General features: G+C 46.1%; 1 protein-coding gene across 1 annotated transcript; it reads right to left on the reverse strand.

The window, feature by feature from the left end:
• Positions 1-50865: 50865 nt before the first annotated feature.
• Positions 50866-216763, reverse strand: TLR5 (toll like receptor 5). The gene is made up of 2 exons (XM_085612980.1): positions 216353-216763; positions 50866-54496 (listed from the first exon to the last, which is right to left on the reverse strand). The coding sequence occupies exons 1-2, from the start codon at positions 216400-216402 to the stop codon at positions 51877-51879; spliced, it is 2670 nt and encodes an 889-aa protein (XP_085469106.1). The 5' UTR covers positions 216403-216763; the 3' UTR covers positions 50866-51876.
• Between the last annotated feature and the right edge of the window lie 71595 nt (positions 216764-288358).

Genomic DNA, 288358 nt, shown 5'->3' on the forward strand with positions numbered 1-288358 from the left:
ACTCAAATTACACCTGAGGGAGTTAGTTGGTAGTATTCAAAAGAGATTAGCTTGCATATTCTGCAGATTTTGATTTGTTGGCAATCAAAGCCCCTGGATTAGATTCTGTGGTAAGCGATATATTGCAGTGATGATTTAGAAGCAAGACAAAGGAGACTCAAAGAGAAATTCAAGTTGGCTCAAAGTTAGCACAGAACAGATTTCAGAATGGACTGTCTGTAGAAAATTTGGGTTATGGTCCCAGTGTTGGTGCAGGAATGCAAGGAGTTGGCTATCCAGGTGGTGGTCAGAGGATGCAGAATGAGAACTGTGCCCCACAGAGTAGGGGATGAGGAATGCCAGTTGACCCAAATTCAGGGATGGACATAGCAATGTTGAAAAGTACTACCCAGTGTCATTATCATAACAATGTGGACCACTGGAAGCAGGAATGGAGAATGAATCCTAATTGAATACAAAATGATGGTCATATGTCAAACATAAATCTGATGTAGATGCAAAATATGCAAACGTAAAAAAAACCAAAATGCTGATATGCCCCAAGCCCCGTTGATGCAGCAAAATATGAATGGTCTGAGGCTTAATGCAAATTCAAACCCCAGAGTTCAACAAAACACGTCCACAAGCCCAGATAGTTTCTGACACTTCCTGGTCTTCAACAGTTTTGGAACTCCAGGGATTGATCAACCACAATGGCGGTGCCTGAGAGGGGAAATAGATTGTGTTCTCTGTGCAGTCTTTGAGGTAGACCAGAGTGGCCCATATGTGGACGGCAAGGTGAATGACCAACCATGTCATTTATGATTGACATCAAAGCGACCCACTCAACTGTAAGAACTGTGGTTGTCCCCAACTGACTGTTCTAAAAAAAACAAGTCCAAGTTGCAGACCTCTCCAATAAGAAGGTTGTGAATCACATTTTAGCTAATGTCCCTGAAAAGATACGTCCCTTTTAAGAGGACCATCAGTTTGTGATATGTGATTCGAGTCCAGTCAATTTATTGGGCACGAATTTACTTTGCAAGCTCAATTATGTCATCTGTTGTACACAGGATGGAGTTAAGCTACAGACACACAATGAGTATGCAGACTTTAAAATGAGCACACAAATTCAGCCATTGGATTGTTCCCTGTTTTGACAAAGGAAGGCTTACCCCTGACTTAAAGGATTCCGTGAAGGAGGAAGTCTAGGATTTTCCTGGAAAGAATTTGGTCTAATTAAAGATATTGAACCTGTAAGAATAATAATCAAGCTAAATGCAGAGGTCCCTAATTGCCCCAACCTCTCATCAGAGGAGGTGACTGGAATTGCGCCCGTGATTGAGTCCATGTTAAAGTAAAGCCTCTTAAAAGAGATGTAAGGCAATCCTTACCTTTTTGGGAAGCTATTACTTTTTTGACAACATCTGTGGGGCAACAAATTTCAATCGATGCACTGCTCGTAATTTTTGGAACATCACTGGATGTTCAAGGTCCTGTTAAAAAACTCTTGTTTTATTGTATCCTACTTGCAAGAAGAGAGATTTGCAGGAAATGGAAGGAACCACTGCCTCCCACCTTGTTAGATTGGTGTTCATCAGTACTGCGAACGTCTAAAATCGACCTAGTAAGATCCGGTAATCCTGAAAAACGAGACTTTTGGCACCTTTTGAAATGGTCCTAGATATGTGTGTGGTGTTTTTTTATTTATTTATTTATTTATTTATTTCCCCCCACTGTCCGATGATTAACGCTGCTTGGTCTGCTCTCCCTCCTAGATATATATACACCCAGAGCACGGCTTCCCGGATCTGTCAGGGGTATTTAATAGCAGCAATATTGCTCCTACATGGATTATACTCCCGTGGTGAACTTTATGGAGAGTTTTGAATGACACTGAGTGCTATCTCTGCTTTCGACAGTGTATTTAATTTCTTCTCTCCTAGAGCTTCTACGTGATCTTCCAAGGGCAAATGAGGACAAAAAAAAAGAGATGTAAGGCAATCCCTGCAAATCACCTGTAATGGGTTTGCAGAAACCAAATCTACTAGTGGAGAATAGTACAGGACCATTGAAAGGCCAATAATATTGTTGTCCCATGTTGTCCCTTGATACCGAATCCTGCTGTGATACTCTTCCAAATACCTTGTGCCGCTACGTGGTTCACTATTATTTAATTGTGTCAAGCGTTCTTTTCCATTCCTCTTCATGAGGAAAGCCAATTTCTCTTTGCCTTGTGATTCCAAAATAAAAGTTTTGGCATGGTGCAGAGTCCCACCGGAGTATACAGAAAGCCCCTCGATCTTGAATCAGATACTGAAGAAAAATCTGGAGACCTTGCAGTTGCTGCGCAACTCAGTCCTGGTCCAATATGTCGATGACCCACTGGTGCTATCCACAATGCAAGATGCATGCAGACAAAATACCACTGCCCTATTAAATCATTTGCCACAAAACGTTCACAAAGTGTCTCCAACCAAATGGCAATACAACCAGAAGGAAGTCCTGTACTTGGGAAACTGTACTGAGAAAGGAGGCAGAAATGTGTTTCAAGAGAGAATCTGTACTATACTGAGAATGAACTTGTTACACAGACAATGAGGACGCTGGTACAGGTAAGAACATCTTTATTCCACCTCCACAGTTCACATCCAGCAGCTGCTCTGCCAGAGAAGGTTCTCTCACCAACATTCTAAGGTAGCCTCTCGGCCAACAGTAGGAATATACCAACAGCGGAAGGGGGGGGGGGAGAGAAGGCATGAAGGTTCCAAAGGAAGTAAAGTGTATTAGAAGGTAGAAGGAAAATACAGTAAAAGGGAACGTAATTATAACAGAACTACTCTCCCACAACACAAAGAGAAGTCATGATGCTTCTGGGAATGGTGAGCTACTGTTGTCAGTGGATTCCCAACGTTTCCATTGTGGCAAAGCTTCTACAGAGGTTTCACACAAAGATGTGTTTGATCCATTACCTTGGGACAACAAATGAATGAGTGCCTTCTTCAAGCTGAAACTCTCTGACGCGCCTTGGCTCTAGGAATGTCAGATTATGACAAGGAGTTTATATTATATTGCTGTGAACATGATGGGTGCCCGCTGTCTGTTTAAACACAGACCCATGTAAATTCTGGCTGCCCAGTGGCTTTTTTTTCTGCCACACTTGCATTGCCGGGTTGCCTCAAGACTGCGGCTGCAGTTGGTGTCAGCATTCAGCAATGTGAGGGCATAGTACTTGGGTACCCTCTTACATTTATGGTTCCCCATTCTGTTGAAATGTTGCTAACCCATATGCGAACACAACACATGACACATAGCAGGCTGACCAGGTATGAGAAGCTAGTTCTTGCCGCAGACAATATTACTCTGAGGAGGCATAAGTGTCTCAACCCTGCCACACTACTGCCTCTAACTGTTACTGATATACATAATTGTGGGATTGACCATGACTGTCTGGATGTACAGAGGTGAATACAAAATCACGACCTGACATTCGAGATGTCTCTCTGGAAGAGTCCTATTGTATGTTGTTTGTGGACAGTTCTTGTTTAATTATTATTATTAAGAACATTTATAAAGCGCATGGTGACCCGGGAGCGTCCCAGCGCTAAGAGCTAACACGGGAAGGAGCGAAAAGCTAAGGAAACAGAAAAGTCTTAAGTTGGCCAGATGATTGGGGATAGTGCGAAGGTGAGGTGGTAAGGAGTTCCAAAGTTTGGCGGCATTATAGGAGAACAGCCGTCCTCCGCTTCTGGCCTTCTTTATTCTGGGGACTTCAGCCAGTCGCAGTTCATCTGACCGAAGTTTCCTGTTTGCTTTGTAGGGACGGATCATGGCTGAATTAATGGGGGGACCTCTCCCTTGCATTGCTTTATGAGCAATGCTCAGGGCCTTGAATCTAATGCGTTCCTGCAATGGGAGCCAGTGGCGGGAGCGTATTGCCGGTTTTGCCGATTGTCTATTAGATAGTCCCGTCAGAAGTCTGGTTGCGCTATTTTGGACTGACTGAAGTTTAGAAATTACTGAGGAGGGGGAGCCCAGGTATAATGCATTCCCATAGTCCAGCCTAAAGATTATGAGGGATTGCATCAGTACCTTTTTTGCTAGAGGGAGGAGAAGAGGAAGGAGTTTGCAGGCCATTCTAAGCAGGCCGAAGCAGGTCGCTGCTGTCTTCCTGGCCTGTGTCCTGAAGGTCAAGTCCTGGTCCAGCCAGATGCCCAGGCTCTTTATCTCAGTCTTAGGGGCTAGCGGTGGACCCATGCCGATAGGCCACATGATACTGGGGTTGAAGTTGTGGGGGTTGCCCAGTAACATGATCTCGTTTTTCCACCGCTAAGCTTAAGCTGGGACAAGTCCATCAAATTCAGGATGTCTTCTAGGCTGGTGTGGAGACTGTTGCTTTTATTGTCCGCTTGGTTAAGAGCGACCACTAATTGCGTGCCATCGGCATAGGTCACTATGCGGGTTCCTGAGGGGGCTACAATGGATGCCAGAGGGGCCATATATACATTGAAAAGGGTTGGACTAAGCGAGGAATCTTGAGGGACCCCGCTTGTCAAGGGAGTGGGTTCAGATGAAAGGTTTTCCTTGAAAACCTGAAAGGTTCTCCCCTCCAGAAAGGAACGCAGCCATTGGAGTACGGTGCCTGTGACTCCTATCTACCTCAGACGGTGTATTAGGGTCTTATGGTTCACTGTGTCGAATGCTGCGCTTAGGTCAAGGAGAATAATGGCTGTGGAACCTCCTGAGTCATGGATTTTTCTGCTTTCCTCTACTACTGCTAACAGGGCTGTTTCGGTGCTCTGACGAGGTCGAACCCCTGTTTGGGAGTGATGGAGCAGATTATGGGTTTCGAGAAATCCCGAGAGGATCTGGTTAACATACTTCTCTGCCACTTTACCTATTCCTGGCAGAAGAGAAATAGGGTGATAATTGCCCAGATCTGCTGGGTCTAGGTTAGGTTTCATAAGTGAAGCTTTGACCATGGCCATTTTCCAGTTGGTGGGAACCGTTCTTGAAACTAGTCAAGCATTGATCAAGTCAGTTATGTTGGGAGCTATTGTGGTTACTGCTTGTTTCAGGATGTTAAGTGGCGCCGGATCCCTAGGTGATCCACTCTTGACGGAGGACAACAAAGTGAGCAAAGTTTCCTGGGGCAGTGGGGGGAAGGTCGCTAGTATGTGTTCGGGGGTTCGTGGATCAGGGTTGATCTGAGTTTCCATTTAATCCTCCCTCAATGGCAGGGATTCTAGGATTAGTTGTACCTTGGTGTTAAAAAAGTTTGCCAGTTTGCACCGTCGGCCGGAGGGGTCCGGTGTAATACGTGGAGCGGGCGATTTCAGTAATTTTTTTATAATAGTAAATGTTTCTCTCGACGAGTTCGAGGCTGATAAAATCTTGCCCCCATAATAAGAGGCCTGGGCCTTTTTTGCCTTATAAGCTTGGATCGCTGCTCTGTATTAAAATTTTTATAAGGGGAGGAATTTTTTCCTCCACTGCCTTTCTTTAATCTTACATTGCTGTTTTAATGTGCGCAGCTCGAGGGAGAACCAAGGAGAGTTATGAGACCCGCCGGTCTTTTTTATCCTGGTCTTGGGGAGGACCGAGTCAAGTGATTCCTCTATCCAGTTAGAGAAGTCATCGTTGGCTATAACTGGGCAAGTGTTAGGTCTAGGTTTAGTTCTTTCCAGTTCTTGAATCCACTTCTCTACGGGGAGCTTGGCCCAGGGGCGCCCTAGGGTCCATGTAGATTCGGTAGTAAGTTTAATGATCTGAGGAGACCATGAGAGAGCGACCAAAAAATGGTCTGACCATGGGAGAGGGGAAGGATCTGACCCTTTGAGGTCCTCTAAACTAGAGAAAACCGGGTCCAGAAGATGACCTTTCGCATGAGTGGCCTGTGAGATTTTTTGAAGCAGTTGGAGAGCTGCAAGGTCTCTTGTCAGCTCAATTGCCTTGGCTGCTTGAGTGTCGTCAAAGTGCAGACTGAAATCTCCAAGGAGCGTGAAATTAGACGCTGAGCTTGCCAGATTGGCTACTGCCTCCAGTAATGATTGGCTAAAAGATCCTATCGCTCCCGGAGAGCGATAGATGAGGATGCCTGTGAATGATAGGAGTGGCGTAAATTCTAGGTTAAAGTGGGCATTCTCGCAGTCTGCAACTGGGTTCCCAAGCAGACGGCAGGTGAATTGATCTTTATGGATTATGGAAATCCCACCTCCTCTGCCTGTTGTGTGGTCTACCCTTTGCATTCCAAAGCCTTGAGGTAGTGCTAGTACGATATCTGGTTCGGAGCAGGCATTGAGCCAAGTTTCCGTAAGAAACAGCACATCTGGGTCTAAATCTTTTAGGAGCATCCAGATCTCTGAGGTGTGTTTAGGGAGGGATCTGCAATTTAATAGAAGAATTCTAAATCGCTCAAGGATGGTGGTGGCCACTAGGCTGTTGGAAATAAATTTGTGGCGACAGTGTGAGCAGCGTTCAGGAAATTTTTCCGGAGAGATGGAGTGTATGCAGGAAGTTCCAAGGGACCTATTAAGCTGTTTGAGCTGGGTGTTGGAGTAATGGTGCTGATTTGGGGGAAAAGATGTAGGGGGTCTGGCCCCTGGGCATGGACAGGCGCAGACGGGCTAGCCTTATGCGCGCCCGCTGTGCGATCACGTCATCACGCGCCTTTATGGTGAAGGAGAATGACGCCTGGGCCCAGCAACTAGACTGCTGATCCGGCGCTCCAAAATGCGGAAGTGTATGTGCCCCCTACGAGCCCCCAGAGCATTGAACACAGCTTTGCCCCCACAAAGATATGCACAGATAAAAACGAGCAAGTAGTTTTTAGAGGAACTTCATTTTTAAAAGAACTTAGATTAAAAGACAGACAACTGAGAGACTCACTCTGTGTGCTTGAGTGATCCGCCTCGGGTCTCTCTCCGGTTTAAGAGACGGATGAGGAATTCTGAAAGCAACTTATGCTGTCTGCACCTTAGAAGGTGTAGTAGAAACCTCCTGTTTGTATAATGTAGCCTATGCACAGGGTCCAAACCGATCACTCTTACTACAGCTTGCTGTGTCTCTAACAATCAGAGTTACCATCTATAGTGATAGCCGATACGTATTAGGTGTCGTCCATGACTTTGGACAGTTATGGACCCAGAGAGGTTTCATAACCTTCTCTGGCATCCCTATCCAAAATGGGAATTATGTTATGGGCCTTTTGGAAGCTCTAAAAAGTGGTTGTAAAATGTGCAGTGCACAATAGTAGATGTGATTTTGTGACTGCTGGCAACTGTCATGTGGATGAGATGGGCAGATACTGCTGCCTGGAGTCTTCCACATTAAATAGAGACCACTCAAATGATTCTGAAAATGATGTTACTACAAGCCTTTTATTGACTGTTGCGGATACGTGGGAAGAGATCAAACGTTTGCTGGAGTCTGCCGCATATTTCGCGTTCAGCAATGTTGCACGTATGTTCCTAGCAGGAATAGTGACATTAACAAGTTTATTACTAATATTTCTGATGTTTCTAGATATTTGAAGGAGTTGGAAGCAATAGTTGCCTCAGAGGCACTAGTGAAAGCATTTACTACAGTTGTCGGATGGCTTAGGGTCATTGGCAGTGGACTAGCCAAGATTATTTTGACCCCCCCATATTCTATCTTAGCCATACGTTTGTGTTGTTTTATAAGAGGGATTGGGTTGTTGACTGGAAAGAGTGGATTTAAAAGTGTAAATGAAGAGAATCAATGAGAAAGGGGGAAGGGAGAAAATGAAAGAGAGAAGAAGTGGAGCTTGAGGAGATGTAGAATCGCCTGTTTGATGAATTATGGGATCTAGAGTCTAGATGTAGGCAGTAGAAGTCAACAACAGGCATTGGGGAATAATGCACAAGGGGACTAATGAATGTAATATGTGATGACCCTCCGAGTCCTAAAAGGGGGGAACTGATGATGCCCTGTTATTATTTTTCAGTTTTGCATAATTTATATATATATATATATATATATATATATATATATCTATATATATATATGCAACTGAGCATTATATTGACAACTTTACCTCTGGAGCTCCATAGTCCTTAGCCGCAGGCACATAGCACACCGTGTTGCACTGCCATCAATTTTCCAACTCACACTAGTACTTCCTTTATTAGCCTCTAGTGCCACATGGCACAGTTAGTCTTTTTTCTATATCGCTTGATGAGTCACAATCCTGGACTTACCGCAATCTCTGACAGTAAAGCATTTCTTCTGCTGTAAAAACGCACGGTCATGTTGCAAAACGTCTACTCACTGCATGAACATAGTAAAGTTACTATTCGTTTTATGTGTCACCATGTATGTGTATAAATGTTACTCACTGCTAAGCAGCCCAATGTGTGAACAGGGCCGCATGTCTGGCGGCCGAAACGCGTCACTTTTGGACATCTTTATGTTGGAATAAAGACACTTGATTCATCATCGCTTGTGGAGTCTGTGCCTTGGTGTTGCGCCGGTGTTACTGGACCAGCCCTAGGATTTAGGATATATATATATATATATATATATATATATATGGCACTCCGCTCAGCTCCTACCCTGATGATTCGTCAAGCAGGGGCTGAGAAAAAAGGGGGGTCCCAAAACGCGTTTTGCCCATGCATTTTCCCATAAGACCTTTAGTCGAAGGTACAGCCCGAACGGCTGAACAGAATTACTTGAAATTTGGCAAAGAGGTAGTCCTCAGGTCAGGCATGTGCCTTTTGCTTAAATGGTGTAAATCCGTTCAGTAGTTCCTAAGAAAATCAAAAGTAAAATCACATATATATCTGGGCGGAGCCTAACCACACATCTCATCGTGAGATCTGATTGGCTGTCAGCACTTCATCCAAGAAGTGTTGGCAGCCATCTTGGGACCAATATACATGATAGCACCTCATTAAAAAGCATTGCAGTTAATAGAAGGTTTTAAGACTTTAGTTACATTATAAATCATTTGTTGATGGTACCATACTCATTTTAGGAATTGTGGTGTGTTCTAAGGTGATTTTACCATGTGAAAAAGCCTTCTGCTGTGATATCATGAATCATGTTTGAGAGAAAACTATTTTCTCATGCTTTTCCCACAGAGGTTTGGAAGGTGATCTATAAGCTAACTGAGAGCATATTTTCTGTAAATTCACATTATCTTTCTCAGTCATGTGAGAATGAAGTCTGACATTCTCAGTAAAACATGTACATCCAACAAGGGCAGAGACTGTCAGTTGATTCCTTTGTGTTCTACTGCAGCTTCCCAGAGTGTTCTAAAGAACAACCAGAGCGCTAACAGTCCTACTTATGACAAGCGTATGGCACACCTGAAGCCTTCTTGAATGGAATAAAGTGGTAACACTTAAAACATTTAATTTACAAAGGAACACAATGAGGGGATTCATTTTGCCATAGAAAGTATGATTAGTGCTGCAGAAAGAAAAATTAGGGCACATTTTGACTTCTCAAATCCTCTTCTATGTCATAAAACAATTCTGACATGCAGACTGAAACATGCACTTTGAATACCAGCAGCAGACTTCCCTGGTGAGCAGTAGCTTTACTACAGTGATTTAATGAGCAACTAGAGTGCTAACATTCAGAATTTATGGCAAATGTGTGACACATCTGAATGCCTTCTTGATGGAACCAAGTAAAAAACTGAAAGTATTTCCTACTGAGGAGACTGCAGTAAATGAGGAAATTAGGAAACTTCATAACAAATAAATCTCCCAAGATGGCCACCAGAGGCAAAAGAGCCCAAATGTAGCCCAAATATCACCCAGATGTAGCCAAAGTATAGCCCAATGACAGAATGTCCCAGAGTGTTCTTAAGAACAACTAGAGCACTTACTGTCTTATTTATGACAAAAGTATGGCACACCTGAAGCCATCTTGATAGGAATAAACTGGTAACACTTAAAACATTTAATTTAAAAAGGAACACAATGAGGGGGTTCATTTTGCTATAGAACTTATGATTAGTGCTGAAGAAAGAAAAATTAGGGCACATTTTGAGTGACTTTCTAAATTCTCGTCTATTTCATTAAAAAATTCTGATATACAGACTGAAACATGCACTTTTAATACCAGCAGCAGACTTCTGTGGTGAGCAGTAGCTTTACTACAGTGATCTAACGAGCAACTAGAGTGCTAACATTCAGAATTTATGGCAAATGTGTGACATATCTGAATACTTTCTTGATGGAATCAAAGTAAAAAACTGAAAGCATTTCCTTTTTTAATTTTTATTTTATTTGCAGTTTGAACACATCATTACAAAAAAGAGTCAGCACAAATATATATCCAATCGACACAGAATACAATACATAAGAATAAGTAAGAAGTCTATAAAAGCAGATTAAAAAGTTTTTTTTGTTTTTTTTCTTACCCCCCCCCCCCTTTTTTTGTTGTTTTTTTTTTACCCTAGCTCAACTGTCTACTGGCCGTCTCCCTCCATATTGATATTGGAGCCCACATTTTACTTCCCGCATTTTTTTACCCTTCTGCTCGTACAGACGACTCTCTATATTATGTATGCTCAGCAGTCTAGAGAGCCACATTTGAAAAGATGGGGCCAAAGTGTCTTTCCTACCAGAGGAAATTAAAATCCGGAGCACCGCCACAGACATAACAAGCATTTACAATGCAACGGTCTCGGCATTGTTAAAGTTAGAGCTATTGGCATTGCTCATGACATTATTTTTGTTTATGTTTTTGTTTTTAAAACATTTAAAGAAACGGCATTGTTATTTACAATGTCAATCGCTTAATCACTCTCAAATGCGAGACCTATCGCATTTGCAGCCACACACAGAGCCACACACACAAAGCCACCCACACACACAGAGCCACCCGAAGAGCCACTCACATAGAGCAACCCACACACAAATAGAGCCACCCACAGAGCCATCTACACACACACGCAGAAGCCCACTGACCTATTTACATTATGTGCACTTTGTAATCTGCATGGTACATGTTCTTTGCTGCAGGCACATTAACCCTATGTGCTACCTTTCCAGGAGTCAAAACTTCCACTAGACAAAACTCCGATCACTCTCTAGGAAGAACATTAAACCCCAGAGTCATCATGACATTTTTATTGTTGCTGAAAATTGCTGGAGGCCAGGAAGGAGGCAGCAAGCGCTTTTAAAAGCTTCATTTACTTGCAAACATAATGTCTCCACCCAAAGTCAGCGCCCGGTCACACTGGTTGCACTGCCCTAGAGCTGGCCCTTCTCAAGGGTCCTGTGACCTCAGTGACAGAGTCACTGTTGTTCTTGGCTGTGATGCTTCATAGGCCTGCTAGCAAGACTGGAGGTGAACTTCAGTATGGATTGTGGTGGACAAAACTTGCCAGTGCTAGGGTCCACCTGCTGGTGCTTAGACACCAGCGCTTCTAAGGTCTTGCGAAGCCTTCTAAGGTCTAGCATGGGATTGTGCTCTCACTGGAGAGTCGTCTGGTGGACTGGTTATTAAGGCTGAACCTGGTTCCCCAGTTCCAAATTCAGCAGCTCTGGCCATAGTGCCACATCGTCTCCCCCACTGAATACCATACTGTCCCACTGAGAAAAAACTCACACTGCCTTCAACTACAACCCACACTTTACAGTAAATTATTCTCTTTTTCCGCCAAAAATAATACGAGGTGAAGTATTGCTGCATTTGAGGCTGCTGTGCGCCTGGATGTGGTGCTGATGTTAATACCTTGCTACAGTCGGGAAGATGTGCATAGGTGAACTGCAATGTGATGAACACACGAACAGCCACTTCATCCACTGCAGACACATATACTAAGTGTGCATTTGACCACTAACCTAACTTCCAAGCATTATGACGCCACATTTCAGATATCACTTGTTAAGATTTGGCGAGATGTGTGCTTTAGAGGATTTTTTCTTATTCCCCTAGCGGTTGTGACACGTGTGTGGTTGGGAGCTGGGGAGGCAGTGAAGAAAGGTCATTGTGTGCTTAATGCCCTATACCGGCAGCATTTCACAGGCGTCGGTGATTCATTACCTTGGTGGGCCTTGAGTACTGGGTGAGGGAATCGGTAGTTAGACAGCAAGTCAGTTTGGTGTCCATATTTGGGTGGCCGCAGTCAAGGCAAGTTTAACTGTACCCGTGTAGCTCGCCCAGCTAAGATGTCCTGAGAGGAATACTATTTTCTTCATACAGTGCGTGCCATACAGCTTTCAGTTTTTGCACCAACTTTAATAACATACTTTAGGATTACCCTATGTTCCTGTTCCTAAGGTCCTTGTTTTATGGCCTAAAACAAAGGCCAAAAACAAGCTGTGGTGTTTTACGCCTGTGGTATGCAGAGGGCATAGACGTTAGTGCGGGCGGAAGACACATTGACCTACTGAGCCAATTTAGCCATCTGCAGAATATATTGTACCATAGGTGACGCAAAGTGAATAATCTTGAGGCTTCAATATGTTTTATCTATTCTGGTTCATTTCAAGCTATTGACAACTGGGGCTGAATTATGTGGTTGCTTTAATTCTGAAGAAAAGAGGAGGAATGCTGTTCCTATGGAGGGAGAGGAGATGGGGGTCCTTGTTTTTGTTGTTTTAACTCTGTCCTGAGTCTACGGTACCAAAGTGGTACCAGGGCATAACCAGAACCGAGCCCCGAGGGGTGGCAAAGAGTGAACTGGGGTAGAAGCAGTGTCCTAGTCACGTCGCGTTCGGTTCCATTTTCTATACAATAAATGTTTTCATGTGGTTCCTTTTTTGAGCATTTCATTACAGCCCTGGGGAGAAATGGGGGTTTTCAGTTCCTTCAAGTGAACCCCTCCCACATTTACAGAGATACTAGCGTATGTAGGGCAGACGGTAATTTTCGTAGCAACGCTGTCTTCCTCAGCCCAAAACCTTCGAAAGGACGCGTGCGTCACACACAACTGTAAAAAGGCCTTGGAAGACGTCGGTACACAATGGCTCTGAGGAGGAAGTAAATTAGATGAGTAAAAAATAAACACTATTCCGGCGACGGCGCTTAGAGAGTTAAATAAAAGTGGCAAAAAAGCAGTTACATGTATTCCTTTTGGTGCTGGTGCGCCGCTTTTCGTAAACAGACGGGCAAACTATATATACCACATGGTACTATAGGGCAAGATAACTAAACAGAATTTAAACAATGAGGTTAAAAGAGACCAAAACACTGTCGCGCGGACGCTGCCCGTGTTCCACCGCGATTTTAGGTGATCACATATTTTAGGTTTATGAACAACTCCGTTGTTGGCCACCAGCATTGCTGCTGAGATAGTAGAATCCTGAAAGCAATACAGTGTGGAGGAGTGATCCTAGAAGTGGAAGGCAGAATACGAACCAGAGGGAGTGAATTTGAGGGATGGCACGGGAGTAACTGTAGAAAATATGTGTTCAAACAAACGTTGAATGCCAGAAGCAGCATACCTAATTAGACAAAACAGAGCTTGTGTTTACTACTTGGACAAACTAAGAGTACCTGAGCTCTGAGAAGAATAAGACTGGCGTAACGGCCAGAGCAGCTGACCTTAAAACTGGGTAACCAGGCTCGAGGCTCGGTGTCGGTCCACCATTTTGTGAATCTGGGAAAATCACTTAATCGCCCTGTGCCTACAAAAATGAATGTGTCCTTGTGTAGTGTAACTGTGATGATGCAAAAGCGCTCCAGTACCTTGGAGTTGAGTTCGCGTTAAAAAAAACTGCAAAAATAAAGACTGGAGAACATAAAGTGCACTGGGGCATCGGGGAAACTGACAGGACAAACGGAACTGACTGTCTAAACTTATCGCGTCATATCCCCTGCGTAATCCTCAATTCTCATCCTCAACGTCGTCTTTACATGCATGTTTCTCCTCCAATATTTTTTTTAATTTATTTAAAACAGTGCTGTAACGTTTTGAAGGTGCATTTTGAATGAATGAATTTATACTGAGCGTTTACATAGTTTATTTTAGCCTTGCACCTCCTTGACTCTGTTTTTTTTCACCCTCCTGCCCTTACTTTCTCCTGTTCATGTTACTGTACATTAATGCTGGCTGAGCACTTGGTAAAGCGTCTGATCTGTAATGAAACGTGCACACTGTTTTTGTCTGGGTATTATTGCACAGGAGGCAGCCTGCTGGGCTCTTCATTGCCCTTATAATTTTCCTTTCCTACTTCCTCCACAGCAATCTTACGGGGATTTGGGTCGGCCGATCTGGCTGCAGGTCGCAGAGTCCGCTTACAGGTTCACCCTGGGCTCATTGAGTGACATGCCTGCGCACGCTTCTCCGGGCTGGCGCGCTGTAACATTATCTCCTCAGGCGGGTGCAGACGGGCCGAGATGCCGCCCATTGTTCGGGGCGGGAGGGGAAGCGCGCCGGAGCGCCCCTGGCTCCAGGCTGTCTTCAGGGCACAGCTCCCGTAATCACAGAGGCCTTGTAGGGCTCGGGGTAATTATACGAGATGCCGCCGATACACACCAGAAATCTGAGGGAGCGAAGAATGAGGAAGCGGAGATCAAAGAGATAGTGCCTAAAAAAATAGAAACAGAAGCATGTCTTCGTTTCCAACTTGCTGGCTTCGTCGAGTTTGCTGTTTAGTGGAATGCGTAGTCTAGACTGTATTGTTGCGGTTTACCTCAGGCTTCATTAACCAACACAGGTCCCAGCGTTAAAATATTGTCTCGGTTTTGTTTTCTCAAAGTAACGTGCTACGGGTGTCTCTGTGTACAAGCATTAACAAGGGCATCTGAAGGGCCCCTGGAGGGACCGTGTTTAGATCGAGGAGCAGGGGATGATGCCATGAACACCACCGCCTTTCTCCGAGGCGAAGCTGAAATGCCTCGGAGAAAGGCAGCGAAGTTTCCGGATTCGGGGGCGTGTTTTTCTTTTCTCTCCTCTTGCCATTGGCTGGAGGAGATAATGAGAAAAGTAGCAAAAAACACGCCCCCGAATCCGAAAAGGACGGGGCCTGTTCGGAGAGACAAACCTCTTCTCCAATGGCTGGCCAGCATTCAAGAGGCCAGCCAATGGAGAAGAGGGGAGAAGAGGGGCGGGTTCAAGCCCCTCTTCTCCAACTCATTAAATCTCGCGAGTGAGACTGCGCAAGCGCAGCCTTCGCTAGCCGAGACCTAAAAAACAGTGCTTCTTCAGCCTGTACCAATTTCTGTTTATGGTCGCAGCCCAACAACATCAGGGTAGGGGATAGATCGATCTTGTGACCTAGCAGCCCCTCCCAAAACTTTCCCACTTCCCTCTGTACTGAGGACAACGAGCTGCAGTAAAAGAACATATGCAAGAGATCGGCTTGCCCAGCATTGCATCTAGGGCAACTATCGTTCACCCTAACCCCCCAAGCGAATAATTTGGCGGGAGAATGATATAAATTAAATACAGTTTTATAATGCTGGGCCCTCAAATTTGTAGATCTAAAAACTTTTTTATTCAGGGTGAGGGCCAGATCCAGATCTACATCAGGGTCTCCCAATTTCAAAGCCAGAGCAGCCTCTGTTTTTTCCATATCGTCTTGCACTTCTGTGATTAACTGCTTATAAACCCATTTTATCTTTTTAGACCCAGCAATTAACAAATCAATTACAGGGGCATCCTCCATTAACAGAGATTTTGGTCTAAATGCCTTTAATAACCGTGCAACCTGACCATACAACAACCAATGATTGACCGGAATACCAAACCTTTGTTGGAGGGCATCAAAACCAAGCGGTTCAAGGTCTCCCCATATATCCCCAAAGGTCCTAATGCCAAGATCCCTCCATACCTGTAAATTTCTGTCGGCCCCCACATTGGGGAGTAGACTAGAGTTACATAGAAGGAGATAACGGTTTACCTTTGGAATTTTGCATAGCTTAGAGATAGCCCTCCAAACCCCCCAGACCCCTTCCAAAATCTTCAAGCGGGGCCTCTTATAGTATCTATGATCAACTTCACGCCACAGCAACCCAAAGGCCTTTTCCCCAATTAACAGTTCAAAAATGGAGGGTATATCCTGGACAGCCGAATTAATAACACCAGCATTAATCTCATGTTGAAACAGAATGGACATTTGTGTCAAAAGACAAGACCAATGATATAATCTCAGGTTAGGTAGGGCTAGCCCTCCCCTTTCCCTAGGAAGTGACATATAGTTTGTAGACCGCCTGACCCTGCCGTACTGCCAGATAAATCTTATAAAAATAGAATCCAAACTTTTGATTAGTTTTTCCTCCAAAAATAGGGGTATGGCTCTGAACAGATAAAGAACTCTAGGAAATGTGGACATTTTTAAAACATTTACCCTCCCAATCAAAGAAAGATGTAAAACGTCTATCCTCTTTAGCTCTTTTTCGATAGATTTCAGGAGTGGAGGCTATTATTCCCTCCACTGAGGCATTGATCCTAATCCCTAGATATGTAGCTGAATCCACATATCTCGTGTCACTTTTATCTATATTCCCAGTACAGATTATTTGGGTTTTGGACTCATTTAGAAGATAACCCGACCGCTCGCCAAACTCCTCAGTTATTTCAACCAGGGCCATGAGCGCCTGTTGAGGGTTAGTTGTAATAATTGCCAAATTGTCGGCATAGGCCAAAATTTTACTACTGTGACCGTTACAAACTACCGGACTAATCCTGGAGGAGTCTAAAATTTTCTGGATAAGAGGGTCAATGTACAATGCGAAGAGGATCGGGGAGCAGGGACAGCCTTGACGGGTGCCTCTCTTTATGGCTATCTTCTCAGAGCTCTCTCCCATAACCAACACCCTCGCAACTGGATCTACATACATTGCTTTGAGAGCTCTGATAACTTTCTCCCCGAATCCTCTCCCTACCAGTACGCCCCATAGGAAATCCCAGACGACCCTATCGAAGGCCTTTTCTGCGTCGAGCAGGATCATGGCCATCTCCCCTCCCCCTGCTACCTGGGTATCGAACAGCGCTATTGCTCTCCTAATGTGATCCGTAGTGCTGTGGCCCGGAATAAATCTGTGTTGCCAGGGGGAGACAAGACTCCCAATGATCCTGCCCAACCTCTTCGCCCAGATCTTTGAGTATAACTTAGTGTCCGCATTAATTAGCGAGATTGGGCGGTAGGAGCCTAGTTTCTCCGGGGGTTTCCCTTTCTTATGAAAGACTACAATGTTGGTTTCTCGCCAAAAGGCCGGAACCACTCCTGTACACATTACTCCATTAAATAAATCCACTAATAACGGTAAAATCACTGGTTCTAAACATTTGTAGACCTCCAGAGGGATCCCATCCGGGCCGGTGGCCTTACCGGAGGCTAGCTCACGCAGAGCCTCGCTTATCTCTCCCCCACTAATATCTCTATCCAGTTCATCCTTTTCCAAAATATTAAGACGGGGACCATTATCCACCACCTCGACCCCCTGATTACCGTCCCGCGATTCCTCATCATAAAGGTGTTGATAGAAGTTTTTAAAAGCCTGAATTATCTTATTTGTTTGCGTGAATTCCTCCCCATTTTCTTCAATCAGGGAAATAATATTCCTGGCTTTCCCCTGTCTTATTTGCAGAGCTAAAACTCTGCCTGCTTGCTCTCCCGTTTCATAACGCTTGGTCTTAGATGTTTGATACTCTCCAGAAGCCTTCTCTGTAATCAACTTCTGAAGTTCCGCTCTAATTTTCAGCAATTCGCTCTGACTCTTGCTACTGTCCCCTCCCATAATTATATCTCTCATATGCTGTTCTTCTGCATCAGACAGAATACCCATTAACCTCTCGCCTTCCCTCTTCTCCTCCTTTCTTATCCTGGCCCCAAAACTTATAGATTCCCCCCTTAAAGCCGCTTTGAATGACTCCCAAACACAATTCCTAGAAGCGCTAAACCTATTAGCAGCGAAAAACTCATCTACCCAATTCAACATATGCTCGGTAAATCTTATATCCCCCAATAAACGCCTCTCAAAAGTCCACCTGGTCCTGACCCTATCAAGTCCGGATATTTCATAAGACAATATCAGAGGATTATGGTCAGACAATAACTTCGGTAGTTTCGTTATTCCTACTCTATTTATTTCATTGGAAGAAATAAAAAAATAGTCCAACTTAGTGAACTTCTGATAGGGATTTGAAAAATAAGTATAACCAGGTTTTAATGGTTCTTTTGCACCCCATACATCCTTCAACCCATGAGAGTTGATAAGGGCTTTTATTGCCCTAAAAACTCTTGGTTTAAGACCCTGATACACAGTAGAGTCTCTCCAATCAGAGGAGATATTTAAATCTCCACACAAGATTATGGGGGTAGGCCAGGTAGCTAGCTCTAATTCTAGAAAGTCAAAGAGCTCCGGATCATCTTCGTTTGACCCATACACTACACAAAGTGTCAGGCCCCTTTCTAATTCAACTAAAACCCATCTACCATTGCTATCCGACTTAGTCCGCCTAACCCCTCCCAAAATTTTTTTTAAGAAAATCGCAACTCCCCTGTTTGTTGAAGATTAGGTAGAACAGGCCACCATCTCAAAACCACTGAGAGATATAAGGCTCCTTTTAGACCAAGGAACGTGGGTCTCCTGAAGACAGAGAATATCCATTCTATTATTCGTAACAAAGTGCGCCAGCCTTAAACGTTTCCTCCAATCATTTAGCCCACCTATATTTATAGACCAAACCCTAATTCCCACCATCTTGATGCACTATTTGGACATAACAAAAAACCTGCTCCTCAGAATGCTTCTGTATCCATAAAGCCTTTATCTGACTAGAAAAAAAAAGAAACAAGATGAAACAAACTGCAATTTTTCCCCTTATTTTTTCCCCCATTGACCCCCACACCCCCACCTCCCTTCCTCCCACCCCGATCTCCCTCCCTTCCAATGTGAACCCCACCACTTTCACTGTCCCTCACCCGAACCCTCCTTGGTGAAGCGCTCAGACCTAGTCTGTGCATGTGATGGTGCTGTAGTGGGCAGATGAGGACAAGCACTGAGAAAACCAAATACCTGGAACCCTTTATAGCCCCTTATTTTAACTACTCTAACTATTTAACCCTATCAAAGTGACTAATATCCCGACCACCCCAGTATAAGATTATTTTACACCTAGTATCCAGTCCACACACTAATCAGCCTTCTTGCCCAAAGAGACCAGATACTCCTTTGCTTTAATTTCTGATGAAAAAAAGAGTCCTCCCTTCGTTAATCACTTTTAACTGAGCCGGATTTATGAGATAGGCTTGAATCCTCTTCTCCTGAAACGATTTAATCATTTCTCTTAACCGCCATCTTCTCTCCACAGTCGTGTGGCAATAATCAGGACGGACAAAGAAGGAAAACCCGTCGCCACTCCTCCTAGCATCTGGTCTAGCCTTTTCTGCAATGGACTGTCTCAATATGAAGTTGACAAAAAATATTAATATCGCTCTTGGTTTGTCGCCTTCTTTGACATTGGACCGGATTTTAAAGGGGGTACGATGAACTCGTATTTCGATAGACCAGTTCCAGCTTGAAAGCTCTGGAAATGCTTGTTCAAAGAGCTTGATGATAAATGCCTGTATGTCCGACCCTTCCACCCCCCCCCCCCGGGATCCCCAAGACCCTCAAGTTATTCCTGCGGAGCCTGTTCTCCATCTCCTCCATTTTCCACTGTAGGTCCACAACCTGGGAGCATTGGGCATTGACTTTGCTTGTGGCCTCAGCCACCTCGGCCTCCGTGGGTACCACCCTCTCCTCCAGATTGGATACTCTATCCGCCGTATTAGAACAGACTTTCGATAGCTTTCTTACTACTCCCTGCATCTTCCTCATGGCGGCCTGTGCCTTGCGATTATCCTGGCGTGTTTCATCTCTGTGGGCAAGTATCTCCTGGTGTATGGTCTCCAGGAGAGAACGATGAGTACTATCCGCCGCAGGTCCTCCCTGCAGAGCTAGGTCAGGAGAGTGATCCCAGCTCAGTTCTCGGGAGGAGTGACCTATTTTCAAAGATTGGCTCTTCACCACCAGAGGCCGCACAATAGTTACCGGAAGACCATGCTCAGAATCAGATTCTGAACCTGAATAGGAGCTACGTTCTTCTTCCTCGGACCACTCCTGCTCCCGGTCTGTGACTGTTTGTCTCTGTTTTACAGTGTTTCTTGCCCATTTTAACTTCGGCCAAAGTGCGCTTGTGTGCGATTTTGATGACAGGGACTTTGTAATTTTAAAACTTTGTCGTATTGCTTTTAGATATTTTGTATTAAAATCTCTTTACCTGCTGCTTTGCTCTGTTTGCACAACCTGTTCTTACTCTAATTGGCTGGTCCCCTTTCCGCCACGGCTAGTGCCGGTTGAAGCGGAGGGACGTGAGGCCATTCCCGGGGCGCTCTGTGGTGACATGCGATTTCCGGTTCCACCTAGGTCAGCACTCTAGTTGCACGCCCCGCCCACTCCGCCTACTTAACGCGGATCAGGGCGCGGACGCGCGCAGCCATAGACACTGCTCCCGGTCTGTGACTGTTTGTCTCTGTTTTACAGTGTTTCGTGCCCATTTTAACTTCGGCCAAAGTGCGCTTGTGTGCGATTTTGACGACAGGGACTTTGTAATTTTAAAACTTTGTCGTATTGCTTTTAGATATTTTGTATTAAAATCTCTTTACCTGCTGCTTTGCTCTGTTTGCACAACCTGTTCTTACTCTAATTAGCTGGTCCCCGTTCCGCCACGGCTCGTGCCGGTTGAAGCGGAGGGACGTGAGGCCATTCCCGGGGCGCTCTGTGGTGATGAGTGATTTCCGGTTCCACCTAGGTCAGCACTCTAGTTGCACGCCCCGTCCACTCCGCCTACTTAACGCGGATCAGGGCGCGGACGCCCGCAGCCATAGACACTGCTCCCGGTCTGTGACTGTTTGTCTCTGTTTTACAGTGTTTCTTGCCCATTTTAACTTCGGCCAAAGTGCTTTTGTGTGCGATTTTGATGACAGGGACTTTGTAATTTTAAAACTTTGTCGTATTGCTTTTAGATATTTTGTATTAAAATCTCTTTACCTGCTGCTTTGCTCTGTTTGCACAACCTGTTCTTACTCTAATTGGCTGGTCCCTGTTCCGCCACGGCTCGTGCCGGTTGAAGCGGAGGGACGTGAGGCCATTCCCGGGGCGCTCTGTGGTGACGAGCGATTTCCGGTTCCACCTAGGTCAGCACTCTAGTTGCACGCCCCGCCCACTCCGCCTACTTAACGCGGAGCAGGGCGCGGACGCCCGCAGCCATAGACACTGCTCCCGGTCTGTGACTGTTTGTCTCTGTTTTACAGTGTTTCTTGCCCATTTTAACTTCGGCCAAAGTGCTTTTGTGTGCGATTTTGATGACAGGGACTTTGTCATTTTAAAACTTTGTCGTATTGCTTTTAGATATTTTGTATTAAAATCTCTTTACCTGCTGCTGTGCTCTGTTTGCACAACCTGCTCTTACTCTAATTGGCTGGTCCCTGTTCCGCCACGGCTCGTGCCGGTTGAAGCGGAGGGACGTGAGGCCATTCCCGGGGCGCTCTGTGGTGACGAGCGATTTCCGGTTCCACCTAGGTCAGCACTCTAGTTGCACGCCCCGCCCACTCTGCCTACTTAACGCGGATCAGGGCGCGGACGCCCGCAGCGGCGCGCCACAGGCAAGCCCGTCTGCGCCCGTCCGCGCCTGACCGCTGCCAGACACCCAGACTCTCTGGAGAAAGTTGTAAGTACCAGATTGTCAATATGCTGCGCTACTCCAGTGTGGAGCTTCATCTTTTAAACCCTTTTAGATTCCCTACGTCCAGCGCGCATCAACACCTTCCTGTGTTTTATGAGAAGCCTCATCCCGCAATCTATAGTAGAGAGGCGCCCAGTATCTGCTCCCAGGTACTGGATACTCCTCGCTCTAATGCCACTATAACTGCTTTGAACTCTCTGTCGGCCTTATACTTAAACGCTAGGTCAATACCCAAGCACGCGATTGAGCTTTGGAGTCTTTTAGATGAAGAGAAGCCTGGGATTTGTTTTATTACTGAGACCTGGCTCCACGGTTTTTCACCAGTGAGTGTAGCCACAGCGTTCCCTTCGCAATATCATCTGACATGGCTTGACAGAGAATCGGGAAGAGGCGGCGGTATTCCAGTAGCAACGGCGGCCCCTGCTGGAATCCGAGTACTAGAATCACTCTCTTCCATTCAGTTAGAGATTCTAATTTTTACTATAGACATTTCAGGCGCAGAATCATGGAATGGGGCATTGATATATAGACCTCCGGGCCCTAAGACGCATTTTGTCAATCAGTTGCTAGAACTTATTGCACCTCATGTACTAGCAGCAGATAATTTTATCCTACTTGGAGATTTTAATTACCATGCCGAACTGCTGCTAGGCCCCGACTCGGCCCACCTTATGGGGGCAATGCTCACATTAGGATTAACACAGAAGGTGACTGGACCGACCCACTCTGCGGGTCATACCTTAGATTTAATATTTACAAATTCTTCCAAACTAAATATTAAATCCCCTTGCTCGGCATTGTGGACGGACCATTCCATTCTCAAATTTAGTATGCCCATAACTATACACAGTAAAGACAGTCTAAAGAAAAGCACTTGGATACGGTTATGGCATAAACTCTCAATGGATACTTTTTTATCTCATTTTGAGCCTTTATTACTTGGTGAGAAGGTTGATGCGGTAGACTCCGTTGCCAGTAATCTAGAATCCTCCATTTTGAAGACCCTCGATAAAGTCCTTCCTCTCACAAGGGTCCAAGTAAAAAGCAATGCTTCACCATGGTTTACTGCTGCATTAAAAACCGATAAACAACAATGTCGGGCCGCTGAACGCCAGTGGAGGGAATCCAAAACTGACGAACACCGCAGGAACTATAAAAACCTTCACTCAATCTATATGAACAATATCAAATCTGCAAAAAAGGCCTACCTTACCCAGCGCATTAATAATGCAGCTCATTCGAGTAAAGAGTTGTATAAAATACTGAAGGAATTCACTGCCCCCCTGGCCGAACAATCTTTTTTTGCGCCTACTCAAGAGAGGGTTGACTCCATCGCTCTGTTTTTTGATAATAAAATCAAAACAATATATGCCTTATTCCCCTCTCAGGCAGATGATCATGGCTGTCATAATACTAACGTGAGTGAATTCATTTCTCCGTTAGAATTAAATAATGCCCCCTTATTAACAGAGTTTGAACCCATTACAAAAACTGAAGTCAGCGAAAGCTTAGGAAGGATCAAGTCTGGCTCTCCAGCCAATCCCTTTCCCCCCGTTCCTGTGCTAAAATTTTACCACTATTTGTGGACATTCTAACCACTGTTTTTAACCTGCATTTAACCAAGCCACGTTCCCGCGGAGATGGAAACTAGCACAGGTTAAGCCTATCCTTAAAAAAACCCTAGCCGACCGTAGCGTGCCTGCAAATTACCGCCCTATCTCTCTGCTTCCCTATTTTGGGAAGGTATTGGAGTTTTTAGTCAACAAACGTCTCACGGCCCATCTTGAAACCCATAGGCTCCTCGATCCCTCCCAATCCGGCTTCCGTGCGGCCCATAGCACGGAGACCGCAGTCATTGAAGTAGTGGATAACATCAGGTTAGCTTTGGACCGTCGAGAATCTGCAATCTTGGTCCTTTTGGATCTGTCTGCAGCATTCGACACCATCTCCCACAGTATTCTCAAACATCGTCTGTGGGAGATCGGTGTCAGCGGGAGGGCCTTGGACTGGTTCGAGAGTTATCTGGCAGACCATTTCACTACGGTTTCCGTGGATGGGATCGTCTCTTGCTCATATCCAGTAACAGTTGGGGTCCCGCAGGGCTCTATTCTCAGCCCTATGCTGTTTAGCGTTTATCTAACACCTCTAGCCGATATCATCAGGTCTTATGGTTTTGACACACTATCGTATGCCGATGATACTCAGCTGCTAGTTACTTGTGACCCTGACCAATCTGACGTTCAAACCCGTTTTAAGAGCTGCTTGATCCGGATCAATGACTGGATGAACCTAAATATGCTCCAATTGAACGGTGGGAAGACCAAGGTTATTCTATTTGGGAAAGCTGAACAGCTCTGGACTTGTGCCTGGTGGCCATCAGAGCTGGGCACCTGTCCCTCGCCCAAGCTAGCAGTCCGCAATCTGGGCATTACAATGGATAACTCTTTGTCCTTGAAGCCCCATATAAACCAAGTGCTTGGGACTTTTTTTGGGATTATGCGCATGCTACGTAAGATCTTTAAATGGCTACCCATAGAAGCAAGGAAACCTTTGGTCCAGGGTCTTATTATCAGTCGCCTGGACTATGGTAATGCCCTGTTCACTGCACTTAACCAGGATTTACTCTCCAAACTTCAAATCCTCCAGAATACGGCCGCCAGACTTGTTCTTAATCTCCCCTCCCGCACTCCCTCTGCCCCCACTCTAAAAACCTTGCACTGGCTTTCGGTTCGCCAAAGAGGGCGTTTTAAAATCTTAAGTCTCACTCATAAGATAATGCATGGCACCGGTCCATTATATCTAGCGAAAAAACTTCAATGGTATGTTCCAGGACGCTCTTTGCGGTCCAGCTCCAGATTTTTTCTTGTCCAACCTCGCATTCGGACAGTCCGCAATGGAGGCCGATCTTTCTCATACTTAGCTCCTTTGCTTTGGAATAAACTTCCATTGGATCTGCTCTCTATAACGGACCATCTACTCTTTCGTAGAAAGTTGAAGACTTGGCTTTTCTCCCAATAAATGTTGATAAATGAGCATTCTCAGTCACTTCCCGGTTTCTTTGTCTTGGTTGCTAGCGCCCTGAGACCTTTGGTGATTTGTGCGCTTTACAAAAATATTTGACCTTGACATTGATATTGACTCCTCCCCATCAGAGACAGAGAAGTAATATTCACTTGGCGCTTTTTCCTTATCGGTAGTCAGACCAGTAGGCAACGGGTCAGCTTTCTGTGACTCAGTGTTTACTAGTGTTCCCAGCCCTGGCTGACTTCCCAAAATACTGCCACATCCTTTCCCCATATCTAAGGATGCAATGGTGACCTCCACAGGGGTCGACTCGTCTGGGACAACTTCAGTATCTGCAGGGACAGATGACAAACTTAACATATTAGCTGAAGGTATACTCATGGTAGAGTCTGTGCGTTGACTCGGAAGTCAAGAAAGAGTTATCAGGAAGGGTATCCACCAGTAGGCTTGCGCCTACCTCCACAGCCTTGAGGCCCTTCTCCTTCTCCTTGCCAACCTTAGGGAAGATGTCCGCGATTGATGCTGCCGCAAGCCGGGTCCTACCTGCTACTTGTTGCCTTCTTTTCGTTTGTCCTGCTGATATTTGAGGTCCTTGCAAATCCTCATCACCCTCATGCTCGGTCTCCTCCCTCTGAGATTTTTTCCTGTTGAGCGCCGATTTTGAGGCCGCAGCCACTTTAGGGGCCATTATATCCCTCTGCGCTCTCAGACCCAATGATCGCCTGGCGAGACCGCCGAGACTGCTGTGACTGCCACTGCCGGACTCCCGCGAGCTGCACTCCGCCACTCTCCGTTGCTTCGGCGCCAGGCTCCGCCCCTTCTCGCGGAGTCCGTGGGCAGAAGAGAGAGCTGCAAATGCGGCCAGCGCCAAACGAAGGGCCTGTCTAGAAAGCCGACACCCGGTAAGTGCTGTCGGCATAGCCGGTTTCCGTAGCCGTTAATCCCAGCAAAAATTACCGAGATCGGGTGGGACCGTGTCGGCGGCTGAATATCTCCTTGGGGCTTAATTCATTGTCCTCATTGCCCAGCTGCGTCGGCCTCCGTTACGGGGCCGCCATCTTGCTTCTCCCTCTAAAGCATTTCCTACTGAGGAGACTGCAGTAAATGAGGAAATTAGGAAACTTCATAACAAATAAATCTCCCAAGATGGCCACCAGACACAAAAGAGCATAAATGCAGCACAAATATCACCCAGATGTAGCCCACATGTAGCCCAATGACAGAAGTGTGCAAAACACTTATTTTTTGTGTATTTGTAGTTTTTATAGTGCAGCCTTGTCAGGTATTGGAATGCTTTACATGAGCATTGGTTACATCACACAAGATCAAATTCATTTTGGTTGTAGACATGGGGAGATTAGGTGATTTGACCACAATCACAGAATGTTGAGCTGAAGCAGAAACTCCAACCTGGTTCCCCAGTTGCAAAGTCTGTAGCTCTGGAAGTAACACCACATCCTCTCGCCAAGGTGCAACATTTAATCAAGTGGTCAACTGGATAAAAAAACATAAAGATTACAAATAATTTAAAAGTTCTTTGTCGCTATTTGAAAACTCAGAAAATATGTCCTCATTTTAGTTTTTTAGAGCACTAACCATAATTTTGATGCAAATAAGACCCTCTCATATATGTAATTTCTAAAGGAAATACTCTAGGTATTACAGTTTTGATCACATCAAGACGACGTCAGGCGTTCCACACTTTTGTAATAAATATAGAATGTTAGCAATCTAGTTGTTCATTGGGATACTGTTGAGAGGCAGAGGCCAGGGGCACGGACTCTGAAAATTGAAGGCAGGTAGGAGAGTGCAGAGGCAACAATTTGACCACACTGGGCAGGCAGGAAGGGCAGTGGCAGCACAACAGACTATGGAGGGCAGTGGAAAGGGGGGCAGGGGCAACAAACCAACAATACAGGACTGGCAAGAGAGGCTGTGGCAATATAATAGACCATTGTGGGGAGAAGGAAGAGGCAGTGGTAAAACAACCATACATGCCAACAGACCTGTTTCAGCCAGGAAACGTCCAATGTTTTTAAGCTCAAATGGGCTTTATTTGATCTGTCTCCTGTCTACAATCTCCTCTTTTTCAATGTAACTCAAAGGGGAAAATCAATACCCCAGTTTTTTTTCAAAATCTCCCTCTTACCAAGTTCAAAATGTTTGCAAGTATGGTACATTGGATCATGGTAGGCAGGAGGAATTGGGGTAGGGACATGGACTCGGATAACAGAGGACAGGAGGGACATGGAGAGGTGCACCAAACTGACCCTACAGGGCAGGCATAAGGGTTTGCAGCAGCACAATACACCACACAGCGCATGCGGGACCGGAGTGCAGCACAACAATCCATAGAAAGCAATAGAGAGGGGACAGGACCATGCACATGGACAACAGAGAACAGATGGGAAAGAGGCAATGGTAGCTAGCTGACCATAATGGACAGACAGGAGAGAAAGCTGCAGCATAACAGACCATAAAGGGCAGGAGGGACGGATCAGGGGCATTACAATGGAACAGACAAGCCAGGAGGGAGGGAATATGGGTCTGCACATGGAAACAGAGGGCTGGGGGCAAGGTGGCAGGGCAGGAGCAGCAAGATGACCATGGAAGTCAGGCAGGATGGGCACTAGAAACAAGACACACCATGGAGAGCAACAATGAGACTATGGTGGCATACACACAGACCATGGAGGGAAGGTGGGAGGGGGTCAGGGGCAGCTAGCTGACCACACAGGGAAGGTGGGAGGGGCCATGGCAGCACAGAAGACCATGCATGGCAAGCGGGAGGGTTAGTGGCAGCACAATGGCTATGATGGGCAAGAAGGAGGGTGCAGGGGCATGAACAAAGGACCATGGAGGATAGAAGGGAGGGTCAGGACCTGGGCACAGACAAGAGAGTTCAGGGGAAGGGGCCTCACAACAGACCGCGCGGGCAGGCAGGAGGAGCAGTTGCAGCACAACAGATCAGGGAGGGCAGAAGGGTGTGGCAGTAAAATGGACCATGGAGGACAGGAGGAAGGGGATAGGGGCATGGCATGTGCACAGGCAGGGTGGAGGTGGCAGGGACAGGTTACAGTCATCTGACAATGCTAGGCAGGTGGGAGGGGAGCGGCAGCTCAACAGAACACTCAGAGTAGATAGGAGTGGCAGGTCCATGGAACATAGTGGGCAAAAAGGATGGAGCAGGGGCATGCACAAAGACATCGGAGGGCAGGGGGAAGGAGAATAGGGGCAGCAAGCTAAGCACAGAGGCTAAGCAGGAGGTCAATTATGGGCCATAGAATTGGGCAATGGAGGGCAGGAGGAGTGGACTGGTACATCATGCTAAATGGAGGGCAGTGGCAGCACATCAGACCATGCATGGCAGGAGGGAGGAGGCTAGTCCATGGATTCAGACAACAGAGGATAGGGAGGAGGTGGATGGAGCAGCAAGCTAACTGTTCAGAGAAGGTGGGTATTAGGAACTTTATTGTTTTTAAAATGTGTGTCTGTGCGAACTACTTAAAATATGAACAAGTATGCAGCATAATCTCACTTTTATTCAGGAACAAGAGGACGTTTGTGACTGTGACTCCGGGCTCACTTGGCAGAAACACCCCCTGACCCTCCACCCCCATCGCAAAATGTAATGCCTGTGAAAAGGTTAGGTGGACGCAGTGTTATATAGAACATAGTCCTGAGAGCACAATTGAAAATGAAAACTAGATGTAGTATATGGTATAAACTATGCACCAAAAAGTGTGATATAAGATGAACTGGGGCGTGAAATATAATATGCAATACATTGTGCGCAATGCCAGATTCATTGGAGAGCGCGAGATAGCACAGGCACTAGCGCGTGCTATGCGATATGCGCCTTGGAGTGTAATATGCACAGGGCAGTGTTGTGTAACATAACTAGTCTCTAAAGTTGTAATATAAAATATGTGCTGGGGAGTGTAATGTTGCATATGCACTGTGACAAAGATATGGATCCCAGATTGTAATATGTATGGCATAGCGCTGTGCGTTATAACATATATATCGAGGAAGGCACGTTAGATGGTCATGGGCTAGAGAGTGTCATAGCATACGCACTAGCTGGTGGAATACAACACAGAGCTCTGAGGCAATCGGCGGGCACTGGTGGGTGTAACACAGCATTGGGCTTAGCCAGGAGCACGCTGTGACTGTCAAGTGAGGTTCGTCTCCTTTCCAGAGAGTAAAATAAAAAGTATTACACATCCGGCAGTGGATGTGTTTTTTATTAACTGTGAGGGGGGTTTCTTGCATAGTTTGGTCGAATTTTTGTCGAATCCCCTTTGAATGGCTTGGTGTGCGTGTATATTAAATGTGCCCGTCAATAGCTACCCATGTTTGTATAAATAAACGGCAAGGGTGTCTACTTGGAGAGTACCCACCGGCGGGGGCACCGGGATTAGGCACGGTAGGGCATCAGACACGTCAGAGCTTCACTAGCGGTGTAAATACATTCCATGTGGATTCATTCTACGCATAGTCGCCTTTTAATGAATATCACGCAAATCGTCATGGTGATAGGTACATACGGTTTGTCCAGCATGTCCTAGGTGTTTCTATAAATATATATATTTTTAAAATAATAAAAAACAAAGGCCAGCCCCGGGGGATGGGGTCCCCGGAGCCATAAGTGGCCTGAGGAGGGAGGCAACGCAGCCCCCTCCTAAAGAATTTAAATTAAAAAAAGGCCATGACCCGGGGGTTGGGGTCCCCGGGGCCGATTAAGGCCTTGGGAGGGCCAAATTTATTTTTTTCAACAAAAAAAAAAAGGGTGCAGGCCCTGGGGGATGGGGTCCCCAGGGCCAGTAAATTAGAAAAAGAAGGAGGGCCACACAGCCCTCCTTCTTAAAAAAATAAAATAAATAAAAGACCGGCATCGCGCTGGAGGCCACGCCCCCTCCTTGCAGCACTCTGCAAATGCGCCCCCTGGCCAGTTGTAAGTTGGGGAATTAATTCCCCTTCAATACTGAGGGTCCCTGAGGGCCAACTAGCCCAACAGGTATCTCCAGTGTGCGCCAGGGAGCTGCGTTGCAGACACGTGTTGTGAGGCCACGCCCCTTTTTACACCTCTATGTAACGCAGCTCTGTGGCGCTTACTGGAGGTACCTAGTGGGCTAGTTTGACCCTAGGGACCCTTAGGATTCAAGGGGACTTAATCTCTAAACTTAGAACGGCCACAGGGCGCGTTTACACAGTGGTGAAGGGAGGGGACGGGGCCTGAGGTGACGTGTGCAAACACGCCCTGTGGCGCGTTTTAAGTTGGGGAAATAATTCCCTTTCAATCCTGAGGGACCCTGGGGGTCAACTAGCCCACCAGGTGCTTCCAGTAAGTGCCACTGCTCTGCGTTGCAGAGAGGTGGTGCAGGCCGTGCCCCTTTTTACACCTCTCTGCAATGGCGCCTACTGGACGTACCTAGTGCGCTATTTTGCCCCTAGGGATCCTCAGGATTCAAGGGGACTTAATCTCTAAACTTAGAACGGCCACAGGGCGCGTTTACACAGTGGTGAAGGGAGGGGACGGGGCCTGAGGTGACGTGTGCAAACAAGCCCTGTGGCGCGTTTTAAGTTGGGGAAATAATTCCCCTTCAATCCTGAGGGCCCCTGGGGGCTAACTAGCCCACCAGGTGCTTCCAGTAAGCGCCACTGAGCTGCGTTGCAGAGAGCTGGTCCAGGCCGTGCCACTTTTTACACCTCTCTGCAACGCAGCTCTGTGGCGCATACTGGAGGTACCTAGTGGGCTAGTTGGACCCTAGGGACCCTCAGGATTCAATTGAACTTAATCTCCCAACTAAAAACGACCACAGGGCGTGTTTACACAGTGGTGAAGAGAGGGGACGGGGCCCGAGTTAACGTGTGCAAACAAGCCCTGTGGCGTGTCTTAAGTTGGGGAAATAATTCCCTTTCAATCCTGAGGGACCCTGGGGGTCAACTAGCCCACCAGGTGCTTCCAGTAAGTGCCACTGCTCTGCGTTGCAGAGAGGTGGTGCAGGCCGTGCCCCTTTTTACACCTCTCTGCAATGGCGCTTACTGGACGTACCTAGTGGGCTATTTTGCCCCTAGGGATCCTCAGGATTTAAGGGGACTTAATCTCCCAACTTAAAAAACGGCCACAGAGCATGTTTACACAGTGGAGAAGGAAGGGGACGGGGCCTGAGGTGACGTGTGCAAACACGCCCTAAGGCACGTTTAAAGTTGGGGAAATAATTCCCCTTCAATCCTGGGGGCCCCTGGGGGCTAACTAGCCCACCAGGTGCTTCCAGTAAGCGCCACTGAGCTGCGTTGCAGAGAGGTGGTCCAGGCCGTGCCACTTTTTACACCTCTCTGCAACGCAGCTCTGTGGCGCATACTGGAGGTACCTAGTGGGCTAGTTGGACCCTAGGGACCCTCAGGATTCAAATTAACTTAATCTCCCAACTAAAAACGGCCACAGGGCGTGTTTACACAGTGGTGAAGGAGGGGACGGGGCCTGAGTTAACGTGTGCAAACAAGCCCTGTGGCGCGTTTTAAGTTGGGGAAATAATTCCCCTTCAATCCTGAGGGCCCCTGGGGGCTAACTAGCCCACCAGGTGCTTCCAGTAAGCGCCACTGAGCTGCGTTGCAGAGAGGTGGTCCAGGCCGTGCCACTTTTTACACCTCTCTGCAACGCAGCTCTGTGGCGCATACTGGAGGTACCTAGTGGGCTAGTTGGACCCTAGGGACCCTCAGGATTCAAATGAACTTAATCTCCCAACTAAAAACGACCACAGGGCGTGTTTACACAGTGGTGAAGGGAGGGGACGGGGCCTGAGTTAACGTGTGAAAACAAGCCCTGTGGCGTGTTTTAAGTTGGGGAAATAATTCCCTTTCAATCCTGAGGGACCCTGGGGGCCAACTAGCCCACCAGGTGCTTTCAGTAAGTGCCACTACTCTGCGTTGCAGAGAGGTGGTGCAGGCCGTGCCCCTATTTACACCTCTCTGCAATGGCGCTTACTGGACGTACCTAGTGGGCTATTTTGCCCCTAGGGATCCTCAGGATTCAAGAGGACTTAATCTCCCAACTTAAAAAACGGCCACAGGGCATGTTTTCACAGTGGGGAAGGAAGGGGACGGGGCCTGAGGTGACGTGTGCAAACACGCCCTATGGCACATTTAAAGTTGGGGAAATAATTCCCCTTCAATCCTGGGGGCCCCTGGGGGCTAACTAGCCCACCAGGTGCTTCCAGTAAGCGCCACTGAGCTGCGTTGCAGAGAGGTGGTCTAGGCCGTGCCACTTTTTACACCTCTCTGCAACGCAGCTCTGTGGCGCATACTGGAGGTACCTAGTGGGCTAGTTGGACCTTAGGGACCCTCGGGATTCAAATTAACTTAATCTCCCAACTAAAAACGGCCACAGGGCGTGTTTACACAGTGGTGAAGGAGGGGACGGGGCCTGAGTTAACGTGTGCAAACAAGCCCTGTGGCGCGTTTTAAGTTGGGGAAATAATTCCCCTTCAATCCTGAGGGCCCCTGGGGGCTAACTAGCCCACCAGGTGCTTCCAGTATGCGCCACTGAGCTGCGTTGCAGAGAGGTGGTCCAGGCCGTGCCACTTTTTACACCTCTCTGCAACGCAGCTCTGTGGCGCATACTGGAGGTACCCAGTGGGCTAGTTGGACCCTAGGGACCCTCAGGATTCAAATGAACTTATTCTCCCAACTAAAAACGACCACAGGGCGTGTTTACACAGTGGTGAAGGCAGGGGACGGGGCCTGAGTTAACGTGTGCAAACAAGCCCTGTGGCGTGTTTTAAGTTGGGGAAATAATTCCCCTTCAATCCTGAGGGACCCCGGGGGCCAACTAGCCCACCAGGTGCTTCCAGTAAGTGCCACTGCTCTGCGTTGCAGAGAGGTGGTGCAGGCCGTGCCCCTTTTTACACCTCTCTGCAATGGCGCTTACTGGACGTACCTAGTGGGCTATTTTGCCCCTAGGGATCCTCAGGATTCAAGGGGACTTAATCTCCCAACTTAACAAGCATTTGCAATGCAATTGGTCTCGGCTTTTGGATCTTATATGTATTTACCTATGCAGCACATTATTGTGGGTACAGAAACACTTACTGTTCTAATGTGCTCAAATCAGGGAAAGGATGCAGTACCAATCAGTATGTGCACTAATCTCTGATTGCCCCAGTACTGACCCAAAGTTAGGGCTATAACAAATGCTCAAATAACCAGAGGACAAGATGAGTAACCCAATTACATTTCTACTCGATAATCTTCCTTTGTGGACAACGAAGGATATGCGTGTCATTTCAGGATTGATCACTGTGCATAATGCTGGATGGGGAATTTAGCGGTACAAAAGGGGGTGGTGATGGACGGAGCATCAGAACCAATCAAACACTCACACCCAGTCAACAGATCTGGGTCTGATCCATCACCGTTCTTTAGCCCACTCTAACACCCCAGTTCAGACATGGCCATATGCAAATCAGTCTGACCCTGTGCCTCATGGGAACAGTCCAGCCCGAACTGCCAAGCCATGTCTTCCCTGGACCGGAAACAACCTTCCTAGGGCCTGTTTCTGGCATTTCAGCCGTCTTCAGCCAGGCTTGATTGAATCCAGTGGCAAAGTGAGCAAGGGACTCACGTCTGAGCATACCCTGCCAACTTGTGGCGAACAAAGCGGTACAAAAGGGGGTGGTGATGGACGGAGCATCAGAACCAATCAAACACTCACACCCAGTCAACAGATCTGGGTCTGATCCATCACCGTTCTTTAGCCCACTCTGCCACCCCAGTTCAGACATGGCCATATGCAAATCAGTCTGACCCTGTGCCTCATGGGAACAGTCCAGCCCGAACTGCCAAGCCATGTCTTCCCTGGACCGGAAACAACCTTCCTAGGACCTGTTTCTGGCATTTCAGCCGTCTTCAGCCAGGCTTGATTGAATCCAGTGGCAAAGTGAGCAAGGGACTCACATCTGAGCATACCCTGCCAACTTGTGGCGAACAAAGCGGTACAAAAGGGGGTGGTGATGGACGGAGCATCAGAACCAATCAAACACTCACACCCAGTCAACAGATCTGGGTCTGATCCATCACCGTTCTTTAGCCCACTCTGCTACCCCAGTTCAGACATGGCCATATGCAAATCAGTCTGACCCTGTGCCTCATGGGAACAGTCCAGCCCGAACTGCCAAGCCATGTCTTCCCTGGACCGGAAACAACCTTCCTAGGGCCTGTTTCTGGCATTTCAGCCGTCTTCAGCCAGGCTTGATTGAATCCAGTGGCAAAGTGAGCAAGGGACTCACGTCTGAGCATACCCTGCCAACTTGTGGCGAACAAAGCGGTACAAAAGGGGGAGGTGATGGACGGAGCATCAGAACCAATCAAACACTCACACCCAGTCAAACCGGTCCTAGGAAGCTTGTTTCCGGTCCAGGGAAGGCATGGCTTGGCAGTTCGGGCTGGACTGTTCCCATGAGGCACAGGGTCAGACTGATTTGCAGATGGCCATGTCTGAACTGGGGTGGCAGAGTGGGCTAAAGAACGGTGATGGATCAAACCCAGACCTGTTGACTGGGTGTGAGTGTTTGATTGGTTCTGATGCTCCGTCCATCACCACCCCCTTTTGTACCGGATGGTGAATTTAAGCATGAGTAATTAGAAGGGTAATTTTACACATTGAGGCGTGGACTCCGGCATCATCCTTTTTTAGTCTAATGTTCTAAATTAGAACGAGGGGACACACTCTTAAGAGATCAATAGTGTAGATTGTTCCTACACAGCACACAAAACAAATTAAATTTTATTGGATGCTTCGGAAATGGCCTTTGGAACACGTTTGGTTTTCACTAGGTTGGTGTGAAAAAAGTGCCATCAAATTAGTGGCAAGCCACAGTTTTCCAGGCTGTATTTACTAAAGTAATGCAATTTCTTGTATTTGTGCCTTTCCACTGCATGAATCGTGACGCCCACTTTTGCTGCATGGTTCCATTGACCGCGTTTCGCTGCTGAAACACAGTTTGAGACCCTATTCCTTACTGATTTAAATCAGAATTCCCCAAGGCTCCTGTTTCGTATGAACGGGTCTCCTTCAACCCTACATTATTATGCAATAAATGCATTTCTTTTTCTCAAGCCCTGGAAGTCGAAATGTCTTGCATGCACGGGCACCAGAATGTAAATGTTGAACCTAGCTAGCCGAGACCTAAAAAGGGGGGGCTTTTTAAAATCTTTCTCTAGTGTGGACAAGTACTGGCATGTGTGCGGATCTTTTTTTGCAATGATTTATCTTTCAGCTGAAAAGTCTACAATAGCAGGAGGATAGAGACACCTTGAGCAAATCGATGTGAAATTCAAATATGGAGGTCACAGATTAGAACCTCGGCAGATTGACTTAGCCAATCATCAATCACCCAGGTTTATAACATGAGAACAGTTGAATTATATAAACGCATCACATGCTGTCATGCGCAACGAAGTCGCAAGACTGAGCAACCACACAAATAAGCGTAAGGCAGCGAGAACCAGGCGTGCCGGGTCATCCTTACATGAAAGCTAACCTCAGCATCAGCTGTCAGGGAGAAGACTCAAGGCACTTGGCAACTACCCATTGCGCTAATGTTTGTTAGAATCGGATGATTTATCGGCGCTGCTTCCAATTTTAATCAGCAATTTTAAAACCAAGGTGGAGTTTCAAAACCTATTGAAAAGATACACAGTTCTGTATGAGAGCGGTTTCCGGTCCAGTAAGTTGATTCGTCTGTGTTCATGTAACTCTATCGAGTGCCGAAAAAAGCGCTTTTCAGCAGTTTGCAGTTATGGATTGCAACTTTACTAGTCTGGTGCGCCAGCTTAGCTCTTACATTTTGAAATGTTCTTCATGAAGGAATCCTGCTTTCTTTATTTTGTAGAGTATTGTTTGTGCTTCGAAAAGGGCTTCTATGTTCTATAAAGCCGCCAGCGCACTGCACACTTTGAAACAATAGAATAGCGTCAACTTAAAGTCTTGCTTCACATAAGCTCAGTGAAACTCATTGAAGATATGAATGAGGTGCAACATCTGTCCGAAATGTTTCCTGAAACTGTCCTATTTGCTAATGAAGAGCAGCTAAGCCCATATTGATCCCTTGAGCTGTCTGCGATCCCGAAGCAGCTCTGCCAGGAATGTTTACTGGAGCAGTGATCTGTGCTGATAAAGAGCAGCTCTGTCCGAAATGAGCGCAGGAAGCTGTTGCGAGTACAGACGCAGGTCAGCTTAGCCCGGACTGTGCAATGCTAGCTGTTCTCTGTGCTAAAGTACATCAGATTTACCCATCAGAGCATTTCACTAGATTCTGTCCTCAGTGCCGAAGTGCGCAGCTCTGTTCACAGTGTGCTGCCAGCCGTCCTCGGTGCTGGAGTATATCTCAGTGACCGGCAGTTCCAAGGCAGCACCTTGTCCAGCTGTCCAAGAGCGTGAACCTGGAACTGTCTGGTAGAACCAGGGCTTTGAAATAGAAGGGGTGCTCGGTACTGCACAGTTTCGGTCCTTCACGGCGGGGCGTTCTGAGCTCTTTCTAAAACTGTCAGAGACTCAAACGGGGAGTCTCAGCTGTACTTAAAGATAAAGCATGGCGGTCGCTCTGATTATACGTGGGGTACTTTTGGCGCATGCGTATAATATAAGGTAGTGCGCGCATGTTAATGCGCACTATTTTAAAATAAACAATTACGCTGTGTAACGAGACTGTAGTTAGGCGGTGCTGCTTCCGGAATTAACGGAAGTTACGTATCGGACCAAGAGCCAATAATAGGCACTCTTACAAACAAAATGCAAAAGTTAACCAATGGCAAGCTGCGAGTAATAGGCGGGGTTTCTCCAAGCATATAGATTACTAGAAGTCTCGGAGAGACAGCGCATGCGCGCTGCCTAGCCGAGACCTAAAAAACGGCCACAGGGCATGTTTACACAGTGGGGAAGGAAGGGGACGGGGCCTGAGGTGACGTGTGCAAACACGCCCTATGGCGCGTTTTAAGTTGGGGAAAGAATTCCCCTTCAATCCTGAGGGCCCCTGGGGGCTAACTAGCCCACCAGGTGCTTCCAGTAAGCGCCACTGAGCTGCGTTGCACAGAGGTGGTCCAGGGCGTGCCACTTTTTACACCTCTCTGCAACGCAGCTCTGTGGCGCATACTGGAGGTACATAGTGGTCTAGTTGGACCCTAGGGACCCTCAGGATTTAAATGAACTTAATCTCCCAACTAAAAACGGCCACAGGGCGTGTTTACACAGTGGTGAAGGGAGGGGGCGGGGCCTGAGTTAACGTGTGCAAACAAGCCCTGTGGACCGTTTTAAGTTGGGGAAATAATTCCCCTTCAATCCTGAGGGACCCTGGGGGCCAACTAGCCCACCGGGTGCTTCCAGTAAGCAACACTCCGCTGCGTTGCAGAGAGGTGGTCTAGGCCGTGCCCCTTTTTACATCTCTCTGCAACGCAGCTCTGTGGTGCTTACTGGAGGTACATAGTGGTCTAGTTGGACCCTAGGGACCCTCAGGATTCAATGGGACTTAATCTCCCAACTTAAAACGACCACAGGGCGTGTTTACACAGTGGGGAAGTGAGGGGACGGGGCCTGAGGTGACGTGTGCAAACACGCCCTGTGGCGCGTTTTAAGAGGTAGTTTTAATCCTCTGCCCTATTATATACTAGGGCCTTACAGAGGAGGTCATGCTGATCACAGGGGGACCCCAACGCATAGTGTTCCCTAGTGTATGTAGGTGTTTTCACTGTATTCTGAGTGTCGTTTAACATAGCACTGGCTCTAGGACTGGTTAGTCAGACTCAGTTACCACCAGTATCCGTCTGAAAAAGTTGATGGTACAGGATGATTTTGCAACAAGGCTTCTTTCTGCTCTTCTGTTTGTTCTTTCTGCATGTTATCCTTCTTCCAGCACTTTTCTTCGTCTTTGAGGACTTCTGTTGCTTCTTTCTGCATTTCTTTTTTTTCTTTCTGTGCGTTTTTTCTTCTTTCTTCACATGTCCCAGTGATGTCATGAGTGATGTCACTGACCATGTCATGAGTGATGTAATATGTGACATCATCAGCAGTGCATTGCGGGCGCGCGAGTTATAGTTAGCTGAACTAACTATAACGGGGGAATCTCAATGGTTTTGTACGAGTGAAAAGTCCAGCTAACTATAACGCCCCTAAAACCTATGGTTTTTTCAGTGAATTTCTAAGGTTTTTTAAATGCTAATTCCTAACTATAACGTGCCTGAAACCTATGGTTTTTTCAGTGAATATATATATATATATATATATATATATATATATTACCTACTGGCGGTCGCCAGTAGGTAGTTATAGTTAGGACCACGTTTCCATAGGAAAACCTCAACATTCTATTTTGAATAACTTTGGCGCCGGTCGACGAATCCTCGCGAATTTCTCAAAATAGGTGGGGCGCTACGCTCCGCTCCTACCCTGAAAGTCTCGGGGGGATTCGTCAAGCGGGGGCTGAGATAAAAGGGGGGTCCCAAAACGCGTTTTTCCCATGCATTTTTCCATAGGACCTTTAGAACGAGCTACAGCCCAAACGGCTGAACAGAATTACTAGAAATTTGGCAGAGAGGTAGTCCCTAGGTCAAGGAAGTGCCTTTTGTAGGTTTGGTGTAAATCTGTTCAGTAGATTCTGAGAAAATAGCCTTTAAATCAATATATATATCTGAGCCCGCTTACGGTACGCTTACCGTACGCTTACCGTACGCTTACCGTAAGCTTACGGTGGCGTGCGCGAGCGCGATTCTGATTGGCTCTTAGATCTTAGTAAACATTCGAATCGGCCGAAACCAGGAAGCGGCGTCCGCCATTTTGTCTCTCGCACTGAGTGTTGTTTATCAAACATGATGGCCAAAAACATGTTACGGGGCTGTTTTGACAACTCCCTCCCACATAGTCATGTTGAGGGAGTCCCCAAACATCCCCCAAGAGCAAAAACGGTTTTATTTTTTTTTCGGCAATTTCGCGGGGTACGCTTACCGTACGCTTACCGTACGCTTACCGTAAGCTTACCGTACGCTTACGGTAAAAAAATAAAAATAAAAAAAACACTATCCACACTTACCCCACCCCCTGTGCTTTTGGTGGCCGCAGGCCACCAAATGTGCAGGGCTTATTAATAGAGAAAAAAAACGTAATTTTGGCAACATGAAATTATAAAATCGAAATAAAAAAAACACTATCCACATTGACCTCACCCCCTGTGCTTTTGGTGGCCGAAGGCCACCAAATGTACAGGGCTTATGAAAGTTGATAAAAACCGTGCACGGAACGAACTGCGTTAAGTGGGCGCGCACGCCACAAATGGCGTAAAGTAACTTAGCATTTAAAAAAACGTACAAATTCACTGAAAAAACCATAGGTTTCACACACGTTATAGTTAGGAAATAGCATTTAAAAAACCTTGCTAATTCACTGAAAAAACCATAGGTTTCACACATGTTATAGTTAGCTGGACATTTTACTGATAAAAAACCAATGAAATTCCCCCGTTATAGTTACTGTAGGCAACTATAACTCACGCGACCGTAATCCTCTGCTGATGACATATGTGTCTTTATGAAAAAAAAATATTTGTAATATATGTATAGCTAAAATTTAATGGAAGAAGATATGGGCAAATAAGTGTCTAAATACAGTATTAGCATCAGCAGAGGATTACGGTCGCGTGAGTTATAGTTGCCTACAGTAACTATAACGGGGGAATTTCATTGGTTTTTTATCAGTAAAATGTCCAGCTAACTATAACATGTGTGAAACCTATGGTTTTTTCAGTGAATATATATATATATATATATATATATATATATATATATATATAATATTGAGAAAATTAAGTGGCTACCCTCTCAGAACGACACAAAATTGGCAAAAAGACTAACTGCTGAATTGGTTAAGGACATGAATGACGCATTTGCAATTATGATTAAAGGTGCATTATGGGACATTGAGGCCCCGCTCACCTGTCATTGATGCCGAAGTGGGAAGTGCCGTTCCTGATTGGTTCTAGCCCCACCAATGGAGTTCTTATTAGAGCACAAAGGACTAAAAACTGAGCAGAATCTTCAAAAAAATTTTTGCAGGGAGGAAAGTATGAACCGAAATGCATCTGTGAAATAAAACCATTTTGTAATCCCCGTGAGTGCTCCGCGTGCTGGAGTTGTTGTGTAACAAGACGGACTCACCTATCGTCTATGGCTGCCCGGTGGAGTTGTGATTGATATATATATATATATATATATATATATATATATTATCTACTGGCGGTCGCCAGTAGATAGTTATAGTTTGGACCGTGTTTCCATAGGAAATCTGAAAATTCTATTTTGAATAACTTTGGCGCCGGTTGACGAATCCTCGCGAAATTTTCGAAACTAATGGGGTGCTCCGCTCAGCTCCTACCCTGAAAGTCTCGGGGTGATTCGTCAAGCGGGGGCCGAGAAAAAAGTGGGGTCCCAAAATGCGTTTTCCCCATGCATTTTCCCATAGGATCTTTAGTCGAAGGTACAGCCCAAACGGCTGAACAGAATTACTTGAAATTTGGCAGAGAGGTAGTCCTCAGGTCAGGGAAGTGCCTTTTTCATATATGGAGTCAAGTCAAGTCAAAACCACTTTATTCGATTAATTAAAATCATAAAAGTATACTACACAGTTAAATATATAAAATCTTGCAATTCACAGATCTACATTTAAAAACAGTTCCTGTTAAAATTTCATAATAGACCATAATCAACGTAAATTCTTAGTGCAGGTTCGAATTCCAAATGTCAGATAGGATCCACATCTTGTATTAGTTTTAGTCTAACCCTCCTTTCTCTGACAGCTGCCAGTAAGAAGCTAGCAACACAGAACATAGTTAATGGACATTCAAGCATGCTTAGGAACAATAGAGCTGGCTTGTACTGTGTAAAGTTCCTACTTTTTAACAAAGGAATAATAAACTTCTTCCTGGCATATTTGAAAAAAGTGCAAAAGAGCATAAAGTGCGTAGTGTCTTGTGGAGAAATATCATCGCACTTGCAAGGGGCAACATCTTCTAGCCTATTCCAGCCAGCCACATCCCAAAGAACTATATGTACTTGGTTGAACCGGAATTTAGTCAACAGCCATTTATGAAAAGGGTTGGTTACCACTGTAAGATATAAAGACAACCCTGAAGGCTGGGATACCAGGACATGTCCCCTGACAGAGGGTTTACGAAGTTCGTTTTCTTCCCGCTCGGCCTCCCTTAACTTCATAAAGTTAGATTTTACCCACTCAAGATCTGCCTTACAAAGAATTTCAGGGTTAAAAAAGATTTCAGGTCTCCCAATGTAGGCAGATAACTTCTCGATATTTGACAGCCATTGAATTTTATTCATGTTGTCAAGTCGAGTACAGTCCTTTAGGATTTTATGATTTAAAGTAAGGTTCGGGTTTAGCCATATTTTGATCCATAGCAGCAGAGGGGCTAATTTAATCATATCTGCTATGTAACCAATCCCGAGTTCCAAATGGACTGAATAAGAAGCGGTTGATTGAGGGAGGCCAAGGAGGGAGCGCAAAAATTTGTTTTCCTCCGTTTGGATCGCGTCGTGTTTAATGTAACCCCAGATTGACGCCCCATACCTTACAATGGAAACAGTTTTGGCTTTATAAATTGTTAATATATGGAGTCAATCTGTTCAGTAGTTCCTGAGAAAATTGCATTTAAAAGTACATACATATCTATAGCCGCGCACCGTGCGCGCACCCTAACGTGCGCGAGCGTAATTCTGATTGGTGGTTACATGTCAGTCAACGTTCGAATCGGTCGAAATCAGGAAGTGTCGGCCGCCATTTTGTTTGTTGTGGGTGCGAGAGTGAAAAAGAGAGGTGGCGAACGTGAAAAGGGGGCAGGGTAGAGAGTTCCTGACCCCCCACGCGCACGGTGAAAAAGCATTAAAAAAAATGTAAAAATTTACAAAAAATTTGCATTTAAAAAACCGTACAAATTTACTTAAAAAACCATAGGTTTCAGGCACGTTATAGTTAGGAATTAGCATTTAAAAAACCTTGCAAATTCACTTAAAAAACCACAGGTTTCACACATGTTATAGTTAGGTGGACATTTCACTCGTAAAAAACCAATGAAATTCCACCGTTATAGTTAGTTCAGATAACTATAACTCGCGCGACCGCCACTCTATCACAAGGATGATGTCATCAGTGATGTCATGAGTGATGCCACTGACCATGTCATGAGTGATGAAATATGTGACGTCATGAGCACTGGATTGCGGGCGCGCGAGTTATAGTTATCTGAACTAACTATAACGGTGGAATTTCATTGGTTTTTTACGAGTGAAATGTCCACCTAACTATAACATGTGTGAAACCTATGGTTTTTTAAGTGAATATATATATATATATATATATATATATATATATATATATATATATATATATATATATATATATATATATATATATATATATAATTAGCATTGCATAAACACCTGAAGTGTGATGTTCACATTAAGTTAGACATTGTGAATCTATCAGTTTGAGTTAAAATGTTATGTTAAAATGAAATGTTCAAAATGTTCAGCGTTTGCTGTGTATTTTTCCTTACTCTTGTTTCAGGAGCCAAGTTCATTAGAATGCTACAGTTTCTGTGAGAATTATTTATCTGTATGTGTTCCATAGAGAGCGAATAGTGAATTTTCACACCTGTCACCTGTGCCTGGTACTCTCTCTGACCATGATGTACAATCCCGCTACGAGATATCTCTTGAAAGCTACAATGAAGAAAGCATCCATTGTGTGATGTCTGGAAATAAAACTGAAAATGTCTGATCATAAATTGGTAGACTTTGATTGGTTCTTTTCATGGGAACCGTTGGGACAGCGCTCAATTTGCAAAACAAAAAATAAGTGCCAGGGCCCTTGTCAGGAGGCCTCTGACAATTACAACACCCCTTACCTCTGCCAGCACTGCAAATGACAGTATGTACACAACTACTAGCCATCACATTCCTACAAGTGTGATAATTCAGACTATTCTAGGCCTCCAAAGCTATAAGAATGGCTTGGGAGGCAGGTATTAGTCGTTTTTAATGTATATTGAATGAATGAACAACTTTGTTCTACTGATCTCTACATTACTCAAACAGCACCACCAAGTGGCACGCTGTCATAAATGCTGGTGTTAACAATTAATTTCCAATGCCAAGCACCGGAAACCAACGGCACAAATTAAGCATGCCAAGCGAGTTAATTTCACTGCAAAGAATTGCATGTTTTAATGGAGTATTGCTGAGCTAGATTCAGATGTTCCTTTCCACTCTCTGGAGACGGTCCACTCCTGTTAAATAAGTTCGACTCTTGAGGAAATCCATTCTTAATTACCTGACTGAAATTTGTTTTTTTTCATTCTGCCCTTTAAAGGGCTTTACTTGCTGGCAACTTCTGCTTGACTCTCCGTCACAAAAATGTTGTCCATTTCTTTAGCTTAGCATTTGAGGAAATCTTCTCTTCAAATGAAGATGAATTAGCTCAAATTTGCTACATGACACTCAGCATTTTATTTTTTATTTGCTAATTTTGAATCCAATTTGAAATATACACCAATTATTCATGTACTGACCATTTATGTTTGATAACCGTTAATGAATTGAGTTTGTAACTTTGCTAATCTGCTAATCAAACCTCCACAGTTTGCAAATCTGCCACTCGCTGTCATCCGTGAGTATAGTTGAAGTGTACATTTAAATCAAAAAAGGAATTAGTTCCTCTATGAGGCAGATGTACTGTGAGCCACTAACTGCCTACTGTTTGAGTCGCTGGGAGATCTCTATTTCAGATCGTAATGCCATCACACACCTGTTAGGGTGTCATGCTTCATCAATGGGCGCTCCTCGTCAGACCGGCGCTGCAATGTCTGACGGGCCTGGTGGCATCTTTAGCGGAGTTCTTTTGATCTGAGAACGCCGTATGTGAATGGTGTGTGTGTGTGGGCTCAAAGAAAGTGAGTGGTGGTGTGTATAAAGTGACACAGTGATTTAAAATAGGTACCAGTCCTAAGAATGTTTTTATTCCAAAAATAGGACTGGGACTAAGTAAAAGCAGTGTGGCTACCAGGAGGTCTTAAGGTATCAGGGTAGCTCTTATGAGTATGTGGTCAACGTGTTTCATGCCATCGTGGCTCCAGAATCGAGCAGCACTTCTTCAGGACCAAAGACCTCTAGGAGAAGTCCCCAAATGAGGACCTAGAGTTAAACCCCCTATAAAACTGGGGAGGTCAATATGTGAATGCCTGGTTTCAAATTCAAGAACCCGCAGGGTCTCTCCACCTAGCTAAAGGGGGATAAGATGAGAAAAGAAAAGAGAAAACGACCTCAAAATATACCGTCAGGCGAATCATTCGACAGACAAATAACAACCCCATGCCCAGAGTAGTGTTAGAGGTACAGTAACTAGGCGAGGTAGGTGCTCCTTAACCTAGGTGCATATCTCAAGTATATGAAAACAAACAAGGAAATTAAAATTACTTAAAAAGCAAGCATTAAAAAGATCAATAGGTATTGGTGTTGCCTAAATAGACAAAGTAAACTGACCATGCCCCGACTCCCCGGCGGGGGAGAAGGGTGAGGAGACCATATAGCAAGACTTACCTCACTTGGTAGCTAGTCTTACTTCATAGATGTAGGGGAGGAAGACCGACCACTTGAACGGGCCAACTATGATGTGACATGTGGAAGATAAAAGCACGTTGAAGTGTAGCCTCTGTCCAGAACTAAAGGTCCATCCGCTCGAGTGCAGCCTGCATTTGAGTTGCCCCAACGAGGTGCACGGTGCAAAGCCCATTCCGCTGCAACACGCCCTAACTGTTGACTGCTTGTTCAATCATTCACCAAAGCAAGAAATACCTTTGTTGTAACAAACTGTGATCATAAATCACCCATTGCTTCCCAGGGAACCAGACAAGACTCTTTCTGGCACCAGTCACATGATCATATTTCTTGAGACCAAGAACTTTACAGACATCAAAGTATTTGATTGATTTCAGTTTTTTAATGGGTATTCTGTTAATCCAAGGTACACACTGTTAAATATTCTATTTTAGAGATCACACAAGCGGAGACCACCTTGGTGTGAAGGAGTTTAGGAAGGAAGGGCAGAATTATAATTCTGGGAACGCGGGAGGAGGTACATAAAACAGCTGGGCAAAGATGTTTTCATTTACATTCATCTAAGGTACTGAGTTGTTCAGATAAAAAATGACCCCTGCTTACCTTGTCCATTGCGCGTGAATTGAGAAGGATTACTTGTACAAATCACCAAAAGTTTTTCTTTCGGGTTTTAATCAGAAATGAGTAATTTTCAACATACCCTAAATCTGGAATGAAAAGCCTTTCTATACGTACATATATGTAGATACATTAAGTTAAAACGTAGAAAAATACATTGTAAACATTACAACATCAAAGAACGTTTCTTCACATAAAACAATTCCGAACAAATAAATACATTGCCTCAAAGTCCGCAAAAATAGTTCCTTCATAACGTTGTAGAGTTGCCTTAAAATAAGGTAAACCTTGCTTATAAAAGACTCTCCATTCACAAAAATGAGCTCCGGGGCATCCTGTGATCTGCCCTCTGACGTCATTTCCCAAGCTGAGCACGCGGGCATGTCCTTGGGATTTCTATAAGGGTTAGCAATGTTTGATGCAGATTTACAAAGAAACATGCAGTTCCTTTACCTGTAGTAAAGTTTAATTTGTTGAGTTAAACTGTTAAGAAGTTCAGGTTCCACAAACAGGTTCACTAGCTGTCGCGGTCCTCAACCATGTACTGCGCAGGGTGGCCGATGACGTGAGCTAGGTAGGTCCACGAGAGAAAACTAGGAGTCCATATATGAAAATTAAAGGGCTGGGAGGAGCGACCTGATTTTAGGATACGTTCTCATGACATCAAATGATGCATACAGGGCTGCCTGATACTCATTACGTACAACTTTGTAGGCATGAGCGGTGAGCCTGTGCACCGACATACAGCGCCAATGAGCAGAGAGGCCTGTCAGTGCGCTAGAACGTGATGAAAAGATGGACATGTCTTAAGGCAGGTGGGTGCATTGATTTGTTTGGGGAGCAGGGGACATGGGGTACCCATGCATTAGTTTCACACCACGAGATTTATTTTCTATACGTGTGTAAGACGATGAAGGAGAAGGATGGCAATTTACTCGCCCTCAGATATAAAGCAACAATTTTACAGCTAAAAGCACATCTTTCGGTTTTTTAACCGATTTGGCATGCAGGATTGATTTGCTAAAGTGTGGGTTATATCTGAGGTTTGCACAATAGCTTGTATGGAGTATCTCAGAAGCTCTCTTGGGGTCTGTAGATTCTAAACCGAATGCATGAGGTCAGACAGGTGTAGTCTAACTCAGAAAGACTCAACATGTTTCCAAAGACGCCCCAGGATGCATCTTAGTGCATAAGGTGCATGCCCACTGTGCAGTGCGTTGCTGTCTTCTGGCTAATCCTTTGCTTTACGACCATTGCTGCCTTTGCTCCAGCTATAAAAGACAGCTTCTTTATTTAACTAGAGTAATTAGGGGAAGCAGAGAACATAAGGATTATAATGTCTACATTTGTTTGCTTGCCAATGAGAACTTATAGTATACTCTGGAACAAACCTTTGGAGTCTGGAATCATCCCCCCTAGATCATATAAACAGGTTGAGCGCTCAGGAGCGAATTCTACCTGCAGGTGGCAGCACTGAACTTATACATTTAAATGGCTAATTAATGCTACTGAACATCTGTGCTTGAAGAAACAATGCAAACATCTGGTTCACAAAATGAATGACATCTTGCACACTAACACACACTATAACATGCATTTATTTCTTTAGAAAACAAATTGTATAACGTTACTGAGGTATATGTTTAGCTTACAATACTGTTTAATACACATTTAAGAAACACCTTGTTGGACGTAGACAGGTTGTTCCCACCTGCAGACCTTTTCATGCTCTTGATGCATGGTGAGGTTGACCCACCTCTCACGGGCGCATGAGGAGTGGAATGCAGAGGAGTCTTACAGGCACATGAGAAGTGGAGAGTAGAGGCCATTCACTGGCACATGGGGAGTGGTTAGCAGAGGCCTCTAACTGGCGCATGATGAGTAGAAAGCCCACTGGCATATGAGGGGTGGAGAGTAGAAGCCTTTCACTTGCACATGAGGAGTGGAGAGCAGAGGCCTCTCACAGGTGCATGAGGAGTGGAGAGCTCAATGGCATATGAGGCGTGGAGAGAAGAAGCCTCTCACAGGTGCATGAGGATTGAAGAGCAGAGGCCTCTCACTGGCACATGAGGAGTGGAGAGCAGAGAGCAGAGGCCTCTCACTGGCAAATGAGGAGTGGAGAGCAGAGGCCTCTTACAGGTGTATGAGGATTGAAGAGCAGCGGCCTCTCACTGGCACCTGAGGAGTGGAGAGCAGAGGCCCCTCACAGGTGCATGAGGAGTGGGGAATAGAGGCCTCTTACTGGCATATGAGGAGTAGAGAGCAAAGGCCTCTCACTTGCACATGAGGAGTGGAGAGCAGATGCCTCTCTCTGACACAAGAGGAGTGGAGAGCAGAAGCCTCTCTCTGGCACATGAGGAGTGGAGAGCAGAGGCCTCTCACAGGTGCATGAGGAGTGGAGAGCAGAGGCCTCTCACTGGCACATGAGGAGTGGAGAGCAGACGCCTCTCACTGGTATGAGGCGTGGAGAGCAGAGGCCTCTCACTGGAACATGAGGAGTGGAGAGCTCAATGGCATATGAGGCGTGGAGAGAAGAATCCTCTCACAGGTGCATGAGGTGTGGAGAGCAGATGCCTCGCACTGGCACATAAGGCATGGAGAGCAGAGGCCTCCCACTGGCACATGAGGAGTGGAGAGCAGAAGCCTCTCACTGGCAAATGAGGAGTGGAGAGCTCATTGGCATATGAGGTGTGGAGAGAAGAAGCATCTCACAGATGCATGAGGATTGGAGAGCAGAGGCCTCTCACTGGCACATGAGGAGAGGAGAGCAGACGCCTCTCACTGGCACATGAGGAGTGAAGAGCAGAAGCCTCTCACTGACAAATGAGGAGTGGAGAGCTCACTGGCATATGAGGCGTGGAGACAAGAGGCCTCTTACAGGTGCATGAGGATTGAAGAGCAGAGGCCTCTCACTGGCACATGAGAAGTGGAGAGAAGAGGCCCCTCACAGGTGCATGAGGAGTGGAGAATAGAGGCCTCTTACTGGCACATGAGGAGTAGAGAGCAGAGGCCTCTCACTGGCACATGAGAAGTGGAGAGAAGAGGCCCCTCACAGGTGCATGAGGAGTGGAGAATAGAGGCCTCTTACTGGCACATGAGGAGTAGAGAGCAAAGGCCTCTCACTTGCACATGAGGAGTGGAGAGCAGATGCCTCTCTCTGACACAAGAGTAGTGGAGAGCAGAAGCTTCTCTCTGGCTCATGACGAGTGGAGTGCAGAGGTCTCTCATTGGCGCATGAGGTGTGTAGAGCAGAGGCCTCTCCGTGACAAATGAGGAGTGGAGAGCATAGGTCCCTTATTGGCGCATGAGGTGTGGCGAGCAGAGGCCTCTCACTGGCACATGAGAAGTGGAGAGCAGAGGACTCTCACAGGCGCACGAGGAGCTGAGAGCAGAGACCTCTCACAGGTGCATGAAATGTGGAGAGCAGAGGCCTCTCACAGGTGCATGAGGTGTGGAGAGCAGAGGCCTCTCATGGGTGCAAGAGGAGTGGAGAGCAGAGGCCTCTCTGGAACATGAAGAGTAGCACATGAGAAGTGGAGAGCAGAGGCCTCTCTCGGGAGCATGAGGAGCAGAAAGAAGGGACCTCTCATGTGCGCATGAGGAGTGGATAGCAGAGGCCTCTCACTGGCCCATGAGAATTGGAGAGCAGAGGCCTCTCTCGGGCGCATGAGGAGCAGAAGGCAAGGACCTCTCATGGGCGCATGAGGAGTGGAGTGCAGAGGCCTCTCATCAGTGCACACACTGCAGGCATGCCCTTCAGTGAGCTCTACCACAGTTGCACTTTCAGATGCTGGGAGTGTGAAGCAGAACCTTTCACAGTATGCCTCTAAACATTTGAGGCGCAATACTTCCGGTTTGACGTAGAGTAGAGTGGCATAGAGTGAAATGGGGTAGAGTGAAGTGAAGTATAGTGGTAATGAGTACAGTGGCATACAGTACTGTGGCGGAGAGTAGAGTGTCATTGTGTGGAGTGCAATGGGGTAGAGGGGACTGTGTGGAGTGGTTGCTGAAGAGTGGTACAGAGTAGTGTAGAGTGCAATGGCATAGAGTGCAGTGGTGCACAGTAGAGTGCAGTGTCATTGACTGCAGTGGCGTAGATTAGAGTGGTGCGGAATAGAGTAAAGTAGTGAAGAGTGCGGTGACACACAGTAGAGCAGCGTAGAGTGCAGTGGCGTAGAGTGCAGTGACTGAGTAGAGTGGAGTAGACTACAGTGGCGTAGAGTGGTGCATAGTAGAGTGCAGTGGCGTAGACTACAGTGAAGTAGAGTGGTGCAGAGCAGAGTGCAGTGGAATAGAGTGAAATGGCATAGAGTGGTGTAGAGTGCAGTGGCGTGAGGTGCAGTAGAGTAGAGTGGTGCAGAGTAGATTAGAGTGGGGTAGCACTATTAATTCTTTCATATATATATGTTTTTTACATTTTAATAGTACAGCAGTACTGTCTCAAGAATTTTGAGACAATACCGCGGTACAGCATACATTTTAAAAAATATATGTAAATCAATAAAAATAATTTTAACTAACTACAGAGTTTGCTATACTGCCTCATGTCTTCCTATACAATACAAAAATAGCAATACGATAGATTTACCTTTAAAACACAGAACAACAATAAAGTTTGGACTAAACTATATGGCTGCCTTTTTAATTGTCAAGGGCTTTCATTAGCCAATAATATTGTGCCTCAGCATTGCCATGTAATGCGGTATACCATGAAGGTACAGCAATATACTGCCCCAATATATCACTACATTTTTATCTCTTTTTACTGAGAAGCAACTGAACAAATTCAGATCACATAACAAAAAAAGACCCTTTCCAAACCATGATCTACATTCCTGCAAAATTCCTTGTAAATCCTTTCAGCCATTTTGTTGCTACCTCCGTTTATAGAAAATGCCTTGGTGGAAAAACGTGTTTTGAGACTCCCCCTTTTTTCTTTGCACCCCCTTAACTAATCATCACAAAACTTTGCATAATCAACCAAGGTAGAAAAAAGGTCTGCAAAGTTTCCTAGAGATTCATGAAACGGTGGCAAAGTTATTAGCAAGCAAAATGTGAGGAATTCCCATATCTCCGAATTCTAACTATAACTACATAGTGGTTACTGCCACTCTGCAAAAAAAAAAAAAAAAAAAAGACATATATATATATATATTATACACAGGTACGATATATCCTACATATATGATTTATGGGCATAGCAGCATTCCCCTGAATTAAGGGTTATGAAGCAGCTGGAGATGTAAGAAAAAGCAAAAATGCATTATGAAAACAGAGCTAGATTCACGAAAAAACTAGTCAATGTATACCTGAAGATGTATATCTATGTGCAGGTGCAAATTTACTACGTTGTGGGATTTACAAACGTTTTCAGAAATATGCCTGGGAAGTTGACAGGCACAGGTTCCCAGGTGTCAATGCTTAATTTGTGCCGGTGTTTGGCGGTGCTCTGCATCAGCACTTATTCCGTAACACTGGCACCTAATCTCCACAGTTTACCACATAGTAGCAATGTTTATCTATCTTTTTAGCAAAGCACATCACCAACATTGTGTAAAATGTGAATATATAATAAAACAAATTCCAGGTGGCCCAGGCCTTTCTCAAAGCCTGAACAACCTGATACTTTTATTGGATGAGGTAGAATCGTTGAAACTGTCACATTTGCTGGAGTGTTATAGTTATTAGGTACCTGGCACTGGGCAGCACTGTCTGGCACTACGTGTAGCTGCAAGATGCAGTGGCCTTCTGTGAAATACCATGGCACTTACTTTTTTCTGTAATTTTCGGACTGTTATATGACTGTTCCCATGAGAGCCGATTCCCCCAGTACGGGGTTTTCGAAATAGAAGTCCATCGAGGGGGGGCAGAAGCCCTCTGTGTGAATATTTTCATTTCTTTTTTTTCATGTCATTCACACAGGTTTTACCTTTGTGGATAGGCCCCAAGGTGACTGGATGCACATTTTAGTTGACTTTATGCACCCACCACAATGGTAACAACCTAAATAAACAAACAATAAAACCGAACCTCTCATAGGGGCATATTATCAAGCACCGCGTTAAAATTATCGCCGCTTTTGCGGCAGAAAACTGACGCTAAAACGGCGATAATGGGCTTGATAATATGCCGCAGAGGATTCCAATAGAAGCCCATGTTGACACCAGAACATGTGCTTCTATGGGAATTCTCAAGGGCATATTATCAAGCCCATTATCGCCACTTTAGCTGCAGTTTTCTGCCGCTAAAACGGCGATAATTTTAACGCCGTTTCTTGATAATATGCCCCATGGTTTTTTTTATGACGAGATCAGTTCACAGTAAGCATAAACTCCTAGGTGAAAAAGGGGTTCAGTCTTTTCCAACCTCTTTGCAACCCTTGTTTGCACAGGGAGTCAGCATTCTGAGTTCAGTGGTATGTAAATTACCAGGTGTGTTAAATACCTCACTCTTCATTACATTTCTGGCAGGTAAAATCTAAGACAGTACCGTATTTACCATAACATGGACTGGTGTGTTAAGTACCAAAATCTTCATGTTATTCCCTCAAAACTCAGAAAGTACTATCTATCGTGCACAATAAGTTCCAAACCCCACAGTGCTGGATTTTTTCCCGGTGGGATAAGAAGCACCCACCCCTCCGACACAATGAGAATTTGAGAACGAGAGTTGGTATTGGGGGATAGAAATAAAGAGTTCCCATTACTAGTCTTTGTAGGGGTTCTAAGCTTAGTCAACTAAACAGAATGCAGACAAACAAGGCCTTTCTTGAAATGTGTGGAAAGCTAAATCAGTTCGTACAACTTCTCCCATAATTTATCTTAAAAATAATTTAATCCTTGCAGACATGTACTGCGTACCATTCAATGTGATAATTAAGCAGAATAAAACATTGGCTTGGACTGGGAAATGGGCATCTTCTGTTAAGATATTGTGGCTATACTTTGCAGTTCCAATGTATTTGTGTCTTTTGACAGGCTTGTAATCTTCTTTTCCACTAACTGTTCATTAAGAATCTTTTTTGAAAGCCTATTTAAAAACCAGTCAATGTCTTGGAGGTCTTCTGGCCACCTCAAATACTGTCGCCTCTGAACAAATGATCGAATAGGTCTATATTTTACCAGCTGGCACTGTGACAGGGCTCCGACAACTACTACAATGAGAACATCCTTTAGTTCGGTGTAGTATCTACTCTGGGCAAAGTTAAAGGCTTCCACGCACCACCCATCGCGGAGGAAGTGCTTTGTCACAATGCAGATCGTCTTCCTGCTGTTCCAAATGGCATCGCGGATATTGATGATGTGATCTTCCCCTGGAATGAAGTCTCTTTCCTCAAAGCACACATTAAATCTGTTCTTTACACAATATTGTGAGTCCAAGTTTTTTACAAAAGCATTCTGGACCCACTCAAAGTCTTTACTGCTGTAGCACAAATAGGCATCATACCTGTGGCCACAGCCATCATCCACCTCTTGCTTCTGGTCATTCATGATGATGCTGACTATGTTTCTGTACAATAGAAAGGCGTATCCTCGAAAGTGTGCGTAAATAATCACAGATGTCATAAAAAGCATAAGAGTCACTGACGTGAAGAGAAACAGTGAAAATATCAGGTGTTCCAGGTTTTCCTCGCCACAGTCATCCGTTATGATCATATGAAGCGGGACCTCTATCATCGTACTCGGGAAAATGCATGAAATATCATTTCTGGATCCAATCAGTGTTACATTGGTGTGATTCAACCACACAATAAGTCTGCTCAGCCAGCACTCACAGACAAACTGGTTATTTGTTATGTCTAATTGACTCAAGAAGGTAAAAAGATCTGGATCTGGGGATATAAGTTGGTTCTTGGACAAATCAAGGATCCCAAGATTATCAGGAAAAATATTATGAGGGAGATAAGTGAGGCTGTTGGAGGAGAGGTTGAGTCTCGCCAATGATGTTAGACCCAAAAATATATCTTCAGGTAGGGCCCTAAGATAATTGTTGTCTAAGTGAAGAACTTGAAGCATGGACAGGGCTGTGAAGACATCCAGGCACTCTCCTGAACTCCAAACAATCTCTAGCACATTCGATCCAAGGTCAAGGTATTCCAGCTGATTGTTTTGCATCGGAAGCTGTTTGTAACAGCGAGACAAATCATTGTGTTTCATAATAATGTACTTGATAAAGGTAGCATTTGAGGAAAGAAGACCATAAAGAATCCCGAGATCTTTGAGTCTGTTTCCAGATATATCTATAAAAGACGCATTAATTACCTTTAAATACAACTCGGTCACTTTGTTTTCGCCTAACAATATGTATTCAATAAAGGGTATCTTGGCAAATAAATCAACAGTTTTCAAAGCATTGTCTCTAAGGTTTAAATTATTTAATTTTGTTAGGTGTTCGAAAGCACCCTCCTGGATAATTCCAATGTGGTTTTTCTCCAACTCAATGTTTGTAACATTAGGAAGTCCATTAAATGTATAATCATGGATTTCACCCAGGAGGTTTTCTGCCAAGTTAAGGGTATGAAGAGAAGTCAGGCCATAAAATGCTTCCTTTTGTATTTGATTTACTTTATTATTTGTTATTATCAGTGTTTCCAACTGAGTGAGCTTTGCAAAAACATATGGATTGAGCGAGAAAATAGAGCCCATTGATAGATCTAGAAACTTCAACTCACTTTCTGCTAAGCCTATAAATGTCTCGTTGTCAGGGTCTTTGAGGTTTTTGTAGCCAAACCCTGGACCCATGGTATGGTGAGTTAGGTTCAGGTGCATAAATTTAGTTCCCTTGATGGCCTTACAAAAACGTTGTGTCTTGTCGACACTAAACCCATTACTAGACATTAGCAGTATCTCAAACTTAATATTTCTGAATGGATTGCCGCATTTGTCCCAGTCCATGTTGGCTGATGGATACATATGGTTATCTGAGAGATCAAGGAACTGAATGTTTTTGTTCTGTAAACTGTGCAGGTCTCCTTCACAAACAGTCCCTATCCTGTTCCACTTTAGGCTCAAAATGCTGAAGCTATGTAGATAGTAAAACAGCGGGTTAGGCTTTAGGCGTGTTATGTTGTTTCCACTGAGATCAACAAGCTCCAAGGAAACAAGATCTCGGAAATAGTCGTTTTCCAGAATCGACCCATCAAGGCTGTTATGGTACAACAAGAGGCTTGATAACCTATATAAGCCGGTGAATGCATCAGGGTCCAGGAGCAGCATTCTGTTGTCTCCCAGGTCTAAGACACGAAGGTTGGGTAGATTTCTGAATGCGTCTTTTCTCACCGTTAATCGACCGGTATGTTGTGTCCCCAGCTCCAAAGCAACCAGTTTTTCCAACAGCGGGAAGGATGTAGCATTAACTTCCAAAATATAGTTGAAACTCAAGAGGAATTTTAGTGTGTCTTCGGGCACAGGAGGAATGTGGGTGAGGTTGCAATGCTCAAACAAGGCAAATCTGTCTGTGGTTGTACAGGCACGGCAGTCCTGGATAGAATTCACTAGTAGTGCCGCTCCTAATACCATAGTAAATTGACGTGACACTGTATTCCTGCAGGAAAGAGAAAAACAGAAACAATTTCAAATCATGCTATATATGTTGGGAATACACATTACTATCTCGCATACCTAAGTTACAGCAACAGACAGTATGGTTTTCCACAAGAAAGATACAGCATACCTAAGTTATAACAATAGTCAGCATGGCTAGTCTATAAGAAAGATACAACATACCTAGGATACAGCAACAATCAGCATGGCTATTCTATAAGAAGACTACAGCATACCTAAGATACAGCAAAAGGCAGTATGGTTTTTCTATAAGAAAGAAAAAGCATACCTAAGATACAGCAACAAACAGCATGGCTATTCTATACGAAAGATACAGCATACCTAAGATACAGCAACAAACAGCATGGCTATTCTATAAGAAGAATAGAGCATACCTAAGATACAGCAACAGTCAGCATGGTTTTTCTATAAGAAAGATAAAGCATATCTAAGATACAGCAACAGTCAGCATGGCTATTCTATAAGAAGAATAGAGCATACCTAAGATACAGCAACAGTCAGCATGGTTTTTCTATAAGAAAGATAAAGCATATCTAAGATACAGCAACAGTCAGCATGGCTATTCTATAAGAAGAATACAGCATACCTAAGATACAGCAAAAGTCAGCATGGTTTTACTATAAGAAAGATAATCAACAAACAGCATGGCTATTCTATAAGAAAGATACAGCATACATAAGACACAGCAACAAACAGCATATTATAAGACACAGCTAGGCCCTGATTACAAGTGGGCCACCAAACTGCAATCTCTGCACAGCTCTATATGCGCAACAAGAGGCAGTGTCATTTTAAGGAGTTTGATGGCCCGGTGCAAGACTTATTTTGGGGGCCTTATTTCAGAAATACTTTGCATTTTTTTACCCATTTCCTTCTATTTTAAGTCAGCATGATGCCAAACAATAGGGAATTATATGTTGAAATTTCAGAATCACAACAAAAAGTTAAATATGCTCATAAATCCTGAAGATGACTCCAGGTAGATAGAGACAGAGTAAGAGGTAAAGGTAGAAGAGACCAAGGTCAAATGGAGAGACAGTTGACCTTTTCAGGAGACACGTTGGAAGATGGGGGCACTGGGCAATTGCCCACTTTGCCTAGGCCTACCAACAGCGATGGATTGTGGAATTCCACGTACAGAGGTAATTACTGCACTCCACGATATTCACCTGGTAAATTTCAGCAGGTCACACCTAGTGAGATTTTCCTAGGTGACAAATATGCAGTATATTCCAATATATGATGAAACTGGTATTGAAAGCACCAACATTCTCAAGTAACACCATTTACCCCAGGAGAAATCGCAGGTGGATTTATTTACTGTATCCAGCGAATACTGCACCCATCAATATTGTATTTTCCAGGTACAGTAAACACCTCAAACACCCCCTCCAGCTCACTTATAATCAAGGCTTTGATGGTGATGAGCCCATCAATTATTAATACACAATTTTTAACATAGTATTCATGACAAAAATTATGATGTTGACTAGAATTCAAGCTTTCACCAGTTACCAGGCACAACATTTTCAACTGATCAGCAGTGCATGCAAGCCTGATCAAGTAATTGAAGCCAAATCACTTAAAACATTTTAAAGACTTCCTTATAGTTGACTAGGATGGCATGAGCGATGGGTGAAGAGAATTGAATGAAAAATGCAAAAGTGTAGACCACCTGCATATTTCCATAGGCGTCAGCCACCTATGGTTGAACACCTTGATGCTAACCCAAGGTCATCTGATTCCTGACCATGGCCTCCAAAGACAAATGCAAGCCGATGCCATCCAGGTCCTAATGGACTACCATAAGGTATTAGAAAGAATATGTGAGTCTTGAAAGGACTTGACCAAGTCAAGACAATAAGATATGCCACAGATTGAATACTCATAAGTCCATTCATTCTATGCAGCTCACGATAAAGGGACTCCTATTTGGCTGATTTGCTATGTGACGTCATGTCTCTATATGCAGGTGTATACTATGAGTTCAGCAGTTTTGGGCCTCATTCATAAAGAGCCTCCAAACTCGTGGCAGAGGCGCTGCAGTCACGGGGGAGTCTCGCACTGAGGACGGAATCTCCGCAATGCGAATTCTCACTGTGGAGAGTCCGCCAGAGTGTGGAGATTCCTCCATGACTGTAGGGCCAACGCCACGAGTGCGGAGGCCCTTTGTGAATCAGACCCATTTATATTTAATATCTTTAACCTTTTCAAAAGTTGTGCTTGACCATTGTCTGCACAATGCTGCAGGCAGAGTAATTCTCATGTAGGTAAGTTCAACCTGCAACCTATCATTTTGCAATTGGTCCAACCACGCTAAAAACGCTCATAGGCTCCATCATGCGCATCCGATGGCCTTTAGGTTTACCTTAGATATGAAAAGGTGAGACCATATCACTATAGCTAGCATGACCCTCTGCTTGCTCTCCATTCAGCACACCGTAGAGTTCAAGACACTATGGGGCTGATTACGATGACGGTCATCGCTGCGGGAACAGGGACCAACTGAGATGTAGCTGGTGGTCCCACACGCCAAATTAGGATCCGACTGCCATGGAGGTGGTTGGAAACATGCCTCTTTGCATTGAGGCATGTTTACAAACATCCCTGCACCCTGTGGCAGCCATCAACCGGTGTCTGCCACACGATGCAGAGGTTTAAGGAGGAGGGTCCATACCATAGGGCCATGGGCACTGGGGCCCTGCTAGGGGCCCCAAAAAAGCCTTTCCACCAGCCTTTTCACGTCAGAAGAACCGACACGAAATGACTGGTGGAAAGGTGGATCGTAATCCCCACGGCGGCGTCTGAGAAGGCCATTGTGGGGAATGCGATCTGAACGACCGCCTGATGGACTCCTTGAGCCTGTCGGAAGCTGCCGGTCTGTCCCTGGGGTAATATGGTCAGATCAACTGCATCATAATGTGGCGGTCTGACCGCAGTTAAAGATGTCAGTGGGACCGACATCCACTTGCCGTCAGTGCCAGTCCCACTGACATCATAATCCTAAAAGATCAACAAGGACACCAGCCCATGATGCATGTTGCCTGAAGCTTTCAGTGGGTACATCAGGTACACAGTAGTGAAAGGTGGCGTCTCTGCAAGCAAAGCTGGGTTCACAAAGGTGGAAACTGTGGATATGTCCACACAGAGATCACTTACAACCTCAGATATTCTGCCAAGTGTGCAGATTTTTCTGGAGTAGTATGTGACACGCAATAGAGAATTAGTATATATTTTCAGCAGTGTCAGGGGTATTGTCAATGTGATGATCTGAACGCCCAGAGAAGTGATGGACATATTTTGCACTTGTTATCTCTAAACGTATTTTAAAAGTCTTGATAATTGCTCAAGATTTTTTTTACCTGGCTGGACCACCCTGGTTTCACTCAGCAATGTTATGTGTTGAAAAAGGAGCATAACTAGTAATGTGTCTCATCACTAGGCCTGGGCAGAGTTCACGGAAAAACACAGCTGTGCAACGTGGAGTTCTGCAAGTGGCGGAGTGCATTAGGTCAGGCTGTTCGCGCAGATTTTTAGCACTGGGTGTTTGTCCCGCGCTGGTAAATCAGCGCGAACGGCACCATACACAGCGCAAGAGGGCACTGCTTCTTTCTGCTGCTCAAGTAGATTTTCTACTCGAGCGGCACCTTCCTCAACAAGAACGAAACGTTTCTTAACGTGAGCGGTGAAGGCTATCTGCGACAGCCCGTGTTGAGAAATCTCACTGGGAGGTGGTCTGGAGTAAGATTTTCCTCGCTACCGCTTGCCAACTTAATGTTGGTGAGCACGAGCATGGAAAAGAACTCTGCTCCGCTATGAGAAGCATAGTTTTCCAGAACACCGCGCACTATATGGAGCGTAAAGTGGGAAAACTATGCAAACTCCGCGAGCAGAACGGAATTTCATGCCCAGGCCTACTCATCACTCCGTCTGGTGTCTTACTTGATCAGTCCTGATGTTGGGAAAGGATTGTTCCCTGTGTGGTGAACTGTCATGTTCCCTCCCCAGAGTGTCCAACTGTGAGTATTTGGTATTTAGATTTTTGCATTTTTGGCCCCCGCCTCACAACTATCTAGCATGTGCACAAAGGTTTAGAACTGTCCCTGGATGTGAGTTCAGCTGTAGACCTAGAGAGAATTCCAAGCGCGCTCTCCATAGTGACAAAGGACTACTGTTCCTCTCATAGGTTCTAGCGTGTAGTGCAGTGGTGGCTGCATACCATGGCAGCCAACTTGTGTAAAGGTCCCCTGTTACAGGTGAACCTGGATCCTGAGTACATGTGTGAATGCATGTGTGCATATGTGAGTGAATTATAGTGACGGAGGGCAGCGGGTACCCTTTTGGAAGCTGCTATCCTGATTATGTGCATAATGATGGAGGTGAAGTTACTTTCCTAGATAGTGGTAGTGTATTTCTGACATTAATGAATCTGAAGGGAGGGGAACTACACACTAAGGTGTGAAAAAGTAGGCAAGCTCCAGGTAGAAATTCAATGAAAAACGTTTGCTGCAGAGAGCTGTTGATTAGCCTTCTTAAATGGTGTCATTTGGTGGCTGGTAGAGGTGAAGGGTGGGACTGCAGTACCTGTTGGCACAGTTTGAAGGGCAGTTACAAAGGGTCAGCCTCAGGTCTCTCTTCTACTGTCAGGTATGGCTGTGATTTTCCCATGCAGAATATTCACTCTTCTGTGTGCCTCTGTTGAGGGTACTGAATGATCCTGCGTCGAGAAGCAGTACTAAAAGGCTGAGTCTAGGAGACAGTCTGAGAAAAACACATGAAAGAAAGACCAACCCAAACTGGTTCTGGAAGTGCAGAGAAATGTCTGTCTGCTGTACCCCAATAGATGTGTGAGATGTTGACCCACTTGTTGTTCGAGTTCCAAGTTCTCTTCAACCGAGTAGGGGTTGTTCTGCAGAGTACCCAGTGGAGGTGGGTGATAGGCAGCTCCCCAGAGTTATGAGGGCATCACTTGGAGTCATACCTCACAGTAGAACTGGTCCTTGTCCTGGAAAATCTGCAGGATCCTGCATGGAAAAAGAGGAAAGGTGCAAGCCAACCCTGCAGGAGTGGACTACTGCTGTAGGAAAGAGCAGATGATCCTGGTGCTGTGGGACAGTCTGACAGAGACTCCTGAAACATCACTGAAGTGCTCCAAGCAGAGGATTCGCAACACTGCCCAAGTCTGCCTAGCAGATCACCCGTCAGCCCTGCAGTCACCGCCATAGCACTTGCCCCAAATGCGCCCAAGTGGTGTGCACCACTGAAGAAAAGACCTGTGAAAGCCTGTGGCACTTGTTCCAAGTGGGCTTGTAAAATGACTAGCCCCATGGTACTTACCCAACATGTGCCTGTGTGGAGTGTGATGCTAGAGTGAAACTGCTGCCTCGAGGCACTTGTCGCTGTGTCCCTGAGTGACTGTGTGGCTACAGAGGCGCTGACTGGCACGGACTGCTAGATTGGACCCAAACGCTGTTGCTGTAAGGCACCCTGAAGAGACTCACCTCTAACCGGAATCAGACCGCATTGCCCCCTCAATCAGGGAGGACAAAGTCACTCAATCAATGACTCACCCAGTCTAGGAGGAAGGACGCCCCATATTTTTAGGTCTCGCCTGACCAAGCGCATGTGCTGGTCTGGCGAGACTTATTGAGAGGGCTCCAAAAAGTGCTGCCAGCCTAGAGCTACAGTGCATGTGCGCGGGCACGCGCATCGCGCTTTACTGCGATTACTTTCACTTTCGCGGCCGCACAGTCGCTTTGCATAGCCAATAGGTCTCGCTTTTGGGACCTTATAAGTATTTAGTTATGCAACTGTTGCATGGCTAAACACGTATAAGGTCCCAAAGGCGAGACCTATTGGCTATGCCAATGCTTGTTTGTGTAGTATTTAATATTGCGTTTCACTGTGTATTAAAGTACTTCTCTTTTTACAAATATAAGGAGTGAGCTGTACAATCATATTTTTTTAAATCAATTTCTATTAGTTTTGTTGAGGTATCCAAAGAAAGATGTACATCAGTGGAGGACCATTTCAAGAAAGACGCGACTAAATCCATCATAAATTCGCATGAGCCTCCACTCCCGTTAGATTACATGAAGCGAGGCAAAAAGTAGTAAAAGGAGGGGGGTCTAGTAGGTTGCTCGTCCATCGTATAAAGGGAATCAATCTCCATGAACAGGGAGCGGAACAGCGGCTAACTAGGTAGAGGGGGACCTTTGGGGGAGGGCAAGGGGAACTCTGAAAATCTATATGGCAGTAAGAGCATGACCATATGGGGCGTTTGAAATATTGGTCCAGGGAATGCACTCTATCCTGCCTAGGGGTTTAGGCCTCTGCATTGTCAGACGAGGGTCGGGGCCTAAGGTCCGTCTGCTGGCCATCTTCTGGAAAGTATAGGAAGGAATCAACGCTCTCCAAGCCCATGTAAAGTGTCGCCCGTGAGACGAAGGAGGAGGAGCTGTCGAACCTGAAAGGCAAAAACCTGGATAAGAGATGATCCCTTGTTGGGGCTATGGGGTGGCGGCTGAGGTCCCTGGCCTCCTCTCTGTGAAGGGCAGTTGCTTCAGCCCAGCCCACTTCGCCGTTGTGGCCCTCTAAGTCATGGTATTGGGAGGTTACGCGCTTTTCCATTTCCTCATTACTGTCCTTTGTGCTAGAGCAAAGGCTAGATCAGTGAAATGGACTGCTGTCTTGTATTTTATCATCCGATGATGAATACCGAATGCTCTGGCCTCCCAAGTACGCAGTCAAGGTTGGCCTCTAGTAACAGAGATCTTTCGGGTAACCTCTGTCCAGAAGGGGCAAAGGCAATGGCAGTCCCACAACACATGACGCAGATCGGTCACCGGGGTCTTGCACCAGGTGCAAGTGTCAGGGGCCTCAGGGAACATGCGATGGATGCACTGGGGAATGAGAAGTTCTGTGTAATAAGAAGAACAGCTGCAGGTATGCATGCATTGCAGGAGATTTTACATAGGTATTCTAGAGGCCTTGCCCAGTTCCTCTTGCGGAGGGTCCTGCTGAACTCTGCCTCCCAGGTTTCTCGGAGTGTTGTAGTGAGATCTGCGTATGAGTGACCATTGCCTGTGTCATCCACAATACCAGCAATCTCCCAGTGCCCAATGTGTTGAGGGAATTGATGAGGGCGTTCATGGTTGGCTCTGTGCCTTCTGTGTACCAGCGGTCCAGGAGGAGCCAGGGGCCATAGGTCAGGGATTTACCCAGGGGGAAGGGGATATTGGTCCACTCATTCTTCAAAGGCCAGTAGCTGTCCATTTTGGAAGAGATGACTTAAGGTCGAGAGGACCACCTGATCCCAGGGTCACAGGTCTCTTATAGTGAGGCAACCCGGTCCTCTGGGAAGGCCTACAAGGGGCATGAAAAGTAGCCTAAAGGGGAAAATCTCTAGTGAGCCAACGTCCCATGGTCAGGCACAGCAGGGCAACCCATAACTGGCAAGGGAGCCCTCCATCTGCGTGGGAACCTGGCACCTTCAGAGCCAGGACAGCTGTTTGGATGGAATAGGGGGACACTCCAGTACCCCACTATTTCCTAGCCTGTGCCCTGTGAGCCAGCGGGCAAGCCATTGCAATTGGGTGCAAGAAAGTATAATTCAAGCTGAGGGGTTCCCAGGCCTGCCCGAGTCCGTAGGGAAAAAAAAAAGTTAAATAAACAGGGGTAACCCTATAACCCAAGGAACCTGGGCCTTTATCAACGTAATATAAACAGTGGTTCCAAAGGGAAACAGTTATTTTCAATAGAACAAATCAAACAACATAAATCAAAAGAAATCAAGAAACAAAAACCAGAAAACACAGCATTAATAAATCAGCCAAACAATCAATATTGGGCAATGACTTGTAGTTCAAAAAACAAACAATTTATTTTTTATATATTTTCTATTGGATATCAACTCATTTGGATATGGACAAGAAATGAAAGGCTGTATATACAATATTTTTGAAAAACGACGCAGTGACAAAGTGAATAAAGTGACTGGGTGTGATTGTGAAAGTGTAAATATTTACAGTATATGTCAGTGATTAACAATAAAATCAGAATATATACAAAATACAAAAATTACAACAAACTTTTTGTTGTAAATAGTCCCAAATTTCGTCATAAACAAAGAATAAACCTTGTAAGGCACATGTCCTAGTTTTTTATATTGTACACAAGGGATTCCAAATGATGGGGAACTGTAGAACCGTCAACGTTTCGACCCTATATCAACCACTCGTTGTATATAGTCATAACGGGTCTTCTTCAGGACACAAAGGGTGTATAACAGCCTAGATTGTAGGTGATGAGACTGATGTTCACTCTATTATCGCAATTGCCACTCGATATCAGTCAGATGGAACTACCAGGGTCATAGAAGAACTTGACTAGAAGGCAGATACGTCTTGGTCTACTTAGTAGGTCCTTTATTCTGTTTCTATAGCGCTTAGATCAATTGCTGACTTAAAGGTAGGAACTTTACATGTACCGCTGCTGAAGTAGGCACAACCATCAGGATACAAATTCAACTTATTAAACGCCACAACCGGCAGCCTTACTTCCTTCGTGAACTTCGCTTCCTCTTCCAAAATCAAATAATTTGATTTTGGAAGAGGAAGCGAAGTTCACGAAGGAAGTAAGGCTGCCGGTTGTGGCGTTTAATAAGTTGAATTTGTATCCTGATGGTTGTGCCTACTTCAGCAGCGGTACATGTAAAGTTCCTACCTTTAAGTCAGCAATTGATCTAAGCGCTATAGAAACAGAATAAAGGACCTACTAAGTAGACCAAGACGTATCTGCCTTCTAGTCAAGTTCTTCTATGACCCTGGTAGTTCCATCTGACTGATATCGAGTGGCAATTGCGATAATAGAGTGAACATCAGTCTCATCACCTACAATCTAGGCTGTTATACACCCTTTGTGTCCTGAAGAAGACCCGTTATGACTATATACAACGAGTGGTTGATATAGGGTCGAAACGTTGACGGTTCTACAGTTCCCCATCATTTGGAATCCCTTGTGTACAATATAAAAAACTAGGACATGTGCCTTACAAGGTTTATTCTTTGTTTATGACGAAATTTGGGACTATTTACAACAAAAAGTTTGTTGTAATTTTTGTATTTTGTATATATTCTGATTTTATTGTTAATCACTGACATATACTGTAAATATTTACACTTTCACAATCACACCCAGTCACTTTATTCACTTTGTCACTGCGTCGTTTTTCAAAAATATTGTATATACAGCCTTTCATTTCTTGTCCATATCCAAATGAGTTGATATCCAATAGAAAATATATAAAAAATAAATTGTTTGTTTTTTGAACTACAAGTCATTGCCCAATATTGATTGTTTGGCTGATTTATTAATGCTGTGTTTTCTGGTTTTTGTTTCTTGATTTCTTTTGATTTATGTTGTTTGATTTGTTCTATTGAAAATAACTGTTTCCCTTTCGATCCGTAGGGAGCTGTCGTTTTGGCAGTGTCACTCACCGGCAGCCGTTATGCCAAATGAAGTCCCCCTGCATTTTATCTAGGTCTCTGAAGATGTGCCGGTGAGGCATTACTGGCAAAGAATTGAAATTGTATTAGAGCCTAGGAAGCATCACCATCTTCGTGAGGGCTATAGGGCCCGTTCACCAACAGCGGTACGGAGTTCCAGAAGGTGACTTAGGCTCAGAGGGAAAACACCACAGCTGTGAGGTTCCCATCCAGTATATCTGGCTCGGAATGGAATATTTTGGTGCCCAAATAGTGAAAAGATCTCCCTTCTCAGTGCACTGGACCCTCCTCCATGTCCAACCGGGTCAAGGTGCGCTGGGGGTCAGGGGAAACAGGCAGGATTTGGTCCAGTTCACTCGAAGCCCCAAAAGGGGTCCAAAATGCAGTATTAATCTGTCCATGGTGGTCGGCGTTCAATTCAAAACCTTGATATAGAAAAGGACATCATCTGCATACAGAGAAATGATGTGTATCCTATCTGGTAAGGGGATGCCCCAATCCCTTCCTGTGAGATGGGTATCAGCCGCAAGGGGTTCTATCACGAGCATGAAGAGTAGTGGGGAAAGGGGACAGCCCTGTTGAGTGCCCCTGCCCATCCCACCGGCTGCGGGATCTGGTGCCCCTAGCAGACTCTCACCGTAGGGTCAGTATATAAAAGTCTGATACGTTTAATGGTCCATGTCCCGAAGCTGAAGCAGTTCATTGTTGCAAACAATTAGTCTAAGGTGAGGGGATTAAATGCTTTTTTTAGGTCTAAGACCAGGGCCACGGCAAGAGGCCGCCGGGTCTGCACCAATTCCAGGAGACAGTGCAGTCAATTGATGTTCAGAGCGGTGCACCTACCAGGAATGAAACCATTCTGTCTGCATGAATCAGGCAGGGGAGAACTTGTTGGATCCGAGTGGCTAGAATTTTACTCAGGATTTGGTAATCCAGGTTTAGGATAGCTATGGGGCGTTAAGAGGCTGGGCAAGTAGGGTCGTTTCCAAGTTTCAATAGGGAGACCAGTAGCATCTCCCCGAGAGTATCAAGGGGCCGTCATGACTCCAGCGCAGAGTCAAAGAGTTTCTTTAGTTGTGCTACTAGGGAACCCATAAAGGTTTTGTAGAACTCCATTGAAAAGCCCATTCATCCCTGGCATTTTTCTGTGGCCAGGTCCATAATAGCCTAACAAAAGTCTGTCTCCATCATGTGGGCATCAATCTCCATACATTCCACCAATTTAAGGGCCAGGAAGGGAGCTTAGTTAAAAAATGTCACTGGGGCCCCTGTGGGAGGAGAGTACAGCCTAGTATAGAACCTCCACAAAGGCCTTGTCGATGTCTCCCTGCGAGAAGATGAAGGTTCCGTCCACACTCTTGAGTCCCGATATTGGGGGTTGCTTAGCCTCGTTAGTGATCAACCAAGCCAGCAGGCAACCCAATTTATTGCATTGTTTGTGTGGTCAAGCTACATAAGCTAAGAAGTCCAGACATTGGACTTGTTACAGATTTTTGGCCTTGTCTTCTCGTCGTCTACAAACTTGTGTCCCATGTGGATATAGGCTTGTTCTGCAAGTGCTAGTGCTTTACTGAGGCTTCTGCACTCTAATGACCAACTAAAGGCCACTACACTGCCGTGGAGGTGGCTGAGCCTGCATTATGTTCAAATGATGTTATGTGACCAGATAGGGTGTCCCTAACGATTGGGGCTTCTAGAGCTGCTCATGCGGAGGATCCTAGTGGCATAGGAGGATTGGGAGGCCCTGGGTGTCTGGAGCTATGGGATGAGTCCTCCTAAAGACCTGCATGGTGTATTGGCGCCTTGTTCTTCCATGAATCCGATACTAAAAGACCCAGTAGAAGGAATGGATGATTGCCTTAGTTACTTCATAGTTTCATCTAGGGTCTTCAGAACGAGGAGAAAGTCTGACAGTTAGCATGCCTTTCTTTATCAAGAGGATAGGGCGATGGAGTTTGGCTGGGGAGTTAGATGAGATTGTCTGCAGTCTGCTGCATCACTCAAGGGTGGGGACCCATTCGTTGGAGGGTCGAAGAAGAGGCATCGTCGTCTCCTAAGTCTTCCTCTGAGGAGCCAGATGAGTATGCGCGACTGGTGTAAAAGAGAAGCACCCCCATGCAGTGCAGTACGAGCATCCCAAGGTCTTTGCAGTGTATCAGGGTGGTAGTCTATAGTGCAATGGGTATTCTCCAGGCTCATTCTGCATTCCTCATGGTCCCAGTCCGTTACGAAAGACTAGGGGCCCCCCAACCACCCAGGTTGCAGGCGTTTGCCCCATACTCCGCCGGTCATAAGCCTCAGGCCTCTGGGCCAACATAGCTGTCCAGGGCCCAAAGTGAGGGTGTCACAGTTTTTTTCAAGCACCAACCATACCAGTTTTCCCGGTGTGTGGGGGCCCAGGCAGTAGGTGGGTTCAGGGTTGTCAGGAAGGGCGGACGAGAGCCCTCACATTACCATCCAGCTGATGGCGAGGTCCATCATTAGGGGGGGGCGTGTAGTCTGAGATCACTCCGCCGCTCATTTGGTTGTCCCTGCCGTTCTCTCTCCTCTGTGGCGGACCACTGATGGTGTGTGGAGGGGGGCGGTCGAGTCATCTGAGCCGTGGATCAAACTCGCTGCACAGCCTCCAGGTCTTCCCGTCTCTGGACGCTGCACCATCTGCAAAGAACTTCAGGGCATATTATCAAGCACGGCGTTAAAATTATCGCCTCTTTAGCGGCAGAAAACTGCCGCTAAAGGGGCGATAATGGGCTTGATAATATGCCGCAGAGAATTCCAATAGAAGCCCATGTTGACACCAAAACATGGGCTTCTATGGTAATTCTCAAGGGCATATTATCAAGCCCATTATCGCCGCTTTAGCGGCAGTTTTCTGCCGCTAAAGCGGCGATAATTTTAACGCCGTTCCTTGATAATATGCCCCTTCCTGTGCCTCTCAGCTCCCACAGATGTTCTGATCCGACTGGAAGTCGTCTACATTTGATGACTCACCGCAGCTTCAGGGGTCACTGAGCAGGACTCCCGGGGCGGCTCTGTCTCCGAAAGAGGGCCACAGGTCCCCGACGACCCATTCTCATCGCCAATCAGGAGCAGCTGGCAGATCACGTCCAGTCATGCACAGGTCTCGCAGCCCCCGCAATGCACCAGGGCGGCCCCAGTCCCAGAGACATCTCACATGGGAAATCATCAGAGCTCCCCTTCTCCCTGGTCCCCCCGTTCCAGCAAGGAGATGGCAGGTCCCAGTCTGCCACCCCCCTCTGGGGGGATTGCAACACAATCGGCGATGCAGCGCGTGCAATGTAATTCATTTGATTTATTTATTTATGTACTTAACTCCGTTCGGTCGTATGCCGGAGTTTACTACCACCACCCTGACCCTCCCCCGCCCCGCCCACCGGTCCCCGCAGCACTCCCACGAGGAGCCGCCACTGAGGTCACTTTTTCCCATATTAAAAGTGACGCACCGACGGCGCAAGAGGCTTGTAAATAAGCATTCACGAGTCTTGCGTGTTTATGCTAGTCAGACCAGCCTTCGTTGGGAATAACGAGAGAAGTGCTGTCAAGAGTACCTAACGTTTCTTTTTGCTAGTAAGGCACAAAGCTCTAACCTTGTGAAGCAATGTACATTGCATAGGTAAAAATCTATATAATGCAATAAGCAATGTTACAGAGAACAGATGTATACCAGAGAAACTGTGACAATTGTAGAATTTCCTATTGTAGGCTTCGGTGAGGTATTAGTCGTAAATCTCTTCTATCCGTAAGTATGGGGGGACTCTCAGTTTTCTGTGAATTAAGTCCCACGTTCCAAAACACACTTTGAGAGTAGCCTTCTCTCTGCATCCTACACAAGCCAAACCAAATAGAAAAACAGATAAGGTCACAGGCTGCACAGGCTATTAAGATCATCTGAGGAATAGCCCACCCTTCCCACCATGGCTACCAATAACACGTTTAGTTATGACCACTTAATGTTTTTGATTAAAATTGTTCCTGCTTTAGAGTCAGACCAGTTTTAACTGGTCCAAAGTGTGAATGGGCTTTGCCCTCATACAAAATGGAGGAAAAGGTCACTTTTGCAAGGTGACAGCGAGCATCACAAGAAGAGAGGGAGACCTCCTCGGGACTGAGGAAGGGTATGCGAAGCCCCTCCAATAGAACAAGTAGCTCTGGTTTCAAGGAGGGGCGCCTACCAAATGAATGTGCATGATATGTTGTCTACTATGGATAAAGTACAGCCTGCATGGAGACCATCATGTTGAGCATCCATGCACACGGTGTCCCCTACACACAGCGCCATTCCTTTGTATCTGGTGGACCACGAACACACACATGCAACAAACATACTCATACATGTCCCATACAAAACGACAGGTGAGACACCCCAGTATTGTGGGATTGAAAAGATCTTTACAGTGTAGAGCCTATAGGTGGCCGGACGAGGCACTGGCGTATGGGTGACTAGGCCAGAACCCCTGGACCACCACCCAGCTGCCACCACCGCCAGTCTCCTTGCAGCCTGGGACGATGCGACAGCAGCCACCACCACTGAAGCTAGGGGTTTGTCTGGGGTGACGTGCATCAGCAGAGCTAGCCTCTGCTGTCACCAGACTGTTGACTTCATTATAGGAAGAACCCAGGGCAGGCCAGAAAAGTCACAGAGCATCATTGCACAGCTGTTCCAAGGCATGCAGAGGACTTTCACCCCAACTCCAGTTGCCACAAAATAGTGATACCATTGCAAGACTAGCTTCCACGCAATGCATTATGGCATATGCAGTGTTAATTGTGTTTACCTTGCAACACAAATAGCACATTAAAATAAATTGTAGGATACAAGGAGCCCATGAAACTATCTTCTAAGCTACCATTAGTTTAACAAGTTAGGAATACAGTGAAAGAGTCATCAGACATGCGCCAGCTGTAATGTTAGCTTCCGACTTCTGTCTCTTATGCAAAAACACAATGCATAATGCCAGTATACATTGCAGATAATGTTAGCCTTGTTGTTCATTTCTATTGGTTTTCTGATCAAGGGTACTGGGCTGAGGGTGAGCTGCCAATCTGTGCAACGAGAGTTAAATGGTGTGGAATTCTACACTGAAGCTGGTATCCAACAATAAGCCCCAGGGTAGCCACAATAGGAGACTCACTGTGCAACTGAACCCACTGCTGTCCTATGGGCATATATACACGTAAGTGCCACTGCCAAGAGAAGGTATTGGACTATTTGAAATTGTACACTAGTGCATGAGGGGTACCGGGCAGATAAGAAGGGCAGCGCCCAAGAAACACACCAATTGAAATAAGAGTGTGGATTGCATATGAAAATTGTGTACACACTCAAACCCATACCTGTGTTCCACTAGAAAACATTAAAGACCTTGCAGTAACATTAAGACAAGTGAATATTGTTAACTCCTATAGCATAAGACCACGGGGAACTTGGCAGTACTTACTTATTGCATAAGACCATGGGGAGCTTGGCAGTACTTACTTATAGCATAAGACCATGGGGAGCTTGGCAGTACTTACTTATAGCATAAGACCATGGGGAGCTTGGCAGTACTTACTTATAGCATAAGACCATGGGGAGCTTGGCAGTACTACTTAAAGCATAAGACCCTGAGGAGATTGGCAGTACTTACTTATAGCATAAGACCATGGGGAGCTTGGCAGTACTTACTTATAGCATAAGACCATGGGGAGCTTGGCAGTACTTACTTATATCATAAGACCATGGGGAGCTTGGCAGTACTTACTTATAGCATAAGACCATGGGGAGCTTGGCAGTACTACTTATATCATAAGACCACGGGGAGCTTGGCAGTACTTACTTATAGCATAAGACCATGGGGAGCTTGGCAGTACTTACTTATAGCATAAGACCATGGGGAGCTTGGCAGTACTTACTTATAGCAAAAGACCATGGGGAGCTTGGCAGTACTTACTTATAGCATAAGACCATGGGGAGCTTGGCAGTACTTACTTATTGCATAAGATCATGGGGAGTTTGGCAGTACTTACTTATAGCATAAGACCATGGGGAGCTTGGCAGTACTTACTTATTGCATAAGACCACGGGGAGCTTGGCAGTACTTACTTATAGCATAAGACCATGGGGAGCTTGGCAGTACTTACTTATTGCATAAGACCATGGGGAGCTTGGCAGTACTTACTTATAGCATAAGACCATGGGGAGCTTGGCAATACTACTTAAAGCATAAGACCACGGGGAGCTTGGCAGTACTTACTTATAGCATAAGACCACGGGGAGCTTGGCAGTACTTACTTATAGCATAAGACCATGGGGAAGCTTGGCAGCAGACTCTCTGGGTATAAAGTTCATATCCTGTGCCCAGAGCCAAATGGACTCTGTGTAAGGCAACCTTAACTTTGACTCCTCCCATGCCCATTGCATGTAAGCATATGAAGCTTGACACCAAGATCTCTTGCGTTGTTGTTTATTGTGCGTATTCATGGCATAAGGCCTTGGGAACCTTGACAGCAAGCTTTCTTACATTGTTTGTTATTGTGCATCCTGACAGCATAAGAAGCGGACAGCTAGGCCTCTGGCACTGTTCATAGCCTGTGCTGAGGGCTCAGTGGACAAGGTGTGATGGTACCTTAACCTTGACTACACTCACACCCATCGCATAAGAACATGGGAAGCTTGGCAGCAAGCTCTCTTGCGCTGTTCATGGTGTGCCATGGACTGAGCGAACAAGGTGTCAGGCTACACAAGTCTTGACTCCACCAGACCCCTAGCATAAGTCGACAGGGAACTTTAAGGCAAGCTCTCTTTCCTTGTCAATATCCAGTACCGCTGGCTAAATGTACAAGGAATGAAGCAACCTCAACCATAAACTTCACCAAACACAAAACAACTCTACCTTCCAAACAACTGCAATACCCCCATCTTTTTTGCTACAAAGTAGTATCTCTGGGAACAGCTCAGGTAACTTACTCGGGCAAGACTCACAAAGCTTCATTCCATGAGTAGGCATGACTTACTCCTGGAAATTCAGTAATAAGTGAGGCATACGGCACACCTCACAGAAGAGAAACCTGTATGAATCATCGAGAGTGTGATCTGTATGAATAATAGCATTTGCAGTTATCATTTTGTTTGCCTCATTACTCTGAAAACAATCTATTAGTGTGGGGTCAAAATACTACAGCAAGTTTTAATAAAACAGGGGTGTTGTGCTTCATCTACCGTTAAACAAGGGGAAATTCCAGTGCTTAATTTGAGCAGGTGCTTTCCAGGGCTCAGCACCGGCACTTAATTGGTTTCCAGTGCTTGGCACCGGCACCTAATTGTCAACACCATACTTAGAACAGTCTACCACATGGTGGCGCTGCTCATCTAATTTAGAGATGAGCAGAACAACGGTTGTTTATGAATACAATATACATTAAAATAGTGCTAATACCTGCCTCCCCAGCCATTCCTTTAGCTTTGGGGACCTGGAATAATCTGGACTGTTGTATTTACATAAAAGAGAGATGGTTAGTAGTTGTTTTGGCAGCAATGACAAGGGTGATGGGTGGTGCAAGCTGCAGTGGCTTCCTGGTCAGAGCACTGGCACTTAATGTTTTACAAATTAAGCACTGGGAAATTCCAATGTTTCCGCACATGTGAGGATGTATTTGGGGACTGAAGCACTGTTTCAGGAAACTCACGATGGATCCCTCTCAACACTGAGTACTGGGACAAAGTATTACACCCCATAGCTCCTTGCTGTCTCTATCCTACTGTCTGAACTATGAGCTCCTCTGCCCACCTGCTTATAAAACAGCAATCACAGCTAATCTCCTTGGCTCCAAAGACCTACTCTAAGGGCAGGGTCACTTTTCACACCCTGATCATTCCCGGTAACATAAATCCATACACCCACCATGTGCACATATAAAAAGTGTTAATATCCCCATGGGGTACTGCCTTTCTCAGATACTTCCCTCGCTGTTTGAACCGCTTTTCTAAATTTCTACACCAGAACTATTGCTGGTGTAGCCCCTACAATACTGATGAACACTCGGCTTCTCTATTGGACTTGCTTCTTCTCTAAATAAATATCTTGGGGTCCGAACTTCTTCAGCCCTTGGTGTATACTTCCAGAACACTCTACCTAAAAATATAACAACCACCATCAATCCCTTCTCTTGACTGCATGTGAGTGAGCCCTCACCTTGTCTATGTTCACTGAATTAAGATTATCTGGCAGCCTGCTGCATTAAACAAATCATCTAAATGAATAAATGTATTAATAATACTTTTGCAGACAATAAGTATCTCGTGCATAACACTAAATACTAATGATTATTATCTTGTAACAATTATGATGAAAGCCTGCCATACCTTTTAGCTTTCATTCTGACTCTGATTTGGAAACCATTTTTCGTTCTTATAATTCTAATGCCTGTGTCATGGGGAGATTGTTTTTGTGCAGGAAGGGACACCTTCCTGCAGAAAAACATTCACTACAGGCATTTTCCTCTTTCAATGTGTGCTGTAGAATGGAGCACGCATTGAAAGAGGAAAAAACTAAAACATTTCTCCTCGTTGCGCCTCGCTACACCTCCCCTGAGGAGGCGTAGCATTGACACGCATTTCCAGATTTACATTCCTCGTAAATCCGGAAATGTGTCTCGTTTCATGGGTGATGCGTGGGAACACCCAAAGCAACACCCATGGAACGCTCCTTCCACGCAAAGTGCTGCATGTGAAGGGGCCATATTTACAAGGAGAGGAAGAGGAAAAGTCAAGCAGGGTGGCTTTCCTCTCCTTGTAAATATGGAGAAGTGAAATGCGCCTCCAGTACGTCACAAAAAGTGACGTACTGGTGGCGCAGGGGGCTTGTAAATCTGCCCCGAGTATGTAGAAAAAGCACAGTACAAGTAAACGCTATTGAGGTGTACCAGCTCAAACTTTTGTTCGTAGCCCTGAACCAGTGCTGACGCTGTACTTTACATAACCAATTTAGTTCTGATAGGTTATAAAATCCTCATACATAATTGCAAAGAGAAGCGAGTTGAGGTTCTTGCTGTCAGCTAAAAAGAAAACCTGTAATTCATCCTACAGTGGAATGTAATTCTACAACATAACATTGAGGAGAGGATGTAGCCTTACGGTTAGAGCAGTTGACCTCGAAACTGGAGAACCAGGTTCAAGTCTCGGCAAAGATGCTCAACATCCTGTGATTTTGGGCAAATCACTTAGGGGCATATGTATGAAACAATTTTGTATTTGCAAACGCAGCGATTCGCAAAAAAACAGCGTTTGCGAATACAAATCGCAAAACGCGATGTATGAGCCATTTTCGCATCGCATTATTAAGGAATCGCTAATTTTACGATTCCTTAATTTTGCGTAAGCATTTAAGGAATCGCAAATTGCGATTCGTTAAATGCTATGTAACAAGCACCAAAGTTGTGTGATTTCTCCTCAAGAAATCGCAAATTACCACCAACTTCAGGTTGGTGGTAATTTGCAATTTCTTTGAAAAATTCACTTTTTGGCATTTTTCAAGGTGCCATGTGGCGCACATACATGCCCTTAGGGCATGTATGTGCGCCATATGCGCACACATGCTCATTTCAGGGGTGCATCAGGGTGTCCTTATGACACCCTTAAAATTATTCTTAATTTGCGATTCTCTAATTGCGAATCGCAAATTGAGAATGACTTCCCATTCATTCCTATGGGCCTCCTGGCCCATAGGAATGAATGGGAAGGTATTCCTTAATTGCGATTTTGCAATTTGCTAATCGCAATTAAGGAATAACAAGAAATCGCAAAATATTTGCAATTTTTTAAATACATCCCGTTTTGCGATTCTCAAATAGCGATTCTCCAAAAATCGCTATTTGAGAATCGCAATAACGGATTTTGATACATATGCCCCCTAATCTCCCCGTGCCTAACAAAGAATGAAATATTCTCGTGTAACGAAACTGGTGCTCATGTAAAGCACTCTGATACCTGATGTCTGGGGTCTAGTTCGCGCTATATAACTCTAAAAAACAAAAACGTGTTCCAGAATTTGAAAAACACTCATCCACTAAGGGTTTCCTCGCTGGCTTAGAATAGAAACATTTCAAACAAAATAATAGGAGACATATGCCGCTCCTTGTTTTCGGTATAAAACAATAAAAAGGCTACAGTGGTGAAGCCAGTAGGACAAAGGCTTATTAGACCGCTTTCTCTTTCTCTTATCAGTTGAATTTCACCCTCAACTCCAACTCTTAAAAAATAACTCGCAGAATATGTTTAAGACACCCTGGAAACTTCTATATTCATTAGTGTTATCAAGGACTGTCTCTACCTCCATTCCAGCAGATGAAATATCATGAAAACAGCCTGCTCTATTAATCTTCAGACTGAAGCAGTTACAATGGCAATCCATAGTAATCTCAGCAGGCATAATGTAAAACAAAGTGAACATAAGGAACATCCCAAGCAGATTTCACCAGCTGTTCTTACATCCCCTATTCGATTAATCTAGTCCCTAACTAATAGCTATAAATAAGTTCTCCGCTTTATTGTTGTTATATTAGACGAATGGCTCTTAGAACTCCTTAATTATTGCTATGCTACACTGTGTAAGTATCCCTGCATATGGAAACAGGTGCCGGGAACCTACCACTCACTCCCTCTGCCTGCTAGTCGATGAGGCGTGATTCAAACCCGAGTCAGATGGGTGCTACTCTTTGATAAATTAAGGTACCTCATTGTTAGTTTGACTGAGTGATTGGTTCACTTCTAAAAACCAACCACTGTGTATATAGTGCATAACTATAGGTCCTGACGAATTGCCAAGTGATTCTTTACCCAACAGGTGAGAAACATGTTGACTACAACTACGCAAACTTAAAACACCTCTGATCATTATAATCGGCGGTGACATCCCTGATGTTTTCAATTGAGACGCATGGGCTTGCAGATTAAAATAGTTTTGGAGCACCATCTCACCTCTTTTTATTCTCCCACACATTTTCTTATGACATCAACACCACAAGTCCCTCACCCGCACTACACCAACACGGCTTGGGAAAAAGATCTCCGCCAAAGAGCCCCTCATAGGGTGCCCGTCAGGCATTGCAGCGCCGGCATGACTAGGAGCAAGCCCTATGATGAAGTATGACTCCCAACCGGGTGTGTGAGGGCCCCACTTCCCATATTGGGAGACACCCTGACTCTACTTTAGAGCAGGGGTGTTGACCAATCCAGCATCTGGCATTTTCATCCCTCCCATATAGGAACTGAATACTCCTTTGTTGCTACATTGAGTTATTTGGGGCCTGTATACTGGACCTACAAGCGCCCCTTTCCCTCGTTTGTATAAATACATAAAAGGTCCAGCCATGTCTGTAGGTTCTCATGGGGACTGATAGACATCTCCGGGAGCACAGAGTAGCAGGGCTGCCTGGCCCGAGTTGGAGCCACTGGGATGAGGGTCTTGGATACCTGCCTCTTACTCCTCACCATGTAAAGGATGAATGGGAGAGGTTGAAAAGGATAGGCAAATATCCCGGACTATTTTATCTACAGTGCATTGCCCATGAACTGTGGTTATGGATACCTGGAGGCGAAGGTTACCCATTATAGGCTATATGTACAAAACCGTTTTTGAGGTTGCAAACAGGCGCAGATGTTAAATTGGGCCGTTTGCTACTGCAAAAAAATGCTTTTTAAAATGTACAAAAGCTAAACTGTGATTCAATAACCTGTTACCAACTCGCAATTTTGGGTTTACAAATTGGTATTTGGAAGGGCCCTGTTTAGGGCGAACCTTCCAAATACCAATTCGCAGTGGTATGTATGAATGTTTTGCGATGAAATTACTGCTGCGAAGCATTAATTCTTTACTGACAACTCAAGGATGCTGGTAACCATTCGCAAATGGGAAAGCATCCCCATGGGAGCCCTTCCCCTTTGTGAATGTTGATACAAGTACTTTTTAAGGGGACCACTGCCTACTCTTTAAAAATTCAACTTAAACGTTTCATTTGTTTCTTTTTAAATGCATCCCATTTTCCGTTAAGGAAAATGGGCTACATTAAAAAAAAATATGACATGGAGGTTGGCTGACCCCAGCTGGCCACCATCTCTGTGATTTTTTTTTTTGTCAAACCATTTTTATTGCAGGTCCAAATATACTGTATAACACTCAGGATAAATATCATTAACGCAGATTTCTCGCCCCCCTTAGTCATATTTCCGTGCGGTATACACAGCCGTACTGCCCACATCCCGGAGGCCGGGCGGCGCCACTGAACCATATGTTACATCTTTACATTTCTTACAAGTACGGTCGTCTAGTGGGGAAATCCGCTGCCTGCTTTTAAAGTTAACCCCCCTCACCCCCAAGATTCTCATGGACCTCGCATTCTTCTTCCATTAAGTTTGGTCTTGCAATCCCTCCCTCGGTCCTCCCCCTTCCCAGTGTCCCCCCCATAGCGCCTAGCCAGGAAGAGTCGGTATGTGTGGTGGTTAGCAGGAGAGGTCCATTAATCACTAAGCGTGTGTGACTGGCAGGGGAGCCGGTACCAACCATCTCTGTGATGGCTGCACTTCCCAAAGGGTTGCAAACTGCAACCTACCTCTTTAATATTCATGAGGGTGGTCTATTGCGACTCCCATTAGGAATCATTATTAGTATTTGTACATTAGGAATTGGGCCTTCCTAATTGCGATTCGCAAAGAATTGCAATTAATAATAATCCACATTTGTAAAGCACGAACAATCACCCGTAAGGGTCTCTAGGCGCTGGGGGCCGTCGGGAAGATTAAGCAAGCTATTGCCCAGAGTCACATGCTGCTGGGCTAATCTGCTTCCGGCACCAGGGATCGAACCGTGATGCCCAGATTCCGGAGTCAGTCGCCCTGGCCCTAGGAACTCGCAATCCCTAAATCCCTAAATTCTGTACATATGGTCCTTTGTGTTTTCTAGAGTGTTGAAGAGGTTGCCCACCATTGGAAGTACCTGTGGAGGACTTGAGAGTGGAGTTACCCACCACTCGAGGGCTTGTTGATGCACCCTGCTTCAGAGGTTCTGAAACTGGTAATCAACTCCTGGTAGGTACTCCACTTGCACAGGAATCTTGTAGCATATCACCCAGTGCCAGATCAAACAGCTGGGGGAGTTGGTACCTCGTTTCTGTAAGTAACATGTGGCTCTCATGTTGGCCATCTTTATGAGGGTCACAATGCCCCAGACCAGCTTGTAAAATGCTTTGAAGGCTAGGTGGATGGTCATCAGCTCGAGGTACTGGATGTAATGTCCCTGGGGGACAGGGGGTCAAGGGTTCTTGCACAGTGATGGCACAGAGGTGCAAATCCAATCACGTAAGCAATGCATCGGTAAGAATAATCACCTGTGGAAGTGGGTCTGAAAAGTCCTGCAAAATAACAGGTTGTTGCTGTTTCATCATAGCAGAGAGCCGCATCGAATGCTGCCATGGTATTCCTTCAATAACAACGTGGGGAGTGGCAAAGTCATTACAATAATATAGAGAGGCACACAAGAGAAACCGAGAAGTAAAAGAAAACAAGCATTGGCATAGCCAATAGGTCTCGCTTTTGGGACCTTATAAGTGTTTAGCTATGCAACAGTTGATGTTGTTGCACCAAGGATATTGTGCTGCATAAATAAATACTTATAAGGTCCCAAAAGCGAGACCTATTGGCTATACCAGTGCTTGTTTATGTTCTGTAGGGAAGAGAAGCTTGAACTGTGGCTCCCTTCTGTGGTGAAGGAAGCTTGTTTTGGGCCATACATGATACCCTGCTAATAACACAGGTTACCATACGGTGACTCAGTTATTCCTAGGTAACAAGTTCTCTCATATTATTTGACATTAAAACGACACCTGCTGCTTTTTTACTGATAACCAGAAAACGAATGGGCAGCTAGGAAACGCAGGGAATAACACTATGATAGCAACACCCACACGCACGAAACGTCGCTTATCTCGCAGTGCAGTTCGACAAAGCACACTCAACCTGCAAGCCTAGAAACCACTGCTTGTTTCACAGTGTGCACCTTACAAACTTTACTACACGGTGTGTAAACTACAAAATAAACACGGGTCCGCTCGTGGGGTGACGGAACTGCTGTTTCATTCAGCTTATTTCCTCTGACACTTTCACAACCACCTCTTCATAGCATGAGAGCGGTGCGGGGATTGCACAGGAAGTCTGTGATGTAGTCCCAGTGTCTGCTGGGACCAGGAAGCCCGAGGCACGACATGGGAGATGGCCGGTAGTTGCAGGTAAGTTTTCCTTTAAAAAAAAAAATATATATTATTATTAAACTCTCTCCCTATACTCCCCCCCCCCCCCCTCCCCACCACATTTTCTTTGTGGTGGCCACCACTGGGAGCAGGGTTAGAACACTGAGTGTGCGCTAAGCGTTGTAGCCTGCTGCTGCTCTTGATCAGCGAGTCATCGAGATATGGGAAAACGTGGATGCCACTCTGTGTAAATGAACAGCCACCACTACCAGACAATTGGAAAATACCTTTGGAGCTTGAGTGACCCTGAAGGACAGTACTGTGAATTTGTAGTGCTGTCTACTTACCACACACCGAAGTTACTGGTGATAAGAAGGTGGACAGGGTTGTGGAAGTCACAGTCTTTGAGATTTAACGTCATCATGAAGTCTCCCTGACAAAGCAGAAGGATGACATCTGCAGGGTTGTTATATGGACGAGATCCGATAGGATGTACCAAATGAGTGGCCTCAGGTCTTTTGGACTAAGAAAGTACAGTGAGCCGACACCTTTGCCCCATTGGTGTGGGTGCACCAGCTGCATTGTGCCATTTAGAGGAGTGCTTTGAGCTGAGGGTTGACTGAGGGGTGTCGGCGTTGTGGTATGTTAGACAGGGAACACAGCATTCTAAGCAGTAATCCTGAAGGCCCACCGCTAGTACCCATTGATCTCAATTGATTTCCACTTAACAAGAATGGAAATCCCTTAATCTCCCCTGACAGCTGTTGTGGGTGAATCGGTGTTTAGGAATGGATATTCTTCTGCTTGAGCTGCCTCTACCTCTGCCCTGTATCATCTCTGTACCTGTACCATCTCGTCAAGTACCCAGTGCCTACCAGGTACTAATGAAAGGCTGCTTGTTGGCACTGGTAGGAATGTACCTGGTCAGAGGGTGTGGTCTTGCTTCTGCCCCTGCATTGTTGCCTACTAAAAGCACTCCTCAGTGTGGCAGATTGCAGGGCGCCCATGGACATTGAAATCTTGGTGTCCTTCTTAATTTTTCTAACATCTTATCCACTTAGGGACCGAAGAGGTGTTCCCTGTTGAATGGGATTTTAATGTGGTTATTGGACCTCCAGTTTCTACCCCAAGACATTAAGCAATGCATGATGGCAGAGCAACATTCTGGTGTTGAGAATGCGAGAAGCTGTATCTGTAGCGTCCAAAGCACAGTGGATGGTCATGTTGGAAATAATCTCATATTCCTCCCTCTTGTGGTAGGTCTCAGGGAGGTGCTGTACTGAAGTCTCCATCTCCTCTCACTGATACCTGTCTTACATCAACACCAAGCCCATCAAAATTGGCATTGTGCCACTGGGTGGTTGAACCAACTGCAACAAGTTTGCCTCAGATATCAAGTCGTTTACGGTTCTTATCTGGGGGAGGGACATACCTAGTCGTCTACATAGATGCCCACTTCCTTGCCGTGCAGAGCACCAAGGGATCGGGGGGACATGCCCTCTGAAATAAAAGGAGAGAGGCCCTAAACTTTTTTCCACCCATTGCATGACCACCTTAGCTTTGACCAGATTCTTAAAGTTGTCGGGGGCTGACGGAAGCATGCCCTTGAGCATAGGAAGGAACTGGACAGTATATTCTGTATTAGAGGGGGTCTCCACCAGAAAGTCATACTCATCCTCTAGGACATGCATGTCAACTTTATGGTGGCAGACTGCTCTCTGGATGCCGATATAATATGCAGTGGTATCATGCGGAGGAGATGGCTTGGCTGGGTAAGAATCAAGGTCTAGATCGATTGCTGGTTCGGCGTTTAAGTCATTCTAGGGATCATGTCTGTGCCCTGCTGCTGGTCATATGTGTCTCTCTCCCCATAAGGGCTACCTGGATTCTAAAATGAATGGACCGACAGCTCTGGATACTCTTTTAAGGCTGGAGAGAGTACTGAATATGGCTGTGGTAGAGGTGGTGGACATGAAGAAGGAGGAGGTGGTAAATGCCTGGGTGTAGCAAGCTGTGGAGGATGGCCTGTAGTCTTGTCTTTATGCTTCTTTGACTGCGTGTGTATAGGCCACCACACATCAGTTCCTCCTAGAAAGTAAGCCTCTGCTTCTTAGATTCATAGGCAGCTTGGAAGATAGTTTTCTAGGGGGTGGCTTAGGTGAAATCTTACCCATGAGGCACAGGGTCAAGACTGATTTGCATCATATGGCTGGGTTCAAACTGAAACGGCATGGTGAGCAAACAAACAATGGATTTAGGCCCAGATCTCTGTACTGGTGTGAATGTATGACATTGTTCTGCATCCTGTCCATCAACTGTTGTTTTAGCATTTGTCACCCCGAGTGGGAAGGGTATGCCCAGACGTGGGTCCCGTGCTCTCCATGCCACTGTAATCAAGCTATCCTGCCTGAAGAGGGGTGAAACCCCGAAACCGGTTCTAGGATGCTTGTTTCCAGTCCAGGGAGGACTTGGCTTGGCAGTTCGGGCTGGACTGTACCCATGAGGCACAGGGTCAAGACTGATTCGCATATGGCTGGGTTCAAACTAGAACGGCATGGTGAGCAAAAAAACGATGGATTTAGGCCCAGATCTCTGTACTGAGGTGAATGTATGACATTGTTCTGCATTCTGTCCATCAACTGTTGTTTTTGCATTAGGTGACATCTTGCCAGTCTCTGGGAGAATGAATAGGCGTTTCTGCCTCAAGTTGAGTTCCTCAGCTAGTCCCTCAACGATGGGTGTCTCAAACTCTTCAACTCTCAGCATTGAAGGGACCTTTGGCACCAACTATGTGCTTGGTTTTGGAGGAGCTCTCTGCTTCTACTTCGGCTCCAAATGGGGCAACTTGATGCTCAGGCGAGAGTAACTTAGGAGCCAGAGCTTGTTCCACTCTAAAGCCTTTTGTTGATGCAGACTAGACCCTAAGGGGTCTGTGGACCCAAGGCTGAGGCATTTTTCTGGCCCAGCTTGGGCCCTGATGCCGGACCCCTGCAGTAGTGCAGCTCTGTCTCAAAATAAGGGAATTCGTGTCGGTGGGGATTTGCTCCATGCCCCGGCACCAGAGTAGTACTCAGGCCCTCCATGTCTTCTTCATGTATGGCCCTGTTTGTGTCAATGCTGAGGGTGCCTCCTCATGATCTCCCTCTGCGTGCTTTAGGACACTGTTCATCAGCTGGAAGGCCAGACGGACCAGCCTCTTGATACTTCAGGCCAAGAGGTGTCTGTCGCCGAAGATTTCTTGCATCTCGTAAGATGACTATTACTGCATTTTCAAGTATGCCCAATGCCTTTCTATTTCGTATCTCAGAGTATTATTGCAGCAGAAAGAGAGGGAGAACTCGCAAACTTACTCTTTATGGTCAGTGGAGAGGTAGAGGTTGCAAACGCTCTGCTGGTCCAGCCACGTATATTTAGCACCTGCAATTGCCAGGGTGTGGGTTCATTCACACCTTTTTGGCCTGCAGTCTCTGAGGTGAACTCTGCCATGATTGAAGAGGACTTGGCTGAGACAGTGACCAAGACGTATGCTACCTAGACATTGCGGGGACGTGGCTGATGTGAGTCGAATGTACAAGGAAAGAACAAATAGCCCTAGTAAAATCAGTAAAGGTAACAACTGTCTCAAACAGTACCTAGGAAGAAAAAAAATATCTCAAATAACAGTACAAAAAGGAAATTTGGGAGGGCATGAAAATACAATCAGATAACTTCTGGTCCAAACTCCTTTTTAATGCTAAGCAGTCAAATGCCAGAGCTTTCTGGGAACAGATCAATGGCCTCACAAGACCATTAAAAATAATCAACGCTGCCTATGACACAGAGCAAGCCTGGATAAACCACTTAACAAACACCTTTGGAAAAGTGGAATATAAAAAAGACGAAGTCACAAAAACCATTAAATACCTAATGAAGTACGACAATATAACTATAGTAGTAAAACCAAGACACCTCAGTATCGATACTATTCACCTGACATCAAATAGCCAAACTGGACAGATCAAGCCAGCACACATTATCAGAAAATCATCAGAAAAATCCCAAAACGTCAAGGAAACTGTAAACTGAATAATTGAAAATTCTCCAATACAATACACAAAAGACGATGTTTCCAAAGCAATTAGATCAGGCCGAATGAATGGTGCCCCAGGTCCAAACGGTATCCCCCAGGCAATTTTTAAATCGGACCACGATTTCTGGGCCACTCCTTTGTCTCTTTTATACAACGAGGTAAGCAGCTCAGGCATTCTACCAGAAAGCTGGGGAGGCTCTATAATTAATCCTGTATACAAGGGAGGTAATTTGAAAGAACAATTGAACTACAGAATGATAGTGTTAATAGATTCAGCAGCTAAATATTACGCCTCTCTAGTTCTCAGACACCTGATACAATGGACGGAAAACAATAATATTATTCCTATCAACCAGTCTGGATTTTGCAGGGGCTCGGGCACAATCACCAACATCCTAGCCCTAAGCTTAATGGCAGACAAGACCATACAACTGAGGAAAAGTCTATATGTGTGCTTCATAGATTTCAAAGTGGCATTTGACCGAGTCAACAGAGGCATTCTATTGAACAAATTAAAGCAGTGGGGACTCCCAACCCCTATCCTCCGAGCCATAATGCAGCTGTACACAAATACGTGGATGCAAGGTAAAGTAGCAGACGGCACTAGACTGACGAGGAAAATACAAACAGAAACTGGTCTGAAACAAGGCTGTGTTTTAGATCCAAACATGTTTAATTTGTTTATGGTCGATCTTTCCCTAAAGTTGGACCAGGCGAATTTACACCCGACACGTCTAGGCCCACTATGATTAACGCATCTATCCTATGCAGACGATATAATTCTGCTAAGTCAAACATAAGTAGGTCTCCAAAGAGGGATCAACGTACTGAACAATTTTGCAAAGGAAAACTTATTAGAAATAAACATAGCGAAAACAAAAGTCATGACCATAAGTCACAGGTTGCAGGCACAACAATTTAAGCTAGGTAATACGAATCGGGAGGGAGTCACAAACTGCAAATACCTCGGTCTACATATAGACAACCGATTTAATTTTAAAACACATACGATAATTTAATCAAGAAAGGAAATGGGTTGATACATGCGTTCTGCACCATAGCGAAGAGTTTAAGCGGTCCATTGTTTCAACTGTTATTAGCAGTCATAAAAGCGAAACTCCTGATGAGCTTAGCCTATGCTACTGAAGTTCAGCATGGCAAAGAAGCAGCAATCCTTGAGAGAATGCAAATAAAAACATATAAAACAGTGTTTGGTTTACCGCGAAAACCTTCCCCAGCACAGATTTGCTTAGAATTTGGTCTACTGCAGCAACATCTAGCAAGAATGTACCCGACAATAAAACTATGGTACAAAGTTTGGACAAACTGTCAGAACCCGCTTAATAGCGCTATCTGGAAAGCTCAGGAGAATGATCCTCGATCAGCTTAGAACAAGTACCTGCAGCTATCAATAAAGACAATGAAATTGACGGACCTTTGGCAACTGAACTTACCGTATACTGAATAAGGCAGGAAAAAGGCATTTGTTAATGGAAGACTGTTAGACTTGGGGTCTCTAGTTGGCACAGGTATGCACTTGTGACAAATAGGGACCCTCGCCTCTAGTCAGGGTAAGGGGGTACACTCCTAAAATAACCCCTGCTCACCCCCTTGGTAGCTTGGCACGAGCAGACAGGCTTATCTCAGAGGCAGTGTTTAAAGCATTTGTGAACACATACAGTAATCAAGTGACAACACTACAGATGGACACCACACAGGTTTTATATAAAAAATAAGTATTCTTAATATAGATTTACCACAAGACCATAAACGACAAAAATCCACAATACTGTTACTTTAAGATGGTAGAGTTTAGCTTAGTTCTCTTTAGTTCTTAAATAAGACACTTTAAGTCAATGTACCTTTTAGATGCGACACGCAGGGCAAAAAAAGTGTTGCAACGATGTTGATGCTTTGAAGATTTTGGTGCAAAGAAATAAAGACGTGAAGATCTTCCAGATGCGGCACGCTTCTCGGATGTTGCGAGAAGACTCGACTCGATGCTTCAACTACAGCGGCGACATCCCTTTACGTGATGCGACGACAGCGGCCTTGGCGGCGACATTCTTCTCTGACGTTGCGAGATGCTTCCGCAACGATGCGACAACTGCAGCGCTGACACTCCTTTACGTGATGCGCCGACAACAGCTCCGACGGCGGCACGCTTCTCCGTGGATGCGAGGCGCTTTCCTTGATGCGGTGCAATGCAGCAGCTACAGTGGCGTCATCCAAGATGCGATGGCAGCGGCTGCGACGGCGACACGCTTCTTCCTCGATGCGAGACTCTTCTCTTGATGCAGTGCAATGTGTCAGCTACGATGGCTGCGATGGTGACACGCTTCTTCGGCGTTGCGAGACACTTCTGCGATGATGCGAGATGCTTCAGCTCGATGCGACAACTGCAGCGGCGACACCCGTTTACGCAATGCGACGACTACAGCTCCGACGGCGGCACGCTTCTCCTTCTTGAGTCGCGCTTCCAGCTCCATGCGACACGCAGTCCCTCAGAAGGCCCCCAAACCAGCAGCAGGCACTTCCAAAGAACTCTGGGGAGCTGGTGGGTGAAGTCTGTTGTTCCTGAGACTTCAGCAGGAGGCAAGCTCTTTTCCAAGCCCTTGGAGATCCTTCACAAGTTGAGCAAAAGTACACACAAAGTTCCTTTCTCCTCTCTTTGGCAGTAGGCAACCCCTGCAGGCCAATCCCCCAGTTTCAGGGATAGTCTCTCCTCCGTTTCTTCTTGGTTCCTCTCCTCAGCAGAGTTTCTTCTTGTTTCCCAAAGTGATCTAAATTCTTGGGATCAGGGTCCCAATACGTATACCCCAAAATCCTTTATCCTCTGAGGGCAGAGGGTCCTTTGCCTTGTTCAAACCGGTTCTGGTCTGTCCTGGAGCACTTTGTTTACCTGATTCCTTCTTTCCTTTCAGAGTGCAGGGCAGAGACATCAGACGCACCACAGAAGGTGGAGCCAGCATTGTGGAGGGAAGGCACAGCCCTATTCAGGTCCCAGGTGCAACTCCTCCCACCCATCTACATGGAGATCTCTCTATTCAGCCCTGTGCTGACTCACCCTGTCTCCGGGAATTTCCCAGCCCCCTGGAATTCCCCAGCCTCTGTCACTCAAACTCCAGACAAGGAATACACAGCCTAGCAGAGGCAGGTTTGAATGGTAAGACAAGAAAATACCTACTTTCTAAAAGTGGTATTTTCAAACACAGAATGTTAAAACCAACTTCACTAAAAGATGTATTTTATCATTCTGAGTTCAGGCATACTAAATTCGAATTTCTACCATGTTCCCTGAGTCAGTTAGGATTATAAGATGTAATAATCAAACTGCCCATTCTGGCCTATGGAGAACAGTTAGCCTTGCAATAGTGAAAAACGAAAATGGCTGTAATTCACTATTAGAACATCCCACACACACCAGGGCATATCCTACCTTATACTTACAATGCACCCTGCCCTTGGGCCTACCTTGGGGTGTCTGATATGAAGAAAAGGGAAGGTTTAGGGACTGGCAAGTGGGTGCACTTGCCCAGTCAGCATGACAGTACCAGACTGCACGCAGGCTCTGCAATGGCAGACCTTAGACACACTTTTACAGGCTGCTTCTGTGGGTGGCACAACCAGTGCTGCAAGCACACCAGCAGTATTTGGATTTACAAGCCCTGGGCACTCCCGGTGCACTGTACTAGGATCTGACAGGTAAACCAAACCAATCAATCATGGAATCACAAATTCATACATCAATTTACAGTAGGGAGAGCATATGCACATTAGCACTGATCAGCAGTGGTAAAGTGCCCAGAGTCATAAAACAGCCAACAACAGGTCAGAAAAAATATAGGAGGAAGGCAAACATTTCAGGAATAACTCGGCAAAAAGAGCCAAGTCCAACAAAGACAAAACAATGTTCAGTAAGCGCTCTCATGCTTGGATGGTAATGCAATCATATTTGATTTTACAGCCTGCGGCATACCTGAGTATAACATACTTCATACACCTAAAAAGGAAACTGCTAGCAATACGCCTTGGGTCACTACCAACTAATGCCGATCAACCAACCTGGAAATATAATGGCCCGCCGTCTTGCACTCTATGCGGTGCACCAAAGCAGGACTTTGTTCATTTGATCTGCATATGTCCCGTTTTAAAATCAAATCGGCTTTTATTGTTAAAAAGTCCTTTTAACGTCAGGGGCATTCGCACCTGCAGATCCGCTATAATAAAGCGTCTTGACCCAAACGACCCGCAACTTAACTGTAATCTGGTAAATTTTGTATTCTTATACGAGAAATTAATTTGAACTAGTATCCTGAATAATTCAATAGCACTTTATCAAAAAAAGGGAAAAAGGAAAAATTCTTGAGAAACTCATTAAATAATGTCTCGTCTACCTGTAAACGTATTTTTGCTGATCATTAGTTTTTAACATGTATATTCCAGTGGTGATAAAATTGTCCTGATATGACTTTGACAACTGTAAATATGCTATTGCCATGCATATGTATATAATGTATATTATACTTTTTACAACTTGTTTGGTTTTATCGAAATATTGTTATGGTTTTAAATAACTTAAACAATAAAGATTTATTTATTCATTCATTCATTCAGTCGAATGGAGTAGAGTGCTAGTGAGGGAAAGCAGTGTGCAGTGCTTGTTCTCCATTTATCGGCATCAAGAAGTAGAAGAGGCCTGTAAAAAGCTGCAGAAAACACGTCAGTCTTGGAGCTGTTGCTGAACAGATCCGCGCCCAATGGTGGAAAAAACAATCTATGGTGGAGTGGGTGACCATGTGCACTGTGGACTAAGGGAGGTGATACAACCAACCTTTGTTCTGAAGACAAAAACACAAGTTGTAATATCCAAGCCCAAAATTAGATAGCAGGAGGATGTGGATCTACAGACACATATGCTACAAACATAATATTCCCGATTGAGAAATCCTTTGCCCTCTTGCAAATATGGGTCGTGGGGTATTTGACAGAGTTCCAAGAGAAGGAGGCATCAGCCCCAGAAAAACTGGCAGGCACACTGGGTTCAATGATGGGGAAGACAAAAATGGGTCTCAGATATATTGAGGTGCACCGGATTCGCGTGGACATGGATTGCTGAATCTGTGGTATGAGTTTGCTTCACTTACCTAAACAACAAATACAGTAGTGTTTATGGCTCACACTGCTGAAAGAGCCAGGAATTATAAAATTATTGGTAGATCAAGAAATTCAGTGTGTGATTTACAGTAGTTTCAAAACTCAGGAGCAGTTCAGAGGGGAGGCAACTACCCTATCAAAACGAGACATGTTCCTTTATTTCAGAATTAGAAGTGTGGTAAGGTCTACTTTTATTTGGAGGAGAAGTAAATTATGGTTCACTATTAAAGGGCATTTATAAATTGTGTGCTCTATGGATTCGGTGGAGTACCCAGTACCTTGGGCTAAATTTTAGTGAAAGGTGATAGATTGATGGGGCCACAGAATAGAATTTCAGATTGTTTTCCCATTAAGGCATAGTCAATGAATCTACATCCAGATGTGATCCTGTGAGAGGCACTGACACAAATGGGAAGTGAAGGTTTCCTGGCTCGAATTTTAGTTTTAAGTTGTTGGAATACATGTATTCCAACAACTTAAAACTTATACTGATATCCAGTCTTGTAGCAGTCTAAGAAGACTGCCAGGGAGGTCACATTAAGCTTTGAATAACACTTTTGATGACAACTTTTTTGGAGAGACAAAGATCAAGTTTGGCCTGAAGGGCATTGTTTTTGTAGGAAGGGACATTGCAGTTCCACTGATGCAGGCCGATGTAGACAATCTTTCGATTAGCATCAGAAGGCTGAAGGCATCTAAGACGAACAATGGTTTAAATTGAATCAGTTTTCAGGAGTAGCCCTAATCCTGCCTGTTGAAAGTTCTTGCCTGATATTTGACGCAGTGGTGTCTGTGCCCTAGTGGTTCAGAAACCTGAAGTCACATAGTAGGCATTGCGACTCAAGGTGAGAGGATGACGGTGGGTGATAGCAGTGTCATGTGCCTTTGCCTAGAGAGGCAAGGTCAGAAATCGGTCTGCAATTAGATGCCGCATCAGCTTCTGCAGTGGACTTCTTTAGCATGGGTCTCACCGCGTGCTTAGAGGATAACTCTACTGGAAATGTAGGTATTGATTAGGCTGGTGATGATCAGAGCAAATGCTTTGAGGACCATGTTGATGACTTTGGATTGCCAATGTCCAAAGGACCAGAAGACTTTTCTTTAGAATGTAATATTTTACTCTTTCAACAAAGAAACAAAAATGAAACACAACAAGCGAGTGGCAACTCATGAGTCTGTCAACCGCATGGTATTCTTCCAATAACAACGAGAGGAGTGGCAATGTCATCACAGTACTATGCAAAGGCAAACAACAGAAATAGAAAAGTCAAAAAACAAGAGGAACCACGAACATGACCCATAGTCCAATCGCACTTTGTTGCTACAATGAACACATTTCTGGGTATTGAGTCTTCCTTCGACGAAATGTCGCATCAAATCAATGAGTTCCCACAATAACCCCCGTTCTGTGTGGTAACTAAAAATTGATTCCTAAAACTTCACAGAAGTGTTATCAGGAATCTCCCTCTGACATCACAATATAGAGTGGACATGCATACAGAGGCTCCATGTTAGCAGTAGGAGACCCAGGGACATATGTACAAGCCCCTATCACCAACACAACCTCACCTTTTCAGACGCTGTGGTGCCGATAGGGGCTTCGCCTTATTTACAAGGCAGCGTTAAGCCACTTAACGTGCCTTATCGCTGCCCTGTAAATAAGGCCCCCTTTCACGCTATACTTGGTGTGATAGGGGAGGGCAATGGGTGTTGCAGTGGGCATTTCACTTCAACACCCACTGATTTTCATACTGCCCTCTATTTACAAGGGTGCTGTAAATAGGAGGCAGTGCCAAAATTAAGATCAGGGAAAACCTGGTCTTGAACAGGCGAAACCAGGAGAAATGCTTTATTACTGATTGTTTATGTGCAGGAAGGGACACCTTCCTGCACATAAACGATCATTCCCTTGCGACACAGAAACCCTTGCACTATGGTGCAAGGGTGCCTGTGTTGGCGCTAGGCAGCTAAATTAGCTTCAGCGCAGGGGGAAATGCAGGACTGCACCGTATTCTTGTGAATACGGTGCAGCCCTGCATTTCAAAAGTGGCGGAGTGTGACGTTAAGCCAAGGAGGCGAACGCCACGCTCTGCCACTTCTCTTGTAAATATGCCCACAGAGAGGACTGTATCCGCTGTTGAAGCGCTTAGAGAGGTGCAGGCAATATATATAACAACGGCATGGACTCATTGCCCTGTATTCACAAATATCAATATCTAAATGTCATGTCCCAATTGTTATTACAAAACTATCCCAGTGGGTGTATATTTTCTGCTAATAACTTCAATGAGGCTCTATTTTAGGCAATATTTAGGATACAATATTTGTGCTAGATTATTTTCTGACAATAACATTTTGGTACCATACTGCCCTGCGGTCACACTTCTGAGAGCAAATGAACATCTGTGCTTCCTTTGAATGGGACTGGTTCTCTTCTTCAACATATTCAATGCACAGCCAGGCACTTAAAAAGCCAGGCACTCTGGTCGATGCACACACGTTTCATTCTAATGGAACCCGCCGGATTTAAATTTCACAATAAAATGGCTTTAAGAAGCAAAAAGTGAACTGGAAGATGTTGATGCTGTTGATAAGGTGTAATCTGGTAACTTGAAACAATTACAATATTTGTTTGAATAATTGTACCAAAATACACGGATATTAATAAAATTAAGAACATTTGTTAAATACAACAAATGTAAACATTTAATAGATATTGGCCTTTTAGATAACTGGTAATAAAAAATAATACATAGAAATATCTGATGAACAATTGAAAACATCTAAAATTATTCTAACATAAATTGGGGCAGGTCAGAAAAGAAGAACACTTAAGTTAGGAAATTGTAATATAAATAATGGAAACACTTCATTAATTAGTAAAGTCCCAATAAGTCCTCCCAGATGAGTTTTAACAGTTCCCGTCTACCTCTTAGATTAAAAGTTACACTTTGTCAGCAGGTTTGGCTATTTTAATAAGCCAAGTGCCAGTTTTCAGGTGTTTGGTGGATTTCCAATTTTAAGAGCAATTGTCTCTCACCACCGTTAGTGTTCTATTTGCCTCATGTGTTTGAATTTATTTCTTGACTCCTATGTCCTGGTCTCTTTAATGATCATGTTATTTTTTATCAATTGAATTTCGCTATTGAGAATTTCGCTCACTCTGGTGCTAAATCCTCTTCGAGAATTTATGATCTTTGGGCATTTTACAAACACTTGTGTGCCCTGGACAGTTGTTTTCCTGTGCTGTCAATGTGATGGTGGTGGCTTTGATGGTGATGGTATTATTGCACTCGTGCCATGAATGCACATTATACAATTGAACGCATTACTTCCCGCGACTATGCATCATGTAAGTTTCTCATCCTGCTTAAGAGCACAGCGGTGCAAGAAGTTTCCTCCTGCTGGACAGCCTAGACAAGGAAAAGCGCTCAATCTCGATATCTGAGCAGCAATGTGTTTCCACTCGAGTGTGTGAGTCACCTCCATGGAACGGACAGTGGCCTGGAGCTGGCCAGGTTGTTATCACCACAACAGAAACATTGGCTGTAAACAGAAAATAAATATGTAAACCCTTAGCAGCATGCAAGGGATGGTGGAATATGATGTGAGAGAATGAGGCAAAGAGAGAGAAAACCTTGGAGCAACCTCTTTCTCTATTTCAAGCATTGAGTATGGTGATCTGGTATAAAAGTAACTAAATAATAAACAGTCACTATTGGAGCGATATTTTGTGCCTCCTAAGGATATACTTGTTTGCATTGTAAAGAAAATGGTGGTACATTAATGATACAATGCTAATTCTATATGTACCGGATGCCCTTTGACTAATGAATGGTTTTCATAACTGAATTGTAGCTTTACAGAAGTCTAGGACCATTGTTTCCTATACCAATGGTGAGCATCCATGGCATATGACTGTAATACCTGGGAATTCAAAGTAGTCTGTCCATATGAGGCATTTGTACATGGGAGTACATGAAGATAAGGACAAGCTGATGTTTTGAGACTGTGCATTTCTCAAAAACTGAAAACTGATATTTTAAAGGCAGTTTTAGTTTTCAAAAATTGGGTTTCTTCTGGAAAATTGAGTTTGTTTGCCCACAGCGGAAAGTAGTATTAGATAGAAAAATTTGCATTTTCAGAAACTGGTGAATAATAATTCAAGCTGAGCTGGGGAGATGTACTGCTGGGCTTATGTCCTTTGTGCCACTGGGCATGTCAAGATTTGAATGTTACTTCATAAGTCAAGGGGAGGTATTTAACATTGAAGAACTTTTTCCCTGCATTTCTGCTGGTAACCGCACTTGGTATACTTGGGTGGTAACTATTGAAAATCTTGCTTTGGGTGGTCATAGTGTAGTCACTATTTTACAGGTATGAAATGTGCTAGTAGCTCAGGAAGACTTTCCTTGAGCAGAAGTAGCTCTCACTACAGAAAAGGTTGGAGACCCCTGACCTACACACACCTACAGCACTCGCCTTTGGAGTAAATCCTGCTCCTTGTGCAGAGTGCTGCCGCCCCTTCTGCATTGAACGATGTACCTTAAGATTTAAACCACCCATCTGCCTTTCAATATTGTGTAAACCTCAATGTGGAGGAGAGCTCATTAGTGCAGGCAACAGCAGCACGCCATTTTACATATTAAGGCATCAGAAGCTTATTGGGCACATTATCCAAGTTTGACCACGACGGTCCCTGAAACGTATTTGCTGGCACAGGCCAGGTCATTGCGACAAATGATGAGGCCAGACTTCGGCCAGGCACTGAACCCAATCCCAGGGGGTAGTAAACCCTTGCTGCGTAGTGCCAGGGGTTGGTAGCAGGGCCTGGCCATCAGCTAGCCCCGACGCCCAACTCCCAGCACAACTAAAAGCACACGACTACATTTCTAACTTTCTGGAAAATTTAGTGCAATTCTGATCAGCTGTTTTTTTCTGTATCGGAGAGTAAAGTTTCCTACAGGGCTCAAAGTGGATAACTGAGGTTTTACCCCCATTCCCTCGTTTTTGCTGGCCACTGCTTGATGGAGCAGAGCAAAACCTCACACGAAGAAGCCAAAGTGAGTGAACTTTTATTTGGGGTTTTGGGACCGTTTCGTGCAGGTCCTCAATTCATTTCTGACAAATGGAAAGGGTTTTTATCAAGGAATGGCATTAACAAAGGACACATCCCGGTTTATCACCCAGCCGGGAATGGTGCAGTCGAACAGTTCAACCGAGTTATCATGGGTTGTGTGCAAGCCAGCAGTAACTCGGGTTTAGTCTTTGGGAAGGGAGTAGCAAGCATGGTTTGGGGGTACGGAATCACTCCTACCCTGACTGGGTACAGTCCCTTCAGAACACCCAGAGGTAGAGGTTACCAGGGGCAACCCTGCATGGATAGACATGAATATGCAAGGGAAATGGTCACCCTCAGTAGTCCAGGGAAATGTGTTAAAAGTGCCAGAAGTGTATACAGAATACTATGAGAAGAAGCACAGTGAGGGAGGTGAAGTTGTTGCCTGGGGATTGGGTGAGGGTCAACCTGGGGGTGAAGACCAAGAAGCGTTGCAACAATGTCTCGGGACCGCTCCAAGTGGGAAAGGTTTTCTCTAGATCAGCTTTGTTGAGTGATGGCAAAATCTGGCACCTTGGGAGGATGACATGATGTAACAAGGTGTCGCCTTGGAAACGTGATGAGGGATTGCATGAAGACTCCGCCAGGGCTGATGAGTGGTTGTGGTGCGAGGCTAAACAGGTGGCAAAAAATACTGAGAGATTCAGGGGCGCGCCAGGGGAACCATCCTTTGCAATGATGTAGTTGACGTGGGAAGGAATATACGATGTTACATCGCATGCAATACATCGCATGACATTACAATGCGGTTGTTACAACAACTGCGTTGTTACATCGCTTTACCTTTACAACACAAGTCATTACAACGACTTGCTGTAGGGGGCGCTGGATGTGGGAATAGTATAATTTACTATTCCAACTCCAGTCTGTGCAACAGTAGGGAAGGTGTTGGATTTTAAATCCAACACCTTGTGCCTCCTATATCAAGTTGTTGTAACGACTTGCGTTGTAAAGGTATGCGATGTAACAATGCGGTTGCTGTAACGCCCGTGTTGTAATGGCATGCGATGTATCGCATGCGATGCAAAGGATGTCTCCCCGTGGGAAGTGATGGCAGTGGTCTTGGTTTCTGTGCAGGAAGCGAGAGTGTGGATCCACCAGCGGTAATTTGGGGGTATCCCATCGGTTGCCTTACCTAAAAAATGTGATGATTTTGTTATGAAGTGAAAAGCTGCTGATTGTACTGAGAAGGCTTGCCTCGTAATGCATACACTGGGGGGGAGGTTGGTTGTGTTGGTCATTAATAGAGTACTTTTCCTTTAAATTTCATTTTAGTTACCATTGTTATTGTCTTGGCCATTACTATGCAAGGTATATTATTTTGTTTGTTAAAGGGAAGGGATGTGTGGGATCCAGATTACCTGGTAACCAAGGGCATGTGTCCATGAATGTGGGAGTGGAGTCATCAGTGGGAGATGGCAGCGGAGACCGATGCCAGCCCCTGCTTGCCCGCACCTCTGGACTATGTTTCTTCCTACATTATGGCCCATGCTGGGAAGAGGGCCTTCCACAAAAATAGATGTTTTACTCGTTAGATGCAGGACTGGGGTAGACTTGTACGGATTTCCACAAGGAAGCTTTCTGAGTAAATAGACTGAGCCCCCCTTAATAGCACAGAGTCAGATTGGGGCTTCATGGGGGCGAAACCTAATTGGGGGCTCTTAGCATTCTGCTAGTTTAAGGAAGGTAAATTTCTGTCTATATAATGATCTCAAAGGCAGACACACTAAAAGTAGATCTGACTGACTGACTGTCCACACACAGTCAGTGTAAGCTCTGCCTGGCTCAAAAAACATTGATGAAGTTCCTCAAACCGGGAGCCACCCTTACGCCTGCATTTTAGACAATCTAAAATGTCCACATTACGTACAAAGTTTTTGGCTCACTGTGGGCCCGCAGGAAGGAATAAATATGCACCTGTAGGTTTACTCCCTCAAGTGGGTGCAGCTTTTTTTTTCTTTTTTTCTTTTTTTTGTATAAATCACAAAATTTCCCAATAATACACATTGAAATCTGTGGCAGGTGCAGGTTTCCAGTTGTATTCATACACAAAGATTGAATTCCTTTTTCTGTACTTCTTAAGCAAGTTCCAAAAGTGCATTTGAGGAAAGGGTACATCTGTGCTTGTGAAAATGCTGTTGAATCGGCCACAGGGAAAATATTTTATCCTGTAGAGAAGTCCCTTCCTGTACATAAGCACCAACCGGGGGGGGGGGGGGGGGTCGAGGGGGGGTATGTGGGCCTTTTTATTCCCACTCTGGATGGAGGTGTATTCCTGCGTGGCAATGTCACATTTTAACTGTGCCTATTGGGTCAAGGAAGAGTCAGTGAATGCCCACGAATTCATGAGTTTATTAGTGTTCCTAAACTTTCGAGGGCATTTCCACCCTGGCATGGCTGCTCCATGGTCCTGGGAAAGAAGATATTCATGCGTCATATTACACCATACTGAGGTAATATTACAGTGGAGTAAATCACCTAATGAGCGCACATTTATCTTTTGTGAAATATAAAAATGAATTTGCACAACAGAGTAATTTACACCTAGAAGTTGAATAAAAATGTACACACACGAGTGGCTTTGTGACTCAGGGCCTACATTTGTATGCACCTTACCTGAAGCTACTTGTACCTACCTGTTGCTCCCCCACAACCACCCAAGATCTTTAACCTACCTGTATTTTCTACACTACAGCCGCAGTGCTTAATTTGTAAAAGAATGTGCTGGTGCCCAAAGCTCTGCTGCGGCAGTGCTATTAAAAATCGGCGTGCCGAATACCAAGGCTGCGTACTGCTGAATTCACCTCAGGCCTTTTTAACCCACTTCCAGTTAATGCTTCCCCTTTACCCACTCTCGCCAGTCTCTGCTTTCTCACTTAGCGTGCGTTTTCCGTCTTCCCTCTTCTTTCCTCTGTGTGGTCTGCTCTCTTCTGCTCGCGGTCAACATAAGATGAGAAAACATGAGTGCCGGTCCCCAAAAAGGAGTGTCGGCTCAAACAAAGCACTGACTAGAGTAGTGCTTAATTTGTGAAAGTTGTTGCGGGTGGCGGGCACCGGTGCTCATTTCAGAGACCGGATTTTGTTTTTCACCTCAGAATGATCCAGCCCAAGAGAGAGATAGGCATTAAAATGGATAAAGGGGGAGGAAAAGAACAGGAAGAAAACCTTGCCGAAGCGTGGAAGCATGGATGAAAAAGAACCTGCAAGAGTGACATACAATGACAGGACGCGTAGGTCGGCGACTGGGAAAAAGAGGCGTGGGGAACCGGGTTCGAGTCTCGGCAGGGACGCTCAACATCCTGTGATTCTGGGCAAATCACTCAATCTACCAGTGCCTAGCAAAATGAATGTGTCCTTGTGTAACGCAACTGGTGCTCATGTAAAGCGCTCTGATACCTTCGGGTCGAGTTCGCGCTATAAAAAACTAAAATAAAAAAATATATACCGCCTTAGTAGTGTGCAATACCAGGACTGGGTAGGAGCAGTGGCCCGCACCTGAGAAAAACTTTTGCCCCTGTACTTATTTACAAATAAATCACTGACAGCACATGCCTTTTTATTCAATTCAACTTTTTGTTCAGAAATTGCTGCCCTCCGAAACTGAAAAAGAGGTCACTCTTAAAGAGGTCACTGCCAACATGGACCAGTGCCACTTCAGGATTTTTCCACGTCATTTATAGCACAAAATGGTGCCTTTGGTAGGAACACAGTTACAGTTGTTTTCCAGGCGCGGTGCACTCCACTGACAAAGTGATACTTAACTCGGCTGTCTTCCGCACAATGAGTTATGTGTTCGCCCACAGACCGGTAGGTGAGTGTATCCCCAAGACGCAAGCGTTCTCGTGAACCTCCCACACACCCAGAGGGGGTAAAAGAACGACGCCAGCTCATGTGAAGCAAGGCCGGCTGCCAAAGGGATCCCTGGAACAATGCATGGCGGCCCGTGAACTCAAGCGAGTCGCGCAGACGAAACAGCATTTAAAAGGTCTGTTCCGCTCCTAGGGTTTGGAGATGTGAGTCCCTACCACCGCCTGCTCTCCAACTCATGCATACACCTATCTCCTGGTGTGTTGTATGCATGTATGCATGTATGTATGTCAGAGGCGCAACTAGAGCCAAATTTCGGGGGGGGGGGGCTGAGCAAAAATTTCGGGGGGGGGGGGGGGCTGAGCAAAAATTTCGGGGGGGGGGCTGAGCAAAAATTTCGGGGGGGGGGCTGAACTTTAAGCAATAAGCAGAGTGCAGCTGCAGGGGCTCTTAGAAGGGGTGAAACAACAGCAAGGCCTATTAACATGTAAATGGTCTTTTAAAGACCTGTGAAGTGCTCGGGTGCGGTTGTGTGGGTGCCGTGAGGCTGTCTCATCCCGGGCTGCCACACACGACGGGGGGGGGGGGCTGAAGCCCTGTGAGTCCAATGGGTGTTGCGCGCCTGATGTATGTATGTATGTATGTGGTATTCCTATACATAGCTAAAAGGCAACACAACTGCACAGGGTCAAAGACAAGCATGAGGACAATGAGAGATAGGAGAGAGAGATGGCTTGTGGACGGATAACGCGTTGCAATGTCATATTCTATATTAGAACATTAGAATGTTGGTAGCTCCATTGAAAACAATGGAGGGCTCCGGGCTTATAATGGCTGGTATAAACCAGGAGCTCCAACATTCCAATGTGTCTGACTTCAGGGAGCCTGAGGGGATTTCAATCCCCTCGCGCTCCCTGAAGGCTTTGTTTTGTTAGAACATTCTGCCCTCTAGTGGCAGAATGTTCTAATAGCCTTATAGCCCTTTGTAGGAGGGCTATACCGGCTTTTAAAGTCCCTCTGCTTTGTTAAAGTCCCTCGCCTTCGGCTCGGGCCTTTAACGCTGCAGCGGGCCTTTAACAGCCGGTATAGCCTTCACCGGGACCTGTGTGTCACTAGTCCATACCCCAATCCAGAACAGAAGTGCCCTGAGAATAGCAAAGTGGTCTATGGGTTTTAAACCAAGATCAAGTCTTAGCGGCAAGAGGGGAGTATTCACTGACAGGTTCAGAATGGCTCTAATAAATGTATTTTCAGCAAGGGTTAAGTCTGACAGATTTTCCAGCCCCCATAGCTCTGCCTCGTATAGGGCGGCACCGATACCTTTTGCCCTGTGAACTTCTAAAATAGGCAAAATTGGCCGGTATGGAGATGCCCTGGCCCTTCGCACTATTGCACAATCAGCATGTTGGAAGGTAGGCGTGCTCTTTTCTATTTGCGGTGCCCATACCAGCCTATCACTGATACGTACTCCCAGGTAATCAAAGGACATGACCTGCTCAAGGGTTTGCGTGCCCAGCATGAGTTTGCCCTTGTGGGATTTATAGGGATTAAAAGTCATGTATTTGGTTTTGGAACAGTTTATTTCTAAACCCCTCTCTCTACAGGCTTTGTCAAATTTATTCAAGAGGTTTTGAATCCCTCCAGGTGTTCTGGCAATGAGTAGTGTGTCGTCTGCAAAAAGCAGACAGGGCACTATACTGCCTGACAATTTCGCGGGGTTACCACCACAATTATACAGCTCTCCTGTTAAGCCATTAATGTAAAGGGTAAATAATGTTGGGGCAAGGACGCAACCTTGGTGAACACCTTTCCGAACTGGTATATCGTTTGTGAGACTACCATCGAAGTTCCACCTGACCTTGGCGTATGTATCATGGTGTAACCGAGTCAGGATTTTAAGTATGTAAGGTGGTACTCCTAGTTCGCTCAGGGCTAGCCAGAGTTGTGTCCGATCTATAGAATCGAATGCCGTTTATAAGTCCCCAAATACAACATACAAGTGGCCTCCTCTAATGGTCACTTCCTTCCAAATTAACAAAAGAAATCTAAAAACTTGGTCAGTGATACTTGTGGAGGCCCGAAATCCTGCATGTAAGTTTGACAAAACATTATTTTCCTCAATCCAATTTTGGATTCTGGTTTGGATGATTTTACAGAAGAGTTTTTGGGAGACGTCTATAGGGCTGATGGGCCTGTAGTTTCCAGGGGATCCTTTATCTCCCTTTTTATGAAATGGGATAATCTCGGAGCCCCTCCAGGTCACCGGGATTTCATCACCAGACATGATGGTGTTAAAAACTGCTTGGAGTAGGGGTCCCCATATTTTAGTTTCAGCCTTGTGCACGTCTCCCGGAAGCTTATCAAGGCCCGGGGCTTTCCCACTCTGTAAGGAGCTTATGGCTAGGATGGTTTTGTGTAATGTGATGTTAGTCTCCTCGGTTGTTACTAGATCAGTAAGATTCATTTGTGGGCCTGGATCATATAGGACCCCCTGACCTGCATATAACTGCCCAAAGTATTCCTCCCACACATGAGGCTGTATATAAAAGTCAGTTTCTATTTCCATATTGGGTGACCCTTTTGACAAGAGATTCCAGAAGAGTTGCCTATTCTTTTGCTTCGAAGCTTCTGAGAGCATACACCATTTTTCTGACCCCCAGTCCCTTTTTGCCTTAGTTTGTGCTAGTTTTTATAGCTTCCTGCTATTTTTTATGTCTATGGGAGATTTCTACTTCACCGCAACAATTAGGTCATACTTGGCTTTTTTATAGGCCTTGTTAAACCAAGGAACTATTTTCCGCTTTTGGTCAATGACATTGTTTATTGAAAAATAGTCTAATTTTTGTGGTCAATTGCAGGAATGTGGTCATAGTATCGTCATGGGCCATTTGACTCTTCTGTTGTTATTGCTGGTGATTACAGGGGCACTTTCAGACCAAGGCTGGCCATGTAATAAAGCTGTACCAGACAGTGTGAGAGGCAGAGCATTATGGTCGCTATCTTCCCGGGTTAATACAACCATGTCTTTAACACTGGGCCAGAGTTCAAGATAACAAGGATATAATCAATCCTGGTCTTGGTTGCCCCCCTCTTGAACGTGTGGCATGCTTCTTTGTCAGAGTCTGTCCGGCCATTACAGGCTCTGACCCCATATGCAATAGTAGGTGAGAAAACCTGTTGCCCCACCCTAGTACATTTCTTAATGGGTGGTATCTGGAGTTTTGCAATCCCCATGGCTTTATCTCCTTCTGAGATAAGATCCTGTATATAATCAACGGGTTCAAAAGTTGTGGTGAAATCACCTGCAATTATGAATTGATGATTACCTATAGCTGAATCGAGGTAATTAGTTAGTGTTGTTATTGTCCCAGATAACTTATGAGGACTATTAAAGCGGTTATAGATATTAAATAACCTAGCTTGCACATTCCCAACACCAGAAGAAAATTCCAGCCCAAGAATTTCATTTGAGCCGAGGTGTAGGATCTTGATTTTAAAGGCTAATGTATTTTTATCACCAGATTAGAAGACCTCCCGCCGGGCCAGTTGACTGCTTGGCTTCAATACTATATGTGGTGTAACCCACCCCGTCCTACTGCCCAGGTTTTCTGCAGTAGGCATAGATGGAAATCATCCACAAGCTTGCACCAGTCGGGGTCGATTAGCCTGGACTTTATGCCTGCTACGTTGCAGGATAGGATTTTAAAATCCTGGAGTTCGGGTAGGGGTTCCTGTGTGTGTACTAAATTATTAATAACTCCCTCGGACTCTAGCTGGTGATAATGGTAGTTATTCCTCATTGCTGGGTCACTTAGAACAGGATCGCTAATAGTGTGTAACATAGGTGTATCTTCAGACTTCGTGGCAGATGGATCCTCAAGGGTGACTGATGTAGACAAAGATGCTATAGGCAGTCAGTCTTGGGAGTCTAGATCGCTCAGGAGATGGTATCTATTTCTTATTTCCAGGGGGGAGCCTCCAGGTGCATAGGGGGCCTCATACTAGGCAGTTTAGTGGCCAGGGTATTCCTCCCACTGCATTCGAGGTGCCTATAAAAGAACCCAAGTGGTAAGATGGCAATCTCTTGGCCCACCCTCTGATTTATTGGGTAGGGCCCCCAGCCGAGCAGCCGACTAGCTAGAATTGGAGATCTACAGTTTATAACAATACAGACACCGGGAAGGGATTTGCATAGCTGGCCAACGCAACTGACTCGCCTCACATATAAAATGTCGTGGTAATTTGTGTTTGAAAAGTTTGTATTCTTCAATAGCCAGTGGCAGGCTTCATTCTTCAGCTGGGTCTGTGATTCAGTTTGATTTTCCTGCAAGGTGGGAACATTGGTGAGAATTGACACATAGGGACAGCACTCTGGTGGGAGATGTAGAGTCACCTTATCATCTCGATTGGCTAATCCGTTTTTATGGGACAGTAATGAGGGTGTTTGGTGGTTTACACCTACACTATTCCCAATAGTAGTAGCAGGGGGACTAGGCCTAGTTATGCTAGAGGGCATACATGATCTGCCCTGGTGTCTGGTACTAGAAGGCTCTTGGTGCTTCTGTGCTGCTACACTAGTAGAATTTCTAGGAGTACCATTACTCATGGGGCAGGTTAATTGATCATTACGTGTGGCTGAGGACCCCTCAACTTGATTTGTGCTCCCCTCATGATCAGATCTCCCATTCGGTGCTTTCATTTTTGCCCCAACCCCATATGATATATCAATAACCAGAGAATGCATTGTTTCCACAGTTGACTCCAGTTTATCGAGTTTGGCTAAAATTGGTTGGAAATTCTTGGTGATTGTATCTTCTAGAAAGGACATAAGCGCCGTAGTAAGTTGCGGGGAGATTGTCTCGGTGTGAGAGGGTAATGGCAAATTAAAACCATTCATGGTGGGTGATCCTTGTATACGTTCTGCTGGGACTTCTGGGCTTGGGGCCTGAGTTTTTTTCCTAGATCTGGTCCGTGCACCGTATGGGCTCCATATGCTTTACCTTTTTTTTCAGTTTACTTAACATGTTGCACGCTTGTGAAATTAAAGGTGTTGAACAGGGCTGTTGGGAAGGTGAAGTAACCACTGAGCTTCTCGTGGATGCATAATTGTTTTGACCATTGTCATTCATTTGGGCGGCCTTAACGTCAACCATAGTCGGTGGGTCGATGATAGGACCAACCGGGCCTCCTCCCACAAATGACCACTGTTCTGCAACCTGAATCTCCTTGTCAATGACTTTTGCAGCTCGAAGTAAAAAACAGTCAAGTGTGGAATTAGACAGAGATTTTGGCGTGGCCGCCTTGCCCCCCAGTGGGTTCAGGTTTGCCGCCATACCAGTTTGGTTGAATTACATAAAAAATACGCTTACTTGCACAGGAGCGGGCCAGATGAGATGAGCGAGAAGGTGTCCAGTGTACAGAAACCGAGGACCAAGAGACCAGGCCCCGCCCGCCTCTTCCTGTTGCTGACGGGTGCAGACGGGAGCCCCTGAAGGATTTTAAAGGCGCTTCCTGGTGCACAAACAACGCTGGCTGCTGCACAACGGCACTGGAAGCCGCAAGGGACACTGGGGAGTGTGGTCCTACACTCCCCCAACTCCCGGTCTGTGCTCAGCCTCCCCTCTGCTGTCTCCGGTCCTCAACCCCAGCAAGGGGCAAACAAGCAGCCACAGGGCGTCCCCTGCGCCAGGAGTTGCTTTGGGCTGAAAGCAGGCGTGTGCCTTCGCAGTGCTGAGAGGTGGGAGGCCATCTTGTACAAGGTTGTTTTCTGGTCACAACCACTACCCAGTAAGACGGGTCACTGTGCCAAAATGTTTTCTTAAAAACAGTGGCAAAAGGAAAAAAAACTGTTACTTTGAATGAGGCAGCAAGTTATGACGCATTAGGCTGGCATTCCAATTTTCAAATTTGCTAGCTGGAAAAAGGATGAACAAACGCACTGTCATCACAGCTCACGGGAGTGTACGAAAACACCACGTCTGATGAGTTGACCACTCCCAACATATTAATCCCCCGCAAAAGGCGCAGTCACCGCAGGGTCTAAATTCAGAGGAGCGACCGTGGTTCCAAGAAGAGTTCAGCTGCGGACGTTGTGTGCCAAGGATCTTGGCATGGACAGCTGGCACCTGGAGATTACGCTCTGGTGCAGGTCACGCGCAGAAGGATGAAACTCTCTAAACTCTGCACAAATACAATGCAATAAAATGAGAACCCCCGTCTGACAAGCAGGACAGGTTCTAGCGGGTGGGCCAGGCCCACCCAAACATGAGCCTGGCCCACCCAAACATGAGCCTGGCCCACCCAAACATGAGCCTGGCCCACCCAAACATGAGCCAGGCCCACCCAAACATGAGCCTGGCCCACCCAAACATGAGCCTGGCCCACCCAAACATGAGCCTGGCCCACCCAAACATGAGCCAGGCCCACCCAAACAAGAGCCAGGCCCACCCAAACAAGAGCCAGGCCCACCCAAACAAGAGCCAGGCCCACCCAAACATGAGCCTGGCCCACCCAAACATGAGCCAGGCCCACCCAAACATGAGCCAGGCCCACCCAAACATGAGCCAGGCCCACCCAAACATAAGCCTGGCCCACCCAAACATGAGCCAGGCCCACCCAAACAAGAGCCAGGCCCACCCAAACATGATCCTGGCCCACCCAAACATGAGCCTGGCCCACCCAAACATGAGCCTGGCCCACCCAAACAAGAGCCAGGCCCACCCAAACATGAGCCAGGCCCACCCAAACATGAGCCTGGCCCACCCAAACATGAGCCAGGCCCACCCAAACAAGAGCCAGGCCCATCCAAACAAGAGCCAGGCCCACCCAAACATGAGCCTGGCCCACCCAAACATGAGCCTGGCCCACCCAAACATGAGCCAGGCCCACCCAAACATGAGCCAGGCCCACCCAAACATGAGCCTGGCCCACCCAAACATGAGCCAGGCCCACCCAAACAAGAGCCAGGCCCACCCAAACATGAGCCTGGCCCACCCAAACATGAGCCAGGCCCACCCAAACATGAGCCTGGCCCACCCAAACATGAGCCTTGGCTCTCACAGTTAATCTGCCAAGGATGATAAAAAATGATCCTGCTGGAAAGCAATCATTTTGTCTGTTTGGTAGTTTTCAAATGCAGATAAACTGAATTGTATGTGGATAGCTCAGTGGGTTACTGCCTTTGTCACAGAGACTCTGCACGTTCCGCCTCTTTCCTATCTCCTGAACAATCAACACGAGAGGCCCTTTACATCGTAAATGGGGTTCAGGAGATTTGCATATCAAACGAAAGTCGAGGCTTGTGTGAAACATAAAAACGCAGTAGACTTAATAGGATACAAAGCGAGGCAGTATAGGCCATCGTGTCTATGCGCCTGCTGCTGCTGTGTGCAGCATTCAGCTTAGACGGACATTCTTACAGGACCAGCTTTACCCTTTAACCTTCTGAGTTTGAAATGGGCACTGTGAATTCGGGGTGCTATGCACCCACAGATGACCTAGTGCTGCATGGGCCTCCCCTGAGAATGAGTTACGATATGAAACAAAGCTGTGGCGCTCGCCCAAATCCATCTAGGCAGCACTCCCCATTCAAACCAACACCCTTCAAAAGGGGCATTTTAATGTAAAATAAATGCAAGATTTACTGCACCACTGTCCCCTACAGGTACAAACATACAAAAATATACATAAAAACCAATAACTTTTGACTTTTTACAAAGTCATGCAATTGATAACACATATTAAAAACATCAATTTATGTTTTTTACACAGGTATTTTCAGCCTAGAAGTCTATCTACTCGGTGCTTTTCATTGGCATGCTGCACCTATCACTTTACACCCAACAAGCCCTTCACAACCAATCGCAGGTCGGAACACTGATGTGGACATGCGGGGAAGACATACGTTAGGAGCAGCAATGTTCATTCATTGCATGGCCTCTGTGCTGGAAGCCTGCACAGCGGGCGTGTCTTTTTAAGTGGTTGCGGGAACGGGTGCCAGACAGGGTCTGTCTGAAGGGCAGCCAGAGGGTTCACACTGCAGAAATGCTTATTTTCTTTTATATGGTGCGCATGTAGACCGTGTTGACGTCAGAGCCCTTTAGTAAAAGGCACAATAGACACTGGACATTATGTACATTCAGAGCCGAATCAACTAAATTACGATGCCTCATCAGTAGTAATAAGTGCTATATAAATAAATGACCATTCACACTTGTCCTCATTACAGAAGTGCTCTCTTGATAAACGAAGGTTGTAAGTGACGTATTTGAAGACCCGCAGGACGAGGGAGCGTCATGGCCAGAAGAGGCGCGGGATTTAAAACAAGCATTTGCAATGCAATAGGTCTTGCTTTTGCTAGAGTTTGAGCTATTGGCATTGTAAATGACAATGCCTTTTATGTATGTGTTGGTTTTTAAAACATACATAAAAGGCATTCAATGCCAATAGCTTAAACTCTTGAAAATGCAAGACCTATTGCATTGCAAATGCGTGTTTGTTTACTTAGCAGTCGGGTCATTAGGGCAACTGGGGAACATACTTTAAAGTTTGTGCTAATCATATTTACGGCTATATTCAATGTTTCAAGTTTGGAGCTGATGTTACAAATGTTTTTTGCTGGGATTAATGAAAGTAGAACCGGATGGTGGCTGGTATGGGGCTGGGGACCAAGGTCAGCTGTGAGATAAGGTGCATTGGAAAGGGGTTGTAGAAAAGTGGATAATCACGCCTGTAAGGGAGCGCGCTGCAGAGCCCGGGGTCAGGTGGAGGTGGTAATGAAGAGGGATTCTCCCTGAAGACTCGCACAGAGGGAGCCTGTAAGGGAGCGCGCTGCAGAGTCCGGGGTCAGGTGGAGATGGTAATGAAGAGGGATCCTCCATGAAGCCTCGCACAGAGGGAGCCTGTAAGGGAGCTCGCTGCAGAGCCCGGGGTCAGGTGGAGGTAGTAATGAAGAGGGATCCTTCATGAAGACTCGCACAGAGGGAGCCTGTAAGGGAGCGCGCTGCAGAGCCCGGGGTCAGGTGGAGATGGTAATGAAGAGGGATCCTCCATGAAGACTCGCACAGAGGGAGCCTGTAAGGGAGCGCGCTGCAGAGCCCGGGGTCAGGTGGAGGTAGTAATGAAGAGGGATCCTCCATGAAGTCTCGCACAGAGGGAGCCTGTAAGGGAGCGCGCTGCAGAGTCCGGGGTCAGGTGGAGGTGGTAATGAAGAGGGATCCTCCCTGAAGACGCGCACAAAGGGAGCCTGTACGCAAGCGCGCTCCAGAGTCCGGGATCAGGTGGAGGTAGTAATGAAGAGGGATCTCCATGAAGGCTCGCACAGAGGGAGACCGAGTCGTGTCACTTGCCTGATACTCCCACCTCAGAAACCTCCTCTTCCCATCAAAGGGACATTACATGGAAAAAAATACTTTTTGAGAGTGATAACATTTAGAAAGAGATTTGGAAAAGAGTACATTTTACTGGGCCTTGTAAGACTAAGAAGAGATAAAGGAGGGCCCAAAAGCAGGCCTGGCTGGACATATAAGCGACAAATCAGGCCCGCAGTGGCCCACCCGAATGCACCCTTGGCCCACCCAATTAAAAAGTTCTAAAGCCGGGCCTGCTGACAAGGCTATAAACATTTGGGTATCTGGGCCTCGGTCGAGTATGGCAAACTACAAATGCTTCTCCAAACAAGTAACCACAAAGCACCAGTGTTAGGAGACTTCTGACCGAGCAGGGTAAACTCCATGCAACAGATGACGGCACAAGGTGTCCAATAGGCAGGGCCCAAACAATGCCGAACAGCTGAAAGAGCAATAATTGCCTGATGGATGATTGACTAGAAAAGTTTGTATCCTACTTTGGAAGTTTTCTCGGTGCTGGCATCACTTCTAAAATCCACTTTGTCTTTGAATCATATCAATATAACCTTATTTTGCTGGTGTTTACACACACAGATGAAAACGCCAGTCGAAACAAGCGCACTCCTCCAGTGTAAAACTCGAAAGACCTGTTAGTCACACTTGAGCCCTGAGACTGTCAAGGAACCTGGCACGGACTCCGCATACCTGCAGCTCTCTCTAGCAAGAAGTAGGTGGGACTCCGTTCTGGTATCCTTCCCACACACAGCTCTGTTTTGGGGGTGGAACTGCGAAGGGAAGGCAAGAGTCCACTCCACCAAACCCAACGCATGACCATCACAAAACATAACATACTGTAGGCGCATTCTCTCAAAAAATTTTTTTTTAACAAGCACTGGCAAAGCCAATGGGTCTTGCCTATGGCTTTACCAATGTATTTTAGCATCATGTACAGCAGTGTGGCTGGTCAGCATTGAAAAAAGCAAAGTTAGAAAAAAGGTGCTCTGACACATTAAGCGATGGCCGCGTCATAGCACTTTTTTCTCATGGTGGGTGGGGGTGGGTAGCATGGACAATGGATGTGAGGGTGGTAATGGGCAACACAAACAACAGGAAGGTGGGAAGGAGTGGCAATGGCATGGTAAAAGAGCACTATGATACTTCTTGCAGCTACAGTGCATGCTCTGTCAGCAGGAGAGACCTAAAAACAGACGAGAGGATGCACACTTCACCTGAGTGCCTCTCTACATAAAGTCACGCACAACAGATGTCGTACACTGACCACCAAATTCACAGAAGACAAAAATCCAGCACACAGGACTCCGCAAACACCCTGACACAGCATAGCTGTATGACACTTCAGAAAATATACCAGAAAAAGGGCTCAAACTGCATCGCACAACATACAACTACAATAGAACCTCTTTGAACTTAGAACTCACCAGACTGGGATATTCACATAGTTTAACCCCCTTATGTAGACTCCTCCTTCAACACCTTGACTGTGAAGGGGAGAGTGCACTGGGTGGAAACTTAGTTTAAGTACGAAAGCCCTCACCTACACCCATTGGAATCCATGCTTCATCATCAGACCCCTCCTAGCACCTTCCCGTATGGGTTCTACGTTCTACGGTGCAAACTACTATCCAATTAGTGTTTTTTTTTAGGGGGGGCTTAGGGTCTATTGTTTGATGGCTGTTTTGCTATGCCGCGCATATGGTCTCTCAAGAGTGAAGACTATGTGCAGAGGGGTCTAAAAAAGTGAGTGTTAAAATAACCTACTGGGTGGAAATAATTCTTATATAGAGTTCCCCAGTGGTGACACAAAAAAGAAGTGCTGAATAATTCAACCCACTAGCAGAGGTCAACATGTTTCTGCCCATTCAACCCTTTATTGCGGTGTCCTTGGAATTCTTCAGGACCGTGGTCGCCCTCTTTGCTACAAACAGAGTGATAAGTAATTAAATGTTTATACAACCCGCATCTGATGAAGGAATTATGATGTTGGGTGCTCGCTTCAATTACCAATTTAAACCCAATGAGTGTTTCCATTTGAAGGCATCCCTGATTTAAGGGCATATATGCCATCAGATATTAGTGTCTCCGTAAACCAAGGGAAACTCATGTTTGTTCACTCTTGTTCCATATAGGTTGAAGTCTAGGTTTACTCCGTTTAATGTATAGTACACAGAAACCCTCCAGTTGAGTGTGCTTTATAAGAATGTCGAAATAAATTAATTTCACTCTTACACTGCACCACCAGGAAAAAACACCAACTGCATTTGCATATCATTCAAACAAAACCACCACCACAGACTATCTCAACTCACTAAACAGAAGTCATAAAATGGATGTAACAAGACATGACACTTCTTGTGCACTGCAACTCAAAGCATTCTGCTGGATAATTAACTGCACTGCGCAGCCCTCAGCAAACAACCAGACACTGCAGCTGTCACTCTGAGCAGCCCATGGCACCCCAAACACAAAGGGCACTTCACAGTATGGCACACTAGGAATCCACAAACACTGCATAGATACATAAAGTGCAACTTACAGTGCTCTGCAACCAGCCAGGCAAATCATATCTCATTGTGCAGCATCCCTCAGCACTGTATCGACATGTTACATACAGTACCACGCTTCACAGACTGTTAGAGCAAGCACCGAATCCCAAAGCACAGTACACGGCATCTCATAGCAGAATGTGGAGTAAGAAACCTGCACCAAGCAGCCCTCTGCAAACTACCAGACACCATCACTTTGAAGTATACCCGGCAGAGAGGGTACCAACTGAGCGTTGCGCTTCTCCCCCCAGCAATGCTGCTTAGGCCCTTCTCATACACAGTATACCACCAGGGGCGGTTCCTCAATGATGGCGGAGGAGCATCGCCCCACTGAAAAAACTAAAAGATAATAAAATAATGTTATTATCATTTTCTTTTTCTTATTGGCCGCCGAGGTTAGGACGGGGACGGGGTTATCCTGACAAGCGTCACTGCAGGGAGGATTGTTGGGCACTTGTAAGTGTGAATGTCTGTTTGGCCGGCCGTCTTAGCTGGGCCAAACAGACCGGAGCACTTATGTTTCTCCAACCCAGCTGTGTTGCCCTGTGCCTGAGCGAGCGCCAAGTCAGCCCGCTCAGGCCAATCACAGTGCTGCTCTCATGCTGGTAAACAGTATTACCAGCATGAGAGCAGCGCTGTGATTGCCCCCTAGGAGGCTGTACAGCGTAAACAGCTTCGGGAGAAGAGCACCGAGGCTGCCGCAGGGGCAGGCAAGTTTTATTATTTATAATTTTCCCCTCAGCCCGCGTTGCCTCACCACCCCAAAATTAGAGCAGCCACCACTGTATACCACAGCACACTACGCATCATCTCATAGCATAGAACAGAGCAAAAAACTGCACCGAGCAGCTCTCTGCAATCTACTAGACACAGCATCACCTCAAGGAATACTACAAAGAGAGGAAACCAACTACAGTTTGCACCGATCCTCAAACAATGCAAAGCAATCCCTTTGCATACACAGCATTCTACGGCACTCTGGAGTAATGAACCCAGCTGCTGCTGACCAATAAAAGCAAGCAAAAGGAGAGTGACGAGCAAACCTACCAATGGTTAAGTAATGTGTGGGCTTTAAGCCCCTTTTTACATTTTTTTGTAAAGAACAACAGACTTGCAAGAAACAGTGCATGCGCTGTCTCAGGCAAGACCTATAAATGAGTGAAACCAAGAGTTCATTGGAGGGAAGAAAGATTAGGATCAGGTGAGAAGGAGAGGGAAAATGGGAAGGGGAAAGAGTAGTAGAAAGAGAGGAGGGATTCGGGGAGGTGGGATCCCTTGAAACTGCAATTTAATAAATGTGAAACATCACCTAGTGAAGGGATTTGAGAAGGGAAACAAACTGTGGAAAAAGTGTATAATAAAAACTGACAGAAAGAGAAATCATGTTCAAGATTAAAGGTAATTATTAGTTAAAAAAAAAAGCAAAAACAAAAATAAAAAAATTCATTCTTAATCTTAATAATACTTTATTTCAGCGATTGCTATTAAAGCACATACAAAACAATACATTAAAACAATAAAACCATTAAGTCATTAAAATCGTTAAAATGATTGCATGTAAAAAAAGTCACAGGAGAATATAAAACTAGCAACATGTGAAGGGAGACGTTCATAGTGTTTAAAATACTAAATGTTCGACATAAACTAGGAGCCCACATCCATAACTCACAGGCAACATGTAGTGCAAAAAGTCACAACCAGTTGCAAGATACAACCATAGGAAGCGCACAAATCCCGGGACCTAGTCAAACGACAACGGGGCAACCCTTTTCTGTCTATATTACCACATATATAAAAGGAAACGGGAGACAGCAAATACAATTGATTGATCAGTGTCTGACCTTAATATCCTTGTTGCAGATTTATAGTCCCTGATAAAAAGAGTGAGACACAGCACCAAAATCCATGTCCTCCGGTGTACATGATAATGCGGGCAGAAATACAGGGCACGAGCTATAGTTTCCTTGGCCTTAGGGCAACATGGACAACTCAACTCTGATTTGGTATGGGACGATGCACTTTGCCGTAAATGTTCGAAGTGGCAAAGTTCCGACGCTGAATTTAATGTAGAGTGATCTGGCAGCCAGGGGCTCAATTGCATCCATGTACTCTTCCACATGGTAAGAGTCTTTAAATTCCATGAAAGCCAAGGTCAGGGAGCCCAGCGGAGCCCACCCTCCCGGTCCTGTGAAGTTCACCATCTGCATGTCTCCAGTACATCTCCTTGAATGTAGACTTGGATGCGCTACATGATGTTTCTGGGCGAGCCCATATATTCTCACACCCAATCTCTACTAAACAACGTGTGATATACCACAGCCAGGGGATCCTTTCAGCCCCAGGGAGTTTCAATATTTCTTCTAAGCCCATCTGAATGGGCAATAGGTCCATTGAGGACCCAATCCTCCTCCAATACATCAAAGGTCCGAGTCTTACTCTGAGGACAAGGGGCGGATGCCAAGATCTAGTGGGATACTGACAGAGAGGTTGGTGAGGAGTCGTATAAACCGTTACTCCATCAGTTCCATTTCATTTGCATTGTCATGTCCACAAAGTTCCCCACCATATAAGGACCCCCCCAGGGCTTATAAATTATAGATTTGCAATGCAGGGGTTATCAGATGTAAGCTAGAACTCTTCAAAACTCTCAAAATGTCACCAATAAAATGTTCCAGTCTAAGTGTGCACTTTTGAATCTGGGGAGACCAACCAAAATACTCGTTGAGAGTGAGCCCTAGGAAGTCAAAGGTATGGACCCTCTCCAATGGGAAGCCGTTAAGGACTGGGTGCGACTGAGACGTGTGCCAAGGATTCAATACCATGTATTTAGCTTTGTAGAGGTTGATCTCCAGCCCTCTCTGTCTGCAGAAGACACCGAATTAGTCCAACAGATTTTGAATGCCCATTGGCGCTTTCGAGACCAGCAGGTTGTCGTCTGGAATGGGGTCTGTAAACTCCCCAGCGGAACCACACCTGATCTGTGCATAATTATCCAGGTGGAGCCTCTGAAACATATCAACTAAATATTTCGGAACACCCATCTCAGTCAAAACCTTCCACAAGGCCTCCCTTGGGACTAAGTCAAACGCCGACCGAAGGTTGACAAAAATTACAAAGAGGCTCTCCTCCCAACGTGACGTACCTCCAATAGATTAGCTGCAATTGGAGCACTTGGTCGTGGTGCTTATCCCAGCCTTGAATCCAACTTGAAAAGTGGTCAACACTCCAACGTCCTCCATCCAAACTTGTAATCTGCTCAACAGAATTCGACTAAAGAGCTTCTGCAAGTTGTCGATAAGAGTAAAACCTTCAAATACCCAGCTGACAGGACTCACTACAATGCTCCGCTCATTCAACCTCAGATTGAAGAACCAGAACCTTTTGGGCCTGGCGGCGCAGGGTACGCCCTAGTCTCCGGAGTTCTCCTGCTCAGCTACACAGAGACACAGGACACTCTGCCGGCGTTAGAAGATCAGATTTATTAGCTGCAGCTAGTACAGTTATCCAAGAAGTACACAAAGTAGGTTCTCAGGAGACTGCCACTTCACTCTGTGGCGCACAACCTTATATACCATATAGCAATATATACATTAACCAAATACACTCCCAGAGTATACAAAAAAAGGGCCAATAAGGAAAGTTGGAAAACAGGACAGAACCAATAGGAGAGTTTGGAAAACAAAGTATCAGATGACTTGAAAAGACCTCTCCTCCAACTATGTTTGTCACCCCTCCCTCAAGCTAATTCATTAACAGATTCATAACTAACTTGCAGGTGGCGAGATACGTTTGTGTGTGTTGGAGGACAGTTGTGAAACGAGAGAATGCTAGCAAAAGACAGTGTAGGCCAGACGATAAGATAAGGTCAGGAAAGAATAGTGTGAACTAACAGATAGTTGAGACGGGGATTAGAAAAGCCAGACAGGGATTAGTGTACTCGGCTAGTCCTAACACCAGCTTTGCAAACAGAGGCAGAAAGCGTATTTCGACACCAGGTTACAGAAAAAGCAGAATAGACTTTGTTCGCCGTGGTGCCTGAGTGATGGCAACACAAAATGGCGGCGGGGCACAAAATGGCGGGTCGATTCGATCGCGATCAGAAATCGAAGTTCCTCAGACCCTACTTTTGCCAGAACTCAGGCAAGATAGACTCATGCTAATCTGAGTCAATATCGATTGCCATGAGGTCATCGAGCTGTTGCTGTAACATCATCCTTATGTTTTCTGTTACTTGTGGTTTGGGTTTTGGGATGCACATAGTAGCACAAAGGTTACAGATAGCGGGACCACAATGCATACAAAGGCAGCAGGAGAAAATAATGGTCAGAATTATTCCTAGAAACGTCAATGCTTTCCAACCCCATTTGGACAGTAGTCCCCAAAACCATTCCGTAAAAGACCAATCTCCTTCGTCCTGGTGAATAGACTGAGAGATTATGTGCAACTTGGAGATAGCTTGGTATACTGTCGGAGCGTCATTAGGTATGAAAATACAGCAACTTGACCCGATCAGTTTGCACACTCCACCACGATCGGCAAGAACAAAATCTAAGGCAACTCGATTTTGTAATGTCATAAGACGGTCCGCCTGTAGTTCTTCCGTGATGTTACTTAAGGCTCCTACAGTGATGTCTATTGTAGTCTCTACGACACGGACCAGTTGCCTTATATTTCTGCTGTTGGCCATCGGGCCCCAAAAAGGAAGAAATCCTTTAAGGAAATCTCCTCCCTCTTGTCCTGCTGTGTCCTACGAATCAATAATCCCTCTGCCGTATCTGTTTCGATGATGGTTTGCGAAAGCGGTGTAGGTAGGGGGAAGAAGGAAGGCTATATAACAAGTACCAGAGAAACCCGTTGGTAACCATGTGTAAGCCCTATTATAGCAAATAGAATAGGTGCCTTGAGACGGCACTAGAGGAGGCGAGTTCTGAGAGGAATAAACATACGTGTAGGAGCAGTTATTCCTTTGTATAGTGTCAGAAGAGCGATCGTTTATCTGTAAGCAGAAGTTGCCCTGATGTGGTATAGTCTAAATGGGTAAGGACTTTCCTTTCTTAACTTTATCACTAAGACTAGACAAGACATATATTGGGTGACGTTCCAGTTAGTGTACGCTTTTCTTTCATCAATAGAGATTTTACTATTTTCCATGATTTTAGCCATAGCTACCATTCCTTTAATCAAAGAACTATGACTAAAATCCGGATCGCTAACATGTGAACTAATGGATCGTCTGAATTTGCTTTGATAAGCATTGGAGAAGATGACGGAATAAGCCCAGGCGGAACCCTCATAAGAGAACGGGAGAACTAAATATGGCATTCCTTTCTCTGTGGTATGTGGCATAAGTCAAGTAAGAACAAAAAGAGAGCGAGGAAAAAAGAGAGAAAACTTGTCCTCTTCCCCAATAACTTTAGCAAAACAAAGTGGACACGTTTTTTTGGGTGATTTAGAGCAAACGTTTTTCGCTGTCACCTATTGAGAAACTTGGAAGGAGAGTACACAACTGTTGTAGGAAAACCCCTCACCCACCTACCTAGTAGGTGGCATGCTTCATCATTGGGGCCCAACTGGATTGCCTAGTGCAACCCAGCTGTGCTGCGATGCCTGAGTTACAGCGGAGCTGGATGTTTGAAGTGGAACAGAAAGTGACGTGCTATGTGAGGTGTAGCTATGGGTTAAAAATGTCTCTGAGAAATGCCCTTTTGGGAAAAGCTTTTATTAGAAGGGTCCCAGGACATGAGTTAAAAATATATATACGGGATCTCTATTAAGGAATGTTATTTTCCTTGGTATCCCTTGTAAATAAGGTCTACTAGTTTCAGCCTACTAGATGGTTCTGGAGGCTTTCGTCAGGACCGAACAAATGGTGAATGGCCGCAAAAAATAGTAAAGGCCAGGTGAAGTGTAGATATCAGCACACACCCTAAAGTGTGCTGTGAGTGTAGTGGGTAATGGCGATTTACTCACAATACCTCCGTTGAGAGTACTTGGGTTTCGAGGTGGTTATGCCTCTGGTATCCGATCGGTGTGTAACATCCCCTCTTGACCGTTTGTCAGGGGAAGTTAGGTCCGGAGTACCTAGAACACCGATCGGGAAAGCGGACTACACCAAAAGCATATTGGCTATCGGTGTATACGTTCACTCTCTTTCCCTTTGACAATGCACAAGCTCTCGTTAATGCTATCAATTCTGCTGCTTGCGCCGAATTATGTCTAATGCGTGCAGTTTCCACAACTGTATGTAGAGTAGTTACAGCATAGGCTGAAACTGTATCTCCATTAGGCATTTTAAAGCAAGAACCGTCTACCCATAGAGTTCCATCCGGTTTCTCTAGCGGTGTGTCTTTCAAATCAATTCTTCCCTTTGTCTCTTCCTCGGTACGGAAGAAACAATCATGTTGCTCCTCAACACTTTTCTCATCCGGAAGGGGCAACAGAGTAGCTGGATTCAGGGTATTACATTGTTTAATGTGTACGTGACTAGCCAAAAGTGTCAGCTCGTATCCAGTTAGACGAGCACTCGTCAGGTGCTGCGTTTTTGTTCTGTTTAATAAAGTATCCACTGCATGTGGTACCATGACAATGAGATTGTTATCCAACACCACTCCAGCAGACTGTTGAATAGAAATTGCTGCTGCTGCTGTCGCTTTAAGACAACTGGGCAATGCTTTAGCTACAGGATCTAACGTAGCCAAAAAATAGGCACATGGCCGCTGTTTATCTCCGAACTGCTGTGTTAGAACTGACAATGCACAACCTTCTCTCTCATGAACATAGAGCGTAAAAGGCTTAGTGTAATCAGGGGTGCCTAGTACAGGAGCAGAACACAGAGCGGTACGTAAGTCAGAAAAGCTCTTTTGGCACTCATCAGTCCAAGGAAGGGGCTGAGGCGTATCTTTTAAAGTGAGTGCCAATAAAGGTTTGGCCATTAGAGAGAAGTTAGGGATCCACTGTCTACAATAAGAAGTAATACCCAGAAAGGCACGTACCTCCCTTTGTGTGGATGGCACGGACATTTGCGTAATCGCCTGAATTCGTTCTGGTGTTAATCGTCGTCCCTCCTTTGATAGGAGATGACCCAAGTAGGTAACCTCTCGACAAACATATTGTAGTTTGGAAGGTGAAACCTTGTGATTCAGATTAAACAAATGACGTAATAATGCAATAGTGACATCTTTGCAGATATCTTCTGAATCAGCGGCGACTAACAAGTCATCCATGTACTGTATAAGAGCAGCACCAGACGGCAAATGAAAGGTATCAAGATGACATTTTAAAGCTTGGCTGTAAATGGAGGGACTTTCACAATAGCCCTGAGGTGCACGCTTAAACCGGAAGCTTCGGCCTCCAAGAGAGAAGCCAAAAATGTCCCTACTCTCTTCTGCAATAGGAATACTAAAGAAGGCATTCTTTAGATCGATAACAGAGAACCAAGTCGCTGTGGAAGGTATCATTGTCAACAGAGCAGTGATATCTGGAACAACAGGAAATTGTGGGACAACAATTTTGTTTACCTCCCGCAGATCAATTACAAAACGATATACAGGTGGTTGAGAAGGGTCAGTGCGTTTGAGAACAGGAAGAATTGGACTATTGCATGTGTTACCTCTTGTTTCTTCAACCACACCCTTCTGAATCAAGTCATGAATGATTTCCAAAAGCGCTTTTTCACCCTTAGTAGAGATTCTATACTGCGGGATACGCGGTAATTCAACATTGGGCTTGAGAGTGACAACATAAGGATGAATCTCAAGACAACCCACGTCATTCGGACCGGTGGCCCAAAGCGCTGCTGGAAGAGAAAGCAATTCAGGTGGAAACTGATCTTTGGACAAATACATTGGGGAGATCAATTTCTGTCCTAAAGTAAGATGTACACCAGAAGGAGAACAATATATTGTAGCATGCATTCTTTTCAATAGGTCAAGACCCAACAGTTTTTCACCGCAACCATTCGTCAACAGAAGTGGAGCTTCCAAATCATAATTGAAGGTGACCTTCTCCTCTTTATCTGATAGGGTTCTCCCATTGCAGGCTCTCAAACCATTATTAAGAGTAAAGGCATTTCGTTGCAGGGCAGTGGCAGACCATTTATTTAACCGGTTTAAGGGTAAGGTCCAGGATTGACCACATTTTATCCTCTTCTCCACTAAAAGTGTCGGTGACGATGCTGAGGGGCTCGAAATTACAATTAAGATCACCCACACAATCTTAAAAACGCTAGCTGGAAGAGATGAAAGATGGGCATTAACTACATCAATAATAGCTAAGCTGACCATGTTACCTTTATGCCTACAGCAGACATTGTACAAGCATAACAAAACCCCATCAGGAAATTGCAAGAGTACACACAATACCTCAGGAGTCCCAAGATCAATAACTTTGGAAGTACAAACCAGAGAGGTTCTCAGTCAGATTGCAAGGTCCCCCTGGAGAAAAGAGCAGGTTGATCAGAGCTGGCAAAGCATGTCCTAAAATGGGGTGTAACTGCCCCGGTTTCCTGGAACATACATAAATCAAATCTGTCCACAAAGTCACACCATTCTGGATATGACAATTTCTTTTTGATGCTGCAAAGGTTCCAGGAGACATGCTTTACTATATGATAAATGTCATTAATCTTGAAAATTTCAATTGAACAGTTTATGTGAAATGGTTTTTCAGAACTGGTATTCCAAGAATTCGTTTTGCTATGAAATCAAACGAAAGCCCCATGGAGACTAAATGTTCACATTCGCAAATGCTGCTGTTTTTAATAAGTGGCAACACTGTAATGGACAGGAAGGTTTTGGGATGACAAGTTGTATTTGTGACACTAAAGCTGGCCATAGAGTTCACACACACTCATGGGACGCTGTTTGCATCTAGCAAACAACCCATCATTTCTTTGGTCTGGCTTACAAGTCATGTGATGCCATTGTCTTATTGATAATATTAAAATTGGCATAATAATTTCCATTGCAATTTTAAACAAGCATTTTCAATGCAATAGGTCTCGCATTATTAAAGTTTGAGCTGTTGGCATTGCTAATAATAATGCAACACCAATAGCAGCTCAGAGATTCAGTAATGTGAGACCTATTGCATTGCAATTGGTTTTTTTTTGTTTTTTTTATATAGCACGAACTTGAGTGAAAGGTGTGTATTTATGTTGCATTGAGTACAGTGTAATTATGTGTTGTGTTATTATGTGGCACAGAGTGGTATTGTGTGGAGTGTATTTATCTTGCATTAAGTAGAGAGTAATTATGTGACGTGCAATTACGTAGTACTGAGTGGTATGTGAAGTGTATTTATGTTGTATTGAATACAGTGTAATTATGTGATGTGTAATCACACAACCACACCCAACCACACACACACACACAATCACCCACACAACCACAAACACAACACACACACACACCCACAACCACACAATCACACACACAACCACAACCACACACACAACCAGACACACAGAACCACACACACAACCACCACAACCACACACACAACCACACACACACACAATCACACACACACCACACACACAACCACAAACACAACACACACACACAACCACAACCACACACACAACCAGACACACACAACCACACACACAACCACCACAACCACACACATAACCACCACAACCACACACACAACCACAACCACACACACAACCACACACACAACCACAACCACACACACAACCACACATACAATCACACACACACTCAACCACACACAACCACACACACACAACCACACACACACACACACACAACCACACACACACACACACACACACACACAATCACACACACACACAAACAACCACACACACAAACACAACACACACACAACCACACACACACACAACCACACACACACACAACCACACACACAACCACACACAACCACACACACAAACACACACAACCACACAACCACACACACAACCACACACACAACCACAACCACACACACAACCACAACCACACACACAACCACACATACAATCACACACACACTCAACCACACACACACAACCACACACACACAACCACACACACACACACACACACACAACCACACACACACACACAATCACACACACACACACAACCACACAAACAACCACACACACAAACACAACACACACACAACCACACACACACACAACCACACACACACAAACACACACACAACCACACACAACCACACACACAACCACACACACAACCACACACAACCACACAACCACACACACAACCACACACACAACCACACATACAACCACACACACACAACCACACAAACACACACAACCACACACACACAACCACACACACAACCACACACACACACACAACCACACACACACACACAACCACACACACAACAAACACACAACCACACCCAACCACCCAACCACACACACACAACCACACACAAAACCACACACACAACCACAAGCACACATACACACACCCACACACACAACCACACACACACAGCCACCCACACAACCACACACACACACACACACACAACCACACACAACTTAAGGGAATCGGGTAACGGAAAGAGAAAGAACTCTATCCAAAATCACAGTCCAGTCAGAAAGTATAACTTAGCCCCAATGAGTCCTTGTTTTGTAGCTAAGCAGATACAGTTAATTATTTCAGTAAGCCTGACGCAACATTAGAAAAAGAGAAGTATAGTGCAATTATTAGGCACGCATTGTTTACCTTGTAACCGCGTAAATATTTGCCGCGCATTTTCATTTTTTCTACCTTGTAACCGCCTTCATTTATTTTACCTTGTAACAAAGTAAATATTTGCAGCACATTTTCATTTACTTTGCCTTGTAACCGCTATTTTACCTTGTAACAGCGTAAAGATTAGCCACGCATTCCTCCCAATTAAGCAACAAACTATATTGCAGCCGCAAAACCACAAGTAAAGTGATCGCAAAACTGAAAGCAAAGCCACAAGTAAAGCGATCGTGAAACCGAAAGCAATCGCTTTTGGAAGCAGAGACAGCCGCCAATGGTGCGTGCGCGCGTGCCACAGACAGCCATATGCTTTCAATTATCGCGCCCGTGTCTGGGCACGATAATTGAAACCAGATAGGCTTTAGTGCACATAACAGACACCAATAGGCTGTGAGCGGAGCAATGTGCCCATCTTTGGCCTATTGCGTGTTCTCTCTAAAAAATACAGCCACTAAAAGCCCAATAATAGAAGACAAAACAAAAAACACACGCACAAGCGTGTACGATTCTAGGGTCCATTTCTGAACCCCGGTCAAAAGAACTCTCGCTGCGCGAGCACTGCTGCGCAGTGCAACGCTAGGCGCGAGACCTAAAAACATCATGTTGCCTGTGACAGGACTGAGCACACAATGTTCCTCATCACATCACTGCACAAAGGCCACATACATCAAAATGTTCCCACTGTTGGAGTCTTTCGGAAGAGCAGCCTCTGTTCGGTCCTGTTTAGGCCTTGTAGGTCCATTGGGTAAGAACCCTTGACCCACCGCTTCATGTGAATCCTAGGTTTAAGAATCCTGTTCTCACACTAAGCAATTGATGTTTATAAATACAGAACAAAACGCACATTTGTTTCTGGAAACACCATCATGGCAATGTCATGTGACACCCAGTACCTCCTCCTTTCTATACCTATTATCTTATGCTATGCAGAAAACACCCACTGACCAGATATCCTAAATTCAGCTCATCTATAGAGTATATGGGATTATTTTTGCTTTGCTCAAAGGTGTCATGAGTGTATTACATCTCATGTGGTCATTGATTCTGCTGTGCCTCCCTATCGTTTGGGCCACAGGTTCTCTTTAAGATACTTTATTAATATTTTCACCCTTCATGCCTAAATTATGTCTGGTGCTTGCAATCTCTCCGAATCTCTACACAACTATGGCCAATCTTCTGGATCTAGGAAATGTGTGTTCTCTATATGTCTGCTACACAGTCAGGTCCTTATTCAGAATGACCTCTTAACCTAACTGCTGAGGCTTTTCCTGACCAGTGCTGACCCCTTTTTGTCATGCCTGAGGAGCTTTGTTCTTAAGCCTTCATCATTTTTTTCCACAAAAAAAATCCAGGCCCAATTTATCACCCATGTTGAGGTTTCTAAAGTATAAAGGAATTGTGGATTTTCCTGGAGTGAACCAAAAACATAGCCAAAATATGGCATTAAAAAAAATAAATTATGAAAAGTGCTGTGCATGAAAATGTATGTTTTCCCCCCTAAAAACACCATCAACAAAATGTGTGCTGTGCTACGATCACCACCTTCCAGATTTCAGGAAACAGGCAGAGTTGTACAAAAATAATTTTATACCACAGTTTTTGCATTTCTCTACCAGGTAATCTATTTTATGTCTGTGGTTCCATCCTAATCGCAGATTGTTGTGGAAATAGGTGTAAAACCCAAGGGTGAACCCAGAAAGCTCTACATTGCTGAAAACAGACAAAATGGGAATGGAGGCGCCTATGAAATCTAGGTGATAGGAATTTTGAGGAACTCTGCAGATCCCAGATATTTCCCTAAATAAATGTAGAAAAAAGCAAACTTTTAACAAAATTTACTGTAAGAAAATGTAGTGGGGTCCAAACAAGCCACATGACAATGGATTCGCATGGGTCTCTACGTTTCAGAAATGCCCAGGGTTGGAAGAGTTACCTCGTTGCCAGCTGACCCAGAGCCTGAATAGAGTGGCCATTTACCATGGTAAGTGAGAAGAATTTAGGATTTACCACCTCTCTGCCAGCCTATATGTCAATACCATGTCCAAATCCATGCCAAAATCCAAATTTCCTTTCACTTGCCTTGAGGACGGGGATGCTCTATTTGATATATATTGTTATAGAGCTCAACATATGCCTGAAGGCGTCTTTGTGCTAGCATTTGATGTATAAAACACACAAAAATCAACCAGCTGGCTTTCCCATAGGCTGCCACTATTCTAAGCAGACTAAGACCAAAATATTTAATAAGATGATCACTGTCATTAAATGATTCAACTTTGTTCATTGTTTTTCATATTTTCAATCAATTTAGACAAAACAGAAAAAGAACGACTTCACAATTCACAGACATAAACACAAATTTAAAAAAAACAATCAATTTGCAATTCACGAACATTAGTAAATAACAATCACTTTGCACAAACTTATGCTAATATTCCAGTCATTAGCAGCATACATATAGCAATGCGAAAAGGTAATCCGTGCCCATAACATTCAGGATGGCAAGAACAGATTACAAACCAGAGGGGTATAAACTTCTCAAACAACAAAGGGTGCACATTATAAATACATTATTTTCCTTGTTGTTTTAAATTTTAACCAAAACTTAACACCTTAAGGTACTTTATGATAACGCGTTTCGAATCCTGCTGTATTGCACAAGATTCTCTTCAGGGCTAGGACTGGATTTCTTCAAATTAAATAAACAAACAAAAATACATTTCACAATTAGACAATCATATTTCGCCCTCCCTTTGCACTTTCATAACGCCATTATTTTCAAATCAGTAACTTGTACCTGAGTGTTGGCTTTCACATATTCAACTGCATTCTTGCGGTGTTTGAAAGCATTACAGTTTCTAAAATAAACTCACTCTTTTCGAAGTCTGAGTGTCCAAAGGAATGAACCTGCGTGTTCAGTGCTGGCTTCCCAAAGCCTTTGATATGGACTTCCTGTTCCTACTGCCTATCACTACACGCAGAGGGAACAATGGATTATGGGGAATGTAGTCCCTTCAGCATATCAAACTTAATTTGTGAACAACTGGACAGGTGATTCCATAAATTAAAGTTTTTGTTTTACAGTTTGAGAAAGAGTTATGGGTCCATTTAATGGTGTTATAATCGAACGTTGAACCCTCGCTCGTAGTGTCACATGACACACAGTTGCCACATTTATGATGGTCCACAATTGGTTTCAAATTCCAATGGGCACGTAAATCATGTTTTTTTGTTATCGCTGTACAGTCAGCTCTCGCCAGCTGTTGTCCCTTTGGATCTCAAGCAGGATGATTCAATTATAATAAAACCGACCGATAAGGGTGGAGGACTAGTCCTTTGGCCAAAGGAGATGTACCTCAAGGAAGGATTGAGTCAAGTCCAGAACACTGAGTGGTATCGTAATGTAAAAGAAGACCCAGTCCAGGATACACACGGTTTTGACACAGGGATACTGGGTCAAAAAGAGTTTGACTAGTTAAATAAGAAACATCCCAAAATGTTGGTGATGTATTTTCTACCTAAAATACATAAACAAGTAATGAACCCCCCCAGGGAGACCTATAGTCTCGGGCTGTGATTCACTACTCAAGCCCATATCCAAATAACTGGATTTGTTTTTGAAGCCTTTCCTTCAACAGGTGCCCTCCTACCTACGGGATACGATGGATTTTATCAACAAAATTGAGGGGCTTCCTTTTGAACCAAGAAACCAAATGTTGGACGTGGTGTCCTTGTATACACAAATTCCACAGGAAGAAGCTCTAGAAGCACTAGAGTCTCAGGAACATCCACAAAGAGTACCCACAGAGTTTATTCTTCAGCTAGCTTCATTGGCTCTTAAAAGAATTACTTCAAGTTTGATGGTAAATACTACATCCAGACCAAAGGGACTGCAATGGGTTTTCCCTTTGCCCAGAGATGGCCGTCCTGTATATGGCCCGTTTTGAAAAACAATTTGTGTATGAGAACAATCCCTTCAAGCAACATTTAGTGAAGTGGTACCATTACATTGATGACATCTGGTGTCTGTGGGAGGGCCCTGAAACAAGCCTAGGGAAATTCTTTGAATGGTTCAACACCAGACATCCTGACATAAAATTCGCTTTCACCACGAGCAGGACCTCCCTCACATTTCTTGATGTAGAGGTAATAATAATTAATAAAGAACTCAGAACAACGTTACATCGTAAAGCTACTGATCGGAACACAATCCGTCACTACAAAAGTTCACACCCTAGTGCCCTATGAGATAATGTGCCGTATGGCCAACTTCTTAGGATAAGAAGAAATTGTTCTTGAATGGAAGATTTTGAGGTGTATGCGATTGCTCTTTATGACCAGCTAATCGAAAGAGGTTACCCCAAAAAACTGCTAAAGCACGCAAAACGGAGAGCCTGGTATACGCCGAGGGAGTGCCTGCTAACGAAGAAAATAAAGAAGCCATTGTCGAAATTGCCCTGTGTTTCTACCTTTGGTGTCTACACGAACAAATTCCGCCAGATTGTTTTGAAAACTTGGCATTTGCTTCAAGGCTTGGAATGTCTTTTCGAACGACCATTGATTGCCATGCGGAAAGACACCAGCCTGGGACAACATCTGGTGAGAGCTGACTGTACATCGATAACAAAAAAACATGATTTTCGTGCCCATTGGAATTTGAAACCAATTGTGGGCCATCATAAATGTGGCAACTGTGTGTCATGTGACACTACGAGCGAGGGTTCAACATTCGAATATAACCCCATTAAATGGATCCATAACTCTTATGGAATCACCTGTCCCGGTGGGAAACTCTATATTGGCAAAACGAGCCAAGAGGTCAGTTTTCGAATAGTACAACATCGGTCCAGGATTCGCATGAAAGTGCCCAATGCACCGTTGGTTGGTCACTTTGTTCAAGCCAATCACAGCGATAGAGATATTAAGTGGACAGTACTGTGGGTTGTGAAACAGCCCCAAAGAGGCGGAGACATTGAAAATGTCTTACTCCAAAAAGAAGCCTACCTCATTCTGAAATTTAAAAAGCACTCGGGCTTAAGTGAAAGAAAAGTGCAACAACGCCTAAATAAATAATACTTCAATGATCCTCCCGTACATCCCAAGAGCACCCTGTTGATTCCAGCAGAACATCCTTGGAAAGTTGTTCACAAATTAAGTTTGATATGCTGAAGGGACTACATTTCCCATAATCAATTGTTCCCTCTGCGTATAGTGATAGGCAGTAGGAACAGGAAGTCCATGTCAAAGGCTTTGGGAAGCACACAGGTGCATTCCTTTGGACACTGGAGAGATTTAGCTGCTGCTACAAGACCTTGAAAAGAGGGAGTTTATTTTGGAAACTGTAATGCTTTCAAACACCAGCAGAGATGAAGACTTGACAAGACTCTGGGGTTTTTTCTTCATTTATAGAACCCCTCTGGGAAATGAACACCACGCTTTCACTTGAAGGGAAGTCTGGAGTCTGAAGGTCATCCTCTGGCCTCAAGTACATGGAGTTAACAATTAATGGCTTTTCAGTTTAAGAGCAACTTTGCTAAGGTTGCTAAACTTCAGAATTATTATTCCGTTTTAGAAAAGACGTTAAACGGATCAAGAAAAGGAGCTGGCCTTTAAGTAAGTGAAAAGGATTTGAGCTATATTTATTTAGCTTTACAAACTAGTTGTGCTTTCTTTTTTACTGAGGGCATTATTAACTCTTGCAGGATAACTTTCACAATATGCAGTTGAATATGTGAAAACCAACACTCCAGTACAAGTTACTGATTTGAAAATAATGGAGTTATGAAAGTGCAAAGGGAGGGCGAAATATAATTTTCTAATTGTGAAATGTATTTTTGTTTGTTTGTTTAATTTGCAGAAATCCAGTCCTAGCCCTGAAGAGAATCCTGTGCAATACAGCAGGATTCGTTGGCTTAAAGTACCTTAAGGGGTCACGTTTTGGTTACAATTTAAAACAACAAGGAAAATAATGTATTTAAAATGTGCACCCTTTGTTGTTTGAGAAGTTTATACCCCTCTGGTTTGTAATCTGTTCTTGCCATCCTGAATGTTATGGGCACGGATTACCTTTTCGCATTGCTATATGTATGCTGCTAATGACTGGAATATTAGCATAAGTTTGTGCAAAGTGATTGTTATTTACTAATGTTCGTGAATTGAAAATTGATTGGTTTTTTGATATTTGTGTTTATGTCTATGAATTGTGAAGTCTTTCTTTTTCTGTTTTGTCTAAATTGATTGAAAATATGAAAAACAATGAACAAAGTTGAATCATTAAATGACAGTGATCATCTTATTACATAGTTTGGTCTTAGTTTGCTTAGAATAGTGGCAGCCTATGGGAGAGCCAGCTGCTTGATTTTTGTGTGTTTTATTTTTTACTGGCCTACTCCAGCTGTGTCAAGGGCCTACCCCTTACATATTTAAGCATTTAATGTATAGCATCTACATGGAGAGTGGAAAAAACATGTTTTGAGCTGTTTCCAAAATATCATCAGGTTTGACTGGCTTTTTAGGTGCCAGGGGAGCCGGTGCCAAAGTTTGCAAGTTGAAAGTATGAAACTTCTGCCACCCCACTAGACCTCAGGGGGCAGAAAGACTATTGGAGCCCTGGGATTAGGGGAGTGTGAACTATTATCAGAACAGGAGGGCCGCCAACTAATTATTTTTTTTATTTTCATTTAAAACACATTTCAGTGGGCTTTCTGACCCCCCGCCTCCCAGGCAAACTGTAGATAAATCTTCAAATCACCCTGCCCCCAACCGATTATTTTTCTTTTTACTATCATTTGTCTAGTGGGATTTCTTTCCCTTTGCTCTGGGGGAGCAGATTGTGGGTACACGCTCCCAAGTTGCTTCCCAGGGGATCTAAAAGATTTGTGGGGCCTTTAGGGATTGGGGTAAGGGCTGATGCCTGCGCAGCCCATCCCATTTTTTTGTTTAAATAATCCCTAGTGTCTTGTGGGTTTTCTGCCCCCAGGGGCTATATTGGGAGGGGGTGGACATCTCCAATCTTGGGAAAGTCAACCTACCCAATTAAAAAAAATGATTATCCTTGGGGCTGGTGGGTTCTCTGATCCCCCTCCCTCCAGGAGCAGATAGTGAGTAAACTCCTTTACCCCTGGCATTTCAATGACATTCCTGCCAACCCCCGGGGAAGACGGGTTTAAATCCTCCAACCAAACCTTTTTTTTTTTTAAACATCATTGAGTCCAGTGGCTTTCTCCCCCCGACCACCAGTGGACAGCAAGTCTTTAGCGGCCTTTTTGGGGTTGAAGCTCAGCCTGGTGGTAGGGTGGGCCACCCCATTCATCTCCTTTTCGGCTCTCCTGGGGGCAGATTGGGGTTAGAAAACATTTTTTTTTTTTTTTGTAGTGAGGGTAAGTGCTTGCTGTGCCCAGGGGGGACACCACCAAAGGCAATCTCTGGTTCCTACTGTGCATTCTGCCCTTCCCCCGTGAGGGCATTTTGGAGTAAACCCTTTACATCTGCCCCCCAGGAGGGCAGAAGGACATTTTGTCAAGGGGAGTACCTGCCCATGGCCGGGGAGGGGACACTCCACCCAGACACTAAGCTCAACAGTCCAGTGAGTGAATCCCGGCTTGGAGATCACCCTCGTGCTGCAATCCTCAAGCAGGTCCCATACCGTTCTACACACTGAAAACACAGACTTGGCATAGAAGACCTGAGCTAAAATGGGTTGTGTCATATTCCTGTGACTGAAAAATGGAAATAGACTAACAGTACTTTTCTTCTTAACCAAGGCTTCACTGTGTACTTCAAAGCTCTATCCTTCCTCCCCCTTTTATTTTAATCTTTATATGATGCCCCTGGATAACCTATCAAATGGATCTGACATAATCTACCATCATTATACTTATAACACCAGTGCAACCTTAAAGCAACGTAGCCCTAGCTGAGAGTAAAATCTCTTGAAGATTTGCTTCACTTCAAAACCTAAATCCCTCAAAAACTGAGATTTTACTACTACCTCCCTCCGAGATAATTTCATGATACTAAGTTTGCTGCTGCTTCTTTAGAAATCACATGTACTGGTGAAAAAATTGAAATCATTTGAATTTATCCTTGAGACTGTTAGATCACAAATGTTGCTCTTTTATCTGTAGCGATGCATTATAATCATGGGTAGTCCACACCTGCATACAATCCTCTATTCATTAACTAAGGCCAGTAGAACGTAAACTGTAATAACGTGAAAAGTGAAGTGTTAGGGATATTTTCAATGTAAACATGAAGAAATGAACGTTGCAATTACATGTGGTTAGATGAAAACATTAAAGGGCAGAATTCGTACATGTCGCTGACAAGTATTCACATAATTGATGTGCTTATGTAAGGTGTTAACTTAGGTGTGCTCAGTAATAATGTTTATTTTATATGTGACTTTTCTTATGTTGACCGATTTCTGTAGGCCTCTAGTGTATTTTTCCTCTGGAGGCTCTGGCATTAGATTTGCTAAGTAAAATGCATGTGCATGCTGAATATGAACGGCGATACCGATAATAAGAAACTGTTGTATTTTCTCTTCGGAGTAGGCCTGGGAATCAAGGTCATCTTGCCCAGGACTGGGAGCATCTCTGCCATGTGGAAAGTTACCTACGAGGAGCTGGCTTATTTGGATGGTGGTCGCAATGCATTCTTGGATACATTTGCAAAGTGAAGTATCTAAGTTAGAGACAGTGTCCGTGGGACTGCTCCCTTGCCTTGAAAGAGAGAGCATCTTAGAATGAGCCCTGCAGTTTTATGCTACTTGACCCATCCAACGTGAGTTGACTTCTTAGGAAGCCTTCACGTGCTAACACCTTTATGGATCTTGCCTTGGGAAATGAGAAGTAGGGATGTCACGTTAGTGGTAGTGTAGGGACAGATTAATGCTTTACACCTACGAACCTCCTGATTCTGGAACTGGTTATCCTGAGAATGCTGCACCGTCTCAATTTCACCCCTAGATTTGGCTTTGTATTAGTTCCAATTTATCTCTACACCCTTATTATGAGGTGCCTATATGTCCCACTGTTTTGGGCGGAGTACTAAATTAACAAAATATACTCAGGAGTCTGTGATTCTTCGGATTCATAGTTCATTGGAACTAGATTGGATACCTATTTCTCTTCCCTCCGCGCTCTCATGGTACTAAAAAGAGACATCGGCCTGGGGTTCCAGAGCAGAGCTAGAACATGGAACCCGGCTCCTTCAGTGGGCAGGCATCCTTGAGTACGTATTTGCGTGAGGGGGTTTCTTGCAGCGTACAATGTAGAACCGCCTCTCTATGGCTGGCCTTTTTCAAATTCTTTCCATGCTGTTTGTAGCACCGTCGGGTTTTTCTTTTCACAGACCTTTCACAGAGAACAGACCCCGGTAAAGTTCAATGAAATGAACACCACTGCGAAGCATGTTTCTCGTGGGCAGGCTGGCACAGCGGCGATGCCAAGGGGCTAGGTGAGGCCACGAAGACAGAGCGACATTGTTCTTACCTCTTGTTTGTTTTGCATTATTTGAGATGTATGGCAGTGACGCAATATATGAAGAACAAACAGTACTGAAGTGGCAGCTGTTCTGCAGGCAAGGGTCTCTTTTTGGAAACGTGGATACAATCACCCAAAACTGATATTTATTTAAATTCTAAGTTATTGGCCAGTCAGATCACCTGGTTCAGTGAGGCTTTTGAAGCCGGGTTGCATTATTTGAGTTGGCTATGGGGATGCAGAGAGGCGTGTCAGGAGGCGGGGAGTGGGTTGGTCCAAGCTTCATGGGCTAAATTGGGAGCAGTTTTTTAATATGAATTTATATCAATAAAGATGGGAATTTTCTAATGATATGTTCAGTGCACTGTAGTCTATTCTATCAATGAGCTTTTTGTAGGTCGCTCCACGACCAGTTAAATACCTAGGTTTTGCTTCAAACCTGTATTTTCCCTGTCCTAAGATTTATAGTGTCTTGCAGGGGGTCCCTTTTTGTGTCTCAACTAAATTGGGAGCAGTCCAGAAGGTAGGATCTCCTGCTGGACTGTCAAACCACATTGCTATTCCACTTTACTGAACTTTTTGAATTTAGGAAACCAAAAACATAATTGTATTTTTACAATAAAATGGCATTGCCTGAATGGACATTAAAAAAATTGCTAACAATTTGAGCATGCACGCCACACAATAACATTTGCTTTCTTTCGAAAATGACCAAAGCTTTCCTGGCGCAGATGACTCTTCGACCGTGGATTTTAATAAATCAACATTTATAAACAGAAGTTGGAGACACCCACAAATTAAACTGTTTTTTCTGAGAACACAGCAGCCCTGTTTGGAGAGGGAACTTGAGAAGGGGCTGTTTCCACACATTGACGATATACATGACTGTCTTTAAAAGAAAAGAAAAATCGTCGACTTTTATACTCAAGTTTGACACCTTGACTATTCTTAATTTAGGAAGCCAAAATTAATCGATTTGAAAAACACATAGATTTAAGTAAAAATACAAGTGGTGCAAAATTTAAGAAATGTGCGTATATAACCATTTTTTGCCATTTTATTGTAGAAACACAAAGAACAAATATTATTGTTCAGAGACTGTGGATAGTTGCTTGAAAGAGATGCAGGGTTAAAGATAGAGAGAGTGGTGAATATTATCTATGCAATGTGTACATTTGAATAAGAGCAGCAGAGATGGAGTGCTGCACATAGTTCTACTAATGGCAATAGTAGTAGCTATAACAGTAGTACCCATAGGAGTATTTGTAACAGGCAGTGCTTAATTTGTAAGAGAAAGAATCCTGGTGCCCAAAGCTTTGCTCAGAGGTCCGCGGCCGTGGTTTTAAATGCCAGCGCTCCGAATACCAAGGCTGCATTGTCTTGAATCAAGCTCAAGACTCCTTAATCCACCACCAGATACTCCTTGTCCCTTTATCTCACTCTTTTCAGGTTTCTACTTTCTCCATTTACGACCTATTTTCCATCTTCCTCTGCCTCTGCCTTTCCACTGTGTGTGTTTTTCTCACTCTTGCTCTCGGTAAATGTTTGATGAGGAAAAATAAGCGCCGGTCACCAGAACTGAGTGTCGTTGGCCGACACCAGCAACCACCAACTGAGATTTAGCACTGGTTACAAGTACTTGTTGTTATAGCAGCAGTATATATATGCCAGTATCAGCAGCCCCAGAATGAGTAGCAGTATTTGTATTGCTCGTAGGGTTACTAAAGGCAGCATTAGTTGTTGTAGTGAAAAGGTGAACATTTGCTCTATTGCACAAAACAATTTTTATTATTTTCAGGGCTTCTTTTTCAAAACGAAGATGGAAGTAGGTGATGGGCTTGTTAGTGGATTAACTATGCAGATATCATAACCCTAACATACTTTCTTTCAAGATTTTCCTAACATATGTTCAACAAAATACAACAAATGTATAATACTAGAGAATTTCACCACATATAATCAAATAAATGAAAAGGGAACACGTACTGTGATTCCAACAGTCGATCTCTGTACTCACTTTGTAGCGTGCTATAAAGGGTTTTGCTCTCTGATCCTGGAGCGTGTGTAACAATATAAAGTAGCCACGTCCTCTGTTAGGGTTCGTCCCCTTTAGCACCGCATAAGCCCCTACGTCCAGGGGTTGTTAAACAAAGATTACATTTAGATTAAGTTCAAATGTGATATGTTTATTATATCAAGTCAATCTTCAATTTTTATCCACCTTGTCAAACATAAAATTAGTTCAGTTGATCATAATTTTCTCATGATTATATTTTTCATCCAAGGCAATTCAATTGCATTATCCCATCCCGATGCATTTCGGGGCGTGGCCCTTCGTCAGGGGTTATCAATTATCTCTAGCCGCAGGTGAGAAACCTCAATCGAGTGTCTCCCGATTGTTCAAACTCATTTTCTCCACATATTCACAAGAACAGTAGTAGTGCTCTGCAAACAATGCAAAGCTTCCTGGGTGACATAAAGGGGCTGATGTGTGGTTCTGCTAACAGAATGGGGATCTACACTGCCTTTAGCTAAGCACATCATGATAGCAACAATTTATGGCGACTCATCTAGTTCCTAATTGCCAATTTGCCTCCACAACTCCCTTAATATATTCATAACATGATACGAATAGTCTCATACTCTGAACCCCAAGTTCTTCAAATGCACTTCAGCTGAGAACAAACATTGGCAAAGACAATAGGTTTCGCCTATGTGAGATCTTTCGGCTTTGTCCATATTTATTTTGTTTAAGCCATGTTGCACAGCACCCTGCACTGCTGTGCAAAATGTCTAAAAACACACAGGGGAGGGGAGAAGGGAGGACCAAAAACAACGAACAGCAGGCAGAGTGAGGCGTTTCAGAGTCTTAAACCTTCTTCAGACCAGAGCGGATGCTGAGGGGATCTGCTGAAAAAGCTACAACCCTGGGCAGACTTGGTGCATGTTGCTGGTCATCATCTATGTTCAGATTCACACTGAGCGTGTAGTACTCTTGCAATGGAGTCTCTCTCTCTTGGGGTGAACATGTTTCACACTTAGAAAACTGTGGTAGAGCTTAGGCTAGTTCTATGGGCAGTCCATGCCTGTTCATTTCACTGGGGAGGTAACGCAATGACTACTGCAGAACACTAGGGTATGTTGAGCGCTTGTACCCACCGCAGGAGTACAGCTCGGTCTTAACTCAGACCCTGGATGTCAGAACAGTGCAGTCAAAGACACACAAAAAACAGTAGTTACCAGAACTTTCTGAGTCTGAGATAGGACCCCAAACCAAAATTAACAAAGAGCAAATGTTAACAAGAGGGGAAAGCTTTAGGTAGCGTAGCTGGTCTTTGGAAACACTCGAGTTCCTCACTTTGCAGTGATCTGTCAGTGGAGCACAGGTGCCAAACAAGATGGCTACAATACATTTACAATTTGCCCAGATTTACTGTTTTCTCTACTTACTTTCACTACATAGTGGTGTAAAAAATGTTGCAGGTCGATACTGAGAGTTCTCCCCCAAACAATGAGCCTGATTGTGAGTCTGGTAGTCTTTGACTGCCAGACTCGTGGTGGCAGTCCTGCAGCCGCCGTATTACGAGGTGGTCATTTGGACCGTCACTGCTGCACCAGCGAGCCACCATTCCCCGGTGGTGGTGCAGTCGACAGGGGTATCCCATATGCAAGGCGGGACCGCCGCAGTCCGCCCAGCATATTATGAGTTTCCCCACTGCCAGCCTTTTCATGGCAGTGACCCACCATAAAAAGACTTGCAGTGGGGAAACAAAAGGGGCCCTACAGGGCCTCCATGCCCCCGCCGCCATGGGGATGCATTCAGGGGGACACAACATGTACCCCCCTCTCTGCAGGTACCCCAAGTTCCAGCACGGCATGGACATTTCAGTCTATGCCGTGCTGGACCTGCTTTTGCGTTCCTATTGCAGTGCCTGTTTTCAGAACACTGCTGTCGGAAAGGCAAAAGAAAAGCCCGCTAGACAGGAGTTGAACTCGTAATCTGGAGGGCGGACCATGCACGGCTTTGGCGATGCTGTGCAGGAGCAAAGCCGGTGCAGCACCGCCACAGTCGTAATCTGGACCATTGTTACCTCACGTTTTTCCACGTATATGTAGAACGTCTGGCTAAATTTGTGTTCTATGGCCTACACTTTTACACATACATGAACGGCACCCAGTGCTCTGCCTAGTTGGGACCGGAAGTATGAGTAAATGTTCCCATTCATTTATGACAGGTCATGAAGTGCATGGGCTCCCAGTCGCTAAAGCTGAACTAAAAAAAAAAAGCAAGTGCTAGTAGTGGGTGACAGGGTCAAGATCTGGTATTGCAACCTTAGTGGATGTTGGACTGGGCCCTTATCCTCAGCCAGTGACGAGAGTGAAGAAGCTAGGCTTTAAGCTTGATTCCAATATTTGACACCTTTCCATTAAGAAGCACCTTTGCTTATACCTTATTGCTGAACACTAAGAACCTGCTTGTGGTGTAAGCCTGCTCTAGAAATAACCTTTAAACTTAGCATCCAAACTGTATTCAGACTGACAGGTACTAGTACACAACGGTCAAGAATTTCAGTGGTCAGTTAAAGGAGCAACCAGGGATCTGGTAGTGTCTGGAGCCACCGGACCCAGTTCATGGAGGACCACACTGGTTGCACTTCAGGGTAGATGCAGAGGTGCTACTGGGCTAGTGGTGGACTAGCACCCTAGGTTTGTCCAGAGGGAGTACAAAACCTCAAGGACCAGCATTTCAAAAGTGACCTGCTGTGGCCACGATTACTGGTTGACCCTGGCAACGGCCTGACTTATCAGCTCACCGTTTGAAACTGGAGTACTAAGATTTAGGCTCAGGGTTAAATTACAACAACAACAGATAATGATATCTACAGAACTATAAGGGTTCGAAGGATGATTTAAAGATGCTGAACGTCCGAGTGAATCAGAGACTCAGTGTGACTGACCGCAACAAATAAGATACTACGTTAGGGTCTAGGGGGAAAAGAAATACGGTCTGTCACACTCATGTTGGAAATGAACAGATACTGACTGTTGCATTGGCAGAAGTACTACAAGGTGGGTGGCTGATGAGAAAGGTTCAAAACAATCCCAGGCCTTTGGTGTTCTCTGCAGGCCCTTTGTGGAAATGGAAAATAATCTCTGTTAGCATAAGCTGAAACCATCTTGTTTGTGGCATCCATTTTGTCAGTTATGAAATTCTCCTGTCCTCTGCTGCTCGTCTTTTTCCCTGCCTGCGCTGTCTATTTTAGTTAACTTCCTGACTCAGCTAAAAGCAATATCAATGCTAAAGAGTTTGTAGCTGCCAGAACACCTGGTCTCAGACTCAACTGTCAATCTCTTAGTGCTGCCATAAGCACTCCTGCTCACCCTCCTACTTTGCTGACTAAGGGATTTCCCATTTGCCCATGTTTGTCGGTAGTTATTCCTGTGTCGGCCTGTACCTTCTATTTGCAACTACATGCTTACCAGTGCAGAAAACTCTGTATAAAAGCACCATGGTCTGTGTATTCAAGCCCCTACCTCCTGGAACACTTGAGGGTGTGGCATGGATGTGGTCTCACTCATGAGTGAATAAACTTGTTATTTTGCATTTCAGCTTCAGTGTCAATCTCTATTTTGTTGGTTTAAGGACCCGTTGACAAAGATAAGGGTGACTCCTGCACCGGTGTGCCCCTAAAAAGGCACATTTCCACAGTTTTGGCGCCCGATTCGTGGGACTCATCGGAGACGCGGCCGCCCGAAGGCGTGGTCTTGGCGGAGGAATGGAATTTTGCTGAGGAGACGTCCTGCATGAGGAGACCCTTGTCTTTGCAGACCAAAGTGCTTTTCCGGTTTTCGCGATTTGACCCTCCAGGTGGTGGCCGGTACCGACTGAGATTTCCTTTGGCGCAAGTTTTGCAGTGACCATTAGGTCGACCAAGAGATTGGCAGTCGGAGGTTGGAGACTTTTGTTTGGTAAGGTCACTGAAGCGGCACTCTTGATTTTGGATTTGCTTGGCCAAGATTCTGGTTTTGTTTGTTTGTTTATTTATTGCAATAAATAAAGACAGGTAATGTGGAGATTTTTCTTTACTTTTGAAGATTTTTGAATAGTAATATTTTACTATAATTTGGCACCATGCCTGCTCCTAGCGCACTTCGTAGGTTGTGTTGCTGTCTTGGAGGTACCAAAATGGATTTAGAAAAAAGTCTTCCAGCTCCCCTAGAGGGGACACCTAATCGATACATGTACATTAAATACAGTATTTCTTCCATAATGTATAGTACACTGTGGAACAAATATACGAAAAAGGATCCTGATTTACGATGGCCTGTGAATGGCTCATTTGACTTTAAAAAGATTCAGTATGTAGATCAGTGTCTGTTTAAAAGAAAGAGTCGACAAGATATGTTTGATTGTGTACGAATGTGGGAGAAAGAAGTGCATGAGAGAGTGAGGAAAGAAGAAGCTATAGCAGAAAAAGAACAGAGAAAAACTATATCTGAAAAAGCGTTGGGATAGAAAAATAAGGAGATGAAGGAAATAAAAGAAAAAGAATTAAGGGAGGGTCGTTTAGAGGTAACTGGCCAGTACCCTATAAGGCGCCCTATTTATCCCATACTTAATAGACCTCAGGATGATTCCATTTTGTTGGATAGACCTCCACCCCTGTATAAATTCCCTTGTGGCCCTGAGAATGAGGTTTCTGACGAGGAGCATTTGTCCTCAGATGAGAAAGATATAGTTAAGCAAGATGGGCGCCTGACTCGTTCTACTTTAACTACTGAATGCAAGGCCACTCTTAGATCCGCTGCTCGTAAAGCAGCTCGTGGGAGTGCCTCTGCTCCAGAACTCGTAGCAATGGTTCAGCAGTGGATAGATTTAGAGCAGTTATATTTAGTAGAGACATTTACTTGGGAAGTAATACTCAGTTTTAGAAAACATTCTGATGATCTAGAGCCCTCTGATATAAATTATGATTATAAACAATTAAGTGATGGCACCTTTCTACCTTCACAGGTGCCTGATCTAATTAGCCGAGTGGTTAAATTGCGAACTGACGCATTCCGTCTGCGAGAGGAGAAAAAAGCAGCTAGCAAAGCTACAACTGAACAAACAGTTCAGTCCCCGGCGCGGCAAGAAGGAGCTGCAGGGACAGATAAAGACACTAGTGATACTGTAGTTACTGTGAAACCAATGCACGAAGCTGCACCTCTGTAGGATGCGGGCACAGAAGACGATAAAACTTCAGATGATGCAAAGGTAAATTTTATTTATAATTGGGTTTATACCCCTTGGGAGTAGAGCAGATGTTATGGCTCTTAAAGCTGCTTTACCCGACCCACAGAAAAATCTGGCCGCTTTTTATGAATAAGTAGAAGGGGCTATTAGCTCCTGTACTATGACTTTGCCAGATATCGATATGTTTTTTGGACTTATTTTGCCCCCTGATATGTGGAGATCAATTCGGAAGGTAGATGATAACGTAGTCTATGGTGATACTGTGGTGCATTTAGAGGGAATAGATGCTGCGCAGAAACCACATCAGGTGATATTAGATCTTCCCAAAGCTATTGTAACTAAGTTAAAAACTCTTATACCCCCTAAGAAAATAGATTGGACTACATTAGCGTCCTGTAAATAGAAAGCGGATGAGTCAGTTTCTGATTTCTTAACACTATTTGAAGAGACATTCCATGACTTTAGTAGGCAGTCTTTGACAGATGACATGGGTAAGCATCTGTTTGTCGACAAATTTGTCGCTAATATGCTGCCAGAAATAGCTAGTCGCCTAAAGGCCAGCGAGAGTTCATGGACTACGTCTTCCCCAGTTTCCCTTTTGACTATGGCCCAGTAATATGAGCATCAGGAATTGGAAGCAAAAGGCAAGGAAGATAAAAAGGTTAAGGATTTAAAAACTAAAGTTATGTTGGCTCAAGTCTATGGTCCACCATTTAGAGGAAGTGGAAGAGGTGGACGTGTCATGTATCGCCCTGGTGTACCCCCTTTCCCTCAAGCAACTTTGTCTTCTGATCAGTGTGCTTATTGTAAAGAGATTGGACATTGGGGTTCTGAGTGCCCCCTTTTGTGAGGTCAGCAGTATCAGCAAGGTAGAGGAAGCATGAGAGGCCACCCAGGGAACACAGGAAATAGGGGAGGCATGGATAAATCGTACTAGATTTGAGGCAGTTGAAAACAACCCAAATTCTTTTAATACCATTGATATACGAAACCAATACCAAATTTCTGATTATTCGGCTGATGGTCCAAAGGATTCTGATTATGCATAGGAATGCCTAGGATGGGGTAAGGAACCGGTTGAGGTCCCAGTAGATCAGATAAGTCCCTATGTTGATGCAAACGTTTTGGGTTCTACTGATCAGTTTCTGGTTGATACAGGAGCTACTCGTAGTGCTCTGTCTACGAAATTGGTTCCTAGGGCTTCCCTGTCTGGCGCAATGATAACATCAATAGGATTCAATGGGACACCTACACTTAGCCCACTGTCACAGTCACTTGCATTTAGCCTTGATAAATTCACTGCAGCATGTCCATTTCTGCTCTCCCCTAACACGCCGGATAACTTAGTGGGTATCAATATGCTTAAACATTTCCGTGTCACAATACGTTGTTCCCCAGAAGGTGTGAGTGTTATTTTAAATGATATCTATCCAATGGTTGAGAGGTCTTGTCTCATTAAAGAGGATGTTGCTCTGGCATTGTTACCTAGTACTTTGTGGGCTACATCAGATACTGATGTAGGACAAATTGTTATCCCACCAGTACATATTCAAGTGAAGGAAGGTGCTTCGTTGCCTCGACTCCCCAATATAAAATATCTCGGGAAGGCGAAGAAGCATTAATGTATATTGTTCAGGATTTGATCAGAGTGGGGGTTGTGGAAGAAGTCCCCTACAATACCTGTAATAGCCCTATTCTTCCTATTTTGAAAAAAGACACTGCCATTAGAATTTATAGATTCATCATTGACTTACGGGAAGTCAATAAAATTGTAGTGCCCCAATACCCGGTAGTTTCTGACATCACAACACTTCTTACTATGGTTCCTCCTACTGCAACTACATTTAGTGTAATCGATTTGAAAAATGCATTTTTCTCAATACCTATTTATCCTGACAGCTGTTATTTGTTCGGTTTCACTTTGAATAATCGATCCTTCAGATTCTGTAGAGCTCCACAAGGGTATACAGAGAGTCCTAGCATTTATAGCCAGGCATAGAAAAGACAGCTTGATTCATTTCCTGTACTGAAAGTGGTGTCTCTTATTCAATATGTCGATGGCATCTTGTTGGCTGCCGATACCCCTGAACAGTGCGAAGAAGGTACACTGTCATTGCTCTCATTCCTTACTTCTCATCATCATACAGTCTCTCGGAAGAAATTGCAATATTGTAGACAGCAGGTTACCTACTTAGGTCACCTCCTGTCTAAGGAGGGATGCGCACTTACACCAGACCGCATTCAAGCTATTTTAGACACGCCTGTGCCCCGTACTCAGAAGGATGTTTGTGCACTGATTGCCATACTTCTTTCTGTAGGCAATGGATCCCTAGTTTTTCTCACATTGTTAAACCCTTGTTGGCCCTTTTGACTAAAGATACTCTGATGCCCCTCCTATGGACCACTGAATGCCAGAATGCTTTTCAACAGGTGGTCAAGCTCTTTGTTCTGCACCAGTATTAGGAACTCCAGACTACACTAAGGCCTTTACACTCTATGTACACGAGAGGGATGGTTGCGCTCTCTCAGTTTTAGTACAGACACACGGTGATAAGCAGCGTCCTTGTGCATATTTCTCAGTTGTCCTTGATCCAGTCGCCCGTGCACTGCCAGGGTGTTTTCGAGCGGTGGTGGCAACAGCTGTGTCCATACGTCAGAGTGAGGGAATAGTTTTGTCACATAGATTGCTTGTGCTAGTATCCCACTCAGTTGATGCTCTGCTAAATAAAACGAAAACACAACATTTGACTAGTGCCCGCTTGACAGGCTACGAATTGACACTTTTGGCTCCTCATATCAGACTGAAAAGATGTTTGCCTCCTGCTACATTATTGCCATTTCCAGCTACTCAATCTCAGTCACAAGAGTTACATGATTGTATGCTCCTTACTGAAGAACAAACAAAGGGTCGTGTTGACCTACAAGATACACCTCTTTCTAACGTTGATGGGGAACTGTGGGTTGATGAGTCCTGCCTGAAGTTGCCTGATGGCATGACATCTGCTGCTTATGCAATTACAACACTTCAGACAGTAGTTGAGACAGCTCTCATCCCACTGAAGTCGGCTCAAGCAGCCGAGCTGATAGCATTGACATGAGCATGTGAGCTTAGTGCAGATCTACTTCTTAACATCTACACCGATAGCCAATATGCTTTTGGAGTTGCTCATGATTTTGGGCAACTCTGGAAGGAAAGAGGATTTCTTACTTCACATGGAACACAAATAGTGCATGGGGATTTAGTACATAATCTCCTTCCTGCCTTGACATATCGTAAGAAAGTGGCAATTGTTAATTGTAGTGCACACAAGAATGTGACTGATAAAATGGGATAAGGAAATGCCTTTGCAGACTACACAGTCCGTGAGACTGCAATGCAACAAAGTACTACATCTATGTATGTAGTTGAGTCACAGGCTGAACGTTGGCATGATGCCAGACAAGAGGTGCTGGACATGCTTCTGTTGAGGAATTAGACCAATGTTCTAAGGAGGGAACACTGGATGATGAGGGCTGTTGGAGGAATAAAGAAATGACAAAATGGAAGTTACCCTCAGCCTATTTACATCCTATGATTCACATGGCACATTGGCCGGCACATGTTGGAGCATCCTCAATAGCAAAGCAATTTATGCAAGTTTGTGCTCATCCAGAGATTGCAGGCACAGCTAAAAAGATAGTCCAGTCTTGTCTGATTTGTCTCCAATATAATCCTGGAAAGGGAACACGAACTCCAGCAGGAGGGTTTGCCATACCTACTGTACCTTTTGAAGTCCTGCAAATGGATTATATCCAGCTTGAACGCTGTAATAATCTGAAGTATGTTCTGGTAGTGGTTTCTGCCTTCAGTAAATGGGTGGAGGCATACGCCACAAAAGATAATACAGCTCTTACTACAGCAAAGGTACTCCTAAAGGAGTTTTCCCCAGATTCGGCATTTGTCGAGTTTTGTGGAGTGACAACGGACCCCATTTTATTGTGCAAGTTGTTGAGTATCTCATGAAAGGTTTGGGAACTAAGCAGAAGTTTCATGCTGCTTTTCACCCACAATCAGCAGGACTAGTGGAACATTACAATTCTACCCTCAAACTAAAATTGGCCAAAATACAAGCTTCCACATTTTTGAAATGGCCTGATGCACTGCCACTGGCTTTACTATCTATTAGATCGGTACCGCATACACAATCTGGCCTCACACCGTATGAGGTGGTTTATGGAAGGCCAATGAATAATTGGGGGATTCCTAAGCCACACCCTATACATGACGTACCCTATGTATTGATGAACGACTACTTGTCTTAGTTGACTGACAGATTGTCTTCTATTTCTCAACAGGTTCGGGAGACTGTTCCAGACAGTTCGCAAGGTGAATGCCACTGCTTGCGCCCTGGAGATTGGGTGCTGACGAAATCCTTCCAGAGAGCCAGCTCCCTAGCACCCAGATGGTGAGGCCCTGAGCAGGTGCTCTTGGCTACCAGGACTGCGGTTCGAGTGACCAATCGGAAGAGCTGGGTTCATGCGACACACTGTCGGAAGGTGTTGCAGGACCTAGTGAGCCCAGCTGTGTTGGCAGAACACCTGGTCTCAGACTCAACTGTCAATCTCTTGGTGCTGCCATAAGCACTCCTGCTCCCCCTCCCACTTTGCTGAATAAGGGATTTCCCATTTACCCATGTTTGTCGGTAGTTATTCCTGTGTAGGCCTGTACCTTCTATTTATAACTACATGCTTACCAGTGCAGAAAACTGTGTATAAAAGCACCATGGTCTGTGTATTCAAGCCACTACCTCCTGGAACACTTGAGGGTGTTGTATGGATGTGGTCTCACTTATGAGTGAATAAACTTGTTATTTTGAATTTCAGCTTCAGTGTCAATCTCTCTTTTGTTGGTTTAAGGGCCCGTGGACAAAAATAAGGGTGACCCCTGCACCGGTGTGCCCCTAAAAAGGCACATTTCCACACCTTGATACCCCTTCTCTATAGAGGGTTTTGGGTCAATTATGGCTAGCTGGGAAGAAAGCTCCACATATGCTCCTGGCAGACTCATCTCCTTGAACTCCTTACAGTTTAGCCAGCTACTTTTTGCGTCTAGATTTTCCTGGCCTATAACTTGGTTCTCTTCACTCCAGACTTCACATCATACTCTAATGTCTGGTCAGAGTAGCAGGTGGATCATCAATTTCCTAGGTCTCATCCTGTCCTTGAAGGGTTACAGCAACAAGCAGACTTCGGTCCCTGGCCAACTTCGCTCTAGGATAATGCAGAGTCTCATACTAGTTCAAGAGAAAGTACAGTCACTGAATGGGTCAGGCAGTACTTATTATTTGGGGGTACGGTGGGAAGCTAGGGTTAGCAGAAACCCAACTTTCCTTCAAGTGTCAAACCTCTTCACTTTTTTCCAAGCTTTGTGTTGGGGTGGGGGGGGGGAGGTTAAGGAAGGGCTGCTAGCAATAGGTCAAGATGTTGATATTGACTTGCCCGTAACCAGAATCTCTCAGTGACTATCTCTTGGTTGCTAGGTGAGGCTCAACATAACACAATGAGGAAAGAGGAACTCAGATACAGTTCCTTGGCAGATGCCTTCCTTTGTTTCTATATTTAGTATGCAAGCTCACCCAGACATCTAAAAGGGCTCTGTGTGGATGCACAAAGGGCAGCAGCATGCAGGGTATCCTATTTGCAAGATGGCCAGGATCAGCAGGGACAGAGTGCAGGCCCCTGATGTATTTTCCATAGCACACTGTTCACTCTGCACACGATCTCCCAGTCACACACCTGTGCAATATGCTCCACACACAGCACACACAGACCTTGAGGCCAAATTAACGGCCACAGTTATGGAGGACTGAACAGCGTTTATGGATGGGAGCCAGTATGCTAGTTCATATCTAGGAACAGACTGTCTCATCTCAGGTGACCATGAATCTCATAAATATTTCCCTGAGATCGCCAGGCTCTTCACAGCTAGGCAGCATTCGGCTTTGATTAAAGGTGGGGTATAGTGTGGGTGCATCCCAGGACAGCAGAGCCCTGTGCACCGCTGGTGAACACCACCCAATTGTGGAGCACCTCCAGTGGACCCAGAAAGTGTCAGGCTCATTGGAAGAAAACTAGAAAAGGTTGAAGAGGGCAACGTGGCCCCAGTTTCACAGTCATGCAAAGGCTTTAATCCATACACAGAGGACCCTGAACCTTAACACTGGTCTGAGAGAATGCCAGTAGAGTTCCTATAGTACTTAAATTGAATAGTCTTCATGGCCAACCAACCGAACCAGATGCAATGATCATGACTTAGATGAATGCCCCACAGGATACGTGCTACTTGCTGTGCTGGGAGGAAGGCAGGCAGAGGAAGCAGCATATACGAAAAGGCAGAGTGAAGCTACCTGGAAGGCAAAGTAAAAAAAAGTCTGCGCAGAAGCGAAATGGGTGGGCTGTGAACCAGAAACACAATCCAGGAGCGGCACACAACCATACATGCACTTTTACTCTTCTACTGTTAGCCTTTTCAGAAATCTGTAGTCAGAAATTTTTTTAACAGCTATTTCTTATCTACCTGGCATAATCCCTGTAGATAAATGTTGAATGTGTTTTTTCTAATCTGGTGTTGGCCAAAACCTTTTGATTTTATGAAAATGATCTACATAATTTACTTACATGGGCTTTTAGCCAGCCCTCCACATCCCTTGGTCTGTTGTTGGGTCATTCACATTTTTAATCCACCCATTACAGCAAAGAGCAGGGAGCAATGAGCCAGCCCAATTCAGCCACTGACTAACTTCACTGGGAGTCATGGAGTTCTGCTCTTGCACAAAGAGCACATCCACACACAAAGTAGCTACCACCAGGGCAGAGACTACTACAGAAATATGTGCTCTTTGCTTACACACAAAAATACTTTTGAGGGTCTCAATTTTTTCTTATTATTCACAAAGGCCAAGCAATGCTTTACTAAAAACATGATAAAAAAACAAGCACTGACAAAACCAAAAGACTGACAGCTAATGTCAGACCTATTAGCTTTTCCAATGTTTGTTTAAATAGTGACTTAGTTAGTAAGGTAAAGTTTTTTGCCATGGGTTGTTTTGCACTTTCAATGGAATATGCCTTGCCTATTCGCAGGTAATCTCACAAGTTTATATAGGTTTAAACTACACAGTTATGATCCGATACCATTAAAATGTTACCGTGCTCTGGATTGTTAATGGAATTGGCTGGAACATAGTGCAGCTAACAAGATATCAAGAGATCACTACGAGCCTACAGCTTCACTGTTCCATTCCGCTACACAAAATTAATCGACCTAAGGCCCTGCTCTTGGTTATATATTAACCCATATTCTGTGATACCGCCTTTTGTCCCATGGTGATAAACAAACAATAAGAACCGTTGCCTGTACAACCATTGGTGTTATCTGATGACTGCTTTCATATTCTACATTAACAAAAACAACAATACACAGGTTGGCCCTACTACCATGCTTGAAGTCATGGAACATGAAGTATTGTAAATGTTGGACCCATATTGTCAGAAGAAATGGATTATGCCTCCATTACTACACTTTCATTTTCATACCACTATTAGAATTTGATTTGACATGATTTTTTAATTATTAACATTCACATTTTTGCAAATGGGCTAACTTAAGAAATATATCATCGAGAACAAATAGTGCAGAGTGGCATTTTGCAACTGGATGCTGTGCATGTGTTAGATTTATTCCTATTCAGATTATACCCAATGAAAGCACTGAAATATGTAAATTATATTGAAGTTCTTCTAAAGTAAGAAAAGAGTAAATGAGTCACATTTCTATTGAATACATGCAAATTTATACAAGTGACCAGCTGAAAACCTGGCACGGGTCCAGTTCACCTAGACACACGATGGATGCCCCCGCGGTCAACAGAAACGTCTCTGCTTGCGGGTGTTCACAAATCATTTCCTGACCTGTGGAAATTGTGCAAAATATACATATGCGTATTTGTCCTTACGGAAATGGCATTCACAAAAGAATTTCAGAATCCCTACTAGGAAAAAAATGCAAAACTCGTGGCTTCGCAGGACTGCTACTAGAAATTCAGTAAATCCACCCAAAATATTATATTATTCTACACCTAGAAAATAAAATAGGAGTAGGTGGTTTTATGTTTTCTATTTTTTTAATTATTATTATTATTTTTTAGATCGGGCACCTCGTCTCAAAGTACTTTGTGGAGATCAGCAAAACAAAATACCAAAATGGACACAAGAAAACTTCATAAACAATTTCGAAAGGCAACCACCAGAACACGTTTAATCCTAATACAGTTAGGAGATTGAGAAGGGGGAGAAAATAAACACAATCAAATAAATTCAACCTGGCTCTTGATCCCCCAGTGGCACTTATTTGTTGAAAAACCAAGGGTATCAATAGAATGAAAATGTAAAACAGGGTGCCCTAAAACAATGTAGCGCCATTTTGAAATGACTTTAAATGAGCGCAAACCTAATCTTTTGCTGCCTCAATGAGTGAAAATAATAAATACATTTGGAGCTAAAACAGACATTGCGTCATCACATATGTCAACCAATAACCTCAAGTCACGCAAGCTCTTATCAACTGAACTGGGTGGTGTCCGTTTAAACTATAATATCATGGCGACACATATGATACCTTTTATTTATTTATTTATTTATTTTTCTAATTATTTTATTTTACCCATTTCAATAATACAATACAGACAAAATCATAAAATTAAAAAGATAGAAAAAATAAAGCCAATCTCCATACAATAAAATGACAATAAAAAATAAAGACAATCATCGTAAATATTCCTTCTGACCAAAATTCAAATAATACTCCACCAAAACGACAATTTACAGTAAACAATCAAATCATACAATACTTGACTTTACAGTAGGTGTAGTTTTCGTAGCACATCAAGGTCATCCTTCCAGTATCACCGCTGTTTTAGCAAATGCATCACCCTTTTCAGCTTATGTACACAAGTACCAGGTAAGGCATTTAGGTCTATTGTGGCGGTGGATTCCCCTCCGCTAGTGGTGGTGTTACTGATTGTGCTGAAGTTCGAGCCTCGATGTAAGTGGCATACAGGGTCCAAAAGTTCTTCGGGCGGTTTCTAGGGGGGAAGAGCTCACAGTATACTTCCGTTTGCGTGTTGCAATGCAACATATCTCCGGACCATTGTTTCAATGTCGGAGGAGGGCCTATGGACCAATGTATCGCCAAGACTCGCTTGGCGACCAATAGTGCCATGTCTACCAGGCGACGAATGGGTTTCTGTATTTTTTTTTTATATCCCAGAAGTGCCAGTAGCGGGTCTGGGCTAAGGTCTACCTGTGTTATCACCTGGAGTTCTGCAAATATCTGTATCCACTAGTTTGCTATAGGTGGGCAGAGCCATGCTAGGTGCAAAAAATCTGCCTCAGGGGCCCCACAGCGGTCACAGTTAGGTGCATCTCGGAGCCCATATTTGTGAAGGCTATATTGGCGTATGGTAGATGTGATTTAAAAATTTAAACTGTATAAGCCTATGAAGGCCATTGAGCGAGATACATTTAGTTGCCTCACAGCAATACCTCCACATGTTGTCATCTATGGCCAATTCCAAGTCCGCCTGCCATTCTAGCCTGGCGTTATTGTGTCGGTCCCTATTCAGCTCTTGTGTCTGGGAGTATAGCCTTGCCACTATGCGTTTAGGGGATGCTGCCTGAATCAACGAAGAGAAAGAGTGCACCTCCGGAGGCTCCAACATCTTATCTCCTAGCATCTGTCTCAGCGCACTCCGGGCTCTGAAATAATGAAACATAGCCAGAGGTGAGGGCGGAGGATCTCTCTCCAGAAGGTCTGTCCATTCCCTGCCCCTTCCTTCACTGAAGAAGTCTCCTATCGTGTCCAGTCCTAGGGTGTGCAATGCCGCTAGCATTTCTGAGGAAGTTAGAGTCGGCAACCATTCGCACCAGGCTATAGGGGTATTAGGTGAGTATAATATAGTTGCCGCTTGCCTATTTAAAAGGTTGTGCCGTGGCTTTAATCGAATCTAGAATAATAGTATTTGGGGGGTGCCTCAGCCCATTTGGCGGTCGCCAAATGGGCTGAGGCGTGTGTGATGCGTACTATGTGTAGATGCGGTGGGGGAGTCTGCTGGTGCAGCCAAAAATAGGCATGTGAAGCTTGAGCTGCCCGATAATAAAGATCAAGATCCGGTGCACCCAATCCGCCCATCGAAAAAGGCAGCACCAAGAGTTTCCAGCTCGCGCGGGGTTGTTTGTTAGCCCAGGCCAATTTAATTTACAATGAACGAAGAACTTTGAAGAAATGAGCCGGCAGGACCGTAGGTATATTAATAAAAAGGAATAGAAAGCGGGGTAAGACAACCATTTTCATTAATGATATTCTACCCAATAGGGACAGGGGGAGGCGAATCCAGCGCGCAATGTCGTCTTCTAATTTAGTAACAGCGCAACCATAGTTTTCCCGGAAAACAAGGTCTGAATCTGTGTGTAGTTGGATCCCCAAATAGCGTACCGGGTCCATAGACCATTGTAACGGAAAGTATAATTCCTCAGGAGAAGTCGCTAGAGTGAGGGGGGAATATCATAGACTTCATCCAACTTATTTTGAGACCCGATAGATCACCAAATCGTACTATTTCGCACAACACAGGAGACACATTATTGGCCGGATCCCTGATATACAGGAGAGTATCATCTGCGTATGTGGACATGATGAGGTTATAGCCCGGAAATCGTATCCCCCTATTGCTATGGTACTCTCACAGTGAGCATGCTAGTGGCTCAGCCACTAGGGCATACAGCAGTGGTGACAGAAGACAGACCTGTCTGGTACCCCTGGATATTCCCAGTGGAGCAGTGACCACGTCGCCCACTCTCACTCTAGCAGTGGGATTCGTATAGAGTGTGCTAATTAGGCTGAGATATACACTGCCCATCCCCATGCGCTCCGCCAAAGTCTGCATCACAAACTTCCATTCCACTGAATTAAATGCTTTTTCACCATCTAAAAAGATTGCTGCCGCTTTAGTAGCAGGGGCAGTATGTTGCATAGCACCGAAGACAGTGCGTAGATTATATGTGAGAGTTTGCCCTGGTATAAAACCTGCCTGTTCTACTCCCACTAAGGTTGGCATTAACGGGGCAAGTCTATTTGCTAGCACCTTGGCGAAAATCTTTGTGTCAACATTCAATAAGGAAAGCGGGCAGTAGGAGGAGCAACTATTTGGGGGTCTGACAGGTTTCAGTATAACCACCAGGAGCGCCTCTCTCATTGTGGGCGGCATTGTGCCCTCTTCAGCCATTTCTTCAAATAGAGTCAGCAAATGCGGTAACAGCAACTCCTGGAAGTCTTTGTAGAACCCCACTGTGAGTCCATCTTGTCCCGGTGCCCTACCAGAGTGCATCGCAGAAATAGCAGCTTTTATTTACCAAACCTCCAGCGGGCGCATCAAATATTCCCTATGGTTATCTAGTAGCCAGGGTAGTTTCATATGATCCAGATATACCAATATATCAGTTTGTGTGGTATTGGACCTAGATTGGTAAAGATCCGCATAATACTTCTGAAAACATTCCGCCACCACTTCTGTATCTACCAGCACCTCCCCATTATCAGTCGTCAATTCTATAGGGTGTGAGGTCGCTCTACGGCCTTTCATTAGGTTGATGAGGGCAGCGCCTGGACGTTCTCCCTCTCCATATACCCTTGCCACTGGATATTTACCCAGGAGCTTTACCTCCCTATCCGCCTCAGTGTGGTATTCTTCCAGTGTGGCTTTTAGCGTGACTTGTAAAGTGGGATCGTCATTAGTCAGTGTCGCTCAGCCCGCTAGTGTTTGTTCTAATCGCTTCAACCGGTCCCTAATCGGTATGAGCACTCCAGAGGGCTTAGATGTCGCTATGCTCCGTACGTAAACTTTAAAAGTCTCCCAGACCATGGTGAAGTGTGAAACAGAGCCTATATTTGTCTCAAAGAAGGCTTCCATAGCCTCTAACATCTCAGCCCTACACAGCTCATCCAGTAGTGCATGGGGGTGAAATCGCCAAGTAAACGAGTGGGGGGGTCTTTCGGCTGGGGTGGTCAAAGCCAGGAGCACCGGGCAATGGTCAGAGTAGGTTTGGGGGAACACCTCACACTCTCTAATGGAGCTTTGAAGCGACCGGAACCAGTAATCAATTCTGGTGTGGAGGTTATGAGGTGCAGAGTAATGCGTGAAGCCCCCAGCCAGGAGAGAACGGAAACGCCAGGCATCAAACATGTTTAATTCCGTAAGAGCGTCTAAAATTGCCTCTGCAGTCTGTGTGAGGCGTCGTGGTGGGCCTCCAGAGCGGTCGAGGTCAGGGTGCAGTGTGTAGTTAAAATCTCCCCCCCAAATCTGTGGTGTGTCAGGCAAGTGTCTAGCTATTGTCAGGAGATCAGAGTAAAATTGTGGGCAGTCGTGGTTAGAGCCATATATGTTTATTAGTAAATGGTCTGCGCCTAACCGCCTGCATCTGGACACTACATATCGACCATTGGCATCTGTATGTAATTCTTCGAGTGTAAGTCTGGATGCGGGATTGACCCACGTCATTACCCCTTGGTAATCCTGCTGCGTGGAACGTACCCCTAATCCTGCTTCTGATTTGGGAGAGATGTGCCGCAGGGAGATGCGTCTCCTGGAGGAGAGCCACATCCACGTTGTGTCTTTTGAGCTAGGACATAACCTTCCTGGTCTTACGTTGGTCGTTTAGTCCTCTGACGTTCCACGTCAGGAACCTCAGTTTAGTTTCCACTGACTAAAGTAATGCAATAGCATCCTGCAAGTAGTGATTTCCTGATGCACGTGCTTGAACCTGTTTACTATGTGTTAGGAGCATGTTGTATGTTTTTTGGTGCTCATCATAATACCTAATTTCTGTCATAAGTCTAAGTCACGAGAGAGAAGGAAACAGGAGAAAGGTGAAAAGGCTGGTGCAAATTGCTCTTGCTGTGATTTGTGATACAGAAGAGCTTTTGCGCATGTTTTCAATTTATTAAATGTAGTTTGCAGGTGGGGGACCGTAGGGAGACCGGGCAGATCACAGACCCACCAAGACAGACATTATACAGTGCATCACATCCTGTGCAAGCAGCCAAGAATGACCAATACTCACTTCCATTCATGTGTTAGAGAACATAACATTCTCAGACAGATTTACTACAGATCATAAATAGGACATAACAAGGCAACCAATTATCATATTAATTGCAATATGTACTTAATGGAGGATCATCGCATGGACACAACTAATACAAGAAAAGTCCAACCAAATTCTCGAAGGATTCATCGTTGATCTTCCATAAAGTCCCTTGTAACATCTACTAATTCAATTGACTTGGGCTCAAGGATTCCCCCGCAGGTCCCTCTATAGATTGTACTTTGAAGGTACACTCCCCCACTCCCCCAGGATACAGGGAGCTTGGGCCAGCACAACAGCTGGTTCACAAAACAACCATGCCAGAGCAAACTAATAAAGGGGTATCCCCTGGCACTCTTTGGGAGATGGGCCTGGGCAAGCAGCCTTTTGTGGTCTCCTGAAACAGCCAGATACCATCCCCCAGCATCTCCAGGACTTTGTAATGAAGTATCTTGAAAGACCATGCTACCCTTCCTTTCTGTGTACTATGGAAATCCACAAACAGCACACACCACCAGTCACGGCAGCTGGGAGATTACGAAAGCAAACATTTCTGGAAAAGGAAGTGGAAGTACTTTGTGAGGAGGTAGTGAAGGAGTATGACCACCTTTTTGGCTACCTTAGACTAAAGATCTTTCCTCCACAAACCATTCTGCCACCAGTGGTGCGCGCTCACAGCTGTGGAATGGTGACAGGAGGTGAGTTATAAAGAAGCGATGCAAGGACCTAAGATGGAGAATGAGAGAGATCATAGCACATCATCAGGGGGAGGGCCACATTACCACAGAAGGCCCAATTCCAAAAATACACCTCAAGCCTTGGGAGAATAAGGTCCTGCATGTCATCAACATGTGAGGTAAGAACGCACGGCAGGAGGTGAGTTCTCTAGGTAGAAGACACCACAGAGCCAGGTATATCAAACATATATACATGAACCTAATCATGAAACTGAAAAAACACTATGTAAGCAGATGCAGAAGAGACGTCCAGACAGTGGACTTGTGTAAGCTAGGTCAAAAGGATAGCAATCTGAGTGTAAAGGAAAGGCAGAATGTAGCAGCTCGTCCACAAGGGTGCATGCTCAAAGAGCCTGGACCTACAGTCAGTGTCTCAAGTACAAACTTGGTGCTGTTAAGGGGAAAAATAGGCAAAAGAAAAGTGATAGTATGTTAGCATTTGGGCATCCTGTAGGTATTTCTGTAGAATTCTAAGGAATTTGCTGACCTAAACAGACACTGCATCTCCAAGCAAGAGAACTTACGCTTACTCTGGACTATGTGTGAAGGCATAGTGAGTGACCAGGATGGGCGTGTAACCAGAAGCATGTGAAAGAATGGTTGTACATGTGCATGAAATGTGATAAATGCATATATGTCTCTGAATAAATCTTACTTGGATGGGCATTTGTGACTTAGGTGTCTAGACATAGGATGATTATGGTGGGGCTTAAGCATCATGATAGTTGTGATTGCTCAATGACAATTGTACACATGTGTAAGGGAGATTTAGCGACATGTGTTAAACAGTGAAGATAACCTCCCCTTGCAAGTGATTCTGGCTATGAGGACGCTGCTGCAGACGAGGGACCCTCTTCTCGTAACCATACAGCTGCCACCCCAGCACCGAATCATGTGCAACAGCTCCCTCAAGACCAAATGCCAGTGCTCCCACCACCAGACCTGCATCTGGGGTGACAAGACACCAGCATCCCTAACTGCCTTGCCTGCAAGTACCACCGCCAGACCACTCCTGCAGGCCCGACAGCACTCTCTACTTCTCTCACAGCAGGCCTTGATGCCTCCTCGGCTTCAGCCACAGTTTCGTCACAAGCTACAGGCCCTGAAGCCTACTCTGCTTACGCCACAGCTATGCCACCAGCAACAGATACATGTTATGCATCTGGCCCCAATTCTTGTGCCACTTGATATGGGTGATGAGCCTCATACCAGAGGACATGTAGCTACACAGGAGGTAGGCAAGATCTGCACAAAGATGCTGACAGGTAGAGAGGCAGCCTCAGCCTCATGCACCACAATCTTAACCACCTGGTTGTGGGATCCCCTGTCGTTGGGGCAGCCATGCGCTTTACAAATTGTTTAACATAACATAACAACCTGATGGCACGAGTCAATGCAGCGAGCAGGAAGATGGCTGCAGCACAAAGAGCTACAGGACTGCCTGGAGTACCTTTGGTCAGATACTACACTGCATGGAGCGGAGACATCAGCAGCGGATGTGCTGTTCAGAAGCTGGATACAACCACTAACTCCGCTTTGCCACCCACCTCCACAGATTACTAATCCTCCAACACATTTAACAAGAGAGGCACAGTTTACAGGACAAGGCCTTAGTGGGCAGAGGGATAGATGGGGAATGGTTGACTAATAGATTACAGCAGATGGGGAATGGAGAACAGAAATGGTATTCAGTTGGAGTTAGGATGGGTGTAGTTAGGTGGGTTGGAGGAGACTTTGCTTGGATAAATGAATACTGGGCCATGATTAGGAGTTGCATGGTACTGGCTTCAAACTTCACATGCGAAATGTATGTTACTGTTGGAAAAAGTGCACCAGTACTGTGCAATTACGAATTACACCCCATAGAATTTGGACTAACCTCATAGGACCGGGTTGACTGGTTGTAAAACCACATGGAATTCCCAATTCAGTGGGGGTTAAAGCATAATTTACCTCCTGCTCTGAGCATGTGGTAAATGTATGGTGCAAGCTTGTATGAGGTGAGGGTGGAGGCAGATTCATGTGGGGAGTGGGTAAACAAAGGAGAAGCTACGTTTGGTGGGGGAAGATTGTATCCCTCTCTCTACCAGAACAAAAAAGCACAGGGAAAGAGATTTGGCTGTTGCAGCCAAAACCGCAGGAGAATTTTCCAGGCAGAATTACCGCCTGGTAAAATCAAATTGAAGTTCCTACACATGGGATTACCATACAGCAATTATGCTCCACCTGACTCATATTCAGTGCTTTAGCAGTTGACATTTTTTTGTGTAATATTTTTAACTCAAGTATTACATGTGTTTTTGAAAGTTTACAAGTAATCTGCTATGATGGTGCCTTTTTTCATACCTGTGACGTGACCTTCCTGTTGAAGTTGGGCATGTTACACTCCTCCTCGCCACTGGTAACATGTACCTCCCCCTCCTGCTCTGGCATTAGCACACGTTGCAGCAAAACAATACTGGGCAGTATGCAACAAAAAACCTCACTAAGCAACAAATCTAATCCAGCTTGTAACTCCGTGAAACCCCAGTGCAGCAAAAGTATCGGAAACGTCCTTTCAAGCGTTTGAAAGCATGATGTATTGGGTATTAATGTGGGCTCTATTGTAAGCCTGCTCCTGGACAGTTAATGGTTCCCGCAGAGTGGTCATGAGCCATGGTTGGAAGGGATATCCAGAATGTCCTACATGGGATGCAAAGGTGGGCATAGGTGAGCAGTAATGCTAGGGACACACATTAACATGCTCAACTACATTTCATGGCATAACATTGACACATCTGAGTTCCAGATACATATCAAATGATATGTCCTTTTTAGATCTCGCCTAGGCAGCGCTTGCGCAGTCTTTGTGAGACATGCTGTATTCAGGATATGGGCTTTAAAAACTCTGTCCATTTTAAAGGACTGCCCCTGTTACATGTGTTGTTACTAAGAGCGTGTGAGCACTATTTCTTTCTTTAAACTGGAGCACTCGAGACCAGCGCTCGTGGTGTACAGAGCTATGTTGTAAACAGGGATATAAATCTTGCTGTTATCTTGCCACATGCATCTAAAGACCGAGGTCTGTTTTGGCTGCAGCTGCATCCTCCTCCCTCCTGCTTTTGAAACGCATGGCCTGGCGTCACAGTCCCTGCCTTTCTATGGCTGCTGCCGCCTCTGACTCAGAGCTCAACAAGCATTTCAATGAAATAGGTCTCGTATTTGTGAAAGTTTGAGCTATTGACATTGTAAATGACAATGACTTTTATTTAAGTGTTTTAAAAACCTGCAAGTGGTGCGCAAACATGCACTTTGTACTTATAGTCGTTGCTTACAAGAAGCAAGGCTCGCAGTAACTGAGCCTCCTTATTTCAATGAAGAGTAATGTGAGTGTGAGTGGCAGCATGTGTGTGTATGTGCGTGTGTGTGTATGTGTGTGTACAAATGTATGAAAGTGTGCAAGAGATATAATGAGAATAAGTGTGTGAAACTGAGTTTGTGAACGAATGAGTGTCTGTGAGAGAATGTGTATGAGTGCATGTTTGTGTTTGAGTGTATCTGTGTTGTGCTTGCAAGTGTGCTGCCCGTCTGGCATACTGGACATTATTCTTGCTTTATGAATGAGGGCACTAACGCAATGGGAGGTGTTACCTATGGCAGAATGCAGGCACTAACATGCTGTAGATAATTCTTAGCATATGGTGTGCATCCATAGCAAAATGATGAATCTGGCATTTGAGGTAATTCTTGTCATAAGAGAACGTGTACTCTTTTTATAGGGGGGTTCATTGGCAAAATTCTGACCTCTGTATACTGGAGGTAATTGTTGTAGGTACCCATGACTACTTGGTGGAGTATCCATTGTAAAATTCTGGCACTAGCATATTGTAAGTAATCCTTGGCATAGGGGCCCACCTAAGAAAATATTAAGAACAGGGCATAGTGGAAATAATTTCTGACTTATGACATTTGAAGAAATGAGCTCTACTCCTACTTTGAAAGTGCTGGAATATTTAATGAATGCCCATTCAGCTTCCCATTGTCAACTGCCACATATTTACGCTTTTTACGTGACCAAACTCCTTTCAGGAGCCAATAGGAATACGACAACCAATGTTTCTCAATGGCAGCACACACCTTCTGCCCAATCAAATACTGTACTTAAGGTAACCAATATGTGGGTGGAGACAAAGCTCCTATCTCAGGTGTGCATCTTAAAGCTCTTTTTCGTTTGATCACATAAGATCAGGTGACTGTTGCAATCTGAAGCCAGACCCAAAAAGTAAATCTCTGAATATCAGAAATTCTGAAACACATCCATTAACTATGGGGCTTTAAATAAAGAGCACCACAGTCAGTATCTTAACTTTTTCAGAGAACCACATGGATTTACATCATGGGTTGCCATGAAATATCTTAATCTAGATTAATGCAGTGGTTTCATAACACTCTCAGTTTTATTCAAATCCAATTGGTCTTTCCTTCTTTCATGCATTTATTGCCAATCATTTTTCACAGTTCCTATTTCACCCGATGAGCCTTTGACTCCCATTGCAATCTTAGTAAGTGAATGTCAGTGACTACGTGGAGCGAGGGGGTGCACAGTGCACAGCTGTCCTGTCGGAATATGTATCCTTTTCAGTAGAGAGCGTATTCATGCAACATTATATTCTTCCTAAATAAATATGGACATTCTTATGGTTTGTTCTCTCCGTACATATTTAGTGGACTCCGTTAAATGTGTCATTGCATGGATGTGTCTCAATTGAATGTTTAATGTATAATCAATAAACTCAATATATATTCTTTACAGTAATTGTCAATGTCTATACAGCGCACACCTATGGGAATTGACACTGCTCAGCCTTTATATGGTGAGCAGCATGGATGGATCATTTTCTTTTCTTCTGATGCAGGAGTAGGTGGCAGTGAAAGCTGGCTGGAGCCAAGATACCCGATGCCTGCCTTCCTTCAGAGGAACCTGCTCTATGTCATGGAGAGATGACCTATAACTGAAGAGCAGACCACACTCAAGAGACCTGAACATGAGACAGGAGATCTGAACAGGGGGAGCTGACAATGGGCCTCAAGAGCACAAAAACAGACCAGCTAGACGAGTTCACATGAAAAAGGATCCTCTAAACATAGTACCCGAAGTGGCAGTAACTTAGGACCTCCTGATGTCTCGACAGCACAGTCAAAGGCCTCAAAGGTCCTTGCTGTGTGCCTGGTACACCTGCATTGCTTCCAACCTTCCAAATGATTTTAGACTCCCCCCTGTTCTCTCTATTGCTCAATCATTACTCAATCACAAATCCAGCAGTGCTGTGCAGTTTACTAGAACACACATCCTGAAAACAACCACAGTTACTCACGTTTAACCTCGTGCACACACAGTCCTTCATCAAGGATGCAAAAGTTTGTAGGCCAGCACGTTCACCGGCAGACAAATGTCCTGCTCAGATATGCAAGAATATCCTCATTGATAGCACTGCATCTAATCCAGCCAGAGGTATCAACAACTCTTTGGATAAAGTTGTCTTCTCAAAAGAACTCCCTGAAACAAAGAGGGCTTCAAACAAGGGCTCTTTCTAACTTCTGGCCAATGACCAACTGTTTCTAGAAAAAAGTTTTGGAAGATCAGTGTCAAAATAAATAGCTACACTCATCGAAGAACATAACCTTCTCTTAGATTACCAAAGCGTATTCTGGTATGGCTGCGGCAGAAAAGCAGCACTGACTTTCACAATTGGGTAAACTAAATTGTACCTTGAAGTCATTAATGGGACGGGAGCCTTTTTCTGGACTTGCAATGATAAATATTTCACAAGCAAATTGTCCTGCCACAGAAGAGATCAGTGACCTGCCAAAAAGGATATTGTCTTGAAATAACTTTGTGAAAACGTGTTTTATGTGCTTGGAATTAAAATATGTAGAAGCCATGTTTTAGTTGTCAATGCTCTCAATCTATTTTTTAAAGATCACTGTGAATAGCCTAGGGACAGTGTCAAATCTACAACAGGTTTGTTATGTCAGGTTTGTCCAATATGGTTACATTACAAAGATTGTCACCTCTTTTTCTTACATTGGCTATGAGGATAGATCTGATCCCACTTCTGGAAATGCTTGTTCAGCTCCATTGCTGGAATTGCTAGTGCCCCTCTGCCCCCCAGCTCTGCCAAGTACCACGCATCAGGCGTTAAACTAACGCATTTCAGTGTGGTGATCTGCATCACCGCACTGAAATGCAAAGTCACGCATAATAGCGCCTCTACATTCAAGGAGGAGAGCTAGTAATCTGCACCATAAGCACAAAACCAAAGCAAAATTGCAGTGCACTGTGTGTGCTGCTCCTGGGTGGGGGGCTAGCTCGGGGGCCGCAGCTCTAGTTGCTATGGCTACAAATGAACAATTATACTAGTAGGATTCGCCTCCACAGCGCTGGCCGTAGCATATTTGATACATCAGTGATTTTGACTGACTTGCAAGTATGTGCCCAATGAGAGACCTGGGTGAGTTTTTTGACACACGCTACTAGGCGTGACGTCCTGCTGCCACCTGCGATGGTGCCTGCCAGGGCTGGGCGCCCGTGCAGGGGCAATTCATTAAGTTTTGGCAATCTGCAGCGAAAATGTTAGGGCTGCTCGCACTGCGTTGTGCTGCGATATTACAGACCCAGCAACGACAGGAGCCGACCCACCTTACCACCGGTGGATAATGGGCATGTAGGCTGCAGCAGCAGCACACACATAGACATTTGCTTACAGGTGGAGCATGCCTGGACTGACCTGGCTGCCATGTCAACCGTCCAACCGGACCTCCTTTAGAAAGGTCGCACAGGCCCTTTATTGGAGAGGGCTTTTTTCTCACAACCGTAGTTAGATCTTTCAAGATTTCTGAAGATCTGCAAAGGGCCAATTATTGTTTCTTAATGCCAGTGTTTGCCTCCCAGATCATATCTGGAACAGATGGGGCAGGGCTCAATTAGTTTCCGCGGTGTTGGCATAAACGTGTCTCACTGCGGGGCCTTGTTGCGGCCGTGACGACGAAGAGGCCCGTTATTGCCACTCACCTCATGCAAAGTAAGTGCTAGTTGAATTTTAATTTGCTTTTTTAATTTTTGCTAACCAGAGCGCGGTCAAAGTGGACTGACTGGTGGTGTCGGTCCAAAAAATGACTTTCAGCGTGGCGAGCAGCGGTGTCATGTACATCAGCAGAGTGGGAGCCTGGTGTAGTAAGTAGCAGTAGCTCTGTGACAGCCTGCTGGTGTGATCGCTGGGGAATTGCACAAATGTACAATCCACTTCTCGTCTAGGGTTTCAGGCACATTGCGTCACTGGAATGCAACAAGTAGAGGGTAAGATTGACTGTACCCACACATCGTCCTTGTACTTGGAACCGAAATGGGGGTGGGCAGTCACAGTCGCCCACTTGTGGAACAGCATAGCTACTGGTGGCAGAATGATGGGACAGAAAGTCTGTGTCCTCCTATTCCTTGAGCTTGTGACCTCTGAGGCGCAGACGAAGCCTTGGTCTCATGCAGAACTGGAGGGCTTATCGTCTTCATTCCTAGTCGCAGTCTGAGTGACTGCCTGTAACTAGGAATAAAGACACGCACAAGAGGACAAAACATTAAGAGCTGCCCAACTCTGCTCGGATTCAAAAAGCTAATAAAGACCTGGCTTTTTTCAAACGAATTTAACCCTTCCTCAACTGAAACTATGGCATTCTTCTCCACAGAGTGCCTAGACGCCCTTGGGCATTCGTGCGCTATATAAATCTTACAATCAAATCAATCAAAATCAAATCAATTGAGGAAGGTCTGTACAATCCCACTGCCAAATGGTGTTTCCATAGCTGAGTGAGTTGAGCAGGCTTGTAGCATTCGCCACACAGGAGCACACGCCTCATAAAACAAGCTCGTGAGCTAGTGTTCAGAGCTTGATTTAATATGTTGCAAACAAACTTTGTGTTATTTGTACGATTCTAAGTATATTTACTTAGACACGAGTGATAAATGGAAGCTTCTTACGCTATGCAGCAGTTAACTTGGAGTTTCTCGTTGCTCAACTGGGTGTCACTCATAGTCTTTAAAACGTCACTCATAATTACTCTGAAATTATGAAAATGTCACACATAGTAATCTGAAGCCTTGGCAGCTATGATTTCAACCCCTCTCCCCCCTCCCCCCGACCGAAATGTGGATCTCGCGTCGCCCCTGACGAGTCCCACTGCACCGGGTATGACTGAATCCCTGGGGACATTGCTTGGATGCTTACAACTGCCGGATGAGTAATACAGTGCTCCGTCACAGGAAATGTCGTCTCAAGTGCCTAATGTTTACATCCTGTCCCACGAGGCAATAACGTCATAGGTGTTTTCACAGCTGGGATCTCCTCCTTCAGCAGACCTGGCCTCATACCCTGCTTTCTTAAATCCGAAGTTTGTCCCGAAAGGCAGGAAATGCAGAGGAAGTTGTCAGGAGGCCTCCACAGGAGCACTTCATGTTCTCGCGTGTGCTTCCTTGAAAACTCGGATGGCTTTTTGATTACAACTGTTTGTAAGCCCCTGAGAGAAAAACTGTGCGGCCCCTAAGCCATATCTTTGCAATATCCCACCAGTAAGGGCCTTTTTGAAATGAGGCGTTAGAAGGTGGGGAAGTTGTTCCCAGGGGAGCAGGCAAAACAAGTGTTGATAACACCCACAAAATTATCATTGTCTCTGTATGTTGTAACACACTTTTTTTTTTGTTTTTAGAGTTTTATATAGCGCGAACTAGAGTGACTTCACAGCGCTTTACGTGAGCACCAGTTACGTTATAGATGGACACATTCATTTTCGGTAGCCACAGGGAGATTAAGTGATTTGCCCAGAATCACATTGAGCATTGTTGCCAGACTCGAACCCGGTTCCCCAGCTTCGAGGTCGACTGCTCTAACTGCCAAGGCTGCCCGGGAGGCCACGCAGGGGACCCTCCAACATGGCGGCCGCCTTAGTGCCACAGGAAGGCACACCAGTCAGCACACTAGTGCCCCCGGTCTAGTGACCAGGGGGTCAGTCGGCCGCGTCACTTCCGGCCGTGGGGGGGGGGGCAAGGATACAAATACCTTCCCCCGCCCACAGTGCAGCCTCTTGTCTGCTGCCCGTCTTGCTGGTTCCCGCCCTACCGCTTACCCTGTAGACGGCCAGAGGGTGGTAATGGGAGGGGAAGAATCTATCTTATTGTTTTGTGTTGCAGGAGGAGTTACAGAGCGATCCAGAGTCTGCAAGGTACAGAAGGGTACTACATGCAGCAGCACAGCAAGGGTGCTAAGCCAAGGATACCCAGGGATGTCTTAGCTAGTCCCCTGGAAGTACGACGGCGCCCCGTTAGTCCTACGGACGGTTGTGGGCCTGAGCAACCGGGGGCGGCCTGGAACGCTCCGCCCCCCCCTTCTGTGGGGCGTGAGTAAGTGCGTGGACTGGCGGTCCACTGATGGGAGGGGTGGCCCCTCCCAAAACTGGTAACCACCGATTGGTGACAGTCACGGTGTAATTTGGCTCATCAGGCGGGCAGGCGGCATAGGGGCTGGCCTGCCCTCAGATCGCCCGTAAGATAACCCACCATGTTGGCATATTTGTTATGCAAATAAACCTGCAGCAATTTTCTCCACTAACAAGGTGTTGTGTGGTTTATTTATGTATGTTGCTGTGTGAGAACTGAGTGTTGCCGATATTGGCACTATTTAAGGCGATATCCTCTCCCCACACATTTGCAATGCCTTTGCCACGGTGGATCAGCTAACAACTTGTTTTTATGTAGCACTTTAACCACATTTCTGCTGCTTTTATTTGCTGTAATCAAAGTTTACTATTGCCCAATCTGATAGCACGCAATTGATCGATCTCGGAAGGATGGAAGCTGAGTCAGCATTGCAGTGATTCAAATTTGTGGTCTGCAGATCAGCACGTTCCGTTTATGTGACTGACCTCTGCTGCCAGCCTGACAGTGGCAAAGTACACGCAACTTCTCTATTTTGCAAGGGGGTACAAGAGAAGGAAAGTCTTCATTTGGATTTTTTTTAATCATGATAAGAAAAATATTTTAGAAGGACCTGTAAAGCAGAAAGTAACCCTAAGTGTGACATCTGGAGATTTTTTCAGAGTGCAAACAATCTGGACAAGTAAGAGCAGGACAAACAGATGAACACCTGGGGATCTGTACACATAACAGTTCTCATAATTACACGTGGGGGTTTAGTTTCTGAAATTATGGTACGTTGTAGGCACATCGACATCCTTGTAGGGACTTCAGAATGTTTAAGTCTCAGGCACAGGTCCAAAGGAAACCCGTCTTGGTTCTATCATCCGAGCCACACCACCCCACAGCCGCCCTGCACAAATGTCTTCTGTCTTAGGGTTATCTGTTCCCCTGATATTTTACCCGGGGTGGCTCGTCCGCTAAGGCGGAGGAGCGTACCCCCCACTGCTATAAAGCAGTGCAAAGGAAAAATAAAATGTTAATGACAGAACGTTAATATTTTTTCATTTTGAGTATTGCAGTTGCACTGCTGCCAGGTTGTAAGGGCAGGGCGGGGCTGGGCTCCCCTGACGTTGAGGGAGGAGGAGTGATGGCTGCACCTTAAGGGCGCATGGTGGTTTGGCTAGCCGTCTCGGGCTAGCCAAATCATCATGCACACTTTGCATGTTCTCCGCAGGCTGTATTGCACAGCCTGGGTGGAGAACATGCCCAGCTTCCCAATCCCTCTTTGAGCACCGAACTACAGAGCTCAGACCAATCATAACGCAGCGTTGTGATTGGTCAGGGGATTCTGGGAGGCTGTGTGCTTCCTGCTGGAGGAGAGGCGGCAACAGCGACCACGAGGTAAGTTTTCTTTTTCTTTTTTTCCTAACCCCCGCCACCGTTCCCTACCAGCTGCCACTGTATTTTACACCATACCTGTATTCCATTCAAAGAGATGCCTCCTAGTTTTTGAATCATAAACTTTTAGAAGTTAAGATTCCTATTTTATCACATGCTTCAAATGTAAAGACAATATACAGTCTCTGTGGAGTCTCCAAACAGCAATCAATAAGCCAAAAACATATATTTTTTAATCAAACTGAGCTCCAAACATTGATGCAAGGTATCGAGGGCTTGTTTATTCTTTTACCAAGTATTTATATTGACGGAAGTGGAGCCGATTTCGTAGAGTAATGCTTGAGAATATTCTCAACTAATGTGCAGAGACCGTACGAGTTCCAAAGAGTTTGCAGCCTCCATGCAAGGTGAGGATGGTGCCTGGATAATGGCTGAAACCATCAGAATGAAGGTCACTTGAATCAACAATGGAGACTGATGAAATACGTCATCAGTATGATAACTGTGTAAAACGAGTACATCTTAAGCAGGTCACCACCAAACCCTCCACCGCTGCCTGTGCTTGTTACCTTACCAAATGATGATCAACTGCATAAGAAGCATCTTAGGGGCTATATGTACAAACGTCCAGAACTGCGATTTCCTAATTGCTATTCTTACTGAATCGCAATTAGGAAATCCTGATGTAAGAAAAGGTACCTCTTTGAAATAGTGATTTATAATGGGTCCTAGCTCATGAATATTAATGAGGTAAGTCGCAGTTTGCAACCCATTGGAAATCGCAGCTATCACAGGGTGGTGGGCATTCTGGGGTCAGCAAACCAATATGTCTGTGATTGTTTTTTTAATACAGCCAAATCTGTGATTGCTTTTTCATAAAGCAATCTTTTGTTGAATGCAGCCCGTTTTCCTTAAAGGAAAAAGGGATGAGTTCAAAAAGAAAAAAAAATAACTTTGCAGTTTCATTTTTTGTGAGTAGGCAGTGTGCTCATAAAAATAATTGTTTTCCATTCTCAAAGACAAAGGGGTTCCTTCTAAATATGTGAATGGGTTACTATACAACTAGAGCCCTCTTCTCGACAGCTCATGTAGTTTGCTGAACCGGGCTCTCTTCGCCCACATTGTGTTCTCTTGAGTTCTTGGCATTTTACATCAATAATTTCAGGTTAGCACTGGTGAGTCACTGGTGTCATGCTGACATGTTCTCTCCCTTCTGCGGATTCCATCATTCAAGTATGTTCCTGGCATCCACAACGTTTAGCTCCGCATTGGCTTTTTAGTGGATTTTAATGCATTTGAGGATTTAAAGAAGTTGTGAGTTGCAGGAGCCTGTTTTTATTGCACTTTCCCATTCCCAGTTCTCTGAATAACTGACTGCATCTGAGCATACCCTAATTATGGTAGGACAGAAGTTGTCTCCAAATCTAGCAAGGCTTTTCCTAAATATTAGAAAGGTGTGCATATTTTTTCCAGGATTTCACAATAGTTGCTTCATTTTAGGGAGAGAGAGAGAGGTGATCTGTTGTTCTCTTTCCTAAACTCAACTTGTGACAATGCCCGCGTCGCTCTTCTGGAACACATATACACACACCTTTATGTTTAGCATTTACATCAATTCTTCGGTAAAGAGGCACCACTGTCCTGCCTGCCTACACTATTGGCACTCCTGCAGTATGGACTAGGACTACTCCTGGACTATGTCTACTCCTGAACTACCATCTCAAATCACAGAAACTTTTTGTGTAATAGTTAGAAGGCAGCTTGATCTTTCTGTGGGACACTTGCCTTAATCATTGGTGGTAAATGAGTGTTTATGGGGACCACCATAACCAAACTGTGCCCCAGAAAGGAAAAGAAGGCAACTTCATAATAACGCGAGAAGGACGGTCCTCATGCCTAGTTGAAGACCACTGCAAGGCTCTGCGTGACACTGTCTATGGTTTGACATCTCCCATCATTGGTGACTCCAAAATGTGGCCTTTACAATCTTTGTGTGAAAACGAAAAATCTAATTGTTTGATTTTTTTAAAAAGACAAAGCAGAGGAGTGCCACGAATGCTGAACGTGATCTCTAATCTTGACTGACTGCTGCCTCATCCAGGCCTGCAGAGATTGATTCCCACGTTGCCCATCTCTCGGACAAGCCCTTGGATACGAGAGGACCTGTTTCTGAAGATAAGGAAGCAGGGGACAGTGGACTGCTGCCCTATGGGCCAATCTTGGTGGCCTGTGAGATCAATGATCATGTCTCTGCCCAGGCCTGGGTGTTTACTTAGGACCTTCCCATCTGTTTACACATGTATTCTTTGCAGATATTAGCAATTTTCAGTTTGCAGAATGTTAATAATCGACAACTGTCAGCCATCAAAAACACAGCTGCCCTCTGAACAGCTTCTACGGTGCTATCCCATTACAATCCAGAGCATCAGCTCCAAGTTTATGAAGTCAGTGGATAGGAACTTGCGTCCATCTTCATTGCATCCTATGCTTGGCGACTACAGAATATGGACATAGCCCGAACCATGACTCCTAAAGAGAAGTATGACACCTTGTTTTGCTTACAGTTGAATCGGCGAAGACAACATTGGCGGCTAATTATTTTGGAACAGTCCGTGGCAATCTACACATTACTTACTTGCATGTCCGTTGCAACCTACATATAACTTACTGGCACGTTATGGCGACAGCCTGCGCTTGGCTCTTACTTAAAGCATGAACGCGCTTTAGACTTGGGCCAAGGGAGATTTTTTTTCTTTTGCTTGAAAACCTTCCATTCTAGTAGTAGTGAAAGGTAAAAGGAAGTCGTGTGGGGCAGATGGACATATACTATAAACAAAAAAATACTCATCCATGCACAAAAAGACTACTGCGAGCCACTTCAGAGTTCTGGACCTTTACAATGGCACTTCGCTTGCGGCCTCGTGTCTGTGCAGGTCTTGGAACACCTTGGTGATTTGCAGTATTCCTAAAAAGGTACACTTGGTGATATTTTCTCATATATATGTATATATATATGTGTGTGTGTGTGTATATGTGTATATATATATATATATATATATATATATATATATATATACACTGAAAAAAGGTTTCAGGGAGGTTATAGTTAGGAATTAGCATTTAAAAAACCTTAGAAAGTCACGAAAAAAACTAAGGTTAAAGGGACGTTATAGTAAGTCTGACATTTCCCTTGTACAAAACCAGAGAGATTCAGCCGTTATAGTTAGCTGAGCTAACTATAACTCGCGCCCGCACAATGCACTGCCTATGACCTCACATATTACATCACTCATGACGATGACATCTCAAATGCCATCACTGATGACATCAGTGATGACATCTTCCAGTGTCTGAGTGTTTTTTAAAAGTTTATGAGTGTTAAATATATATACCAAGGTGTATTGGTGAATCAGTGGTTTTATGAGTGACTGTATGGATGACTCAGTTGGTGCATGACTGACTGTAGAAGTGAGTGATAGGTACCTTGGTGAATGTATGGGTGAGTGACTGGTTGTGTGAATGTGTGTATCTCCTGTCAGTTAATGTCTAAGTGGGTCTATGAGTGTGTTGGTGTACACATGAATGGATATATGGGTGATTGATTGGATGTCTGACTAAGTCCATGGTTATCTGGGTGTCTGTGTTTGTGGGTGAGGAGGTGTGTGCCTGCATGTATGGATCAGTGAGTGGGTGAGTCAGTGGCTGTATGGGGTACTGTTGCATGTGTTAAAAGTTGTATGAGTGAGTTTCTGTATGGCTGTGTCGGTGATTGAGTGCAGGTGTCAGTATGAGTGAGTGACTGAGTATGTGAAGGGCAGTATACGTGAGTGACAGGGTATATGAGTGACTGTATGTGTGAGTGATTGAATGAATGTGAGAGTGGCTATAGAGATGAGTGCATGTTTCTGTCAGTGACTGTATAGCTGAGTATGTGTTACTATTTGTATGAGTAAGTAAGTGGGTGGGTGTGTAACTGTTTGGGTGACTAAGTGGCAGTATGATTGACTGATGGGTGAGTGTCTAGGTGTGTAAGTAGTTCTATGGGTGACTTACTCAGTGTGTGAGTGTTTGCATGGCTGAATAAGTGGATATGTCAATGGCTGTAGTAGTGAGTGAGTGGGTCTATGAGTGGCAGTATGGCAGCAAGTGCATGTGTGTATAGATCAATGAATCAGCGAGTGGGTGTGTAAGTACTGGTATGGCTCTGTGAATGGGTTTGTGAATGGTTGTGTGGGAGTGACTGAAGGTGTAAAAAAGATTCAATAGGGGTGTGAGTGGGAGCGTCAAAGATGTTGTAGACGATGTCATCTGTGATGTCATTTGCGATGACTGTTTGAAATTTAGTTTTAGCCACATTGCAAAGAATGCAAGATGTTGAAAGCATGGATACAAAACATTGCCAAAGCCAATAGCTCTCATAGGTGAGACCTATTGGCTTTGTCAGTGCTTGTTTTTTTGGTTAGCGGACCCTGAAGTATACATCTTGCAGCAGCATTTTCTTTGCCAACAAATGCTGATTTACATAATGAGCACTGTTTCAGTGAAGTGGTGGCTCTTGTATTACAATAGGAGGAAAACCCACTTAAATCACCACCCCACTCCGTATGCCCTCTCACAATATGTGCCCGCTCTTATTTGTACTCTATCGGGCTGTGCTCTTTTTGCAAGCCTGGCTCTGTGCCCCTCCTCTACTTTCTTTCTAGGTCTCTGTGTTTATGGTCAGTTTTTACTAGTTCCAGCTTTTTGTGTGCCCTATTTACCTACACACCGTTCCCTCTGTCATCTCTTATTTGAGATTCACCTGCTACAATAAATAAGCAAAGTGATTGCCTAGTACTGAAAGTTGAAGACAACTTGTTTAATATGTCCTAACTATTTTAACATTCATGGATGTCAATTCACCAAAATGGCAGGGGTAGCAAAAGTGACATCGCGCTCACATGGGTTTTGAGTTTCACTCACACACATGTTTACACATACACACGCATTCACACACTCCCTTTCACATAAACACACTCTCGCGCCCGCAAGCACGTGCACATCATACATTTAAAACCATTTTTTTGTACTTAACTTAGCTGCGAGGCAAGGTCATATTCAAGCTAATTGTACCCCATTGTTATTACCCTAATGGTGATTAATGTAATACTGTTCACTATTAGTGGAATACAAAAATTGACCGAAAACAAGGAGAGGGAGCCCCAACCGACGTCCATAAGGACGGGTCGCGCTGTGTCCCGGGCTCTGGTTTTGCCACCACCGAGGCCAGGGTTTCGCAAAGGAAATGACGTCCATATTAAACATTATTGTACTCGAAGTACACTTTGATATTCAAAATAAAACCAATATCATTGCTGCAGATCAGTGATTTCTCTCCAGAATATGTTTAGCAAATGAGTACATTTTCAGAAGAGTTGTGGGACTGAGGAAGCCTACCAGATGCTACAGTGGTCCACCTCGAAGCTGGGGAACCGGGTTCGAGTCTCGGCAGGGACGCTCTACATCCTGTGATTCTGGTCAAATCACGTCATCTCCCCGTGCCTACCAAAAGGAACGTGTCGTCTGTAAAGTAACTGGTGCACATGTAAAGCGCTCTGATACCTTTGGGTCGGGTTCGCCCTTTATTAAACTCAGGGGGAAAAAATGATGTGCTGTTCACTCTGTCATGCAATGACTTGGGACAACTGTCTATTTATTTTAACAGCAGCCATTACATTTCATTCAAAAACATTTATGTAAGGAAGACATTGGTACAAAGAACAGTGGTATAACATGGTGAACCCTGAATGGAAGTGATCAGTGTGGGGAGGGGTCATTGTGCCTTTTTCATGGACATATATATTCCTGGGAACTGGTTCAAATCAGTGATACAGCAAACAATGGTTCTCTTGGAGAAAGTATTAAGCCTAAACTCCCTTGGCTAAATAATTTAAGACGACCATTGTGCTGTAATTATACAGTTACATGTATTTACTGTATAAACATTTCTCTTTTTGCAAAAAAATTTTTTTTTATCATATTCAGGTGCTCTAACATAACGCCGCACTGAAGGTAAATAGTGCCAAGTGTGGGCAGTGCTATATACAAAGCATATATACAGAAATAGGGGCTAATATAGGCAAGTTTTCACATGACTCAAATTGAGAGTACAGTGTGCCCCTAATTGAAATTAGAATCAGTCCACTAGTGTGGTTGTCGATCAACCCGAGAGAAATTGATTTGAAAAGGGTCATCACCAGGACAAAAAGATGTGGGAGCAACCAGCGTTGGATGATGAGATAAAGTGGAGAAGTCGATACACTATGATTGTATTCGACCAATGGAAGTGGTATCACCAAGGGCTGTCAACTCATACAATCAAAAGATCCGTATCCCGTGAACCGCACTGCATGCGGGCCTCATGATAGTTGCGTAACAGTGTTCACCGCTGTTGTATGGACAGCATTGACAAAGTCAGACACAAATTTCACAAGTCTATATCTGACGAGTTAGGAGTCCTTCTGCACTTGTGTTAGCTTTCAGACACTCCTCCCCATTAAAAAAGCCAGAATGCCAAAGGTCAGAATTTTTATCCCATATTTTTTTTTTTTGTATTATATTATATTGTAATTGCATTTATATAGCGCTTACTATCCCTGACGAGGCGTCGAAGCACTTTTTCAGTGAGTAGCACTCTACTCTGGCACTCATTAATGATTAGTGGTGAATTAGTATAGTGAAATATGGAAGCAAGCAGAGCGATGGATATTTTAGTCAGTTATTTTGATTGAGAAGGATAGTGGAGGGATAGAAGAGGGGAGCGTCTAGAATTTTTCTTTTTTTTCTTCTTTTTTGGGGTTCATAGCAGTGTGTTGTCAAGAATTTGTCTGTGGCCTTTTTTATTTCCTCCAGGCTGTGGTGGATGTAAAACTACTGTCCATGCTCAAGGTCTTAAAGTCCAGGAAAATCTCGTCTACTCTCAGCAGTAAAGCTCATAGCATATTTAAGAGCCAACATATTAAATCTCACAAAAGATAAAGCAAGACACGAACCAAGATGCCACAAAAAAAGTAGAAGTGCATATGTGGTTGTGCTCTTGAAGAGGCTGCTTCATCCTCCATTCAGTAAGTCCTTCCCCCTTCAGGGGGGCATCGGACTTGGGTCCTGGAAGTCAGAAGGAGGAAACTTTAGCTACAGCCACATCCAATAGGTTTGGGCCTCTTAGCTCATTAGATTGCTGTGATTGACTGAGTCCAGGTCTCCCCGAACTAATTGCACCTCCACTACAGTGTTCCGGGGGACTTCGGGGTTTTCCAGAAGGCAAGGGGTGTAACTTTATTTCCTGGAATGTTGCAGAGCTGGCAAGTACGTTTGACAATCCAGACTGGGTGCATTTTTGTAAGAAGGTTTGACGTGATCTGCCTCCAGGAGACATGGGCGACCATAATCAGTTATTAGCTGGAATGCTACAAAACCTTTTTTGTACCAGCTACACCCTCTATAGCAGAAAGAGAGAAGGGAGGTTTGGTCAGTTTTGTCTCTTTAGAAGTCCATGTCAGCTCTGTCATGTTGCCTCAAGACTCCCCCACCTTACAGGTGCTGTTGTTATCTAGGGGAAAAATAAGCTATTGTTTTAAAGTCTTTGTAACATGGTAGTTAGTCTCCAGAATTATGCAATATTAAAAGGTTGGGGTTTTGTCTGAGAAATAGGACTCGGAGTAAGCAGTTTTGCTCGATTGTTCTCATTGCAGGGGACTTTAATGTCCACTTATGTGGGGACCCTAGGTCTCGGGGGGTTAAAGATATGGGGTGTGCACGCCATGCCAGTCTGCACATGGAACACACCCAACAGGGCTCTATACTTAACGATATCCTGAATTAGTTCGATTTGTTGTCTGCTATGAACAAGTTGCCCTCGGACAAAAAGGATGTTGCCCCCACTTTCACTGGGAGAGGTTGCGACTCTTTTATCAATTTCATTTTTATTTCTACTCCATTTTTTTCTTATATGTTGGATTTTATTAAAAAGGAAAGCGTGTACAGTGACCATAACCCGGTGTGTGTCTCGACTGGATGGCCCCGGGTAGAAACATTTGCCAATAATGGAGCATGGGGGCTCAGACAGCCGTGGACGGGGGAGGAGATTGAAGTGGGTACAGATTTTACTGTATCAGTTTTATGAGTCCCCGCTCATCTAGTGTTCCAAGGAGTTTGCCATTTGCTCAGACAGGGCGGCAAAACCTTCAGACATCCTGGAGGCTTTTGGAAGTATGTCAGGAGCCAAAGCCAACCTATTGCAGGCCTCAGGCAGGCGCCCCTCTTATACAGGTCCGAGATGGTTTGACTCTGAGTGCTCCTGCACCTCCAGAGGATTGAAGGAAGCTTTGAGCACCACACCAAGAGATTTCCTGGCTCTCAAGAGGTACCGCAGACAATATAAGGCCACCTTGGCAAAGCGTAAATCAGCCCTGAAACTAAGTGGAGGCCTGGTCGGACCTGGTAGAGGCCAGCATTGTGTGCAATACCTCTAAGTTCTTGGGTATCATCAATAGCCCATTTTACCCGTACTCAGTGCAACTATTAATGATGCGGTCCTAATTGGCTGCTCAGACACTTGGGCATTATCTAACATCGTCCGGTTTTTTAAAAAGGGAGATCGGTACAGCCCTCATTGTTATAGGCCCATCTCCCTTTTGAGCTCTGTTGTAAAGGTAGTGGGCCGCATGGTCCTTGATAGGCTCGCTAGCTGGGTAGATGACAATAATATTCTAACCAAGGTCCAATATGGTTTTCGACCGGGTTGTTCAACGGTGGACCAGAGTTAAAATGTATACATGGTCTTGAGTAAGTAAACTGTCGACCCGTACTGGCACCATCTACTTAGCTTTCATGGATCTGTCATCCGCGTTTGATCGCGTTAACAGAGCCAAGCTCTGGCAGTTCATACTCTCTATTGGCATCAATAGGGACACTGTTCTGTTTTTAAGGGATCACCATACAGACAATAAAGCTGTAGTACGCTATTCTAAGGATCTCAAAGTATCCTATGAGTTTTGTATACAGAGAGGGGTTCATCAAAGGTGTATCCTGGCCCCTTTTCTTTTTAATTTGTGTATTAATAACCTGGAGCAGGCCCTTCTGAAATTAAATACAGGCTCCCCTCAGGTGGGCAAGCAAAGTTTGCATATCCTTCTGTATGCCGATGATGCTTTCCTCATGGCGAGGACAGCAAGGGGTTTACAATGCTTGTTGAACTCTTTTGTACACTTCATGGAGGACTTGGAGTTGCTGGTCAACAACAGCAAATCATTTATCATGCAGGTGGACCAGCGCCCAGCTAAGGCCTGCACTTTTTTGGTGGGGATAGGCTGGTCCCGAATACGATGACTTTTCATATCTAGGGGTGGTGTTTGATGCAGCCCTGAATAGGCGCCCCTTGACAAGTCGAAAGAAAGGGGAGTTTGCAAGGGCTATTACGTCCGTGCCTAATGTGGCCCCCAGACTAGGAAGTAGACCAATCGGGGCATTTTTGAGATTTACAAAAATAAATGTATGTTGAAGGTCACCTACGGGAATGAGATTTGGGGTTATATCGAGCACGACGTATTGCAATCTGTTGAAAACATTTTTCTGAGACGGATTCTCTGCTTACCCCAGTGTATTCCATCATTTAGAGCCCACAAAGAACTTGGGATGGCCTTCCTCTCAGATGTGCTGGCCTATCGTTCATTGTCATTACGTATGACAATCTGGATGAAGAAGGGAGCCGACCCAAGTAAAGAAATTCTGATGGGTTGTCTTTCCTTTGATTATGCTAACCGTATTTGATGGTTAAGGCATATCAGATAAAGTCTTTCCAGCATGGGAAGGGCTGATCTATTTGAGAATCCAAAGGGAATATGTAAAAAGGATATGTATTGGGTAAAGAAGTACTTCTTCAAAATGCGCACATGGGCCTGGGAAGAAGAGGAGCTGAGGAAGCCCAGTGTTCGTAGGTGTTCCCTGTTGAAGACGGTGTCATTCACTGAGCCTATCTCTAATGGTTCAAAAGTGCCCACGACCGCTTTTTACTGATTCGATTTCGTCTGGACCTTTTTCATTATCTCTTAGTTCATCTCGGTGGTGCATATAGAGGGCAGTGTCTCTTACCCTGTGGCTGCTACTGAAAGTCTACACAGGACATGATTCACATTTTAATATTTTGTGGTTTTTATGAGATCCCAAGAAAGTCTTATATCATTCCTATTCTTAAGTAAGTCAGCTTTAGGCAGGTTAGACCGGCTTTTATCTTTTTACAACTGCTTTCAAGCAACTCAGTATTATACAATCTTAGCTTTTTAGGGGCTGCAATTAAGCTTAGTCCCCGCTACGATTAATTTTTATGGTTAATCTGGGTTACCGTGGTAATATGAAATAATTTTTATTATGCATCCATCAAAAGGGTTTGCTAATTAACTCTGTATTATGTATTGTTTGTGTTAAATTATTTGATGGAGTCTTTTTTAAGGTTTTGTTTGACTTTTATAATTTTCTTGTAAAAAACTAATAAAGTTGATGATGATGATGATGACCGTCCTCCCACCTGTGCTGGTGCCAGTGAAAAATAACATAAATGATCTACCTGTCTAAGACACTTTAATAGCATTCCAATGTCTGTGTACCCCTGAACGTTCAAGCTTAGGCAGCTGGATAAATAAATAAAGAGATCACAGCTGCTTGGAGAGCAAATACTTTATTGTGGAAGCACACAACTTCTCCCCACTCTAAACATGTACCCTAGCTCACAACATGAGGGCAGAGCCAAACCCCTCTCTAGTGATGCTCACATGACTGGCTGGCGACATCTGCCCTGTCAAGTCAGAACATACAAAGAACTAATAGGCCATGCAGCACTGCAACAGGATGCTGATGGGACTGTCATCAAGTACTGCTTGATCAGACATTAGTTCTAATGAGGAAAACTCAAAATATACTTATGGTCTAGAAAATAACAAAGGGAAACATTTGTGAATATACCTATTTTATATATGTATATCCTCGACCCCAATTCTAAGATGCAAACCTCTTCCTTCACAATTTCATTTGTCATTGCAAAAGTTAAGTTTGTGTTTTCTTTCACTCCAACATTGTGCTTGCTGATTTGTGGTGGGAGCCAGTGCTTAATTTCTAAGAAGGTAAGTGCCAGGGCCCTTCTCGGGAGGCAACTGAAGCCTGCACCACCAGCCAGCACTGCCAATGACTGCACCAACAGGACTACTAACCACCGCACTGCTACGGGTACGACAATTCAAACTATTCCAGGCCACCCAAAGCTATAGTCATGGTGTGAGTTATTATTCATTTAAATGTATATTGACTTATTGAACACTGTTGTTGTGCTTATCTCAAAATTTGACAGACCATGTGCGGGACTGTCTCTAGAGCCGGTGCTGACAATTACATGCCAGTGCCGAGCACCGGAAACCACTGGCTCAAATTAAGCACTGGATGCAGCTGTGATTAGTGGCAGTGGAGCCGCTGCTTCAGGTGTTGCTTGCAGGCATACCCTTTCCAGTGCAGTAGGTAGATTGAAGGACAGCTGGGTGCTGTGTTGGACAGATGTGTGCTCTTTCCGCCCTCCACCAATCCAGTATCCAAGTGTACTGTGCAGTGGATGGGCAATTGGTCTGTTTATAATCACATATGTGAACAATGTTAGTGAGGGTGGCACAGGCATGTGTATTTCCTCAACTTTACCACAACTCCGGTGTAGGCCACACAGTAGGTGCCCACGGCAAACACAGAACCCGCGTAGCTGTCAGGGCATTGTCTCTATGCCCACTGACGCTAATGGCTACCAGGAACCTACAGCAAGTATTCTGAACCTATTGTACTTAATTCACAGGCATTTATTTTTGATCCTGCATAGCACATTAATACTAACAGATCTTATTATTTTTGGAAATACTTCAGCATAGACATTTGGGTCCCGAGATACTAAAAGACTGAACGCAAAAAGGGGGTCGCAAACTGCGCACTGACTTTTTGAGACAAGTCTTAAATGATGTGATGTGATCTCTTTCCTGAGAGACCACATTGCAAAATCTCTAACGGCAGGTGGGTGTCAGAAGGACTTGTTCAATCAATGTTAACTAGATAAGGTTACTAACTGCGACCCCCTGCCATTGACAAGTAACTCAGGGCTGGTGGCCTGCAAAGAACAGCAGACCACCATCACCGTGTCTGCATTCATAAACGAGGAACTTTGATTTTTTTAAGCAGCCCTTTCTGCTTCTGAGCAAAAACATTGTTAATGTTTGTAATCTTGCCAGAGCAGGGGCCACTGCCCCCTCTTCCAATTATGCCAACAAAGGTGACGCTGTAACATGGGGACAGCTTCCCGCGTGCGAATCAGTTGCCGCCTCTTTTCAGAAGTCAGTAACTCTTCAATGTTTTGGACTCCAATTGCTTTACAAACCATTGATACATACCATCCCAAAATGCAAGATTCGGTGACCCCCCCCCCCCTTTCACAGCTCTTCCTAAGGGGCTCTGAAAGGTCTGCGGCAGACTCCATACTGATTCGACTCCGTGCTATAGCTTGGGGGAGGGGGGGGGATTCCTGCCTGTTTTCCCTAATCTGCAGCTCACAGACTATCTATACAAACTTGAGAAGCAAACAAATCTACCTGGGAGGGGCAAAGTCTTTTGGCTTGCGTAGGTGGCATCTAAACCACTTTTATCCCCTTTCACCCCCTTATATGTTCTTTAGCCCCCTGTGGGTGGTCGTTAGTCCTACAGAGCGGGGAAACAAAGGGGTTTCCATATTGACCTGTACCGAGGTGGGCAGGGAGACCCCTTTTGAGAGTATTCGTGAATGGAAATTCTGCTTGGTATCACGGAGGGTGAGTGGGTGTGACTGGATCGCTCTATGAAATGTGAGCCGATGAATGAATGCTTGAGTGAGGGCAGGACACACACATGGATGTGAGTGTCGGATGGCTGTAGGGGTGGGGATGGATGAATATGTGTGTGGGTAGAGAATGAACACAAGCATTGTTTTCCCTCAAAACATTATTTACATTTCAGAGCTTCCACTTGTTTGCAGTGGACAGGGATGTATCTAAAGTCTGGCTGTGTTGTAACATCACTGGCAGCACAATTCATTATCAACGGAGGTTTTAATTGGCAAAGTCACAGAAACCAGGGACACTAGGCTTGGTACCCACAGGTTCATTATGCCGCCTTCCTGGCATGAAATGGGCATTCCGGATCCTACACGTTGCGTCGAAATGTAAGATGTAAATAAACAAAAGATGAAGGCAGGGCTCATTCTGTGACTCTTGGACAATGATGAAGAGGATTTTGGGATAACAAAAGGTAGTACACAGGAGGGCACAGGATACATACCAGGAAATGCAGAGCTTTGAAAAACAGAAAGCCTGGGAACAGGGTGAAGAGTTCTGCCAAGCTAATTTAAATGCTGAAAATATAAATATTGTGGTTACCAAAGCAAAATGTTTGTTTGCGCAAAATTAAATAAATAAATAAAGGAATCTCTCAAGTGTTTTATTTCAGAGATATTGTGAGAATGATTTCCCAAAATGTGTAAATAAATTCTCCCTAAAGGTCCCCAAGTCTACTGTCTTTATTGGTTCTATGGGTGGAAAGTCCTGAAATAGGTTGCACTGCCAACTCTACAGAAATTATCCTTTAAACGGTTGATGTACAGTCAGGAATAAAATGAAGGCGGGTCACAGGAGTCTGATTCACCTGTAACACTGAAAGCAACAAAAAACAAGCATTTGCAATGCAATAGGTCTCGAATTTGCGAGAGTTTGAGCTGTTGGCATTGTAAATGACAATGCCTTTTATTTATGTGTTGGTTTTTAAAACATAAATGAAAGGAATTGCCATTTACAATGCCAATAGCTTAAACTCTCGCAAATGCGAGACCTATTGCATTGCAAATGCTTGTTTAGAAAGGTGATATGGTGCTGGCTGAGCTCGTAGGTGTACGAATGCTCTGACCTCAGATTGATTATTTATGTATTGTTTATTTATTTGCAGTTTTAGCGCGAACACAACCCAAAGGTTTGAGCGCTTTACATGAACATCAGGCACATTACAGAAGTACACATGGATTTTTGTGTGTGTGTGTGGGGGGGGGTAGGCATGGGGGAGAATAAGTGATTTGCCCAGAATCACAGGATGTTGAGCTGAGTCGGCAAAGTCGGCAGCTCTGGCCGCTTGAGGCGTGGAACCCTTTTAACTGTAAACATGTCGCCATTCCATCAATGGCGCGCACCTCGGCATCGTCTTACACCTTTCTGGACACATATGATAAAAGAAAATGCAGTTCAACCGAATTAAACACCATTAGTATTACCTGGACGGCTCTTTGTGTTCTCGACCCGGGGCACGCTATTATCTTGGAAAAAAAAGCTTGAGTTCCGGTTCTGCTGCAATAACTGCCAAAGCCGACCGTTCCCTCTAGTACATTAAAATACCACCACTAAGGCCAGCCTGTCGGAAGCATTCGACGTGTAATCTGGATGCGCGCGTGCACAGAGAGGTTAAGAGCAGAGGCACGGCCGTCCACTTCACTGAAAGATCATTCCTTGATAACTCCGGCGCACCCGCTTGTAACATAACACGTCTCCGCCGAACAATTTATTTTGAAGTTTTAGCGCGAACACAACCCAAAGGTTTGAGTGCTTTACATGAGCATCAGGCACGTTACAGAAGTACACATGGATTTGTGTGTGTGTGGGGGGGGGGGTTAGACATGGGGGAGAATAAGTGATTTGCCCAGAATCACAGGATGTTGAACCAAGTCGGCAAAGTCGGCAGCTCTGGCCACTTAAGGCTTGGAGCACTTTCACTGTAAACATGTCACCATTCCAACAGTGGCGCGCACCTCTGCATCGTCTTACACCTTTCTGGACACATATGATAAAAGAAAATGCATTTCAACCGAATTAAACACCATTAGTATTACCTGGACGGCTCTTTGTGTTCTCGACCCGGGGCACACTATTATCTTGAAAAAAAAAGCTTGCGTTCCGGTTCTGCTGCAATAACTGCCAAAGCCGACCGTTCCCTCTAGTACATTAAAATACCACCACTACGGCCAGTCTGTCGGAAGCATTCCACATTTAATCTGGATGCGCGCGTGCACAGAAGGGTTAAGAGCAGAGGCACGGCCGTCCACTTCACTGAAAGATCATTCCTTGATTACTCCGGCGCACCCGCTTGTAACATAACACGTCTCCGCCGAACAATTTAAAAGCCGAGAGCGGTTTATGTCCGTTTTCCATGCAGGGAAATATAAACACCAGCTAATGAAAACGAAAGACAAGTGGTGTAAAAAAATCTATCTCTGGTGTTTCAAAATAACAATTTAGGAAGCTAAATTAAACCCCTTGAAAGGAGAATAAAACAAGAGGCGACGCTAGGACCAAAAGGCTCTGCGTATGCTCACATCGCACAAGCGCTCGCCATGACGTACTTGCCCGGCTTCTGCTAAAAGGTTTCTTGTCTTTATGGGGCCATGTGTTTGGCCCCATAAAGATAAGAAACCTTTTGCGACCAACACGTAGCAATCAAGTCCGTCCAAATGGGACGGCTCGAAAAGCCAAGCAAAAACGTCATCGACACCTCTGTTCCAATGGCTGGCCACCGTTTAGCATAAACAGTGACGCCAGCCAATGGAACAGAGGGGCGGGGCTTAAAGCCCCTTACAGAAAATACCCTGTTAACACTAAATCTCGCCAGCAAGACTGCGCATGCGCGCAGCCTATGCCAGGCGAGACCTAAAAATGAAAGTGTGGCAACCAGGCACAGATGGAAAATCTCATTCCGCTCACGGAATTGACGGAATTTTGGCAACTCCACATTATTCTTGCAATGCAGAGCTCCAGCCACATTCCGCCAATAGCCACACAGTGACATTTTTGCTGCCATGAAGCTCCAGAAAGGAGAGCTGGCAAGCGCACACAATATCTGGCGTTCCTTAGTGTGATTTTCGATCACTAGGAGGCCTTTCAGCGAGATTTTTTTATGTAGACGGTCACAAGCAGTCAGAGGGCTGCTAGTCGAGTAGATTTTTTAATCGAGCGGTATCAAAATCAACTCGAATGGCCACGGGCTCTTGTACATCGCGTGGTGCCGTTTGTGCTGATTTTTCAGTGCGGAACGCCTTGATGTTTCAGCGTGGAAAGTGATATTGGTACTAAATTCCAGCGCAACATTCATATTTCGGCATGTTGCCGGAACTACACGGAATTTCGCAGAGCTTTTATGTAACTCTGCAGAATTCAATAGAGTGAAATTCCAAGAGTTCTGCCCACAACTAGTGGCAACCCTGTGCCAATTAAGGACCTTGGAAAGCTGCCAGCAATGCACAACATCTCTAGCACTTGATCGTAAACTGATGCAAAGTGCAGCCTGCAGCAATGCTTTGAAGCTGGCTAAAGCGTGCAGTTGCTACCAGGGTTGCCCTTACTCACTACATCTGTGTATATTCAAGACCTTGACATTGATTACCACTCAGGAGTGCTCTGTATGACAGACCCTCGTGCAGCGCAGTGGTCTACATAGCCCCATGTGCACGAGGTGAAACAACAGCCACCCCTTGCCTAGATACCTGAAGCATCAAGGTATGCGGGTGCGTTGGCCGGACAAAGGAAGGTCCTGGGCACAAGTCAAAGCGCTACACGTGGAGCTGACAAACACACTCCCGGTATAGTCTACTCTGAAGCTGCCAGGACCAAGCACGCTGCTTGCTAAAGTTTCTCTTCATCTTTTTGCAGCTTCCTTAGCATGTCGAGCATTGATTTGCAATAAACTAGATCTGACACCTGCCTGTAAAGACATCATTGCTGACATAAATAGCAAATACGAAGAAATTGGGCAGCAGAAGCACGGCAGTATATTCGGGAGCCTTCCATCTCATTTAGAGTGGTTGTTTGGCAGCCCGGGACACTGGTACACCTTGAGTGTAAGAGCAAAAGCTGTGAATCCCATCCCAGGATGGCATTGTGTTGTAAATACATTTTATAGTGCTCCCCACCCCTGAGGAGGCTTCCAAGTGCTTTATTGCGAGTACACTGCTCCTCTGCAATCCAAGGTTTGTTGTTAATGTAGTAGTTATTGGTTAGCTATTTATTTATGTGTCCTCAGAAAAAAACCCTTCCATGCCTTACTCAAATTGGTTTGTGGAGGAGTCAGACCACGTCAGCTGCATTCAATGGATGGGGGTGTGTGGGTGGTCAGGGTGGGAGTCATTCAACTAATTCACGGGTCAATATATAGGCTAAGGTAGCTTAGAAGATTGATAAATTGCAGGCAGGTGAGTACCAGATTGTGAGCGGTAAAGGCATATGGCTATGCAACGCTAAGCATACTTCAGCAATACAAAATAACTGTGATTCATAACTTAATTATTTTCATGCTGCCACACTAGACAAGAGAAACATCGAAATATCACAAATGAAACGGTAATCCCTACCTTTGCTGCCCATAAGGGGATTTAAATAGTCAACTTTACTGGGAGTGACACAACCCAGGCACAGTTCTACTGCAGTTGCAAAACTCAAAGCACTCTACCAGGGCCATTCCGTAACGCAATGCATTAATTCACGTGATGATCAGAGGGAAAATAGCAACAAGTATGCAAACATTTACCTCCTGTGCACTGTTAATAATGCACTAGCACAAAACACCTCCGATGCGCGTCCTGTGGCAGCAACACCAGATACCATAATGTCAAAAACGAAAAAAAAATCTGTACGCACAGCCGCGCCCCTCCGTGGCCAGCCCATCATGTCAGCCACCCAAGAACCTTACATCCCGCTGGGAGCCAAAGTGAGGACTGAATTACACAGCCAAATTGACTTTTTATCCTGCCATCATAGCACTGCAAAAACTTCTAAATGTGCCAACCGCCTTCGGAGGACCCTAAACATGAAGGTCCCCTCAGCCTAGTACTGTTTTTTATTTATGTGTACACAGTGTAAGTTGTAAGGGGGCTGACTGACCAAAAGAAGCCAGGGCTGAAAAGGGCTGACCCAAATCCCACTCTCTAAACATCATTTGCCGCTCTTTTTCATTGCCCTTCCTGATTTCCATCTGCTGCAGTATCAAACCTCAATTTCCACCACGTGGCTGTCGCGGAAGCTCATCTGAAGAGCATCATGTCCCTAGATCTGATCCTCTTCTTCCTTTATCCTACCAGTGACTTACTTCAAATCTGATCGCAAGGAACAACTTGTATATTCTAAATAAGTAACATTTTAGGTCACAACCTTTTCATCTCCTCAATCATTCCAGACCAGAGCAACACTGGAGCTAACATGAACCCATCACAGAGCCTTCTGGGTGCAGGTGGGACAAAAAAGCTAGCAACAATGTTACAAATCAAGACACTTCAACCTTATATGACTGTGGTAAGAGACATAAACCAAAGGCAAACACCCACCAGATACAAATTGAGAGACCACAGAATCAAAATAGAGACTTGGCAACAAATCAAACCCGAATTCCAGAGAGGAGAGACTATGACAACAGTGTGCCCTGGGAGTAGGAAATTAGCAAAGCCTAGATGTTTCTCCTATGCTGCCCTATAAACAAATACACTTAGATCCACACAATATGCAAGAGAAACAAGTAGTTTACAAGATAAACAAACTTTAAAATGGTGTCCCATCCTTGAACAATGTGAAACAAAGACACAAAATACTGCTAGAATATAACTCAAATTTCAGAATATTAGATGCACACCATTCAGTGCTCATAACACAGATATATATATTGTACGTCATAAAAGTTAATATCTACATTCATTCAGTAGTGTGTGTCAACATGTTTCTGCCTCTTACAAGATATTTTGGCCTTCATTGGCAAGAAGGGCTTGACTGCCGGCTGCTACTGTTTTTTACTGAAAGCTCCAAACGGTTACACATGCCTGCTCCAGTGTGCTGTTATCCTTAGGCATATGTGTTTGAATATAGAAAACATTTTTTGTAATATTTTTAATATTCTCATTCTCACTTTCAATCATATCCTCAATGTCCATGAATACCGCACAAAAAAAACAGATAAAGCTTTATAGTTAAAATTCCGATTAGGTATTTTACCCTCGGTTGTATTCCTGTGACTGGTCTAATTCCAGGTTTTTCACTTAGTCATGTCCTGTATCCTAGGTAGGTGAAGCACATTTTTTATTTTGTTTTATTTGTGAATGTTTTAATGTACTAGTTTGATTGGTTATAAACCCAAATGAAGAACAAAACATTGAAATATGTAAGATATTATTTGCAGGAACATACTGTAGATATGTGGTTCCATTTGTTTACTGTGTGAATGACACACTGGATTGATAAAATGGAAAAAAACTAAAATCTGCGGTCAACATTACTCCAATCTTAGCTGAAATGGTGCAATCACTTTTGGTGGGTGCATTGTTAGAGGTGCTGAAATCAAAGCTAGGAAATCTATAAGGAGCATTAATGGCTTTATATAATATGATCTGAACTATATATTGAATAACTTGCCATAATTATTAAATTCTGTGAAGAACTGAGGTAACGAGGCTGCTATTGAAAGTGCCCCAGTATCCCGTATCTTTCCAATACAGTAGTAAGGAGCAGCCCCGGCTCTACTGATTTGACAATAACTTAACTAGATTTTGGCACTCACAGTTCTTCTAGTTTTCAAACAAATCTCCTTACATCATTTAAAGTTGTGTTGTCCATGATTTTGGCTGAAAAAGCAATAAAAAGGTCTTCTTCAAGGAAACATCTACTACTCCTGCACAGTAGATCAAAGTAAAATGTCTGATTGGCATGTTAACCTTTGGTATCACTGTGGGAGCGATAGGCCCATAAAGTAACTACCAAAATAACAAACAGCATAACTTTACATAAGTCATGAACATTAGTCTGAAAAACAGAGGCATCGAGAGAGCCCCCATTTCTCTTTTGATAACACTTATGTAGTTTTTTTTAAATTGCTGCAGCACATGCTATTTCAATCAGAAATCACAAACATTAGAATAAATAAGCAGATAAGACAGTAAAAAAATAGAGTGTCTAAGAACTAACGTGTTTGTGAATTGTAAGTAGGGCTCCCGGTTTTATGGTATTTATTTTTTTGCCATTTCCGTCTGTATTTATCCATATTTATTTTTCGGGCATTTTTTCTGTATTTATCCACATTTATTTTTGTCACAAGCCAAAGACGACGCTTCAGCTAGTATTTTTCCACATTTATTTAAATTGACAATGCACACATGCGTTCGGTTGTTATTGGTCAACACTATACATTCATCTGAAAACTTTGCCATTTGCAGAATATCCCAAATATGCTTAAAAGTGCTATCACAAGCCATTTGTCTCAGAGCCTTGCAGTTTCTGTCATCAGCAGAGTGCCACATCCTCTCCCCCACTTAACACCATTCTGCCCCACTGAGAAACTCACACTGCCTTCAGATGCAACCCAATTGTGCCCCGCTATAAACACCTGGAAGCAATTCAATTCAAATTATGCACTAGACTACAGTAATATGCTGCTTGAAAAAAAGTAACAACATACTGGGAAAAAAAGCAAACACTCATAGGGAATACAACTTAAAGCTTTTACACTCATTCAGAAATCAATTAGTGTTTTTGCTTGAAAAGCTAACAACATGAAATGAAAAGTAGCACTTCACTGGCAAAATCTGTAAGGTGGCGCTAATGTGTTTCAGTGTAAATAAAACTAATCTGGCCACTTTGCGACTACTCTGTCTTGCTTTATTTAGTTATGTATTTATTGTTTGTATGTTAAAACCTTTTTTTCTCTCCTCCTGAGGCTGCATTTTGGAGTAGAAAAATGTCAGACAAAGACATTTGCAGCAAAAGTGTTTCATCTTTTTTTGGATCCATTACATTGTGGTGCTTAAACCGACTCGCCTCTTGTCTCCATTCTCAGTCCACGCACAATAAAGCTCTTTGTTTGTTTCAAATTTTTTTATAATCTTATCTCGAAAACTTCTCTTAATCCCCCACATTCCTGGTTGGACTACACTGAGAGTATGTTTATTCAGGGCTTCGCCTCCAGCACACAGGCTGTCTTGGTTTTACACATCATAAAGATCTTAAACTGTGAACAACTGTGATTGCATTTAGTGGAAGCAAATCTTTTCATATTCTCGACATTCGTGGGATGGCTAAAGCCTTGGTCAGCTTTTCATGCATGGGGTGTGACCCGCCTCCCGAGTGCCGGTGTGGGGATTTGGCCGACCTGTAAAGGGGGGGAAGGGGTCCGACCCTTACAGTACCCGTCCGTATATAGCACTCGCCAGGCTAGATTTGCTTACTGCTGTTGCTCTGGCTAACTGAAGCAGTTCGCAGCGTGGGCGTTGACAGTAAACTTGCTGGTTTAATATACCGCACCAGCCCTTTTTAACCTACCACCTGTATGTGCGCGCATTGCAAGCTGCCCTTGTAAAACCCAGTCTGTGGGAAAAGACGGGTGCTGGTGCAATCGGCAGAGTGAAGAGGCAGGGGCTAAGGGGTCAAAGAACAACAAAGCCTCATTAAGAAGTAAACGGTCTTTCAAAGACCTGTGAAGTACTCGGGTGCGGTGGCTATGTGTGCGCCCTGGAAGCTGTCTCAGCCCGGGCTGACACCTCTTAACCCTGTAAGGAGGGGGAGACACCAGATGGTTGGGGGTGTGATTCTATTAATGTCAATGACAAAATATAGTAGTATTTTCCCGTTTTTATATATAAATACAGATAAAGGAAAACTTGTTTTCCGTCTGTATTTATATGTAAAAATCAGTTTAAACGGAAAACTGGGAGCTCTAATTGTAAGTATTAAGTAGGCTGTTGTAAGGCAGTAAGAACAGTAATGACAAACAAATCTGAATACAGAACAACAAAAAACATATACAATGGTCTGGAAAAAAGTAATGTACCTCCAAACTTCACCGTCATATACCCAAAATAATATATTTACACTGGACAGGCTAATATCTGTGCTAGTCGACCTCCACCACCTTCAACTTTCATAAGGACAACTGCAAAACTGGCCCCCAGTAACAAAACCGACCCCACTGCTGCAAAACTGGCCCCCACCCTTGAGCCACCCGGGGAAATGTCCTATGCCCGCTATGGCCAGTCCGGCCCTGGGGGGGCTCCTCAAGTTTTGTTACACCATTGGCGATTCAGTGGGGGTGGTGGAATGGTAGAAAGAAGGAGGACCGGAATCTTCAAGGTGAGAAGGGTGGTTTATTTGAAGTTAGGAGGTGTAGATTAGCAGATCACAGATTGTCGAAGCCTAAACACATTGTAAAAGGTCATAAAGTCAAATAGAAATTTCCCAATAAAGGGCTATGCAGGCCAGCGTTAGTTTGCATAGGGCACTGTTGTTACTAGAAATCGAGTCACCCTGATAACTACAGGATGAGGTATGGGTGTCGCTATAGTGGTTGAAGTTAGGAATTTGACAATAGGAAGAAAGGTGTTAAAGTGCTGACCCACTTGAAGACTATTGCAATAGTCCAGTTTGCTGATAACCGATGTGTTGAAGGGTGCATGTACTGGAGTCACATAAGAATATTTGAGATTTGATATTTTACTGCAGAGGCACTGCCTGTGAAGCAATGTTTCAGACTGCATAGGTGGATTGAAATGAACAGCAAGAAGTAGCAGCAAGATTCAGTGTGTCAGGAGGGAAATACATTGAATAGCAGCAGAGGCTGTCAAAGCGGAGACATAAAGGACATTTGTTTTAGCAGCCTTCAGCAAGAGAGAATGTAGGGCCATTCAGTGACAAACAGTAATAATATATTTGGACACATGTGGATGTAGAAGAGGAGAAAACTATGGGAATGAAAAAAAGATTTGGCTGTCATTAGCAGATAGGTCACAAAGAACCCAAAACAGGAGATGGAGTCATCAAGGAAGCTAGTACAGCAAGAAAAAGAAGTACAGGACCCATGACAGAAGCTTGGGAGGCGCTAAGAAGAAGTGAGGAAGGTGGCGGTCTATGCAATTGCCAGGATAGAGCACACAACCAGTTTAGTGCAGAGCCTACAATCCGAAGAGTCTTTAATGGGTAAAGTAAAGTATGGGGATGAACAGCGATGAGGGCTGCGGATAAGTTAAGAGTGGATGACAGGTGGTTGTGACAAGAGATGCGCAATGGTTGCACGGTTTGCTTTCACATAGTTATGCGAAATTTAAGTGCATTTTAAGCTAAATGCAATTCCAGCAATTAGCACTAAACATAAGCACGAAATGCATGCTCACGTCCATTAGAGACGCGAGTAAACATTTAGGGGCATATTATCAAGCCCCAGCGATAATTATCGCTGAGCGCGCTTAGTGTGCTTTTAATCGCCGGCTATCGATGGAATAGATCGTCAAGCTAGCGCTGTATTATCAACGCTTAGCGCTACAGTGATAAATATTCCAGCGATAGTGGGGTTTTCCATGGAACATCGCTGGTTCCATGGAAAACGGCGATAAGCTTGATGATAGGCCCTGTGGCCTTAGCCCCACAATCCACCTCCCATGTTAGGTATGCCTTAGTCTGGAATTTAACAGACGTTAAATTCATGATTTAAGGCAGAGTTAGCGCGATATAAATTATCTCTACGCCTCATTGTTAATATCGCGAAGCTGCCTTCGCGATATTTTCCCATGTTGTTTTCACAGCCACACCTACTTTGCATCTCATTATCGATGCGAGGCGTGTGAAAAACGGGAGCTAAGTCAAGGAAACACATGCTAGCATGTCCTTGGAAATAATGCGATATAATTATCGCCGCTTTGCGCCCAAAAGACGGACGCTAAAGCGGCGATAATTGTATCGCCATCCCTTGGTAATATGCCCCTTAGAGCAATGAAAATTGTGTTAAAAATACAAGTACTGCAAACAAAAGCTGCCCGCATTCTGGTTGTTCGCATTATTCTTGCACCATCATTTTGCTGTGGAAACAATGTCATTATCTGAGGTGGTATAGTTTCAGGAATTTCACGAAGCAAGCACAACGTGAAATTGTGCAAATTGGACAAGCAATTGAAATCTCACACGGACCTAGTTGTGGTGAGCTCTGTCATGAAGCTGCTTTAGTAGAAATGGAAGCTTGAAAGCCTTATTGGATGGGGATAACCCCTTCACAGCCTAGCCTCTTTTTGTGATGGACATCTCTGGAATCTGTGAGGAGCCACAATCTCCCTTCCACCCTGCATTCCCCCAAGTTTCCTGATTAATATGGTACCTCACATGTATAGATAGGCCTAGTGGACGCAACAGAAAATAGCCTAAAACACAACGTCGACACATCACGTTTCTTCACTGAAAACTGACCCTTTTTTTGTAATGTGACTAGCTGTGGATTTTGGGTCCTAGCTCAGCCAGCACCTAGATAAACCCAGCAAACCTGTACATTTTTAAAAACTACACATCCAGAGGAATCCAGGATGGGGTGGCTTGTGTAGCTCTCACCAGGTTCCGTCACCTAAAAACTCTTGCAAACCTCTGAATTTGTCTAAATAAAACACATTTTCCTCACATTTCTGTGATGGAAAGCTCTGGAATCTGAGGGGTGTCACAAACTTCCTTCTTCCCAACATTCTCCCAAGTCTATCAATAAAAATGGTACCTCACTTGTGTGGGTAGGTCTAGTGCCCGCAACATGAAAATGGCGCAAAATACAGCGTGTACACATCACATTATTCCCCTGAAAACTGACCTTTTTTTGCAATGTGCCTAGATGTGGATTTTGGGCCAGAGCTCATCCGGCAACTAGGGAAACCTAGCGAACCTTGACATTTTTGAAAACTAGACACCCAGGGGAATCCAGGAAGGGGTGACTTGTGTGGCTCTCACCAGGTTCTGTTACCCAGAATCCCTTGCAACTCACTTGTGTGGGTAGGCCTAGTGCCCGCAACATGAAACTGCCCAAAATGTATTGTGGAGGCATCAAAATTATCAATGACAAAATGACCTGGTTTTGCAAGGGAGCCTCCTGCGCTTTTAGTCCCAGGCTCGGTGGACACCTATGGAAACCTACCAAACCCAGACATTTCTGAAAACTAAACACCTGGGGGAGTCCAGGGAGGTATGACTTGCATGGATCCCCAATGTTTTCTTGCTCACAATTCTCTCCAAACCTCCAATTTAGCTAAAAAAATAATCAAATTTTCCTCACGTTTCGGTGTAGGAAAGTTGTGGGATCACTAGGCCAGCACAAATTTCCTACCACCCAGCATTCCCCCTTGTCTCTTGATAAAAATGCTACTTCACTTGTGTGGGTGGGCCAAGTTTCCGCGACAGGGAAGGGCCCAAACCGCTTTGTGGAGGCATCAAAACGATCAATCACCAAACCACCTGGTTTTGTAAGGGGGTCACCTGCGTTTTTGGTCCCAGGGTCGGCGACCATCTAGGTAAACCTACCAAACTCAGATATTTCTGAAAACTAGACATCAGGGGTAGTCCAGGGACGTGTGGCTTGCATGGATCCCCCAACATTTTCTTACCCAGAATCCCGTGCATACCTCAAATTTAGCTAAAAATAGCATGTTTTCCTCACATTATGTATGCCCCACGACCACTCATATCTGACTTTCTAGCTAAACCTGGAGACCTCACAAGGGAGCTACTGGAGGCCCTGCGGCTACTGGATGGTGACATGTGCCTCGATCGCTCCTCGGCCATTGTTGAGGCTGGTCGATGGCCGACACTCCTTGCAGCCTTCACTCTCAATTTAAACCTGGCTGATCCGTGGAGAGCACATCACCCGGAGGAGAGTTGGTATACCTTAAATTTGGGGTCACACCGCTCTTTCTTCTGCTTGGACTATTTTTTCATGCACCGGCATGAGAGCCACCAGTTTCTAGGGGTTAGATTGCTGGTGTGGGGATCCTCCGATCACTCATCGGAGTCAGTAGACCTGGCTTGGGGCCCCAGCAGAGCGACGATGGGCTGGCGCCTGGACCACTAGTACCTTCAAAAATAAGACTTTAGGAGGAGGAGCCTAGCGCGCATCCAAGATGGTCGCGTGAGCACAGGGCTCCCCGGACCCTCTCCGCTCCTCGGAATCTATCCTGATAATATCCTGAAGTGGCTTATGGAATCTGGGAGATAAAGACCAGCTGAGCATATATCTCTTTTCAAAACTCAAATCGGACCTGGAAATCCTGAGTTGTCGTCGTCGGAACTTTTGGGACCCACCCGACGGAGGTGACCGGGGTGAAGGTGACCCGAGGGGCCGGGCTGCAATTGAACAACAGCGGCTTCAGCGCGGTGCCAACTGCCGATCCATCACTTTCGGTTTCGGTTTTGCACTTCAGGAGACCGGCAGGGGGGTGCGCTCGGGGTGGCGAGGTGCTTCCTGGGCCTCTGCATGAGGTTTCCTTTCAACTGCCACTAGAGTGCCTATCGCCTCGGACCCCCTATATTGACATTTTGTGGTCTTCTTGCTGGTGCCCTTACACCTCTTGATTGGAGGTCCCCTTGAGTGACCGTGTTCACATGGGGGGTAAAGGGGGTCCCGAGGGCCGCAAGACCAAGGCTTCCCTCCGCGGGGGACCGGTCCAGAGCAATAACATGGACCGCTACACCCAGGGCAGGGGGCCCTCTGGCGCTGCTGGCCTCCCCTCGGATACTGCGGAGGGAGGCGCGACTGTCTCTACGGAACTATCCCTACAAGACATTATGGGCGCCATTGATGGCATTAGGGAAACCATCGCGACGCAATATGAGGCCCTGGCCCGTAAGATTGACACTGTCGCGATTGATGTCACCCTGATCCGGGCCGACCTCTCCAAAACTAACGAGAGGGTCCAGGCTCTCGACACGCGGACCTCCACCCTCGGTGCGGAGGTGTCGGATCTGCGGGCCGCGCTTGGAGACATCAGGGTGGTTAACGATCATATGGCCCGGCGGCTTGAGGACTTCGAGGGACGGGCCCGACGCAACAACATTCGCGTCATAGGTGTACCGGAGTCCTCCGACGGCAGCCCGGTTGACCTCGTGGTCGAGGAACTTATCCTGAAGCAGTTGACCCCGGCTGGCCTAAGTAAGTTCTTTGCCGTGGAGCGGGCCCATCGAGTTCCGGGCGGTCGGCCACGGCCGGGGGCCCCCCCGAGGCCTATCGTGGCCAAACTGTTCTACTACAGGGACCGCGACGCTATTCTGCAGGCCTCACGGGCCCACGGCCCGGTTCGTTATGAGAACTCGACCATTAATTTTTATCCGGACTTCACGCAACTGGTCCAGAAACAACGGATGGGATTCCAGGGGGTGAAACGTCGTCTTCGCGAGCTGGGCCTAAAATATTCGATGCTCTACCCTGCAAAACTCCGAGTGGAACATGGGGATCGGACAGCCTTTTTTGACTCTCCTGTGGCTGCAAGTGACTGGCTGGACTCTCTGCCGGACGGAGGTGGCCGTCCCGGACCCTCCGCGGGCACCGCGGGTGACGGGTCCCCTCTAGAATGACTTTTGGTCCTTGATTTTGCCGTTTTGCACTGTACAGTCGGGTCTTATTTCATTTGCTTATTGTGTTTTGCCAGGACCAGTGAGGGGGGCGGGCGGGGACGGGTCCCTTACCTCCTCTGGGGTCTTTTCGTAGAATGGGGTTAGAGGGGCGACAGGCACACTGCAAGTTGGGGGGTTTTTTTGGCCCGCAGGGGTGCAGGGTGGGGGGAGTTTGTCCTGGGGTGGGGTTGGGGGGGAGGAGGGGATGTTTTTTTGTGTGTTTTTTGTTTACAGGGCGAGGTACTGATTTTTGTCCACATTTGGTAACTGTGCTGCAGGCTGGGGGACCCTTGATCTATTGGGGGGGATGGGGGGGGGACGGGTTGAGGCTTATGTCATGGAACGTCAATGGGTTGGGGGACCGTATCAAGCGGGGTGTAGTACTGCAATATTTGCGTCGTTTGACTCCTGATGTGGTGTTTCTCCAGGAGACGCATCTGGTTGGCAATGTTTGTCATGCAATGAACAGGGGGGGATACCGCCTCGTGGCCCATTCTGGTTTCACAACTGGTTCCAGGGGGGTGGGCATTCTCCTGCGATCCTCACTTCCGGTGGAGATCACTAAGATAGTCTCGGATGACAGAGGGCGCTATGTGTGCTTGATTGGGAGGTGGGAGGGGCAGCCCCTTGCCCTGGTTTCAGTTTACGTCCCCCCGGGCCTCCAGAACTCCACCTTCACGGACTTGGGTCGAATGCTGCTTGACCTTCCGGACAGCCTCCTGCTCATGGGCGGGGACTTTAATTCTGTGGTCTCGGGGGAACTGGATCGTCACCCACCAAGGACCCTCCCCGCTGCCCAGGCATGGCTGGGTGGGATGCTGGATACCTTCGGCCTGGTGGATAGTTGGAGATTAATGCATCCGACCCAATGTCAATTCACCTTTCACTCGGGGGCGCATGGGAGTCTCTCTAGGTTAGACTACTTCCTGATGCCCGCGGCGCAGACTGGTCGGATTCGAGAGGTCAGGCACCTGGCGCGGGGTATCTCCGACCATTCTCCGCTGTGGCTTCTTTTCGACACCGGGCCGCGGTCTGCAGGGCGGATCGCTCCCATTAACCCATGGTACCTGCGAGACCCTACGACTCGTGACAGCCTGGTTAAGGCTATGGACCAATACTTCCTGGATAACGAGGGGTCGGTGTCGTCTGCAATGTCCCTGTGGGAAGCCTTTAAAACCGTGATCCGCGGACATGCCCTGTCCCAGATAGTGGTGGCTAAGAGGGTCAAGAGTGAGGCAGTGGTGAGGCTGGAGACTGACATCTTGGGGCTGGAGTCGGCCTTGGAGGCGAATGTCACTCCGGACGGGCTCCATGCCCTCAGCCTGAAACAGTTTGAATATAGGTCCCTGGTCACTGACGCGGCCAAAACTATGTATAGGGAGCAGCAGGGTCGACTGTACGATGCCGGGGACAAGGCGGGAAAGTTGATCGCGTGGCTGGACAGGAAGGAGAGAGTGAATCGTGTGGTCCCGGAGTTGCGTGCTGCGGATGGTGTGTGTGTGACGGAGCCTGACGAGATTGTGGAATGTTTTGCCGACCACCTCCGGGCTGTGTACTCCCCAGTGACTGACAGGGATGAGGACGACTCTCGCCTTCTTCTGAGGGATATCGCCTTGCCCGGCCTGTCCGTCGAGGACCGTGTGCGGCTGGACGCCCCCTTGTCGGCGGATGAAATAGCGACCGCGATCCGCTCCCTTCGCTCGGGCAAGGCTATGGGTCCCAATGGTCTGCCCATTGAGCTATATAAATTGCGCCCTGACAAGCTTGCGCCCTTCCTCAGTCGCATGTTCCGTGAGTCTCTGGCGGCGGGTTCCCTCCCGGCTGACCAGCGTCTGGCCACGATAGTCGTTATCCCCAAGGAGGGCAAGCCGCGAGACCGCTGTACTTCTTACCGGCCTATTTCACTGCTAAATGCGGAGCCTAAGATCTTGGCGAAAGTCCTTGCCACTCGTCTGTTGAGCGTCGTGTGCGATCTTATTCATCCGGACCAATGCGGATTCATCCCGCATCGTAACACCGCTCTTAACTTGCGGCGTCTTCACGGCGCCCTTGCCAGGGCGGAGCTCCTCTCCGAACCGGCCGTGCTGGTTTCTCTGGACGCCACGATGGCTTTTGACACCATCGAGTGGCCATTCCTCTGGGCTGTCTTGGCTAAATTTGGCTTTGGGGAAGGATTTATTGGCTGGGTGAAGCTTCTTTACACGGGACCCATGGCCCAGGTGGTGGTGAATGGGCGGGTCTCGCGGCCCTTTGCCCTCGGCAGGGGCACGAGGCAGGGATGCCCGTTGTCCCCTTTGCTCTTTGCTCTCGCCCTGGAGCCACTCGCGGCTTGGCTCCGCTGGGAGCCCTCGCTTAGAGGGATCCGGTGGGCCCCGGGCTTTGAGGATCGGGTTTCCCTGTATGCGGACGATATTCTCCTATATCTCACCTCACCGCGGCAGTCGCTCAACGTCCTCTTTGACGTTCTGACTTCCTTTGGGAATAATTCGGGTCTCACGATCAATTGGTCTAAATCCTGCGTCTATCCGATCTCCGGTGGTCCTCCTCTCCTGCCGCCTCGGCTTCCGATCCAGGTATCTCTGAGCGGCTTTAAGTACCTGGGGATATACGTTTCGCTGGACCCGGTGGCTCGCTATGAGCAGAATCTACTGCGTCCGCTTCGGCGATTGCGGGAGGACACGGCCCGGTGGTGCAGGCTGCCCCTGTCCCCGCTGGGTCGGGCCGCGCTGTTCAAAATGATGTCTCTTCCCAGGTTCCTCTATGCACTCCAGAATTCCTTCGACGTCGTCCCAGTGGCCTACTTTCGGGAGGTTGAGAGCCTGCAGAGGAGACTGGTTTGGGACGGGCGGGCGCGGATTGCTCTGGCTAAGCTTACTCTACCCTGGTACGACGGGGGCATCGCGCTTCCCGACATTCGCAGGTATTATTGGGCCGCGCAGCTTTCGGCCATCAACCATGCCACGTATGCGCCTGGCCTGAATCCGGCGTATGAGATGGACAAGTTCCTGCTTCCCGGCGGGGACTATAACAGGGCGCTTTACTCCCGCTCGGCTGGCCGGACCCTTACGGGTCCTACTAAGATTGCGGTGAGGACTTGGAGGGCTGCCACTGCGGCCACGGGCTGGAGTGAGCGACTGACATGTGCTACTCCTTTGTTTGCCTCCGATCGCCTGGGGAGCCTCTGGACTACGAAGGGGTTTGACCAGTGGGACACGATTGGTATCAGCAAAGTGGGAGACCTGTGGCATAAGGGCGCGGTTAAGACTTTTGCGGCTCTTCAGGCCGAATATGAGCTTACGGACAGGGAGTTCTTCCGCTATGCCCAGGTTCGACACGCCCTGCTCTCGGTCTTTGGAGAGGGGACCAAGATCCCGGTTTCCTCGCCCCTCGAGGACCGCATACTCGACGGACATGTCCCTGACAGTACTATTTCTTTAATTTATAAGAAACTGATTAATCATCGGGCTGACCTCTTGGTGCGCCTTCGGGAGGCTTGGACGGGGGATGGGGTGGAATTGGACGACGAGGACTGGCAGTCTGCACTTTCGTCCCCCAAGGAGGTCGCCATTCCAGCCCGTCTCCGGTTGGTGCAGCTTAAGATTCTTCACCGGGTGTATGTGACGGGTCCTCGCTTGGTCTCGATGGGGTATTCCGACGATGGGCTCTGTAAGCGGGGTTGTGGGCTCAGCGCCACCTTTCTCCATATCCTGTGGGAGTGCCGCGAGGTGGCGGATTACTGGCGCCGGGTACATACGGTTATGGGACAGGTCACTGGGGTTGTGCTGTTGCCGGAGGTGCGTCGCTGTGTCCTGAATGTGTGGGAGCCCAATGATTATAGCGCGGCTCAGACTCGGTGGGCGGCCCTGGGGAACATGATTGCCAAGAGAGATATAGCGCAGCTTTGGGGTGCCCAGCGGCCGCCCACCGTGTCAGTATGGAAGGAGAATATGGACTGGTGTATGTTCAGGGAGAAGACTGTGTATGTAGCCCGTGGTAAGCCGGGGGCATGGGGCAGAATCTGGGGGCAATGGAATGCATATCGCGGGGGTATCTGTACGCCCCCCCTGGTGGACACCGATATCGCCATGTCCCCCTGACCCTTGACGGTTCCGGGCACCTTTTGGAATGACTACATATGGACGTTCATTTCCCTTGGCCCCCCCCCCCGTCCCCAGCCGCCCGGGACTCCTTCCTTTCGCGTGCTGCTTAATGGTCTGAACTGGAGTTCCCCGGAGGAAGCCTGACCTGCACTGTTTATCTTTATGCCTCGCCTTTTGTTTTTCTTTTAGTTTTTTGTGTTTGTTGGATTTACGTCTCCTGTTCCTTTAGGACTATCCGGAGTCACCACGGGGCCGAACCCCGGGAACCGACTGCAGCTTTGATAAATGTATATTTCACTCTGTCCTTAGCGGCCGGCCCTGGTGGTTGTAGGCCCGTGCTTGTAATCGAATTATTGTTCAATAAAAACCTTTAAAAAAAAAAAAAAAAAAAATAAGACTTTAGGGAAATGGGCCAACCTTCACACCAACGATTCCTTTCTGAAAACAAGGGATCAATGACTTTCCAAGGTACATTGTGGGAGGCCTAGAAGGCCACAATCGGGGAGACATTATTAGCTACTCTTAATGTCATAGGGACAAGGACCTGCGGCAGATCAAAGACCTCGAAAATCGCGAACTCAACCTAGAGACCTGCTATGTGAAGTCAATACAGGATTCCCTTTTGCGAGACTCACTGCATAATGCAGAACCTGCTCCAGCAGGAGCTCACAAAAGAGGTGAGTGAGGCATGGATGGAGACTCGCAGCAGAATTCAATGGGGTGATAAGGCCAGTAAGACTCTACACTGGCTCTTTAGTCCCAGAGGCTCCGGAAGCTTATTTGATGGTGGAGGACAGGTCTCAGGTGACTGAGAATGAGCCCATTGCAAGCGCCTTTGGGGCCTACTGCTGCTAGCTTATAGTGCGGATTCCTTGAGCCCTTGCCGGACCTGCATCAATTTGTACCAGACATGCTGATGTCTTGTCTGTCTCTCGAGGAACACGAATCTCTAGAAAATGACGTCGCCGGCTGCGTTCTGCGAGCAGCCATGGGGCAGCTCTAAGCTTGCAAGTGGCTGGGTCCTAATGGCTTCCCGGTGGAGTTTGGACCCCCTGGTGTGGCCCCAGACCGGCCCGCTGTTACTGGAGACCTTTAAGGTGGCTCAAGAGAGAGGTGAATTGCCTCCAGGCCCTAGAACTGCAGAAACAGTTGTGATACCGAAACCAGGTGCAGAGGGCAAGCTCTGCGAGGATTTTCGGCCAATCTCACTGCTGAACTCAAGGTGAAAATGTGGGCCAAAATGTTGCCCACCCAACAAGCAGGAGTTATTACTCTCCTGGTCCACCCGGACCAGTAAGGGTTTAAGCTGCGACAAGTAGACAATGCGATTGCACTAAGTAAGAACTTCGAAGGTCACATGGCCTTCTTTCAATCGATTTTCGGAAGGCCTTCAACTCTGTGGACCGGTAATATTTATTAGCCCTCTTGCCCGGTCCGAAGTTTATTTGTTATGTGCACCTTTTTTATACTAATCTCAAGGCAACGGTGTGTGTTGGGTTGGTGGCATCGGAGTGGTTCCCTATAGCATGAGGCAACCATCAGGGCTGTCCTCTGTCGCCCTTGCTGTCGCACTGGTGATTGACACCCTGGCTGCCTGGGTGAGAGTCACACATTGATTAGGGGCTTTTAGTGGTCCACTGATGTGAGCAATAGAATTTCACTATATACTGACAACTGTTTCTAGACGCTCTGACCCAGGGCGCGCCAGATCTTACATATACTCAGATCTCACTCTGGCATTCTTGTGGATGTTAAAAAATCTTCAATTTACCCCATTGCTCCATGGGCATTAGGTATGCTGTGGGCATCAGGGACACCAGTTCTCTCCTCTGGGTTCAAGTATTTAGGGGTCTATATCACGGACGACGGATCACAAGCCTAAAAACGGAAGCTATAATCTCAGTTGGACGGCTTCGTGTACGACATTACATTTTGGTCCACTCTTCCTCTGTCCTTCTTGGGGCACTCTGCCTTTTTTTAAATGGTCTCTCTGCAGCGCCTCCTCTACCAACAACAAAATCACCCCTTCTTGGTAGATAAGGCCTTCTTTACCAAGGTGAACGCGCCAATCAGACTGCTGCTATGGGGGGAGATCTGCCCCGCACTGCCCTGGGTAAATGCTGTCAAACGGCCTACAAGGGAGGGCTAACTACCCCAGATATACCCTTATATTACTGGGTGGCACATTTACTCATTGTAAATGTTTGTTTGGGAGATTTGATGATCTGGAGTAAGCAGTAGAGGGGTGGGTGTTGAGTCATCAAAGTCTTCCACACCTGCTTTATGGCAGCGTTGCAACAGCAACTCTCTCGCCCGGCACACAAGTTGTGCTTGGGGCTTGGACTGCGGCTATAAAATCCACTGGGTGGGCTAGTAGGTTGACGTTGGAGACCCCATAGTGGACGGGCACTAGACTCATGCAAGTTGCGGCTTTACGCGGTTTCTCTGTCTGGACACCATAGGTATTTCGACACTAGGGGATGTGATCCATTATGGGATGCTAAAGTCCTTTCAGGACATGTCGGTAGAATATGACCTGCACCAAACGCTGTTCTTTCTCTACTTGCAGCTTTGCCACACACTTTTACCATCCTTCAACTAGTGGAGAACATCCCTGAATTCTCCCCATTAGAGGCCAAAATTCTTCTTACGAACCTTACGGAACATAAACTGTCTGAGATGTATAAAATGTTGTTGCGTAATTTACCGGATACAAAGGTGGTGATGAGGAGGGCACGGGAGCTGGGTCAGCTGGATGATGATGATGATTGGAGGGAGGCGGGCGAGGCCCCCAGAGAGGCGGTAATAACCTCCCAATTTAGACTAATCCAACTGAAGTTGTCCCACTGCGTCTACTTCACCAGAGCCCGGCTACAGCGCATGGGCATGATACCTGCGGGAACTATCTGAGGTGTGACGACCCACGGGGAGTCATATCCCACACATTCTGGCATTGCCCTGCACTCTTTCACTTCTGGAACAGAGTTCTGGGGCAGTTGGAGGGGGTGCTTGGCTGGAATATTCCTCAGGACCCCAGACTCATCTTTCTTCACATCAAAGACGATCTAGGGGGAACCGCGATATCACAGGGCGCTTCTTTGGCTGCTTTTGATTATCACCAAGCGGGACAAGGCTATGGCCTGGAAGGACACGATGGACCCTCCTGTGGAGACATGGGCCAAGGACCTGGATTATTGTATGGGAGTTGGAACGCCAGATATATGTGGCAAGGGTATACCCCCAGAAACACTATCCAATGTGGAAGGAATAGGCGGGGTTCAGGGGCATCCAGCTGGAACCCTGCAAAGACAGACCATGGTGCACTGTAGAAGACATATGCCAACACAGCACTGATACACTCAATACACATGCAAATATAAAAGTATAAAAAAAAATGCAGTCTTGCCACGGCTAGATGTGATAGCTCTGCCAGGGCTTGTATTGTTGAGAGCTCTCTACTCCAACATCTATTGATCTCTTTGTTTGGGACTACATGTCACCTACGTCACTTTGGAGCACTGCTGCACAATGCAAAAGGACGTGGGCATTAAAAGTAAAAACTGCACTGTACATGATCTCTCAGACACTGCCTGGCTGGGGCAATCACCAGACAGAAAAGTGCAGTGGTGAAGCCATGCAGGGCTGACCCTGCAGCTGTTCTGCCTGGCTGGGGTAATCACCAGACAGAAAAGTGCAGTGGTGAAGCCATGCAGGGCTGACCCTGCAGCTGTTCTGCCACGCCTACACATCTGCACGTGCTCTGGAGAAACTCAAACACCTGACACCTTTCGCAACTGGAAACAAATTCCATCACTTACAGTGACACTGAGAACTAAAAGTACAGTAAAAACAAAGGTAAATCCTGGGCCTAGGTAGGGCCTTATCAGAGATCAGTGCCTGTGCATCCGCATTATTTCAATTCTCATGTATCTGACGAGCTCAGAAGATGTCCTGGCTCTTCGGTGCTTGCCAGCAAGTTAAGCAAGAGTCCTATCAACAGTGGAAAGTTCAAATGACAATCACGTTTGCTCCACCTCTGGGCAAACAGGAAATGCCAAAGCAAGACAATTCTTTGCGTGGGAGCCAAAGCAGACACGCTTTGGCAAAGCTAATATGTCTGGCTTATGTACCCACTGTCAAGCCAGACCTAAACATTCATGTACACTAATTACTGCCCTCCTCCCATCTCTGCTGCAGCAGAGAAACACAACATACATTATATAGTTTTATAGCGTTACAACGCCACGTGTTTACCCCAAAGGTTCAAGCTCGGGTAGCTGGTTGGATAAATATACACAATTATCACAACTCAGTAGAGTGCAAGCCCTGCTTGTGGAATCACACAACTTCTGCCCAATCAAAATAAGTACTACGGCTCCCAAGATGTGGGCGGAGCCAAAGCTCCATTGCTATTGATTCTTAAATAACGGTCTGGCAACAGCTGCACTGTCAAGCCAGACCATAAAAAAGTACAGTCTAATGAGAAATGCAGGTTCCACTTACCTTCCCACAGAAAGATGCATTGATCTTTTAGCGCAGATCAATGTCAAAGATTCATGAGTAGGGAAATTCTGTGATTGTAAAGTGTTCTTAGGAAGGCGTAAATCCTGACAGTGGGGTGTATTTTCCACCACCAATAATTTAGTTTCAGGGGAAAAATGGGGGAAATTCTACGGGATGGAAGTATGTAAGATACAACATATGCCTATAAACTAACTGGTTTGTAGATTTTAAATATTTTGCATGCAGTTTCCTACTACGGAAATGAAGGTAAAGTCACCCCCTCTATAATGCAGCAACCAGGTTTTTTCCAGCCTGGGACAGAGAACAACCCCTTAATTTATTGGGTTGTTAGGGAAGGGCTTCTCTACAGAGAACATATTCCATGTGGAGAAAAAAATGAACCATTAACCAACTATATTCACAAACTGCATATGCAGTTAGTACAGCAGAAAACCAGTCAGCGCTTTAATTGTAAAATAATAGGTGCGGATGCTCCAAGCGCTACTCAGACACCCACAGCTGGCGCTATAAAATGTCAGAGTGCGAATAGCACGGGAGCACAGTGCCGAATCCACCTCAGGCCTCTTTAATTCACTGCCAGTCACTCCCTCCCACGTTATTTCACTCTTAAAGGTGTCTGCTTTCTCCCTTGGTGACGAGTTTTCTGTGTTTCTTTTCCTCCGTCTTTTTGTTTTGTTTGTTTTTTCCTCTGTTGGAAAATGTTTGATATGGCGAAATTAGTACCGGTCCCCAAACATAAGTGCTGGTGCCCCCTACTGGCAACCACCGGCTCAAATTAAGCAGTGACTCCAGTAGCATTATTAACAAAATGCAATTCACAAACCCTACGGGTGGAGATCTATAGACATATAGTTTGCACCTGACCCAGCTGCATCATGTGGCTTTTGGACACTGGTCTGCACACATACATCTAGAAACACAAGATAAATTCTACTGGTTAAACAAAATTGCCATCTGAAACTAGAGGTGGCCGAGCCACGTCCTGGCTCAAGCAGGATGCCTGACTCTGGATCAGCTGAAAGTACTCTTGGAACCTCAATCAAAAAACAAATCAAGCCTTCAAGAAGCCTCGCTGTTCAAGGCTCCCCCACTGTCTACAGCGTCTGCAGCAGAAGTGCTGCCCAGTGCTGTGCTGTGATCTTTTCACAGATGGCAACATGCTGAAGACCAGTGGGGTGCTGTGAAAGCGCTCAGTGTGCTAACCATTTTTACGCTCGAGCCTGCAAGAGATGTCCTACCTCCATGCTTGTGAGACTCCATTGTTTGCAAAAAGGGCGTGCGGCCTGCCCATTCCTTACCATGTGTTGGCTTCAGTGTCCCTCTTCTTAAAAGCCTCTTAATTGGCCAGTGATGGCCGAACGTCACTTCTGAGTCTTTCTGTGGAGCAGGGACCAAGCACAGATTGATTCAAGTTAATCAGCACCTATCTGCTTCTCCCGACTTGATTGGGTACTATTTCTTCCCCGCCCCCTATTGTTGTGAAAGTTTTCAAGTGCAGGAGGGGGTGACCCCCTCTCCACCCATTTTCAGCAGCATCAAACATTAACCTAACCATGGTCTTGATGTGCACTTTTTTATTCGAAAGCAAAGCATCTGCTGAACTTCCATGCAATTTTCTCTGTGAACCTTAGTTGAAATTGCAGCTGCTTCCATTTTCATACACAAAGTTTGGTATAACTTTGATTATTTGTGCTTATGTCACTGTTGCAATGATACCACTGCAGGCACTCATTCACCTTTCTAGGTCTAGCCTGGCGTTAGCAGCACGCATGCGCTGTCTCGCCATGCGAGGGCCTTTTGGAATCAATACGGATTCCGATGTGTACGTGGACGGACAGAAGATGTGCACGCGTAGACTGGAGGCTTCACTGGCGGCGTGACACTCTAGGCACTTTTTGGGAGAAAGCTCGATGTAAAGGCGCCACTCAACAAACTCTGTTCCTGGCTCTCTCTCTCCGGACGATGGGAGTTTTCGATTGGTTTGTACCTGGTGATTTAATTTTGTAACAATGCAGTGAGTCTGGGGTCAATCTGAAAAGAGTGTGCCGCATGGTGAGGTTGCACGGATCATTGAATTGACTTGTAAGGGTGGGCGGGACACTGGTTTTGTTGCGGATCGCTGATTAATTACGGAATGGCACTGACTGCACCTTTTCTCTCTGGTGGTACTGTGTGTGTCCGACTACAGACCCTTGGCTCCCCATTACGTCACTGCAGTTATGTCCAAAACTATGACAGCATAATTAGAGACTTTTATCGGTTGGCCGATGTCTGCAGTACTCGGGCAGGTGCTCGTGCCATGAATAGGTGTGGCAGAGGTTGGCTTTTAGCTCTCCCCATGACAAGAGATCCAGTGCCATCTAATTTGTATTTATTTTTTGCAGCTTTGTATAGCACGAACTGGACTAGAAGGGTTTGAAGCGCTTTACATGAGCACAAACTACATTGCACATCACATTAGCACCAGTTACATTACCCACAAGGTCGTATTCATTTATTTTTACTTGTTAGGCACGGCGAGTTTGTGATTTGCCCAGAATCACAGGATGTTGAGCCAAGGCCGAGACTCAAACCTTGTTCCACAGCAGCTCTGGTCTTAACGCCACATATACCTTGTTTCCAATGGCATTGCTTCAGTTGTCAGGGTGAAAATCCTTTGCCACGGGTATGTTGGAGTTGACAGGAGCTATCCATTAGCTGTGCCAATCTTTGACTGTGAGTGGCAGCTAGAGGGCTGTTTAAACAGGTTGTTTAAAGGGGCCATCTGGTTTAAAGATACAAATGGGCATCTTTACCGAGCCCAGCACCTCATACAATCTCCAGCTGTAGGCAATTCTAGAACGCTTGTTTGACGGTGTCTGCTTGGCTTTTGAGCCCCATAGTGACATTATTCACGTGATGGCCCCTTTAAGACGCCATACGTTGGGCGTGTTATGTTGTCCTGTTAAGAATTAACAGTGGGAGCATCAAGAACTAACAGCATGTTGATATGTCATGTAGATTGTCAGCGGGGCACCGTAGCGGGCTAACATACAACAGTGGGTTAACTGGCCAACGTCACGTTTGTAAACTTGGCCTGTTGTTTTCTGTACTGATACCTAAAACCATGAATGATCCTTCGTGTCTGCTTCGCCTTGTGTCTGTTGTGAGTGCTGACCTTTATCCCTGCAGCACTGATTAGTATTTGTAGATCTTCGAGCTTGCATAGAATAAAACCAGCAAGCAAGCAGCGGGCTGTGCACATTGAGGGGCTAGCGGGGATGATTGAAAACGATTGTTAAAAGAGCCACGTTTTTCCAGGTTGCTTTGTGTGTTCAGACTCTTTTTAGGTCTCGCCTGGCGTGGGAGCGCATGCCCTCCTCGCCTGCAAGAGCTATAGTCATGAGTCAGTTTCAAGAAAGGGACTCGAAGCCCCGCCCCTCATTTTCATTGGGTAGCGTCAGCGTTTATGTTAAAAGGCTGGCTTCCCATTGAAAAGGAGGGCTTTCGGTTGCCTCCCATTGGCTTTTTGTTCCGGCCCACCTGGACTGGCTCGTCTGCATTACGGCTGTCGTGATGAAGTTTCTTATCAGAAGCTTCGTCACGCTGCCTTGTACGTGCCAGTCCGGCTCTCTGATTGGGTCGGACAAAAAGGAGACATGGCACCACGTGGTTTATTTATTTTTGCATCTCACTTTCACTTTAAAGTGAAAGCACGATGCAAAAATAAATAGCGGATGCCTGTGTGTTTATTTTTGCATCTCGCTTTCACTTTAAAGTGAAAGCGCGATGCAAAAATAAACGGCGAGCGCTTGTTTCCTTTCCAATTCACTTTTGGAGGCTGCTTTTATTTTGGTTCCCGGGCTCACTTTCTGCCCCAATACTACCCTGGTAGCATGTGATCCATTCCCTCATAGCCCAGGTAGGATGGGTGACCCACACTGTGCGGAAAAGGAGACACTGGCATTGGAAATACGCCAGGCTGATGCCCATCTCAGACAAAGGGTATATTAGGAGCAACTCTGCAACTCATATGAAATAGAAGTTGGCACACACGCATAGAGTATCACACACAGGCGCATCCCGGGGCATATCCGGACTGGCGGTAATGTTTTACTGAGGTGCTGCAATATTGTGTTTTTTAATGGTTGACTGGGCTGGTCTTCCAGTTCTGAACTGTATTCAATGCACGAAAGACCATTCAGCAATGTGAACTGGGGTGCGTCACGCTCTTAAACCTGCTTCAATTGCAATGAGCCTGCAACGCGCTAATACCCCATACATTATTGTACGTGCCAACATATAGAAGACAAGAAGGAGAAAGCGCTGTGTGGCCCTTTGGGTTGCATTCAGCGTGGATTTCTTTTGAACACAAGTATCAAGAAGTTGGGCACGAGTATAATTTTGCGAAAAAGTGGTTGCCTCCTTAATTTGAGTTATGTGTAATTTTGAGCTTTTATAGCACCTGTCACCAGCATGTAGTCGGTCTCCAAGGGAGGAAACGGCGCTGCAAAAAGACGTTTTTAAAGATATGAAATACATTGATTTTTCTCGTGTCGAGTGGAATTGCTTTTGTTTGCTTTGCTTCAACAAACAACTGACGGGGTTTACTTAAAGGTGCACTAAACGCAGGGCCAAGAGATGTTTTAACTGCTCTGTGGAAGCAGAGAGCACTCGTGTTTGCTTTGCCCTGTCATAAACAGGGATGGCCTTCAGGTGAAGAGGCGGAGGGGCTGGGGGGGGGGGGGGTTATGGAATGCTAGGGCAGATTTACACCTGTCCTGCAGCCTTAACTGACAGCCCTAAAGGGCTACAGAGCCAGACACTGGTGCCAGACAGTCTGGGAGCCATCAGGTTAACTTTTCAGCCACAGAGGAGGGAAACAAGATTTCGAAAATTGATCCACAACACACTTCAAGCCTCATCTCCGGCTCAGCAGTCTGTGCCGTCTAACATGCCCCCGCCCGTCCTCCCCGGCTCCACTTGAGACAAATGTCAGGGTTTCAGCGACTGAGGGCTTTAGTGCGTCCTGTCGCTGGTCTGTGTGTGCAGTGAGTGGTGACGGAGCGCTGTGCCGAAGGCCGGCAGAGCAAATAGCACGGGTTCGGGGCGCCTAGATGTGATGCGTCTATGTGGGAGGCGTGCCCCAAGAGAAGGAGGAGGTCTTTAGTTCCGGCAGACTTCGGGACCGCCTGAGGAGGAGCGCGATGCGGGGGGCGGGGCTAGATTGACAGACACTGTCCAGATGTCTCAGGAATTTGCGCCCATCTCGTGTACTTTGAAGCCCTGTCTGCAGGGCGGGATCTTAGAATTTCCGTCGTATGAAGACCTGTTGTCACCTATCGGTGTCCCCCCTCCCCTGGTGCAGGCTGTCTTCGCAAGTGCCTCTTCGGAGGCTTTGAGTTGCAAGAACTCGACCCATTATCAGCCGCTCCCTGAACTCTCATCTTATTACCTCACATGCCCTCTGTTAAATCGTTTGCTGAACTGGTGATGACAGCGTGTAAGTAGGCGGGCAGCATACGCTCCGGGATCGGGGAGAAAGAAAACACACACCTACACTTCGATTGCGCTTAGGTGCACTGACCCGGATCATCCGGTCCGGCCCCCATTTATTTATGTCACCTCTTCCGGGTCACAGCCTAGACCACCCTCTCTGTGAGCAGGGGGGTGTTCCCCTTGAACATAACATTCCTCATTTATCATGGCAAAACAAAAACAACACAACACCGGTTGGAAAAACACTCCAGTACAGAAAAAGAGAGAGAGAGAGGGAGAGAGAGAGAGAGAGAGAGAAAAAGAGAGAGAGAGAGAGAGAGAGAGAGAGAGAGAGAGAGAGAGAGAGGAAAAAGAAAACACTGCATTTCTTTTCCTTAGTCCATCACAAAACCTTTCAGTCGAGACGACACCGCTGGATTGGCTCGAAGATGATATCTGTGTCCACCTTGACCTTCGCTCCCATCTCTACTGCCTTCAGCTCCAACTGCCCCTGGCGAATGTTCCACAGCTGCCCCGGGCATTGGGGGGGCTGGCCCAGGTGAGACACTCTCCTCGTCGAAAGCGTCACCCGTCGGTTCGCCATCCTCAGACTCTGGCACCACCTCACTTGGTTGTACCGGACACTGGTACTTTTTGAACTGGGAGATGTTCCTGGTGACTGTCTCGTGACTGCCAGGGGCAGTTGGAGGGGCTGGCCCAGGTGAGACACTCTCCTCGTCGAAAGCGTCACCCGTCGGTTCGCCATCCTCAGACTCTGGCACCACCTCACTTGGTTGTACCGGACACTGGTACTTTTTGAACTGGGAGATGTTCCTGGTGACTGTCTCGTGACCCCTCTGGGCAGTGACCATCGTGCCCTTGACTGTCTGGATCACCCAGGGCTCAGGTTCAAACGGAAGGGAGAACTTCCCTCGTGGATGTCGATTCTTCACCAGCACCAGGTCACCGGCCACCAACGCTCTGCTCCTGGCATGGCGCCTCTGGGACATTCGGTCATTCTTGGCCCGCCTCTGTCGGAGGCGTTCGGATACTTGACGATGTGCAGGCGAGGATGGTGTCAACTGAGGAAACACATCATTCAGCACCCGTTGATTACACAAAGACCCAGGGCTGGCCATGGTGGTCGAGTGAGGTGTGAGTCTGTATTCTTTCACGAAATTGTACAGGGCACACTCCATGTTCTGTTCTCGAGACATTGCTATCCGGAGTACTTTGTTTAGGGTGCGCATGAAACGCTCGGCCTCACCATTAGCCTGTGGCCACCGGGGTGTGATCTTCACATGTCGGACACCTCTTGATCGGAGGTATTCAGAGAACTCGTGGCTGGCGAATGGCGGACCATTGTCTGTGCGTAGCTCCTTGATTAGCCCATGGCTGGCCATGATTTTCTCGAACCAGTATGGTGTTGCTCGCAGTAATGGAGTCCAGTATCTCAACCTCGGGGTATTTTGAAAAATCATCAATGACGACAAGCATGTGTCGGCCATCCGGTAGGCTCCCAAAGTCGGTACTCACCCGGTGCCACGGGTGAGGAGGTATGTCTTCCGTCAGGATTGGGGCCGGCGGATCAGCGGGGCCCACCGCTTGGCAGAGCGCACAGGACCGGACAGTCCTCTCCACCACACTGTCCAGATCAGGGAACCACACCTTGCTCCTCAGACGTGATTTTGTCTTGACCACCCCTTGGTGCGCGATGTGAGCTAAGTCCACCACTCGCTGCTGTAGTGACCTGGGGATAACCAGACGCGTACCTCTCATCAGACATCCCTCGGGGGACACGGCCAATTCGGACCGGACGTTGTGAAGAGCTTTTAACGCCAATTGTGCATCATCTGTGCGGTGTGTCAGGTTCTCCAGCAGGGAATGCCACCTTCCTGATCCAATCGCCGATATCACCATCTCCCAGCAGTCATCCCGTTTGGTCGCCTCCAGGATGTCCTCGAGCCTGATGGGCAGAGGCCGAGAGCGTTCCACCACCAGCCTGATGTACTCCTCCGTCTCCTGCGCTTCAGACTCCTCTTCTCGGGTAACTGGCCGGGCATGTCTGGATAGGAAGTCCGCCGGGTTTTGTGTCCCCGGGCGGTAGACTACTTTGAATTGATATTCTTGCAGCTGCAGGATCCACTTTTCAATTCTTGGAGGTGGTTTCGACGACACGCCCATGAAGAGAGGAATCAGCGGTTTGTGGTCAGTGTGAACCGTGAATGGCTGTCCATATAGATAGAGGTGGAAGTGACGACACCCCCAATGTATTGCAATCGCCTCTTTTTCGATGTGTGAGTATCTTTGCTCTGTTTCCGTCAGAGCCCGGCTCGCGTAGGCTACCGGGGCCCACTCACCGTCCAGTTGCTTCTGGGACAATACGGCACCCAAACCAATGGGACTGGCATCCACCGACAGTTCGGACTCCCGGGTGGGGTCAAAGTACGCTAAGGTGGTTTCGGCGGACAAGGCGTGTTTGGTGTCCTGAAAAGCCTTCTCTTGAATGGGACCCCATTCCCATGTGGCGGCGTTCTTCGTGAGGTCCCGTAGGGGCGCCGTTAGGTTCGTGAGGTTCCGGATGAATCGACCACAGTAGGTGACCATGCCCAGGAAGCTTCTCACTCCGGTGACTGTGGTCGGGGCAGGTGCCGTCTGGATGTCACGAACTTTCGCGGGGTCGGGCGACACTCCTTGTTGTGAGAAGTGATATCCAAAAAACGCTATTTCTTTTTTTAGGAATTCGCACTTTTCGCGATGCAACGTAAGGCCACTGTCCTGGAGCCTCCGGAACACGCATCGTAGACGGTTCATGTGTTCCTCCAGAGTCGGTACATGTACTAGAATGTCATCACTGACGTTTATGACCCCACTGAGGCCAGCCAATACACCTCTGATGGTATCCTGAAACACTTCCGCCGCGCTGGACACCCCAAAGCTGAGGCGCTTGTAGCGGCGCAGGCCCACATGGGTGGAGAAAGTGGTTATGGCCCTTGACTCGGGATCCAGCAGGAGTTGATGGTAGCCCGCCCGAAGGTCCATCTTCGAGAACCAGTGTGATCCGCTGACCTCCGCAACAATGTCGTCGACCGTGGGTGTCAGATGGCGTTCCCGCTTGATGGCATGATTCGGCAAACGCATGTCCACGCATATTCTGACTTCACCTGGTTGTTTCGGTTTTCGGGCTATCACAATGGGGGAGACCCATGGTGTCGGTCCTTCCACTCTCTCAATGATGTCAGCGGCCTCCAATTTTCTTAGATCCTCCTCGACCTTCGGCCGCAGATGAAACGCTACTCTCCGATGCTTGAGAGAAACTGGTTGTACTGATTGGTCTATGTGCAGCCGTACCAGGTGGTCCTTTAAGCATCCGATTCCGTCAAACAGGTCTCGAAATTCTTCCACCAGTGACTCAACATCCTCCAGGTGCACAGCGAATGCAAACACCACCAGTTGCAGATGTTCCGCCGTACGACAGCCCAGCAGCATTCCCGCACCCTCCTTGGTGACGTACACTTTTGTGCGAACGGAGTTAGCCTCATGGGCGATGTCGGTGGTGAAGACGCCTAACACAGTGAGTGGTGTGCCGGAGCCATAAGCAAACACCTGTATGGACGTTGGCTTCAGGACGGGCTGTATCGGGAAGGATCTCAGCATGGACTGGGCCATTATGTTTATGGACGCACCTGTGTCAATCAGCACCGGCGTCAGATGTCCTGCAATCTTGACGTTACACTTTGGGGCCCTCCGTCTCGGACATCCATCAGGTTGCAGGGCGTGAATTACATGGACCGTGCCTTCGTCCTCATCGTCGTCCATATCATCTTCCTCAGCCTCCTGTTGAGGGGCATCCACCGCATTGATCTGCCGACTTTGTTGCCGCTGACGTCCCGCCGAGCGGCACACTTTGGCTAGATGGTTCAGACGACGACACGCCGAACACCTTTTCCCTTGCGCAGGGCATGGACCTTGGTGTGGGTACGGTCCTCCACACATGTAGCAGGAACGAGACGAGGGTGGTGGTTTGCTGTGTTCCGATTTCTTTGTAGACGCTTTCTTCGAGGTAGTCGCCACCACCGCGTTCACTGGCTCTGTCTTCACTTGACGTTGAAGGGCCGTCTCCATATGTGCGGCGCGCACTTTGGACAACTCCTTAGACCGGCCCATGGTGAGAATGTCGGCCATGGAGATTCCGGGCATTTCGAGGACCCTTTCTCTCAACTTAACGGACGAACAGCCTTGGATGAACTGCGCCCGCAGCTCGTCATCTGTGTCCGGTAGGGTACAGGTGCTTGCCAGTTCCTTCAAACGAGCATAGAAGGTGTCAACTGATTCCTCCGGTTGTTGCCTAGCTTGTCGTAGGAGAAAACGTTCGTAATCTGGATTTGCTAGGGGTTCAAAATGCGCGGTCAGAGCTGCCTTGAGCGTAGCATAGGTGTGGGGAGGGCCGGCTTCCACCACGGATTTGGCCAGTCGGTGAATGGCAGAACCACCCAGATGCAATAGCATGGGCTGATGTCTTTCGGGCTTTAGGCCGACTGCGGCAAAATAGTTCTCCAGGCGCTCCAGCCACTCTTTCCACTTAGCCACCTGGGCGGACGGCGGGCCGTCCACTACGAACGCTTCAATCGGGGGCACCGTCGTCATCTTCACGCCGACTGGGCGGGAGGTCCGATTCAGCAGGCGCAGGCGGACCTGGACGCGACAGAGGATGTGCTCCGGGGGTGGATGCAGTCGAGAGAGCCAAAACCCCGCACCTCCGGCGCAGGCAGTGGTGAAATTGCGGCCTACAGGCACTCAGCAGCCAGGCCTCAGGGTCCGGGCGTCCAGCGTAGGAGGGCGCGCCCCACGTGGCAATCGGAGGTGTCAGGATAGACCCCCTGGGCGAGACTCAGCAGTCATGAACACCCCGCCTTCTCCCAGCAGCCCATTCGTCACACCGATGCCTCCACCACGGTCAGCAGGCCACTGCACAGGGCACACACACAGGAACTAACCGGGAAGAGCAGGCTGTAGGTGGCGTCCTTCTGTGCAGCACCTCCGGGACTCAGTCATCTGCGAGGAAGCAGCCAGGCAGCAGGCCGGCCGACGAGAGCGCTCCCACACGCGCTTTATGCACGATGCCAGGCACGTGCGCGTGCCCCGTCACTGTGACGATGTCAGCCCCGATGCGGGCCCTGGATGAAGACAGCACCGGGAGCCGGGAGAATGCAGAGAGGCGGCAGGTGCAGGCCGCGTAGACGCACGCACGTGCGAGGAGCAGCGCTCCGTGTGGCAGCCGCCACCAGAGCGGGTCAGGCAGCGCTCCGGCGCTCGAGAACACAACGGCCTCCGGGTGAGCAGGCAGCGAGGATTCAGCCGTCGTGGGTCGAGAGTCATGAAAGACCCCCTCGTCGCCAGTTGTTAAATCGTTTGCTGAACTGGTGATGACAGCGTGTAAGTAGGCGGGCAGCATACGCTCCGGGATCGGGGAGAAAGAAAACACACACCTACACTTCGATTGCGCTTAGGTGCACTGACCCGGATCATCCGGTCCGGCCCCCATTTATTTATGTCACCTCTTCCGGGTCACAGCCTAGACCACCCTCTCTGTGAGCAGGGGGGTGTTCCCCTTGAACATAACACCCTCAACCATGTTCTCACACTCAGCCCTCAATCCATCTTTGCACACTCTTAAACAGCTGTCAAACCCTCAGCCATTAACCCCCACTCTTAAGCAGCTCACTAACCTTAGCCATTACCGATGCACTCACACTTTGGTAACCCTGCGTTTTGCGTTTTTATGTGATTGCCTCACAATGCTTCAACTATACCCTCCTTGTAAATTGCTCATTGGTCAATGACCTTTCATTCTGACATCTTGCCCCTGAAACCAACATTAACTCTTGTCTTTACAAAAACACGGGCCATGCTCGCACACTGACTTACACCATGTCCTCACTACCAGACTTAACATCAGACTCAATTCAATTCAAATTCTTTATTCAGCTGAATAGAATAGGTCATAAGAGTACATGATATCAAAAAACGAATAAACAATATGACAATAGTAAGAATCCAAATTTACGTTCATTTAATAAAAAACATTTAAAAGTATGATTACGTCAGTGCATTTTATGTCTCCGAGTTCATTGTATGACCAAGTAAAAAAAAAAAAAAGCAAGCACAGACACAAAGAGAAACATGGACACAGATACACAATTATCAGGCAAGATAAGAGGAAAAAAACATCAAATAGAGTCCGCCATGTGCTCCTAGCTAATGCTAAAAGAACAAAACAAAGACACCTCGATCTAATACAATGTGACAAAAGGGGGATTCAATGCAAGCAAGTTATCCATCCATAGTTTTTTTGGCCCAAATGACTGCTTTCAGGAAAGCACACAGGGAAAAAGAAATTTCGTATGAGCTTAAAAACTGCAAGTGGTGCACGGCTACTCTACACTGTCGAAAACCTAGTTTGCATGGCAAAGGCTGTATAAGGTGCTTGCGTGCTAGACTGTACACTTTGCAAAAGAACATAAAGTGCAAAAGTGATGGTGCAGATTGATAATCACAAGGGCAGATCAAATATGTGTTATCTGAGAAATCAGGGAGATTTCTAAACAAGCATTGAAAATGCAATAGGTCTCGCCTTTGATTAAGTTAAAGCCATTTGCTTTGCTAATGGTATTGTATAGCAAAGCAGATGGCTTTAACTCAATCAAAGGCAAGACCTATTGCATTTTTAATGCCTGTTGTAGGGAAGGAGTGAATGCAAAAGACGATTATGCGGTATGGCCTTGTTCCGGTCGTGGCTGCATCGCTTGGGAATGTGTTCCCTTTTTTGCCTTCTTGGGTTCAAGTCAGGTGATGTCATCGCTTTGGACTTGCAGTATATCTGTGAGATATAATAAACACATTACGATGGTGAGGTTTTACCACAGGTACCGTAGCTTGTTGGTTGCTAATGTCCCGGATGTTAGGTGGACCTAAAGGTGATGCTGGCTAGTTGTGGGTACTCGGTGTTAGTAGCGTAACATTAGCCCCGACATAGCGGGGGGTGGAGGTGTTGGGGGGTGCTGAGCTCCTATGTGTCCCTGGCTTGAGAGCTCCTGACTGGGTCGGGGAGGGGGCAGGGGCGGGGGAAGGGGGCTCCATGTACTTTGCAGGGGGCCCTTTCAGGTTTTGTTATGCCCCAGTCCAGTGTAGGCCTGTTGGGGTGGGAGTGCTGTGGTAGCTCTTCTGAAGTCTGTTGATGCACGCATGGTGCTTTTCACTGCACCCCGAGAAGAGTAACTGATACAGGCGGTGAGACTGTTACCGCCATCCAGATGGGAAAAAAACACTGTGCGGATGAGGTGTTCTTTGTCCAGTTAGGGAAGGTATTGGAAGTTACTTACATTACAACTATTGACGCATTCAGCTGACCTATCGTCATGCTTTGTTATTTCAAGCATAACCTGTACCAAATCTGCTTTCTTCATAGCTATCCAATAACTGATAAATGCCAATAGAAATTGCTGAATTTAATTTACTTTGAGCTGATCTCTTTATAACTTTAGTCACAATGGTACAACTCATCTATTTTAATTGTCGAGCTCTGATTTGAAAGGATTTTCATCGATTTAACTGCCATTTACCCTGAGCTATACAGAAATAGCATTTACCTGCTTTTCAACTGTCTCTCAGTACACTATCGAAGGCACTTCTTAACTCAAATACTCGCCCGGCACCCCAGATCCCCTCAGCCCAGCTGAAATCAGAACAAGCATTGGCATAGCCAATAGGTCTCGCCTTTGGGACCTTATAAAGTGTTTAGCCATGCGACAGTTGATGTTGCTGCACCAAGGATATTGTGCTGGATAACTAAACACTTATAAGGTCCCAAAGGCGAGACCTATTGGCTATGCCAGTGCTTGTTTAACTTTGATTTTCACATTCCTTTTCTCTGTAATGTCCTCATTTGCAGTTTCCTATGAATAACCAGTAGAAAACCCACTTTGCAATTGCAATGCGCACTATTTTTGTTGTTGCATATGCTGAGGCTGGTTTGTTCTTTATTTTATTCTTTTTTCATAGACACAAGCAAAATAAAATCACAAACAAATGAAGTTAAAAAGTTTATTTTCATTGACTATATTAATGTAACTCTTTACCAAATATAATTTTATTAATAGTTGTATGTCTTTCATACAACACTATTAAGAGCGGGGTATATCAATGTCTGTGGGTATTGAACTGCCTAATAGACCGTTTATGATTATGAAATTAGAATGAGCAGAGAGGAACTAAACCTCATCATTACATCATTACATGTGTCGGTGTCTGCACTGGTGCCTCAGTATGTGCAAGAGATGTGTGGACACCGTGTATGCATAGGAATTAGCAGCAATGTTTTATTTCTGTTTACATATGTATACAGACTGTCCTCCTTTGTTTGAAAGAAAATCATTTTGTCAGCTCTTGCTTATCTCCGTGTCCCTGCAGGTGCTGTCTGGTTTCCCAGGAGAAATATATGGCTGCATTTGTTTGACAGCCAGTGCTTAATTTGAGCCGAGGTTACTGGTGCTCGGCACAGGCACGTAAGTGGTTTCCAGTGCTCGACACGATACTTAATTGTCATCACCACACTTATGACCCTCTGCCACATGGTGACGCTGCTCATCTAAGTTAGAGATGAGCAGAACAACGATTGTTTATGAATACAATATACATTAAATAATACTAATACCTGCCTCCCCAGCCATTCCTTTAGCTTTAGGGACCTGGAATAATCTGAACTGTCGCATATACATGCGAGAGAGAGAGGGTTAGAAGTTGTTTTGGTACCGTCATTGGCAGCAATGACGGGGCAAAGGGTGGTGCAAGCCGCAGTATTATTTGACAAATTAAGCACTGGACAGGCCACAACTCCAGTGTGACTAAAACGTCTGCAAACTCAGCATGTGAGGCCACTTTTTTGCTGATATCCGCACTGATCTTCCGGGGCCTTTCCATACTCACATTATTAGGTGTTGGAATACCTCAGTAGGATAATGCGCCTGCTGCAGCGCCTCCACTCCAGTCGGTAGGCCGCGGGTTACATTAAATGAGTGCATCTGCTATTAGCATTGAATATGAAAGGACAGTTATTTTTATATGTGGCCTCCTCTTTATAATGGCTATGGTCCAATCACCAATACTTCCGGTTTCAGCTTATGGAGTCTGCTTACTTCCCTCTAGCCATTCAGACACCGCTTAAAGTAATTTGCTTAGTATATAAAAGTGTACACACAATCCACTCACCACTCACCACTACACAGTTGAGGTTTGTATTACAATCACCGCTTCTCCATCTCTAAATCTCAGAATTTTGGCAATCACCTGATTCTATCTTTACATAATTGCATAAACAGGAGTACACACACAAGTCATATTACACCACCCCACTCAGAGCCTTAGTCGCGATTTTAAATTCACCGCCTGTAAAATTAAACTGTGTGCCCCGTGGTAAAGCGTGTTTGTTTACTACACAGAAAATACAGCGACCAAGTAAAATGGAACCTGGTACTGCGAGTGAACATTTTGCAATGACTTTTGCAAAAAATTGCAGAAAAAGACATTTTACACCAACTGGCCACTGCAAAAATTGCATTTTTCACCATCTGGTAGGTGTTAATGCCAGTCTAATTTTTGGTGGAAAAGGCATCTGCATCAGTGATATAAAGAATACTAATGCAAAATTGCAGTAGTGTGGTTATAGAAATAGTCCTGAGTTGGCTGCCAGCAGCACTTCACTTACACAACCGAACAAAGGGGCTGATTACGATGGCGGAAGGACCGTCACAGCTAGCCATGGGGTGACGGTTCTTCCGCCATTGGACCGCGATTTTTCCCCCGCCAAATTGGGATGGCGGGGGAATCTGACCGTAGCGGTCGCAAAGACCATCCGCCACGGAACCGCCACAGGCAATCGATCCGATTGCCTGGTGGACAGTCCACATTATGTAAAATGGTGGTAGTGCCTAGCAGGCACTGTCTGCCAAATTACAATGCGGGCTTCAGCCAGCCTTTCCGTTGTGGGTAAACCGCCATTGAAAGGCTGGCAGAGATTAGTTTTGGGGGCCCACTGCAGGCCCCCCTAGTGTTGGGGGGAAGTGTGGATGCACTGGGGGGTACCCATGGTACCCCCCTACATTTCACTGCACCAAGTGGTAGGCACCGTGTGGTGCCTGCCACGTAGTGCAGTGAAATGCACAACATGCACTTTTAACATCGCGGCGGGTGCTGCTGTCAGCAGCACCCGCCGCAATGTTAAAATGCAAGATGCAACCGCCATGGTGGCGCTCACATCCTAATTTGGTGTGTGGAACCGCCGCATGTATTGCGGGCGGTCCTGGTCACCACCACGATGTCGGATGGACTCCAGTCTGTCCGCCATCGTAATCGGCCCCAAAGAGTGGCATTTATTTCTACTTATTTTTAGGGTGGGGGGATATATATAGCAGAAACTTGACCCAAAGGTATCAGGGCGCTTTACATGATCAACAGTTGCGTTACAGACGGAAACATTCATTTTGTTTATGCACAGGGAGATTAAGTGATTTGAATAAAAATTCTCTGTACCACAGAGGAACTATCCAGTAAGGATTTTACATGGCCCCTGCCTTTCGAAAATGATAGCACATTATGTCAGCAGGCAGTAAAATGTGTTGCAAGCACTGGCAAAACCAACCGGTCTTGACCATGCAATATCTATTGGCTTTGTCACTTTTTTTTTTAGATATGCTCTAATGCAGCTACTGATGCTCAGCTTGGCTGAAAGTTAAAAAAAAAATCCTAGCTCTTTTCTTTTTACTTTCATCCATGCTGCACAGGAGTAACGCTGCTGTACACGATTTTATAAAATGACAAACCCAAAGATCTCTACTATTTGGATTTGTCATGTTGTTTTAGACATATTGTTCAGCAAAATGACTTCTATGCAGTATGGATAAAAATAAGCGCTATGATGCAGTCAGTGGTGGCCATGTCATAGCGCTTTTTTAGGTTTCGCCAGCACAGCACTTGCACTGTGCTTGTGAAATCTCCTGTATTTAATATATCTTAAAATGCGGCTTTTATCAGTTCGCATTGCCGAATTACTGTATTCATTCGCTTTTGTGTGGAACCTTCTTTTATTAACTTACCTGGCTCCACGCATTTACGATACTTCTACAAAAGCTGTTTACACTGTCGGATTGATTTTTTCATCTTAATCTATTTGGTTATTATGATCCAATTCTAAATGTTGTAATAAACATTGTGCGTTAAAAATAAAGTTATTTATACAAGAGTTATGCTATATTTTACTACTAAACAGGCAGTCACAATTGCAGTTACCTTGCAGTTGAAAAGGGCTTGATTTAAATGGTGCAGCAGGTGCAGTAGCACTGGGGCCAACACCAAATATAGCTATATTTAACGACTAAATAAGTAGTCACAAGTGCAGTTCTCTTGCAGGGTCATGATTTCAATGGTGCAGCAGGTGCAGAAACATCGGGGCCCAAAGCTCTAGCAACCCCTCGAAACACCAAATATTGCAATTTTTTTATTACTAAACAGCCAGTCACAAGTGCAGTTAACTTGCAGGCAGGAGGGACATGATTTGAATGGTGCAGCAGGTGCAGTAGCACCAGGCCAAAAGTTGTCAGAACATATCCAAACACATAATATTGCTATTTTTGACTACTAAGCAGGCAGTCACAATTGCAGTTACCTTGCAGTTAAAAGGGACTTGATTTGAATGGTGCAGCAGGTGCAGTGCAACCGGGGCAAAAAGGTTTTCATAACTCTACTAAACACCAAATAGTGCTATGTTTTACTACTAAACAGGCAGTCACAAGTACAGTTACCTTACAGGCAATAGGATCATGATTTGACTGGTGCAGCAGGTGGCACTGCACCAAAAAGTTGTCAGAACTCCTCTAAACACCTGATATTGCTATATTTTACTATTAAACAGGCAGTCACAATTGCAGTTACCTTGCAGTTGAAAGGGGCTTGATTTAAATGGTGCAACAGGTGCAGTCGTACTGGGGCAAATACCAAATATTGCTATATTTAACTACTAAATAAGCAGTCACAAGTGCAGTTATCTTGCAAGCACTAGGAACATGATTTGAATGATGCAGCAGGTGCAGTGGCACCGGGCCCAAACGTTGTCAAAACTCCACAAAACACATAATATTGCTATTACATCAATTAGTTTTATTTGTTGCCTCTTTCATTTCATTTTTCAAAATGTTGCTATCACTTACCCCTACTATACCACTAATAACGGCACAATATTTTGCCTTTTTGTACATAAACAAGTCATAACACTTCAACAGACTTTCTGTAACTTATATTGTACAACTACTCAGCAACCTACGACTTACAACAAAAAACTGCTGATTATTAATCACACGCTCCTCTATAACAAGGCTTAAAAATCATTGACAAAGCCAATTGATCTCACATAGGCGAGACCTACTGGCTTTGCCAATGCTTGTTTCAATTTGCTGTGACATTGCAGATTGTTCCCCTCAAGCACCTCACAGAGCTGCAGAGGGTGTTGACCACCTAAAGCTGTCGTCCCCACCCGCAGTGCTAATACCCAATGCATAGAGCCTACTCCTTAGGGGATGCGCTCCGCTTGAGACTATCTGCAGCTGAGCGCAGCACTTCCCAGGCACTGGTGTGAACATATGTATTGTCTTGTAATTGCATTTATATAGCACTTACTACCCCTGACGAGGCGTCGGACATGTGACTTTCTTGCAGTGCCCAAGCATTTTTTTTTTAAATAGATGTAATTGCCTTGAAATCGGTCTCTTTGTTAAGTTGGGGGAAGCTGGTAATATCTTTCAAATAGCTTACCCAGACTTTCCTTAACTTTGCATTATTTTCCAGCAAGGCTTTAAGTGTCAAACTTGTTTAATGTGTAATACATGTATGCACTGATTTAGTGCCTCAGGGAATTAAAAATAAAGCATTAAGCTTTGATGTAAAACGGGAGAAAGAAAGAGACAACCATAGAGTTGCTGAACTGCACAATGTAAAACTAGGAAACCTTGCATCAGTCCCGGCTGCCACTTTACCCCTTTGTGTGATCCTAGGCAGTTACTGTTTTCAGAGTGCCTCCTTTTCCATCATCACATAAGAGCAGTTTGAAATACACCAGCTCACGGTGTAAACACGTATAAGGGAGGGGCGTGTCTCTTGGTTCACAAACAGCATCCTCCTCACGGCAGAGGGGGCATACCTGTTTCTACTTACGTGTTTGGAACCTGTCACTTCTAATAACTTGCGCTCGGTGCAATGAAGTAATTAATATACTAATATGACATGCCTCACGTTAAAAAGAATTGCACACTAATAACAGGAGCCGAGATGCAGCGGACTATATGGTGTGGCTGCACAGACCTCGTGTAATTCGTGAACAGGAAATTTCACCAACCTAACTGCAAAGTTGATATTATTTTTTCAGTTTTATACAGTGCAAACTCGACCCGAAGGTATCAGAGCGCTTTAAATGAGCACCAGTTGCATTACAGAAGGACACATTCAATTAGAAAAAAAAATTAGGCAAGCGGAGATTTAGTGGTTTGCACAGAATCACAGGATGCTTGAACCTCCAGCCAGGCTTGAACCTCCAGCCAGACTCGAACCTGGTTCCCCGCTCCAGCTGTTAAGCCACATCCACTGTAATGATGGGTAGCCCCTGTAAATTTGGTGAACCGCTAATGGTGTCAAGCGAGAGATGAAGTAACACCCCCGTGTCGTCCACCAGGCTTGGCGTGTGGGGGTGGGCCGTGTTGTGGCGGAGGTGGCCGGTGTTGTGGCGGAGGTGGGTGGTGACGTGGTGGAATGCCCGGTGCAGCAGCGACCATGCTGCGAGCGCGCAGTCCAAGAACCGCAGGTCGCCGTTCGCTGACCACCTCTAGGCGGGGAACATGCCCGGAGCGTAGCCGGTGTGCCATTGACCCTCATGCAACGATGGAACTGGGCCCCCTGGCTGATGTTTGAATTCTAAATGACAGCAACACCCGGAGTTCAGTGGGCACCTCAAGCCTGTGGGCCCCGGTGCCACTGCACCTGATGCACCAGTGGCAGATACGCCTCTGGAAACACCTGGATATCCGCCGGCTCGTTGAACCTCTGCTATGGACCCCGTGCAGCGCGACCACACAAGCTGCAGTGACAGTGGACGCAGCGCTGACACTCACCTGGGGTTTGCACGGCTGCCAGCCCCGCGCACGCCTCCTGTCCCAGACATGTCTGCAGCACAGGCAGGCTGTGGGGGCAGATCCCGCCCCTGCCTGCTCCTCACGAGGCTCCTGTCTCTGCGGGTGATGGGGTTCGCAGGGGTGCACCCTGCACGAGCTCGCACCTCTCTCCTCGGCTTCTCGTCTTGCTTTGGGAATCAGCTCATTGATGTTTGTCGGGAACCCTCAACTCCTCCTTCCTCCCCACTGGACTCTCCTGACGCCCCAGGAGCGTCCCCGCAGTAGACGTGGGGAACGCGCGCACGCTTTAGGCTTTCCTTAAGTTTGGCAACTCTGGCGCGCACCGGGCAGCGTTGCTCAACCAGTGCCCGCCGTCCGGTTCCTGCCGCTGTCCTCACCACCTCCAGTGCCCAGACCCCCTCCTCACTGTTGTGCAATCGGACCAGGGATGTGATGTCAGCGGGAGAGGCACTCGCTGTGCTCGGCTAAAAAAACTAACATTGCACGTGAGCAGGGCCGCCGGGGCAAGGAAAAGAAACACCGCTCTGAGCCCTCCAGGCTGCAAATCCAAGCCCGGCTGCAACCAGCGCTCTAACGCGATAACGCCTCGTGAGTCAGAGAAAATAAACAGCGCGTCCTCCTCGTTTTCTGAACACCCACCGGAACGTGACATTTCTCTGTTACAATCAGTTCTTTCATTCACACTAAAGTTACTGTACATTAAAAAGTGTCTTTTAACGCGTGATTCCAGTTTTTTTTCCTCAGTTTTATATAGCGCGAATTTAGCCCTAGGGAATTACAGCACTTTACAAGGAACATATTACATTAAACGTTTTGGTTTTCTTAAGTCATAGGGAGATTAGGTGAGCTGTTTAACTCTAGAATCACAGGTTGTTGAGCCCAGACTGGGACCCGAGCCTAGCTCTCCACTTCTTAACTCTGCTTGTCTAGGCACTAGGCTACATCTCCGATCTGATTGGGCAACCAATCTTATTTTACCACAATCTGGGTTATATAAAGGCCACACAATTTGCGGTGGGTATAGTAGCCGCTACCAACGTTCCCTGAAAGTCGGGCACATTTTGACTTTCGGATATTTTGATAACTAGGCCCAATTTAACAGAAACCACTTATTACTAGTCTATTAACTTTTACACTCTAATCTTGGGTTCTGGAGTAGCAGGCTACTCACAGCAAAACTCTTCAGCGCTTTGTCAGGGACAGTAAGCGCTATATAAATACAGTTTACAATTACAACTTTCTTTGTTACCGATGCTTATTATGTGTGTTTATTCTACCAACAATTTAGCGACCAACTTTACTCTATTCTCCCAGCAATGTGTTTATCAACAGTCTTATATTCCATTAACCATACCATGTAGTCAGCCGGAGCTACAGAGTAAATACGTTGTTGATGTATAAGAAAGACTGAAGTCCAAAATAGGAAAAAAAATGTAAATTGTCCACATTTACAAAAGCAGAATAAAAATGTAGGAAAACCCCTTTTGCTTGGTCACCCACACTTTGCTAGATTTTATTGCTGGATTTTGGACTCTGCACACTGGAACACTGCTGCCCAGTGCTCTGGCCCCTAAAACATGTCAACATTGTAGAAGCGGCCCTCAATTCTTTAGATTGGAATTCTCCCACTCCTATCACGTTTATCATGGAGTGCGCATCCCTGGCATTGATTGAAAACTTCTTTGAATTTAAAGGACAATTGTACCATCAATGCCAGGGCACTTCGATGGGGAGCACCTTTGCTCCTAGTCTGGCCTGTCTGTACATGGCAGCCTTTGAAAAGGATGTCATCAACAACAACAACAATCCATACGTCCACCACCTGAAACTTTGGAAACGTTTCATTGATGACATCCTAATCTTCTGGCATGGCACCATCGATACATGTATGGCCTTTGTAGATTGGATTAACCAACAAAACATCTTTCTGAAATTTTCACACACTGTTTCAGACACCAATGTTGCATTTCTTGACCTGAACATTAGGCTATCTGAGGGGGAGCTCTCCACTAGCTTGTATAGGAAACCTACTGATCGTGACAGCTTACTCCTATACCAGAGCCATCATCCTAGGGCCCTCAAAGATAACCTGCCTTTTGGACAGTTCTTGCGCATTAGACGCAATTGTACATCCACCGCTGACTATAGAAAAGAATCCGCTACTCTAGCTACCAATCTAAAGACTAGAGGCTATCCTACCAAAGAGATCAATGACTCTATGAAGAGAGCTAGAAATAACCCTAGGGAATCGTTACTAGAAGTTCACTGTAAACCACCAGTAGACTTAATTACATGTGTCACCTCTTACACAGCCACTTCAGCGCCAACCAAGAAGATCATTTTGAAACATTGGGACATTTTGAACACAGGAGACTTACAGATACCTAAACCTAGATTTGCATACACCAGAACCTGCAGTCTGAGAGACATTTTGATCCACACGAGACCTAGGACCCATGTTGATTTGGCACAAACCACTCTATGGGGCCTGCCACCTGTCAAGGGACATTATCCCTGCGGCACTTGCACAGCCTGCAAATACACGACAATTACAAAGGAAGTGACTTTACGATCCAACTTCAAGTGGTGCATCCAAACACATACCAACTGTAACACCAGACACTGTATCTACCTGATTACCTGTCCGTGTGGTTTACAATACATAGGGATGACCATGCGACCGGTTAAAACTCGCATCATCGAACATAGAAGTAACATACGGTGCCAACGAGCCACTACTAGACTGTATAGACACTTCACCGAAACTCACCATTCCCCTGATTCTATACACTGGATTGTATTGGAATCTCATCTACACATTTCCAAACAATCGCTGTTCAGGATCGAACAGAGATGGGTACATAGATTATCAAGCCATACTGAGGGTCTCAATGATGATATCTCATGGAGTTCAATTTCTTAAGTACCCAACTCCTAGTCGAACCCCGACCTAGCTAGTGTTGGCATGATTTAACGAACTTTAGAGACCATGGGCCATTCCTTTGTGCTGGCCCTCCCTCTGATACCACATCACTAGCCCTGTACCTTTTCTGATACACAGACTTATTTTATATCCCTTACCTACAAGACTTACGAAACTAGGTTCAATAGGGAACATTGCACACATATATCCCTTGATGTTTGGCCCTTCTGTATTCACCTTATAAGAATCCATGTGTCCTTCATCGTAATCATTTATTCGCGTGACCACAGTACCGAACGCGATGAGAGATTACCAATCCCTTTACCAACATGTCCGCCAGAGTTGTTTTCGACATCACGTGACCTGACACGTCATACGTGAGCACCGTGGTGACGCGCTACGCACGCACCACACGTTCTTGACGTTGCGAATCAAGAATCATGGAGTATATCTTCCCGTGATGTCCACACCCGGTTACCACCCCGGTTCCTGGCGGTTTTGGGTAGGTGCTGCGGCTTAGCGTGAAACGACGCGGGTGAGTATATCTTCATACTCTTGATTCCTGTCAGCCTGTGCCGCTCCTGAGAGCATTTCTTGGGCATCCCTTGGTGAGTCTCTCCTCCGGCTGTAAATTCCCGTACCCTTCTCCCCGACCAGACCACCAGACACTCTCTAGGTTCCGGTCAATGTTCGGTTGGGAGTGGGTCTTGCCTTACACGGTTGAGTCTCTACCAAGTACCCCAGTGGCGCTTCTCAACACCTCACTTTACTATTACTATTAATAGTTTTGGGTTGGCCATCTGCCTACTTTTACCCACGTTACCTACCAGGTCCTTTTGACCCCTCTTTTTCTCTGACGTTTTATTCCTACAGGACCCTACTGGTGTCCTCTAGCCACCGCCAGGACTGTTGCAAACAATCTCTAGCAACCCACTAGGTGAGTTCGTTGTCGCTAATCCCTTGACCATGAGTGTTAAAATATTACTCACCAGTTAGTTTTTAACCTCACAATTTTATATTCTTTAGACTGCACACTTGGTCCAAATAGGCACCGTACGCTATAGTAATTAAGAGTTGACCTACCTACGAGCACTTGTTACTCTAATAGCGTGTTCTTTTTACCACCCCACTATAATCTTTGTTAACATTAAGAAGAGATATCCTCAGATAATTTTTTTATATCCTGTGTTTTCACTTATCCTCACCTCTTTTCGCAGGTCACGAACCTGAAGACGTGGTAGGTAGAATGCACCTTACCACGCAGTGTAGATAGTTGTTTTGATCCTGAAGAAGTGCCTAGATCCCTCTGACACACAAGGCATGAAACATGTTGATCTTTAGAGTAGAGCTTCATGACTAGACACCTTCTCTAGTACACAGCCACTCTACACCATTTTAATCGGGTAGTTTACCTTCTGAATAAATACTGACAAGGACTAACTGACCCGTTTTAAACTTACTCCGTCACACATCTACACATACTAGGCCCCTCACCCCCAAGCACCAACCGGCAGGAACAGAAGATCCCCGATAAAGAGCCCCGGTTCGGGTGCCCGTCAAGGATTGCAGCGCCGTCTTGACGAGGGGCAGAGCTCATATGATGAAGCATGACACCCAGCTTGCTGGGTGTGTGAGAGCTCTAGTTCAACCAAGGGAATTTCCCAAGTCACTCCCCGGCCACTCCCGGGTCTGAATAAAGGATTTACCTTCCCACACTCACCTTTATTTCCTGAGTTATCTCTTCTATGTACCAGAGGAACTTTGTACTCTTTCTTGTCTATAATCCTTGGGGCTTGTACACTGGATCTCATTAAACTAGCCCCTCTTGTCTTGTCCCTCTTTTGTATTACAGTAATAGCACGGGCACCACCCGTGGGACATTACCTATAGGTTACCAGCAGATACATTTTTAATCCAGGCTGGACCATCTATTTTTCTTTCTACTGACTGACCACAACTTTATTTCTCATGGACAACCAAGGGCTTAGCTTCGGCGATGCTGCGGTCTCAGATATACTTGAGAGAACACCGTCCCTCCTATTAAATGACGGTAGCATTGCCTCAGGTTCACAGTCAGACGACTGGAATGCCTTGACGCTACTGAAAAGAGAGTGGCTCAAAATAACTCTCCATGGTGCCCTGATGACTGAATATCTCCGCGCCAACATTGCACCGACAGGATTAATTATCAATAATTTTCCTAGATTATTTCTAGATGATGCTACCTTCAAGAAGGAATGGTCCCTGGTTGCGTGGAAATGCACCAGGGATTTATTAGTACTCATCATTAATACAGCAAGACGCCTAGCAGAAGCCCTCCTAGTCAGGATACAAATTGCTGAGGGAGCACTAAAGACTACCATCCAGATTACAGCATACAAGAGTAGACTTGCTGAGATCAATGCTGAGATCACTGATAATAAGGAATATCTGATGAAACAAAAAATAGCGAAGCTTCAGAAAGATATTCTGAAATTTGACAAAGAGAAAGTGTACCCCTATCTTAAGGCGGATTATATATCGATCAAGAACAGTTACTCATCTGATGATAACTCTGATAGAAGAGACTCCTCTGACAGCAATTCAAGCACAGGAAGCTGGGGCAGCAATAATGCTCGGAGAAATCAACACTCCAATTATCATTACAATGCCCCTGTCTTCCAGGGACCTCCGTTGTTTCCTGGCCACCCCCCACCACCCCCGTATTGGCAATATCCGCCATTTCAACCAGGACCCCCTCAGTTCTTCAACAATGGCTCCGCTTTTTTAGACAGAGGTTGGGGCAGAGGATGAGGGCGCAACAGAAGAGGCTCTCAAAAACGGGTCCAATGGCAGGACCAACCAACGACGGGGATGGACACACGAAGCAAAACAGTGAACAAGAGAAACTAGTGGTGAACTTGTCGCCACGCATTCTCACTGACCCTGAGATATCTATATTACAAAAGGGGTTAGGCTTTGTTCCCACCCCGAAAGTAGACAAGTTCAGAGATCTCTGTGAAGTACAAAAATTGTTCCGGAAGATACGACTACAGTCTTATTTTCGGGACAAACCCAACACCCAAGAGGACGACTCAGGACTGAGGAATCCCTCCACTTTCACCCCACATAATGCTATGATCCCTGTGGAAGTGTTAACCTTTGAGAAGGCGGTACTGAAAGATCTAGCCTTAATACCTCTTCCTTCTCCCTTCCATAACCTTTCTAATACTGAAATGCAAACTGCGAACATACTTGCTGGGGATAAATCAATAACTATCAAACAAGCAGACAAAGGTGGGGCGACTGTGATACAATCTACAGACGATTATGATAAGGAATGCAAACGTCAACTTGATAATGACAGATACTACGCTCCTATCACATTTGATCCAACCCCACGCCTCGCTAATGCCATCTCCGTAATAGTACATGAGGCTGTTACCAATGGATGGATTAGTCAAAAAGAGTCAGCCTTCTTAATTGCGACAGAGCCCAAGATTCCGTACTTCTACACCTTACCTAAAATACACAAAGGCACTGTTCCGGTTCCTGGGCGCCCTATTGTCTCCGGTATTGGCTCAATACTTGAGCCCTTGTCCAAATTCGTTGACCATTTCTTACAGCCCCTAGTCAGAAACACACCATCTTTCATAAGGGACACGACTGACATCCTCAGAATCATTGAATCAATAGAGGATTCGGAAGAAATTGATTTCCTTATTACCCTGGATGTAGAGGCTCTCTACACAAACATTCCCCAGGGAGACACTCTGACTGTTGCAGAAGCGGCCCTCAATTCTTTAGATTGGAATTCTCCCACTCCTATCACGTTTATCATGGAGTGCGCATCCCTGGCATTGATTGAAAACTTCTTTGAATTTAAAGGACAATTGTACCATCAATGCCAGGGCACTTCGATGGGGAGCACCTTTGCTCCTAGTCTGGCCTGTCTGTACATGGCAGCCTTTGAAAAGGATGTCAACAACAACAACAATCCATACGTCCACCACCTGAAACTTTGGAAACGTTTCATTGATGACATCCTAATCTTCTGGCATGGCACCATCGATACATGTATGGCCTTTGTAGATTGGATTAACCAACAAAACATCTTTCTGAAATTTTCACACACTGTTTCAGACACCAATGTTGCATTTCTTGACCTGAACATTAGGCTATCTGAGGGGGAGCTCTCCACTAGCTTGTATAGGAAACCTACTGATCGTAACAGCTTACTCCTATACCAGAGCCATCATCCTAGGGCCCTCAAAGATAACCTGCCTTTTGGACAGTTCTTGCGCATTAGACGCAATTGTACATCCACCGCTGACTATAGAAAAGAATCCGCTACTCTAGCTACCAATCTAAAGACTAGAGGCTATCCTACCAAAGAGATCAATGACTCTATGAAGAGAGCTAGAAATAACCCTAGGGAATCGTTACTAGAAGTTCACTGTAAACCACCAGTAGACTTAATTACGTGTGTCACCTCTTACACAGCCACTTCAGCGCCAACCAAGAAGATCATTTTGAAACATTGGGACATTTTGAACACAGGAGACTTACAGATACCTAAACCTAGATTTGCATACACCAGAACCTGCAGTCTGAGAGACATTTTGATCCACACGAGACCTAGGACCCATGTTGATTTGGCACAAACCACTCTATGGGGCCTGCCACCTGTCAAGGAACATTATCCCTGCGGCACTTGCACAGCCTGCAAATACACGACAATTACAAAGGAAGTGACTTTACGATCCAACTTCAAGTGGTGCATCCAAACACATACCAACTGTAACACCAGACACTGTATCTACCTGATTACCTGTCCGTGTGGTTTACAATACATAGGGATGACCATGCGACCGGTTAAAACTCGCATCATCGAACATAGAAGTAACATACGGTGCCAACGAGCCACTACTAGACTGTATAGACACTTCACCGAAACTCACCATTCCCCTGATTCTATACACTGGATTGTATTGGAATCCCATCTACACATTTCCAAACAATCGCTGTTCAGGATCGAACAGAGATGGGTACATAGATTATCAAGCCATACTGAGGGTCTCAATGATGATATCTCATGGAGTTCAATTTCTTAAGAACCCAACTCCTAGTCGAACCCCGACCTAGCTAGTGTTGGCATGATTTAACGAACTTTAGAGACCATGGGCCATTCCTTTGTGCTGGCCCTCCCTCTGATACCACATCACTAGCCCTGTACCTTTTCTGATACACAGACTTATTTTATATCCCTTACCTACAAGACTTACGAAACTAGGTTCAATAGGGAACATTGCACACATATATCCCTTGATGTTTGGCCCTTCTGTATTCACCTTATAAGAATCCATGTGTCCTTCATCGTAATCATTTATTCGCGTGACCACAGTACCGAACGCGATGAGAGATTACCAATCCCTTTACCAACATGTCCGCCAGAGTTGTTTTCGACATCACGTGACCTGACACGTCATACGTGAGCACCGTGGTGACGCGCTACGCACGCACCACACGTTCTTGACGTTGCGAATCAAGAATCATGGAGTATATCTTCCCGTGATGTCCACACCCGGTTACCACCCCGGTTCCTGGCGGTTTTGGGTAGGTGCTGCGGCTTAGCGTGAAACGACGCAGGTGAGTACATCTTCATACTCTTGATTCCTGTCAGCCTGTGCCGCTCCTGAGAGCATTTCTTGGGCATCCCTTGGTGAGTCTCTCCTCCGGCTGTAAATTCCCGTACCCTTCTCCCCGACCAGACCGCCAGACACTCTCTAGGTTCCGGTCAATGTTCGGTTGTGAGTGGGTCTTGCCTTACACGGTTGAGTCTCTACCAAGTACCCCAGTGGCGCTTCTCATCACCTCACTTTACTATTACTATTAATAGTTTTGGGTTGGCCATCTGCCTACTTTTACCCACGTTACCTACCAGGTCCTTTTGACCCCTCTTTTTCTCTGACGTTTTATTCCTACAGGACCCTACTGGTGTCCTCTAGCCACCGCCAGGACTGTTGCTAGCAATCTCTAGCAACCCACTAGGTGAGTTCGTTGTCGCTAATCCCTTGACCATGAGTGTTAAAATATTACTCACCAGTTAGTTTTTAACCTCACAATTTTATATTCTTTAGACTGCACACTTGGTCCAAATAGGCACCGTACGCTATAGTAATTAAGAGTTGACCTACCTACGAGCACTTGTTACTCTAATAGCGTGTTCTTTTTACCACCCCACTATAATCTTTGTTAACATTAAGAAGAGATATCCTCAGATAATTTTTTTATATCCTGTGTTTTCACTTATCCTCACCTCTTTTCGCAGGTCACGAACCTGAAGACGTGGTAGGTAGAATGCACCTTACCACGCAGTGTAGATAGTTGTTTTGATCCTGAAGAAGTGCCTAGATCCCTCTGACACACAAGGCATGAAACATGTTGATCTTTAGAGTAGAGCTTCATGACTAGACACCTTCTCTAGTACACAGCCACTCTACACCATTTTAATCGGGTAGTTTACCTTCTGAATAAATACTGACAAGGACTAACTGACCCGTTTTAAACTCACTCCGTCACACATCTACACACACTAGGCCCCTCACCCCCAAGCACCAACCGGCAGGAACAGAAGATCCCCGATAAAGAGCCCCGGTTCGGGTGCCCGTCAAGGATTGCAGCGCCGTCTTGACGAGGGGCAGAGCTCATATGATGAAGCATGACACCCAGCTTGCTGGGTGTGTGAGAGCTCTAGTTCAACCAAGGGAATTTCCCAAGTCACTCCCCGGCCACTCCCGGGTCTGAAAAAAGGATTTACCTTCCCACACTCACCTTTATTTCCTGAGTTTTCTCTTCTATGTACCAGAGGAACTTTGTACCCTTTCTTGTCTATAAACATTGGTTATACTCTTAAGTGCCACATTTACCTTCCCTATTAGTCCCTAGTATATGGTACAAAGTGTCCCAAGGGCCTGTAAGTTAAATGTCACTAGTGTACTGCAGCACCCATTGTGCCACCCACTACAGTGACGATTCAAACATGACTGCAGGCCAACGTTTGCAGCCTGACTGTGACTTTCTTAAACTGCAGTTTGACCTGTCAAATTAAACCTTTTTGATAGGTCAAAATCTTCCTTTTAAATATTAATCAGTCATCCTATATGACCTTATAAGCCCTAAGGCAGGGTGCATGGCATTTAAAAGTAGGACAAGTAGAAATGTAATATTAAAATTTTCTTACAGTGGAAAAGCCCCAAACGCTATTTTCACTGTAGCAAGCCTGGATGCTAGAAATATAATTCAAATACTTTAAAAAAAGTTATTTCAAATCCAATGTAATGGTAAAAGCGATTTGCGATAACTATTAAGGAAAAGGTACTTTTAGAAAGTCACTTTTTCCTTGCCTAAAGCCTCTATTTACATGAGCTCCAATTGTCTCCTGGCTGCTGAATAGTCCCCTTGATGGGGTGTGAAAACTACTCCCAGACCAGGCCAAAGGTTTTGGGTGCTACTGTTCCTCCGGCAGGATGACCATCTGAGCTGTGCCCAGAAACTACATTAACTTCAAAGAGGCCTACCCTGTAACAAGCTAATGTTAACTGACATTTTGGCAGGGCCCTTCTTTCTTCCCCCAGTCAGGAAAGCACCAATCTCAGTGGGAGAGGAGCTGCCCACGGAACTGGCTTGAAGTGACCACAGAGGTAGGATTGCTCATCTACTGGACCACACTTATGGGGTGGGCACATAGGCTATGCACAAGGGGAAAAGGGTTACACCATCTTGGATTTGGGAAGAGAGAGGCTCTGGTGGATTGTTTGCAGTGGGGCACACAGGAACGGCTGCAAAAGAAGGTAGAGTTACTCATGGGAACTTTTTCCCTATTGGTTAAAGAGGGGCCAGGAGTCACCCATGCCCACAGGCTAGTGTCAGGCATAAATGTAGCACCCCTGGGCACCCTCTTCAGAATACTACTGGACCCATGGAAGACAGAAGAAGGACAGCAGAAGGATTGTTGAGACCTATGTGGGAAACTGAAGGGCTGGACCTGCTCCTGCTTGTACCCAGTACAAAGAAGTGGACTCGGAGGGTTAGTTGGCTGACCTCCTGTCATGCTATATGGCTACATGAAGCTCCGTTTCCTGAAGAGCCCGGCTGACTAGTTCCAACAGGACATACCCTGCACTGTACTGGTTGCTTCTGTTGAAGTGTGTCTTGACCCCCAGGTGTTGTTCCTAAGGGCTGGTACCCTTCACTGTGTCTGGAGGTATCTGAGCTCAAAAAAGTGACCAAATCCAAACATAGAAATTTTCACTGGGTGACGGCACCAGAAGTATCCGGTCAGCAAGGCATCATCCTTGGGCACACATTTTGAATTACACCTGCTCAGAGCTTTGCCACCAAAAGTCAACGTTTCACCGGGTGCTCATCCGACGGTTATCTGGCCTTGTGGATCCCTTCTCAGCCACAGCCTGTTTGCCACGCTGAGGATTTTGACTTTCGTTGCAGACACTAAGTCCACATGTGGAAATTTAGCTTGTAACTGAACATTATCTGCGCCATCTTGCCTCTCCCCAGCACCACGCACAGCGAACGCACGGCCGCCATTTTAGGCACCCCATTCTCTCTCCCCGCTCATTGTCGATCGCCAGCGCGTTCCCCTGGCGCTGCAAGCATCCCCCGTGCGCCGGCCACCCCCGCTCTCTCATACACGGGCCATAAACCCTCTCCTTCTGCGCGACCCTGCCATGGAATCACACCCCGTGCCTGACCAACACCTCCTTTCATCCCATACATGGTCATACATCCTTCCTGATAACCCCCATCCTCCGCGCCCGATTGTCCGAACCGATCCCAGGCCATCACCTAGCCCTACGGATGCAGTTTATTGCCCCTACTGTAAAGAAAACACCCCACATCAAAGGGATTACAGCAGATCAAGGCCCTCACCCCCTGAGACCCGACCGGTTGCACACACCCCCGGGAATTGGCGGAATGTCCAGCTGTCTGATAGCCATCTCCTACTGTGGGTGGGGTGGGGACTTCCACTGTAGATATGTGTGGGAACGAGCTCGAAGTGGGGATTCCGAGGATGTTCTTTCATACATCAAAGTGATCTCAAGAATGTGCCATGTATGATAACCCTGCAATAAAGTCATAAACGTGTGTATAAGAGACCAGGTCTCAGAGATGCAGTTAGAGCACCTCGTGACGATACCTTGCTGTCTGATCTGATGTGTTCTGCTCCGACGGAATAAAACTTTGTTTCCTGCCTTCCAGTCTCTGGCGCCTGCCTCTTTATTGGTTTAACATCGAATGGTATAAGAGGCGATTACCGCCGGGCAATACTTGAAAGGTTATCGACTGAAACTGCCGCTACCATTTAACAATTGGCGTCCCAAGCGCGGGGCCCATCAGCGACACGTGGATCCAGTGGGAGAGGTCCTGACGACAGAGTGAACGACTGCAACGATCGGGAGAGCTCCTGCCCGATAGACCCTCGTCTGGCAGCCGATCATCCGAACTTCACTGGTTCCGAGCAGACCTCTCTCGAGTGATCTACGGTCCTGACTGGGAACCATCAGGAGTGCCGCGGCAAATACGGAGAGTAGAGGACGATCGGGCGCTGGAGGCGGAAGACGAGAAACTGTCCACGCGGTCCGGGTAAGGTCGTGAAACACGACAAATTGCGAAACGATTGAATGATTGATTGAAATACTAGTATTGCTTATTGATTGTTCTCTTTGAGATATTCGCTGTCTACAAACGGGGAGGAGTAGAAATACTCTCTCTCTCTCCCTTTGCAGATAGTGAAGGGTAGGTAACGCAGACTTTTGTCCCCGTTGAAACCCGTCGTGCCTATCTTTATCTCCCCACTGATTGATTGTCCGAACATTGATTGTTTTGAAGAATAGTGCTCTTTGAGATATTCTCTGTTTGCAAATAACGTAGAATAGAAATATTCTGTCTAGTCTTTGCAAATAGTGAAGGGTAGGTAACGCAGACTTTTGTCCCCATTGTAACCCGTCGTGCCTATCTTTATCTCCCCATTGATTGATTGATTGTCCGAACACTAGCTGTTCGATATTGGTTCTTTGGAGGTATTCTCTGCTTACAAATAACGAGGAATAGAGATATTCTGTCTAGTCTTTGCAAGCAGTGAAAAGATAGGTAGTGCTGACTTTTGTCCCCGTTGAAACCCGTCATGCCTATCTTCTCCCCACTGATTGGTAGTTGGTTCTGCCCGGACCGCTTATTAGAGGTGGACCATCCGGCTCCACTGGAGGGCACCCCTAATAAGGACATGTTCACTAAATATGGACTAGTCGCCGTAGCTTATAGCAAGCTATGGCATAAATATACCAAGAAGGACCCCGAGAGTCAGTGGCCACTGGTAGGATCCCTTTTTGACCCTACAAAACTAAAAAGACGCTAGGAAATAGCCCTGTGTGGGATATATGAAACTAGGGGAAGGAGCCAAGCTCACGGTCAAGACGGCCACGAGGTAGCTCGGCTCATCGCTCTCGCTGCCTAAACATGTCTGCCCTACCACCCACCCCGCCCAGTAAACACGACCGAAATCCCACGCAACCGGAAGCCTGTTGATACCCACCATCGACGTCACCGAACTTGACTAGGATCACGCACAATTGGACTATGCCATTTTCCGATTACACTGTAACTAGATTGCAAATATGTACAACACTCCAACAAAGTAGTATGATTAAACATTTTAATAACTTATAGGTATAACAACATTCCGACAAGGTGAACAGGTTAAAACACGTTTTAAACAACTATTTACATGACAGTCTGCTGCGACCTGCATCCCAAAGCATTTACGTCCACGTGACACCGTCCTCGCCTCTCCTTCCTCGAAGTTGCAACATTGGCCTGTTTTGAGCGGTCCTTTTAGTCGGCCTTGGGCTATAAAAGCCATGCAAAAATCCATTGACGTCAGTGGCGGACAACTGTGCGAATAGTCCGGAAGCCACACGCGGCGCCAAGACCCTGGCAACGCCGAGGTGGGTCTGCCACGTCGTGCGGATCTTCCCATTCTCTTCTTCTTCCTTCAATAACGAAGGGTGCCCTGGCGGGGGGAAGCGACGCGGACGGGCCTCCCCCGCCTCCCCAGGTGGAGGCTCGCCAGCAGATGAGGGCACCCCAGCCATTTTACTCGCCGGCCAGCTGAGTTGCACCCTGCCATTTTACTCGCCGGCCAGCTGAGTTGCACCCTGCCATTTTACTCGCCGGCCAGCTGAGTTGCACCCCGCCGTTTCTTTCACCGGCCAGCTGAGTTGCACCCAGCCATTTCACTCGCCGCCCAGATGAGTGGGCGCCCCTGCACTCACCGACAGGCTGCAACGGGACAGCCATTCAAGTCTTGCCTGCCGGGTAGCCACTCAGGCGCGGATCCACTAAGATTGCCATTAGCGTTTCACTCGAGAAATGGGCCCCCGCAGCCGAGGGATCGAGGGGCCCACCCCGGTGGCTATAACGAAGAGCTGCTGCTGCTGCTGCATTTGGACTCCGGCGGTCGGTTCTTCGGATCCAGGCCTAGCCCACCGTGAGACGGCCCTGGACTCGGAGGCTTGTCTGCTCGGGCGAGGGCCCCACCCCTTGAAAAACACCCTCTCAGCTTTGCAGGTTCTGCGGGAGTCATTGACATTCGACTCCCGTGGGCCTCCGGTGGGGACAATCGCCGCTATTTTTCTTGATTATTCCACGATAACTTGTCCTTGCCCCGGGCGGCAGCCATCTTGCCACCGTTTGGTGCCGTAAAAGAAAGACTGATTCAGGGCGACGGCGGAAGAACCCGCCTGCTGTCCCCGCCCCAAGGACGGACCACGGCATCGCTACAAAACCGCGGTGACGCCATGCTGACACAAGCTGACGCTGACGAAAAGTTCTCGAACTACCGAAGGGGATTCTGGTCCGGCAGCTAGTTAGTGGAAAGACTTAGACTGTGCACTGGACCCACCCGACCTCGCCCCAAAATGGCGCCGAGACACCTCTCACACCGTGGCCGGCCTGAACGGTTGTAGGCCCGTATTTGTATACTGACATTATTTTAAATAAAGGGCTTCTTAAAGGAATTACGGAATCAGTGTCATGACAAATCATCTAGGTTGGTAAAGGTTTTTCTTGAATAAATGATTGTTACTCCCAAGCAATAGAAAACAGATAATGCAGACCTCATTTACCTGAATCTTTTTGATTAACGGAATTTGTACCCGTCAGACCTGTCTTTTTCCAAGAGCTGTCAGAAAATGATCGACTATAGCTTAAGGTATATGCCGAATGCAAGGTATGGTATCTTGCACCATAATATACAACCGATTGAGAAATACATGTACGACCAGGGAACCCGAATTTAGGAGATGAATGAAATAGAGCACCTTTGTTTCAGAAGAAAAGAATAATAGGTCTGTGGTATTACCCACTCCTGCGGCTAGCCTGGTACGTGGTAAGTAGAACTTTTTCGTGTCTACGCACGCTAATGTACTTTGAATACTGCACATCCCCTCCCCTCTTTTCCCTCTCTATAGGTCACGACGAAGTTCCGACTAAAGAATGGAGTGGACATGGACCGCACCGTGTTCAATATAGGGAAAAACATAGACAAACGTTGTGGGATAGTGCGTAAAGTGCAGACCACCATTGGGAACATGAAAAACTGTATGGTATGATTGTGCGTGTGTGCTACGATTATACGGTATGAATGTGTATGCATTTCATGCTTGGGTCGCTTGAAGAGAGCGGCATCGTATGATCGAAGTGCTCGTCCATCGATCAAAGGGAGGGGAGTAAGAGGTCCGACACCCCCCCCCCCAAGATAAACTACAAAATACTGAAAATACGCAGCATGCATAGGAAAGAGGACAGGAAAGGAGAGGTCCCCATACTCAACGTAGCCCTGAGTCTCCGTCTTAAGTTTATGCGCTTGATGCATGTACTGTCACACCCTATCCGGTATTTGTGTGTGCGTGATCACCGAATTTATGTCTTTCCCCTGCTTGTTTTCTTACATAGAACCGGCCCATGCTACTCCATGTTGTGTGTGCACCAAGTAGCCTATTATCGTACGCACGCTCTCTCTCTCTCTCTCTCTCTCTCTCTCTCCCTCTCTCTCTCTCTCTCTTACTCTCTCTCCCTCCCTCACTGAAGGCTTCCTTGCCCTCTTTCTTTTTGAATAAATTAACAGCACATACCTCCTCAGTCTGTGTATAATTGGCCTCAAACACGGCAGTGTTCGAACAAAATTGACAGAAACAAAAACGACGGTACTTTACCACGTTACTACCTCTCCTTTCTGCAAATGTTGAACTTAATTGGCTGAGAAAGAAAGGACAGGTAAGACGACTGATGTCTCCCAATTTGGCCCTCATCACGGGGACTATATGTCAGTGGTTTTCGTCTTAGAGCTTTAACAACACCATCTCCACCACCCAGAATTGCCTCCGCCCAATTACCCCAAACTAGAATGTCTAAGCACCCCGTTCTCCCAAAATAACTCCAGCCCTGTACTAGCCGTCTCAGAGTATTTCGGACAAAACAACTGATGACTTTGTTCTCTAAAGGTACATTGCCTAAGCTGATGGGGGTTACCTATTGTCTCCAGCAAGAAAAATGTTTAGCTTATGTCCCTCCCCGAAATAGATACCTGTGAACCCATGACAGTAGCACCTCGCACTTTTTTCATAAACTTAGCAGTCCTCGGAGGAAAATGTGTATTAACAGAACTTGTGTTAAGATGAACGAGTCTCTACCGGAGAAGCCGGTTCGAATTTTTGATAGACCAGAAAGTTGACAGATGTCAGGCTTCCTGCAACGATTATAGGGCACAGGAATCGACACCTAGCAGGCCAGACGATGGACAGGAACACCCACAGAAACCTGCACCACAGCAATGATTAATAAATTAGTAACACACACTGACATAAGAGTTAATAGACATCAATCATACAGCAACCGATAAAAGCATTTCCCCAACTACTCGGTGGTTGGGAGAGAGGATGAAGTGTGTAAATGTCTTCCCTGCCAACTCTCTAAGATTTTGTTTCTTGTACTCATTTAAAGATAACGTGCGGCCACCCAGTGGCGTAACGAAACTTGAGGGGGCCCCCCTGCAAAGTACATGGAGGGGGCCCCCCATTCTCCTCGCCAGTCAAGAGCCCTCAGGCCAGCGACCCGCCATACTGCAGGGGCTCACCCCAGCCATAAAAAAAGGATTCTGGTTCCTCTATTGGTCACATCCGCCCTCTCATCGAGCGATTTACATACATCAGTAAATGCTGCTGCGCCCTCCAGCAAAGTTACATAACACTGCCTCCAGCCGGCCCACCAAACACATCCTCCTACTTGATGAGCCACCTTCAAGCGAAGCCCTCTCAGTTAACCACCTCCAAACTTAGATCACTTCCGTCGTGCCTGCTACTAACTCATCCATTACACTCTACCCTCACCCCTATGAAACCCGCAATTATGCTTTTCTGCCCGCCTTTAAAACCACCCCTCGGATGTCACTGCAAACCTGTGACCGCCGCCTACTGCTCCCCTGTCCATCACCCACAGAAAGACTGATGACCGGTCACCATCTAACCACTGCCTACCAGTAAAGACAGAGCCTTTCAGCTGCTGGCCTCCCCAATGCCACTATGGAAGTTTTAAAAATGTTGAACAATCTCTGCAACTGACCACCTCAAAACATTTCTTCCTGCTAGCCTATACGGCATCAAAGCCGTTCCTGCTACTTTTCATCCTCTGCATGATGCACACAATAATATCAAATGTACAAAGGGTCAGATTTTTGTTTCCTCACGCCAACATTAATTTACACTATGTACCCCACTAAACCATACCTGCTGTCAAAGGCAAACCAGATCCCATATGTAGCACCAGTCAACAAGTACCCCAAGGACAAACACCAGAGAGAATGAGCGATTCATGAATTAAACCTACAATGACAACGTAGCATTTCCCCACCAACTGTCAGCCCAGCGAAGTCTGCAATCGCACAGTAGCCATCAATACCAGCAACGTCTAAAGCGCATTTCCACTTCCTTTCTTTGGCAGCTCCTGATACATATACGTATGCCTTCTGGGCGCCATCTACCACAGACCACAGCATTCGTTGTCTCCATAAGACTCACCGAATGCTGTCGGTGAACGCTTCTCTTCCCCCTTCCTTACTAATAACTAATGGAGGATAACGAAAAAAATATATAGTATTTTCTTATGCAAATAGCGTATCAAGCACTTGCTGCCCGCAGTCCTCGCCAGATCCACCCAAATCAATATTCTGCTATCGCACCATCCTGTCACCCCTATTATTATCTGAAGATATTTTTTTATCCCTTCCTTGAACTGGGAAAAGCACTACTTTGCACAAAAACAAGTCCCTTTAAAACCTTTGCTACTTACAGACTCGCAAAGCACTTCCTTGTTTTACTAACTGTTGTAAAGCAAACGGATAACTCATTCTAGGATTGGGATTATTGTTTAGAGGTGTGGAAGTTAATACTGAGACATAGGATGATTTTTTGCATACACTCGTTCTTCCCTACATGCGCACACGCAGCAACATTACAATTTAGCTAAACAAATTGTTCAGAAATGTACCGGAAGGTAAAGAAACAGCCCAAATAATTTTTACAAAGAAAAATAGACAATCGTCAACTTTATACCCCATGACATAAAAGCCTTAGCGTGCACAGCTTGCTCTAATCCACGCTACCTAATTCTACCAAACTCAGCACATTTGAACATCTCATAATTCCATGCCACACAATTCAACTACAAAATAATTTAACCCTACATTCCATACCACAAAATTACAATCCTAAAAATGAAAAAACATATATTTCTACTTCACTCCATACCACATAAGTCCACATCACATAATAACATTCCACACAACTTAATAGCACTCCAAACCACATAATTACACTCCACACAACAAAATTTAAGTATACATAATTCCACTTCAACCTATATAATTATACTTCACACAACATATTTACACTCAACTTTAAAACACAGAATTACCCTCCACAAAATACAACTCTGCAACATGCTACATAATTCCACTCCGCACAATTATACACCACACCATGCCACATAATTCCACACGTCTCACAATTCCACAATTCATCCCCACACAATTCATCACACATAATTACTCTACATAATACCACTCAGCACCACATAATTAACCTCCACATAATTATGCTCTCATCCATATTGCATAAATACACTCCACATAAATCTAGTCTATGCCACGTAGCAACATTCCACATACACTCGTTCTTTCCTGCATACGCACAAAAAGAAACATCACAATTTAGCTTAACAAATTGTTCAGAAATGTACCGGAAGGTAAAGAAACAGCCCAAATTATTTTTACAAAGAAAAATAGACAATCGTCAACTTTATACCCCATGACATAAAAGCCTTAGCGTGCACAGCTTGCTCAAATCCACGCTACCTAATTCTACCAAACTCAACACATTTGAACCTCTCATAATTCCATGCCACACTATTCAACTATAAATAATTTAACCCTACATTCCATACCACATAATTACAATCCTAAATATGAAAAAACATATATTTCTACTTCACTCCATACCTCATAATTCCACATCACATAATAACATTCCACACAACTTAATAGCACTCCAAACCACATAATTCCACTCCACACTACACAATTCAAGTACACATAATTCCACTTCAACCTATATAATTATACGTCACACAACATATTTACACGCAACTCCAAAACACAGAATTACCCTCCACAAAATACAACTCTGCAAAATGCTACATAATTCCACTCCGCACAATTATACACCACACCATGCCACATAATTCCACACGTCACAATTCCACAATTCATCCCCACACAATTCATCACACATAATTACTCCACATAATACCACTCAGCACCACATAATTAACCTCCACATAATTATGCTCTCATCCATATTGCATAAATACACTCCACATAAATCCAGTCTGTCACGTAGCAACATTCCACATAACTACACTTCACACCATGCCTCATAATACCACTCAACATAATTTTCACCCAGCAGCGAACACTTCCACGTCACACATTTCAACTCTACACATTTCCATTCCACACCACATAATTCAACAACAAACTACATAATTCAAACCAACAACAGAATTACATAACACACCACATTCATCCAATCTACACCACAAAATTCCACATCATGCTATAATATTTAACAGCACACCACATAAGTAAACTCCACTACATACCACTCCACAACGCAAAATACCATTCCAGATAATCTCATTCCAAGACACACAATCCCACTCCATGACACACAATCCCACTCCACATAATTCCAGTACACTCAATACCACACAATTACTATCCACATAATTACATTATTTCGCTACACAGATCCAATCCACACAATACAATTCCACAACTAACAATTCCAATCCAAACCACACATGTCCACTTGACACCACACACATTCACTCCACTCCAAGCAGAAAACACATAGGTAAAATACACTGTCCTTTACAATGTCAATAGCTCTAACTCTCACAAATGCGAGACCAATTGCATTGCAAATGCTTGTTTACCTTCCAATGCGACTGAGCAGATCCTGTTCCTTTTTTTTATTTTTATTTATTTTATGGAGTTTTATATAGCTCGAACTTGACCCGTATCGGGTATCATAGCGCTTTACATGAGCACCAGTTGCGTTACATGAGGACACATTCATATTTGTTAGGCACAGGTAGATTAAGTGATTTGCCCAGAATCACAGGATGTTCAGCGTCATTGTTGAAACTCGAACCCAGTTCCCCAGATTCGAGGTCGACCGCCCTAGCCGTTAGGCCAACTCCTCTCCCAAGTATGAGTAAGAATAGGCATAAGAAGGGCTAAGCAGAAGAGCTGAAGTATTTAGATGTAAAAGTAGTGGAAGGTAGGTTCAAGTAGGAGTATGCAGGAGTAAGAGTGCAAGTAGGAGTAGGTAGGACTAAGTTAATGATAATAAGGGCATTGGTAAATACGGTAGCAAAAGTAAGAATAGCAGTTAGAAGACGTAATAGGAGTAAGAGGAGAAATGAGTAAGAGCAGGAGGAAATAGGCGTAATAAATTGTAAGTGGAAGCAAGAGTATGTTGGAATAATAAAACGTAAGAGTGGGAACAAATATGAGGTGTAAGAGAAAGGTAAAATTAAGAGGTTACGTAGCACAGTAAGAGGAAGTATGCAACATATGAGTAGAAACTAAAATCAGCAGTAGGCATAAGTAGGAAAAGTTAGTAATTTAAGTGCAAGATTAATGAAAGTAAGATTGAAAGAGACCAAGATGAGAAAAGAAAGACGAAGACAGCAAATCCTTCCATATTCTTCTACGACTCCAGTGCTAACAAAGCATGACATGCTTTTCATTTTATGTACACATCAGAGGAAGAGCAAGGACCTTCCATTAAGCGCTATTGTAACACGCTTCAGTTGGTAACTTGCGTGCAGCTGAAATAGGTACAATTTATGTGTTTTATAGCGCTCACAAACAGCATAAGCGTGTTTCTTGGCACTATTTCAACAAAAGTTAACACTATGCCACTGGCAGAGGTGCAATTTGTTTTATTAATGGGTTGCACACAGACCGGTCTCTGTGACGTGCTGTTCGACGAAAAAGTGCAAGAAAAGACTTCTTAATACCACGTGAGCAGCACTTCAGAACTGTTTGGATAAAGCTTAGCCGATGCCCGGGAGCCGAATAGTGATTTTTGTGTGTCTCTGGCGCCCAGTAGCAGTGAGTTTACCCCGAGGGCCACATTTGGCATGTTCTGATTTGAACTCACCATTATAGAGAGAATGTAATACTAGGTCATTTATTGTCACATGCAACAAGGGTTGTCAATCCCGGCCCCCTTTCTCTGTAGTCCCCGGCACCTGTTTAGGGGTGGACAGGAAGGAGCCCTCTCTCCTTCCAGCACAGCAAGCAATGCCACAGAACAGCGCCAAGACCAACACAAACGGCTCCCGGTAGCTCAGCTCATGTGCCCCGGTAGATGTGAGGCTGTGAGCTGATGAGTAAGAGGTTTAGGAGCAGGGTGAGGAGCTGGCAGCCTACACCAGGGTGGAGCAACAGCACCGAGGCGTCTACAGCAACAGGGGACAGGTCTCCTCAGCTCCGAAGTGTGAGGCCAGCACGTGGGAGCCATGCAGCGGCAGCCAATGCTTTTGAAGCAAGTAATCAAGCATTGGCAAAGGTAAAATAAAACCAAGCTAGTGCCAACTAACACGAAGGGTGGGACGGGGAATGGTAAAATTGGGGGCAGGAGGCAGGCCCGGCTCCAGGAATTTTTATTTGGGTGGGCCAAGGGTACATTCGGGTGGGCCACTGCTGGCCCAATTTATCGCTTATATATCTAGCCAGGCCTGCTTCTGGGCCCTCCTTTATCTCTCCTTACTCTTACAAGGCACAGTAAAACGCACTCTTTTCAAAGTCTCTTTCTAAATGTTATCACTCTCAAAAAGTGCTTTTCTTCCATGCAATGTCCCTTTGATGGGAAGAGGAAGTTTCTAAGGTGGGAGTATCAAGCAAGTGACACTACCCGGGCTTCCTCTGTGCGAGCCTTCAGGGAGAAACCCTCTTCATTACTACCTCCACCTGACCTCTGACTCTGCAGCGCACTCTCTTACAGGCTTGATTATCCACTTTTCTACCACCCTTCTCCATCACACCTTATCTCACACCTGACCTTGGGCCCTAGCCCCATATCAGCCACCATTCAGTTCCACTTTCACTATTCCCAGTAAAAAACAATAGTAAAATCACCTTCAAACTTGAAACATTGAATATAGCAGTAAAAATAATTAGCATGCATGATAAAGTATGCTCCACAGTTGTCCTAATCACCTGACTGTTAATTAAATAAATGAAAACAGAAAGGCCATGACAGGGCTGGCTTTATTGCTGGTGCAAACGTCTTTTTGACCTCTTTTTTTACCTCTTTCTCTGTAGATAGCTTAACTACCACCCTCCAACAGTACCCTTCATCTCACCATAGCCACTCCCCCTCATGGCCTCCTCCTCAGACTCCCTAACTACCACCCTCCACCAGTGTCCCCCATCTTTCTGTAGCTCCCCCACACCCCATGACCTCCTCCTCAGATTCCCTCACTGCCACCCTCCACCAGCGCCCCTCATAGCTTCGTATTTCCCCCCACTCCATGACCTCCTCCTCGGATTCCCTGCCACCCTCCACCAGTGCCCCTCATCTCTCTGTAGTTCCCCCCGCATGACCCCCTCATCAGATTCCTTCACTGCCACCCTCCACTAGTGCCCCTCATCTCTCTTTAGTTCCCCCACCCCATGACCTCCTCCTTGGCTTCCCTCACTGCCATCCTTCACTAGTGCCTCTCATTTCTCTGTAGCCCCCCCACCCCATGACCTCCTCCTCAGATTCCCTCATTGCTCCCTCAACCAGTGCCCCTCATCTCTCTGTAATTCCCCCCGAGCCCCATGACCTCCTCCTCGGATTCCTTCACTGCCACCCTCCACTAGTGCCCCTCATCTCTCTATAGTTCCCCCACCCCATGACCTCCTCCTTGGCTTCCCTCACTGCCATCCTTCACTAGTGCCTCTCATTTCTCTGTAGCCCCCCCACCCCATGACCTCCTCCTCAGATTCCCTCACTGCTCCCTCAACCAGTGCCCCTCATCTCTCTGTAATTCCCCCCGAGCCCCATGACCTCCTCCTCGGATTACCTCACTGCCACCCTCCACCAGTGCCCCTCATTTCTCCATAATTCCCCCCACCCCCATAACCTCCTCCTCAGATTCCTTCACTGCCACCCTCCACCAGCACCCCTCATCTCTCCGTAGATCCCCCCACCCGTGACCTCTTTGGATTCCCTCACTGCCACCCCCCACTAGTGCCCCTCAGCTCTCTGTAGTTCCCCCACCTCATGACCTCCTCCTCCGCTTCCCTCACTGCCAACCTCCACTAGTGCCCCTCATTTCTACATAGCCCCCCCCATGACCTCCTCCTCAGATTCCCTCACTGCTCCCTCCACCAGCGCCCCTCATCTCTCTGTAGTTCCCCCCCACCCCATGACCTCCTCCTCAGATTTCTTCACTGCCGCCCTCCACCAGTACCCCTCATCTCTCTGTAGTTCCCCTCCACCCTGTGACCTCCTCGTCGGATTCCCTCACTGCCACCCTCCACTAGTGCCCCTCATCTCTCTGCTGTTCCCCCCACCCCGTGACCACCTCCTCTGACTCCCTCACTGCCACCCTCCACCAGTGCTCCTCATCTCACTGTAGCTCCCCACCCCATTACCTCTTCCTCGTTTTCCCTCAATGCCACCCTCCACTAGTGCCCCTCATCTTTCCGCAGCTCCACCCCCACTCCAGGACCTCCTCCTCGGCTTCCCTCACTGCCACTTTCCACTAGTGCCCCTCATCTCTCTGTAGTTCCACCCACTCCGTTGACCTCCTCCTCTGACTCCCTCACTGCTACCCTCCACCAGCGCCCCTCATCTCTCCGTAGCTCCCCACCCCATGACCTCTTCCTCGGATTCCCTCACTGCCACCCTCCACTTGTGCCCCTCATCTCTCCATTGCCCCTCTCTCATATCCATTCCATTTGTTGTACAGCGCTACTCATATGAGTGTAGGGTGTCACAGTACTTTACATAACAGCACGCATTATACAGAGACAATAAATCAGTCTATGGGGAATGTCACATAAGCCAATGAGGATTACAAGGTGTAGAAATCACGTCATCCATACTGGTGGGCAATATATTTTACGGGGGTTTGGACTGGAGAAGCACAAACTCAGGATTTAAATAGTACTCCAGTGGTTGGGGGTCAGCTTTACTGATTAAAATGTATAACTGCCCAAACAAACTCTTTTTGGCAACATTAGAATAATGAAGGAATGGAGAAGTTCTAACTATATCACAATACAAAAAAGCGAAGTTTGTATGCAGCTCTTTAAAGACAGTTCATAGGTCACTGTCCTATGTTAAGATAGTAACTTCTGAACTGCAAGTAACACAAGGATATCTGTGACAGAGGTAGTAACCCACTGAGCTATTCCCATAAAATTCAGTTTATCAGCACTTAAAAACTACCAACAGACAAATGGTTACTCTGCAGCAGGATCGTAAATCACCAGTTATCTGCACAGTTTTTATTGTAGTTGTACATCGGTGGCAGATTCACTGGGAGGGCCATGGCTCATGTTTGGGTGGGCCAGGCTCATGTTTGGGTGGGCCTGGCCCACCCGGCCCACCCCACCCTCTAGAACCGGGCCTGGCAGGAGGTATCATATCCTGCACTTGTTAGTGGTGTGAGACAAAGAAAAGGGTCAGCGACAGGAGGATATTTACAGCTGGGACTAATTAAAGTCCCAGATAACCTATCTGTAGAAATGTAAATGCTGCAGTTTTAAAACATATCAGGCATTTGTTATCAACCCACAACATAGCATGTTTTTTGAAGGAGCTCACAATGAAAACTCACAATTAAAACTGCTAGACTTACCGACAACGCTGCAGAATGTTATCTGTCCTGCTCTTTACAAGTCTAACCTCTCTCCCTGAAAGCCCCGGTGTTTCTGAAGAGTGCAGGGCCCCATCCTTTTTCTGGCGGGGCTCTGACTGAAGAGAAACAATGTAACTTGTTACTTTGTTTCTCTTCAGTCCTGCCCTGGGTCTACGGGAGGAGCGCAGAGCAGGCTGCAGACTGCACCTGCTTTTGACAGCAAGCATTTCTCTCCCAGCTCTTTACTGAAGAGCTGAGGGGGCCCCCTTCACCTACCGAAGACTGGGGCCCCCCCCGCACCGCGGGGGCTGCGGGGGCGTTTGTTACGCCCCTGCGGCCACCGGAAGAGAGGGGTCGGACGTGACGCACAGCCTGGCTACGGACCATGGAACATCTATGGCATCGACCAAGGGGGAAGCAACGAAGCAAAAAGGGCGTGAGACGAGGCACCATTATCAGGATGATAAGCGATGGAACGAAGGGCTATCTCGAGGCCCCCTGCTCGCTGACCAGCGTGCCTGAAGTCCCAACCCGTCGGGCCCGATTGATGGGCCCAGTGCTGGAAGATTCTGCCCCCCTTGGTCCGCTTTTTGATCCGACCCCACTCCACCCCCCTCTTCCCCCGGCATCCCGAAGCACGCCACACCCCTTCTCTCTCTCTCTTTTATATGGATTTTGAATTTGACTTAACTACAGAAGAACAAAAAGCGGGTACCCCGTCTCAAAGTACCTATGATGAACTGTGTTAGGGAACAGGACTGTGATCGGAGAACAACGAATGGTCACACCCTGCCACGTGAGAAATTGGATTTGAGCTGGACCTTAGTTCCACCGCCGGTGCTCAACAGTGCCAACAAAAGAAGAACAACAATAAGAGCTTACCAGTGATGGCTCTTTATAATAGGACACTGGAAAGAAGAACTCCCTCCCATGACTGTAACTCATGTTAAGTTGAATTCCTCTCCCAACCACCTTTTTATATTAACTATCTTCCTATCGAGTTTTCATGATGTTGCGTCAGTCACTTCCGACTGTACACTGAGAAGTTAAGAAAATCTAACTTTGTATAATGACATTCATACAACACCAGCCATGCACACGACTATACTGACTTTTTTTGATCCACACGAAGTCTGGGCCTTAAGTAATGTGCGAAATATCCCTTGTTTTGCCAGAAACATTTTTTTTGCTTTACAGTATCATGTTTGTGCTCAAACAAGCTCTCCTCCTCCTATCCCTGGGCCTGACATGCGGCACAGCTGATGTAATTTTGTATGTACTACCTCCTCGCCTACTTTATCAACTGTATGTAGCTATGTACAAATGTGTCAGATTACTCCTGCCTGTCCTCAAAACTCTGTACCTTTAAGGAATGCATGAAAAACATTCACGGTATTATAGCTAAAGGGTTAACGAAGGTGAATATCGGCCAGGCAAGCTGGCGAGATATGTTAAAAGGGAGGACTGTGGAAATTTAGCTTGTAACTGAACATTATCTGCGCCATCTTGCCTCTCCCCAGCGCCACGCACAGCGAACGCACGGCCGCCATTTTAGGCACCCCATTCTCTCCCCCCGCTCATTGTCGATCGCCAGCGTGTTCCCCTGGCGCTGCAAGCATCCCCCGCGCGCCGGCCACCCCCGCTCTCTCATACACGGGCCATAAACCCTCTCCTTCTGCGCGACCCTGCCATGGAATCACACCCCGTGCCTGACCAACACCTCCTTTCATCCCATACATGGTCATACATCCTTCCTGATAACCCCCATCCTCCGCGCCCGATTGTCCGAACCGATCCCAGGCCATCACCTAGCCCTACGGATGCAGTTTATTGCCCCTACTGTAAGGAAAACACCCCACATCAAAGGGATTACAGCAGATCAAGGCCCTCACCCCCTGAGACCCGACCGGTTGCACACACCCCCGGGAATTGGCGGAATGTCCAGCTGTGTGATAGCCATCTCCTACTGTGGGTGGGGTGGGGACTTCCACTGTAGATATGTGTGGGAACGAGCTCGAAGTGGGGATTCCGAGGATGTTCTTTCATACATCAAAGTGATCTCAAGAATGTGCCATGTATGATAACCCTGCAATAAAGTCATAAACGTGTGTATAAGAGACCAGGTCTCAGAGATGCAGTTAGAGCACCTCGTGACGATACCTTGCTGTCTGATCTGATGTGTTCTGCTCCGACGGAATAAAACTTTGTTTCCTGCCTTCCAGTCTCCGGCGCCTGCCTCTTTATTGGTTTAACATCGAATGGTATAAGAGGCGATTACCGCCGGGCAATACTTGAAAGGTTATCGACTGAAACTGCCGCTACCATTTAACAATAAGGTAAAACATTTAACCATGTAGAACCTGGTTTCTGTATCCGGCACACACTCCATTTTGGTCAGCCTTAAATTGCATCCAGGTATTGATCAAGCACAACCAGATGATCAAGGTTGGCGCTTAACGCTTTTTGCTGCTATTTTTATTTCAAACTTTTAAAATTCCTAGCTCCAGTTTCCCTTATTTGATTTGTGTCATTTTGGTGTCAATTTATTCTGTTTTTAAACAGGAGTGGGATTTTTATTTTGTTGTATGTTTGACTTTTTAACTGTTTTGGTGCTTCTAAATGCTTTATACATTTTCTTAAGTTAAGCCTGTGTGCTCTGTGCAATAGCTGCAAGATGCTGAGCTCAGTTTTAAATGACGTAAATCTTTACTGGCCCTACCAAGAATAGTGAAATTAATAATAGTGGTGGACTAACATCCAACCAAATGTATCATCTTCTTTTTCACACAAACCTATATAAGTAAGTCACAACACAGCAGTATGATTCTGTAGGCAGATAGTGGTGTAAATGAAGAGACTAGTGCATTAGTTCTATTCCCTGAATCCTAAAAACCATTTGCTTCCCCTTAATGCTACACATCTTCGAGCCCTAAAACCCTTTACTACTCCTTAACGCTTCCATTCCCTAACTCTAAAAAACTCTTACTCCCCTTAACGCTACCCATCCCTGAACCCTAACATTCCTTAATGTCCCTTAACACTACCTTCCTTTACTCTAAAACATCTTTACTACCCCTAAATGTCACCCTTATCTGAACCCTAAAAACCCATACTATCCCGTAAAGCTACCCATTACCAAACCCTAAAAACTACTGTCCCCTAATGCTACCCTTCCCTGAACCCTGCCCTCCTAAAGTTAGCCATCCCTGAATCCTAAAAACTCTTTACTAATCAATATTGCTACCCGTCCCTGAACACTAATAACCCCTTACTGCCTCTTAATGCTACCCTTCCCTGAGCCCTAAAAACACAATACTGCCCCTTAGAGTTACCATTCCTTGAACCCTGACAATGCTTTATCACATCTTAACACTACCCTTCCATGAACCCCAAAAGCCCTTTCCTACACCTTAATGCTACCCTTCCAAGAACCCTAAAACCCCTTACCACCCATTAAAGCTACCCTATCCTAAACCCTAAAACTGTTTACTACTTCTTAATGCTACCTTTCCCTGAGCCCTAAAACCCCTCACTACCCCTTAACGACACCCCTCCCTGCACCTAAAAACCTTACTTCTCCTTAACGCTACCCTTTCCTTAAAATACATCCCCTTATTTCCTTTTATTGCTACCTTTCCCAGAACCATAAAAAACCCTTAATATCTTTTATTGACATTTCCTTTAACTGTTGAAACCCCTTACTACCCATTAATGCTACACTTCTCTGAACCCTAACAACCAATTACTACCCCTTAACGCTATCCTTTTCTAAACCCGTAAAAACCCCTACTTCACTGCTATCCTATTTGAACCCCTGAAAACCTGCACTGTTTATAAACGCTAACCATGCCGGAACCGTACCACCCTGTTACTTCTGCTTAGCACTATCCTTCCCTGAATCCTAAAAAACGATTATTAGTCTTCAACTCAATTCCCTTCCTCACTGTAAATGCTAATTTCTACTTTAGCAGCAAAATTCCCACTTGCCTCCGATTATAGCACACTTACCTTCCCCAAGAAGGCACACCATTTTTTTCTTTTTTTCTTGACAATACTTCTTTTCATTCTATTTTTTCAGCAGAGGACATTTTTGATACAACCTTTTATCAGTCTACTTTTTTCCTTGGATATTTTTAATGCAAGGAATTTTTAAGGCAGGTATTAATCATCAAATCTTTTATTTGGGCTTTTTGCCCATAAAAGTACTTAGACAAATACAATATATATATATATATTATATATAGTTAAAAACACATAAAAACAAGAAACACTTTAGAATAACATGCCATTCAAATTTCAATAATCATAAAAAATGCCTATGGGATATAATTAATCACATTATCTGGATAACACATAAAATGTATCAGTAAAAATTATTTAAAATTAATATATAAGAGAAAGATCAATTGAAAGACTCAACCTGTAAACTTCAGATTTCAAGCGCTCAAGGATTGAAAACCTGGGATAAATAGGTTAGTCTTGTTATTCACGCCAGCATCTTACTTCTGATAGACCGGCTCCAGTAGAAGTACTTGCATACCGCACAAACAACTATCTGCATGGATTCTGTACAGAGGACCCATAAGGCGACCTCAAGTTTGCGGCAGTCAAGTTGCTCGTACAAGGGAGGATCCATGTTTTTAGGCCGAATATAGCCTGGGCAGAAAAAAACAAAGAGCACTAGTGATTCCTCTGACTGTTAACAAACAGGACATACAGAACGTATTGAGTTCGGTTGGTTCCAGTTTGCTAATAGGGACATTAGTGGTAAAGTGCTATACTGGAATTGAAGATAAAGGGACTTTGCAACTAATGGATTAATAAAATCCAAGAAAGGCTCCTATTGAAAGTTAGTATGAAATCTAAAAAGAGGGAAGTGAGTGACCCCTCAGTCACATTCTAAAATTTGCTATATTGAACATGGACCCAGTATGCATCCTTAAGTGTAGTCCTGGATAAATAAGTCGTGGAAGCTGATGAAGACCAGTACTCCTCTAAGCCGATTTGTAGCAGCAACTTTTGGACATAAGATAGCCATTCAACTTTGGCACATATATCCAATAATGCCACCAACTCCAGGGCTCCACGATAATCCTCCAGATCTCCAGAGTACTTCAACCTTCTCCAGTAGAGTAGTGGCCTGAGTTGAGCCTTGTGTATTATTGAATTAATACCCATATCTCGTCTTAATGGTATTAACGGAGTGTTATTAGTGAGATTAGTTAGTGCTTTCAGGAATTTATACTCCGCTACTCCAAGTCTAGTCAGGTTTGAAGTACCCCACACTTCAGCCCCATAGAGGGCATTGCCCGCAGCTTTAGCTCTATACACCTTAAGTGCAAGAGAGACAGACTTAGTCCGGGATGTTCGACAGCATCTTAGTTTTACGGCAGAATAGTGGGTTAGGTATAAACTACTCTTCTCAACCTGTGGAGCCCATGACATAGATCTAGGCAGCCTGACCCCCAAGTAATCGAACTCCCTGACCCTATCTAAAGGACAACCCCCTCAGCATTATCGAGCCCCTACATGTTTTATGGGGACTAAATGTCATAAACTTGGTCTAGGAATGGTTTATTACAAGCCCTCGTTTGGGGCAAAAGTCTTCGAATTTGCTCACCAAATGTTGTAGCCCACTAGGGGTTTTAGAAATCAGGAGGGTATTATCTGCAAATAACAGAAGACGTGTTTTTCGGCCACCCAAGCAAGGGACATCATTTAACCTCTTGCATGCCCCGCCCTTTCCCCGCCCTGTGCCGGGCTTTCTATTAGCGGGCGGGGTTCATGACGAGATGGTCTCGTCATGGACACAGCGCAACCGCGGCCCATGACGAGACCATCTCGTCATGGGCACTGAAGGGGTTAAGTCATCCTCCACATAAGATATCCCGTCATTAAGATACAAGGAAAAGAAGGTTGGGGCAAGGACACAGCCTTGCCGAACTCCATTCTTAATGTCAATGCGGTCAGTCAGCTCCCAGCCCCATCTCACTTGGGCAGAAGTATCCTGGTGAAGACGAGCCAGCATATCCACAATATCAGGTGGAATCCCACTATTCCTCAGGACAGTCCACAACTTGGCTCTAAGGACTAAGTCAAATGCCAACGTTAGGTCGACGAAGACCAGGTAAAGGTGAGCCTTCTACATGACAACAATTTTCCAGTAAATTAATAAAAAAATCTGGTCAATCTCGTCAATAGCATCATCAGTCAAAGAACCTTGTTGTGACCTGTACAAATCTGTAGAGTGGGCAAGCCAAACCTCAGGAGAAATTGTGTTTGGTAAGAGCCTCGATGGGCCTTCATTACCATTTGCTACCACCTTCAAGAAGGTTTTAGTGTCTTTTGATACGGCTGCCTCAAAGATATCGCCCCACATCTTCGATTCCCGGTCCCTAAGTGATTTAGCTTCAGTCGATTTATACTCAATTCTTTTGAGTCTAATTAGGGATATATCACCCAGGGTGAGAGCCTGTCGGTGTTCATTCTTTCTTTTTATCATTGTAGGAAAGTACCCCTTCTTGTATGGTTACCCCCCACTTTTTGCCTGTGAACCAGGTTCCCTGTGCCTGTGTTCTTTCGCAAAACTGTACCTTTGTTTCCACAATTGGCACACCTCTAGCTCACATATAAGTCCCTTGTAAAAGGTACCAGTGTTGCCAAGGGGCTTGTGACAATAGAGAGAGTCTCTAAGGGCTGCAGCATGTATTATGCCACACCAAGGGACTCCTCACTAGCCACATGCACACTGCCACTGTAACCTGCATGTTTTGTTATAGATAAAAGTGAAGAGTCGACCTGGCACACCTCATGGTGTGCCAGACCTACCAGCACTGCAAGAGGCACCCCTACAGCTGGCCTTACAGCCATAAGGCAGGGTGCACTATACCTCATGTGAGGGCATAACTGCACAAGCAGATATGCCCCTGTAGTGTCTAAGTCCATTCTTAGACATTATAAATGCAAAGTGAAGCCATGCCGAGTACATGGGCTGGGAGCCGGTCACAACGAGTTCCACAGCTCAATGATGGCTTCACCTATTCCCAAGATGTTTGGTACCAAACATTTCAGATTAATGAGCCCACACTGATGGCAGTGTTGGATTCATTCATAAATGCAATCAGAGGGCACCTCAGAGGTGCCCCCTGAAAACCTACCAACCCACTAGTGTGTGCCTGACTGGTCTGCACCAGCCTGCCACCTCTAGACATTTTTCTGATTTCCTAAGGTGGGAGCTGCATATGTGATGTTACAACGCATGCCATTACCCCACATGGCGTTGCTACGCCAAACTTTACCCCGACTTGCTGGCGGGGGAGCGCTGGAAGTTGGAATAGATTCATTTTCTATTCCAACTCCAGTGTGTGCAGCATTAGGGAAGGTGTTGGAGTTAAATCCAACACCGTCTACCCACTGCTACGCACCTTTTTCTTTGCAACGGCATGCGGGGTAAATGCATGCATTGTAACAGTTGTGGTGTAAAGACCGTTTCCCTTGGGAGCCTTTTATTCTCGTGGGTCAAAAATAAAACCTGTTTTGGGTGGAGGTGCTTCACACCTACCCGCAAGCTGGAACAGCATTGAAAGGCGATGAGCCTCAAAGGCTTCCCGTCCTTTGTTATGCCGATCAGGGCCTCTCCAGCTAGTGAAGATACCCGCCTCCCTGACCAAGCCCCACTTTTCGTGGCAAGGTCAGTGGGAAAATTAGTAAACAGGAGAGGTGTGTCCCCTCTCAGCCAGGACCACCCTAAGGTGCCCTGTGCTGAAGTGACCCCTCCTTTGAGAATCCTCCATATTGTTTTGGAGAATTGTAGCCAATAGGGTTAAGGGTATGCCCCCTCCCCAAAGGGAGTGGACATACAAAGGGTGTAGTCACCCTAAAGGTAAGTAGCCCATTGGCTGCTACCTTCTGACCCCTGTAACACCCCATAAACTAGGATTTAGGGGCACCTCTGATCCTTGTTCTTCAGATTACAGATGACCTATGAAGAAGAGGACAAAGAAGAGCTGAACCCTGCATGACAAGAGGCTCCAGCCGCTAGCCTGGTCCCAGACCCGCCAGCCTGTTTGCAAACTTTGCAAGCTTACATGACTCATCCAGCAGACCAGTGACCTTCAAAACCCTGGGAGGACTGTCTGCCTTCCATAAAGACTCATGAGCTCCCTTGGACAGTGGACCAGTTCAAAAGAAAACCAAGTTTAAAGACCAAAGCTCTGCCTGAGAACCCGCTAAACCGACCACCTTGGCATCCGACGCCCACAACTGCGACCGCACCTGTGAGCTGATTCCTGACACCAAAGGACACTGCACTCGGAGCCCCTGGGCCTTGGAGAGATGTACCAACAGTGTACCGACTCTCGAGCACATCACAACTTATCTGTGCAACTGTAGTGTTCTTTCCTCCATATTCCCGGTCTGAGCTGGCAGCCTTTTTCCATCTTCAAGTTTCTCCATTTGTTTGCAGTGCACGCCCAACGCTGTGTTAGCACTCTGCACCCGACCGCCCCTGTGCCGCTGAGGGTGTAAGTTTGGTGCTGCCTTGTGGCCCGATGTGCTTACTTGAACCCCTGCATTCCAAAACCATGCAACTCACCTGCAAGTAGTACCACTTTGATTGCCCCCTTTCTCCATTGGCTAACGCTGGCACTAGTTTCCGAGTTTGACCTCTGCACCTGGCCACCCCAGTGTCACTAGTGATAGAGTGAGGTCACCTACCTAAACCTTGCTTGGTCGTGATTATTTATCCAAAAGCTCAAACACATAAATTGTTTACTTACCTGCATATTGCTGATTGTGTTTCCTCCCTTAGAATAACAATGTATTGACTGTAAAATGCACTGTGTCCACTTTTTACATTGAAAAACAGTTATATTGTAAAGCGTATTTTACTGCAACAATTTTGGTTCTATAAAATAAATATACTAAGAGTAATATTTTTACAAACCATTGGTCTCGGATTTACTCATTGAGTGTGTGGAATCATTTGTTGCCTGTGTGTGTACAACAAATGCTTAGCACTGCCCTCTGATAAGCCTAACTGCTCACCCACACTACCACAAAAGAGAGCATTAGTGTTATCTACTTGGGCCTCTGTAAAGCCTCTGGGGATCCACTGGACTCTGTGCACACCATACCTTACTTTGGCATAGTATATAAAGAGTCAGCTTTCTACAATCATTACACATCTTATTATGCCAAGAACGTTTGGGGTTAGAATGGGTCATAGTAGACTTATAAACTTGCGTGAAGCCCTTGCCTTGAGTTTCAAATAAGCCTTCATTTATTGTAATTACACTAGTGGACCAAAGATGGCCCCTGGGATGGTGGAAGTTTAACCCATCTAACACTAGCATCGCTTCCATAAGGGCCCCATTCACACAATCTCTAGAACGCAGATTGTGGACCACGTGACCCCATTTAATCCTGTGCCCATTGTTAGATGGCAATAAATTAGTAGCAAGCGATATGCGGACATCTATCAGATGGTGGAGCAGTCTGTTCAGTGTACAATAGAGGGCACTGTGATCACTATCACCTCTAGCTATTATCTTAAAAACGTCCAAGTGTCCCCAAAGCGGGACAGGAAATAAAATGTAGTCAATTCTACTTGAACGGCCTGGATGATTAAAGGTATGTACAGCGTTAGGGTCCAAGAGCGAATAACCATTACATGCCCTCAAACCACATGTTAAAGTAAATGACAGGAGCTAATATGTGGCTCCAGTCCAACGCTTTACTGGAGCAACATTACCTCCTTGTCAGCCCTCCCTGTCCCAGTCCTAACTACATGAGCATTACTCCTCCCACCAGAAACTCCAAAGCAACTAAAAACCCATCCCTTCCCTCCAGGCCACACCCACACCCTGAGGCATATGATCATGTGATCCGCCTATCCTCAACCTGTTTGTTTTTTCTGTGTAGATTATTTCCAGAGCAAGACTTCGTCATGAGGGGAGCTGGCTGTGCCTTTTTTCGGGTAAGTGTGGAATGGTCTGATTGGCGATCGTTTGTTCCCCTGAGTGCCTGTCTTTTGCGGGTACGTTTGAGTCCCTGCTTTAGCTGGATCATGGGGTCCGGACTGCCTTGTGTGGGGTGGTGACTCCCTGCTGCGGCTTCCCCTCTTTCGGGTTCGTTCCCTGCTTTAGCGGGAACACCCAGGAAGGGAGGGGAGGTGTGTAGAGCGCGGCTGGCTTTTTCTGCATGCCAAGGGCGTGGCGGATTGGCTCCTCCTCGGAGGTATGTTTAAGGGGCTCGATGCTCGTCTCATTTCGAGCCCTTGTTTTCCCTTTTTTTGTTTTTTTATATTTGGTGTGCTGAATCTCTGCTTGGATTAGTGGCGGACTGCGCCTCGTGGGGTCCCACGGTCCTTTAATGACGTGTGGGCCCGTTCGTTGTGAGGGCTGCCTATGGTTAAATGGGGGTTTCAGTTTCCCTATACAATGGGGAGCGCCCTGGGGGGGGATTCCCTGTCATTTGGTCTGTGTTTTCTGACGTGTGTAAGGCGTGGGGGGTTTGTTGGTTCTAGACCCCTGCTCCATGCAGAGCTGCAGGACTTGATTAAGAGTTCCTTACCTGTGTCCTATGCTTCCTGTGGCGGGGGCTTCTGGGATCCTTCAGGTCCTTACAGTTGGGGCCTGATTCAGTCTTTCCTTTTGTGGGATTGGTGTTGGCTCTGATTGGCTAGTTTGGAGGCCGTCCTTCGATCCCGTTTTGGGATTGGCTATGGGTCCGGGTGGTGTCCCCTGGTTGGCCGGTAGGGATTTTTCATTGATTGGTCTAGGGTATTTCTTGGGGACTGGTTCTCTGTTCTCCTGTTCACATCATGGAGGGTAGAGGTTCGGACGTATGTGAACTCCGCTGTGAGGAAGAGGTGGTGGTCGCTGGATCTTCCGCTTCCATGGCGGATGTAAAAAGATGATTGAGGCTGCTGTGGCGGCGGGCTTTGTGGCTCGTGGGCCCAAGGGGCCTAAGAAACGCAAATTGGATGCCTCGGCGGAGGTCGATCCGTTTTGTCCAGGGGGCAGACCTACGTTGTGTTCTGCAGCATGTTTGGGACAATTTGGGGTTCCCTGGTCCAATTGAAGGTGGAGTCAGAAGACTTTTTCGCCAGTTTCCTGAGGAGGGAGTCTGAAAGCCTCCCTATTGATAAGTCTGTGAGGAATGTGCTGGAGGGGGAGTGGAAGGATGTGGATAACCATGCCTTTCCCCGGTTTCTGGCAAAGAGGTATCCTTTGCCGGGGTTCGCTGAGGAATTCCCGGCCATGGTGAAGGTAGATTCCCTGCTGGCTGGTATGGCGTCTCAGAACATGGTGGTTCCTGAGGATGCAGTTCCTTCTGATCCTGGGGGCAAGCAGGTTGAGGCGGCCTTGAAATGGTCCTTTGCTGCCTTTAATCTTGCAGTTCGGTCTGCAGCTTACACCAGCTATCTGGTTCAGTCGCTTCTGAAAGACTGGGTATTTCTGAACAGCTCTTGTGGGATGAGGATCCCTCAGAATCTTTGTCCATGTTGGGACAACAGTTGCGTTTCATTGCGGATTTGTCCATCGATTCCCTTAGTGCAGTGGCGACGGCTGGGGCCTCTGTTGCTGCTCGGAGACAGTTGTGGCTTAAGTCTTGGAAGGTGGAAGCTGCTCAGAAGGCTGCTGTGTTGAAGCTTCCCTTCTCTGGCTCTAAGCTGTTTGGGGAGCCGTTGGAGGCTTTAATTAAGAAAAAAGCTGAAGACAAAAAGTTGTTGGCTCACATCCGCACTTCTCTGAAGGGGAAGTTTGCGGGTTATAAGCGGGCTTTTGGGCAGGCGTTTCAGTCTAAGATGGCGGCCCAGGCCTTTTGGGGTAGGGGATGTGGCCAGGGTGTCCCTTTGTTTCACAAGTCCCGGGGTCAAAAGGGTGCTTCCTCTTCTGCAGGTCCCTCCAAGTCATGACTATGTGCAGAGTTCGTTGGGGGTGCCGGTTGGAGGTCGCCTCACCTCTTTTTTTCCCGTTTGGGAGGAGCTTGTTCGGGATCAGTGGGTCATACAGGGGGTCCGGCTGGGCTACAGGATCGAATTTGGAACTCCTCCGGTGGATGTGTTCAGAGCTACCCCAGTTCCCAGGTCTTGGACGAAGTGTCGAGCTCTGTTGGACGGAGTTCGGGACTTGGTTTCGAAAGGGGCTGTGGTGAGGGTGACTGTGAGTCAGCAGTGTCGGGGGGTTTACTCGATCCTCTTTCTGATCCAAAAACCAAATGGGGACTTCCGTCCTGTCCTGTATCTGAAGGATGTAAACTTGTGTATCCCTCATCAGTCCATCAAAACGGTGAATCTGCAGTTGATTCTTCCCTTCCTGTCGGTGGGGGATTTCCTGGCTTCTCTAGATCTCCAGTACACTTACCTTCATGTGCCGGTACACACAGCTTCACAGAGGTTCCTGCGTTTCTGTGTGAGGGTGGAACATTTCCAGTTCCAGGTATTGCTGTTTGGCCTATCTGCCTCTCCCAGGCTATTTACTAAAGTGTTAGCGCCCTTGGTGGGTTTGTTACATTCTCGGGGGATTCAGGTATTCCCTTACTTGGACAATTGGTTGATTTCTTCCTCTTCTTTCCTTCAGGTTCAGGCACATACCCAGGAGGTTTGCAGTCTACTTCGCCAGTTCAGATGGATTCTGAACTTGAGAAGTCCCATCTTTGCCCCACTCAGGAACTGCTGTTCATTGGTGGGGTCTTCAACACCAGGTTGGGGAAAGTCTTCCTGTCGGAACCCCGCAGACTGACTCTTATGCACAAACTGAGAAAGGTGTTGTGGGCTCAGTCTTCCACGGCTCACCAGTTGTTGCGTGTTCAGGGGCTGATGTCGGCTACTGTGATGATTGTACCTTAGGCCAGTTTGCACCTGTATTCCCTGTTGAATCATGTTCTGGGGCATTGGGATCCAACCTCCCTGGATTATGAGCTGTTGATACCGGGGGGTGTGGACATCGCCCAGGAGTTGTCCTGGTGGCTGGTGGATCAGAACCTCTTGCAGGGCTCACCCTTTGTGTCCCAGGAGAGGTTAGTCCTGACGACAGATGCCAGAGAACTTGGTTGGTAGACGGTCTTGGGTCAGGAGTCGGTGCAGGGTCTTTGGTCTGTACTGGAGGCAGGAATGTCCTCGAATTGGAGGGAATTGAAGGCGGTTCAGTTGGCGTTGATTTTCTGCCTTGGGTCCTCCAAAGGGATGTTATAGTTCGGGTGGACAACACTGTGGTGGTGTGTTATGTCAACCACCAGGGGAGAGCAAAAGTGGCTTCCCACAACTTGTTGGCGCAGCGGATATGCCTGTGGACGAAGTCTCACTTGTTGTCTCTGAGGTCCTTGCATCTTCGCGTGTCCTACTGAAGGTCAAGCTGGATCGGGCTTCGGTGATCCTGGTGGCTTCAGATTGGTCCAGGAGGCCTTGGTTCCCTCTGTTATTGAAGTTGGCGGTGGGGCCTTGCTGGAGGTTGCCGGTGCTCCCTTGTCCCTTGTCGTTTCCCCCTCTACCTCGGGGGTGTCTGGTCCGCCTGTGACAGGCGGGTTGGCTGCTGAGAGGATGACTCTAGTGGCTTTGGGGTGTTCTCCTTCTGTGGCTGAATTTATTCGGCAGTCCAGGCGCCCTTTGACTCTCAAGTCCTATGCCAGGCATTGGGTGTCTTTTCAGACTTGGTGTACGGTGCGGGGGTGGTCTGCGTTGGAGGTGGATCGGTGCATGTCTTGGATTTTTTGCAGGACGGGTTTGACTTGGGTCTGGTGGTGTCCTCCCTGAGGGCTCAGTGGGCGGCTGTTCGGGCCTTTCGGGGTTCGGTCTGTGAGCCGGTGGTCCCCCTGGTGTCCCATTTGTTGAGGAGTGGTTTCCTCCAGAAGCCTGCCATTAGGTAGTTTGCACCTAGTTGGATCTGCTTCTGGTTTTGTTTTTTGTTTTTTATAATATGTGCTGCATTCCACTAGGGGATTTTGCCTGACTATGCAATGCGAGTATTGCCCTACGCCATAAACTCTAGGTGTACTGGAAAGCTAACTATGCCAGGTAAGAATTAGCCAATTTGACCATGTTTTAGGGATTAAAGCAAATGTACCAGGAACTAATCAGCAGTGCCCCAGTTTGCAGAGTTCCAAAAATCTGCAATATCAGTAAGTAAAAAATTGGGTTGATGAAGCAAAAGAGGGATTTTCTTGCGGTGTTGCATTGTCATTTTTGGCTTATCAAGCTAAATACATACAGCCGTTAGTTATTATGTAATGCATTTGATTGTGTTGATCTCAGTTTATCATGGTGAAAATTACAAGTATTGGGTGTATCCAAAAAGCTGTTATGGGCCATTGTCTCTTTGCATGAGTGTGAATGTGGGAAACGGACATAAAGGTTCTGTGTGGATTGTCTGCCATACAGGATTGTCTATAATGGCAAGACCCACGTATTCTCTGGCCCCAGTGAACTGCGAGTGCTCCTAGACAACATTGTAGAGACCCATATGGAAGACTCCCTGAGCGGCCCGGGCTGAAGACAATGGACATTCTAAATTTGCTCAGTCCTTCTGCACAGTATCCTTTACAGTTCTTTATAATGTTTTAAAAATTCAATACTGCTCAACGTGTTCGCACAATACGATATGTTGTACCTGTGCACTATAGTGTCCTAATACTTCTAATGCATCAAATGTTTTGTTTTTCAGGTTTCATATCCCACCACTGGATCCCACAAGTTACACATTTTCCATGCCTGACCCACATCTGTAAAAAGAACAATTGATGGACAGAATGCAGAACAATGCCATACATTCACCCTAGTATAGAGATCTGGGCCTAAATCCATCGTTTTTTTTACTCACCATGCCATCCCAGTTTGGACCAAGCAATATGATAATCAGTCTTGACCCTGTGCCCAATGGGAACAGTCTAGTCCGAACTGCCAGGCCAGGTCCTCCCTGGACTGGAAACAAGCATCCTAGGACCGGTTTCGGGGTTTCACCCCTCATTAGCCAGGATAGCTTGACTCCAGTGGCATGGAGAGCACAGGACCCACGTATGGGCATACCTGTCCCACTCGGGTGACAAATGCAAAGAGAACAATTGATGGACAGAATGCAGAACAATGTCATACATTCACCGCAGTGACTGGATCCAAACTGGAATGGCATGGTGAGCAAAAAAACAATGCCCGAAGGCGGGGCTTCCGGGCCAGAGGCGGAGCTTCTGGCCCATAGGTGGAGATTTTGGCCATGGCTAAATCTCCGCCACTGGCCGGAATCCCCACCTCCGGTCCGGAAGCTCCGCCTCCGGCCTGGAAGCTCCGCCTCCGGGCCGGAAGCACCACCTCTGGGCCGGAAGCTCCGCCTCCGGGACGGAATTTCCTGCCCGAGTGCGGATGTAAAGTTAATAGTCGTAAATCCATTCTATGAATACCAAAAGTAGTAAGTGCATTCTGTGAATACCAAAAGTAGTAAGTGCATTCTGTGAATACCAAAAGTAGTAAGTTTAGGATTTTGTCTTAAGTTAATTCGGTGAATCGGGCCCATAGTACCCTTACACTATCCAACACTTACCCTACTGTTGCACTCACTGGAGTTAGAATAGTAATTTTTATCCCTACACTATCCAACACTTACCCTACTGTTGCACTCACTGGCGTTAGAATAGTAATTTTTACCCCTACACTATCCAACACTTACCTTAAATGCAATGTAATGGTATGCATTGTAATAGTATGCGTTGTAAAGGTATGATGCGATGTAATGGAATGCGTTGTAAAGGTAGTTCCTGAAAATGCGATGTAAAGCCATGCGATGTAAAATAATGCGTTGTAAAGGATGTTGCGATGTAAAAACTGCGTTGTAAAAGGCATGCGTTGTAAATGTATGCGTTGTAACGTCATACATTCACTCCTCGACTCTCCTCAGACATCTTTTTTAAGGTTGATAAAGCTGTTTCACACTTCCTATGAGAGAATAAAAAACACAGAATTAGGCTAAAAAACTGAGGGCACCTGCTAAATAGGAGGTTGCAATTTCCCCAACTCAGTCACCTATTAAACTGACTAACTGGCAGCCCAGGGCTCACAGTGGTTTGAAGTTAACTCGTTAAAAAAACCTGTATGGCTCGACGTGGAGCTCTCCATCTGCCACACCTTCCCATTCCTGTTCACACTGTCGATGACACAATATCCTTATACCCAGTCCCGTACAATCTTCAAAGACAGTATATATGCCATACAGCACCGGCGACCAATATTCACAGCTCAACTTTTACGTCACTATGGTATAATAAGAAACTACATATTCCTAACTCTCTAACCATCAGACCGTTTTGGGCAGGTAAAGGAACTGTAGCGATATCAGACCTCTACGATAATACCAAACCGCTCTCATTTGCATTTCTACAACACAAGTAAGACCTCTCTAACAAGGACTTCTATGATTTTCTTCAAATTAAGGCCAAAATATTTAAGCTTGGTTCACCCATAGTGCACCCTTACTCCAGAAATTCCGACTGATATTATCGAGTGTTCATGCTGCTTCAAAATTCTACAAAGTACTTACCTCTTTTAAAATCCTGGACCATCCACCTTTGGCACAGAAAGGGGTCTTCTACTTCTCTTCTAAGAGGCTTCCACCCCCAAATCAGGACACTTGGGCAAAAGTAGACTCACACCTACTTCAGCATAAACTGATTCCCTACCTGACCCAGACCAAATTCTTTGGTGCACACTTCTTGTACTGGACTCATGAAAAATTGTTCCGATTAAAACTCAAGGATGCCAAAATGTGCTGGGCATGCGACCCATCACTGGTAATGAGGAGCACATGTTCTTTTCTTGCCTTCACCTACACTCCTATTGGTGAGATGTTTCCCTACAATTACACAAAATATCCAGAAAGATACATGTCATTGTCTTTCCCACTTATTTTATTAGGACCTCATCTGGCAGATCCCCCAATTGATCTCTCTGACACGGATCTTTCCCTTCTTTACCTACTACTCACCATTGCTATCAAAGTAATGCTGATTGATTGGAAATCTAACAACAGTGTGTTGTATCATACCTGGTGGACCTGGGTTACCTATCTAAGAAGCACGCACATAACCCAATCTCGTAACAAAGGTTGCTCTTTAACCTCCCAACATATTTGGGACAGCTGGGTCTCTTTATTCACAGCCTGTCCCCTTAATGGGAAATCTTCCAATCCTCTCCCTGGCTACAGGCTCACCCAACATCAGCACCACCTAGGTTTTCACAGCTTTCCTATTGACTCACATGACACTACCTCCCCCCCCACACCCCTCCCTACCATTAGATATTACGCCAGAAACATTTGTGAGGATGTGTTCAATATACATACATTTCTGACTTGCAACCCTCAAGAATCATTACTATCTATCACTCCATACCTCCCCACACATCTACGCCCTAATTTCACGCCACAATCCCTTGGTATAGTTTACAGCTATTAGCAATTTACAAAATCCAGTGACAACAAGCATAAGTGTCACATTGATGTAGCGCTGGGATACCCCTGGGTAACCACGCACTTTAGAAATGTTCCTTCATTCATTCATTCATGTACATATCTTGACAGTGCTAATGATTCTATTTCATTGTTTTTCTTCTTCTCCCTCCATGCTTCCTTCTGTATTGTTCTTTTCTTATTATTAAAAATGCTAATAAAATACTTTGAACTAAAAAAAAAGATTCTGCGTGGGTTACCACCAATAGAAGAATAAAGAAGGGGTGTATTGTGACACCCTGAAATTTTAGCCTCTATACCGGAGATTTTAATAAGACAGTGCAAGTATTAACTCGGTTCCACCTAAAATTGGAAAGCAGCATATTCAGATCCTGCAACATGCAAATGATATGGCATTATTGCATGGAATTGTATAGGCTTAAAAGGCTACTCGGTCAATTAGATATTTATGATAAGGTTAAACATTTGGGACCTGATTATGAGATTGGCGGACAGGGTTACTCCATCACAAGTGGGACTGATATCCTGCCCGCCAAATTACAATTCCTTTATATCCTATGGAACTTGTAATACAGCGGACAGGATATCCGCACTGGTGTAACGAAAATTGAGGGGGCCTCCCTGCACGGTACGAAGAGGGCCCCCCTCCAGGCTCAATCAGAAGCTCTCTGGCCAGAGTGCAGTGCCGAGGGGGCCCCCTGGAGCTTGGGGTCCCCCCCACACAGCGGGGGCTGTGGGGGCCTGTGTTACGCCCCTGGATATCCGTCACGGAGTATCCCATCCACCAAACTCGTAATCAGGCCCTTCGTTGCTGTTAGAACAAAAACACAAATTATGACGTTTGGCAAACAAAATAAAAACTGCATTGTGGCAGATGGTATGCATGTTGCTAGATAGGACACCTATTTATAATTATTCTGGGGTTTGGATGCTGGATGTTGAACTCCTGTTAAAAGCAAGGCTCTTCATTAAGATTTGTATTTTACTAGTTGTATCCTAGGAATGGATCCCGACTGCAGAACGTATATTAAAAGTTCTGAAAGGGAAATTAATCTCGTCTCAAAAAGATTTCGCATGCAGGTTCAGAAATTCAATTGATATCATACAATGTAATGTGTATAGGAAAAAATCACCTTGCCCAATGTATCAGATAACCCAACATTTTAGAGAATTTGGGGGCATATCATCAAGGACCGGCGATAATTATCGCGGGCTAACGTGGATTTTTATAGCTGAGATAGCGTGATATTAGCAACGCTTATCTCAAAAGCGATAAAAATCCTAGCACTAACTGACAAACGTGAGATTATCGCTGGAAATCCAGCGATATTCTCACAAAGTTTGGCGTTAGCTTAATGATAGGGCAAGGCAAACTTAGCCATGATATCCACCTTCCATAGGATATCATGGCTAAGTCAGTCTTTAAGCAGGCGTAAGGAAAGTAGCGATAACAATGGCTATAGCTACTTTTCTTGCCGCTATGCTTCTTAGCGTGGGGCTTGATGATAGGAGAAATGTCGCTTAGCGACATTTCTCCAGTCATGTCAGGGCAGGAACGCCCACTTTGCATCTCATTAGAGATGCAAAGTTGGGCGTTCAGAATTCAGGCGCTAATGCAAGGTTTCACATGATAGTGTGACCTTGCTGATTTGGCGATAAAATTATCGCCCCTTTTCGCCCGAAAACAGACGCAAAAGCGGCGATAATTTTTTATCGCCTCGTTGATGATATGCCCCTTGGATTGCTTAGGCATTAGACCGAAACTGTGCTGTGGCTTGTTAAAGATGCTGTTACCAAATTAAAAATGCCCGTTTCGGCTGCTTAAAATCAGTTCTGTGGCATATTCTAAATCCTGAAAAAGATCACAGTACATATCCATGGTTTGAATGGTTAAATGCTGTACTGAAGGATTTGGACTTGAAGGATGCCTGAGATACGAATATTACATACTTTGCCTTAAAGTATGTAGTCAAGGCCCAGTTAATTATAACATCTCTTAATAAAGACCTTGAATACTTAGAAAAAGGCAAATATACAATTATGTGGCAGCTTCATATAATTAATACAAGACAAATGTATTTGGAAAAACAAATTAACTCTTGTAATAGGCATCCTATCATCTCCATGCACTGTTTACTTCACAGATCCAGACCATTTAAAACTGATCACAATAGATAATGCCATTAAAAGAGAATGTCATTGGTACCTCTTGCATGTAGTTGCCCGGCTCAGCTGGCAGAACTTGGATATTTTCTCTTCATGAATTTTTTAGTGATGATATTGCTCCTTTTAGAGGAGCTATTCGGTTCTGCTTCAATGGTGCTAATGTACTGAGTTGTGCCACACAATATTTTGGCTTAGCTATTAAACCAAACCTTGCATGTATTGGATTTATGTTGTAGTTGGTTGCAGTATAGTTTTTTACTTAGGATTATGGGATGAATGTGTTTAAATATTCACTGGTGAAAACGTTTTCATTGGATACATTTGATTATTTACATTTAGTTCTATATTATTACAACTATAATTGTGTTATGTTCTATTGATGATGATATGGTTTTAATTATTCATCAATAAACTATTTTGTTGGAATAAATCATTAGAGGAGACAGGGCTTTTATCTTTAGGGGTAGACACCCAAAGTGGTTGAAAATATATTTGTGATTCTTTCCATTTGTTGGTACCGACCTTGCCAACGAGATTCTCACACATTGTTCTGCCCCTCACTGAGGAGCTAAACAGCTCATAATGCTAGAATAAGGAATGTAAGAGAGATAAGGAAAACACTCTCTTGGCTTTAGTACGTTTACCAAATCTCTTCATTCTTCCACCTGTAAGATGCTGTGGTGGAAGCTTAAAGATTCTATAAAGCCACCCTAAGTTGCTTGAAAAGAGATTTCCAGGAGAGCATATGGACCAACATTTTAGTCTGAAACCTATGGTTTTTTCAGTGAATTTCAAAGGTTTTTTAAATGCTAATTTCTAACTATGCCTACAAAGGTAGGACATGTTAAGAAAGAGGAAGAAAAGCGCAGAAAGAAGCAAGGTAAATGCAGAAAGAGGCAACAGAAGTCCAGAAAGATGAAGAAAAGTGCAGGAAGAAGCAAGAGATGTGCAGAAAGAACCAACAGAGGAGCAGAAAGTCCTCCTGTGCCCCCAACTTTTTGCTGACGGGTACTGGTGATAACTGACTCTGACTAACCAGGACCGGAGCCAGTGCTATGCTAAAAGACACTTAAAATACAGTGAAAACACCTACATACACTAGGGAACACTATGCGTTGGGGTACCCCTGTGATTAGCATTACCTCCTCTGTATTTGCCATGAGTTAGTGCCTGGGTCATTGCATGAGTACATGGGTAGTGACTGGATGATTAGAGTGCTGCAAGGACAGTGCATGGTGATTTTATAACTGCTTGGGTTTTGGCGGAGTGATTGGATAAGTACATGGTGGTGACTGGGTGATTGGAGGAGTGTATGGGTAGTGACAATGAGATGGCTGGACTGCATCAGTAGTGCTCAGGGGATTGTAGAAGTGCATGTGTTAGTGCCTGGGTCATTGCATGAGTACATGGGTAGTAACTGGAGGATTAGAGTACTGAAAGGGCAGTGCATAGTAAATTTATAAGTGCTTGATTTTTGGCGCAGTGATTAGATATGGACATGGAATGCGCCAGAGGGTCCGTTTGCACAGTGGTGAAGGGAGGGGGTGGGGCCTGATGTGACAAGTGTGCAAACGCACCCCGTGGTGCATTTTAAGTTGGAGGATTAAGTTCCCTTGTATCCTGAGGATCCCTGGGGCCCAACTAGCCCACTAGGTACCTACAGTAAGCACCACAGAGATGTGTTGCAGAGAGGTGGTCCGAGGCCTCGCCCCTTTTTCACCTCTCTGCAACGCAACTCTGTTGCGCTTACTGAAGGTACCTGGTGGGCTAGTTGGCCCCCAGGGACCCTCAGGATACAAGGGGACTTAATCCTCCAACTTAATCGTGCCATAGAGCACGTTTGCACACATCAGGACCCGCTCCCTGCCTTCACCACTGTGCAAATGAGCCATGTGGCTTGTTTTAAGTTGGGGGATTAAGTCCCCTTAAATCCTGAAGGTTCCTGGGGTCCAACTAGCCCACCAGGTATCTCCAGTAAGTGCCACAGAGCTGCGTTGCAGAGAGGTGTAAAAAGGGGCGTGGCCTCGGACCACCTCTCTGCAATGCAGCCCTGTGGCGCTTACTGGAGGTACCTGGTGCGACCGCCAGTAGGTATTATATTTATATATATATATATATAAATAATACATACTGGCGGTCTTCATTTGACTCAAGACTTATGCAGCTGAGTCTCTTTCGGATGCCAGAGATCAAGGGCGAGACAGCCCAAAACATGTTTGGTGAACTTTTCGCTGTGGAGACAAAGCTGGTTTTCCCTGCAACTTACCAATAAAGAAAAGTTGTCAACATGCTTGTGTGCGGCATCTCAATTGTGGGCATCTTCATTTGGATATATTATATATATATATATATATATATATATATATATATATATATATCTTTCATGGTGCCGAGAAGCTCTTTGGAGTGGTATTTGTATATATATATATATATTACCTACTGGCGGTCGCCAGTAGGTAGTTATAGTTAGGACCCTGTTTCCATAGGAAATCCGCAACATTCTATTTGGAATAACTTTGGCGCCGGTCGACGAATCCTCGCGAAATTTTCAAAATATGTGGGGCGCTACGCGCCGCTCCTACCCTGAAAGTCTCGGGGGGATTCGTCAAGCGGGGGCTGAGAAAAAAGGGGGGTCCCAAAACGCGTTTTTCCCATGCATTTTTCCATAGGACCTTTAGACACAGCTACAGCCCGAACGGCTGAACAGAGTTACTTGAAATTTGGCAGAGAGGTAGTCCTCAAGTCAAGGAAGTGCCTTTTGTAGGTCTAGTGTAAATCTGTTCAGTAGTTCCTGAGAAAATAGCATTTAAATCAATATATATATCTGTGGCAGCTTACGGTGCGCTTACCGTGCGCTTACGGTAAGCTTACCGTACGCGTACGGTGACGTGCGCGAGCGCGATTCTGATTGACTATTAGATCTTAGTAAACATTTGAATCGGTCGAAACCAGGAAGCGGCGGCCGCCATTTTCTCTCTCGCACTCTGATGGGGGGAGGAAAAACAAAGGGAAAAAACATATAAAGGAGCTGTTTAGACTGCTCCTAACCACCTAGCCTTGATGAAGGTGTCCCCAAAGAACCCCCAAGGCCAAAAAGTCAATATTTATTTTTACCGAAAAATCGGTGATTACGCTTACCGTACGCGTACGGTAAAAAATATATAAAAAAAAAAAATTAACAATACTCTCCCCACCCCGTGTGCAAATGGTGCTCGAAGGGCACCATTTGTGCATTGCATAATAATATAATGAAAATGTAAATGATTAAAAAAAAAAAATTAACCATACTCTCCCCACCCCGTGTGCAAATGGTGGCGGAAGGGCACCATTTGTGCATGGCATTTGTATGCAATTAAAATGTAAAAGTTTACCTTGCACAACGAAGCGCGTAATATGCCCTCCATGTGCGCGCAGTGCGCGAAGCGCATCGTGCGTACATGGCCCATCCAGCGTAACGTGGGCACGCGGTGCACGTAACGCACCGCGTGCCCACCATGCGTGCACGGCACTAACTGCGTAAAGTGGGCGTGCGGTGCGCGAAGCGCACCGTGCGCTCACGGAACGAACTGCGTTAAGTGGGCGCGCACGCCACGAATGGCGTAAAGTAACTTAGCATTTAAAAAACCGTACAAATTCACTGAAAAAACCATAGGTTTCACACACGTTATAGTTAGGAATTAGCATTTAAAAAACCTTGCCAATTCACTGAAAAAACCATAGGTTTCACACATGTTATAGTTAGCTGGACATTTTACTGATAAAAAACCTATGAAATTCCCCCGTTATAGTTAGTGCAGGCAACTATAACTCACGCGACCGCAATCCTCTGCTGATGACATATGTGTCTTTATGAAAAAAAAATATTTGTAATATATGTATAGCTAAAATTTAATGGAAGAAGACATGGGCAAATAAGTGTCTAAATACAGTATTAGCATCAGCAGAGGATTGCGGTCGCGTGAGTTATAGTTGCCTGCACTAACTATAACGGGGGAATTTCATAGGTTTTTTATCAGTAAAATGTCCAGCTAACTATAACATGTGTGAAACCTATGGTTTTTTCAGTGAATATATATATATATATATATATATCACTGAAAAAACCATAGGTTTCACACATGTTATAGTTAGCTGGACATTTTACTGATAAAAAACCTATGAAATTCCCCCGTTATAGTTAGTGCAGGCAACTATAACTCACGCAACCGCAATCCTCTGCTGATGCTAGTACTGTATTTAGACACTTATTTGCCCATGTCTTCTTCCATTAAATTTTAGCTATACATATATTACAAATATTTTTTTTTCATAAAGACACATATGTCATCAGGAGAGGATTGCGGTTGCGTGAGTTATAGTTGCCTGCACTAACTATAACGGGGGAATTTCATAGGTTTTTTATCAGTAAAATGTCCAGCTAACTATAACATGTGTGAAACCTATGGTTTTTTCAGTGAATTTGCAAGGTTTTTTAAATGCTAATTCCTAACTATAACGTGTGTGAAACCTATGGTTTTTTCAGTGAATTTGTACGTTTTTTAAAATGCTAAGTTACTTTACGCCATTCGTGGCGTGCGCGCCCACTTAACGCAGTTCGTTCGCACCGCGTGCCCTGGTTACGCTGGATGGGCCATGTACGCACGATGCGCTTCGCGCACCGTGCGCACATGGAGGGCATATTATGCGCTTCGTTGTGCAAGGTAAACATTTACATTTTCATTGCTTATATATGCCATGCACAAATGGTGACCTTCGGGCGCCATTTTCACACGGGGTGGGGAGAGTATGGTTAATTTTTTTTTTTTAAACATTTGCATTTTGAAAGAGTTCATATGCCATGCACAAAAGGTGCTCTTCGGGCACCATTTGCACACGGGGGGGGAGAGTATGTTTAATTTTGTTTTTTAACTACTTTTTACCGTACGCGTACGGTAAGCGTAATCGGCGATTTTTCGAAAAAATTGTTTTTTGATTTTTTGCCCTTGGGGGTTCTTTGGGGACACCTTCATCAAGGCTAGGTGGTTAGGAGCTGTCTAAACAGCCCCTTTACATGTTTTTTCCCTTTGTTTTTCCTCCCCCCCTCAGAGTGCGAGAGAGAAAATGGCGGCCGCCGCTTCCTGGTTTCGACCGATTCGAATGTTTACTAAGATCTAACAGCCAATCAGAATCAAGCTCGCGCACGTCACCGTACGCGTACGGTAAGCTTACCGTAAGCGCACGGTAAGCGCACCGTAAGCTGCCACAGATATATATATTGATTTAAATGCTATTTTCTCAGGAACTACTGAACAGATTAACACCAGACCTACAAAAGGCACTTCCTTGACCTGAGGACTACCTCTCTGCCAAATTTCCAGTAACTCTGTTCAGCCGTTCGGGCTGTAGCTGTGTCTAAAGGTCCTATGGAAAAATGCATGGGAAAAACTCGTTTTGGGACCCCCCTTTTTTCTCAGCCCCCGCTTGACGAATCCCCCCCGAGACTTTCAGGGTAGGAGCGGAGCGTAGCGCCCCACCTATTTTGAAAATTTCGCGAGGATTCGTCGACCGGCGCCAAAGTTATTCCAAATAGAATGTTGCGGATTTCCTATGGAAACAGGGTCCTAACTATAACTACCTACTGGCGACCGCCAGTAGGTAATATATATATATATATATATATGTATATATATATATATATTCACTGAAAAAACCATAGGTTTCAGACACGTTTAGCATTTAAAAAAACTTGCAAATTCACTGAAAAAACCATAGGTTTCACACATGTTATAGTTAGCTGGACATTTCACTCGTACAAAACTATTGAAATTCCCCCGTTATAGTTAGTTCAGCTAACTATAACTCGCGCGACCGCAATCCACTGCTGATGACGTCACATATTACATCACTCATGACATGGTCAGTGACATCACTCATGACATCACTCATGACATCTCAAATGACATCATCCAGTGAATATGTGTCTTTCTGAAAAATAAATATTTTTTATATAAGTATGTCTAAAGGTTAATGGAAGAATAAATGGGTAAATAAGTGTCTAAATGGATGGTTTTTTTTTTGTAAAATTAATTGTATAACTGAATTATTAACAGTATCTTAGTGAATACAAGTAATAGTGAGTAATGTTTAAATATTTAAATATCTGCTTCAGTGTCTCACTTTGTGTATAAGTGGCTGCATGGGTTGGTGAGTAGCTACATGAGTGTGTATATGGGTTATTAGTTCGTTTTTAGAGTAACAGTATCAGTGTCTGTATGGTTCAGTGGGGGATGTTACTTAGTGTATAGATGCATGAATGAGTGACTCACTGTTTGTATGTGTTTTGAAGACAGTGATGCCGATTACGATCCTGTAAAAACCGGGTACGAACCGTCGGACGGAGCATATTCTCCGTCCGACGCGTACCCGGTCGTAACAATATACAAACATGGAAGTACGATTCGCACGGCAATACTATTTCCGTACGAATCGTACAAAACCCCGACCGACGAAAATAAACATACAAATGTGATCTGGAAAAGCGCCGACGTGACGTCGGGACGCACGCAGCCTGCCATTCACGAACCAGGAAGTACGATTTGCACCGACGTCATCCCGCACGGAGAATATTTTCCGGCAGCCAAAAACTGCCGGGAAATCAGGACGACGCGAACAAGGAGTACCTGCACGCGGCGGACAGACATGGACCCGAACCTACGTGTCATCCCGGCCCTCATAGCAGTCGACCTCCTCTACAGGTTACGACGCAGACGCCGCAGAAGGTCAGAACAACACCCAGGGGCAAAGGGGGGGGGGGGGCAGGGGCAGGACACAAAACCCCCACCCAAGTCACACAGCTCACATGCCCTGGACATACCTGACCTCCAGGCCCTGGTAACTTCGAGGGGGTGGGGGCGTGTCCAGCGAAGCCAGCGTCCGCCTAAACGGAAGTGGTTGACGACGCGAACCGGCAACACAACAATACAGGTACGTCCCGTACCCACGCCTTAAGAGCGTGGGTACGAGTCGTACCACGCCCACACCTACGTCACCCCAACAATGGCGGGACGGCTGTACCCACGTGGCAAAGGCCTGGGTACGGCCCGCACAACCATGCAACAGTGTGGGTACGGATATGTACGGACCGTACCCCCACCCCCGTATGCATGGAGCGTACCCCCCACCCCAACAGTGTATGTACGACCCGTACCCTCACCCGCGTACGTTTGTAGCGTACCACCCATGCCAACAGTGTACGTATGGACCGTACCCCCACCCCGTATGCATAGAGCGTACCCCCACCCCAACAGTGTATGTACGACCCGTCCCCCACCCCGTATGCATAGAGCGTACCCCCACCCCAACCGTGTATGTATGACCCGTACCCCCACCCGCGTATGCATGGAGCAAACCCCCACCCCAACCGTGTATGTACGACCCGTACCCTCACCCGCGTATGCATGGAGCGTACCCCCACCCCAACCGTGTATGTACGACCCGTACCCCCACCCCAACCGTGTATGTACAACCCGTACCCTCACCCGCGTATGCATGGAGCGTACCCCCACCCCAACAGTGTATGTACGACCCGTACCCTCACCCGCGTATGTATGGAGCGTACCACCCATGCCAACAGTGTACGTACGGACTGTACCCCCACCCCGTATGCATAGAGCGTACCCCCACCCCAACAGTGTATGTACGACCCATAACCTCACCCGGGTATGCATGGAGCGTACCCCCACCCCAACCGTGTATGTACGACCCGTACCCTCACCCGCGTATGCATGGAGCGTACCCCCACCCCAACCGTGTATGTATGACCCGTACCCTCACCCGCGTATGCATGGAGTGTACCCCCACCCCAACAGTGTATGTACGACCCGTACCCTCACCCACGTATGCATGGAGCATACCCCCACCCCAACCGCGTAGGTACGACCCGTACCCCCACCCCAACCGTGCATGTACGACCCGTACCCTCACCCGCGTATGCATGGAGCGTACCCCCACCCCAACAGTGTATGTACGACCCGTACCCTCACCCGCATACATATGGAGCATACCACCCATGCCAACAGTGTACGTACGGACCGTACCCCCACCCCGTATGCATAGAGCGTACCCCCACCCCAACAGTGTATGTACGACCCGTACCCCCACCCGCGTATGCATGGAGCGAACCCACACCTGTGTATGTACTAAGCGTACATATGCTGAAATAGGAGGGGTGTGTGCAGAGTCCTCCCAGCAGTGCCCAGACACAGGAGGGGTGTGTGCAGAGTCCTCCCAGCAGTGCCCAGACACAGGAGGGGTGTGTGCAGAGTCCTCCCAGCAGTGCCCAGACACAGGAGGGGTGGGTGCCTATCACTCCCAGCAGTGCCCAGACACAGGAGGGGTGTGTGCAGAGTCCTCCCAGCAGTGCCCAGACACAGGAGGGGTGTGTGCAGAGTCCTCCCAGCAGTGCCCAGACACAGGAGGGGTGGGTGCAGAGTCCTCCCAGCAGTGCCCAGACACAGGAGGGGTGGGTGCCTATCACTCCCAGCAGTGCCCAGACACAGGAGGGGTGTGTGCAGAGTCCTCCCAGCAGTGCCCAGACACAGGAGGGGTGGGTGCAGAGTCCTCCCAGCAGTGCCCAGACACAGGAGGGGTGGGTGCCTATCACTCCCAGCAGTGCCCAGACACAGGAGGGGTGTGTGCAGAGTCCTCCCAGCAGTGCCCAGACACAGGAGGGGTGTGCAGAGTCCTCCCAGCAGTGCCTAGACACAGGAGGGGTGGGTGCAGAGTCCTCCCAGCAGTGCCCAGACACAGGAGGGGTGGGTGCCTATCACTCCCAGCAGTGCCCAGACACAGGAGGGGTGTGTGCAGAGTCCTCCCAGCAGTGGTCCTCCCAGCAGTGTCCAGACACAGGAGGGGTGGGTGCAGAGTCCTCCCAGCAGTGCCCAGACACAGGAGGGGTGGGTGCCTATCACTCCCAGCAGTGCCCAGACACAGGAGGGGTGTGTGCAGAGTCCTCCCAGCAGTGCCCAGACACAGGAGGGGTGGGTGCAGAGTCATCCCAGCAGTGCCCAGACACAGGAGGGGTGTGTGCAGAGTCCTCCCAGCAGTGCCCAGACACAGGAGGGGTGGGTGCAGAGTCCTCCCAGCAGTGCCCAGACACAGGAGGGGGGTGTGCAGAGTCCTCCCAGCAGTGCCCAGACACAGGAGGGGTGTGTGCAGAGTCCTCTCAGCAGTGCCCAGACACAGGAGGGGTGGGTGCAGAGTCCTCCCAGCAGTGCCCAGACACAGGAGGGGTGGGTGCCTATCACTCCCAGCAGTGCCCAGACACAGGAGGGGTGTGTGCAGAGTCCTCCCAACAGTGCCCAGACACAGGAGGGGTGTGTGCAGAGTCCTCCCAGCAGTGCCCAGACACAGGAGGGGTGGGTGCCTAACACTCACAGCAGTGCCCCTGCAAAGAAAATGGTGGAGTACCCACAGATCCAATGCCCACAAATGTCAGTCAGGTGCACAAAGATCCTGCAGTACATGTACCACATGTGTGCGAGGCTGGGAGTATACACATGCATAGCGCCGAACAGAAAACATGTCCACATGAAGTCATGACAACAGTCTACATACACAAGTACAGTGACCACCAAGGACGCCACGAATGATGCAGGTGGAGACATCGCTCAGCATGCATGGCCCAAGTCTAACGAGTCCGTCACACACCCAGCCAATGTAGACACAGCTCAGCACCACATATTGGAAAGACCCTGCAGGGAAGATGTCAGGTTACACAGAGGAAGGAACACACCTTGGGACGATGTCACCATGCAGTAACTGCTTACATGAACAAAGTTATGTAGCCAACAGCTTGTGATGGCACACAGATACCAGGATCCACCCTATGACCAGCACAAGACTACAATTCCCACACACCCAACACATTATCACCACCCAAAATAATGGGGCAGGTCCACCAACAGCAATACCAGACAGACAGTAGTGTACTAAGGAAAAAGAAATTGCTTTATTCAGCATCCAAAAATCTGTTTGTCCCTTGAAAGTTCAAAATGTACAATGCCCATAGGGCAATCCAAAGTTCAAATCCAGGTGGGGGACACAGTGGGACGCGTGTCCCCTAGCTTGCCTGCACAGTCAGACTCCTTCGTCTTCCAGAGGGGGGAGGGCATCATGTGGGGGTGAAGGACCAGGCACCGCAGGGAGATGAGGGCGAAGGGTAGGTGTCGTGGGTGCAGGGATGGAGGACTCCACCACAGGGGGTGGGACAGGGCCAAAGGCGGAGGCCAGGATGGCGCTGCACATCTTAGCAAGGTCCTCCAGCGACTCCCCTGCACCCGAAGGAACCACAGGCCCCAAGGAGGGGGGGGGACAGAGGGATGGGTCGCAGCGCCACTGGGGGAGGGTGTGGACAGGGGGGGGACTCAACCACCCTGACCGGGGACTCCCTTGACCGCTTGCGGGGTGGTGTCACTGTCGGGCTCAGGGACAGAGCGGCCATGAAGGAGTCTTTGCCGGATATGTGGCCAGGAGAGCTGAGAGGAGGGGATTTGGAGGGAGTGGATTTGGTGGAATGCGGACTCCCACTCTGGCTGCGTGTCTTACGTTTGCCCCCGACCCAGTGGGTGTGCCTACTTCACCCTGTGTTTGCGTGCCAGGACTAGAGGTGTGCGTTTGACCTTCCCTGCTGGTGTGGTGCCTGTGTCTGTTGTGGTGGGTGCATGCTGACGTTTGGGTGTACGTGGGACAGGCATGGGAGTGGGAAGTGGGGATAGGTCAGGGGTAGGGGGTTGGACGAAGCGCTGCAGGAGACCCACTGCTGCAGTCAGTGTCGAGTCAATGGACCTCAGCAAGTTGCGTTGGTCAGCCTGCGATGAGAAAATGCCCTCCAAGTATGCCTCCATGTTGTTCAGCACTTGGCTGTGGCCATGGAGGACATTAAGCATCGCAGCCTGACCAACCTGCAACTGCCGCTGGATGTCCACAGACTCGGCATTGGCGGCAGCAGTGGAGACAGGGGCAGGGGGTGCGGTGCCTGGCAGGAAGGAGACATGCGGTGACTGGGCACGTTGGTAAGGGACACGAGCAAGTGGGAGGCGGCTGATGGCAATGGAGGGGGCGGGGAGAGATGTTGTGCCGCTGTCAGCTGCTGGTGCAGCCTCCGCCCACTCGGAGTGATCATCCTCGGACCCGTCAGCTTCATATTCTGTGGTGGCAGTGGACAGGTCCTCGGCCTCACTCTCCTCCGCCTCAGTTCCACTCGATGTGCCAGCCACGATGTCACCGCTGGCACTGGTGCTCGGTCCCTCCGCTCCGTCTGTGCTGATGTCTCCCTCCGTGTCCCCCGACGATGCTGTGGGCAAGGTGAAGAGACAGCAATTAATCATACACCTGTATACATATGTCACATGAGTCCAATCTACATAGGTTACAGTGCATAGCCTGAAAAGAAAGATGAGTAACATCTACAAAACAAGGTACATATGGAGGGCATGCAACACACAGTTGGTTGACCCACCATGCCACTGAAAAACTATGGAGAGCATGACACAATAGCAAATGACATGAAATGGATTTTGACAGAGGAGCCAGGCCCTGGGGACAATCCAGCACTGCATCTGCACCACACAGCGTCGCCGAAAATAGGGATGAGCAGGGACCATATCCATGAACTTGAGGCACATGCTGCATAGGTAACACTGAAAACATGCCCACCATGACTGGCTCACTGCACCTTGAGTGTATGGCCAGACAAACATCACACACTGGCCAGACCTAGCAAGGAGATATCAGGTTTTGACATGTAGGCTTTGCCCGCACCAACCACCCCCTACATGAGACAACTAGTTGAGACACAGGAAGCACTTACATCTCTTAGTCTGGGTGAAATACACATGGGCTGCATAAATGCAAGATTGGACACCAAATACCCAAGGTGCGCCTGTCCAAATAATCATGTACAAATGGTCATCATCAGATGATTGTAACAAGACACACAGGCACTGGCCACCGTGAGTATGAACAAGGAAAATCAGGTCAGGCTGTACAGTGGACACTTGTACTACATTTTACGTCAATATACATGGTGCCAGAGGACAATGGCACAGAGCACAACCTATGCTGTAGACACTGAGAGTGTCCACATTTTGTGATGACACACATGACACCTATGAAAATATGCCCCAGGGGACAGTAGTGGCCACACAACTCCATGGTCCTGAATGGGAATGACTGCAACACACGCCACCATCCCTGCACCATGCGTATCACACACTCATGCACATCATGTCACAGGCCACAACATAGGACATGCGTGCTGTAAGGCATGACACTTGAGAGACTAACTCCCATGTCTGGACTCAGCATCAGTGCCAACTGACATGGAACCCACAAGTACTGAACTGGACAGGGCACAGGCAAGGTCCCAAAACCTGTTACACACCACCCCCACACATGATGCTACAGGCATTGTTCACGTGGATAAAGTGCCAGCCTAGATAACCTTGTGAAGGAGTGACTACACACAGACCAGGGAACACATTGCAAGGAGGGGAAGGGAGGCAGGAGAGCACCGCTATACTGTGGGTAACAGGATCTGCACAGCACCTTTAAACCCTGGCAGTGTATCCATGCAACTGTTCACTTACAAATGCTGGTGACACACAACAAACACCAAACACACATGTACCTACCCCCTTCCTGCTGCTGCTTCTCCTGTAAGCGCCTGTCCAAGTCTGGAAAGACCACCGCCAGCACACGCTTGTGGATGTGGGTCAGACGGCGGCGCCCGCGGTTCTTATGGGTCTCAGGTGAGTCCCCCAGCAGGACCCGTGCGATCCTCCGCGTCCAGCAACGGATATCCTGCCAGCGTTTTCTCACCTGGGCCAGGCGCCGCTTGCGACCGTCCGTCCTCCTCACGGCACTGACGGCGTTCATCCAGATCTGCTTCTTGGCAGAGGCGCCTACCTGTGAGGATGAACAAGTGACACTACATCAATACACCTGGCACATGTCACAGAGCCACATATTAGAACAAATTTGCTGTTTACAACAAGGCATAGTATGCATCCAATGCATTGCACCTTTGTCATAGGGACATGATCCTCTGGGGAAGGGCAAAAGCAGTACGTGCCATTGAAAGTACACAGGTGAATGAGGGCAACGACACAATCAATGATCCAGGCTCACACTGTGCATCACAAGCTACACCAGGATTATGTGCAGCACCTCTAAGCAGTCACATGCCACAGGCCACTGACGCTACCTCAGCAGAGTACACAGACACACACAGGCACAGGACATTCACCTGCCATTGCCAAATGCAGCGACAAACCTCACTCTGCACATGTGCCACTAGACGGGGGGGGCTCACAGGTGTGGGGCTGGCTCTGCACGTCAGACACACAGCACTGCTCCCTGCTCACATCAGATGGGCAGGGTATATCCATCCCTCATGCAGCCCGGGTGCTACACTCCACATATGCACCCACCCACATGACAGGGGACTTACACACACACCCATGTCCAGGGTACGAACACATCATGTGGACACTCTCAGCACAGGTACACAGAACTAACACACATCTGTGGGTACAGTCACCTGTCACACTGGGCTGACCACATAATCAAATGAGGACTGTAGAGGCTACATTCCCATGAGGACAAGACAGGCAGAATGTGGCATGCACCATGCAGTGATTGTCACAGTAAACACAATGCAAGTGAGGACGGCAGACATGCACCACAGCCTGCTCTGGCTGGGAGACATCAGGCATTCCCCCCCCCTGGGATCCCCCCTACAGTACATAGCATGTGTGTCACACCTGGACACAATGCCAGAAGTCACAGTCACAAAAAAGGGACACAGTCTGTGCTAGTAGACTCTGCACTCACCTGATACCCTGGTCGCCCATACAGCAGGGGGTACTGTGGGAGGATCACATCCAGCAATGCCAGGTTCTCATCCAGGGTGAAAGGCTGTGCCCTCTCCACAGACCTTGACATGGTTCCAGGGAATCAGGAGCAGCAGCTGGGTCGTAGAATCCAAAGATGTGCAGGCAAGTGCTCCCTCATGGGACCTGGCTGCCTTATATCTGCCTTGCTGGCCTGTTTCATGCACAGGAGTACAGAGTGATTGGTCACTCACATTTGCATTCTATGTTTCCTCCAATCCCTTCAAACCTAGCACAGTCAGTGGGTTTTTATTGTTTTTTTTCTTGAGCATGATGTCAACTCCAGAACCACATTGCAACAAAGTAGATTCATTCAAACTGACTTCTGCTGTGCACCTTCCGGAAAAAATTCAAACTTTAAACTTGGTCTCCATGACAACCAGCATGCATGTAGGCCTTTATACTTGTCCCTCATGTGTCCCCTATGTAATTTGGAGTTTCACACACAGGTACGGTGCGTACCGGGGCCCTAGGGCACCCCAAATGCATAGCAACGGCCCGTACAGGCGTGTGTACGGTTCGTATCACTATGGGTACGCATACGCGAGCACACCCATAGTGATAGTGAGCGTACAGGCGTGTGTACGGTCCGTATCACTATGGGTGTGCTCGCGTATGCGTACCCATAGTGATAGTGAGCGTACAGGCGTGTGTACGGTCCGTATCACTATGGGTACGCATACGCGAGCACACCCATAGTGATAGTGAGCGTACAGGCGTGTGTACGGTCCGTATCACTATGGGTGTGCTCGCGTATGTGTACCCATAGTGATAGTGAGCGTACAGGCGTGTGTACGGTCCGTCTCACTATGGGTACGCAGCACATCCATAGTGATACGGACCGTACACACGCCTGTACGCTCACTATCACTATGGGTACGCATACGCGAGCACACCCATAGTGATACGGACTGTACACACGCCTGTACGCTCACTATCACTATGGGTACGCATACGCGAGCACACCCATAGTGATACGGACCGTACACACGCCTGTACGCTCACTATCACTATGGGTGTGCTAGCGTATGCGTACCCATAGTGATATGGACCGTACACGCGTGCGTACGCTCACTATCACTATGGGTACGCATATGGCAGCACTCCCATAGTGATAGGGAACGTACACAGGCCCTCTGAGCGAATGTACGGTGCCTTTCACACATCACAGTGGTGACAGGCAGCACACAGGAAGGAATAGAGCTGACATACTTGTCCATGGATGGACATCAAGGCATTGTCTGGGCAGTAATACATGTGTGGGGCACAGGTGTGAAAGGCTGTGGCACATTACTCCTGAGTCGAGAAGGCAACAGATGTATGATGAGATGTGTACAGATGTTATGTGTGACGGTGCAATGTGTGCCAGGCATGCCCTTAACTCCTTTGACATGTGTGCATGTCGTACTGCACACTTGGGATGAGCGTCACTGGCATGGCACAGTCAACAACACACGCAAGTGTCCCCTGATGCCCGCTACAGGGGTTACCACACCAGACATGTGACTACCCACGGTGCACGATGTGTCTATGTCATGTATGTGTGGGGTGTTCCCATTAGCTTGATGTTGGTGCTCCCTCAAAAGCATCAGCTGTTGCAGCAACCAACATGTGTCTGTGTGTAGATGGACATGGCACACTGTTACGCACACCAGGCCACATGTGGTATCAGATGTGAGGTGCATATGTATGCATGGGACACGGAGTAGCGTAACAAGGACATGTCTGCATCCTCTCAATGAATGTGTGGTGAGTCATTACATGTACACCTTATTGGCAAGGTGTGTGGGCTGTCCTAGTGTAATGTCATGTGACCTGTGGCTCTAGTGTTCCGCTACCTGTCTCTGAAATCGACATCCTACTTCTGCTGATGTGTTGATGTATGTCACTCCTGTGTTGCGTCTGGCTGTTCACTTACACTGGGACACAGCTAATCCCATGCCATGGCATGTGGAGGTTCACAATCTCCGTGTGTAGCTGGGTCTTGGTAGGAGTGTCACCTGGCAGCCATACGTGTCCAGGGCATGTGGCACATACCTGACTCCGTATGTAGCATATGTGTATTGACAGATTAACATGTGCTCAGTACAAATAAATTGTTGTTGTAGTGCACTCACTCTTCCTTGTCACTTCCAAATTACTGCAGAGCGCCGCCTCTTCCCCGACCAATTCCGGACTTGGCTGACAAGCGGGAGAATGACTGTATCCGGTGCTACCGCTTCCCCCAACCGTTGATTGAGGAGTTGACGGCAAGGCTGGCACCACACCTGCAACCGCTGCGCAGGTATCCTACGGCACTGACACCCAAGCAGAAGGTAATGGCAGCCCTACATTTCCTTGCCACGGGTACCTTTCAATATACCATAGCTCATGTTGGTGGCATGTTCAGCCGTGTGCTGCATGATTTCTTAGAGGCCATATTGCTTCACCTGGATGAGTTCATCCATTTCCCTACTCCTGAACTGTTGACTGGGGTCAAGCGTGGATTCTATGCCCTGGGAGGGATGCCCCATGTCATTGGGTCCATAGATGGGACACATGTGGCTTTGGTACCACCACAGGCACAGGAGGTAGCGTACAGGAATCGCTAACACTACCACTCCATCAATGCCCTTGTGGTGTGTCTGTCCAACATGGTGATTTCACATGTCTGTGCTCGTTTTCCAGGATCAGCACACGATGCCTACATCATGAGGCGTAGCAGGGTGCCTGAAATGATGACGCAGCTGCGCAACGAACGAGCATGTGTTGTTGGTGGGTACACTCTGTCTGTCCTGTATTTTGCGTAGACTTCCAGCACGACCGCTTCTCCTGTCCTACTAAAGTCCATGTGGTTTCCATGTTGGGGACGCTGGCTATCCCAACATGCCATGGCTGATCACACCTCTCTGCAACCTCATCACGCCGGCCCAGCTCTGCTACAACACCGCCCATGGCTGGACAAGGCGAGTGATAGAGAGGACATTTGGCCTCCTGAAAAGCCGATTCAGATGCCTCCACAAGACCGGCGGCGCCCTCCCATATGCCCCGGCGAAGGTCTGCAAAATCCTCATGGTCTGCTGCATGCTGCACAACATGGCAGTTGAGAAAGCTGTGCCACTCATCCTGGATCAAGATGATCAGGACCATCCACCCGTGGAGGACGAAGGGCTTGGCAATGGGGCTAGTGATGTGGAGGATGTGGTTCCGCAATAGGACATCCGGAGTCGGCTCATACGCGACTTCTTTGCTTAGTGGTGAGTACCAGTGTCTGTGTGTGCACGCATTGGTCCCCGTGTGGCATGTGTTGCGATGTGTGTGTCCATCTGCATGTATGCCACGTGAGTCAGAGGTGTGTGTGGATGTGTCACTGGAGTGATGGTGCCAGTGATGAGTGTATTTCCCCAGTCATAATTGTGACCTAGCATGTTGTCATCCTTACATGTGTCGAGAACAGGCACATGCAAGTGGCTGTGCTTTTTGTGGCTGACTTCTTGTGTGTCTCTCATCCCCAGGTACTTGCGCATGCCGTCTGCTGGTTGCATTGTTGTGGCACTGCTATTCCTCATGGACACGTCATCGTGTGCTGACTCAGCGTTACACGCACGGACAAGTTTGGAAGTCTCCTTAGGGTAAGGGATGCATCAGGGGTGTATTGGGTGTGGCAGTTGTTTACGATGTGTGCACACTGCCCCTGTCGATGTTTGGTTCCTCTGCAGACATGTCGCATCACCATGGGACACATGACATGTAGCTGGGTACAACTGAATAGATGGTCAGACTTGTTGACAGTCATCTGTGATGGGATAGTGGATTGTGATGATGGCATCAATGTGTGTAACACTGCCCTCGGACACATACGGTTTGCATTGGCTTGACATGGTGTGGGACTTCCACATCAGAGGATCAATGGTGTATGGCAGCCTCTCCGTGAGCAGCAGGGGGTGTTTAGCTGTTAGCCGACACTTGTGTGCCAGTTCCATGGCTATCACGCATTTGTGCTGCAGAAGGGGGGTTCCAGTGTTGGACCCACATGTTACTCCACATGACCTGTTTATATGTACTCCGAGTTGCCTCTGCATTCCCGAATACATGAATAATAAAGGTGTCCCTATGCCTCCAAGGTGCCTATTCTCAGTCAATGCTGGTGTGTTGCCACGGTGCATCCGGCATGTCTGGCATGGTTTTCCGTGATAGTGGCTATGTGTCGAGTAGCAAGATGCAAGCTGTTTGTGTGGGATTAGACTGTGTATTGTGCATAATGTCCATGACTGTGTGGGTATTGTGACATGTGCCATCACCATGCATCCAACGTTGGCCAGGCCACCATTCTCTGCATCCACCTGACTCAAGCTTGCAGGACATGGTTCTGCCACCTGTCCACACATACCTGGGTGCCCCCCAGGACACTCCACATGATCCCTGACCTCTGCGCATGGCTGTCACTGTACTCAATATGTCTGTCGGCACGGTTGTGCGGCCACCCCCTCAGCTGGTTGGGCCCATCACGGGTGTGTATGGTGCTCCATGTCTGTCTTGCCTAATACAATGTGACCCATGTGTGTCCTGTGCCAGACTCAGGCCCCAGGGTGTGGATGGTTGAAGTCATATGAGAACTCAGGCATGGTTAGACTTAATAAGACACATGTAAGGTAATAATGCAAAATGTAGGCATCATCTCTTTATCGTGTAACTTTTTATTTTTGTTGGGGTACGTGGGGGGGGGGGGGGGGGGTATGACATGAGGGGATTTCCGGGTGTGTGGAATCCAAGTTCACTAGGGGAGTTGGTGTCCTTGCCATTGGAAATCCTCAGAGTCCATGCCACAGTCTTTGTCAACATTGGTCAGACAGTGACCAGCAAGTCCATGTGGCAGAGAATGTCTTTTGCTGATGTGCTGCTGTTGGTCCAGTGGGCCAGGTGCCAGGCCAGGTGTCCTGGGAGATGGTGCTGTTGCGCCGACCCTCACGGTCTTTTCCGTGGACGACTCGCCCTCCTGCGGGAACCCTCAGAAGCAGGCCGTGACGATGTTTGGGATGCTCCGTCGGATGTCTCCTCTTCCTCCTCCTGATCCCTCCCTGTGGGTAGTGATGTTCTACGCCTGGTGGCACAGGGAGGGTTGCCCCTGTTGTCGGCTATCCGACGGAGTGTACTGTGAATTCCCGTGAACACCGTCACGAGCTCAGCCTGTCTGTCCTCCATCCGCCCTTGGTGTCGCAGTAGACAGGCATGTTGCTCCGCATGTTGCTGGGCCTGCTGGGCCTTGATCTCCTCGAGGATGGACACAACCTGGGCCATGCCCATGGTGTCCTGCCGGTATGTGTCCAGGATGTTTCTGACATGGGAATATACCGGTTCCGCAGCCAACTGGTCAGGCTCGCGCCTCCGCCGTCCTCCACTCCCACCACCCCTGCCCACTTGCACCTGGCCTGCCCTTGTGGGCACATCGGGTCTCCGGGACCCCTGAGGGGTGGCATTTGCGTTGTCGCCTGCCTCCTCCTGGGTGCCCAGTACACCGTGTTCCTCCTGGTCAGCCTGGCTGCGTCGTGGTGGTGGGGCAGGGATCCTGGGTGTCTCCTGGGATGTGGCAGGAGTGGGGGTGGTGGTTGGCCCAGTTGTACCTGACGCAGGTGCTGCAGGTGGTTGGACACCAGAGGGGCCAGGTTGGTCGGGGTCGTCCACAGAGTGGTGAGAGTTGTCACTGCCGGTGGGTCCGTCATCCCGCAGAGCCGGGTCCTGTGAGTCTTCCCCCGCAGTGTTGGGGGGTGATCCACGACGTTGACCTGTGTGTGAGAGAGACAATGTTAATTTTGTTCCATGCAACATCCATGTTTCATTCGTTTCTAAGTGGGCACATTTCCTCTGGGAATTTGGATATGTCTTGCATTCCACTCACAGTGCACTTGTACATGGGTATGTCCCTTGGCCACAGCTTTTGAGACTTTACCTATGTGTGGCACAGTCTTACTTGCTGCGTCAATTGTGACTGCAGTCAGCAGTGGAGTGAGCAGGTGTGGCGAGCCATGCATTGGCGCCTTCCGTGTTGCACTGTACGTGGGCACATGGAGTTGTTCCACACACTTATATAATGCAGGTAGCTGGCGTTGTGCTCGTGCACAGGTTGAGACATGGCCCTGTGTTTTGCCATGGAGAAGAGAGGGGGATTCAGGCACTGGCCACCCTTGTCTACATGCACGCAGTGCACCTGCTGATGAGCAGACATTCCCACACCCCACAAGGCTGAATTGGTCTCCCTGTGTGTCCCTTTCTCACTCCCTCTCTGTCCCCCTCTCCCTCCCTCCCTGTGTCAGCCTCCTCCCTCTGTCCGTCTCCCTGTGTCTCCCTCCCTCTCTCTCTCCCCCTCTCCCTCCCTCTGTGTGTCACCCTCTGTCACCTCAGCCCAGCTTCCTGGGCACACACTTTTTGCAGATCTTTGAATGGCCCTTGGCTTGTTGATGTGAGTTTGTTTCTGATCTCCAGGCACCCATTGGGTGTAGTGTCTGTGTCTGCGCTGCTGCTGTGGTGGTGTGTGCTGCCACTCTTTCACAGTGTTGGCTGTTCATTAGCTGCTGTCATGTGCAAAAACGTGCCTTCACCCCCATGTCTTAATGCAAGGCGTCCGCCATTTGCTGGCAAGTCTTTCCTGTGTGGGGACACACTGTTTGTCTGGCTGTGACCTAGGCCATATGGGCAGAGGGCATTGTTGTCTGCTTCTGAGTTGCACTATGTGATTTTTGGGGCCCACACTCCCGCCATCCGGATTACCGTGTCTTGTGTTGGTGTTTTCTGTGGCCTGTGACTTGGCATTGTCCAGCTGGGTGCATGGGGCATGGTGGCGCTAGTGGCATGTGCGTGTTCATGGAGTGTGGTTGAGTCATGCGATAGCTTGGGGTGGTTGCGTGACTGATTGTGATTTTGGTTGTGGATGACGTTCCCTCCATGTGAGGTGAGTTGTTTGTGTACTCACCCGGGTCTCGGAGTCCTTCTAATCCGTCCACTGACACCACCGGCAGTATGGCCATCACCCTCTCCTCCCTGGGATGGTATTGTACGGGTCTGCGGGGCGGCCCTCCTCCAGTGATGTTGGCCTGGTTGTGGTCGTCGGTCATTTTGGCTCGGACCCTCCTCCGCAGATTGTACCACCTGGCTTGGCATTCATGCCTGGTCCTTCTGGTGGACGCAACAGCATTGACAGCATCGACAATCCTCTGCCACATGGCTGTTTTTTCGGAAATGCTGGTCTGTCTGACCAATGTTCCAAAGAGGTGTGGCTCGACTCTGAGGATTTCGTCGACAAGGACCTCCAACTCTCGGCTAGTGAACTTTGGATTCTTGTTAGTGGGCATGGTGAGGGGTGTGGGTGTGGATGGTTGTGGGGGGTGTGGGTGTAGATGGTTGTGGGTGTGTGGGTGTGGTTGTGCAGGTGTGTGTGTGAATGTGATGAAGGGGTGTTTGTGAAGGTGGGTGTGTGAAGGTGTGCAAGTGTAAGGTGTAGTAAAGGTTCAAGTATGGTGCTGTAGGTTGTCTGTGGGGTCTGGCAGCAGTGAGTCTGTTGCAAAGGCTCATGGTTTGTGTCTGTGGGCCCTTTTTATTGGTCCATTGGTGGGTGTGGCTGTGTTTGAACTTTGGGTGGGTGTGTTATAAGGAGTGGTTGTGTTTTGGGCCTCTGTTTGGGATTTTGGCAGTTGCAGGTCAGTGAATGTGTTGTTTTTGTGCTTGTTGGAGATGTTTAGTGGCTGTGTGCCATTCGAATAGTGTATTCTTGTGTTGTTGTGCTTTGTCCTGGTTGTGTACGTGCGTTTTTAGCGTGTGTACGGTGTGTACTTCGGCAATTTTGTTGTACAGTGCTGTCCTTGTGTCTGGCTTGGTACAACTCGTACATGCGCGATGTTGTGTGAAGGTGCTGGTGTTGGGGCCTGGGGTGCGCTCCGTACTTAGAATGTTGGGGTGGGGGTACGCTCCATACATACGCGGGTGAGGGTATGGGTCGTACATACACGGTTGGGGTGGGGGTACGCTCCATACATACGCGGGTGAGGGTACGGGTCATACATACACAGTTGGGGTGGGGGTACGGTCCGTACATACACGGTTGGGGTGGGGGTACGCTCCATACGTACACGGGTGAGGGTACGGGTCGTACATACACGGTTGGGGTGGGGGTACGGTCCGTACATACACGGTTGGGGTGGGGGTACGCTCCATACGTACGCGGGTGAGGGTACGGGTCGTACATACACGGTTGGGGTGGGGGTATGGTCCGTACATACACGGTTGGGGTGGGGGTACGCTCCATGCATACGCGGGTGAGGGTACGGGTCGTACATACACGGTTGGGGTGGGGGTACGGTCCATACATACACGGTTGGGGTGGGGGTACGCTCCATACGTACGCGGGTGAGGGTACGGGTCGTACATACACGGTTGGGGTGGGGGTAAGCTCCATGCATACGCGGGTGAGGGTACGGGTCGTACATACACGGTTGGGGTGGGGGTACGGTCTGTACATACACGGTTGGGGTAGGGGTACGCTCCATACGTACGCGGGTGAGGGTACGGGTCGTACATACACGGTTGGGGTGGGGGTACGGTCCGTACATACACGGTTGGGGTGGGGGTTCGCTCCATACATACACGGGTGAGGGTACGGGTCGTACATACACGGTTGGGGTGGGGGTTCGCTCCATACATACGCGGGTGAGGGTAGGGGTCGTACATACACGGTTGGGGTGGGGGTACGCTCCATGCATGCGCGGGTGAGGGTACGGGTCGTACATACACGGTTGGGGTGGGGGTATGGTCCGTACATACACGGTTGGGGTGGGGGTACGCTCCATACGTACGCGGGTGAGGGTACGGGTCGTACATACACGGTTGGGGTGGGGGTACGGTCCGTACATACACGGTTGGGGTGGGGGTTCGCTCCATACATACGCGGGTGAGGGTACGGGTCGTACATACACGGTTGGGGTGGGGGTACGCTCCATACATACGCGGGTGAGGGTATGGGTCGTATATACACGGTTGGGGTGGGGGTTCGCTCCATACATACGCGGGTGAGGGTAGGGGTCGTACATACATGGTTGGGGTGGGGGTTCGCTCCATGCATACGCGGGTGAGGGTACGGGTCGTACATACACTGTTGGGGTGGAGGTACGCTCCATACATAGGCGGGTGGGGGTACGGGCCGTACGTACGGGGGTGTACATACACGGGTGGGGGTACGTCTCGTACATACACGGGTATACATACATGGGTGTACATACACGGGTGTACATTCACGGGTGGGGGTACGTCTCGTACATACACGGGTGTACATACACGGGTGGGGATTTGACTCGTACATAGGAGGGCTGGGGGAGTGTTGGGCGCGTATGCGGGCACATGTCTCCATGGTTGCTATGGGAGTTCGGTGCGGACGGTGTTTTTTCCATCCGGTTGTAACATCGGACGCACGGGATGGATCGTACTAGCGCGGTCGGACTTCACTTTTCACATTTGTACGGTAAATCGTCCGAGGATGTGTCGGACACATTTTCCGACCCGAGGGCGTGTGGGGAATAATTCCCAATGCGATTCGTATGGAGTTTTTCCCATGCGAATCGTACTTGCCAGTTTGTACGGCACTTGTACGATTCGTACGGTAAAAAGACCGGATACGAGTCGTACGGGGACATTTTTTACAGGATCGTAATCGGCACCAGTATGTGAGCAGGACAGTATGGGTGGATGAGTGTGTGTATGGGTGAGTAAGAGAATGAATGACTGTCTCAGTAGTGTCTTTATGAGTAAGTCCATATGTTTTAAAGTAGTATATGTGAGTATTGATGTATATAAGTGAGGATATATGAGAGTGAGAGATTGGAAGAGTTCCTGTATAAATAAGTATGTGTTTCTATAACTGATTGTTTAAGACAGTAAGTATGTGTACGTTTCTGTAGAAGTAAGTGTAGTGGTGTGTGTATAGCTGTATATGCAAGTAAATGGATGTTTATTTGCATGTGTGAGTGTGTGTGTGAGTAACTCTATGTATGAGTGTAGGTGTGTAACAGGATGTATAGGTGTATGAGTACATATGATGACTGAGTACATGTATGAGTGACTATACAGAAGTGTTGATGAATGAGTGGATGCATATGTAGATTTTGGAATTACTGAATAGGTTGTTCTAACTGGTATTGGTATCTCTATAGTTTTCAAAACTTTAGTTTGTATTTTTCAATGTGTGTATCAATGTTTATATTAGGATAAGAGGAGGTCTGCCACTCTTACACAAGGATGATGTCATCAGTGATGTCATCAGTGATGTCATTTGAGATGTCATCAGTGATGTCATGAGTGATGTCACTGACCATGTCATGAGTGATGTAATATGTGACGTCATCAGCAGTGGATTGTGGTCGCGCGAGTTATAGTTAGCTGAACTAACTATAACGGGGGAATTTCAATGGTTTTGTACGAGTGAAATGTCCAGCTAACTATAACATGTGTGAAACCTATGGTTTTTTCAGTGAATTTGCAAGGTTTTTTAAATGCTAATTCCTAACTATAACGTGTCTGAAACCTATGGTTTTTTCAGTGAATTTGCAAGGTTTTTTAAACGCTAATTCCCAACTATAACGTGTTTGAAACCTATGGTTTTTTCAGTGAATTTGCAAGGTTTTTTAAATGCTAATTCCTAACTATAACGTGTGTGAAACCTATGGTTTTTTAGTGAATTTGTAAGGTTTTTTAAATGCTAATTTATGTATGTATTATTATATTTTTTATATATTTATTTTACAATAAACTACCTATGTATATAGTTATACATTGACTGTATCCTGTAATATGGAATGGCTCAGCTCTTTTTTTTTTAATTTGGATAAAGTTGAACAGCATAGTTAATATCTTCTATAAACTTATAAACAGTTTAAGCGGCAATTTTATTTTTTAAAGGAAATGTTTTTTTTTTATTTACGAGGTCCTTTAGGGACCCCCTGAGAAGGTCTAGGGGGTCAGGGAGTGTCTTCCCTGCCTCCTTTTCATATTTTAGAAATCGGGTTAAAAGTAATTCATTTCTGATCCGTGCGTGCACCGTGCGCGCACAGTGCGAGCACCGTGCGCGCACGGCAAGTCATGTGATTACGAAACAACACTTTTCATTGGTTCATAGTAGTTTCTGTTCCAGAATCTTCAAACACCACACCCACTCCCCTCACTATTTCTTCTTATTTCCTGGGAGAAGGAGCTGAACAGCTACTCTAGTAAAATCTTACTTGAAAATGGCAGAACAGCAGTCTACTTCAGGGAGTGAGGAGGAGACCTTTGTGGTACCATCAAGGAAGAGCAAACAAAAAGACTCTTTCATATGGAAATTCTTCACCTTTCCAAAGGGCCAAAAGAAGGTCAATGCCCCGAAGGTGACATGCACTATCTGTGGAACTGTCTTATCCAGAGGAGATCCCAGCAAGAAATACTCCTTTAGTATTTATTCCATGCTGAGACATTTCAAGACAGTGCATCCTGTACCTTTTGCTCGAGAGACAACTAGAGCCCTAAGGGACAACCCTCCACCTGCTCAGCCGAGCACATCATCTGCGGCCGCAGATTCTCCATGTACCAGGGCACTGGACATCCGCCCACTTTTCAAGAAGGTGCACATACACTGTAATGTGTGCAATGCTGTTCTTTGCTACGGTGAGATCAGTATTAACTTGATTGAAAACAGAATACAGCAGCACACATGCTCCAGCCCATATTTTTTTTCATTTATTGTTTTTGTTCCTGTTGAACAGTTTTTCATTACCAGTTTTTTTTGGTGCTCTAAAAAAATAAAAAAAAATACAAAATTGTTAAAAAAACTAAAAAAGAATACAAAACAAAAAAGACAAAAAAAACAGTACTTTTCAGAACTCACTTCACTTCTCCAAGAAGAGCTATATTCCTAATATACTGTGTTGTAATTTTATTGAATGAATGTGTAGTGTATACATGAATGATTGAAATGATTGAAATGACTGAGTGAAGAGGAGGAAAGGACAGACAGAATGAGTGAGAAAAGGAAAGTATGATCAGTCATGAAAGGGAAGTGAAGGACTGACTGCAACAAAAGGACTAAGGGTAGAGGATACAGGTAAGAAGAGTGAATGAGTAAGGGAATGGCAGTGAGTAATGGAGAGTGATGGAGGGAGAGTGAGAAAAGGGAAGTAAGGGACGGAGATAGGAAAAGGGAGTAACAGATGGAGCGGATGAAGTACAGCAGGGTAAAGGGATTGAAAGTAAGAGAAGTGGAGTGATGGTGAGATAAGGGGTATGAGGATTAGAAAAGGGGGTAAGGGAAAGTGAGAGATGGGGAGTGAGGGGATGGAGGGATTTAAGAAACTGGAGTGAGAGAAAGGGAGTCAGTATTTCAATGAGCAAAGGAGAGTGAGGGAGAGTGAAGGAAAGAATGCGAAAAGATGAAGGGGTGTGAGATACAGACAGGAGGAAGTGAAGTAGGAGAATAGGAGTGACTATGAGTAAAGGATAGTGACAGTTAGGGAAGGTGAGTGAAGGAGAATGACGGAGAAGGTTAAAAAATTAACATAGATGGAAAATGAGTGATGGAGAGATGAGGAGTGGTAGAAACAGAGATGTTAAGGAAATTAAGGGTAAGACAGACAAAGGGAGAGAGACAGAAACAGAGACAGAGAGCAAGGAACTGAGAAGGAGTAAGGCAGTTAGAATGACTGAGACATATGGAGACAGGGAGAGAAACATGGTTGAAAAAATTGTGATGGAGGCAGTAAACCTAGGGGAGTAGTAGAGAAGGAGTGAGGGAGTTACGAAAGAGCAGTAAAGGAAGAAGAGAGAGGGAAGGGGAATGAGGAAAGCAGAGTGAGGAGAAGTGAAGAAAAGGGAGCATTAAAGTGAAGGGGTGTGAAATATAGATATTTTAAACTTACCTGACCAACAAAATAACTTAATTAGAAATAAATGTTTTTTTTAATTACAAGAAAAATGGATTCAATTT

This window comes from Triturus cristatus, chromosome 6, assembly GCF_964204655.1.
Source record: "Triturus cristatus chromosome 6, aTriCri1.1, whole genome shotgun sequence".
Classification (NCBI taxonomy): Eukaryota; Metazoa; Chordata; class Amphibia; order Caudata; family Salamandridae; genus Triturus; species Triturus cristatus.

Bases quoted from the DNA above. Each gene is read 5' to 3' on its own strand.
- TLR5 (XM_085612980.1), bottom strand. From the start codon at position 216,402: ATGTCTGGGACAGGAGGCGTGCGCGGGGCTGGCAGCCGTGCAAACCCC. The intron at 54,497-216,352 runs GTGAGTGTCAGC...TCTTTCCTGCAG, and splicing joins GGCAGCCGTGCAAACCCCAG to GAATACAGTGTCACGTCAAT.